The following is a 288,358-nucleotide window of genomic DNA, read 5'->3' as shown; positions in this document are numbered from 1 at the left end:
TTAATAAACCCAAAAACCATTTTAAATGAGATATCAAAAAAGATTGAATAAGAACATCATGAAAACAAGACAAAATATACTCATGAAGCTCCCATTGCAAGTAGCTCTTCCTTGTCCTCCTTGCCTCCACGAACTTTGCTAGATCCAAAGTTTGACTAATGGAGAGTTGGAGAGAGATGGAGTGAATGTGAATTGCTCTCCTTGTGCTCAACAAGGTAAGTGGATTGATATTTGGATTGGATTTGAATGATGGATAGAAGGATTTGGATTAGAAGAGGATGAGAGGAGAAATAGGCCGCATGACAATGCATGAGAAGTGGATGATTTGTGAGGATAATATGCTCCAATTTATAGATTGGAGGAGGCCAATGGAGGGCCAAGATTGATTTGATTATGAAGGGTTAAGATTGATTTTAGATAGAAGGCATGGATCAAGGGTGCCTTGGGAAAATAAACAAGAATATAGAATTCCTTGGGAAAAGGGGGGAGAAATTTCAATTTCAAATATGAGGAATTAAAAATTCCAAAATAAGGATGCATTGAGGAATTCAAAGAAATTTGAATTTCTTTGAGAGACTCAATGTTGATGTGACATGAGTGGGAATTAAAAAATTGAGAGATAATGATAAGCATGATTATGAGAGATTCTAGAAGGATTAATTAGGCTAATGGGATTAGGAAAAGTGATTTGTAGGAATCACATGACTAGGTTAATTAATTAAAATTAATTAATTGAGTGGGTTTAGAGGAAATAATTATTGGAGGGGACTTTAGAGGAATAGGGGAATAATTAAGTTATTTGATAAATTAATTATTGGACAATAGTGACAGGATTAATTAAATTAGATTTAATTGATTCTGAGAGGAATAAGGATAACACAATTAAAGTCAATTAATTATGTTGATAGGATTAAATTAATTAAATATTAATTTTAGGTGTCTACAGAGATTTAGCCTGGAGAGATGGATAGTTGAAGATGAAGAAGTTGGAAAGGAGGTTGAGAGATAGGACACTTGTCATCCCTAGAGGGACGAGTGGCAAAGAATCTCCAGCAAATGCCAACAAGAAGGCAAGTGGCATAGAGATGAAGGATATGTGGCAAAGATGTCATGTGTCCTCAAGAGAGGATAACCAAACCATATGAGGTTAGGCTAAGGAAGTTGGAGGGAATAGGGTTATTTAAACCCAAGGTTAGATTGGATGGGTTAGGTGGTTAAGGATTAGGAACCGTGTGACCATTTGAATTTAAAAATTCAAATTAATAGAAAGGGATAATTAAATAAAACAAATTAGTTAAATTTGTTTATTTAATTAGGATTATGGAAGAAATGAATTAAAGTGGGAAGAATTAAGGAAATGAACTATATAAAGTAATAAATTTTTCTATTTATTTATAAGTAGAGGAATAAAGACTTATTAATTAAATAACTTGTATTTAATTAATTATCTCCAGGCCAAATTTTTAGTGTATACATTTTGCCCCTCTTTGAAACAATGTGTTAGCGACACGTTGGTTCAAAGAAAAATTCACTTCATCCCCCAGACGCTCCGAATACTGATAAAAATGTTGATTTTTGCCCCAGACTTTGATTGTTGCTTGAGAACATTGACTATTGAGTGATAATGTGTGCATGCCCCCTCAGGAGATGAATCGAAGAATTTTTCAATTTTTTAGAATTTTTTTTATGATTTTTTAAGATTTTTTTTTCAAAATTTTGGAAATTTTTAGGATTTTTTGATTGATTCATTTCCCGATAGATGGAATAATTTTTGTTGCTAATTAAATTGATTTAACAAGCGGAAAAATGCACCTCACTTAATTACACTCCTTTTACCCCTTAAAAAGGTAAAAAAAGTGAAAAAGATTGGTCATTTGAATTTTTTTTGCACATTGTGATTGAAGAGGAGAGCTTGGGGCAAAATGTTGATCCCATACCACAATCACCATTTTGAGCAAGTTCAACATTTCTAGTGACCTCCAGTGTATGGAGCTCTAGTACATACTTCAAAAAGCCTCCCGTTGTGAAAATTTTAAAAAACTTGCACATTTTTTTGTGATTTTTAGTGTGGTTTTCATGTTTTAGTGCTTAGGGTAAATTTATTATCGCATAGGAGAAATGTTTTAGCACTTATAGATTAGCGCATATGGCAATTTTTTCATGCATAGGGTAGATGTTTTTTAGTGTGTTGCCTGTATTAGTGCATAGGATGCATTTTTCAGCACATAAAAGAGATATTCTAGCGCATAGAGAGATTTAACTCGTAGAGTGTTTTCTTTAGCACATAAATGTAATCTTCTAGAGTATGCCCCTATTTTAGTGTGTTGATCCAAATGTTTAGCGCATCCATTGTGTAGTTTAGTGCATTGAGGTTTTTAGCGCCTAGGTGTCATATTTTAGTGCTTTGATGGTACAATTTAGCGTATGCATACCAGAGGGGTTAAACTTGATTTCATTACCTCTTTTTTTTTTATGAGAAGTTTTTATTATTGTGATGTTAATGCTAGATAGGATAGATGGTTATTGGCCTCATGATGAATGAGGGTCAATGATAGGCACTCAACGAGATTTATTGAAATCTTAGATGAGCCGATTAGATTAATAGATAGATTGATTAATCGAATGCTGATGCAATGATGTGATATGATTATAGGAGTTAGGCATACTGCAATCTTGGGAGTGATACCTGAAGACATGGAGGCTAATACCCCATCTAATGCAGGTGGATCACGATATCATTTCTAGATATGGATTGTCTTCATTGCTCGAGATGCGCCAGTATAGGATTAGCAAGGGTTTATTGACCGCATTGGCTGAGAGGTGGCATAGTGGTTTATGTACGATGTGACTGAGCAAGGCAATACTGATGCTCTCAGGAGGATATTTGATGATGATGAGATTTGCGGCTATGATATCCCATGGTAGAAAATGCTAGACTTGTATGATCCATTACCTTATGTACTAGTAAGAATTGTTGGAGGATTTTTCTATCCTAACCATAAGTGGAAGGGAATTTCTATTGGCTGGGGTCGAGTGCTTGAGAGAATGGTTACACAAGGTACACAATATTCATGGGGTTCCTATATGCTTGCACATCTGTATCATGATCTTCATCAAGTTGTATACCTTGGATTGACTATCTTATCAACAGGAGTGACATTGCTATAGATTTGGTCATGGGAGAATCTAGTTGTCACTTGACCATTGGCAAACAAGGATCAACCACCCAGGAAACCCTATGTCTATGGGTATACGGGTGTTGTTGTCTAGTGAAAGCTAGGAAAACTAGAGCATTGGAGATGAGTTTTGGACGACTTAGACTCAGTGATCTGCAAACCATACTTGGACTATGAGTCATAGCTAGAGGATGCACTGGAGATGCCATATGTGTTCACCTCATGATATCTGATTGAATTGACCCCCTTTGGCATTAAGTGATTCATTCACACTTGGGTTTTTAGACAGTTTGACCGAATACAGGGGATACCACATGGGGTTGCATTATATGCATGCAAATGACAAGATGTTGGAGATTGGGGTCCTACTAATTCATATGAGATAACTTGCATGGATTACTTTTCACTTGGGGCACATGACTAGGATTATCTACTAAGAACGATAGATTGGGGCATGACTCTAGATTATTCTTTGTACTTTATAGCACATCCCTTTCTGAGGTTATCATGTCTAGAGGAACTAGTGCCTGCATTTAATGATGATGAGAATAGGCCACCACAGAGGTTACTCAAATAGAGGAGGGGTGGAGATGGAGGTAGAGAGGGAAGAGGAGATGGTGGTGATGGCGGAGATGGAGGTAATGGTGGAGGTGGAGGTGGTGATGTGGGAGCTAGTAGCTCTAATCAATGGAGAGAGTAGAGAGAGCCACCTAGCGACTAGGAGACTCGTGTGGTGAGGAGGAGATCTGGGAGACTTCCTCCATAGGACACAAGTATTGGAGGAGTTGCTAGGAAGAATACAAGGACCACAGGTGTGGGTAGTTAGGCCCCAACTCAGCAGCAGGTACAGATCAGGGTGTTTTGTCACCAACAGTAGGGACATATAGTTGCTTTATGGTCCATGGTACTGATGAATAATGATGAACAGTAAATACCCAACAGGTACTGAGAGGGGGGGGTGAATCAGTACAGACAAAAATTGCTCCGACAACTTAAACTGCAAAGATTGCACTAACTAGCAAACTGCATCACCAACTTAAACCAAGACAATACTAATAAAACACAGTAAGATTGTACAAGACATAAACTAGTAACACTTAGAACTTCTCAAAACTGAATACCTCATCTCAACTTCACCCATATGCTTAAGCAAGTAATGCATCGAAAATACAATGACCATTAGATCAGCATGCATTACCACTTAACAGAAAACACTAAATCATCACACATAACACACTGATTTTTTAGGTGGAAACCCAACTGGGAAAAACCACGGTGGGAATGAATACCCACAAGTTATTCTTGAATTCTTCTAAAGTCCGCTATGTTAGGAGCCTAGTCCGGTTAAAGACTTTACAACAGGTTCTACTAGGAACCGATCCTGCTAGGGATCACCCGGTTAAGGGATGGCTAAATATTCGGTTAGAGGTTAAAACCCTGTTAAAGGTTACCTTGCAAGAGGATTTGAAGAACTCAATGATTTTGAGTCACCCTGTTAAATGATTTACAAAAAGCCTGTTAAAGCTACCCGATAAAGGGATTTTCCAACTACTGAAATGGTTAGAAGTCAACAGGTAATACACCGATCTAATAACAACACTCAATGCTAAGGCAGATCCACTTCAGTTCCTTTACATCTGCAATCACACTCTATAGATCTCTACTTACTTCTCTGGTCTGGCGAGAATCACCTCACATACATTCATTTGCCAACAACTTCAAATGAAAATCATCATCGACCTTATAGACAACAATTAGGTTGGTCGACAAAACCTAAAACCCTAAGCATCTAGGTTAACAATATAGTCATTCCAATCCTGACCATTTAATCACATTACATAGGGTAAAACAATCTTGAACAAATCTCAAGACGTTCTACATCGTCCGTTCTTCACCGCTTCTGGAAGCTGATAACCCATCACACGCTCTCCACATTTACTAAGATTTTGTGCATTCCTAAGGTAGATAGAATTAATCTTCTCATGCAAGATCCTCAATGAAATCCTTTATGTACACAAGGCTGACATGGAAATGCGATCTAATCTTCATTTCAATGCTAACTCATCACAGGATGTCGTCGATCGAATCGCACGGACTTGGAATGCATCAGTCGGAAACCCTGAAGCTAAGACTACCAACCCGTAGTCATATCAAGTGAAACCCCGATACAAGATTTGCATATACCAGTTCAATTGCCAGTTTACTTACTTCAACATACCGGTTCACACTTCATCATACCGGTTCACACTTCATCATACCGGTTCACACTTCATCATACCAATTCACTTGCCTATTTACTTACTTCAACATATTCACATCAATGACAACATACATTATCATCATGTCATCAAACTCTACACATATGCCAACGGGTACAGGGTTTATAGAGACAACTGGCGTAGGTACAATGTCAGTTTAAATGGTCACAAGGACAAATTGCCTCATTAACAACAAAGAGAGATGTAGAAATCAAGAGATATGAGTGGGTAGAGGCCTAAGTTGAGAGATTGTAGAGAGTGGTTGAGGGGACTAGTATAGGTGAGACCATCAAGGCAATCCAACACTCAGCTTGGAAGACAAGGTATTACAAACAATTATACTATACTAGCATTCCTGCAGACTAGCAAACCCCAAGCTATGCATAGGCTTCTACCAAGTTAGGATAGATTCGATCATAGACTAAGAGTAGGGGTGTCACTAGGCCACTTTGTAGGGATCCAGATACTGGGCCATCTGGTGGAGTAGTAGGAGATTCAGCAAGGCCCATAACATCAAGGGGGGAGTGCAGTTTATATCCTTGTCTCACATTTGTTACACATTTTATATCATTCTTGATGTATACATATTTCTATTTGGATATTATATGATTCCTGCCATTTTTTTCTGTATCTCTTATACTGATGTGAAATCAGTGTACACTTGACATTGATTATCTTTTATTATTTGGGATGAAATGGAGACTTGATGAGATGCCTACATGTTTTGTGATGTGATAGATGCATTTACTTTAGATGCTTTATCTGATTTATGTGATGGGTGTATGGATTTTATTTACATGATATGTTTGATCTATATGATGGATGTCTTTATTCTTTGATGCTTGTATGATCCTACAATGTTATGTTTATGACTCGTTGATTCTAGTATGCAATGCTATTTACAATTCTTTAAGAAATGTTTACTTAGTTATGAGAGGTATGATGATCTATGATATGACTGATGCAATTGTTTAGGTTATGATAGAATGTGCAATGATGATAATCTACTATGTGATTCATTTTATGTTATTATGATACACTGGATAATATGAGATGTTTGATGCTTGATGCATGTATGATATTTCTTATATACAATAAAAATTATTATGAAACGAGTGAAATGTGATGTGAATAAAGGAAATATGCAATGGTATTATGATGCAATGCTAAATGTAATGTAATATTTTATACTCTATGATGATAAATGGAATGACACATGGATTAACTAAATGAATGAAATTATGTATAATTATTGTAGTCACACAAATCTGTCCATTTTAATTAAATGAATATTTCGTATTTATTTGATTAAAAATCCACTAGCCATCAATTAATTAAATTAATATTTAATTAATTCATCCCTAAACATTCTTCTATTAATTAAATAAATTATTCAATTTATTTTAATTAATTCATTAAATCAAATTCCCATCAATTAAATAAATAAAATCTATTTATTTAATTAAATCCCCCTATTCCTCTTTTAAATAAATTAAATAAAACATTTATTTAAATCATTATCTCCACCCCACTTGCATTTTCCTACAAATGCAACTTGCACACATTTATTGAAATAAATGAATTTTTATTTCAATAAAATCCTATTTTCCCTCACCCACCAAATCCACTTGCAAAATCTAATCCCCTTCTAGATTCTTCTAACCCCTTCCTAATTAGCCTAATCCATCCCCTAATTATTGTCACATTCCTAAGCAAAATGGAGTCACTTCTCAAATGGCCCAAAGTCTTGGATAACCATTGAAGGTTTTCAACCTTCAACCACCAAAAACCCCAAAGTCTTTGAAAACCATTAAAGGCTTCCAACTTTCAACCACTTAATCCCCAAAGTCTCCAATAACCATTAATGGTTAATTCAACTCTCCCACATGGTTAAAACATTTGTTTTGACTCAACCTCTACCCAACCCAAGGGTCTCATCAGGTCATTAATGCTTTGACCATGATTATCTCTTAATCATTTGCACAAAGGTTTATCCTTGGATTAACTCCTAATCCAGTGGGTAATCCTAATTTAGGCTTGACACTTAGCCTTTAGATAACCATGAAGTCTTCTCAGGCATTCAATGCCTCCAACCCCTTTCTTTCAACCCAATCCTGTGTTGACACTTGTCATTATTTTATTGGTGCCAATTGTGCACATGGATCCCCAACTTTCAAGCTTGACCCTTGATTAAACCTTTCAATCCTGGCCATCCATTGCTCCATTTTCCCTATAAATAGAGCCCATTCCTTCATAAACCAGATCCTGAAAACTTGTAAGCATTTAGACTATAGCTATTTTAGAGAGCATTTAGCATAGCATAACTAAATCTTTTCTTTTGGTTAAAATACATCATTTTAGCATAAAAATTAGCTTTTCATTTCATATGTGGAGCTATACTACAATCTCAATCCTCCATAAGCATCCATAGTGCAAAAAGCTGCTGAGAGCTACACTATTTTGGAACTTGGAGAGGAGAGGAACAAGGGAGAAGAAGCTAAGGCCATGCTAAGAGGCAGTTGGAGATGTCTCATGATCATTTATTCTATTTATTAGATATATTTAGCATGTCTCTTTTAGTGTCTCCTTTGGAATGCCTTCATTGTGTTTGGTTTTTGATTAACTAACTCTAACATCTTGTGTGTTTTATGTTGTTTGATCTTAGACTAACATTGTGCCATTTAGGAGGGCATCATTTGGTGAACCCGACGTGAATCGAACACGCAACCTTCTGATTGATTTTTTTGAAATTAACATTTTTCTTGTTGAAATTGCCACACAGGTCGCGCTTCGGCGCTATTGAACGCGTTTTAGCGCTATTGAAAAATTTCTTTTAGCGCTATTGACCCTAAAGTAGCGCTATTGAAAATGTTTCAGCGCTATTAACAACATTCCAGCGCTATTGTCACCGTTTCAGCGCTTTTGACTCCATTCTAGCGCTTTTGTATTCTCGGGATTTTCTTTTATTTAAGCGCTACTGTGTAAATTAGCGCTTCTGCTCACGCAGACTAGCGCTTTCGTATTAATTAGCGCTTCTGTAAAAAACACAGAATAGCGCTATTGCAACAGAGTGTCGACCAAAGGGACTTGTAACCGAAAAAAATCAAAAATTAGGCTTGTGGAAGCCCCCCTTTGAGCATCGATTTTATTAACTTGTTTCTTTTCTTTGTGCAGGTTAAAACAACACAACAAAAATCACAAAAAAAATTTCATTTAGTGCTTAAAAAGAACTTAAAAACACAAAAAAAAAAAAAATAGTTTCATTGTTTTCTAGTTAGGGATACATTTTGTTTTGGTGCTTAAAATCAACCAAACAAACTTTATTTCTTGCATCAATTGGGACTTAAAAATCACAATCCACACTTCAAATTTTTTTGGTGCAGTAAAAAGAACAATCCACTTGTCTTTATTTTGGCAAAAACAAATTTTCCTTCATGCAATCGTGTTTTTCATTAAGTTGACCAGGACTTTCAACTTCTAGATTACAAAACATATTGCTTTGAAGTTAAAAAGAACACCATGGCTGTTGGAGCAACATCTCCAAATAGTTAGATCACATTTGCAAATGCTGGATTAAAAGGAACAAGTGTTTTACGTGTTTGGCACGCTTGTGCACAAAAAGTCAGTCGAGTGGTCCTACTTCTAACACACACTATCCTCTCCCTTGGCTCTCGTGGTCCTAGGTGCAAGAGAAAAGTGTTAGTAACGCTCAAAATTTTATCTTTTTAAGAGAGGCCTGCCAAGGGATCGATACTCTTGGGAACGACCTCGAGCGGTAAATCCTTCGAGCCGCTATAGAAATCAGGTGAGAGCGAAAGCTGTAGCCTTGGGTATAGCTGTTCCTACAGTGTAACTGGCCGAAAGGACAAATGGGCCCCACCACCAGTTACAAGGCTCTTAAGTGAGTCACTGCAGAATGAACTTATGTCCAAAGCCATCGAACATGACTAAACACCTTTAAGTAGTAGCCCACCTGTTCTATTGATTGAGGATATTTGAGGTATAATTTAGTGCAAGAGCATAGATGGTTTTGCTCCCAAGATACTCACCATACATATTTCCTTGAGTAGAAACATAGCTTTTTGAAAGGTCACTTGTGGCTTGATAAAAGTGGTGACTCCCCCATCATAGGGATCATCTATTTGTTATGCTCGTGCAAGACTTAGTATATCACATCCTTACCTGCCACGGCGGGATTCATAAGGTATGTAGTACCAAAGTCGAAGAAATATCAAGATGTGGGCTAAATTTATCACAACTGGCCATTTGACCATAGGGATAAAGAGTGTTTGAAGTGTGTTCATTTTACAGACCTAGAGCAAATTGAGCCGACTTCAGGCTTTGGAAATACATCTTAAAATAAATCTAAAGGAAGGGTCAAAAACAAGTCCAAGGATTGGGTTGATCTAGACCCATACTCATTTGTGCCTTTTGAGGCAACATTCTTGTGTTTGTGTGCTTGCTTTGTTTTCTTGTCAAAGAAAAATCAGAAAATCAATCCCAAAAACAAAGTATTCATCCAACATCTGTCAACACAACCAAAAACATCAAAAACAAGGTACAAACAAACAAAGAATCAAAAATTTATGACCATTCTTCACATCTTGCGAAAGAAGAAGTGTCATCAGAATATCACCTTGAAAAGGAGACCACTAAGCTCAAAGGCTTTGATCAAAAGGAGGAAATTCTTCTATATCAATCGACAAATCTTTGTCTCCCATAGAGTCTTTCTACATCGCATGCGTCTCTATCTTCAAGGTAAAACAAACGAGTTTGATTCAGAATCATTGAACCGCAGAGCTTTTATGCAATATAGAGCTCTAAGTTATCACAAAAATCAAGGAGGAAAGATTAACCCCAAATTCTTCCCAAACATTTGTATCACCTACAACACAGCTCGAGAAGTGCCACCAACACCCGAAAGGGAAGAGATAGAGTTTGTCCCATTTGTGACACAAATTTTTTATTGAAGTTGAAAACAAAACATCCATCATCTTACTCATACATTATCATTCCATCATCAATTCATCCCAAAACTCTCAAAACATTCAGAGGTTCTTGTCCCAAATTCTCTTTTTAGATATTGCTTGAAATCAAACACATCACATCACTTTTAGATTGTTTCTACATCTAGGATAAGCTCATCCTAAGAGACACATCTACGCAGGTTAAAACTAGTTCATGAGTGAATCCTCTCATTACTAGGTAGTCAAAATCTGTAACACATCTCAGATTTCTCTACACCTTATCACATCAAAACTTATCAAAACAAGCAAGCAATTCAAAGAAGGAATTTTGGTTACATCTATCTTAAAGTGCTAGAGACCTACATACCACCAATCCACTAAAAACATCCATCCTTCATCACCACTCATCATCATCTTCAATCAACTTCAAAAACAAACTTGCAAACAAAATGGCTCAAACCCGATCACGATCAAGGCAGCGAGAAATAGAAATTGAGGAAGAAGAGGACAACCTCAATGAATTTCAAGAAGCACTGGGAGGAAATGTGAATGACGAAAACCCAAGTACTCCCACTCCTTCAACAATCGAAAGGGTTCAGCATAACCCTCATTTTAACAGATTATTTGATGAAATATTAAGGAGCAATGCGGATGCTCACTTTTTAAGACTCGCTCAAGAAGGAGCCAAACTCCCCTCAGACTTTGATCTTGCCCAATTAAGACAAGCATCAGAAAGACAAAGTCGCCATGAGGAGGAAAGGCGTAGAGACCACATCAGATATAACATCCCTCGAGGTAACCCACCACCTCCTCCTCCTAACGAAATAGAGATGTTGCGGCAACAAGTTGAGAATCTCGCCCAGCAACTTCATAGTGGTGTTAAAACCAATCAATTCTCACTTAACGACATCTGTCCCTATCCGTTTGACAGGAATCTTTATATGCCACCCTTTCCACGCGGGTTCGAAACACCAAAATTCGAAAAATATAGAGGAAAGGGAGATCCCCGCGATCATGTCCGAGAATTTCATTCCGCTTGTCTCGAAGTTGCATATGAAGACACATACTTAATGCACCTTTTTCCCCAAAGCTTGGGAGGAACAACCACATCATGGTTTTCCCGACTACCAGGTGGCATAAGAACATTTGAGGAACTCATCCAGAAGTTCCTATCTCATTACTCTTATAATATTGAACGTGACATCACCATGGCTGATCTATGCAACACCAAACAAAAACCAGGTGAATTATTCTCAGTATTCCTGCAACGATGGCGCCAAATGTCTAGCAGACGTTCTCTTCAGTTACCTGAACGAGAGCTAGTGGAAATTTTCATTTCCAACTTAAACGAAGAAATGGAATTTCACCTGGATGTCAAAGACACAGATTCTTTTAACGATATGATCACCAAGGGTATAAAATGTGAGCGGGCACTCATCAAAAAAGGACTCATCAAAATCTTTAATGAACCCAAAGATGGTCCTCGCCCGCGCTTCAATAGCGATAAACCGAACTTCTGGAACAAGAATAAGAATATCGTCAATGATGGGGTTGTGGATGCTCGGACTGTCCAAAATGCACAACCTGTGGTTCGGTTTGCAGGACAAAATCCTCCACCTCAAAATAACACAAATGTTCTTCCTAATCAAGGTCGCATCACATCTCATGATGAACCAAGACCTCGTCCACAAAAACAAAAACGCACATACACTCCCTTAGGGGAACCCATTGAAACGGTGATGCGACAACTCATTTCTCAGAATTTGATCACTCTACCTAAGTTATCAAATTATGAGCCTCAGGTCAAACCTGCATGGTGGAGAGATACTGAACACTGTGAGTTCCATCAAGGAAGAGGACACAAGACAAGTAATTGTCACCGATTGAAAGATCTCATTCAAGATCTTATTGATCGAGGAGAAATTGAGATTGAAGGACATGATCCAAAAACAACCAATAATGATCATCAGATGTTCAAAAATCCACTTCCATCGCAAGATCAAAGGGGTCCTTCCACGTCCAGACGAGGTCCTGATACCACTGATTATACGCAAGCTGCGTATAATTACACTGTCAATCACCTGTATGATGCTAGTGAACAAATTGCAACTATTACCTTCAAAAATCCCACCTCAAATTGCAATGTTGTTACACGTCGTGGCAAGGTCACCATCAAGGCAGCTCCACAAGGCACCACCTCCATCCCAAAGCAGTACAATCTTGTGGAACAATTAGACAAAACACCTGCGCTTATATCCATTTTGGAGCTATTGCGTCTGTCACCCTCTCATAAAACAATCTTGGATCAAGCACTCCAAGAGGCGTCAGTCCCTGCAAACTTAAACACGGACCAATTTCAAGCCATGGTTGGAAGTCTAAAGTCATCACCCTGTCTCACTTTTTCTGAAAGTGACAACTCTTCCTTCCAACAACCTCATAACGCTTCGCTACACATTGAAGGCTTTGTCAACCAACACAGGATCAAGCGAGTCTTGATTGATAATGGAGCAGGCCTAAACATTTGCACACTACAGTTGGTCACAGCATTGGGATATGCAGTAGAATCAGTGGATCCTCGCAAGAAGATCACCATCAAAGCCTATGATGATGCAGAGCGTTCATCCAAAGGAGCTGTGGTACTACCAATCCGGGTTGGCCCTGTGGTAAAACACATCATTTGTCAGGTTCTGGACCTTCCTCTGCCATATAATCTATTATTAGGGAGACCTTGGATACATGCCATGCAAGCCGTTCCATCTACCTACCATCAATGTATCAAGTTCCCACATAACGGTGTAGAGATCACAATCCTGGGTGATGCAAATCCCTTTGCATTTTGCCATAATATCAGCCATCAACCAGAAATTACTGTTCCTAATAATAGGGAAGCCATTTCCTCCACATCATATGTAAATCCCGCCTCTCTTGCCAGTTCAAACACTCCTATACCCAAGCAAGAAAAGCTTAAGATGAAAGTCGCAGAGGAAGGTCCTGGAGAATACAACTTGAGTCAGCTCTTTTGTGTGGGACAAATGCCCACTTCTCCAAGAACACATGGTAAACCACAACAGTTGCTCCAGCAACCACTAATCACGCCTGCATGTGCCTTAACGCCTTTCATCCTTGGAAAGAGTCAAGAGGAAGAAACACAAGATGAGGACCTAGCGGACTGGATCTATAAAGACCCCGTTACCACTGATAAACCGCGAGTTACGCTTCCTACAGAACAGTATGGCAAAGGCCTCCTCATTATGCAAAGAATGGGGTATGATGGTCAAAGTGCTTTGGGATCCTGCAAACAAGGACGACAAGAACCGTTGTTGCCAGAATTCAAGCCCAAAGGTAATACAGGCCTTGGCTTTGAAAAAGAGATCCTTCCTAAACTCAGATTCAAAGGAAAACCCAGCAAACCATTTTGCCCACCTACTACAAAGAGGATACCTTTCATAATCAAAGCACCATCAAGCACTATCCCCACTGCCCCCTCAAGGCTCACAACTCCACCATCACCAATGTCACTCATCCCACCAAACGGACCAGTAATCCCGTCAATAACACCCATAGCAGCAACAACTGTATCAGAACCCGCAGCAGCATTTATGGCGCCAGTAGTTCTAGCAGAAGCCACTGTGTCACCATTACCAATACTTCCAGTAACAAATCCTTTAAACCCCATCACGGTTCCTACAGCATCGATCACCACAAAAGTACATAAACCAATCACGCCTGCAGTATTTAACTCCAAAGACATCCCAGTATGGTATAGCAATCGGATGTTGGAAAGTGATTCAGAGACCGACTCACATGAGTGGGAATTCGATTCAGTGCAACTTAACACTTCAGATGAGGAAGACACATCACCACCTCCGCCACGCAAAGACATTCCTGTTTACGGAGAAGCACAGATAAAGACCACTTGGGTACCTGAGCTGGAAACATCTTCCATAGACCCTACGTCTCATCCTACGCCTGATTCTGACAGGGAGAGTACCATCAACGACCTTCACCACACTGTCTTAACCCTCACTGATACATCTCCCGCACTTAACCTAATCGATGACGTAATGCCCATTGTCCACCCTGAACTCATCGAATGGAACCAACCAAATCCCCCATGTCTTGACCTCTTCCAAAACGATGAGGCTATCATTGACTTTTTGGAATTAAGGGATAATCTACCAAGCGGGGATCACAAAGCTGGATTCGCCATTCAACTTAATAGCACAGCATACTTCGGAGCGGATGCCAAACCCTTCAGCTGCAAAAATATAACATTAAAACATGGATCTTCCAGTGAAAACCACACTGTGGCACTGTTTGATCCAACAAAAGTAAAAAGAAAGAGCGTATCCAACGGTGAAAACCTCTCTGAGGCGCCTGAGGATGAAGGGTTTGACATTCTCCCTGCTAGTACACAACAGGAACGATCGACGATTCTCATCGAGGAAACCAAAGAATACAATGTGGGGACTCCTGAAAACCCTCATATCATACATCTAGCATCTCTTCTCACTACAGAGGAACAGCCTCAATTCATAGAATTCTTCCAACAGCGTCAGATCAACTTTGCATGGTCATATGCAGACATGCCTGGGCTTGATCCTGATTTAGTCATGCATCATCTCACAGTAGCAAAAGGAGCCAAACCTGTCAAGCAGAAGCTTCGTAAGATGCATCCTCAGATTGCCGTGCTAGTCAAAACAGAACTCAAGAAACTCCTGGATGTTGGTTTCATTAGACCAATTGATTATGCAGAATGGATCTCCAACATTGTACCAGTTGGCAAACCAAAAGGGGGCATCCGCATTTGTACAGACTTTAGAGATCTGAATAAGGCATGTCCTAAGGATGACTTCCCTCTACCAAATATCGACATCATAGTAGATTTGACAGCAGGACATGCCATGCTTTCACTCATGGATGGCTTTTCGGGATACAATCAAATAAAGATCGCACCAGAGGACCAACATAAGACAGCCTTCACATGTCCATGGGGCACATACTGCTGGAATGTAATGCCTTTTGGTCTAAAGAATGCAGGAGCGACCTATCAAAGAGCAATGACCACCATCTTCCATGACATGATGCATACTATAATGGAAGATTATGTGGATGATTTACTAGCAAAATCACTTACTAGAGAAGGACATCTTCACATCTTAGATAAAATCTTTGATAGACTGGAACAATACCATGTTCGACTCAACCCAAAGAAATGTGTCTTCGGAGTGACCTCCGGGAAGCTTCTAGGATACATTGTCTCAAGCAAAGGCATTGAGGTCGATCCAGCAAAGGTTAAAGCAATAATGGACATGCCACCTCCAAAGAATATCAGTCAGCTAAGAATACTACAAGGACGGCTTCAATCTATCCGCAGATTCATTGCACAATTGGCTGATAAGTGTCACCCATTCACACACCTTCTACACAAGAACATCCGCTTTCAATGGGATGACAGATGCCAGCAAGCATTTCAGGCACTTAAAGACTATCTCATGAATCCACCATTGTTGATGCCACCAGATCCAAGTAGACCATTATTGCTCTATATCTCAGCAACAAGTACAGCATTGGGTGTACTACTAGCACAACATAATGCAGAAGGTAAAGAGTGTGCTGTATACTACATCTCTCGCACACTGGTTGGCTATGAACTCAATTACACACCTATTGAGCGAGCTTGCCTAGCAGTAATCTTGGCAGCCACCAAACTGCGGCACTATCTATTAACACACAAGGTACAACTCATTGCAAAGATTGATCCACTCAAGTACTTACTCAGCAAAGCAGCATTGACAGGTCGCTTAGCCAAATGGGTAATGATTCTAAGTGAATTTGACATCGAGTATGTGGACCGTAAAGCTATCAAAGGGCAGGTCATTGCAGATCAGTTGGCCGATGCGCCTCTCATAGGTGATCATCCTCTCATTTCCAATTTTCCAGATGAAGAGATATTCATGATTACAGAAGCACAGTCATGGAAACTATATTTTGATGGTTCATACACTAAGCATGGCTCGGGGGCAGGCATTCTGTTTATCACACCTCAAGGTGATAGCATCCCGAAGTCTTACAGGCTCACATTTCCATGCACAAACAACATAGCAGAATATGAGGCTTTGATCACAGGACTCAGGCTAGCCATACAATGGAAATTACAAGAACTGCAAGTATATGGCGACTCGCAACTGGTTATTCGACAAGCAACAGATGAATATCAGACCAAAGATGATAAACTCATGCCATACAAACAAATGGTGGACAGTCTAAAGACATCATTCACTACTATTACTTTTGAGCAGATACCAAGAGATCAGAATCGAGCTGCTGACGCTATGGCTACTATCGCATCTCTCTTAGATCTTCCACAGAATTCAACACGCTACGAGTTCTTGGTAGAACAGCTTTGGATCCCCGCTTATGATATCCCTGAATCTGAAATGATATGTCGCCTTGTTGGTTCTGAATCCCCATGGTATGGTGAGTTCTACACCTATCTTCGCGATCATACCCTTCCTCCCAACCAATCAAATAATCAACGTAAAACCTTCATTCGCCAAACTGCTCGATATACCATTATTGCTGAAACCCTATACCGACGTAGTCTTGATGGTACTCTCCTTCGATGTCTGGAACAAGATGAGATAACAAAAGCTTTGGAAGAGGTACATGAAGGAATTTGCGGGACTCACTCAAGTGGTCCATCACTAGCCAAGAAGATCATGCGAGCTGGATACTATTGGCCATCTATGGAAAAGGATTCCTACTACTTTGTTAGGAAGTGCAAGAAATGTCAAGTTCATGGCGACCTGATACATGCACCAGCACAGGAACTACAACCAATCACAACACCATGGCCTTTTTGTCAATGGGGCCTTGACCTTGTGGGTAAAATCCATCCATCTTCATCCAATGGCCATAAATTCATTATTACCGCCACCGAATATTTCACCAAGTGGATCGAAGCTGTTCCACTTACCCAAGTCACCGGCAAGCAGATCGCCTCATTCATCCTCAATTACATCATCTGCCGGTATGGTGTACCCATGTCTATTGTCACAGATAACGGTCTCCCTTTCAAAAATCAGGATGTCCGTGAACTTTGTGAGAAATTTCATATCCAACACCGCTTTTCCACTCCCTATTACCCACAAGGCAATGGTCAGGCCGAAGCATCCAATAAAAACATATTGAGAATCCTAAAGAAGACAGTCAATGATGCCGGTCGTGATTGGCATGTTCAATTGAATCCAGCATTATGGGCATATCGAACTAGCATTCGAACCCCTACAGGTGCAACTCCTTATTCATTGGTCTATGGTGCAGAAGCTATCTTGCCTATTGAGGTCGAGATACCATCCTTACGAGTTTCCTTGCATAATCTCATCGATGATGAAGCATACAGAGTCTCACGCCTTCGGGACTTAGAGTTACTTGATGAGAAAAGACAAGCTGCATACAATCACCTAAAAGCCTATCAGCAGCGCATGAGTAGAAGTTACAATCACCGAGTTAGATCTCGTACATTTGAGGTAGGTGATCTTGTTCTTCGAGAAAATCCTCGCAACCAACCAAATAGAGAACATCAAGGTAAGTTTGAATCAAACTGGCTGGGCCCATATGTTGTCACTGCTGTGTTCGGGTCCGGGGCATATCAGTTGGCTACACCAGAAGGAGAACCGCTCGCAGATCCAATCAACAGCATGCACCTCAAAAGGTTTTATACCTAAGGTGTACAAGGCATCAGGCTCCCCTACATATCAGAAAATACAAAAACATTCAATAAAAGTAAAGAAAAATCACACATCCAAACGGTGAACAACCACTCCGGTGGCACCTTGGGTAAGTGCGATGGTGAAAACCTGGCAAACAGGCGCCACTCGTAAAGGCAATAGCTCCATTATCATTCAAAGCTTGTTGCGATCACATTCATGCACATATACATCCATCCATCCAAAGCCATGGCTTGTTATTGATCTGCAATTAAGAAAGTACTCCATGCATCTAGCATCCCACCTTTTCATATTCAGGTCTAAAACCTGGGGGCAATACCCTTATCCTAAGTGATGGAAGTGGATTCTACATTGTCTTATATATCATTACGCTCTTAATTCAAGCAATCATCAAGAAAATACCAAAAAACATTCAGAAAATGTCCTGAAGAAAATACAAAAACATTCAAAAATGTCTCAACACAAAATCTAAAAACATTCAAAAATGTCTCACAAAATACAAAAACATTCAAAAATGACTCACAAAATCCAAAAACATCGAAAAACCCATCAAAAATCACACAAAAACATGACAACACCTTGTACATATTCATCCAATCAGATGCAAAACAAACATTGACAAACTACTCACACAAATGACCATTTACCAATCACACCAAACCAATCGACATCAACAATCCAAACCTGTCTTTAACCAAGGATGCATCCTTCCTTACCAAAACAAAGACAAGATGACATTTTCTTTGACAAGAAAATTATGTTAGGCTATCAAATACTTGGTTGATTTGTGAGTACAATCGTTTGTTTATCTGTATCGGAATCTTTTAGCATTGTTTTGTATCGTTTGCGCATTATTTCCGATGAAGTTCTGGGGCATGTACTAATGGTGTCTACGTGGGAAGTTCACTAAGCTACTTGATCTTATGCCAAATGCAGTCATAGATCACTACGGCTTGCTGACTACAGCGTATACCTCGACCATATGAACATGAACCATTACCAAGGATCCTTATTCTTTATTCTTTATGTAAATATGCTGTTTGGTTGCAGGTACAATGCTCATCCTTTGGTTCCTCTTCCTCCAAATTGGATAAAGGTTTTATTTTTTAGTACGGTATGAGCTTGTCTCAGGATCTGATCAGTCTAAGATCAAGGAGGACGATCCAAGTCATGCACGAAAGGAGATACTCCTTGTCTGTTCCGCAAGCAATACTCAGGTCAACTTGATCCATTATATCAAGTTGCTTGTATTAACTTGCTATATCAAATCCATGTAAGGAATACTCAGGTCATCTTGAATCATTATGTCAAGATGCTTGTATTCTCTTCCAACATTTTAAAGCTCAATGATGAAAATAGAGCACTATGGATCATCATTCCATCTCATCTGTATATACTGCATTTCGTTGCATTCCACCCATCCATACACTCATAATAGCTGCATATCATGCATACATAGTCATAATAATGCATACTCTATTTTCCTCTTCTTCCATAGGAATGAGTCATAGGTTTTCCCTTTCTTCTATCTAACATTGAACCCCCCCCTCACCCTCCCCATCTCGATAATCAGCATCATATACCCTACATCGTTTCTCAATCAACCCAATCAAGCCACGTTCATCACCATCCATCTCTAAATAGGAGGGATTGTGTTTCCCATCCTCATTCATCCACACAATCAAGCAAGTTACTTTGTCTACACAGATACATTGACTCACACACACCTAGACTATCAACAGATACTCTGATCAAGTATCTTCGGGTCTCAACAGGTAATCGATCATGGTAATCCTAGACTACATCAGGCATTTATCATAATGACCTAGTCTCAACGGGGCCATGATTCCCCACAACCATCCATCACACGCACACACTATCAATTAATCAACCAATCAAACACAATCCATCGGACAATTACATCAATTGTCTACGTCTCAACGAGTATTTTGTTTCATATACCTAGACTTCATCGGGCAATTGCATCAATTGTCTAAGTCACATCAGGTCACTTTGATTCACTTACTCAGACTTTATCATGTCCAAGCAAACAACTGACATCAACTGTCATGCTTTGACTTGACCGGGGCAATTAAACCGATTGCACCAGATTGTCCAACCAATTTTGATCAATTGTATAGCATCAATCAAAACCCCACACTACATCTGCTATGTATCTCTTGCATGACCTCAGGGTACTCGCTGGCTTGTTGTTTCTTCATATTCACTCCATTTTCTCTTATTCTTTCATCATTAGTTCTAACTTCTTCTCTTCTACTACCCTACCAATTTTCATTCTTTTTCGAGAGATCGGCCGATTTTTCGAAATTTTTCGGCCCATCTCTCGAGGGGGCATACCACCCATTAAATTTACATTTTATGGGGCATTTCTTCACACCAGTTTTTCTTTCTTTGAAACAATGCGATAAACTGCACCGTCTCAAAGAGGGGCAAATGTAGTCACACAAATCTGTCCATTTTAATTAAATGAATATTTCGTATTTATTTGATTAAAAATCCACTAGCCATCAATTAATTAAATTAATATTTAATTAATTCATCCCTAAACATTCTTCTATTAATTAAATAAATTATTCAATTTATTTTAATTCATTCATTAAATCAAATTCCCATCAATTAAATAAATAAAATCTATTTATTTAATTAAATCCCCCTATTCCTCTTTTAAATAAATTAAATAAAACATTTATTTAAATCATTATCTCCACCCCACTTGCATTTTCCTACAAATGCAACTTGCACACATTTATTGAAATAAATGAATTTTTATTTCAATAAAATCCTATTTTCCCTCACCCACCAAATCCACTTGCAAAATCTAATCCCCTTCTAGATTCTTCTAACCCCTTCCTAATTAGCCTAATCCATCCCCTAATTATTGTCACATTCCTAAGCAAAATGGAGTCACTTCTCAAATGGCCCAAAGTCTTGGATAACCATTGAAGGTTTTCAACCTTCAACCACCAAAAACCCCAAAGTCTTTGAAAACCATTAAAGGCTTCCAACTTTCAACCACTTAATCCCCAAAGTCTCCAATAACCATTAATGGTTAATTCAACTCTCCCACATGGTTAAAACATTTGTTTTGACTCAACCTCTACCCAACCCAAGGGTCTCATCAGGTCATTAATGCTTTGACCATGATTATCTCTTAATCATTTGCACAAAGGTTTATCCTTGGATTAACTCCTAATCCAGTGGGTAATCCTAATTTAGGCTTGACACTTAGCCTTTAGATAACCATGAAGTCTTCTCAGGCATTCAATGCCTCCAACCCCTTTCTTTCAACCCAATCCTGTGTTGACACTTGTCATTATTTTATTGGTGCCAATTGTGCACATGGATCCCCAACTTTCAAGCTTGACCCTTGATTAAACCTTTCAATCCTGGCCATCCATTGCTCCATTTTCCCTATAAATAGAGCCCATTCCTTCATAAACCAGATCCTGAAAACTTGTAAGCATTTAGACTATAGCTATTTTAGAGAGCATTTAGCATAGCATAACTAAATCTTTTCTTTTGGTTAAAATACATCATTTTAGCATAAAAATTAGCTTTTCATTTCATATGTGGAGCTATACTACAATCTCAATCCTCCATAAGCATCCATAGTGCAAAAAGCTGCTGAGAGCTACACTATTTTGGAACTTGGAGAGGAGAGGAACAAGGGAGAAGAAGCTAAGGCCATGCTAAGAGGCAGTTGGAGATGTCTCATGATCATTTATTCTATTTATTAGATATATTTAGCATGTCTCTTTTAGTGTCTCCTTTGGAATGCCTTCATTGTGTTTGGTTTTTGATTAACTAACTCTAACATCTTGTGTGTTTTATGTTGTTTGATCTTAGACTAACATTGTGCCATTTAGGAGGGCATCAATTATGAAATGATGTATTGACCTAATGAATTAAAATTAAACTATATGCAATGAATGTAATTATATACAAATTGGTTAATGTAATGCAAAATTTTTAATGCAACTATATGTACAAGGAGTCTAATGAAATGTTGAATGGAAATGACGATACCTATCCTGAATAACTACGATGATGAAATGAACACTAAAGCTAATGCAATGAGATGAACTAAAATTCAACACCGATGAATTGCTTATTTTTATTAATGTCCAATGTACTCAATCCTTTAATAAGAGAGATAACACCATGTTTTTAAAACCTCAAGCCTTTGAAAAGTGATGCATGAGATGCCTATGCAAGATGCAATATGAATGCAATATACTCTACATATGCAAGTGCTAATTACTACAATATTGTTATCGTATTGGTCATTTGATCATACTTTTTATCATCACTGCACCTTTAAATGGTTGTAAGCTAGCACAAACATCAATGGTATAATTGATCCATGATGACCTGAGTATTGCTTACATGTATTTTGATATCGCAAGTTAACACAAGCATCGAAGTATGATAGAACTAAGATGAGTTGAGTATTGCTTGCATGCAATAGACAAGTTAATCATTTTCCTATGCAAATATAAAATATCCTCGATGATGCTTTGTTGATCACGTCTTGTGACATATTTGCATAGTACTACTAATTAACTTACAGACAATAGGGAAAGAAAAGATCATGCTCCTTCCTTGCTCCTCTAGTTCAGGACATCCTTGAGTTACTCAGGAGGCATGATTTCAAAAATCAAGATACAACAATTGAACATTCATTCTAAAGTGCTTAAAATGATGATTCAGAATATATCATCCATTTATGTTTGTCTGTTTAATGTTGAGTTTGATTTTGATTTGTTAAGTTGTTCTTGATGTTCAACATTGAATTTAGTGATCTTTGTTTTTACGAGTGTTGTTTCACTATTGTTTTCGTCTGTTGTGTTTAAGCTCAATGTGGATTTCCCTAGCTGGGTTCAGGATTTTGCCCCAAGTCCATAAACAAACCTTTATTATGGATATATATGATGATCCAAACCATGGAAAGAAACTACATACGATGCCTGATTATGTATAAGAGGCTTTATTATGGATATGTACAATAGTGACAAGTGGATGCAGAAGAATGCATGAACTAATAGATCGAAGACCTAGCCGATAGATAGCGCATGTTTCTAGGTTTTCACCATCTGTTTTTTATTGCACTTTTTCTCATATTTGATTTTTTTTTGTATTTTTTATTTTTCTGATTTTTATGTATTTTTTATTTTTTATTTTTTATTTTTTTTATTTATTTTTTTCAAGTATAATTTTTTTTGAGATGTAAGCTATTGATGGGCTCCTCGCGCAAATCTCCTTCTGGTGTTGATAATCGATAAGCACTAGACCCATATGCAACCATAATGACAAAAGGACCCAACCAATTTGGATCAAACTTCCCTTTCTTTTCACGATCTTGTTGGTTACATGGATTATCTTTCAATACCAGATCCCCAACTTGAAACACCCTATGTCTGACCTTGTGATTGTAACTCCTTGACATCCTCTATCGATACGATCTCAAGTGATCAAAAGCATTTTGGCAACGTTCTTGCAACAATTCCAACACCTGTAACCTAGATACTAGATGTTCTTCATCTGAAATGAGACCCTTGAGTGATACTCGCAAGGAAGGTATCTCCACCTCGATAGGCAATATTGCTTCAGACCTGTAATCAAGGGAATACAGTGTGGCTATTGTGGGTATGTGGATACTAGTATGATAGGCCCACAAAGCAGGATTCAACTGAATATGCCAATCACTACTAGCTTCATTGATTGTCTTTTTTAGGATTTTCAAGATGGTCTTGTTGGATGCTTCAGCCTAACCATTTCCTTGAGGATAATATGGTGTGGAGAATCTGTGCTAGATTTGAAAACTTTCAAAAAGTTCTTGTACATTTTGATTCTTGAATGGTCGTCAATTATCAGTAATGATGGAAGTAGGAATGTCATAGTGAAAAATGATATAATTCAAGATAAAAGAAGCATTTTTTTTTTCCTATTACATTCATGAGAGGCACCGCCTCAATCCACTTTGTGAAATATTTTGTGGCTAAGAGGATGAACTTATATTTGTTGGAATAAGGAGGATGAATTTTCCCACGAGGTCGAAACCCCACTGAGAAAAAGGACATGAATTAGTGAGAAGGTGCAACTCCTGAGTTGGTGCATGTATGAGATTGCTATGAACTTGGCATTGTTTGCATTTCTTAGCATACTGAAAGGAGTCTTTTTCCATAGTAGGCCAATAATAGCCCAATCATATGAGTTTCTTGGAAAGAGTACGACCACTTGAATGAGTACCGGGCAAATATCATCATAGACTTCTTTCAAGGCCTTCTCATATTCTTCACGTTTGAGGCACTTGAGGAGAGTACCATCTAGACCTCATTGATAAAGTGTGTCAACGATGATGGTGTAACAAGTGGATTGTTGAATGAATTTTCACTTTTGATTTCTTGGTAGGTCAAGAGGAAGGGTATCATCTTTCAAGAAAGTGTAAATTTGAACATAGCAAGAGGAATCAGGTCCTACTAGATGGCAAATGATTTGGATATCAGGACAATCATAGGCTGGATAAAATAGTTCTTCCACCAATAATTCATAACGATCTTGATTTTTCTGTGTATGTAGGAGAGAAGAAATTGTAGCCATGGCATTAGCCACTTTGTTGTCAGTCCTTAGGATTTGTGCAAAAGTGATTTCAACAAAATACTTTTTGAAGTCATCGACCATTCCTTTGTAAGGCATTAGTCTATCATCTTTTGTCTGATAATCATCATTGACTTGATTGATTACTAGATGAGAATCTCCATAAATATATAGCTCTTTGATGTTTCATTCTATGGCCATTTTGATTCTTGTGATTAATGCCTCATATTCTGCCATATTATTTGTGCAAGGAAAGCTCAATCTGTATGACTTTGGGATGATATAACCTTGAGGTGTTATAAATAGTATGTTGAATCCTGATCCATGTTGTGTATAAGAGCCATCAAAATATAATTTCTAGGTTTTCTTGGTGACTATAAGGACATTTGCATCTGGAAATTCAATTTTCACAGGGTCATCATCATGAAAAGGTGCTTCTGCTAGCTGATCTGCAATCACTTGACCTTTGATAGCTTTCCTATCAACATACTCGATATCAAACTCGCTCAAGATCATGACCCATTTTACTAATCTACCTGTTAATGTTGCTTTGTTGAGAAGGTACTTCAATGGGTCTATTTTGGCTATCATCTTGACTGAGTGTGTTAGTGTATATCATTGCAGTTTTTGAGATACAAAAACTATAGCTAAACATGTTTTTTCAATAGAATTGTAGTTGAGCTCATATCTGACTAAGGTTCTACAGATATAATATATAGCTTTCTCGTTTCCTTCATCATCATGTTGCGCTAGGAGAGCTCCCAATGATACCTCTATAGCTGAAATGTAGAGCAAAAATGGCTTGCCTTCGATTAGTGACATCGACACATGTGGATTCATCAAATATTCTTTTATTTTGTCAAAGGTTTCTTTGCACTTGTCATCCCATTTGAATAAAACATTCTTGTGTAGCAAGTGGGTGGAAGGATGACATTTATTTGCTAATTGAGCAATGAATCTTTTAATGGACTATAGCCTTCCCTATAGAGAGCGTAGTTGACTGATGTTCTTAGGAGATTTCATTTACATGATTTATTTTACCTTATCTGGATCCGCCTCTATGTCTCAAGCTGAAACAATATACCCCAGAAGTTTGCCAAATGTGACTCCAAAAGCATATTTCTTTGGATTGAGACGTAACATATTTTTATAGCCTTTGAAAGATCTTATCTCTAAGATCTCCACATGTTCTTCTCTAGTGTAAGATTTTTTTAATAGGTCATCTACATAATATTCCATGTATGTATGCATCGTGTCATGGAAAATGGTCATCATTGCTCTTTGATATGTAGCACCTGCATTCTTCAGTCCGAACGACATGATGTTCCAACAAAAAGTACCCCAAGGACATGTGAAAGTTGTCTTCTCCTGATCTTCAGGTGCTATTTTGATTTGATTATACCCTGAAAAACCATCCATCAGAGAAAACATGGTGTGTCCAGCTATTAAATCCATAATGATGTCTATGTTTGGCAAAGGAAAGTCATCCTTTGGACATGCTTTGTTAAGGTCTGAAATCTATACAAACCTTGATGTTCTTGTCTGGCTTGGAAATAGGTACAATGTTCAACACCCATTCTGGATAGGTAATTGGTCTTATGAACCCCACATCTAATAATTTCTTCAATTCTACTTTTATGAGGAGAGCTATGTGAGGATACATTTTTCTTAGTTTTTGTTTAACTGGTTTAGCTTCTGGAAAGACATTTAAGTGACACATTATTAGATCAAGATCCAACCTTGGCATGTCTGCATATGACCAAGTGAAGTTTATTTCATTTTTCTTGAAGAATTCAATGTAATTTTGCTTCTCTTGTTTTGATAGTGATGCTCCTAGATGTATAATCTTTGGATTGTCTAATGTGCTAATGTTGACTACTTATGTTGGTTTGATCAATATTGAGGACCTCTCCTGATAATACTTGGGAAGAGTGTCAAATATCCCATCTTCTGGCACCTCAAGGAGGTTTCACCATCAGATACATCCTTTCTTTTTACTTTTCCTTGATCTAATGTTGCCATTAAATGGTTTTCAACATTATATCTAATATCGATATTTGTGTATCGATGAAAGTTTTAGAAGCTCTAATATTGATATTTGTGCGAGTGTCTTTTACAATTAATCCACTATGTTATACTATTTGGAAGTGGATGGTGCATTATTTGTTGGACCCAACAAAGTCACCTTGGCCTTACTTCTTGTGATTGCATTTGTCGATTTAGGTTGTTATTTTTCTTTAACCACAATAACATTGACCACATTGTCATAAGTGTGAGCATAAGCATGAGCATAATTGACTTTTTCCTTTCCTTTCCTATCTCTTGACGTTGATGCTTCACCCTTCTCTTAATTTGGGAGTGGGATTTTGAATGCAGTGTGTGACTCATTTGTTTTATGCCCATCCACCGTTATTACCTCATTATCTATCAATACTTGAATGACATGTTTCAATCTTTGACAATCATCCATTTAATGTCCTTTACTTCGATGATAATTGTATGATTGGTATTCCACCATGCTGGTTTAACTTTAGGCTCAAAATCTCTTTCTTTTGGTAATGTGATTAGTTTATTCACAAGAAGTGTTTTCAAGGCCGATTCAAGTGGTTCACCAATGGGTGTGAATTTTTCTGCAAAAATTAGGAGAAGACGGTTTAGGTTTTTTGTTATCTTGATTAGCCACTGGTGTATAACTTGATAGATTAAAGATGGGTTGCTTCGGTTTTAAGTTGTTGGCACTAGGGCATCCTAATACAGAAGGTGTTGATCTGATCTGCTATGAACATTCACTCTCCAAGAATGAGTTCGCTATATCAAATAATTTTCTGATTGATGATAATAGGAATGAATATTGCACTTCATACATATACAGGGGAGACACCTCTTCACAAGAGGTTGGCTCTTCAAATCAAATTACATTTTACAAGTATTGCCAGAAATGTATAGGGTTGGCCTGATAAGATAACAATTACAATTTACAAAATCAAGTTAACATATTGGTGAATATAAAAGATCATAACTTGGACCTATAATTGTTTAAGGATGATTAGGCCAATTAGACAATTATGTAAGCTATGTCGGCCCATAAAAGGATCTGACCATAGCTACAACATCAATAGAAATGGTATCATGTTTAAATTTTTGTCAAATGGATATGGACTGATATCTTCCATTGAGTATTTCTTGGTGGTTCCCCTTTCCATATCTTGTATTTGTTGTTGGAACACGTGTATTTGTTGTGTAAGAGTCAAGAGGGGATTATCTACATTATTCGTTGTTTCTAGTTTTTTTGTTTCTATCATCGTGAGTTTGAGTGTTATTGATTTGGTTTGTGTTGTTTTGTTCTTCACATATTGTTTCAATTTGTCTTAATAGTGTCACATCAAAGTCAGGAGGCAATTTCACACCCATATTTGCCAACATCAGAAAATATTTCTTTATCAGACTCTAACATCTTTTCCATTAATTTCCCAAATATGGGATCTTGTTGCACTTCCTGGATTGTTTCTTCTGATATTTCTTCATCATCATCATCTTGATTGTGTTATCTAAAAGGAATTTCCTCTTCCATTGTAGTTTTTTGTTTTTGTTTTTGTTGTCTAAGTCTCTTCTTCTAATATCTGGTCCAAATCAAGATACAAGTGATTATGATTTTTAAGCTTTTGATTGGTTTTTGGAGTGCAAGTTTTGATGTGATTTAACCAATTCGAATATGAAAGGCCCTATTAATAAAACTAAGTTGATTTGATTTAAAATCCTTTGTTTCATGATAAAGGATGATAGATACCGATGAAGAAACTATGCTTAAAAATCAGAGATCAAAGATGTTCAACTATGCAATTTAAGATATTTGATCATAAGCTTTGTTTAAAAAGGATTCACTTGTAAGACTTGTTTTTCCCAGTTTGAATTGATCTGAGCATGATGAAACTAAAAGGAACTCTAAAAATGGTATCTAAATCTATGTTTTACTTTCTGTGAAAATGTCAAATTTTGCTCTCTGTCCAGGGTTTGCGGAAATGACCACGCACTAAAATAGAGTACGGATGTGCTACATTGTCCAATCTATGTGTTGGTATGTACTATCTTTGTGCTATGATATCCTATCAATGCACCAGTTTGTCTTATCAATGCGCTAATCTGGGGTATGTATGCGCTAATCTGTGACTTTGATACACTAATGTGTGTTATCAATGCATTGTTTTGTGACTATTATGCGCTAATTAGTGACTCTAATGCGGTAATGTTTTTTATTAATGTGTTGTTCTATGATAGTGATGCGCTAAACTTCTTTATGGTGTTCAGTGTAAAATATTTTGACAACTTGATGTTTATTTTAGATTAAATTTTGTGTCTCAATGGATGATTTTCTGATTAATAGTTTAAAAACATAGAAGCCATTATTCAAGCAGTTATTTTGTCTTAGAGTCTAAACACCATGTGTATGTTTGAGGCTCAAAGAAAGCCCAAATTTTCATGGGTATAACACATTGAAGACAATTCAAGTAGTTCTAGCCTGATGGATGCAATGTGATAACTCCGACTATAGCTTCGAATCTCCATGACGCAAGTGTAAGCACCCTAATCTAAGGGGATACCCACTTTTGTCATTGTCGAGAGGTGGCAGATAAGGGCCTCAAGGAATGGAAGGATAACTTGATCACCCTCTCCTTGAAAGACTACAAGTAATCTATACAAAGCCAAGGATTTTTACCTCTCCTCCAAGGAGCCAAATGGTGAGCGTCTTGGGGGGAAAACCTGCTATCCCCTTGCACTGAAATTATCGCACGAAGGCTTAAAAGATGGCTTCTAATTTAACGGTTTCTAGTAATGGAATCTATTCAGAGCGTTAGGATATAAAATCCCTTAGGAGGTCTCCCAACCTTAAGAACCAAGGTTTGATATACCCGAAGGTACGAAGAACTATTCTTGAGCACTTCCATTGACCTCAATTTTCATCAAAATCACTTTTATTTTAGAGTGGGTTGGATGAACTTGGCTTTAGCCATTCCCACTTAGGTCGTTCCCCTCTCACCCGACCTTATTGGCTACTCAGGTGGGCATGCCTTCTAATGATAATGCACTACTTGAAATGAAAAATTTGATGAGTCCGGTTTTTTAATCACCCAATGAAGGGGAGAGCATACTCACCTATTATCTCAAACACATAAGACATGGTGTTAATTGACTGCCTCATTAAAGATAGATTCCAAATTTCATGAATCAAAATAACTCCAACCCCTGCAGACACTGTTAGTAGTTTTTTATTTTGGTCTTTGATATCGTATTAACGTACCTGCAAAACAGAAAAATGCCAATTAGTCTCGAAAATCAAAAATTTGGAACAAGAAATGAATGCGCTAAAATAGAGCATCTATGTGCTATTTTGTTCATCCTATGTGCTAATTAAAGAAACCAATGCCCTAAAAGAAGCTCTTAATATGCTATTATGTTGCCTATATGCAAAAAAAATAGAAAAAGAAGAAAATAGAGTTGAATCCTATAAATGCATTGAAACGTGATAGGAATGCACTAAAATGGAGGTTCTATGTGTTGATCTTTAAGCTCAATGCACTAGAATTTATCACCAATGCGCTAAATTGATTTCTGAGATAACCTGTCAAGAAAAGCTTGAAAGAAAAATATTAAAAATGGGGCATGACCCCATGGTGGGCACCAGAAAAAAGTGTGCAAAACATGTGGGTCAATCAATAAAAAACACACATCAATGAGACATTATATCAAGGAGATCAATTAACAAACAAATGAAAGCAATACTCTTGAATGATGTCCCATTGTCCTCTATCTTCAAGGACCTAGTAGATCTATTGATGTGGCTCTTAGCAGCATATATCTCAAGGTGACAACCTGAAGAATGAGTAGCTATTTGATCTAGATGTAATGCATGACTACAATGCCTTGATTAAATGAACAAAGATGTTGCAATTATGCTATATGAAATTTGCTATTATGTTGATATGCTAAATGAGAATATTGAATTGCACAATTAAAGATCACTAATGTAGGATTTAAAACTTAGCTAAGGGGGGGGGGGAATGAATGAAAATTGAGACTATTTCTAGATTTTCCAAGGAAAAAGGTTAGGTGACAGGATTCAATGATGGAGATTTATCTTGGAGAGATGGACGGTTGAATATGAAGAAGTTGGAAAGGAGGTTGAGAGATAGGACACTTGTCATCTCTAGAGGGACAAGTGGCAAAGAATCGGCAACAAATGCCAACAAGAAGGAAAGTGGCATAGAGATGAAGGACATGATGCCATGTGTCCTCAAGAGAGGATAACCAACCCATGGGAGGTTAGGATAAGGAATTTGGAGGGGATAGGGTTAGTTAAACCCAAGGTTAGATTGGATAGGTTATGCTAGAAAGGGGTTAGGTTAGGTGGTTAAGGATTAGGAACCATGTGAACATTTGAATTAAAAATTTAAATTTAATAAAAATGGATAATTAAATAAAACAAATTATTCAAATTTGTTTATTTAATTAGGAAAATGGAAGAAATGAATTCAAGTGGGAAGAATTAAGGAAACCAACTATATAAATATTTTTTTCAATTTATTTATAAGTAGAAGAATAAAGACTTAATTAAATAACTTGTATTTAATTAATTCTCTCCAGACCAATATTTTAGTATATACACATAAAATTGAGGATTACAAGAAATATAATCTCAAATATTTATCTTAAATAACAAATTTAAGATAACACGTCTTGATATCTCTCCACATCTCTCAACATGCAATACAAGTACTAGACCACTAGAATTCTAAGTATACATCAAATCCATCTTAATTGCATGCATCTCATCAATCATATGATAAGATTGATTATCAAAACCATATGATAAAAATCCATTCACTAATAATGCATCCCAATAAGTTAATAGATAGCTTGTAATGATGATATCATAATCATGAAAAACTCTTTACTCAATTAAATTGTCATAATAGAGGGAGAAATTTGAAAGTTCAATATTTCTTCACACCTAAATAACTAAAATCACATACTAAACTAATATATCTTAAAACATAAAATATGGCTCACAATATGCGAAAAAAGGCAGCCAAGTGCTCGAGGGTCTTTCCTGCGTTTCAGCAGCATGACCATGCTACAGGAGGAATAAGCCTTACTACAAATCGATTTGCAGTCCTGGGTCGTCATCCTCCCTTAGCCTCCAAGGCTTCCTTTCCAAAGCAATTTAATGGATTCTTTTCTGCAAAAAACTCCCATGGGAGGGAAAGACGACCTCAGGACTTATTTACTAATTTCATATTGAAAGGGCAAATTGCTAACGATTGGTAGGAGGTTAGAGGCAAGAGATCCTGAAGGGCTTTAAATGTGCAACCCAAGGTCGAGCAAGTTGGCAGAACAATAAATAATATCAAACAAAACCTTGGGACCCGGATATGGATTGCTCCAATTACCTCCAAAACCCCTGGCTTTGCCTTAGGAGCCAATCTAATCCCTCTGGGTATGAGGAGAAACCCTGGGAGGGCTTCTTACCTCCTATCTCTGAGGGCCCATCCAAGGATGAATTCAAAATTAGGGTTTTCCCTATCCCCTGCATAGCTCACAAATCTACGCCCTACCATCCTTGAGTTGATCATCTCATGGGTAAGGCAAATCGTGAACTCTTGGGGAAACAAATGGATCTTGAGGCTAGATATATCTTCAACCATCAAGCGAAACAACATAATAAGGAATCTGGACCTAAAGAACGCACTTGGCAGAATATCTCTTAGAGTCAAAGGTTGATAAGTTGTGATAACCCTAATTTGGAGGTTAGAGAAGAAATATTTGCCAAGAGATTAAGGATTCATTGCAGGAAATTGGGTGTTTTTGCCAAGTGGTGTGGGAACGGGCAACCTACTCAGAAAATCGCTAGTTGGTGGGAGAAAGAGTACGGTGGGAGAAAGAGTACATGGGCCAAGTAAGTATTATCTCTCTCAACAATAATTTTATGTTCATTGAATACAAACAAGAAGCATTAAAACATAAATTATTATTTGGGAATCCTGTGTTTTATAAAGGCTTTGATTTCATTTTCATTGATTAGCATCCAAATTTTAATCCCAACTCTTATTAAATTAACAAGATGTCAAAATGGATTAACTTTAGAAATCTCCCTATTGAACTTATGCACTCTCAGGTCCTTTTTAAACTTGGATACAAATTAGGAGGTTTTGTAGGTTTGGAAGAGACTTGGTCTTGCTCTGTTGATCTGAAAATGTTAGTAGACTTGGATATCAATTTAACTAAACTTAGTAACATAGACTTCATTACAGCTAATGTAAAATACTCCATCAAACCTGAATTTTATATAGGACCAGTATAAGATAACATTGCCTTCAGGCTCTGGAACCCCCCTATTAAAAAGAGCCCCCCACAAGCTCCTGCCATTAGGAGTAAAGATATTGATATATGCTTCAATAGAGACAGGGGCGGCTTCATTGTTAGTTTTGCTCATTATGGGCTAGTAGACGGTAACAAACAATCAAATCCTTCTACTCAGATTGAAGAAGGGGAGATTGTAGAGAATAATATGGATGGTAACCCTTATGAGATGGTGACCCCTGTGGCTGGCAACAAGACAGAGGAGAATGTGGTGGGTGCATCTACTAGAGTAATTATGAACTCCCCTTGTGTTTCTTAGGATAATGTTGCTCCTGACAACCTTGTCAATGTTAGGAATCCCACAGATACTAAGAGGGGGGGGTGAATCAGTATCCAACTGGTAATTAGAATTTCTCAACTTAAAACATGCAAAACATATTATAACAGTGTACCGGTATGCAATAAATAATGCAATAAACAGAATTAAAAGCATCCACATGAAAAGCACACCATGACACAAGGATTTAACAAGGAAACCCAGTGTGGGAAAAACCTCGGTGGGATTTGTGACCCACAATATTCACTTACTGGCCAATAAGAGAATATTACTTACAAAAGGGGGCCTGCACATGCAGGAAGGCCAATTGCCTAGAGCTCACTGCTCAATGGGAAGTCTCACTGACTTACAATGTGGATTATACAAATCCAATATCTTGTACTGCTTTACAATAGCATCTATAATGCCTGATCCAGTACTGGTTTCTGCTATGTTCTTTACATAAAACCTTTAACCTATGTTTCACATAATAGGTCTGCCTAATCTCTTATTTTTCTTCGCTTCCTTTTTTTTACCAAATGTCTACAATGATCTCTCTTATATATAAGAGTCATTTTACAACTTGCCACGTCGGCTTACAAACTTTTACAATAATAAACAAAATATAATATAACAAAAATCCTGTCGGCCTCTGTGCCTGTGCCGGTATGCTTCCTTTCTCTGTGCCGGTGCCGGTGGTCTGAGTGCCAGTGTAGAGTGTGATCTGTTGATGCCGGTGAACTATCTTGTCGGTGTAATGCCTTGTCGGTGCCATAGGATTGTAAGGTTGCCATCAATGACAAAACCTTCAATCACATACAATGTCTCATTGGAGTGTGCATATGCCAACAATCTCCCCCTTTGGCATTGATGGAAACACTCATGAGAATTTTCAAAAGTGTATCCAAAAATGTGAAGTCAAAAAATGTTATCAAAAATGTGTGCTCCCCCTGAGCATATGATTCCTGTGATATTGAATTTTCTCATACCACTACTCCCCCTTTGGCATCAATGATAAAGGTTGTCAAGATGTCAGTAGAGTTTGTAGTTTCAACCTTGTAACTGGGTAGTTACAATTTGAAATAGATCCGCCAAAATCAAGTTTATACTCTCCATAAACTTTTTACTATCTCTTATTGCTATCTCTGTTCTTTTAACTATACCGGTGAGGTGCTGCATATGCTCTGTCGGTGTTTTCTATCCCTATATTAGTGCCTCAGATATTTCCTTCTGCAATGATGCTAGATAGTCCAATCTTGGACTTAGTTTTAATCTCAAATGCTTTGCCTTATTCACTATTCTCTACTTTTCTCTTTCTAATTTAAGTAACTCTTCCTCAAAATTTGTTATCCTTTGCTCAAAAACTGATAATGTATCAGGTGAGTTAACAAAATTATCTGCAAGTTTATTGATTTCATCCTGTACCTTGCTTATCTTTTTATCTATGTCTACTGTCAAAAAGTTTGTTTTGTAGGTGTCTTTGTACAGAGTTTTGTATTCCTTTAATAAGTTACACAGTTCTAGTAGAAGTGTGTCAAATTCCCTAGTACACTTCTTTATCTGATCTTCAAAGAATTTTTGCTTTTCAATTTCTACCTTGTCCTTCAATGTCTCTTCCTTTATTTTCTCAATGTTATAAGTGATGTATTTACACAAAGTATCAAGTTGTCCTAAAGAATCTTTATTGTCAATATTACAATTAGGAGTAATTACCTTCAAAATTGGGATTGTGTCATCTATGGCTTTATAAGCCTGTAAACTACAATCTGTTATCCTTTTGATTGAATCCAAAAGTACTTCAATTACATTTGTTGATTTGTGGCCTCCTAAGGAGGAACCAACATTCTGAATTCTGTCGGTGGAGGAAGTAACCAAGCTTGTTGTGACCTCTGATAGGTCTGTTTGTGTTTGCATTTCTTTAAGCAATGGTTTATGTACTTCTCTAGTTGTCGATTGCATTGTTTCCTCATGAACTTGTTCCTGTTGCTATTGCTCTTCTTGTTGCTCTATTTGTTGCACTATCTTAGTCTGAGTTTCTGCCTGTTGCTCTTTGTCATCTGTCGGTTTCTCTTGTGTGTTATCAATTTGCTCAGCTACCGGTGGGTCACTAGCCATTTCAGTCTTACCAGTTGTATCTTTATCTACCACAATGTTGATCTTTTGTTTATCAACATCTACTGTGTATAAGACTTCAGGATTAGGATTGACATCCTCTACATCCATACTTTCAACTGCCGGTTGATCTTCTGTAGTTGTTGTTACCGGTGATGTAAAAGGAGGTGGGGGTAAGTTGTCTTTTACTTTGATACTCGGAGGTCCACCAACCTTTCTTTTTCCTTTGTCTCTTTCTTTCTGATACACCTTTATTGGTTTGGGGTTCCTGTATTCTTCCTGTTTTTCTTTTTCAACTAGGAATATATCCCATCCATTTTCTGTTTCTTCAGTCACCTCATTGACTCTTCCAACCATTAGTGCAATGTGTCGGTGCGCAGTAGAGAATACTGACCGGTTGGCTTCAGCAATTAAATCATCAATTTCTTTAGGTGAGTTCACTGGGTACACAACAAGTAGCTTTTCTATTTTGATTTTCTTGTCAAGTTCTATTACTGCTTGTCTCCTTGCTTCCAGTATTTTGAATAGTTCATCTGGTACTTCATCTACAACTTCCATCAAAAATTTCATATACACGTCCATATGCAATATAACATTGTTTTCTACTTGTTCTTTTTCATCTGCAGTTAGAGTATCATACAATTTCTCTATATTCTTCAGTTTCCCTTCCTCTGTAATTTCATTCAATAGTATGTCAAGAGGAGCCAAGTTTTGTTTTGTTCTCTTCTTCTTCTTGGGTGTTAGTTTCTTCTTTGGTGTAGTATTTTTAACTGGAGATCTCACTGCTTGTTGTTTCTGTCTTGTCCTACTAGGTAAGGGTGTGGTTGCCGGTGAGGGGTCTCTTTTCCTTACAATTATTTTGAAAGTTGCAGGCATGTCACTCTCCGAAGAAGTGCCTACCGGTGATAGATGAGTCTCAGGCTGTAGAGTTCCTAGCTCATCCTCAGTGATACTGGTTTTCTTTAACACATCTTCTTTAATAGCCTTTGCCTGTCTAGAGCCTTTTCTCACAACTGCCTCAACCTTTTTCACTCTTTTTTTAGATTGTATTTGTTTTTCTATGGTCTCAGCACTACCAAATACTTCTTCCTTTGGTTCGTTTGGTGCTTCCAGAAGTGCTTTAGCATAAGTCTCAATTATATGATCATTTGTCTCATAGCCCATCTCTATTACCCAGATTGTTCTTGGGATGACTGCTTCCATCCAGATCTCATCCTTTTTTATTACAAAACATATTGCATCCTTGTACTTGTCAACAATCTTTTGTGATAATCTGATTCTCTTCTTCATTTTGGCCTTAAGTGCTTGAAAGTAATCATGGATATTATTTTCCTTATCTTCTCCCATATTGTTGAATAGTTTTGTTAGTTATTTACCTACCGATATATCAAATCCAAGTGCTTTATAGCCTATACTGAGAACCTGTTTGGTTATATGTAGCATCAAACATACTAGAAGATTTCAAACCTAAAAGTTCCTTTCTTATCCTTCTTAATCTTGCCTAGGTTGTCAATTAACTCATCCTTCAACCACTCACATATATCAATCTTTACATTATCTGTGATCATGTCATAAGCACTCTTAATGCATAAACTTGAAACTGAATTGAGTCTGTTTGGATGAGTAGCTTTATACCCTAAAATCATGTTGATAAACCTTACATTGGTGTCGGTTACATCATTGACTCTTAAGGACCTTTTATCAGATGTAGCACCAGTTAGCTTAGTAACTAGGTCATTGGAGACCTTCTTAGTTTTGTCTGGCCTTTTACCAGTGGACGGTAACCCTATGATAGCTTTCATAGCTTCCTTGGTGATTTTCTGAATTGCATCTAACTAGAAAAATTCACCATGTACCCTGCTTAAGACTATCCTAATCACATCCTTGGGAAATTCAGGAATGTAAAGGATTTCAATAAATCCTAGGGTTTCAAAGATTTTATGTTCTGGTTTCACATTTCCAGAAATATCACATATGACAGATTTATACATAGTTTTGATCTCTTCATCTCTCAATTCCTCTATGTTGTAGTGAATGTAAATTTTGGGGTCTTCAACATAAACAACTCCTTTTGGTATTTGAGAGAAAGCACCTACATTGTCATCTTTCTTTGCTACCTCGGGAACTAGTTGAAATACGGGCCTAGGGTGTTTTATAACCTCAACTATAGTAGGGTTTGCTATATATTCAAGTGCAGAGGTGGATGCCATGATGATAAATACCTTTTTCTATCCTGGATGGATTGATTGCTTGAAGTGCTTCGCCTCTTTGCTTGAAATTCCTTAGCTCTGCAAATTTCATGCTCTACGAATGTTTGAAATCACGGTGAAATGAAATGGAGCCAAAACCACAAATTTATAGTGTGTATTTGCCATCTACCACATTTAATGCATGTCGGTTAAGTATTCAATTAACATTGTCTGCCAGTAATGAAGTAATTTCCAACTTCTCATCTCTAACCGAGGGAATAATAGCACATGTGTCATTAGATTGCCAAACCCTCAAGGAAACTTTCTTCAATTTGATGAAGAACTTCCTGCCGGTGAAGCACTACTTTGTCCTACCAGTGAAGCATCACTCTGTCCTGCCGGTGAAGCATTGATTGGTTCTACCGGAAAATCGCTGTCGAACCCTAGTTGGTCTCCCCTCTTCTAACTCCGAGGAGAGAGAAGGGAGGTTCGCTAGGATTCGATGGGTTTTCACTTAGGGGGAAGACTTTACATTCAAAAGAGGGGTTGAAACTCATAAGATCCAATCCCACACAAGGTAAGATTGGATGCTAGATGAATTTCAAGGGTTTGGAAAGCAAAGCTACCCTCTTTTGTAAAGAATGTTGATTAAGGAAATTAAGCTAAGGATGCATAGAAAGTCATAAAGATTCTCTTATAAACTGAGTTTAGGTTATAGGATGAAGCTGCGGACCTGGAATTAGCAGTAAAATGTCGATACGGCGCTGTCCTGCAAATTTGAGAAAAAGTTGTCGGGACGATGGCGCCCGGCGCCACAGTCCTCTGAAAAATCCGCGAAACGAAGGGGGATCGGTTCGTCTCTGCACAAGGATTCCAGATCTTCAATCTCAGTCGCGTACCTGCAACCTACACACAGAAAAGCGAAGACGATGGGGGGTTAGGGATTAGGGGTTTGCCTTTAGGTCAAACCCCGGTTTTGGAATTAACCAAGAAATGAGCAAGAGCTGTAAATGTAAATGACTGTAATGTAAAACAAGTACTAATACCTTGTTCTAAGGATGTTGGTATCCTTATGTGTGAAGGTTTAGATGTTGTATGTTATAGTATGTAGCATGTAATAAGTGATCTCCTCTTCAATGGTTGAATCCTTGACTTGAATGCAACACTTAGCCTTGAATGGAGACTTGAAATGATCAATTGCTTGAATGCTTGAATGCTTGAGTATAGTTTCCACGCCTTTTCCATCATATCGAATGAGAGAGGAAAATGTAGTTTATATACTTGTCATTTAGGGCTGATAGACTGATTTTCCCGACCTTAGGCCGACCAGGGAATTATATTTCCAAATTGCAATCAAAAAGACCCGATATCACTTAGGAAACCGGGCCCAAAATAGGACCCAGGGACCAGGGCGCTGGGCGCCATGGTCCTGGAGGACCAGGGCGCTAGGCGCCTTGGTCCTGAGGGACCAGGGCGCTGGGCGCCCTGGTCCTGAGAGTGGGACAGCGGGGTGCAAAGGAGGTTCAGGCCAGGGTGCATGAAAAATGCAGTTTTCAGTGTTGTGAGCAAGTTTTGGGGTCTCCATTCAGGTTGCGTGTTGCGTCGCCATCGTGAAGACCGAAATGCAGTCGAAATTGCAAGTGTCGCAATTTTAGGACGCTACATTTAGCCCCCACTTTAGCGGGAGTATGTATGCTCATACTTCCGGTAAAGTACAAGGAAACAACATTGAAAGACTTTCACCACGTCAAGGAGGCAAGACACACCAAGCCCCCAGTGGACTAAGGATCTTACGACTTCGATTGACAAAGTAAAAGGGAAGATCACGAGGGAGAACCATGACTGTCAGTAGTAAGGTTCCCTCACTATGAGTCATGCAAAAGAAATACCAAAAATTTTCAAGACAAAGCTAAGTTCGCCAAGAAATTTTCAAGTATCGTGAAGGGATAGACAGGGTGTATGCCCCCCTACGTTAAAGTGATCGCACACGCCTCAACGGGGGTGATTGTTTTAACGTAGTGATACACATAGAAAATGAGAAAGGAAAGGAGCACGTTATCGCAAAGATTTAGCCCCCAAGTATGAGATAAACCTAAGGATAATGAACACAAACACAAAGCACGAGGTGACTTTGCTTTCCTCGGGGTCAGTATGCTGTATGATAAGTCATGTATATATCATATGTATGTATGCATAATTGTTCTTCATTCCCCAATCAAGGAAGGTCACCTAGAAGAAGGGAACACATGTGTCTTTTGAGTCAACATGAGAGAGACCAAAGAGATCTCAATGCTTTGCATCGTCCTCAAGTAGACAACACTAAGGACAACAAATAGAAGAATGAGAATAACATATAGAAGAAGTAACAAAAGAGAGGGGGAGAGAATCTGCCATGCTAATGTAACTAGTCTAGCACGTCATCTACCCCCCGATCTTGCTGATCAATGTTTCGGGAAGGCAGGGAACACGCTAGAGGAGGAACATCCAACATCACAGATATAGCTATCACAAGATCCAAACAAGGGCTATGTTCATGTTCCGAGCCACATTGTTCTTGTCTAGGAGCTAGGATAAGTGCTTTAGAAAATTCATTAGATAAATGGTTATCAACATCAACAAGTTCATATTCACTATCAGAAGCAAGAGGAGTAACATTTTCATCATGAATAACATTTTCATCTATATCATCATCAAGATTTATAAAAATAGGATCTTTAACTCGCACAGGATCAAGACCATCATGCATCTTATGTTTAGGAGATTTAGGCTCAATATCCAGCTGAGGAGAAAATGGAATAATGCTTGTTGAAGGTGTTTTTGGAGATTGTAAAGTTTGAGCTCTAAGGCGACGCTTTCGCCGGCGTTCACGTGCAGAACGATTTCGTCTAGTCTTAGTAGGAAGTGGAGAAGATTGAGGAGGAGGAATGTTCTCATCCTTAGCACTTGGGTGTTTAGGTTGTGGTCTCTTCGGTTGAATAATAGGAGAAGAAGAAGGTCTCTTCTCTCTATAAAAGGCAGGAGGAGGAACTGCTCCATATAAAGGAGGAATTTTTGGTTTAGGGAGAAGACCAAGTCCATCATGACGAGGAGGTATAGATCTACTCTTAAAAGATTTATTAGGCATAGACATAGTTACATCCATGGGGACAGGTTGGGCATCTTCTTGGGGAAAGACATTAGTTTTGTCTTTCAAAGGAAGAATTTCCTTCTCAAGAATGATAGGAATGTCAAGTTTAGGTGTTCTAGGTTCACTTAAAGATAGGATCATATCTGTTTTCCACTTTTGATAAGATTTGAAAAGATGGTCACTTCGCGGGGGAAGAGATTGGAATTGTTTAGGCCAAAAGTAATCAATAGGAACACTAGAGGTTCTTTCAGCTGGTTTAAAGAGACTATGATTGACAGTAACAACTTCACCATTATGGGGAAATTTCAAACACTTATGAATAGGAGAAGCAATAGCTTTCATGGAAGATAGCCAAGGATAGCCAAGCTTCACACGAAATTGTTCGGAAGAAGGAATAATAGCAAAGTTCACATCAAGGGATTTATTATGGACCTCAATAGGCAATGTAATAGAACCAATTGCAGGAGAAGAAAATGCATCAAATAGTTTCACAATCACATCTGTTTTGTCATATATCACTTGATTCAATTGCAAAGTAAAAAGAAATTCTTCAGTAATAACATTAACCATGCACGAAGGATCAATAAGCACTCCACGGCAAGGTATATTCTTAACTTTTGCAACTATGTATAAAGGACCATCAGGTGCTCTAATGGTTTCACTAGAATTAAATGTGATGGAAGGTTCTTTAGGGATTTCTTGCTGCTCTACAAAGTTAATCACATTCGGAGTCATAGACACAAGACCATCAGATGAAAGAGAGGAATCATTAGCCTCAATTGCATTAGAGGTATGAGAAGGCAATGGATCAGTAAAAATCTGAAGATTTTGGTTAGGAGGAGCTACAGATGTGTTGCCTTTATCATTCACTCCAGAAATAGAGATAGTATTATTATCAATCAAATCTTGAATTTTACCCTTTAAAGAAAAACATTTTTCAGTATCATGACCAGGCTGACGATGAAAATGACAAAAAGCTTTGTGATCAAAATAAGGGGAAGTAATTTTTGCAGGATCAATTTGTCTTATAGGAGGAAGAGTAAGCACATTTTGTCCCAATAACTTATTCATAATATCATGCAATGATTCATTCAAAGGAGTATACTTTCTTTCTTTCCTGAAAAATTTAGAAATAGGAGGCACACCTGATGCTGCATTCACATTGTTGTTGATGATGTTTTCATTGAATTTGATGGAATCTCTGTTCGGTTTAAACTTCCCAAATGGTTGTTGACTGCTATCACCCTTATCACTCGGAGCCATAGGATGTGATTGTTCCATTTGACTCACAGTCAATTGATAATTGTGAAGAGTGGCACACAACTGTTGGAAAGAAGTAAACTCAGAAAACAGAAGTTTGTCTCGAATATCTTTTTGCAAATTAGAAATAAAGATTCTTTGAATATCATTATCAGGCACTGGAAAAGAAATTTGAGCATACAAATGCTTATATCTACCAATGAAATCAGTCACTTTTTCTTTAACACCTTGTTTACAATGCATTAAATCAATCAAAGTAACTTTAGGACTTATATTGTTTTGAAATTGTTGAATGAAAGCATTTACAAGTTGTTCGAAAGAAGTAATAGAATAAGAAGGCAACGAGCAATACCATTGTAGGGCTTTGTCTCTTAATGTTCTAGTGAATAGTTTCGCAAGCAACCTTGGGTCGTAAGCAAAATCAGTACAAATTGTTTGAAAAGTCTTAACATGTGTTAGAGGATCTCCTTTACCATTATAAAGCTCCAGATGCAGGATTTCAACATGTTTAGGAGGGATAGCTCGAACAATGTCAAGAGAAAGTGGGCTCGCAACATCAAATGTGGGCACACTAAACTTAGATTGATTCATAGAGGCAATTTGTTGCTGTAAAGAAGAGACAGTTTGTGCAAGATTGTTAATGGTCGCTTCAGTCGAAGAATTCATATTAGGTGTGTTAGATTGAGATGGAGGTGTTATGTTATTGAAAGAAGGTAGAGAATAAGGTGGTGGGACCCTATGATAGTCAACCATAGGGGATGATTGGATAGGAGGAACACTACAAGGAGGAATGGAATGGTTAAATGAATTGCCCCCTTGCGTCATGTTCATTTGTGAAGATGTAATAGGAACACTCATTGAAGGAATGTACGAAGAAGTTGGATTGAATGAAGGAAGAGGATTAACTGAAGAAGGAGGATTTCCCCCATGACTGGTAATCACAGGAGGAATGTCTTGTATAGAAGTAGCCATGATGTTTGATGTAAAGGTAGGTATACTAGCAATAGGAGTGGTCAAAGGAATAGAATGATTAACTTGTGTAGGAGGTTGTGTATAACCTAAGGATTCAGCACAACTCTTCATAGGCATCACATTCGAATCCACAATGTGTGCAATACCACGCAAAACATCAATTCCATTCTTATCACTTTGAAGCATGCGTTTTAGACCCTCAATTAAAGGAAGAGCTTGACTATCGGGATACTCATGAGACATCCACTGGTGAAAATCGTCAAATTGGTTATCCAATTTGGAAAGTTGTTCAACAGAAACTTCATGGAGAGCTTCTTCATCATTCGGAGGATTAGAGGAATTACCCATGTCCTCGTTAAAAAGGCTACTCAAATTAGGTTCCATCTCCTCGGTAGTTAAACCTTGGAAAGACTTAATTCTACGGCTTCGTCTAACGGGAATAGTGTAAGTAGGACTTGTTGTTGTAAAACTCATGCACTAGAGAGAGAGAAAAGATTTTGAATTTAGAGGTAGCAATTTTCAGTAAAAACAGCCAATCTTCCAGATTTAAGCTGTTAAATGCAATCACAACAGTCTCCCGAAATTTTGGAAAAAATGTTCGGGACCGTGGCGCTCGGAGTGCAACACGGTCCTTGCAACTTTTTTCGAAATTTGCAGGGATGAAAGGTATGATGATTTTAGAGCTAATCTGAAAAAATTGAGGGATTTTACGATTTGTAGATAGGCCAAATTAAAGTTGCAATCTCAAAATTGAACCCTATCAAGATTGTCGAAAAATGCAAAATTTGAATTTTGACAAAGAGAGGGAAACTGAAATTTTGAATTTTATGATTTTAGAGGGAATGTCAAAAGCAGTGCAAGTTTTGAATTTTAAAAATTGACTCAATTTCACACAAAATTCAATGTTGAAAGCGGAAATCAAAGTTGTTGTAATTAAGCACTTAATTTCAAAAGTCACAAATTGCAAGAATTTGAATAAAGCACTGAAATTTCGAATGAATGCAAACACACTTTTTTAGATTTAGGACAGTAAGAACACAATTTTGACACAAAATTTCAATTTCAATGATTTTTGAATGATTAGAAGCCTTAAACCAAGCAATCACAAGACCAACTTTGACTGTAATTTTGAAAGTGTTATAATTGACAAAATCAGCCAAAATTCTGGATTTTAGCAGGAAAATACAACAAGATCTCGCTCCCGAAATTTTGGAAAAAATGTCGGGGACGATGGCGCTCGGAGTGCAACACGGTCCTCGCAACTTTTTTCCAAATTTTCAGGGATGAAAGATATTGTGATTTTATTGCAGAATCCAAAGTTACAGCTGATTTGGAGATGTTTTGATCGGTCAAATTGTCGGACAAAGGTTGAATTAAGAGGGTTTCAAAAATTAGGGTTTTGACATTTAACCACTTAATTTTCAAAATTAAAGTACAGATATGAATTGACAATTTATAATAGAAAAGCAGATCTGAAGCAAGCATTAATAATTAAACATTTCACAAGCTTAATTTTCAAAAAGAAATTTTAGGGTTTTTATGCAATCACCTCTAAAATTTTGCAAAAGATCAAACATGGAAATGTAATCAAGGAATCAATTTTCAGATCTAAGCATGAAAGATCAGAAAGGATGTTCACGTCGGGTTCACCAAAATGTAAAGCGAAAAATCGCTGTCGAACCCTAGTTGGTCTCCCCTCTTCTAACTCCGAGGAGAGAGAAGGGAGGTTCGCTAGGATTCGATGGGTTTTCACTTAGGGGGAAGACTTTACATTCAAAAGAGGGGTTGAAACTCATAAGATCCAATCCCACACAAGGTAAGATTGGATGCTAGATGAATTTCAAGGGTTTGGAAAGCAAAGCTACCCTCTTTTGTAAAGAATGTTGATTAAGGAAATTAAGCTAAGGATGCATAGAAAGTCATAAAGATTCGCTTATAAACTGAGTTTAGGTTATAGGATGAAGCTGCGGACCTGGAATTAGCAGTAAAATGTTGATACGGCGCTGTCCTGCAAATTTGAGAAAAAGTTGTCGGGACGATGGCGCCCGGCGCCACGGTCCTCCGAAAAATCTGCGAAACGACGGGGGATCGGTTCGTCTCTGCACAAGGATTCCAGATCTTCAATCTCAGCTGCGTACCTGCAACCTACACACAGAAAAGCGAAGACGATGGGGGGTTAGGGATTAGGGGTTTGCCTTTAGGTCAAACCCCAGTTTTGGAATTAACCAAGAAATGAGCAAGAGCTGTAAATGTAAATGACTGTAATGTAAAACAAGTACTAATACCTTGTTCTAAGGATGTTGGTATCCTTATGTGCGAAGGTTTAGATGTTGTATGTTGTAGTATGTAGCATGTAATAAGTGATCTCCTCTTCAATGGTTGAATCCTTGACTTGAATGCAACACTTAGCCTTGAATGGAGACTTGAAATGATCAATTGCTTGAATGCTTGAATGCTTGAGTATAGTTTCCACGCCTTTTCCATCATATCGAATGAGAGAGGAAAATGTAGTTTATATACTTGTCATTTAGGGCTGATAGACTGATTTTCCCGACCTTAGGCCGACCAGGGAAGTATATTTCCAAATTGCAATCAAAAAGACCCGATATCACTTAGGAAACCGGGCCCAAAATAGGACCCAGGGACCAGGGCGCTGGGCGCCATGGTCCTGGAGGACCAGGGCGTTGGGCGCCTTGGTCCTGAGGGACCAGGGCGCTGGGCGCTCTGGTCCCACCTCCGGGACAGCGGGGTGCAAAGGAGGTTCAGGCCAGGGTGCATGAAAAATGCAGTTTTCAGTGTTGTGAGCAAGTTTTGGGGTCTCCATTCAGGTTGCGTGTTGCGTCGCCATCGTGAAGACCGAAATGCAGTCGAAATTGCAAGTGTCACAATTTTAGGACGCTACACTTCCACAAACATAACATCTCACATTCATTCTGCAATTTTTCAGAGTTATGACCAACTTTGTTGCATTTTGAACATTGACCGATGGGTGTGTTGATATTCTGATAATTTCTAGATCTACATTCATTTGCTCTATGACCATACTTATTATAGTTAAAGCATTTTCCATTGAATTTATAAGCATTAGGTTGCCTTACCGGTTTTCTGTGATCCTGTGTGTTTGCAGTACCGGAGCTTTCACCAACTTCAAAGCCAATTCCAGAAGTGTCACCTTTAGGTTTTTGATTCTTCAGCAAGTTACCAAGTTCCTCTAAGCTTTTCTTGATTTTTTCTTTATGTTGATTTGCAGTTTCTAGTTCTCTTTCTAAGACTTCTTTCTATCTCATCAATTCATTAGAGTCATTCTGAGTGTGCATCAGATCTGTCTTCAATAAGTCATTTTCATAGTTAAGTCTTGTGTTCTCATTTGTTGCATCGCTTAGTCTTCTGGTCAATTCTTCTTCATTCTTCTTCCTATCTTCAATCTCTTTACAAAATCTCATAGTCATATCCTACATCTCATTCTTTGTTGTTATGTTCTCCAGTTTCAGCTTGCTTATCATATCATTAAGTGATTCCTTTTCATCATTCTAATTTTGCATCTTTTCACAAAGTTCTCTTCTCTTATTTCTTGCAATAGTAAGATTCTCTTGAAGTGCTTGTATGATATCCTGAGCTGCTTTTAGATCATCTTCTAGTTTGATATTTTTCAATTTTTCTGTATCATAGTCTAAGAGAGCTACTTCAAGTTGCTTCATCAGATTTTCCATCTTTACCGGTGTCAAGATCTTCCTCAAGTTGTTAGGCTTCTGAAAATAGAGGACCAGGCTCTGATACCAATTGTTAGGAATCCCATAGATACTGAGAGGGGGGGTGAATCAGTATCTAACCGGTAATTAGAATTTCTCAACTTAAAACATGCAGAACATATTATAACAGTGTACCGATATGCAAGAAATAATGCAATAAATGGAATTAAAAGCATCCACATGAAAAGCACACTACGACACAAGGATTTAACGAGGAAACCCGGTGTGGGAAAAACATCGGTGGGATTTGTGACCCACAATATTCACTTACTGGCCAATAAGAGAATATTACATACAAAAGGGGGCCTGCACATGCAGGAAGGCCAATTGCCTAGAGCTCATTGCTCAATGGGAAGTCTCACTGACTTACAATGTGGATTATACAAATCCAATATCTTGTACTGCTTTACAATAGCATCTATAATGCCTGATCCAGTACCGGTTTCTGCTATGTTCTTTACATAAAACCTTTAACCTATATTTCGCATAATAGGTCTACCTAATCTCTTATTTTTCTTCACTTCCTTTTTTTTACCAAATGTCTACAATGATCTCTCTTATATATAAGAGTCATTTTACAACTTGCCAAGTCGGCCTACAAATTTTTACAATAATAAACAAAATATAATATAACAAAAATCTTGTCAGCCTCTGTGCCGGTATGCTTCCTTTGTCTGTGCCGGTGCCGGTGGTCTGAGTGCCGGTGTAGAGTGTGATCTGTTGATGCCGGTGAACTATCTTGTCGATGTAATGCCTTGTCAGTGTAATGCCTTGTCGGTGCCATAGGATTGTAAGGTTGCCATCAATGACAAAACCTTCAATCACATACAATGTCTCATTGGAGTGTGCATATGCCAATAGTCAAAACCAATCCCCTAAGATGACTCCCCCCTTGAACACCCCGGAAGAAAGGTCATGAAGCCCTTCTTAGGGTTCTGATCCGAACCACAATGTACTTGAGCCTATTCAAACAATGTTAGGAAATGATAAGACTCAAAGAGTGGGTGGGATCGATGAAGATAATTTGCATGATCCTGCTGATGGGATTGTGAGCAAAAGGGAGGATGAGGCAATTTTTGAAGAAATAACTCCAAGTCCTCTTCCCTTAAAAATATTAGAGGAAGTCAAGCCAGACATTGTAGAATTGGCTATAGGACATTTGGTAGAGGATTGCCCTAGGTCACCAGATGACAAAATTAAGGTGCCTTCACCTGAAAAGGTCAAGGCATGTGAGAATGAGACTGAGGAATCAATCACCCAAGTTTTCAATGAGGTCATTAGCAATCTCATGGATAGGTTTGTAGAGGAAATTGTTGGTGAAGATAAGTTAGCCTTGCAGAAATAAGTTCTAATTGCAAAAAAATTGGATTTAGGGAATGAGGATGAGGATTTGATGGAGGATGTCGAGTTGATGGAAGAATTGAGCAACAAATATAATGAGGATAGGAAGGATTCTCTTGGAATTTCTCAAAATGAACTTGGAAAGGAGACCCCAAATTGTGCTAAGTAGAGCAAAATAAGAGGTAGTAAATCTTTGTCTGAACTTAGAAATTTGGATGGATCTATTGAAGGCCAAGTCAAATTGACTTATATGTTTCATGCAGGGAAGGGGAAGTACCTTCCCAAGGAGCCATGAGACTCCTCTCATGGAATGTTAGCAACGTATCATAAAATGTTGCATTTTAACATCTAACTCTGAAATAATAATGATTCAGGAAACCAAACTAAATGTAGAAGAAGCAGAGATTTTTAGGAAAAAAATTAGGTATTAGAGAAATGTATAGTTACCCAGCTAATGGGGCCTTTGGTGGTAGAGCAATAATTTGGGATCCAACATTGGCAGCCTTTGAAATAGATAGAAGTCAGGCAAACTGGATGAGCGGATGGGTAAAGGGCATTAAAAATAATCTGCGTTTCCTTCTAATAAATGTTTACGGGCCAATACAAAATAGGGACAATAGAAGGATTTGGAATGAGATAGAATTATACCTGAAGGCAATCCCTAATCAAATTTGCATCATAGGAGGTGACTTTATTGCCATTCTGGATCATAATAATAAAAGAGGAGGGAGGAGAATAATCTCACAATCTGAAAGGGACTTTTGTGACTGGGTCCACAAGACCAACGTCATGGAGATCAAAACAGTCGAGGATACTTACACATGGAATAATATGAGGAGGGGTTTCAGCCACATTGCTGAAAAACTAGATAGGTTTTTCCTTAGAGGTAGTTTGATTGACTTCCATAACTCATTATCTACAGATATCCTTCCTATTTTAGGGTTGGATCATTACCCAATTCAGCTATCTATTAGTGAAGAAGTCAAACCCAAGAGATGTCCTTTTAAGTTCGAACAAATGTGGTTAAAAGATGATAAGGTATTGGGGCTGATTGAGAAATGGTGGAAAGGAACAAGATTCTTGGGATCCAAGCTATATAGAGTTCTCTATAAATTTAAAAGGGCAAAGAACAATCTTCTTAGGTGGAATAAAACTCATTTTGGCAACATTTTTGAGGCAAAAGTTAATCTAGAAGAAGAAATGAGTAAGATTAACAATATGGTAATTGAAAAGGGAATGGATGAGGCTCTTTACCTAAAAGAAAAGTAGTTATTAGCGGATTATGAGGATATTTTAGCTAAGGAATAAGTGTTCTGGTGCCAAAAATCTAGAGAAATGAGGTTGAGTGACGACGACAAGAATTCAAAATTCTTCCACAATAGTACTAGACAAAGGAGATTAGTAAATAGAATTACCAAAAATAGAACTAGTGAGGGTTCGATTACTAAGGATCATTACCAAATTTCATCTGAGGCAACGAAGTATTATGAGGGAATCTTTAACAATTGGGCAGGATCTGACTTGGGCTCCAGGGATGAAATCCTTGCAAACATCCCTAAAATCATCACATAAGAGCAAAATAAGTGTCTGGGAGCTAGATTGTCAAAAGCAGAGGTGGAAACTGCATTAATGCAGATGAATCCAGACAAGGTGCCAGGGCCTGATGGGTTCCCAACAAATTTCTTCCAGAAGTGTTGGCATTTTATTGGGGATGAAGTTACAGAGGCATTGGAAGGGGTAAGAAACTCATGCAACATGCTTAAAGAAATCAACAACACATTCATCACCCTTATACACAAGAAAGATAAAGTGGATAATTTTAGTGACTTTAGGCCAATAGCACTTTGTAATACTATTTACAAACTATTCACCAAAACTATTGCAAACAGATTGCAAAAACTGCTCCCCTTCTTAATTAGTGAAAATCAAATAGGTTTTGTCCCAGGTAGGTCTATATATGATGGGGTCGTCATTGCCCAAGAAGTTATTCATTCTATCCAGAATAATAGCGAACCTAGCATGCTCATCAAGTTAGACATTAAAAAGGCTTATGATAAGGTGGAGTGGCACTTACTGTGTAAATTCTTGGAAGCCTTTGGCTTTGCTAAACCTTGGATCAACCTTATCTATGTATGCATCTCTTCCCCTAGAATTTTTGTCCTTGTAAATGGAACCCTAGAAGGTTTTTTTAGTATATCCAGAGGGTTGAGGCAGGGGGACCCCATATCCCCCTTCTTTTTTATTATCATGGCAAAATATCTGGGTAGATCCATCACCAAGGCCAGGGAAAGGGGTACCCTTAGTGGTATTCAAATAACTAGTGGATTGGACCTTGTCACACATCATCAATTTGTAGATGATACTATGTTGTTTGGCCAAGGTAATAGGCATGAGGCGCGATCCTGTAAAGAGTTACTTAATTCCTATTCTGAAAGCCTCAAGATAGGAAATTAGTAAGGAGAAGTCAGAAATCTTCTTCTTTAATACCAACAAAGATACAGAAAATGAAATATGTAATATTCTGAAATTCAAAGTGGGGGAGCTTCCATGCAAATACCTTAGATTACCCTTAGATAAAGACCTTAGATCTTCAAATCTCTAGGATCACATGGTGACCAAAATATAAAACAAAACAGAATCTCAGAAGGGTAAATGGCTCTGTTCTGCAAGAAGAGCAACCATGGTTAAATCAGTTCTTTTGGCTATGCCCATATACCAACTTTCATGCATTGATCTTTCGACTGCTTAAAAATAAGAGGTGAATAAATACCTCAGAAACTTCTTTTGGCAAGGAATGGGGGAAAAATAGAAGTTGGCTCTATTAGCTTGAGATAAAGTATGTAGGCCTAAGGTGGAGGGGGGGTCATTATTAAAAACATTAGGGAATAGAGAAAGGAATTAGGAGAAAAGTTAATCTGGAGGATGATGTTCAAATCCCCCTACCTTAAATGGTCCAAAATCCTCTACCATAAATATTTAAATTGCAATAACTCTATCAATATTTTTAGGACTATCAATCCTCCTAAAGGATCGAGAATTTGGAACTTCATGTTAGATTGTATAAATATTATTACAAAGAAGCTATCATGGAATCTTGGGGGAGGAGGGGGGGGGGGTTGATCAGGCCCTGTTTTGGTCAGATTCTTGGGGAGGTTATCCTGCGATTCACAAGGTTTGCAACCTTAGAAACGCTAAGACCCTCTTGGAAGAAAGGCAGGGAAACTATGTTTATAACTGCATTTAAGTTGAGAGGGACGACTATGTTAAAGGGTGGAAGTGGAATTCCTTTGACAACTTCAATATCCCTATCAGAGAAAGGAAGGAGTTGATCAGAATCCTAAGATCTAGAAATATTACTTTTCAGCTCGGACAAGATAGGTTGGTTTGGGATGGCTCAAAAACAGGTACCTATAGCTCTAAGGAAGGTTATAATCTCCTGATGGGAAAACATATAATACCAAGAAGCTATATCCCATTGAGATTGTGTTGGGATAAGAACTGCTTACCCAAGGTCAGGTTGTTTTCATGGTTGGCACTGCAGATCGGGATCCTCACTGCTGGTGGATTTAGAAAAATGGGGTATGTTGGTCCAAGTAGGTGTCCTCTTTCTGAAAAGGATGAAGAGAGTGTGGATCATATACTATTATCTTGTAATTACTCTCATCAGTGATGGAATTGGCTTCATAGTAAACTTGGGTGGATCTCAGCAATTCCAAGTTCTATTATGGGCATGTTCCAAGCATGGCCTATTAGCAACATGAATTGCTTGTATGGAGGTCTTTGGATTGTTGCTCAATCCATTGTCATATGGGAATAATGGAAAGAAAGAAAAAGATGAATCTTTAAAGAGAAAAGGCTGGGCTGGTAACAACTTACCAATAAGATGGAAGTTGCCATTATTGAGATTATAAATAATAGAATCATGAAGAGCCAGGGTGGGGAAGCAATCATGACCTTCTGGGATGAGAAGATGAGAGGTCAGTGGATTCGGCTAAAGATTCCTCCTTTTATTGGACCAGGGACCAAGGAGGGTAAGCGCAAATGGGAATAGTGTGTGTGGCAGCCACCTGAGAGGGGGTGGTTTAAGCTCAACTTTGACGGGGCCTCCAGAGGCAACCCTGGTTAGGCAGGTATTGGTTGTTGTCTCCATAACTCCGAAGGGATGGAGGTGGCAAAACCAATAGGTATAGAAACTAACAACAGGTTAGAACTCATGGGTCTTTTGGAAGGACTAGTAATGTGCATAGAGAAAGGGGTGGTAAAATTGGCTATTAAAGGGGATTCGACCATAGTGATTAATGCTCTAAGGAAATTTTTATGCCTAACTAGAGGTTGGATGTGATTCTCAGAAGGGCTTTGAGATTAGGTCAGTCCTTTAAGAAGATTACATTCAATCACATCTTTAGAGAGGGCAATTATAGAGTTGATGAATTAGCAAATATGGGAGCGGATGGAATATCTATAGGTTAAAGAGAGGCTCTTGTGGAATGCTGCCTCACAGGAATGTTGTATGGTCACCTAGGGTTGGCAAACCTCTAGGAATACAGTTATCCAATCCAAATCCTCAATTTTAGGAAATATATGGATCTCATGGTACATTCACATATTGGTTCTATGTATATAGATATTCAATATGGAATATAGTTTGTAACTTTGCATCTAAGCTAATTAGACTGATACGGATCTGCCCTGCAAATTTGGAGAAAAGTTGTCGGGACTATGGTAGGAATGTACATGGTCCTCCACAAAATCCGCAAAATGAAAAGGGTTCTTTCGTCTCTACAAATGAAACCCAAACCTGTAATTACAATTGCACACCTCCAACCTACACATAGAAAAGAGAGGAAAATGGGTTGTGGATTGGGGTTTTCCTCAGTCAAACCCCGGTTGAGGAATCAACCTTGAAACACAGTAATTACAAATGCTTGAATGTAAACAATGGAAATGTATACCTTGTAGATCTGAAATTTGTTGATGATGATTGCTTTGCTTCTTGAATGTAATCACAAGTGTTGCATGTAATGACATGTAACATGACGAAACCCTAACACACACATACTTGCAAATAAATGTTGAAATATTTCTCAAATGGATGAATGAATAAGACTTGAATGATTGAATGTTTGATGATGTATATCTTCGCCTATGCTTGCATATCATCCCTTTGATTGAATTTTGCCTCCCATTCCTCCTTATGGAAATGAGAAAACCAACTCCCTTTAATACATGCCTCTTGAAGATTAATTCATCTCATAAAAGGCTGACATCGGGGAGATTTAGGATCCTGAAGTGCAAATAGGGCCGAGGGGACCTATCTTGGGGCCACCCTAAGAGGGTGGGATAGGGGCGTCATGCCCATGTCCAAGAGGGATAGGGGCACCACGCCCCTGTCCTGTCCTATCTTGGGGTCTTGATAGGGTCCTGAGGCTATCTCAGGGCTCAAACATGAAGTGGGAAAGGGGTGAAAATACAAAAATAGGTCTTGGTTGGGGAAGAAGATGTCATCACCGAGGTGGACCTAAAATGTTGTTAAAATTGCAGGAGGCACAATTTTATGACACTACATTTAGCCCCCACCTTAACGGGAGTATGACTTACGCCGCCACTACTACCGATAAAGTAGAAGAAAACAGAGATGAAGATGAGAGATGCAGAGCAAGATCACAAGGAGTATAAGATGTCACTAATATCGAGGAACCAAGCCCCCAATCTTAGGATCTTAACTCACTCAAACATATGCAAGAGCACACAAAAAACAAAAAGGAACAAAACGCACAAAACAAAAACAATGCGCAAAAGACACAAACATACACAACACACAAGATGACAAACCAACTAGTCGAAGAGACCTCAATACTCAGATATCTCAACAACTAATTAGGACACAAAGACCAATGCCATCACATAAACACAAGCGATCACATAAAAGAGCAAAGCTAACATCATCCATGAACCACCAATAGAAAAATTATGGGTTCATGAGAGGAAGAAGAGAGAGGACATTAATACACACTTTGGTGATCCATGAGAAGAAAGGCGAACAAGAGAGAAACCATGGACATCTCGCCCCTAAAACTAGGTGATCCATGGAGAGAAGGACATGAAAATCTAGCCCCCATAGCCTGTCTGAGTGATCCATGTAAGGGAGGAGAGTGGGAACATCGTAAGTTCCACCCAACCTCAAGCGCGTTTGTGTGCAAGTGAGATTTGAAGTGCCTCATAGGAGTCTATTCATGAGTACACTACAACCTGTATAAAATGTATAGTACATGTGTCAAGAAAGGTGTGATATCTCACTCTAAGAGTTTGTGCTCTGGTTCCAAGAATAATCACCCTGCAAAAAGTGGTGTCATCTCGCTCTAAGAGTCTGTGCTCCGGTTTTGACAATGACCCACTGTACAAGAGAAAAGTGATGACATCTTGCTCTAAGAGGCTTCCCTCTGGTTCCAAGAATGTCGCACTATACAATGCATCAAAGAAGTATAGTACAAAGGAGTAGTGTGGGTGCCCCCCCTTAAGATGTCAACATGGAGTAATGTTGATATCTTAAGGAAATAAGAATAAGGATACCTACCTTCATCATAAAGAAGATATATATTATGCAACAATGTCATAAATCTAAGCAAGAGAGGAAATACTCTTCAAGCAAGGATAAGATAGTTGAAAAGAGATATCTTGTTGTAAGTGTAAAGGTGATCCTTGGAGGAGAAGAGATCTTTTTTCAAAAGACATCTACCCCCAAGAGGAGTTTTCTTAGACAAATATAACACCTTCTAGAATGAAGTGCAAAAGAGAACAAGAATGCAATCCTTCCTCCTATTGCTAGGTGAAAGGGATTCTTGATGAAGGATGACTCACATTTATCCCCAAGAGGGATGGGTGAATTTATCATAGATGTACATTACCAAGTGGAAAAGAGGTTGTAATCAAGGACTTACACCTCTTGTATAAGAGAGAATCCTTGAACAAACAACCAACAATTTTGCACAAGGAATGACATCAAGTAATAAAGCTCACACCATCCACACAATAGGGAAAAGTGGATCCTTAGAGAAAGAGAGAGGGAGAGAGATCATTTCCCCCCAAGTTTAGGACAATGAGAAGAATTACACAACTTCTAGAGAGATATTACTCATAAAAGATGTATTGTTTCAAGCAAGGAATACATCCTAACCAAGGAACAGACATGCGCTCGCATGAAGGATAACTCCATTCAAGAAAGGACATCAAGTTATGAATAACACAATAGAAGAGGTAATTTTAAAAGAGAGAGAGAGAGAGAAGAAGAAGAAGAAGGTTCACAAAAGTCCTCTAAGAAGATATTGTTAATAATAGACGTATCATTTTAAGCAAGGAGAAGATCCCACTCATGGAACAGACATGCGCTTGCATGAAGGAATAGTCCTTGCCAGAAAGGACATCAAGTTATGAATAACATAATATAAGAGGTAATTTTAAAAGAGAGAGAAAGAAGAAGAATAAGGTTCACAAAAGTTCTCTAAATAGAGATTATTCATAATAGACGCACCATTTCAAGCAAGGAGAAGATCCCACTCACGGAACAAACATGCGCTCTCATGAAGGAATACTCCATGCCAGAAAGGACATCAAGTTTATGAATAATGTACCCCATGAAGAAAATAGTGAAATCTTAGAAAGAGGAAAAAGAATATTCTTTCCCCCCAAGCATAGTGGCAAAAATAAATAGACTATTATGTTTTTCACTAAGTATGATTGCACCTAAAATTGTACCACCACGAATGACAAGGAGCCCCCAATAGGTAGGCTAACAATGTCACATAGTGAGGAGCAACATAATAGGAGCTTGAATGTTATTTTAAATGATCATGATGAATAGGCCATTCATTATCAGATGTTATTTGTAACATGCCCGAATTAATGTAATGTTGAATTTGTGTTTTCAAAGCTTGACACTCATTAGTAGAATGGCCATGGGTTTGATGATATTTACAAAAAGAAGAAGTTTGAGAATGTTGTTTATATTTTGTTCTTCATATAGGACAAATAGGAGATATTAATTTGGAATTTAGAACATTGGTCAACACATGTTCTTATTATAATTAAAAATTATAATGAGAAGGTGTGGATTTACAAGACAATGGATAAGAAGATGTGGACCAAGGAAAGTGTAATTTCTCATGACTTTGTCACTCACATTCAAGCATTTGGCCATTGCCTCCATGTGTATGTTCAAAATAGGGTTAACTTTTAGGAGGAATTGGATTGAAGTTTAAAGAGGCACAATCAATTTCAAGATTTGTGCTAGGAGAAAAATTTGGAATATGAAATTCAAGCATCTTAGACTTTCTAGAAAAGGTAGGAGTGAAATCTAAGGACCCCCAATCATCCTCTAAGAGTTCTTCTTTAGGAACTTCTTTGGTAGGAGATGGGGTATTTGAGTGAATTGAAGAGAGGATTGTAGGAACTCAGAAAGCATATGATGCTTCACTTATGTTCTCATCAACTACCTCATTAGTATATATGTAAGGCACAACATGATATTCAAAAAGCATTTTTGGTTTCGTAGGAACATGAATGGAATTGCTTTGATTTTGGTTAGGCTCTTGATTTTTGGGAGAGAGAGAATTATGATGAGAAATAATATCATCCTCTTGTTCTAAGGTATCTTTATGTTCAAGCAACTCATTGGAAAAAGGACTATCATATGTAATTAATGCTTCATATTTAGAGGGAAGATCGTGCAAAGAAGGTATGGTATCACTAGGATAAGTAACCGTAATATCATCCTCTTGCACCAAATAATCCTTATGAGGGAGATACTTTTTAGGAGAAGAAGGAACACAATTCTCCAAAGATTCATCTTTAGGAGGTAGATCTTTGAAAGAAGTGTCCATATTCCCTTTTTGCACCAATGTGCCCTCATTAATGAGATCAATTTTGGGAGAAGGTAAATCATAGCTATGAATGAAAGGGAAAACTAAATTATCATCATATGCATGAAAGGGAACATCATGAACATATTTAATGTAATTCAAAATTGAATTAGAAAAACAAGATAAGAACTCCATATTTATTGATGATCAAACAATAAAATCATATGTCATTTAACCATAATAATGTTCACCCCATACATGCATAGAAAATTTAAGCAAAAAAACATAGGCAATTCCATCTCCTAAAATGTTGAGAAAAAAGTCGTAGACCATGGCGAAAGTGCACACGGTCCAACCAACTTTTTTTCAAAATTTTTAGGGATGATAGGTATTATGATATTATTGCAGAATCCAAAAAAACAACTGATTTGGAGATGTCTAGATCGATCAAATTTGCAGTCAAAGGTAAAAAATATAAAGATCTTAAAAATTAGGGTTTTATGATTTAACCACTGAATTTTTAGAATAAAGAGACAGATTTGAAGTACAATTTTGAAATAGAAATTAGATCTGAAACAAGTAATTAAAATATTGCACTTCACAAACTTAATTTCCTCAAAATGAAAAATTAGGGTTTTTATGCAATTAACCTCTAAAATTTGCAAATAGATCAAACTTGAAAATGAAAATTTGAAATTCAAATTGCAATTGATTAGATCTAAGAATGAGAAATCAGAATTAATGTGTAAGACGTCGGGTTCACCAAAATATAAAGTGGAAAATTGAATCCTAGTGACTCCCCACCTAGGAGAGAGAAAGGAAGCCACTAGGATGATTTCCACTTGGAGATACTTTACATTCAAAAGAGGGGCTTGAATCCACTAGATCCAAATCTGAGGGAAACAAGGATGTGAATTCCAAGTGGATTGCAAGGGTTGAAGTGTGATTTACCCTCTTTTGTAAATGAGAAAGTTGACTTGTTGACTATGCAGAAAAGAGAGAGGAAATGAGTGAAATGAGGAGCTACTAATTCGAGATCATGTTGTAACTTTGGATCTAAGCTAATTAGACTGATACGGATCTACCCTGCAAATTTAGAGAAAAATCGTCGGGACCGTGGCGGGAATGTACATGGTCCTCCATAAAATCCGCAAAACGAAAAGGGTTCTTTTGTCTCTACAAATGAAGCCCAAACCTGCAATTACAACTATGCACCTGCAACCTACACACAAAAAAGAGAGGAAAAAGGGTTGTGGATAGGGGTTTGTCTCAATCAAACCCCAATTGAGGAATCAACCTTGAAAGAAAATAATTGCAAATGCTTGAATGTAAACAATAGAAATGTATACATTATAGATCTGGAATTTGTCGATGATGATTGCTTTGCTTCTTGAATGTAATCACAAGTGTTGCATGGAATGACATGTAACATGATGAAACCCTAACACACACACATACTTGCAAATGAATGTTGAAATATTGCTCCAATGGATGAATGAAGAAGACTTTAATGCTTGATGATGTATATCTTCGCCTATGATTGCTTATCATCCCTTCGCTTGAATTTCGCCTCCCATTGCTCCTTATGAAAATGAGAAAACCAACTCCTTTTATACATGCCTCTTGAAGATTAATTCATCTCATAAAAGGTCGACATCGGGGAGATTTAGGATCCCGAAGTGCAGATAGGGCCCGAGGGACCTATCTTGGGGCCACCCTAAGAGGGTGGGACATGGGCGCCATGCCCCTGTCCTGCCCTATCTTGGGGCCTAGACAGGGTCCTGAGGCTATCTTAGGGCTCAAACATGAAGGGGGCAAGGGGTGAAAATGCAGAAATAGGTCTTGGTTGGGGAAGAGGATGTCATCGCCGAGGTGAGGACCTAAAAAGTGGTTAAAATGGCAAGAGGCACAATTTTATGACACTGCAATAGATATATATAGATATATGTATATGTATATGTATATGTATATGTATATGTATATGTATATGTATGTGTGTGTGTGTGTGTGTGTGTGTGTGTGTGTGTGTGTGTGTGTGTGTGTGTGTGTGTGTGTGTGTGTGTGTGTGTGTGTGTGTGTGTGAGTGTGTGTGTGAGTGTGTGTGTGTATGTATGTATATAAATATTTGTATATACATATATAAATGTATATGTATATCTATACACACACACACACACACACACACACACACACACATATATATATAATGTGGTAAAATGTGTGAATGAGAGATCAAGAGGAAAACTAGCCTTTCCCTCCGAGGAGAGATGAGAGTTTCACTACGAATTTCCCTTCAAACACTTTTCACCCAATTACATTGGAAGAGGAGAGGAGAATTCACTAGATTCAACCTTCAAAGAAGAAGATAGAATTTTCAGTGAAATGGGAATGATAAGCTAATCCCCTCTTCCTATTTGAAATGGAAAGGAATTGATTGAATTATGTAGTGCAAAAGTGACAAAGAACTGATTATAAATTAAGATCGGAATATGGGATGAAGTTGTGTACCTAGATTTGGTAGTAATATGTCGAGACAAAGTCACCCTGCAAATTTGAGGAAAATTTGCTCAGATCATGGCGGGAATATACACGGTCCTCTGAAAAATCCATGGAATGAAAATTGTTTTTCCGCCTCTGCAAATGGAGCTTGAATCTGAAAGTATAGTTACACACCTACAATCTACACACAGAAAAGAGAGGAAAATGGGTTGGGATTGGGGGTTTGCCTTTAGGTCAACCCCCAGTTTTGGAATTAACTAAGTAATGAAAGAAAGTACTTGCAACTAGATGTAAATGAAAGACTGAATTATAAATCACCTCAAGGGAGGTTGTGATAGCAATGTTGATAAAAATCCTTGTGTGGAATTGAATGTTGGAATCATTCTCCTCTTCAATGGTTGAATCCTTGACTTGAATGCAACACCTAGCCTTAAAGGGAGACTTGAGAATGCTCAATGCTGGAAAAGAATGCCTGAATGCTTGAATGCTCTTGAATGCTTGATCTCATGTAAACTTCCCCACTCATCCAACTTATGAAAATGAGAGGAAAAATACAACTTAAATACATGTAAATTAGGGTTAATGAAACTGATTTTTGTCATAGGCCGACATCGGGGAAGTTTCCTGCTCACTGCACAACCTACAATGCATGCTCTAGGATAGGTCCTACCCCAAAATAGGGCAGGGATAGGGTTGCCACGCTCTTGTCTTAAGAGGACAAGGGTGCCACGCCCCTGTCCTACCCCTTTCTCTAGGGCAAAATGCAAACAGGGTGGTGCAGATGTCAAGGGAGAAGCAGATTCCAAGGGTTGAGTAGTCTCCAGTCTCTGATTAGGCTAGAGCATTTGATCTTGCATGCATGAGGACCCTAATGCAATCAAAAATTTCTAGGGTTGTAATTTAATGACACTACATTTAGCCCCCACTTTAGTGGGAGTATGAGCGTACACCAATACTACCGGTAAAGTACAAGGAAATAAGATTGAAAGACTTTTACCACGTCAAGGAGGCAAGATGCGCCAAGCCCCCAGTGGACTTAGGATCTTACGAATTTGATTGACAAAGTAAAAGGGAAGATCGAGAAGGAAAGAACCATGACTGCAAGTAGCAAAGTTCCCCTCACTATGAGTCATGAAAGCAAGGATACTAAAGATTACAAAGCAAAACAAAGTTCACTATGTAATTCTAAGTATCAAGAAGGAAAATATGAGCGAAGTGTATGCCCCCACGTTAAAGCGATCATGCGCGCCGCATTGGGAGCGATTGCTTTAAGGTAGGATACATCCAAGAGAGAGAGAAGAGAGGAAGCATGTTATCGCAAGGATTTATCCCCCAATCGAGGAATAAACTCAAGGATAATGGACACAAAACACAAGGTACGAGGTAGTTTCGCTTTCCTCAAGGTCAATATGTTGTATGATAACTCATGTATATCATATATGTATATGTGTATATAATAATCGTCATTCCCCAAAGAAGGACACTACCTTGGAAGAAAGGGAAGAGAGGATGTCTTTTGAGTCAACATGAAAGAGACCAAGAAAAGATCTCAATGGTTTGCATCATCCCCAAGTAGACATTAAGGGGATAATAGAAGAATAGTGACACACATAAAAGAATGGTCACAAAAGAGCAAGAAAGGAGAGAGAGAGAAGATCTACAGTGCTAATATTGCTAATCTAGCATGATATCCGCCTCCCAATCTTGTTGATCACTATTTCAGGAGGGCAAGCAACACGCCAGAGGAGCGACGTCAAACATAGCATATGGATCTATCACAAGATCCAGACAAGGACTATGCTCATGTTGTAAGTCACTTTGTTCGATTCCAGGAGCTAGAATTAGGGTTTGTGAAAATTCAGTTGATAAATGTTTGTCCACATCAACATATTCATACTCACTATCAGAAGCATTAGAAGTTATATTGCCATTATGAATAACATGTTCACCCATTTCTTCATCAAAGTTTAGAGAAAGAGGAGCAAGAATACAAATAGGAGTAAAACCATCACATGTTTTGTGCAACTTATAATTTGGAGATGTAGGTTGAACATCTCACTTGGGAGAAAAGGGAATCATGCTAACTGTCAGAGTTTGACGAGATTGAGTATTTTGAGGGACAACTAAACACAGTGTCTTCGTCGGCGTTCTCTCGCACAATGATTTCATCGAGTCTTAGTGGAAGGTTAAGAAGGAGGAGGAACATTTGAAAAAGTAGGAATGTTTCTCTCTTTGATAGTTGAAGGTTTAGGTTGAGGTCTTTTTGGTTGAACAAGAGGAGAAGCATACCTTTTCTCTTGATAAGAGGAAGGAGGTGGAACCACACCACAAAAAGGAGGAATATTAGGTGTAGGAAGGAGACCGGGTCCATCATGAGGTGGAGGTATAGGTTTAACCTTAGGAGGAATATTGTTGTTCTCCTTAAGAGAAGGTATAGTCACATCCATAGGAATAGGTTGACAATCTTCCTTAGGAGGGAGATTAGTTCTATCCATGAGGGCAAGAACCTCATCTTGAAGAATAATAGGAATGTAAATTGTTGGAGATCTAGGTTGACTTAAGGATAAGATCATATCGTTCTTCCATTTTTTATAAGATTGAAAAAGATCATCACTCCTTGATGGAAGGGATTGAAATTGTTTAGGCCAAAAAAAATCAATAGGAACACTAGGGCTTCTTTTGGATGGACGAAATAAGCTACATGGTTCACGGTTATGATTTATCCATTGTGAGGAAATTTCAGACACTTGTGGATTGGAGAAGCAATATCCTTCATGGAAGATAGCCAAGGATAGGCCAACTTCACACTAAATTGCTCAAAAGATGGTATGATAACAAAGCCAACATCCATGGATTTAGTATGAACTTCAATAGGAAGGGTGATGGAACCAATGGTAGGACAAGAGAAGCCATCAAATGAATTCACAACCACATTAGAAACATCATATATTGGTTTATGCAATCGTAAAGTGAAAAGATACTCTTCATTTATGATATTAACCATGCAAGAGGGATCAATCAGGGCACCACGACAAGGGATATCCTTAACCTTTGCAAATATGTATAAAGGGCCATCGGGTGCTCTAATGGTCTCACTAGGGTCAAATGTAATACAAGGATACTTAGGCATATCTTGTGCTTCTACCATATTAACCAAGTTTGGAGTCATAGAGGTGAATTCTTCATAAGAGAAAGAATTAGGCACAATCTCAATAACGTTAGAGGTATGAGAAGGCAAGGGATCAGTGAAAATCTTAATATTTTGATTAGGAGGAGCTATTGATTTATTCCCTTTATCATTCACACATGACACGTATATAGTATTATTATCAATCAAGTCTTGAATCTTATTCTTCAATGCGAAACATTTCTCAGTATCATGACCAGGCTGACGATGAAATTGACAAAATGAAGTATTATCAAAATAAGGGGATGCAAGTTTAGAAGGATCAACTGGTTTTATAGGAGGAAGTTTGATAACATTTATGTGCAACAACTGAGACATAATACTATGTAAAGATTCATTCAAAGAAGTAAACTGTCTTTCTCTTTGGAAAAAAATAGAAATAGAAGGCACACCTGTTGTACCATTCACATTGTGGTTGTTGATTGTATAATTAAACTTGATGAAGCTTTTTGTTGGATTGAACTTTGCAAATGGTTGTTGAACACTCTCCCCCTTATCACTCAGAGCCATAGGAGTGGATTGCTCCATTTGACTCACATCCAGTTGATAATTGTAGAGTGTTGCGCACAACTGCGGAAAGGAAGTAAACTCAGACACAATAAGTTTTTCCTTGATATCTTTTTGTAAATTAGAAATGAAAATGCTTTGAATATCATTATCAGGTACATAAAAAGAAATTTGAGAACACAAATTCTTATATCTACCAATGAAACCAGACACTTTTTCTTTAACACCTTGTTTACAATGCATTAGATCAGTCACAGTGATTTTAGGACCAATATTGTTTTGAAATTGTTGGATGAAAGCATTTTCCAGTTGTTGAAAGGAGGTGATAGAATAAGAAGGAAAAGAGAAATACCATTATAATGCCTTATCTCTTAGTGTTATGGTAAATCATTTTACAAGAAATCTTTGATCATAAGCAAAATCAGTACACGAGGTTTGAATTGTTTTGACATACGTAAGAGGATCACCTTTTCCATTATAGAGTTCTAATTAAGGGATCTCAACATGTTTAGGTGGCACAACTTTAACAATATCAAGAGAAAGTGGGCTTGCAAAATCAAAGGTGGGCACACTAAACCTGGATTGACTCATAGAAGCAATTTGTTGTTGTAAGGAAGACATAGTTTGAGCAAGATTGTTAATTGTCATTTCAGTAGAAGAATTAATGTTAGACATAGTTGATTGAAAAGGTGGTGTGATATTATGATAAGTAGGCATAGGTGATGATTGGGTAGGAAATGGGACACTTAAAGGAGGAACAAAGTTGTTGAAGGAATTGCCCCCTTGTGCCACATTGATTGGTTGAAGAATAATAGGAATACTTATGCAAGACATAGGTAAAGATGGAGGATAAAATGAAGAAGAGGGATTGCCCCTATGACCAATGTTTGTAGGAATGACACTTTGAGTTGAAGCAACCATGATATTGGAGGTAAAAGTAGGAATACTAGTCATAAGAGTAGTCAAAGGAATTGAAGGATTGGCTTGTGTTGAAGGTTGTGAATAACCTAGGGTTTCGACACAACTCTTGATAGGCATGAAATTATAATCAACAATATGTGCAATGCCACACAATATATCAATTCCATTCTTATCACTTTGAATCATGCACTTAAGGCCTTCAATTAATGGAAGAGCTTCACTATTAGGGTATTCTTGGGACATCCATTGTTGAAAGTTATCAAATTGATTATCCAATGTGGAAAGTTGATCTATAGAAACCCTAGTTAAAGCTTCTTCTTCATCATGACAATCATCAATGGGGTGAATAGGGACATGATTAGGATGGGAAGAATTAGCATGATCCTCATTAAAGAAGTCACCCAAATTAGGTTCCATCTCCTCGGTAATTAAACCTTGGGAAGCCTTAATTCTAATGCTTCGTCTAACGAGATAGGATAGGTAGGACTAAGAGTGGTAAAACTCATGCACTAGAGGGAATATTTGAATTTTGAATTTTGGAACAAAGCTTACAAAATTGATTAATGCAAAATTTAAGAAAATAATGATTACACAATTTGAACTCTGTTGGGAGAAAAGGATGACACAATTTCCAAAAATGAAAGGACATTGGAATTTTAAAATTAGGGCCAAGGGAACACCACTTAATTTTTAAATCAGGGCAGACTATAATTAACCTCTTAATTTAAAAAAAAAAATTGAAATTTGAAATGTTGAATTTTGGAGGTATTTCTGATTCTAGAGGGATCAAAAAGTGACAAAATCAACAAAATCTTCTAGATTTAGGCTATTAAATATAGTCATAACAATCTCTCGAAATTTTGAGAAAAAAGCCAAGGACCGTGGCGAGAACGCACATGGTCCGACCAACTTTTTTCAAAATTTTCAGGGATGAATATTACGATGATTTCAAAGCTAACCCCCAAAAATTGATGAATTTTACAACCTCTAGATGGGCAAAATGAAGGTGCAAATGTAAAAAAAGGACCCTATTAGGGTTTTGAAGAAAAAGAGGAATTGAATTGCAAATTTGAAAAAGGTCAAACCGAATGGATAAAGACACCTTGGAAAATGTTTAGAAATCTGAATATAAATGAAATTGATTTGAAATTTGCACAAAATCTAATTGAATTTGAAAATTAGGGTTTTATGAACTAACCACTTAATTTTGAAATTTGAATTTTGGGAAAAAGGAGGGAAATTGAAAATTTGAATTGTAGGAATGAAAACAAGTCTGAGAACAATCAAAAATCTGAAAATTAAATGGAAATCCAATTTTTGCCAAGTTCAAGATGATTTTTGAAAATTAGGGTCTTAACAAGTAACCTCTTAATTTTGTAAATTTGATTTGCAAATTGAACAAGACAATGAAGAAATTGAATTCGATAAACAAGACAATTTTCAGATCTAATGTAACCACAAGCAATTTTTACAAATCACAAGTTCAATTTTAATTTTAAAAACTAGGGTTTTTAATGATTTAACCACTAAGTTTGTAGAAAATTTAAACTTGCAAATGAAAAATATGTAATTTTGTTCAAAGGAAAGCATGCAAGACATCGGTTTCACTAAAATGTAATGTGGTGAAATGTGTGAATGAGAGATCAAGAGGAAAACTACCCTTTCCCTCCGAGGAGAGATGAGAGTTTCACTACGGGTTTCCCTTCAAACACTTTTTACCTAATTGCATTGGAAGAGGAGAGGAGAATTCACTAGATTCAACCTTCAAAGAAGAAGATAAAATTCTAAGTGAAATGAGAATGATAAGCTAATCCCCTCTTCCTATTTGAAATGGAAAGGAATTGATTGAATAGTGTAGTGCAAAAGTGACAAAGAATTGATTATAACTTAAGATCGAAATATGGGATGAAGTTGTGCACCTGGATCTGGTAGTAATATGTCGAGACGAAGTCGCCCTGTGAATTTGAGGAAAAGTTGCCCGGACCATGGCGGGAATGTACACAGTCCTCCGAAAAATTTGCGAAACGAAAAGGGTTTTTCTGCCTCTGCAAATGGAGCCCAAATCCGAAACTACAGTTGCACACCTGCAACCTACACACAGAAAAGAGAAGAAAATGGGTTGGGATTGGGGGTTTGCCTTTAGGTCAACCCCCAGTTTTGGAATGAACCAAGTAATGAAAGAAAGTACTTGCAAGTAGATGTAAATGAAAGACTGAATTGTAAATCACCTTAAGGGAGGTTGTGATAGCAATGTTGATAGAAATGCTTGTGTGGAATTGAATGTTGGAATCAATCTCCTCTTCAATGGTTGAATCCTTGACTTGAATGCAACACCTAGCCTTGAAGGGAGACTTGAGAATGCTTGAATACTTGAATGCTTGAATGATCTTGAATGCTTGATCTCATGTAAACTTCCCCACTCATCCAACTTATGCAAATGAGAGGACAAATGCAACTTAAATACATGTCAATTAAGGTTAATGAAATTGATTTTTGTCACAAGCCAACATCGGGGAAGTTTCTCTCTCACTGCACAACCTACAATGCATGTTGTAGGAAAGGTTTTGCCCCAAAATAGGGTAGGGATAGGGGTGCCCCTGTCCTACCCCTTTCTCCAGGGAAGAGTGCAGTCAGGGTGGTGCGGAGGCCATGAAAGAAGCAGATTCTGAGGGTTGAGCAGTCTCCAATCTCTGATCAGGCTAGAGGATTCAATCTCGCATGCGTGAGGACCCTAATGAAGTTGAAAATTTCTAGGGTCACAATTTTATGACACTACAATATATACATACACACACAAATATATATATATATATACATACATATATATATATATGTATATATGTATATATACATATATGTATATATATGTATATATATTAATATAATGTATGTATATATATATATATATATATATATACTTAGATTTATTCAATTTATTATAGATATATCTATTTATATATATATATATATTTTGACATTACTCAGATTATGTTTTATTCGTTCTATTTCCGAACTTCATCTTACCTTGGTTAGGAAGGCAACTAACGAAGGCCATCACTGACTTTTAGGGACATGCATTTACTGTCTTTCTTCATCTGGGCATTAATTCCTTTGGAGAGATTTTATTGCCACTCATTTGATATGTCTAATCATTAATTATTAAGGGCCACTTTATGAAAGATCAGGGATAATAGGACAATCTCCGATAGTGGCCTAGGGGCAGATTTTCATCTCCATATGTGTGTCGTCTGGGTTTTATAATTTACATGTCCTTCAGGCATAATATATGACATCACTGGATTATATTAGATATGTGCCAAATTTTAGCTTTTCGAATGCTTGGGTGTTTAATGCACTCTATTTTATGACGCCAAATCATTATGAGTATGACAACCTTTCTCATGAGCAATTCTATAAGTGACTTGTGCGGCGTCCTCCTCATTCAGTTTTTGTTATTATTGCAGCTATTTCCAGATTAAGCAGGAGCTTGACTTCAAATGGATACTCCAATAAAATTGTCTTGCAGCAAGAGGTAGATGGCAATTTCGAATGTGATCACTCAAGACTGCCTGGTAGGGATTGTCAAATTCCCTCATGATTTGGTAATTGGTGCCTTTTTAAAAATGTTTGGGGATGAATACATCCTAAATGAGGACAAAACTAGGGCTAACTCTGATATTGCATCTATGTTTTTAGCATTAGCTATGTACTGTGAGAAAGATAGGGAGGTGGTTAAAGGTATTTGCAATAGCCTTTTCAAAGACTTTATTCTGGGTAATCTAGATAGAGTTCTGATTAATATATATGAAGACCTCACTATCCCCAAACCTAGACATTATGACACGTTAGTTTGGCGAGGTAATCCGGTTCCAAAATATCCTATCCTAGATATTGAGGATTGCGACAGGTTTGAAAGGAGGATGGTTGAAATCACTTGGAATTTGAATTTCTTGCTATAGTTGTTTTACATCAAGAGACCAAATTACTGCCAATGCTTTGCTCAATACCTCACAGAGGAAGGGATTTCTTGGTATGATGAAGTCCTGAACATACCCAATGCTTCCTTTCTAAATGACGATGAGGACACTGCGGTGGTTGCTGAAAAGAATAGGAGTCCTTCCAAGCGTGAGAGTGGGGGTGGCCATAAAAGAAGGGCAACAATTAACAGATCTGAGATGAAAAGTGATGGCCCTATGGGCTTAGACTATAAGGTTAAAAGTAATATGTATATGTGGGAAAAGCAGGTCGATAGAACTCAATATGTGAAAAACGGAGCTCTATGGAGCCTTGCTCACACACACACAGGACTTCTTGGTGCAAGATATGGAGTAATGAAGTATCACTCAGCTTCCCAAGGTTGGTCCCATGGTTCTCTATCTTACACGGTCCCTCAAACCAATGTTTTTTCTCTCAGATCACTGAGCAAAATGGTTTAGGGATGGCAAATGCAAGAACGAGGGATGCTTTTTGTTGATTTAATATGAGATGCATCCTAAGCTATGCATGATTCTAGAAATGCAATAAACTAGCTATAAGATGACAAGATTAGTATAAATACTATCCTAACATAATATATTAGTCTATGATTGAGCTAATGATAATAGAAAGTATTCTAAACATGCATATTTAGACTAATTCCTAGTTAAAAGAGAGGCTAAATGATGAGCATAAATGATATATGAAAGCTTGAATGTATTTGAGCATAAGTGTGATACTACAAACTTGGATTGATCTCTCAAAATGGAGGAATGAGAGCTCTATTTATAGCAAAAAAAGGGCAATGGATGATCAGGATTAAAAGAGTTGATCAAGGGTTGAGTTTGAAAGTTGGGGATCCATGTTTGCAATTTGCACCAATGAAATGGTGACAAATGTCAACATAGGGTTGGGTTGAGAGAAGGGGTTGGAGGCATTAAATGCCTGAGAAGACCTTATGGTTATCTAGAGGGTAAGGGTCAAGCCTAAGTTAAGATTACCCATTGGATTAAGAGTTAATCCAAGGATAAACCCTTGTGCAAATGATTAAGAGATAATCATGGTCAAAGCATTAAAGGCTTGATGAGACCCTTGGGTTGGATGAAGGTTAAGTTAGGCAAAAAGTCTCTAACCATGTAAGAGGGTTGAATTAACCATTAATGGTTTGGGAGACTTTGGGGATATTAAGTGGTTGAAGACTTGAAGCCTTTAATGGTTATCAAAGACTTTAAGGTTTTGAGAAGTGACTTCCCTTTGCGTAGGGATGTGACAAAGTTTAGAAGATGGGTTAGGCTAGTTAGAAGCGATTAGAAGAGTCTAGAAGGGATTAGAAATAGGTTTTAGAATGCAAGTGGGAGATGTAGGAAAATGCAAGTGGATGGAGGGATAATAGAGTTTAATTGAAATAAAGTTAATTTAATTCAATTTGGTTGCAATTTGGGGAAATTAAATAAATTAGATTTATTCAATTTAGGATAACTATTTAATTAAATTTGAATTTAATTAAAAGTGGATAGGGGGGGTTTAATTGAATAAAATGATTTATTCATTAAATGGTAAAAAGAAGTCTAGTGAATTTAATTTAAATAAATTGAGTAATTTATTTAATTTAATAGAGGAATGCGGGTAATTTAATCAAATTGGATTTAATTAAATAGAGAAATGAACATAAAATATTCATTTAGGAATATGGTCATTTTTATATGTCTACAATATGTTGTTTTAATCCTTGTAGAGAGAGGTTTTTGGCTTTTAGATTCACTTAGAACTTAGTATCTACTCTGAAGTGGTTTCATACTTATCGCTACTATAATTTTAGTAATCTGGACTTATATCTGACAGGACTTGGTTATATGGTTTTGTTGGTATTTATGATTACTCCTATGGTGGTGAACTCCTTTAATATATGGACTGTTTTATGATAATTTAATGGGGAAATATCTAGTAGCTTATGGGGTTTTGCTTTTGGTTCCTCTCGATTGTATTTTCTGGTTTTGTCTTGTCTTTTCTTGTCTTGCGTACTAGTTTGAGGGGTTAGTGATCATTCCTTCCTATTATATATATATATATATATATATATATATATATATATATATATATATATATATATATATATATATATATATATATAGGTGTGCTTTAATATATATAGAGGGTATTCTCCCCTTTGGATTGATATGAAAACAATATGCAACATATGTTGATTTTTATGCAATGGTAAAGCATGATCAGTTTGGTAGATTCCCTTTAGGCCATTGAGATGGAGATGGCCCTTTTTAGATACTTCTATTAAAATCCTATGTGTTTATGAAGCGATGTTAATAATGATGGTGACTTCATGCGCCTTATGGTTCTTTCGTCATTATGTATTAGTAAAGGTGGCTTCCTTCTCAAGTTATTTTTTTGTCTCTCTGGCATGTTAGATCTGTTTGCATGCAATTTTACTTGATCTTAGAATGTTATAGTTTATCTTTGACAAGTTCTCATTTTACTAAATGAGGCTTTATATTTTCATGATGGTGAAAATCCATTTTGGAGGATTGAAATTTCAGCTGAAGTAAGGTCAACAAAGAACATAGATACGATGTACAATGATATCTATCTAGCCTAATCCCTTTTGTTGAGTGCGGTTTCTGCATTACAGGTTCCTACAACGCTACATAGGATAGGATTGTTCTGGGCTGGTGGTTAGGGCACCTCTCAACGTTGTTATTATTTTGAATTTTATATGATGATAATTTATATGTTTACTGAAGATGATTTGCATAATTCTAGTAAATGTCTAACAATTGGTCTAGTGGTTTGGAAAACATGTTGTTTCTTGGCTTGATTTGCAGGGGATCTCTGCGGTCACTAACTAATGAACCTTGATATGAGGATTTGAGAGTTTAGTCTCCACAGGACGGATAAAGAAAAAATAGGACAGTACCTTAGGGATAATTGGACAAGAGCTTTGCTTCTTGTTGCTTCACGAGCTTATGGATGAAAGTTCCTTGTTCATAGATATATGAATTGTAATTAACCAACCAAATTGTGCTTGGTTGAGGACTATATACTCCTCGAAATTGTAACTAATACGACTGATTATTCTTTAAGAGGCAAGACCAAAGGTTTTCTCCACCCAGCTTTTTCCTACCGGTGCCCCTAGTGAGCTGGGTTGTACTAGGTTTTAAAAATTAATAAAATTATGGCTTCGACCTTTTACCGATAAAAAGAAAAGAAAAATCTTAAAACATAAATAAAGTGATTCAAACCTAAAAAATTAATAAAATATGTACTTTTATCTCTAAATATATAAAATAAGGTTCATGGTGTAGACTAGATGGTTAAGTCATTGGAAGATAGAGATAGTGGTTGTAGATTCAAATCTCCCACTTCAACCATTAAATAAGTAAAAATTAAATATGTAAAGGTAGCTCATGTGGATTAAGATTATAGGGATTGAGTAATTAGGACATTACAAATAGGGTCATATCAGTGTTGATTCCTCAATATCACATCTCAAATTTTTGAATATAAAAAATAAAAGTAAATTAAAGTTGAGGATTACATTAAGATACTATTTTAACAAAAACTAAGTAATAAAACATAGATACTCAACTAATGAATATTATTTAGGGAAAAATTATTGCAGAGTTATGTCAAGAGGCATAACTTTACCAATAGACCAAAAGTCCATTGACATATATCAATTTTTAAAATAATAATAAAAATAAAATATCAATTTTCTAAAGTAATAATAAATAAATAACTTAAAATGAGATGAAGTAGTTCTCAAATAAATTAATAAAAAATTCCATCTTGTAAATATATCTAATTGAAGATTACATAAATATACTCTCAAATATTTATCCTAAATATCAAATTATGAATGAATGAATGTTTTTAAATATCAAATTTAGGATAACATATCAATATCTCTCGAGATCGTGTATATGTATATATAAATAAATAATATTATGAACCCATTCAACTTTACCAACATACCAAAAGCCTATTGACATATATCAATTTTTAAAATAATAATAAAAATAAAATATCCATTTTAAAAGTAATAATAAATAAATAACTTAAAATATCAATTTTTTAAAGTAATAATAAATAAATAACTTAAAATGAGATGAAGTAGTTCTCAAATAAATTAATAAATAATTTCATCTTGTAAATGTATCTAATTGAAGATTAGGTAAATATACTCTCAAATATTTATCTTAAATACCAAAATTATGAATGAATGTATGTTTTTAAATATCAAATTTAAGATAACATATCAATGTCTCTCCAGATCGTGGTATATATAAATAAATAAATAAATAATATTATGAACCCAAGGAAGGCAGCTTGGAGGTACGTACTCATTTCGCGATATAAATTGAGATCCCATAAATAAAACACCATCCATGGATTCCTTTATGACGATAGGATAGACAAATTCAAAATTATTTCGAAATCTACCAGGAAGTATGGTCAAACTGGTGAAAATGGCAACCAATCTTAAAAGTCCAATCGAAGGTTCGGCCATTTGTCATAAGCCGGACTGGATCCCATCCATTAAAGACACATTTCCTTGAATCTTCCGATCACAAATTCATCAATACGGCCACTCTATATCTCTGTAGATTTGTGTTCTCAAAGACCAAGCTCCTAAATTTTGTGGGTCGTTGTTCAATGCGAATTTGAAGCCACTCGCTCAAATTTTGTATAATCAACTGCAATTGTTGAGATGGGCTAGTGCCGTGGCCTTTTATTGGGTATCTACTTTAACCTCAATTTCAATTGAAATGGAGGTGTACCGCAAGAGTAATATGGGAATGGCCGGCTGGCCGGCACATGTGTAACTGTTATAGTTTTTTGGTTTTTATTTTTTCTCATTTACCCCGATTCGAAACCGCTATCTGCTGGCAGATAAACCCAATTTTACCACAGGACCTCTGGTTCTCTGCTTTTTATGAAACATGGGGAATTGCTGCACATCTAGTGGTGACAAGAACAGTAAGAAGAACAGGAAGAAGAAGAAGAATATCAAGCCTGCGATTGCAGGCCGCCATGGCAACAATAATAAGCCAATTTCTGTGTTAAAAGGGTGCTCGCAGCAGAGCATTGAGGAGAGATATGAATTGGGCAAATTGCTTGGTCAAGGGGAATTTGGAATCACCTACTTTTGTACAGATAAAGAGACTAAGGAATTATTGGCCTGTAAATCCATCTCCAAAAGCAAGTTGAAGAGTACGGTCGATATTGAAGATGTACGAAGAGAAGTGGCGATCATGAAGCATTTGCCCAAGCATTCCAACATTGTTTGTTTAAAGACAGCTTGTGAAGATGAGAAGGATGTTCATTTGGTCATGGAGCTCTGTGAGGGTGGGGAGCTCTTTGACCGGATTGTTGCTAGAGGTCATTATACCGAGCGTGATGCTGCTTTACTAACACGAACAATTGTCGAAGTTGTGCAGGTAAATTCGCTTCACCTTGCTGAAAAGACTAGGCCAATCAATTTTCTAAGGGGCGTTTATTGAATTATGGTAAATTTTAAATGTTCTTCGATGCTTGTATGGTGGCTCATATGTGCTTGCATTTGTTTTAATTTGTTTTCAATTTTTTTTTTAAATTGGAAACTTGCTTGTATATTCGTTTATTTGATAGAAACACAAGATTAACCCAAAGTGTTACATAAACGGTTTGAAATCAGAACAATCTATTCCACTCAGAAAGATGAGGGGAATTTTGTGGGGATGTACACCCTTTGCTTTTCAGAGGGCGGTGATCTTAGTTTCGATTTTGCTGGCCTTTACATCTTGTAACAGAACACTTTTTCAGAGATAGTGGTTTTATTTGTTATTACTATAATAGTTTGGTTTTTGACTGCAGCTCTGCCACCAACATGGTGTGATCCACAGGGACCTTAAACCAGAGAATTTCCTGTTTGCAAACGAAAAAGAGAATTCACCACTGAAGGCTATTGATTTTGGATTGTCTGTTTTTTTCAAGCCTGGTAATTTAGTGCCCTAGATCCTTGGATACACAACTTTTGTTCATGCAACAATGTTTATAGGGGCTACCATAGGAGTGCCGCATCCTTTCAAGTTTGCAGAGATCACTTTATAACATTTAATGGGTACTCTCTGTCATAGAAGAATGTAATGAAGTTCCAGTCTTTTCACAAGCCTCCAAATATAGTTTACACAGTGGAAGATTTCTTGCATTGCTAAGGAATTTTAATTTTCAATTCACCGTTGCTCGATAATTTGCATAAGCTAGTATGGTGTTTTGCTTTTTCTTTATTGCAGGAGATAGATTTTCTGAGCTAGTTGGTAGTCCATACTACATGGCTCCAGAGGTGCTAAAGCGCAATTATGGTCCCGAAGTAGATGTGTGGAGTGCTGGTGTCATCTTGTACATTTTGTTGTGTGGAGTGCCACCATTTTATGATGGTATGTGTTTCTGGAAAGGATTGGAAACAGCTTGTGTCATGAATCTTATTGGGAAATAATAATGTTCCTTTCCTCTGCATTTTTTTTAAAAGGCATTTTGATTATCAAATTGAATCCTTAACTTGATTGATCTGTCTTAGCATGTGGCCTAGTCCATCCTTTGTTCATTTTTGTCTTCTAAACTCTCAAGTAGTGTGAATTTGAATTTGAAATTTCTTATTTTCTTATTTGCAGAAACAGAGACAGGCGTTGCTCATGCCATCATTCGTGGTGATCCAGACTTTAAAAGAGATCCATGGCCACAAATTTCTGAAAATGCAAAGAATTTGGTACGGCAGATGCTAGAGCCTGATCCCAACTCTCGCTTAACAGCTCAGCAAGTGCTTGGTATGCTTGAAATCTTTGACAAAATTAGCTAGGTCATTGTTCAATTTTTTAGCATATGAATAAATTAGTTTCCGAGGCCTTAAGATCTATGCATTTTCAAAGTTTTTGTTCAAATGGCTCAGCAAGTTCTTGTTTTATTATTTTAGTTTACAAGTTTTATTGTTTTGTAAGAGTTTATGAGCTATGTAGCTAAAAAACAAGTTAGAGTGCGACTCTATGTAAGCATTTAGACAAAACTGTACCATATGTATAACAAGGCATAATAACTATTGTTGGTTCAGCTCAATAAGGATGTTGAATTGGGCTTGAAATGGGTGCATAGCAAGAAAGTGGTACCACTTGTTTGTATCTAAGCTACTTAGTTTTTCTCCAAGTTTTTGGGACGGTGGGCTTTGTTTCTGAGATGTATTTTCTCAAGGTTTTAAGGATGGCAGCGGTTGACTATCTAGTTAATATTTAAATTTTAAAATATAAATAGATTATAAAAACCTAAACAAACTAAAAGATGCTGAAATTTTAATTAGTAAATACTAAATAGGTTTATGTCAAGTTTTTGGGATGGGGGATGTGGTTTCAGAGAGATTTTTTTTCCAGGTTTTAGGTATAGCAGGGGATGCCTATTTAAATAATAATTAAACTTAATATCTAATGTTTTAAATATTACAAAAAATTAAAACAAACTAAAAGAAGCTGAAATTTTAGAAAGTAAATTGAATATGCTGAATTTGCAAAGATTTGAAGTAAATCAGGCCTTGTGCTGCACAAGCTCTATTTTTGCACGGAGATAGGAATTCCAATTTGTGTAGGGACCCAACTAGAAGAGATCAGAAACGCCAATTCTCAAGATAAATCCAAAGTCAGCATCTGCTGGCATTCTTGAAATTGAAATATCCCTAAATAGGAATAAAAGCAAAATGCCAAATACTTTCCACAAGTGACACAAAAGGATGTATTCAACTCGGAACGTGTGTTAATAGATTCATTTCTGCTATTAAATTTGCTTCAGATTTAACATATATGTTTTTCAGAACTTGTAAATAAAATTGCAACAGGACAGAGAATCAATGAATAAATAACAGCTATTCAACTCTCAGACCTTTTATTGCAATCTCAGACTGTATTACACTTAGAGCAGCATTACATATTGCACAGCCTCTTTCCCAGGTGGAAGAGCACTTAACGTACAACACACTCCTGTTGATGGGTAATCTCTCTCATCTGTCTGGCTTGTAAGATTCAGGATATACACATTTGCTTCAGTGTTAGAGGCGCTTCAGCAAATCATGTCAATATAAGACTCCCACTGCTTATGAAGATGGATTGCACTTGGTCTGTAGAATCAATTCTCGAACCTCTGCAATGAACAAATGCCCTCACTTCATTTTGTCGAATTCCCAGATCTTTACATCCTTTCGCCTCAGACCAATTCGAGGTAATCTAGAGATTTCGATTTCTCTTGCTGTGTTGAGATTGACCAATGGAAATCTTCCACGGCACCAAATATTGAATATAAACCTTCAAAAGCTTATGAGAGTGAAGCAGCTATGGCTTATCATTGCATATAAACTGTAACCCCCCGCCAAGGAACCCCAAAGGACTCACAACTAACAAACTAAAATAACATAGCAATAATTTTTTTTTACATATGGTACATTATATCTTTAACACATCATGATAAACCTCATACATATGACCATTACAATGCACAAGCGGAAGGCAAACATACATTTAAAACTATGTCCTCTATGGGTTCCCTAATGTCGCTACTATGCAACACTACTAAACAAGATTTAAGATACATAAATCATTTAATGAAATAACTATAACATTACATAACATAAGAAAATTTACATTCACAACTAAGTTCATTTTAAGCACCAAACCAAATGTCTCTATGATAACCTTTCAACATGAAATAAGACATACATTTAAAACTATGTCCTCTATGGGTTCCCTAATGTCGCTACTATGCAACACTACTAAACAAGATTTAAGATACATAAATCATTTAATGAAATAACTATAACATTACATAACATAAGAACATTTACATTCACAACTAAGTTCATTTTAAGCACCAAACCAAATGTTTCTATGATAACCTTTCAACATTCACATATGAGTATTCGGTACCAACACCGATCTACCTAAACACTATTCTATCATTACAATGAATATTAATTACATCATTCTATTTTGGCTTGATTTGGTGATTGAATTACTTGGATTTGATTGGAGTTTCTGTTGGTATTTGCTGCAATTTTTGGTGGACATTTGAGAGATCTTTGGCTGCAATTGTGTTGGAGACTTTGAGGGCTTTTGGTTGCAACTTTTGGAGAAATTTTGAGGTTTCTTTTGCTGCAATTTTGGTGGAGACTTTGAGGGCTTTTGGGCTGCAACCTTTTGTTGGAAATTTTGGAGGAGGGTTTTGGTGTGAAAATTAGGTGAAACTCTTGCAATTTTGGGTGGGATTTTTGTGGAAATTTTAGTTGGTGATTGCTTGGATTCGATTGAAGCTTGGATTGTGAGAGGGATTTGCTGGAAATTAATTGAATTTGCTGCTGTTAGGAGAGGGTTTTGGCTGGAAAGTTTTGGTGTGCAAGCTTCCCCATTTCCTTTGTTTTTCGAATTTCGAGGTAGGGTTCTCCTTCCCTCTTGTACTTTCTTTGAATTTCTTGCTTTGAAATGGCAATGTGGTGTGTTTATGATCATTTGTATCAATCTGAAAATTGCTTTCATTTTTGGTTTGAAATTGATAGTTTTTGTTTTGAAAAGCACTCGCTTTCATTGTGCAAATTGGGGGCTGTTTGAGGGTTCGCTGTCTTGTTTTTTGTGTATGGTTGTTGGGGCTGGTTTGGTCGAGTTTCTGGAAGGGTTGATTTTCTGTTCATATGCCCTTTCATAGGCTTTGTTGAGGAAGAACTTAGTTGATTCTGTATTTGGGAGTGGTTTCGTGGCTGAATTTTTAATGTGAATGCCTAGAGAGGTCTATGTGTTTCAATTTTGGATTATGGATTCATGACTGTTCTATATGAGATATCTATGTCCTAGATGCTTTATGATTCTTTGAATTGAACTCTAGGGTATGGGTATCTAGATGCAATTAGGGAGGGTGGCTCTCAATGGGGGTTGGGGCACTAAAGTGGCTGCCAGAATAACTCATTGGAGAGTTTCTTAATTAAGTGATAACCTAATTAATGAACTGGGGTAAAACACATTAATAAGATAAGATGGTGCCTCGCCCATGGCCTTGAGTGCTTGTGCAGACTAAGGATGGGAGTGGGAAGGCGTGGCTGTCCGAGGGGCATTGATTTGGCATAATCAAACCTCCTTGTCTTCATGAAAGGACTGTTTGGTTCCACATGAGTTGTCAAATGGGGGTCGGGGCCTAGAGAGGCTACCAGGATAACTCATGTTGAGGCTATGCGATGAGATTCTTTTCTTCTTGTACTCTAGTATCCTATCTTGTTTGGTTGTGAGTAGAAGCCTCTAGTGGATCCTGGTCATGTTTCATATTTATCCTTGTTTGGGCTTTATACTTGTGTTTGCCTTGTGTTCTCATGGATGTTTGGTGTTGTGGGTGAGAGTAGGCCTTGTTTTCCTTTTTTGTTGGCTTGTGTGTTTGGGGTCTTGTGTCTATCTCCTGAGCACGGTGGGGTGGACCTGAGGGTTCCACATGGTTGGCGGTTGTTGCCAACTTCCATTGGGGATCGATGGATTGTTTGTGTGTGTTAGGAAAGATCTCCCTCTTTATTCTAGTTTCTTTTCATTCTAGTTGCAAGTTATCCAGTTTTTGTGTTCAGTATTAATGCTATGTATCATTGAGAAGCATTGTAATTGTATTGTTATTGATTCTTGAACACTCCATAAGGAGGTTGATGTAATTTAGAATGATGTAATTAATATTCATTGTAATGATAGAATAGTGTTTAGGTAGATCGGTGTTGGTACCGACTACTCATATGTGATTGTATGTCCTATCTTACTTCATGTTGAAAGGTTATCATAGAAACATTTGGTTTGGTGCTTAAAATGAACTTAGTTGTGGATGTAGATGTTCTTATGTTATGTAATGTTATAGTTATTTCATTAAATGATTTATGTATCTTAGATCTTGTTTAGTAGCGTTGCATGGTAGTGATGTTAGGGAACCCATAGAGGACATAGTTTTAAATGTATGTCTATCTTCTGCTTCTGCATTGTAATGGTCATATGTACGATGTGTTAAAGATATAATGTACCATGTGTAAAAAAAAATTATTGCTATGTTATTTTAGTTTGTTAGTTGTTAGTCCTTTGGGGTTCCTTAGCGAGGCATTACATAAATGTCCAACCTACTTCATTTGCGAACTTCCCTTTGCCTAATTTTGGAGAGAGTGGACCACTTAAACTTATTTCACCACACTTCTTATATTCGCTAATCTTTTGATATAACTCCAACCCAAACAATTAAAACCCACCAATTATAAAGTCATCACTTTCTTTGTAAAACGATAGATAATATGGATAGTCTAATGCCTAGCGGGACCATGGTTGGAGACGAGCGGCAAGGGGAGCGGCGAGCGGGAAATTCAAATTTCAAATCTAGGAATGGCGGATTTCTTGGGGATGGCAGTCTTTCTGCGGGTGGAACTGGTAATCAGGCTGGTTTCCAGGCCTCTCAGGGTACTGAAGGGGACAAGGCGACAGTCAAATCAGTGGAAGACAGATTCCAAAAACGGGGACCCACATGATAGAGGTATGGAAAAAAGATGGTCTTCGCTTTTTGGAGTGAGGCCGCTGGTGAAATCTGGGCTTTCGGAAGTTAAAAATATTTCTGATCCCGCGACACGGGTTGTTGCTATCTGTGTTTCGTATAAGCTGGTTGATCTCACTGTGTTTGGATTAGCTATGACTTTAGTTGGAAGGTTCGCTGGTTTTAGACCTAACATTGATGTTGTTAGGAATTTTATAAGGAGGAAATGGGTTCTCAAAGGTTAAGTGGATGTGGCGGCTTTGCCTAGTGGTTTTTTCTCCTTTGCTTTTAATACTGAAGAAGATATGAATAAAGCTCTATGTGAAGGGCCATGGATGTTCGGCAAGTCAACCTTGGCTTTACAGAAATGGGCTCCTAACCTTTCTCTTGACGGGTCCTTTTTTGTGTCGGCGCCTGTTTGGACGTGTCTCCTTGGCCTTCCGCTGGATTTCTGGAATGAGGAAGTCTTTAAAGGGATAGCGGGTTCATTTGGAGAACTTCTCTCGATCGACCCGATGACTGTAGCTAAATCAAGGTTGGTTTTTGCTCGTATCTATGTTAATGTTAATCAAATGAGGATTATATCTAAATTGGGGAAATGGACCCAAGTGATTGAATATGAATCTCTCCCGTTTGCTTGTTTTCATTGTAAAAAGTCGGGTCATTGGGCGAAATCTTGCCCGCTCAAGAAGAGTAAGAGTGGTAAGAGTGATAGTAGTTCGAATCAGAAATGGCAAACGAAAGGGAAGAGGGAAGACCCAATTGCAGAGTGTGTTCCTGATAATGAAGTGATTGAGTTGGAAAATGAGGAAAAGAAGGATATGAATAGTAATAATGAAAAATCTGTTTGTGCCTGTTCTAACAATCAAATAGAGAGCAACAAGGAGGAAGAGCAAAGGATAGATGTAAATGCTGAAAAATTTGAATCAAAGGACCAGAAGGGAGGGCCTATTATCCAGGAAAAAGTTGATGAGAGTTCCAATGATGATGCTTCTGCCTCATCTAATACTAAAGAAAATGGGGGAGACTTTAATGAAGCGCAGGACTATAACATTTCGGATTTTGAGCCTTTTCTGTTATTAACAATGGAAGTCCTAAGCCGATCCAATGCAAAACTCCACCTAATAGTTTGGAAACAATGGCTCTTGAGGGAAATCTTAGGATTCTCAGTACTAAAGAAGGCAAATCAAATAATGGAGGACCCAATGGAGGTATTTCAACTAGAAGCAGGAATAAGAAAGTGGCAGATGTAGGAAGTCACAGCAAAAAGCAGGGGAGCCCTTCTCTAAAAAATCAAAGGGAACGGGAAAGTTGGAAGAACCGTGCTGATGGAACACAGAGCTCCATCGAGTTAGCCTTATCCCTGGTTAAAGTTTGAAGATAATTTCATGGAATATAAGAGGGCTGAATGCCCCCCATAAGTAGGATGTGTTATGTAATATTATAAGAGATCATAAACCGGATGTTGTCCTTGTTCAGGAAACTAAGATGTGTAAGGATAAAGTGGAAAGGATTAGAATATTCAAAAATAATGGAGTTATTGGAACCAGTTCGGAGGGTGCCTCTGGAGGAACAACGATTTTTTGGAACCAAAATACTATTATAGGGAAGGAAATCATTTCTGAAGTTAATAAGACCTCAGTTCTGCTTGAGCATATTAAGGATAACTTTGTCTGGGTTATCACTAATGTCTATGTGCCTAACTCTAAAGTTGGGAGATATAAATATTGGAGGAGCCTTGCTGAAGACAGGCTAAATTTTGCTGATAAAAGCTGGATAATAATGGGAGATTTCAATACACCTCTTAAAGAGGATGAAAAGATGGGAGGCCTCCCTTTGCAGTTGGAGGGAAGACACGATCTTATGGATTTTATTAACGATCAAGCTCTTATGGATGTGGAACTCCAAGGGATTAATTATACTTGGACCAATCGCATAACTGGATCTGATCTTATTCAAGTAAGGTTGGATAGATCCCTAATTTCTCCTGAGTGGCTTTCTAAGTATAGTTGCTCTTTGGCGTCAATTATTAAGATTGGATCTGATCATTACCCTATTTCTTTTACTGCTAATTCTTTTTCTGCTAAGAGAAATTTCCCTTTTAGATTTGAAAAAGCGTGGTTTTCCCACCCGTCTTTGGAAGTCTGTGTTGCTGATTGGTGGAATTCTGAGGTTGAGGGAACGATTTTATTCAGAATAGCCAAAAAGCTTAACATTATAAAGGCCAAAATCAAAATATGGAACAAAGAGATATTTGGTGATATCTTTAAAAGCAAAGCCCAAATTAAGACTGAAATTAAGGAAGTCCAAGATAAAATCCAAGAGGAAGGGCTTTCAGAGGATTTGAGATCTGCTGAAAATGGGTTGCTATCTAAATACCACACAATTATTTCTAATGAAGAGACTTTTTGGAGACAAAGATCAAGAGCCTTGTATCTGAAGGAAGGTGATAAAAACACCCGGTTTTTCCACTTGATAGCTCTAAAGCATAGGGCGGTTAACAGGATTTCTAGGTTATCTTGCAATAGGGGGATTTTATTGGATGAAAATGATATAAGAAAGGAAGCTTTGGATTTTTTCAGCAATCTTTTGGGAGGGGTGGATGATCTGGATGTCAGAAATCAAGACCTTCTTGTGCAGGCTATCCCTCCCATTTTAAATGAGGATGACAACAAATATCTCTCTTGGATCCCTTCTAATCAAGAAATCAAAAAGGCGGTGTTTTCTTTTCAGGGAGATAAGTCTCCTGGTCCGGATGGATTTCCAATGTTCTTCTTCCAAATCTTCTGGCATATTGTGGAGATTGATATTTGTAATGGAGTTAAAGAATTCTTTGGTTCAAGGAGGCTTTTAAAATAATTGAATGCGACCTTCATCATTCTTATTCCAAAGGTTTTTGGAGCTGACTCTCTTAATAAGTTCAGACCTATTAGTCTTTGTAATTCTGTTTACAAGATTATGTCTAAGGTTCTTACCTCTAGAATGCTGGATACTCTTCCCAGGATTATTTCAGCTTAGCAGAATGGTTTTGTCCTTGGTAGACAGATTCCGGACTCTATTATTTCAGTTCATGAAAACATTCACTCTTTAACTGTTGCAAAAAATCAGGGTTTTTTTCTTAAGTTGGATATGTCTAAAGCCTATGATAGAGTGAATTGGCAATTCCTTTTTAGAATTATGAAAGCTTTTGGGTTTTGGAAAAAAGTGATTCAGCTCTGCTCCCAGTTGACTGAAACTTCCTCCTCTGCAGTTATTGTTAATGGATCCCCTTCCAGTTTCTTCAAAAGTTCTAGAGGTTTAAGACAGGGGATCCCATCTCCCCTATCTTGTTTACTATTTTAGCTGAAAGTTTGGGCAGATATATTATAAAAAATGTGGAAGATGGAAAACTCAAAGGCCTAAAACCTTCATCTTCCAACATAACTTGTACTCATGAACAGTTTGTTGATGATTCGATTACTATGGGGGAAGCTACTATTAGGGAAGCAAGAAATATGAAGAATGTTATGGACACACATGAAATTGCTTCCGGCCAAAAAATTAATTGGGATAAAAGTTCTTTGTTCTTCGTCAATACCCCTGTTGAAAGACAAATGAGGATTGAAAGAATCCTTGGATGTAAAATTTCTGAGTTTCCTTCAACTTATTTGGGGCTCCCACTTTGTATAAAGCCTTCAGAGAATTTCTGGATGAAACTGGTTGATAGATTCAATTCTAAATTGGCTGGTTGGAAAGGAGCTATCCTTAGTCAAGCGGGCAAGGTAATGCTGCTTAAAGCTACTCTTCAAAATTTGCCTATTTATGCCCTTAGTTTGTTTAAAATCCCTAGAAAGTTTGCGGAGGCTATTGAGAGAATTCAAAAAAAGTTCCTTTGGTTGGGAGTGGAAGACAAAAATAGAATACCCCTTATTGCTTGGAACAAAATTTATACTCCTAAGGCTTTTGGGGGGTTGGGTTTAAGGAATATAATTTCTATGAATAATGCCTTGTTAGCTAAACAAATCTGGAGAATGAAAGGGGAGGAAAGAGAATGGAATTTAATCTGGAAAAAGAAATACCTTTATATGCAACCATCTGAGGAAGAATTTCTGGATAACTCTTTTTCTGTTGAAGGCTCTGCAATTTGGAATGCAGTTCAAACGGCTAAAAGTTGGGTTGCTGCTGGAAGAATGTGGAAATTGGGGAATGGTAGAATTATTAGATTTTGGGAAGACAGATGGCTCTTGGATAAACCTTTGGAGGATATTCCTATCCTTAAGGAATGGAAAGATTGGTTCAAAAATAGGTATGGTGGCTTTGTTAGAGACTATTGGAGAAACGGGAAGTGGATTGAGTTCAGCCAGCAATGTCAGGGATTAAAGTTTCTTGAGATTCTGCTTTCTTCTAAAATTTTTAGGGACAATAAGGATGATAGTTTGATTTGGAGGAAGACTTCGGATGGGAATTACTCTATGTCTTCGGCGGTAGCTATCCACAACAAAGTTCTGGAAGAGATTCCTTTGTGGGCTAAAGTGTGGATAAAGAAGTTGATACCCAAAGTTAATATCTTCTTCTGGATTTTTATCCAAAACAAGGTGCTGACTCTTGATAACCTCCAAACGCGTGGATTTGTTTTTCCTAACAGGTGTTCTCTTTGTTGCAGGGAAGAGGAGTCTGCTTGTCACATCCTCTACCAGTGCACTTTCAGTCAGGAAATCTGGAATATTATTTTTAGTAGGTGGAAGCTGAGCTGGGTTTTCCCGAACTCTCTGGGGGAGTTCTGGCAACAATGGTACTGTCCTAATTCCAACCCTAAGAATGTTGAGCTGTGGAAACTTACTCTCCTTAATGTTATATGGAATATTTGGAAGGAGTGTAACAATAGGATTTTTAGGGATAAAAGTGCTAACCTTGAAGTAGTGGTGGATAAAATCTATAGAAGGATATTTGAATGTTTAAATGGAATTGATCATGGTTTAGCTGCTAAAGAGGATTTTATTGACAAATGGAACCTCTCTAATATCAAATCTAGTAAGGATAAGGGCATGGATGGTCTTGTGTGGTGCTTTCCGTCTTAGGGATGGATTAAGGCCAACTTTGATGGGGCGTTTAAGGGGAACCCGGGTAAAGCTGGTTATGGGGGCATTGTAAGGAATTTTGCTGGAAGTTGCCTTGTGGCAGTTGCTGGCCCTCTGGGTAATCAAACTAGTCATTATGCTGAAGCCTTTGCAACTTTGAATACTTTGATTATTGCAAAAAATCTAAATCATGATAATTTATGGCTAGAGGGAGACTCTCTAAACATTATTAAGTGCCTGAAGGGAGAAACTGAGCCATCGTGGTCTATAGAAAATATAATTTTTAAAGCTAGAGAAATTATAGCTAGCTTTAAATTTATTATAATTGAACATGCCTTTAGAGAAAAAAATTGGGTAGCGGATGGTTTGGCAAACCTAGGCGTAAATTCTGAAGCTCAAAGTATTTGGTATGGGGAAGGTAATATTAATTTTAATATTAAAGATCTTTTAAGAAAGGACAGATTCATGGGGAAGGATGGATCGCACAATCAATTATGAAAGTTTTAATGAGTAATCTTCACATTTATAGAAAGGTAATGATGACCTGGCAGAATGGCAGAATCCTAATCAAAGCTATTAATCTTTCGCACACTTTGTGGGTTAACATTTTCAAAATTTCGAGAGTCAATTGGAAGGAAGCTCCGAAATTGCAAAAGAATAGACTTGGTATTACGAACTTGAAAATGGGGGGGATCTAAGGAGAGAGGAACTAGACAACATTTCCAGATGGAAGGAAATGCCAGAGGTATGGACTAAGCTGGAAAAAGGGTTCATGACGAATTTCATGGAGAAGCTGGTCGATTATGATAAAGGAAGAGTTAACCTAGTAGTCACCAAAGTCACTGAAAACTGGATTAACGGTTCATTCAAAATTCATGGTGTGAGGTTTAAGCTGGATGCGGACCTCATAGCGACGGTAACAGGTATGCCCCACTCAGGTCTTAATTTCTTTAGAGACTTGAAAGTTTCTAATAATGCGGTTAAGCTTTTTTTGTGCAAAGAGAAGGAGAGGGCAAAAATTGGTAAAGCTACGAGGGGGTATCATGATGCTTCCAACATTAAGAAAATTTGGGGCTGTGTTGAATGCTATTATGGAATACATTACTGTGGAGGGTCGTTTTACTAGCGTCCACACATACCATTTTGTGCTGTTCAATCATTTCAGGCATGAGAAGAGGATTTCCTTGCCCTACTACCTCTTCAGGTCTCTGTCGAGGTCTCTTAATAAACATAGCAAGAACCCTACGACTCCGGTGCTTCATTGTGGCCTCATTTTGCTCATTTATGAGCATTGCAAAATCCTTGCTATTCAGGAAAATAAGAGATTGTCTCGTCTCCGGGGAAAGGTAAGAGAAAGATGGAGGAAGGCGGGCCTAGCAAGGAAGAGTCGACTCAGAGCAAAAAGAGCAAAAATGCTACTGGGTTGAAAATTCAAGAGGACAAGGATATTCAAAGGGAGACGGAGAATGACTCAGAGGATATCGGAAAAGATGGTAGTGAGATGGAAACTGATGAGACTGGTGGAGAGGAAAGCTGGAAAGAGGAGGAGGTGGGGGAAGAGGAAGGAGGAGCTGAGGATGTTTCCGCTCAAGATAGCCCTACCCACAGTGTTAGTTTAGGTACTGTCAATAGCTAGCCAATTGAGGAGCAGGATAATAAGATTAATGAGGAAAAAGAAATGGATATGGAGCAGGAGAAGAATATGGATATGGAGCAGGAGAAGAATAAGGAATTTGAGCAGGAGATGGACAAGGAGAATCCGACGAGCAAGGATAAGGAGTATGCTGGAGAAGGGTTAATTTTGGATAATCTCAAAAACCTATTTGAGGCTAGAATGGGTTTTGATAGGTGGGCTTATGAAGGAATAAAGAATTTGGAAAAAAATGGGAAGCAGTGGGAAGAGAAAAGAAAGAAAGATGATAGGGACCAGAAGCAGTGGAAGAAGGATATGGAGGAAAAAACTAAGAAGATGAAAGCTCAGATTGATAATCTGGAGGAAGGAAAAACTGCTATGAAAAATCTTTTGGTAATGATTCCGGATATCCTTACAGCTGTTACTAAAAATTTAGAGGAAATCTCTGAGGTCCTTGAGGGCTCCAGCACTCCCAAACTCATTGTGGACCTTGATATTGATGAAGATGCCATTGAGACAGGGACTGTGGAAAGTGCTCCTAGTGGCGTGACAAAGAGAACAAGGGCGAGCATGAAGAAAGCTGCTGTGGTCTCTTCTAAGGAAATCCCTAAACTTAGGGATAATATTAAAGAATTGCATGGGATTAGCGGAAATCTGGCTAATGCCCTGAAAAACATTAAGTAGTTTGTTTTTTGTCTTTTGTCTGTCTTGGTTGGACGTTGCTGGTTTTGTGGGATTTTTTGCTGGATTTTGCTCGTATCTATGCTGGTTTTTTAGCTGGTTGTTCCTTCTTGTTTCTTAATGCTCTAATTTCTTAAGGATCTTTTGTAAAGGGTTTTGGGGTCCCTTCAAAACCTGCTTTTACTGTAATAAAAAACGACAGATAATAAATCTCCAATTGAGCTCACACCAAAAATATGATAAAATATACTTTAATTTCTCAAATAGGTATTGTTGACGTGTTTTTTATGACAACGCCTAACATAGAATAAAGTTGCCCAACGGTCACTTTACTCTCTCTCGATCAAAGTACGATTGTGTGCTAAGATTGCAGTAAGTTTAGACAATCGACTCCAAGGTTCCTATATGCAACGAACGTGACCCAGTAGGCTTGATGTGATATGCCGGTAATCCAAGGGGACTTATGCACACATGAAGAAGATTAAACAATTCATAGCTTTCAAGGAATTTGATAACGAATGATTTGTCAATGACAAGATCTTTTTTAGGATTTTTTGGATTTAAGTATGCTGAAAGTAAAAGGCAAGGGTTTAGAAAAGCTATACTAAAACTAAGAACAAAGAGCAATGATTGCTTGGATGAAATCAACGACACTTTGCTTTGCCGCTAGGAGACAACTACACAAAGGTAGTGCAATCTTCAAAGGTTGTGCAAAATATTTTCAAAACACCAATGAACATCATCAATGAACAATGTCCACCCGATGATCGAAGTTAAGTTTCCACGTGAAAAGGCTCAGACTAACCTTACAAAGTTAATAACAATTAGCTACTAACAAAAGGTATGAGCAAGGATTTCACCGCAAACAATCTCATCAATCCTATTCATCTAAGTATTGAAAGCAAATCTACTCTAATGTGAGGAAAGCAAGACCTTGCAAGTTGCAAAACAGAACAAGTATACACCATCAAATTGAACAATGTATTAAGTTTATTGCTTTAACAACTTATTGCAACAATCTCAAAAGCAATCTCTCCTCCCTTACAAATGAGGGGGGTCACCCCTTTATATAGGCTTCAAGCCTTGAGGACATGCAAACCCTAATCAGGGTTTTCCCCTAACAAGATTCCCCACACATGATACAACAAGGTGAGAATCAACAATAAATGCCCATTATGTCCACATACAATTAATTCCAACCAATTACAATTGGTATCCAAAATACATTAAATGTACCATTTTCTACTAAATTCGCCCAACATGCATTGAATATTCTTCCATGCAAAAATCGTCCCATTATGTCATAAATGCACCATCATCTCCACATGCGATGGCTGCATGCAAAAAGAATCAGCCATAATGCCTTGAATGTGACGGCTACATGCAAAAAGATGCTCCACTACCTCAACATGCATTGACTCGACCGCCACTTGGTAAGATATTCCAGCAATAAATATGCCACTATGTCATTCAGTCAAAAGATCCTCGTCCAAAAATGGACGACCATCATCTCGCTCATTAATGGCATAAACGATGAATTTGGCGACGACAACCTCCAATTTCCTACGGAGACACTTGGTGCACTCTCTATCCTGAACTCCATCAAGGCAATTTCTTCTTCACTCTTCAAGAAAAAACTCTCCCATTCTGCTACCATTTTCTGTATCCTCTGCATGGTGTTGAAAAATAAGGAAACATTTTCCAAGTGTGCCTTGGAAAATGATCCCACAAATAAAAAATCATGCAACTAGGCCCTTAGGAAATTTACTGTCACTCCACCTTCATTCAGCTTTCTTGTGAGTAATGTCTCAACCGCGTTGAGCATTTCTTCGTGTACCCTTTTGATTGAGTCTTTCAAAGACAAAGACTCCATGTTGAATCTTTTAAAGGCTTCCCCTTCTAGTGCAGACAACTCAAAACCATCGCGGGAAGTCATAAATCTTGTTCTCTTGGATCACCTTCCCATCTATCAGTGTTTGCTTAGGAACTTTCATCAATGCCCTGAGTGGCGGAATAGTTAGGTCCTGATAAATGTGTACATCTTCCCACAAACTATCCGCAACTTCCAGTCAGTTCAAGAGGGCAATAAGTCTAGAATGAAGGCTAGCTAGGTATTCAATGAATTTTCCTGCTGTAGTGAAAACATTCTCCACCCATTCCTTAGAATATTGAGCAATTTTTCTAATCTTTTTTAGCGGCATCAACAGAATCTTTAGGAAGAGAGGAAGGAGGAACAAAGGACGGATCTTCCTCCTTGAGCGGATGTTTGAAACTCCTAATATATTTGCATAAGGCTCCGTTTTCACTTTTCAGCCTTCTACACTTTTCCTTCATCTTTTGCATCTTTTTCTTCATAGCCAAGGAAGATCCTTCGAATTCTTCCACCACCTGTGTCGTGGAAGTACGTCCCAAATCAACTTCTTTGATTACATAATCATTTGGCGTGATCTCATTTCTATCCTTGTCCACTACAGGCTCAGCTAACTGTAAAGTCCTAGATTTAGACTCATCCCTTGTGATTTTGGAAAACTTTCGGGCGACCTTTTTTTCCGCTTGATTATCTATTCTTCTCAGAAGTTCTTCCAGCTCCTGTGTTGGATCTACTTCCTTTTTTGGTTCTCTTCACAATCTATCTCTCAGCCAATCTGGAACAGTGTCGATTTTTCGTAAATTTCCATATGTATCTGCTCCTGTGAAGCTTCGTCCATTTCTCCAAGGATTGTTTCTATGAAACTATCCTGGCGTGGTCTTTTACCTTTTCAAATTCCAGTTGCACTAAGTCTGGATCTTCTTTCACTTGATCAGGCACTTGAATTATTTCACCAATCCTGATCATGTCAAGGGGTAGTTTGGAAAACATCTTCTTCCTGACCTCAAGATCATCCTTGGCACTAGTCCAAAAATCTTCTAGGTGAAACTTGTGCACGAACTTCACTCCAGCTACCTTCTGGATTTTATTATATGGATCAAAGTAAGATCTGGATGTGTAGAATGCTAAATGGTAAAGTTCTAATTCCTCTAATGCCCTTCTAGCTGCTGCCAGGTTCGGGCACAATTCCACATAGTCACCAAGGACAATAGGGAATTCTATGGACAACTTCCTCTTCTTCTTTTGCATTTGGTCATATGTGTTGAATTTTAGACTTTCAGATTTAACCTATACTCATAAAACTGAAGTTAATTACTAAATCAATATATTTGTTGTTTAGTTTAATTACTTTCAGACTTAGACATAAACATAAATTGAACAAAATGAACACAACACACAAATACCCTGGGAAAACCTCCTAGGAGGAAAAACCCTGCCAACAGATCTTCAATCTGACTATGAATTATATCCAATTGTAATAGTACATTACTTAGCTGGTAGCTTTGATGTGGCACACCAATTTGTCTAAGCCTTTCACACAACAATACACCTCTTGAATCTGTTTTTCATATAATAGCAAGATGACCTTCAGATGAGCAGATCTGGAAATTGTCTTTGGCTTCACATATGTCTTGCAATTCACATCTTCTATTGAAGTTCACCCTTGTATTAACAATCGCCTTAATGCACACTTCCTTCACTTCGCGTTTAGAATTCTTTCTTTTTGATTTTCGCACTTGCAGAATGATTATCACATGTGATGTTATGGTTTTAATGAGGTCAAGTAGTTGTTTATTTATATGAGGCAAGAGGACCTATTTGAGGTCGGCTTGGTGCTGATCCCTTTTATTTGTTTTATTACTTTATAGGGTCGGCCCTATTAGAGGGAACGCGTTTCCCTTTTGAGTGGCGTTTCTCTTTTAGTTATAGGGTTGGCCCTATTAGAGGGAACACGTTTCCCTTTAGTGTGGCGTGTGAGAAGGGAGAGAAGGGCCCAGCCCTTGGCGGATTCCAATGTTGCCTTAAGGCAATTGGAATCCGCATTCTACCTAGTTACAATCAACAATATGTTGTCAATTGTCTGATGAGCTCCAACAACACCAGTTTATTTGACGGATATCTTGGTAACTTATGTGGCTGGTAGGAGAATCCTTGTGTCCGGATGTAAGTGAATTTCGGAAACTGAATGAACAAGGCTCCAAACTTTCTTACCAGCGCCCTGGCTTCTGGTGATACTCTCATATGAAGTTCATTCTGCATCAACCTGGTTAAGTACATAGTAGAAGTGTCATTCACCAATTTGAATGAATTAGTGTTGTATAGGTGCAGTTGGGGATAGCATTCATGGACCTTCAACTGTGCTGGTCCACATCCCATGGGCCCATTTCTTGGCAAGCCATCAAAGCCACCCATCCTTGCGAGTGCATAAATCACATACGAGCTCATGTAGAAGGATTGGGTCTTCATTTCCTTAAGATTTTTCAACTGTTCATGCACATAATGGCTAATCAATCTAGCCCAATCCACTATCCCATTGGCATTCATGACTTCACCAATGAAGAACATCCATGTCTCAAAATTGATGGCATGCAGACACCCCATAATCCTGCTCAACATCATCAATAAGTCCACATACTCTTGCTTGAATTCAAAAATAGTGAGTTGTTTGGGCATCTTGGAAGATTGTTCCAGTTCATGTGGAGTTGTAGTTAATCTTGGCGAAGAAGAGCTTGGTTTATTTGGAATTTGTCCATTAGAGCACTATCTATTGATATCATTGCCCTTAGGAGTAGATCTAGATCCTTCTAACCCTTTCCCCTTTAATTTCAGTTCATTCTAGTTCAGTTTGTTCGAAGCAGAAGCATCATAGAATTGCTATATCCAATGATGAAGTTCCAGCCACAACAAAGAAGTGAAAGAATGATCAAAGGTAAGTCCCCTTGGATTACCAGCATTTCACATCAAGCCAACTGAGTCACGTCCACTGCATAATCAGAACCTTGGAGTCAATTGTTTGAACTTATCGCAATCTTAGCATACAATTAAACTTTGATCAAGAGAGAGTAAAGTGACTGTTGGAAAACTTTATTGTGTGTTGCGCGAGGTCACAAAACGCACGTCAACAGGTACCAATTACCACAGAATTGCAAATGGCTTTATTCCAAAAACATTCAACAAATTTGTCTCCAAAGGAGACTTCACAAATTTGCCTAATAGTGCCTGCTACTTTGCAAATACTCCATGGGAAGGGATGGGTTTTCGTCCACACCTTTTACTCCAAGGGTTTTCGTCCTCAGAAGTTAATAAATTATCATATCATATCCAAAGCATGCCTTACTTCATTCATCCTCCTTATAAAGAACTCCAAGAAGCATCTAGAACATTAGGCCAACTTGGCCGACTTATATAATAATAATATTTTAGAGCTTTTTTTTTTTTTGGACTTAATCGGCACTTTTTAAGGTGCTGAACACTATTGCTGTTCAAATTTGCGAGCACACTAGCCCAATGAAAGTACCAAGCCTGTGAGCATAGCTGGCCAAAGGGGATTTGAACCTTGGTGGTGGTTTCACCAAGCAAGTGTTTTTAACCGCTGTATTACATGGGTCACCCCATTTTGGAGAACTTTATTTAATAAAGTGACATTTAATAATATTTTATTATTTTTATTATTATTTAATTAAATTAATTAATATTAAGTCACCATTTAAATATATCTTTTATTTACCCCTGCAAAGTATCAGATATTGTATAGAAGGACTCATAGTGCCCTCCATTTAGCTTTTTTACATATTTTTAAGAATCTTTTTTATTGCTGTCATAAAGCAGGCTGTCAGAGACATCCTGACTTCTCTGGAATGGTCAAGTGACTCCCAAAAGGGGCACCCCTTGGTTGTTTCCGTTTTGAGGGATGTCATTGGGAACTCTCCTTCCAAATTAAGGAGATTACCTTTATTATTTAAAGATTTAGGAGTGGAGATGGGATGTTTCGTTCCCATTCCTAAGCTCCCAAAATGTCCCTGTTTCTAGGATGGCTTGAAAACCTTGATAATTAACAAGATGTAATGAGCACAAATAATTTGCATTGAGGAAGCTCTTCTTTTGTAAGCCAAGTTTTCAATACACTTGTTTCTTTCCATTCCTTCTACAACATTTAGAATTATTTTAGGTGTTGTCATACTTATAAAGTTATCGGATTTGTTGGGTTTTGTTATGGTTGGTCATAGATGTTGATGGTGTTTTTACGCACTATGCAACACAAAATAAAATACTAAGTATTCTATCCTCTCTTGAACAAAGACTCCCCAAATGCTAAGCTACATGATCAAATGGGACGACTTCAAAGTTCCATATGTGAGGTCTTGATATGATATTGCTGGAATCACAAGGTGGACTTACGTTGAATGCTTGAATATCGCTAGGACGTGGGAATTTCACTGGATTTGAAAAAAAAAGAAAAAAGGATAAGGGTTTAGGAAGGCTACTCTAATCCTAGGAATGTAAGAGCAAGGGACAATCTTTGATGAAATTTAACTAATTTTTGCTTTGACATGCAACGAACATCTCCACAAGGCTAGTGCGATCTTCTAGGGATAGCTTTATGATTTTCAAATCACCACTACAAGCATAGATACCCTCAAGGTGAAGCATATCAATGAAGAAGTAGCAATTGAAGTTAAGCTTGGCTAAGATGGATCCAGTTGACTACGCAAGACATTTTACCATCGACAAAGTGTTAGTAGTATGGATGTACGAACTTCACCATTGATCATACACAAAGTAGAGACCATGCAAATTGTCGAATCAACATATGAATTTTACCATATTTTCAATGAAGTTTACATGCTTCTTACAACAATGTCTTGGCAACAACCTTTGCCTTCTCTTCCTACTCTACTCTAACTACTTGCTATCTATTCTTGAACTACTATCTATTAACCTTTACAAATGAAGAAGCGGAGCCTTAAATAGTGCTCTCATTACAATCAAGTGGCTCAGATTGATTTACAATCAATGGCCAAGAGCGAAAGATAGAAACCCTAATTAGGGTTTGTTACACCCAATGCAAAACATTTAATGCTTGACCAATGATAAAATTACATTAAGGGATGTGATATCCTTTGTCAAGGAAAGTCCGCCAAGGCTAAGCTGCTGATATCCTTAGTCAATTATTCAAGGAAGGACATATGTCTCGCTTAATGTAATTTTATCATTGGTCAAGCATTAAATGCTTTGCAATGGGTGTAACAAACCCTAATTAGGCTTTCTATCTTTTGATCTTGGCCATTGATTGTGAATCAATCTAAGCCACTCAATTGTAATGAGAGCACTATCTAAGGCTCCACTTCTTCATTTGTAAAGGTTAATAGACAGTAGTTCAAGAATAGATAGCAAGCAGTTAGAGTAGAGTAGGAAGAGAAGGCAAAGATTCTTGCCAAGACATTGTTGTAAGAAGCATGCAAATTTCATTGAAGATATGGTGAAATTCATATGTTGATTCGACAATTTGCATGGTCTCTACTTCTCATTTAATTTTCATGTTGTTTAGATGAATGGAAGAAATTGGTGCATGATCAATGGTGAAATTCATACATCCATACTACTAACACTTTGCCTATGGTAAAATCTCTTGCGTAGTCAATTGGATCCATCTTAGCCAAGCTTAATTTCAATTGCTACTTCATTGATATGCTTCACCTTGAGGGTATCTATGCTTGTAGTGGTGATTTGAAAATCATAAAGCTATCCCTAGAAGATTGCACTAGCCTTGTGGAGATGTTCGTTGCATGTCAAAGCAAAGCTTAGTTGAATTTCATCAAAGATTGTCCAATGCTCTTACATTCCTAGGATTAGAGTGGCCTTCCTAAATCCTTTTTTCTTTTCCTTTTTTTCAAATCAAGTGAAATTCCCACATCCCAGTGATATTCAAGCAGTAAACATAAGTCCACCTTGTGATTCCAGCAATATCACATCAAACAACTGAGTCTATCCAAGAGCACGTCAAGATCTTACATCTGGAACCTTGGATTTGTCCCATTCGATCACGCAACTTAGCATTTGGGAAGTCTTTGTTCAAGAGAGGAAAGAATACTTAGTATTTTATTCCGTGTTGCATAGTGCGTAAAAACACCATCAACAATAGATAATTGTTTTATACTTCATTGCTCTTTTTCCTCGCAACAACTTATGTCTAATTTATCTCTTGTCAAATTATAAGTAAATTAAATATTTCTGCCAAGTCTTTTCTTGAGTTTTGCCAATTAGAAAGTTAATCTTTGGTCTTTGCCTTCTTGAGTGAAAGCCATGTGGTTTGAATCGCCTGAACAACTAAAAATAAACGATGGTTTGAATTTTTTTTGATACATAAGAGATGGTTTATATTGATAAAAAAGTATGTACACCAATGCATGCCCTTGCCACAAGGGGTGTTACATAAAGAACACAAATATGGACTGTCAACCTATCCCACAAAACATACTAAAAAACAGCAATGTTAGATTGTTGTGTTCTCACAAAGCCCCCTCTCTGATACATTTCCATTTTGAGCACAATTTCCCCCTTTTGTGGCTGATTTGAGCAACATTTGGTGTTTGCCAAAAGAGGATTCCTTCCTCTTAACTTTTGTCCAATCTGTCTCTAATGGAGGACAAACCAATGTATTTGGATCAACTTTTGCTAAGAAATTCTTACCCTCCCTCCCACAAAAAAAGCCCTTGTCCCAAAATGTTTCCCCTAGGGCAAAGACCAACAACCCTTTGCAGGCCCGGAGATGGAATGAACTTGAAAATGAAGAGGCCTTGCCCCGCATAGGACTTTTTTTAAGTAGTGAAGATGCTACACCCACAAAAAATTGAGTAGCCACTGTGACTATGTTCACTTTGTCCCCAAGCTGCTCTATTTCATGTGCAGGTGTAGCAGCTTGAGGAGAATTTGGAGCCACTAGAGTCGGGGAAGAGGTAATTGTGGGCGATGTGTACTGACCCCCCATCAGCTCATTAACCTCCTGTAGGAGGGACGCCCTTGCTGCTTCGGGAGATTCAAGTTCTTTCCCCTTAACCTTTGATGGAGCTTCAATCGAATGATGATGAGGAAGAGCATTTGACCACCAAGATTGGTGCTTAGTTTTCTTTAAATTTTTTTTGGAGCAATTGTTGGCCATGCGTCCAGTTTTGAAGCATTTTATACAATGGAAGGGCAAGCCTTTGTAATCTATAGGTTGGGTCCAACTACGATCAACAATCTTGAATGCAATGTCCGTAGGGATATCCCTTGTGATATCCGTGTCCACAAGGATGCAAACAAAAGTTGTATGTGTGAAGCTGGGAGTGTTTGTATCACCCGCTAGAAAGTCTCCCAAAGAGTCACCAATTGCTTCAAAGCAATACTCAAACTAGAACTGTAATGAGAGATTTGGAAGACTGACCCATACACGTTTCATTGAAAAAGATTCAGTGGTAGGGTTAAAATCTAGATACTGGGGTTTGAAAAGGAGTAGATTTTGCCCCCATCAACATTTTGCATGGAGAATGTCATCCCTGTCCTGTTTACAATAAAAAACCACAATGAAAAACCCTTGTGCACAAGGATAAATTTCTACATTACCTTTGAGTATAGGCTGCCATGCAAATGTGATCTAGTTGTGCATTTTTGATAATTTTGGTTAAAGTCGATTAAATTGGCCTATCAACCCTTTGGAAATGTAATGCTCCTCTCCTTCAAAGACTTCTTTCTTAAGCCCCTGAAAAAACTAAAACAGGTAAGGAGCCCTTTTGATGAGGGTTTTGGGGCAAATTTTGAAGTTCTCCATCTCCTCAGTGACCACTCCACTCTTTTTTGGCCGAGCATCCCAGGCCAAGGGACTGCTCCCATTCTCTTGCACCTTACCAGCAATAGGGTTCCTCAACAACATTGTCCTTGAAGGAAGAACCCTACACTGCCTTAACTGCCACCACTCCATTTGAGTCAGCCTCCGTGCCAATGGAGAGATTGGAGCCCCCAAAATAGACTGCTATGTCCCTAGAGTGAATGGAGGAGAGTGGAGGAGCTCGAAGCCTTTGATTTGGATTAGGGCACAATGAACCCTGCTCTAGCGACCCATAACCCAATCTCCCATTGTGAGTAGAAATCACCACACCTAGGATGGAGCAAGGAGATGTACTAGATTTGTTTGCACGATGAGAAACCATGCTTGCGTTAGAAGAAATCATAGCAAATGAAAGGTCAAGGGCAGTGTACGAAGCTACGAGAATAGGCACCATTTTTTTAGCTCAATATTTTTAGTTTGACATATGATGGTTTGAACTAGTGTTACAAGATTCGTTGAGTCTAGTCGAGTCTAGAGGTGAGGCACCTCTACAGAGTCTTTGGGACTCAAGACTTGGACTCGCCGAGTTTGACCGAGGTTGGCAAACTCACTGAGTCTCGAGCCTAGGACTTTGTCGCTCAGCCAAGAAAAAAAGTGACAAAAAAACAAAAAGGTCGTAATTAGAAGTAAAGGTTTATATTTGTTGTTTCTACCTCCATAAATCATTCATATTGTTTTCAAGCACAAGAAGAGAAAAACAAGCCTTTGAGCAAAAATAGTATGCCATTCAAGAGAAAACCAACAGGTTGATTGATCCAGCCATGTAGTGCTTCAGGATGTGAGCACAATTGTAGTATGTTTGAGCACATACACTCCAATATTCGCAATAGGTTAGTGCAAAGGTTGAATGATCTTGCGTATGTTCATTACAACCTTCGCCTCCATTATAAATAGATCTTGGGCATTGACACGTTTCCTGTCACTTTAGAGGAGGTTGATCCATGGTTAGAGTGTATCAGTGAGATTGATGATTCTGTCTTCAACGATGATGAATTAGCATGGGTTAATCAGGTGGATTGAGAGGCAAAGGCAATAGCAAGGGCAAAGTAGGTTAGAGAACAAGGAGATCCATTGGAGGAGTATGATGATGTGGATGTGCTTGAGCCTAAGCCTGAGCCTAAGCTTGAGCCTGAGACATAGGTAGATATCATGGCTGCAACATCATCCAAGACGTATCTTAGGCACACGCGTAGGAGGGCCGGGGTGCCGAGTGATATAGGCTCCTCTGAGCAATAGACTTCTAGCTTTTATTTTGATATTTGATTGGAACTTTTGATGCCATGGATTTCATATTCCATGACTTTTGTAGACATTTGACACTATTTATATATCTAATGTGTTATTTCCTTAAGCTAAAGTTTGTGTTTTGTTGGTAAACAGATTTGTCACTGTGAATTATCCTTCAAACTTGACCCTGTTTGTTCGAAAAGCAGTGACAACTGTCCCAACAGTTGGACAGATTGTGGTGAAACCACAATCTTCCTCTGCGTTTGAGAGGGGCAGGTCCCTCGTATGATGGAGATTTTTAGGATTTTTGTGTACTTTTAACCTGAAAGTACATAAAGGAGAAAACACAAAACTAAAGAAAGGTAAAGAATAGAAACTTCAAGAATAGACATACGAATACCAATTGAGATTTCACAATAGATAACGATTACAAAGGGGGATTTAAGCACAATATAAGTTCTGACTTGCAATGATGATGAAGAAGGGCTACAAATCTCAACACATCCAAACCAGGGTACCAAAGCTTGATAATGTTTCATTACATCAATTGCATAAATCATAAGCATTCCAATAGATGATAAATGATTTGCACATGGACAAAAGATACCACTAATTTGACACACGGAAAATCAGCAATAATAACTCAAGAAGAACATATAGAACATATGAGTTAAATGCATCCTTTATTATCTTCATGAAATTATACAATCTCAAGAACCCTTTTACACAAAGTGCAAAACCAAAACTCATCAAACTTGTTCTAAAAATTTCTCCATAGTCTCTCCCTTTTGAAAAAGTCCCCCCCCATTTACAATGCAAAAAGCCTTGTATTTATAGGCTTGAGAGAATAACTACTTCCATAACCACCTAGCCTAACTACCTAGGATAACCAACTTAGGTTCCTAATTAGAATAACTACCAAAGACAACCATTTGCATAACTACCTTAGGTAGAAGCTTAGGATAACTACCTAAGATATTACCTCTTGTAACTACCTTTGAGAAGCAAGTTAGGATTTACCTAACTTTTACGATCATTAGATCCAAATTTTAACTTCAGTTACATCAAGTGACATAAGTCACTTTCACAAAATGAGAACTTGAAACATGCGACTTTGGAGGAGATGAGATTTTTCATCTTGTCGAGGTAGTTTGCAATCTTTGCCTACTTCATCTCCAATACCTTTTGAAAACGTTTGTGACACTGAACAATGTTTGTCTTTGTTTTCTTAATCTGCACTTGTAACTATAACATCACCTTGACCATTGACATAGGGTGATCATTCACTGATAACATTCCTTCAAACACACACACAATTAACTTCCATTTTCTCATTGAAATATTCTCATTTATGATAAAAATTGACATCTGTGTCCCACATCAATGTGATCACTGATTTTTAAATGAAACATAATAAAACCAATTTCTTTGAGGACTGCTACAATTTGATGTTCTAGCACTGATATCACAATTTTCATTCCAAGACCATACACTGAGCTTTGATGAATGACATAACCTATTGTAAAGTTCCCATTCTGTTCAACCAAGAAGGATGTGTTGATTGAAAATTTTGTACACTTGGGTAAATATACAAAATTGTGGTTTCAACCACAGTGTGTGAGTAAAACTCTCCTAATTAAGGAAAGGCTCCCCCTATCTAACTACAACTTTAAAAATAAAATAGGATGGGACAACAATCTTTCTTCTTATTTCAAGAAAGACAATATCCTTTTCTCTTCACAGAAAAATGATAGCGATTTGATATAAAACAACAGTAACAACTTTCGAAATGAAATGAGAGAAAGGAAATGAAGTTTCCTGAAAGCTCAAAGACTTCCGTCACTTCCTTCGGGACGGGACAACAATATCAAGCTCAAAGACTTGATTATGTGAGGTCCTATCTACTATTTTCTATACTAATTCTATCAAGAACAAATTATAACAGCTCAAAGACTAGGATATCTTATTCTTTTCTACTTAAAACAATGGGAAGTAGTATAAGCTCAAAGACTCCCAACTATTTCTCATAAAATCTACTTCTAAATTCTGTTACGAACAAGTGTAAGAACAAAGTCTTACAACTTTTTCCCAATAGAACTTCTACTTTAATTAAATTAATCAATACTTGTAGCTCAAAGACTGCAAATCAGATTCAATTAAGTTCTTAAAGAAACACTTGCAAGAAAGGAAATATGGGACATAAACTCAAGAATGTAGCACAAAGACTCAAAGCTTGAGCAATTTTCTTCTATTCCTTTCAATTCTTCAATTTACACAAAGCTTAAAGACTTCTTTGCCGCAAATTTGGCAGAGTTTTTGCTTGCTTTCAACAAGATAAATATTACAATAGACCCCTCAAGTATTTATAGAAGAGGAGCCTTGAGAAAAAGGTGGGAGGATCCTAACTAACTTGAGAGATTCTCTCAACCACCAAGACTTATTCAATAACTAACTAAGACTTATTCCAACTACAGTCCTAACTGAACTCAAACTGTAGTTGCCTTACATGTAATTACAAAAGTGCAAGTAATGACTTATCTTGCAATTTACAAAAAGGCTTTTACATGTAACTTGTCAAAAAAAAAACTACAACTAAAAGATTACGAATTTGGAAAAATACAACTAAGTGTTGAAAAACACTTAAGCTGCAATATGTGAAGACATGAATCCTTCGAACTTTTGGATGTTCATGGGTGTTCTTGGCCACGATCATGGTTTTCACGACAACATCGCTGCAACGAAGGATTGTGGCATTATTTTTCTCAAAGGAAGACTGAATTTCCCTCAAGTAACCTTGATAAGTCACTAAGGCTTGAATGGATGGTGCTGAAAATGGTTCACTTTCCACTCTTGACGGATCTTCAACTGTAGATCAGAAATAACCTTTTCTTCTATCAACAATTCTCCATCACGACCCATGATGGTGCATGAAGCTTTTTGACAATGAGAGACCATATCCTGAAAAACTTCCATTCGCAACCTCATAGGATCATCAATGTCTTCAATAAGTGACTTAAGAACAAGGGCTTTGTTCTCCAAGAGTTCCTGACATTCCAAGTATACAACTCTTGAAGGAATTACTTGACGTTCTAGAAGAATGCTTAACTTTTGCTGAGGAATTTTAAGCCGAATAGTCAAGCTGTCTTCTACCTTTTCCAAGTTCCGTTTGAAAGTATCAGAAGCTTGGTTCAATTGTTCTTCAATGGTTTTCAACTTGGCCATTATTTGGAAAACCTCCTTCAAGACTTGTGCAGATAGATTATGAAGCTGATCAACCCAAGATTCCAGTGCTTGTACCTTTTGAGCAGCTCTCTCAACTCCCTGGATTGATTCTCGTGCTTCAGAAGAACTAGTAGGATTACTCACTTCACCAGTCGGTTTTGTGATTTTACGAACAGCTGCAACAAGTTGCCGGTTGTCCTCTTCTAGCTTATCTTTCTTAGCTAGAAGTTCATCATATCGCTGCACTAGTGAGGCTGAAAAATACTGGGCATCATGTTTAACCACTTCATGCGTTTGCTTGCCCAATTCTACCCTTGTGACTTTGTAATCACTAGCTGACATCTCTTCAAGTGGCTTATTTGCTAGAGGCTCAACAATTTCAACCACTTTCATCTTGTTGCTATCAACAGTTACTCTTGAGATAGTCTTGGCCTTTTTAGCAACCTTGGGTCTAGACTGTTTAAGTTGCTGATAATTAAAGGCATCAGGTGAGATTTCTTGCTTCTTCCTCTTTGGAGTAAAAGAACTAAGCCATGGAGGTAAAGCCATCGACTCTTTTTCAGTAGCAGCTGCGAGCAAAGGGGAAGCAGTTTCTGTTTGAACAATTGTGGTCATCTTGGGAGGAGTATCTATTTGGATAGTGACCATGGTTTGCTCAGTAACCAATGGGCATGAAGATTGCCTCATAAATTCTTCAAAACTAGAAGTGGAGGTATCAATCTCTGACAGCTGGATACATGCAGGAGTATCTTCAGGAACTTCTAGTTCTAGCACACTCTCTTGTTGATGATTAGGAGGCGGCTCGTATGCTGAAATAGGAACGACATTCTGAGGAGACTCTTCCACCATTATGTCAGGAGGAGAAAGGGGCATCTCAATGGAAACTGAGGAAGGGATCTCATGAGGTGACTCCGAAGGTGGAGACTTAGGAGCATCATCAAATTGCTGCCCTTCTTCTGGATTATCAAGATTGATTACCTGAACATGAAACTGTGACTTTTCCTTTCCATGAACTGTTGCCTCCTCAGGGGGAAGCACTACTGCCCAACTAACTCGTAATTTGATCTTGGTCCCAGAAGATGACGCACCTTCCTTGTTGTCAACCTGTTGTGACCATTTCACACATCGCCCCATCGCAAATGGGGACCCCCTCTTTTCGCTTTTGTTTTGCCTGTTCTTCTCTCTGCTTTTAGGGTTTTGAATGAGTGAGTTGTCTGTCTGGGCTAAGGCTAAACCTTAGGGGTTTCTTTTAGATATTTTTCAAGCTGAGTCCAGTCAAATTTTGAAAGTTATTAAGCGTCCTCCCGAGAATTGAGATTGAGTCGATAAGGTGAGTCTGTCAGGAAGTCAGATATGTCCCAGGTTAGGTCTACATTCGGGAATTTTTTAGGGAAACTTCAAATTTTGTCTAAGTATTAGCATTTTGAAGATGAAATTGTATATTCTTGCTTAGGTAAATTTTGATCAGATTTCGGAGGCAAGATGATGCCTGAAACACAAAAAACTGAAGGACCATGCCACTTTTTCAAGATAACTGATTCCTGGCCTTGAAGATGACCTAACTCTGCCTTGTGAAGTGATTGGAGACCTAAATTTTGAATATTTTAGCCAGAAAGGACAAAAGTGCTCCTGTCCCTCTCCAAGGGACCAGAGCACAAATGTTATTTTATGCATATTTGTCACTGACTTTTCTATTTTGTTTTGTGCAGGGTCTTCCGGAATGATAATTGGACATGACTTGATACTTTTGAAGATTTTGAAGGCACAAAATTGGTGAATTTTGAAGGTAGAGGGAAAAAATGCTCCCGTCCCTCACTGAAGAACCATGCCACTTTTTTCAAATTTGCACTATCTTTGCAAGGTTAAGGTGATTTTATGATTTGAAGAGGTTAAGGGAAGCATGTTTTGTCCATTGAATATAATTTAAGCAGTCTACAAAGGAGTAAATCAATCCAAATGCCAAAAAGTGCTCTCGTCCCTCACTGAAGGACCGTGCCACTTTTTCAAGTTTCTCCTATTTGTTTGATATTTTATGGCAAAACTTGACTTGGATGGGAAGGACGAAGGATGTTTTATGCTTTGGACGCAATTGAGAGATTTAAAGAACAAAAGGGTACGCCAAGATGGCAAAAGTGCTCCCGTCCCTCACTGAAGGACCGTCCCACTTTTTCAAAAGTGCGCCCGTCCCTCATTGAAGGACCATCCCACTTTTCTAAAAATACAAATTTCTTGCAAAGGCAAGGCAAGTTGCGTGATTGAAATGAATGAAAGAAGGCAAGATTCATCCATTGAAGATAATTTGGAAGACTAGCAAAGGACGAATTGGCTTAAAAATGAAAAAGTGCTCCCGTCCCTCACTGAAGGACCGTCCCACTTTTTCAAAAGTGCTCTTGTCCCTCACCAAGGGACCAGAGCACTTAACATGTTATCTAGCCTTTCTCACCAATTTTGGACGAATTGAGACCAAGGCGCAAGTTTAAAATAAAGGTTTAAAATGCCTTGAAGTTGAATTGAGATGCAAGAGTTGCAAATTTTGACGACAACTGGCAAAAGTGCTCCCGTCCCTCACTGAAGGACCGTGCCACTTTTTCCAAATATGACCATTTACCTTGCATTTTGAAATGATATTTTTATTACCAAGGCTCAAGATGGTGTGAAATGTGATATTCTACGCCTTGTGGGTAAATTGAAGATTAATATGATCAAGAATTCATACAATGGACTCAAAAGTGCTCCCGTCCCTCACTGAAGGACCGTCCCACTTTTTTATGAAAACAACAAATTCCCTCCAAGATTAGGCTAAGGCAAAGTTGTATGAGATGGGAAGGATTTTCTAAAACATGGTGAACAAAGGTTTGACTTTAAAAAATTGAGAATCCTAGCCTAAAAATAAAAAAGTGCTCCTGTCCCTCTCCAAGGGACCAGAGCGCTTAACATGTGCATTCATTATTTTTTGCCATATCCTAACGTTGACATCCTCCAAATCGCATGAAATGCCAAAATCATTAACTTCGAAATATTTAAAAAAGAATTAATTAAATTGGCATTTAATAAAGGCGCATGGCATTTAATAAATTAATTTTGAGCCTCAAAAAAATCGATTTTTTATTATTAAGGCATTTAAAATTAATTTTTGTGAAATTAAAATTAAAATTGAAAAAGGAGCGCTTGAGGTATTATTTTTATCCATTTTATTAGGTCGGCCTCTTGTTTTTGCAAATTTATTTATTTTTTGGCCCATTTTGCCAAGTCGGCCTATGGGGAGATGAAATGGTGAGCGCCCTATATAATGGGGGTATTTTGAGCAATTTTAATCATCATTCATTCATTATTTCAAGTGTGATTTGAGGAGCAAGGAAGGAGGTGCGAAATCTGGTTTAGTTGGAGCGAATTATCTTAAGTGTTGAAGACTAAAGGTGGTGGAATCGATGCTTGAGAAGATTAAAGGAGGCGCATTTTGCTAAAGGAAGGACTTCAATCTACATTTCGCCTAGCCAAAATTCACCTTATTTTTGCATCATTTTTTAGAATTAATTCTCAAGTGGAGGTATGGCGAGATCATCCTAGTCCCAATGTTGAAATTGTGAATTTTGAACTTCAAGTTTTTGAAAATTGCGTAGTTATTAGGAAATGATAACTCAAGATTTATCATGAAGTTTCCTAATTAAAATCTTAAATCTTCCTTTTGAATCCTAATTTCTACACTTCAAGATATATTATTAATTGTGAAATGTTGTGTAGGTATCAAGATGGCAACTCCCAAGCTCGAAAGATCTACAAGTCGGAAGACTCTCCTCAAGGAAAATCAAGCCAGATCAAGGACGGTCTCCTCCAAGAAGATCAAGCAAGGACAAGGGCGACCTCCTCCAGTCTAGCATCGACAAGGACGACCTTCTTCGATCCAGCATCGACAAGGATGGCTTTCTTCGGACTAACATCATCAAGGGCGACCTCTTCCAATCCAGCATTCCAAGACGAGGTACATCAACATCCTGCAAATCAGAGACAAAAGAAGTCAGAGCAAAGGGTTCGTTGAAGAAGCAGATAGTTCCAGATGAATTAATTAAAGCTAGCTTCTCAACAACATCAAGTTGAATATCTGCCAAGTTACAAGTGTCAGACAAGGTGGCATCCCAGTCATCACTTCTCCAGTCGGATTGATCCACCTCAGCATGTCCAGATTCAATGTACCTAACTCATGGAAGGTGGCACAAACTTCGATGTACCTACCCCAGCTATCCATTGGTCGATTTTTCCAGAGAGGACATGTGTCCAAGCAATACAATTATTTCATTGGTCAAGCATTAAATGTTATGTAATGGTTGTAACAAACCCTAATTAGGGTTTTCATTGTAAAATCTTGGCCATTGATTTCGAATTGATCTAAGCCATCGAATTGTATTGAGGGCACTATATAAGCCCCAACTTTTCATTTGTAAAGGATATATAGAAATTAGGCAGTAAGCAGTTAGAAGATAGATAGAAAGTTGTTAGAAGGTGATTAGCTAGTTGATAGAATAGCAATTAGAGTAGAGTAGAGAGAGAAGGCAAAGATTGTTGCCAAGATGTTGTTGTAAAAAGACTTGTAACTTCATTGAAGAAATGGTGAAATTTATGGGTCGATTCGACAATTTGCATGGTCTCTATACTTCTCATATTTGATTTCGTGTTATTAGATGAATGGAAGAAATGTGCTTGATTGATGGTGGAATTCGTATATCCATACTACTAGTAGTTTGTTGATTGCAGACTTGCCTTGTGTAGTCAACTGGAATCATTTAGCCTAAGCTTAACTTCAATTGTCGCTTCTTCATTGATATGCATCAACCTGATGGTGTCTATGCCTGCAGTGATGATTTGAACATCATAAAGCTTTCCTTCGAAGATTGCACTAACCTTGTGGAGATGGTCCTGTGATGTCAAAACAAGACTTAGTTAGAATTTCATCAAAGATCATTCATTGCTCTTACATTCTTAGTGTTAGGATTAGATCCTTTCCTCGCCCTCATCTTTTTTCCTTTTTTCAAGTCAAAGCTAGTAAGAGCCTGTGTTCCAGCAATATTCAAAGCAGATCAAACGTTCAATCATCAAATGTAAGTCCCCTTGTGATTCCAGCAAATCACATCATACCACAGAGAGCTTATCCACACGTAGAGACCCTACATACATGAACCTTGGAGTCATCCTGATTGATCCTTTTTCGCGATATCTTCAGCAATCAGAGGCTTTATTCAAGAGAGGATAAGGTACCCTTGGGTATTTTATTCTGTGTTTGATTGTGTACAAAATACACGTCAACACAACCTGAATCTCAGATTTACGTCCAAGAGGCCCCGTAGAATCATCTTCTTTTCCAACCTTGATTTTGATGAGTCTAACACCATTTCCTTTGAGCCAAGTATTGGTGTTAGCTAAGATAGGCTGAAATCTTTCAAGAATGGACGTGCATTCTTTATGTGACCATTGGATTAAAGGAAGTGGAGCTTCCTCAACCCTTCGTGAAATATATTCAGGATCAAGCACATGCCCATCATCAATCATCCCTTGTGGAATATCCACCAAGTTCAAATCAACAACTTGCTCAACAGTAAGCTTGCAGTAATCCATCTTCACAATTTCCACTTCTGTTCGAAGATCTACCCAGATATCCTCAATACGATGCACGTGCACGAAGGACTTTTTGATCTTTTCCTTCATACCCCGGTAATCAAAATCAGCTCTGGACTTAAACCTTTTGAGCTTAATTTCCTGCATCTCAGTCTCCATAGCCTTGGCTTTGACAGATGTGACAAGAGAATACCGGCCAATTTTCAATGGGTTTGTTGTAGAAATCCCCATTCCGACCTTATGTCTGACAGACTGATGGGTGTGCACAGCCATGATCTGTCTTCCCAACTCCATAAGTATGATCTTATCAGTCGGGTATCTAGGGAGCATGTATGGCTGCCCACTATAGCATCTGACTCTCATATAGGTAAAGGTTGGGAATTGAAGAAACAAGCACCCATACTCATTCACTCTTTCCCATGCCTCATCGGACACCCTTCTGTTCTTTAGAGTTCTGTCAAACTGGCACATGAAGTAACCGAAGAATGCATCTTGAACTTTTCTGAAATGCAATTTGCTGGGTCTCAAAGGCAGCTGATCATAGTATTCCCATACCGGTATAAGTGAGCAGTCACCCTTGGTAGAAAGACCAGGGAAATGTCTGAGTGACGCTGCCAAATATACTAAATATGCATTCATATAGAAAGTCATGGTGGAAGGGACTGCTGCAAGTTGCTCGCACAAGGTATCACTGATGACTTCTCCCCATGATATATGATGGGACTGTCTTATGAACATGACGAACTAGTACATCCAGGGCTCAAAAACATTAGAATGTTCAAGACCCATCATCCTGTTGAGGAGAGTTATGGTCTCCAATCTCCCATTTGAAGTCACAATGGTACAACTTAGCCCACCTTGAGAAGGCGGCTTGTGGATCATGAATCCACCTATTTATATGACGTTTGCAGTCTTTTTCCCTTTTTACATAGTACTCAACTGCACTATCTTTGGAGATTTCCATATAAACAAGTGCCGGTGGTATTCTGAAGACTTTCTCAATTGTGTCTACGTCAAGGCGGATTATTGCTTCACCATCATCATTTTTAATGGTTCTTGTCTCCTTGTCAAAGTGATGGGTGCAAGCGAGAACAAATTCAGGTTCTAGGGTGAAAGATCCCTAAATGGATTCTTTGCTGCCCTGGATAAATTTTAATTAATAAACTATCTTTCAGAGCCTTTTGGTGTTCTTAGAGACTAGACAGAAGATGCAGAAAGTGTTGTTTATTTTTTGGTGATGGGGATTGCAACCATTAACCAATAATAACATAGAATTCAACTCAAAATAAGATATCAGCTTCTGATTTTATTTATGACAGCAGATTACATTCAACTAGGAGTGAAGATACATCCACCAAAACAATTAGAAACATACCACGGATCCAGCACTGGGGTTTGTTGCTGATTTGCTATCCAGAAATGGATACAGGCATGAGTTGAAGGTACAAGGGCAGTCTAGATGTACCAATACACTTATACTACCTCCAAATGAATTACCAATAACAAATTGGGCCAAAAACCCAATTACCAGCTGCAAATCCAAATTCTGCCAGGCAAAATTATACAATTTTAGCCTTAAATCCTCATTGTTTTGCTCACCCTGATCTCAATTCAAGCCTGATGACTGTGATTTCTTCTACACAGTCCTTGCTGATCCTAACAATGAAGTTAAGAACAAGAAATGGAGTTAAAACCCTCCATTTTATTTATTATCACTCCACAACCATCTGTAATGGTACGGCCCCCTTGGGAAACAGTACAGTTGCGAAAAGAAATAAGTAATGCACTGAAATTGAATGTATTCTTGCTCAGATCTGATGTGATGACCTTGCTGCTAATGGTTACTGAGTTTGCTTGTTGAAATGACCCTCAATATGCCTGAAACAAGATTTTGATGTGTTCCACGTGCCTCCTGTAGAAGGGATTCCGTCCTCCTGAAGACCAAATCTGAGGTTTCCGTCTCAAACTTGCTTGCTGTTGTAAATTGCAGACCTGCAACTTCCAAGTTCTTCACAAAATAATATATCATGAATCAAGAATACATCTAAGGCTGAATACATGCATTCCTTACATTTCACGTGGGATGTACTTGCTGCAAATGGTGGCCCTAAGGCTGCAAGGATCACGCCCAAGCTGAAGAATCAATCTGCCATGCTGAAACCCTTACTCTGCAGCTTGAATCCACAATGAAGAATGGCGTACTCAATCTCTGTCAACTATGCACTCTGCCCGAAGAATCCAATGCCAATAACTGCTGAGGGCTACGTCCCAGCCAGTCCAGATCTTGGGGTTTGCGTCCCAAATGAAGAATCACTCACTCAGAGCAAATTCACAAAATAAGTTTGATTGTGTAAAAAGATAATGAACAATTAGGTCTTCATCTCCTTATATCTCCTTTCCTTTCCAAGCCAAACCCTAAAAGGGAGTAAAGTTGGCGCATTATGAAAAGAGTGTTATTTTCTAATTATGGCGTCAACTATAGGAAAATAACACTAAATTGCAAATAAATAGCGTCAAGCATCCAAAAAGACTCCGGAAGGTGAGAATCATGTAGCAAAGTTCAAGACCTTTCCAACGAGCTATAACACATAGGCATATCAACCCAGATGAAGCCAGAAACCCCTTATTACTCCGAAATGACTAAATACATAGCCTTATTTTAATTTATTTAATTGCTAACTTAGGAAATATTTAAATATATTAAAATATCTCCAGATATCCAATAGCAGCCCAAAATAACCAAACAATCATGAATATAACTTTGTCACCTATCTGTGACTGATGTCGGAAAAGCTGAGCTAACTGGCAGTCCCATCCCTAAAATCTAGGGATGCTCCTAGAAACTAGGAAACACACCCAATCTTCTTGAAACTGAAACCATAGTATGGTCCTGTGGAACCTCAAATATGGAAACTGCCACAACCTCCTAAAAGGTAGGGAATCTCCCTAAAAAGTAGGAACCTCTCTTCAAACACCTGTAATGCTCAAAAGGATCCCGCTCTGCTCCTGGGTCCCCCCGGTGGTCATTCAGTCAACTGTCAGTCAACTGCTAGTTCTCCCTAAAAAATAGGAGACCTCGTCCGAAGGTCTGAAATGGCTCACAGAGCACCTGCAAAGCTCCATGACCCTCATAATGAGTCCCCTAACCATGTTGTTGACCTATGGGAACTTGAATGGTAGGTCAACCCCTCCTCATCTCATGTCACCTAGAAAAGGGGCATTACATAGGGCAGCCACTGGAAAAGAAGATGCGTGATGGATATGGCTGTCCAACAGCCACTGCATATTGCTATCCTGCGGATCCTCTACCCTCTTGACAAATTCTGATATGTCCACATGCCCTATCTCTGTAGCTTTTATGTGATCCAAAGGAGAAGAGACTTGAGAAGGTGAAACCTCATTTTGGTACTTATCATATTTATACTTCATCTTCTTTGGAATTGGAGATGATGACAAATCTGACATTGAAGGACAACCTGGTATACTGCGATGAAGATTTAAAAGTGTTAAAGCAACATCATAATCAGCTGCAATTAACATTTTTCCTTCTTCAAATGGGAAGAACTCCAACCCTTGCACTTCACGATTTTGTGAGAGAAAGAGGGGAAATAAATGGGAAATGCTAGGAATCTTGACTTTGACCAATTTCGGATTTTGGGGAAAATTTTACAAGTATACAAGTTTGGGAAGAATGCACATGCAATCGGATTTTTAAAACCCGAATGCAAGTATACTTGTAAAATAGAAAATGGAGAAATGAGTGAAAAATGAGAATTAGACTTGCGGGAAATGACATGAATGGAAAGTACGGATATAGGCGATATGGATGGATAAAAATGGAAAGATTTTGGGAATGACATTTTCATGAAAAATGGGAAGAAATTTGAACGTGCAATCCGGTTCAAAAAACCCGATTTTGGAAGGATAAGTATTTTTCATCTTTGCAACTTGGAATTTCAACAAAAGAGGGTTAAATTTTTTTTTAACCATAAGGGAAGAACAATGATCTTCATCCAACTTGTAATTGGGATTTAAAATCCTGAATACAAGTAAAGAGGGAAAATGGGGAAGAACAATGCAATTCAAAAATTGCTTTACAAAGGGGAAAATCTCTCTCACAAAACCGATTTTTGGGGCAAAATAAATATATACACAAATTTACAAGTAGAAAGGAAAATAATAAAACAAGAAAATGAAACAAGAAAAGAAAAGAAATCCAAAAACCCTTGCCACGTTTTACCAAAACGCCTAAGGCAGAAAAACGTGGCACCAAATGCAAATTAAATGGCCCAAAGAAATGGTCAAATCTCCTTCCAACTTCAACGCCTAGGTATGAAAGGCAAAAACGCCTTAGGAGATTGCAACTTAATGGAGTTTAAATCCCCCAAAATGTGGATTCAAGGAACCATGTGGTAAACCGTTTTTGCAGAAAACAAGGTTAAATCATCACTAAAACAGCAGCAACGTGTTCTTCAACTCACATAAATCGCCTTGCAACAATATCACCTCCTTACTCCTTGAATTTCTCCCCAAAAAAAGGGGAAGAATTTGTGGAAAAATTGGCTTAGGAGAAGAAAATCTGGTTTTATTTCCCATATAACAAGTTTTAATTGTCACTTTTCCCTCAACAAGGCAAAATCGGGTTTTGGAAATGAAATTACAAGTTCAAAATTCTTTAATTTGCACTTTATGGAGAAAATCGGGTTTTAAATGTCACTTTATTTCATTTCTAGGCAAAATCGGGTTTTGGAGAGAGATGTGCAAGTTACAAATTACTTGTAAAGGGAAAATAAAATCCCTGCAACAAGTTTTAATAACTTGCACATATGTAATAGGGGTTTAAAATCCCTATTACAAGCAAAAGACATTAAAATAGGGGTTTTAGACAAGAATTACAAGTTAACTTGTAACTTATCCAAAAAATCCCTATTATAACTTAAAAAGCTAAAAAGCATCAAGGGGGAAATAAAAAGCAAGTTACAAGTTCTTTTTTTCAATAAAGTGCACTTGTAAGTAGCCAAAAATTTCCCTACAAAGACCAAAACAAAGGAAATCATTAAAACTTGCAATCCAAGGAAAATTTCCCATCCGCAGTCAGGGAGAAAAAACCCGAAATTGAAGGAAAGACATAGCAAACGAATCCAGAATGCGACGAAATTCAAATCGTGGTTCAAGGATGGACTAAGGATTAAGCCAGTCCAAGGATTAGGCGAAATTTTGCCATGGGAAGCGTGCCATAGAGTAAATTTTTCATTTTTTGACAAAAATTTCATGTAATGGTCCTTCATTTTTGAAAAAAAAAATGAGGACAATAGGATGCTTGAGCAAAGTTTGTAGAATTTGACTTTACTCTTGTTAATTGCATTTGCTCGAAAGTTTGTGAAGTCTTCTTTAACACACCATTTTGTGCACAACCTACAACCATTCTATTCCCTTCCTTGAGGTGACGTCTCTACATTTTTTTAAAAAATTGTCCATGTGCCATAGAAATGTGAGCAGAGAAAAAGCTTGAGGAGTCAGCTTTCATTCCTACCAATCACATTTTCTTGAAAATTATAAAGCCTCTTCATTAAACCCATTCTGCATAAACAGGGAGAACATTGGCACGGGTTTCTTGAAACTTTCTAAAGCCTTTTGTACAAATCATTGATGCAGATACCCTACACTATTTGCTTGTCATTAGACCATATTTCTTTGAGTTATATTACCTAACTTGCAGGCAAGGAAGATGACAACATGGTTGCAAAATACGGCTTTACACCTGCTAATTGCATTTGCTTCGAAGTTTCTATAGCGTCTTCAACAAATCCATTTTGCGCACAGTCTGCAATCATTGCATTGTCATGAGATGATCTTGCTTTTTAGCATTCTGTCACAAAGTTTCCACATTGGTGTAGGTTGGTGTGATGTCGATAAGAGCCGTGTAGATGAACTTTTGAAACTGTTCAAGAATTAGTTATAATAACTAACACTTATGAAGAAGCATTGATGTTAATGCCTTCGAGAACCTTCTCGGTCATTTGAAAAAAAGCCCCACAACTTACCGATAAGAACCATTATTAGGCTTCAAATACTTTCGGTAACTTGGCCAAAACCTACAACTTCCTGATGAAGAAGAACAGGCTAAGTTTTGGACTGACTTCGATTTTGAATTGATTTTTAACTTATCAGCAATATGTGAAAGTGCCGCAACTTGCCAATGCCAAACACATTACTTATCTCTCTATCGGTCTCTATAATGGTTTTTTAACCAATCTAAAGGTGTGGATAACCGTTTCACTGAACAGGTGGCTTTTATTTTTCATGGCTTGTGTAAACTGACTTACCAACCATACTAACCGCCAATAAACTTAAGCTTTTACTTGATCGGCCTTTCAATAAGCCTATATAAATTAGCGAAATGGCTAACTCTCTTTGTATTTTCTTCTTGGCATTTTGGAATATTTCAGCATATTGGACTTCTTTAATGGTTGCGCGAAGTGGCCGATCAATACACTTCCTTAAATCATTTTGAATAACTTCCTAACTACCTACCAAATCAGCAGCCTTACCTTCACATATGGCCTGAAAGCATCAATAAAATACGTCCACACAACCATGGTAGGTTTAACATGCATCATAATAATAAGATTTAAAGTGTCTTCAAGATGGCCACCAAGAACATGAAGGTCGACCAAGAAGTATGCACGACACTCATCTACTTGCTTCTGCACAATTTCATTTGATTGAAAGTTTTGTCAAAGCGTTCATGTGCCTTTTGGATGGTCACCACATTCTTTTATGCATGTCGACTGGCACTAGTCGAGTTCCAAATTCTTCGAGGCATTCTTTAAAATAGTTTGTTGGCTTTGTGTTCGCTCCTTTGCCCATTGCATGCGGTGGGGTGACATCTCTTCGAAGAATTCCACCAAAAGATGTAGAAATCAACTATACCCTTGCTGATTGTGTTCGTTTAAAAGTTTATTTCTTTCAACAAACTAATTTTCTGGTTCTGTCAAGTTAGTTATGATAACTAACTTTTCCAATCCGCTTCTTGGAGAACTTTCCAAACAAGCCAAAAGCACCTTCACTTCCCTCTTTACATTTCATGAATCACTTGCTAGCCTCCTCATCGATGATTTGCACAAGTGCTGCAACTTGCCAATGAGTTGATGGGTAGTTATAATAAGTTGATCGGTCTCTTTGCCCGTTTTCACAATTTACCAAAATAACTGTTTGAAGTTGGTAGTCCACTTGCTATCGGTTTTAGATAAACTTAGCCAACTTCTCTAAATTGCTGATGAATAACAAATTGGCTATATCGGTTACTTTGGAAACTTACATAACTCACCCATAAATCTTTTAATGGTAACCTTGAAGACTAAGGTATTTATTTTCGTAACCATTCATGCCCATTCACCTCTAGGTTGAGTTAGTGTAAGAAGTTTCTAACTTGACCATTTTGGTTGGTTTGCATTCTTGTCGGTCTCTTTGTAAAGTGACCTAACTTACCAATAATGTGAGAAGATTGAAAATATCAACATCTTTCAAAACTTGGCCCACTTCATGCTGATATATAAATCTTGATAGCTGGGTCTTCCGTTCGATGATTGAACTTGTGAACTTATACAAATTCATCGATGAGTGACGATCATCAACTTTGACTCAATGAAATCTTTTTGAGTGAAACCATATGACAACCGATCTTGAATGTCCTTACGAAACACTGGCCAAGTGATAAATTTAATTCAAAAGTTCAAATTTTGACTAGTTTAGAAATAGGCTAACATGTTTATACTTATGTGATCAATGTATGTTTGTCTATGTGTTCAAATTAGCTTCTATTTCATGAGATTATTGTGTATTTAAGGGTGCATGAAACAAGTTTTAAATCCTTAAAAATCTTGGAATTTCTTGGGTTTTTCAATTTGCCAAGTTTTTGTCGAGTCTGGGTAGCGGGTTTGAGTTCAAAATCAGCTTTCTGAGTCCAAGACTTGTAACACTGGTTTGAACTTTGCACAATACAATGTTGTTTCTTTTTTTAATTTCTATTTAGGTAAATACTTGCTTTTGGGGCATCATTTGACTTATCTGCCATGATAGTGGGGTTTTCTTTTGTTGATTTTCGTGATCAGATTAACAATAATGAGCAGGAAATAATAATGCAGTCACAAGAATCAAAGCACACAAATAGAAAGGGCACACAACACAAGTTTACCCTGGGAAAACCTCCCTCTTGGAGGTGAAAAACCCAACAACAAGATCCAAGTTTATATTAGACAATATCAGCATACCACTTTGCTTACTGCACTTGAAGCAACATATAAATAAGAACAGCAGAATGAAGATTCCAAACTAGGGCACAAGGAATAGCTTGATAGACTTATCTGCACTATTGAGATTTGCTGTTTGCTGTCATGCAGATCATTCACAGAGCATAGGAGTGAATTTGCTGACTGTGGATATGATTCGCTGCCACTGAGACAATTCGCTGTTCCTAGGAATGAATCGCTGACACAAGGAGATAGTTCGCTGCTCTTTGAAGGCTGATTCACATAAGGCTAGCAATGAATAAAAAATGAATGTCTATTGTGTAGAATGAATCTTGTTTATATACAAGATTCATGTTCAAGTCTTCTAAGTCAGCCTTAACCAATTCTCTTTATTTTACATATTTTACTTTGCACTTTGGTGCCCAATTTGGGGCCTACATAACTTGCAATTTGTGCCACGTTACCTTTTGGACTCAGCCCTATTGCTTGTCCACACGTTACATTTGGGAATAGGACCTAGCTGAGTCTCCACGTTACATCAAGAAGAAGGGCCTAGTTGAGTCTCCACGTTACATCAAGAAGAAGGGCCCAGCCCTATAAGGATTCGAATCCTTATTTCTTTTCCTTACTAAGTTACAATAAACTAACATTTTTCAATTTGCTGAGTTTTTGTCGAGCCTGGGTAGCGGGTTTGAGTTCAAAATCAGCTTTCTGAGTCCAGGACTTGTAACACTGGTTTGAACTTTGCACAATACAATGTTGTTTCTTTTTTTAATTTCTATTTAGGTAAATACTTGCTTTTGGGGCATCATTTGACTTATCTGCCATGATAGTGGGGTTTTCTTTTGTGAAAAACGCATGGAACTTGCACGGTATAGTTTTGTTTCTTTTTTAATTTCTATTTAGGTAAATACCCTTGTTTTTGTAGCATCATTTGACTAATTTGCGATGATAGTGGGTTTTATTCTATGAAAATCACATGGAACTTGCATTTGACCTCATCTTTGGGGTATGCCATAACCAATGTGTTTGATGCCCTATTTTACCCAATTTAATACTTTATCATATCTCTTGTGCTTTAAACGTGGCATTCCACTTTGAAAAGCCCATTTTCTTTAGTACTTGAACTCATCCCATTCAAATATGGTGTGATGTGTACTTTGATGGTTAATAGACCCATGAAATTTCAGTGGCAGCAGAGTTCACCAGTTATTTTTCATAATTGTAGGGGTCCCTTTGTCAATGAAAGAAGCAAGGGCAAGGACATCATTACATAACGTTTTATCCCTAGCGTCTTGAATAGTTTGTGACTACATTGTTGGTGAAGAATGAGAACACACACATGTACATTTTTTTCAACTATACAGTCATCATGTGTACTTATTAATATACATTGAAGTGGAAGGCAAGTGATAATATTTATACCACAGACTAATGTTGTGATTATTGCTGCTATCTTAAGGAGAGTAACACTAGATTAAACTATGGGCTGTGTACAATGATCAGTTATACATTTTTACAACTATATAGACACATGTACATTTTTACAACTATACAGTCATCGTGTGTACTTATTAATATACATTGAAGTGGAAGGCAAGTGATAATATTTATACCACAGACTAATGTTGTGATTATTGTTGCTATCTTAAGGAGAGTAACACTAGATTAAACTATGGGCTGTGTACAATGATTAGGCAAGCTTTTGATTTTTAAAATTGACATGCAATGCATCCCTACAAAAAATGTGCAAGATGAGTTTCAAGGTAATGGTGCTTATATTATTAATGAACAAAGATCTTTTGGACTACAATTGTCCGACAATGCTTGACCCTGCACCACAACTCTTCCCCAAGGGATTCTTAGGCTTTCGACATAGAATAGATTGCCCTCACGCACAATGAATCCTTGAGCAGTTAGCTCTAAAGTTGGAATGAAATTCCCATGTTGGTACACCTCTTCGACTCACACCAATAATGTCTCTAAAATCACTTTGCTTGCTTTGCAACACACACACTTCTTGCCTAACCTCAAAGTGTGTGCATTGCCCTTTTGATGCCTTTGCTCCAAAAGGCATCCACCCTTGTTCACTGGCTCAGTGCGACTCCCTGTGACACACGCTTAGCTCAAAGATTTTGAATCAGCCTCAACTTGCGCCTTGGGTAAACCTTGTTGGCACATAGGCTTGAGCCGCTTGGCCTTAGCGTGGCTTAGACTAGGTGCACAACTCCAACGGTCAGGGATGAGGTATCCACATGCAGAGTGCGACTAGCCTTAACCTCACTTAGCTCACAATGAGTTTAATAGACCTGTGTGCTACTTGGATTGGCCAAGTGCCATAACGGATCAGAGCATCAAACATGCATCTTTGAACTTGGGCCATTGCACACCCAAAGTTCTTTAGATAAGTCACGGATTCGGAGCGAAGAACTCGCTCTAGCTTGTCAAACTCAACAGAATGTGACAACTTCATTCATCAATATAAAAAATGAGTTTCTCATCTTGTTTGATATGGGGTCAAAGTTCAGGTTATAGATGTTTGGAAAAATCAAAATGAACTGGCTTGAGTGACTAGAAACAATCCCTAGATTGACTAATTGGTTGGCTGAGAAATGAACTCGATCAGTTTTTTAATGGAGTAATAGGTAAGGTTTCCTTCATTTTTGACACCAAAAGGCTTTTTAGTTGCCTTGCATTAATTTTAGAATGATTCCTTTTGAAATAAATAAATATTGAGCGAGGTAAATAAGTGAATTTTCATATCATTCCTTTAAGGTTCTTCAAAAAGATAAAAGCAGTAGAGTAAAGGAAGAGATAAAGACATTAAGCCCTATGATGTTTGCATGAATTGAGAAGCAACATGCATACTATTTCTATCAAACATGAATGTTGTTGGTGCGTTGGTTAAGCTTCAAGACATGATTATCCATTCATATGGTTCCTCTTTAGTTTTGAATGCTATTTTCCAAATGTCTTCACGATGACTTGGTACTTGGCGATATCTTGACTTGATGTCAATCTTAGTGAAGTATTGCATATTGTGGAGTTGACTACATGCCTGAAAGTACATTGGCATCTTACTTAAATATCCCTGCTTTGTCTAGCCAACCCAAAGAATATGGCTTGGGGCGTCCTTTAATGGAAAGACCTAGTTTCACTTTTGGATTTCATTGTTGATGATACAGAGTTGTTTTTTGATCCAACACTTTGTGTGGAAGGGATGCTTGCATTCCTCTAAAGTGTCAATGGACATGGTGCTAGCACTAAGACTATTGCCTTCCTATCAATTCCCTCAATTTGCATGGGATCTAATGTGGCTTGTGTAATGAAAAATTATTGTGCACAACATTCAACATCACTATGAGAGATAGTGAGATATTAGTGGCACCACTTTTCAACTTTTTGCTACTTCTTGCCCTTGTCTTGCTTTGGTGTGGACAATGTTAATGCTTTAGCATTTGGCATAGAGGACTTGGAGTTTTGTGGTTGCTTTTGTGTAGGGGAATTTCACTTTTGCATAGAGGGCTTGGAAGCAGATTCACGTGTGGAATTGGTCTTGCATATGGAAAGCTTCTACTTGAGTTTGGCCTTGACTTCAATCTTGGATGCATTGCAAAATACTTGACCCAATGTGTTTGAAGTCAAGAACTCCATTTTGGCACAAATATAAGGTGAGACCTTTCTAATCTGTTTGAGCACTTCATGTTGATTTGGGGTGTTTTATGTAGGTATGTAGAGTAGTAATGAAACTTCTTGGTGTATTCTTCAACTAAATGCTTTGTATGTTATAGCGATTGTTGGAATGCCATGAACTCATCCTCATAGTGTCTAAGGGGTAGTATTCTTTTTGCAAAGCTGTGTAAAATTAATTCTAGGTCCAAATTGGATTGAGATCCCTTTCACATTGCTTGTTGAGTGTTTGCCTCTAGTGGGACACTTAAATGGACATCTTCAATGCCCCAAAGAAAATTTCCATTGTGTTGTTGACATTTTTGATAGAGAAGTATGTCTTGAGTTGTCAAGTTTAGTTATTCAGTGCTGCAACATCAATTTTAACATTAGGATATCTAGATTGGTTTGTATTGTGAAATGGCTTCAATGCTGCTTACGAACATGTAGTTTGGTAGTATGTTGTGGCATTGATCTATGGTGAAACATGGCTTCATAGGAGTGCTTGGAGAGCTCTTGGTGTTGTGTCTCGAGAGTGTTATTGATCATTTTCTGAACATTTGGAGACATCTTAGCTGTGTACTTTTGACCATGAGCCATATTACTCTTTCTACGCCATTTATTCAAATACGTAAGATGAACTTGGTTGGAAACCTTCCTTCTACTATTGTGTACATATTTGAATAAGCATGTGCCAAAATATTGCTCTAATACCAATGATCTAGATCCCAAGTGGTCTAGGGGACAATTCTACCTTAGTGAAAGGTAAGATTATAGAATATGCAAGGGAAGTCCAAAGAAAGTTAACCAATACTTGTTCTATTGCATAGAAAAATTTTAGCAATAATGTGCGACTTCTAATCAATGTAGAAATTAATAGGTTACAATGAACGCTATAGATAGCAACATTGAGAATGAAAACTCTGATGATCAAGAAAGGGTGAATACATCAAAGTTGTTTGCCTGTACTATTCTTTGTTATTTGATGTCATCTAGTGTGAAGAATTGAATGCCTATATGTACAATATAGGTATGGGATGTTACAAAGCGGTTAAAGAACAATTTACATCCCATAATTAGTGCTGCTTGAGCCTCCAATTGTTGTTTGTTGAAATGCTAAAGGTTGACATTCCAATTCCTTAGTCTGTAGATGAAATGTTTCTTAGTTGCTAGATGTATCAGGTTGTTGATTGTGCATATGATTGCTAAGTGGTGCGTTAAGGATTGTAAGGGCATGTAGTGGAACACAATGCTGCAAGTGCTTGTGCAGTAGTACAAAGGCTTGCATTCTACTACAGAGTGATTGCTGCCTATGTAAAGTTCCCTAAGGCTTCCATAGTTGCAATCTAATCGATTGTTTAGTTCCATTCAACAATACTAGATGCTTCACAAAAAGATTGGGGATTTGCAATGGTGGCAATGTATGTGTGAGGATTATCTCGATGTCGTGACTGTATTCTCCGAGTGATAGATGGTTCCCCAACTAGTGAACTTGCAATTTGTAGAGTCTTGCAGACTTGAAGTGGAAGGGAAACATGAGAAGTAGGATGAGAGTTCTCTACCTCAAATATATAGGTTAGAGAAGGAGGAGAGTCCTATGTTTGGGACTTAGGAGTTAGTGGAGGAGTATTCCTTTGAAGCATTGATAACAATAAAGGAATCCAAAGTGAAGTAAGAAGTGATAGAGGTTAAGCTTAGAGAACTTTCATCAAACCTTACATCTCACAATTATCAACTTGCAAGTATTAGGATGACAGAAGCAATACCCTTTGACATCATTTAGATAGCAACAAAGGTGTAAGGCTTGCTCTGTGGTTCCAAAGTGTTGTGGGATATTAGCTCATGTGGGAGAACCAAAAAAATTGAAATTCTTACAATAGATTTCATACCGTGCTAGGCTTCTAAAGGAGTGACACCTTTCAAAGCCTTGTGGAGAAGACACTTTTGAATACAATTAGCACATTCTATGGCCTTGGGCAAGTACTATGGTGCTAGAATTTAAGAGTGGATCATTTAGTTGGTTGTTTCTTTCAAGGTTTGATTCTTCTACTTTGCAATCTCTTTTAGTGTGGATTGTATGTTGATTATCAATATTGATGCAATCAAGATCCAGGGGTCATATCAAACTACCCAATCTTGCGGCCTTTCTTGCACACATATCAAAGACAACATATGTATCACAGAAAAATCTGAAAACACAAATTAATTAAACCCTCATATATATTTACATTCATAAAATTCTTCAAGAATCAATTACATATTGATGCTCTGCAAAAAGGATTAGAAAATCTGTTTGATGGCAACACACACAAGAGCACAAGAAACAAATGTTAGTGATAGCAACAAAAGATTATCCTAAACAGGCATATCAAGAGAGATATTAAGCATGAAATAGAAAGCATATAAACATAGAATAAAATAGCTAATCAAGATGCTCATAGTTGCTCCTCCCTTGTTCCTCTCCTCTCCAAGTTCCACATGACTGTAGCTCTCAGCTTTTAGCACTAGCCATGGATGCCATATGGAGATCAAGATGGTTGAAAATGATAAATAAATGTTATGCAAGTGTAGATAGTGATGCTATGAAAAAGCTCTATGTTAATACCTGTATAACAACAATACTCTAAATGCTTTCTTCCTTTGCTTGAGGAGAAGGGTTCTATTTATAGAAGAAATAGGGAAATGAAGGGTTAAGATTGAGCAATCTTAACAAGGGTTAGGATTGAAAGATATTCAATCCATGTGAAACTTTCAACCCAATCCCATGTTGACAAGTGTCACCATGAGGAGGCTTGAGAGGAGAGATAAAGAGCATTAAATGCTTGAGGGGACATGATGGTTACCCTAGGGGGTTGGGTTAGGGTTAGGTTAATGGATATTCCTTTTATCCAAGGGATAAATGAATGTGGAAGGGTTAAATGGTTACCTTAGTCAAAGAAATAAATGCTTTGAAGAGACCCATGAGTCAAAAGGATGGTTAAGTTAGAGGAAAGTCTCTAACCAAAGGTAAAAGGTGAGTTAACCATAAATGGTTATGTAAGAGCCTTTAATGGTTTGGAAGACTTTGGAGGTTAACCATTTGAAGACTTAAAGCCTTAAATGCCTTTCAAAGACTTTGAGGGCTTTGAGAAGTGACTCCAAGTTGCTTAGGAATGTGACAATATTTAGGGGATGGATTAGGTTAATTAGGAAGGGTTTAGAAGAATCTAGAAGGGGGTTAGGATTGCAAGTGGGTTTTGTAGGAGAATGCAAGTGGGAGGAATTTTGGGATTTTCAATTGAAATAAAATCATTTATTTCAATTAAATGGTGTAATTTGTATTTGGATAGCTATTTAAATAAATATTTATTTATTTAAATGTGAATGTGAATTTTGGATTTTATTTAAATAAATCTTAATTTATTTATATGAGAAAAAGGAAGATAAAGCATTAAATGCTTGAAGACTTAAGGGAAACCTTTAAAGGCTTAAGAAGACTCTAGAAAGAAGCCATTAAGTTTGAAGACTTTAAGGGAAACCATTAAAGGTTTGAGAAGACTTTAAGGGAAGCCATTAAGTTTGAAGACTTTAAGGGAAACCATTAAAGGTTTCAAGTGGGTGAGGATAAATAGATTTTAAATATTTATTTAGTTGTGCAACTTGCATTTGTAGGAAAATGCAAGTGGGTGGAGGATAAAGGTGATTTAAATAAATGTTAATTTATTTAAATGTGAGAGATGGGATTTTGGGGGTTTTAAATAAATATTAATTTATTTAAATGTGAGAGTAGATTTAATTAAACAAATATGATTTATTTATTTAATTAATGGTCTGAATTTGGTTAAGTGAATTAAATCAAATAAATTGAATAATTTATTTAATTAATAGGAGAAGAGGGTTAAGATGAATTAATTAAATATTAATTTAATTAATTATTGATTGATGGTTAAATAATCAAATAAATACTAAATTTTCATTTAATGAAGTGGACAGATTTATGTGACTACACATATATTCATGATTTAATAGAAAAACAAAATTTAGAAATTTCAAGGATTTCTAGGCACTTAATGCTTTCAAATCTTTGAACCCTCATGCCTTTGACCTTCTCGGTTTCACTCCTCTTTAAAAACCTGAATTTGTTCTTCATCTTACAGTTCTCATGGCTACCTTGAACACCTACAACACATCTGCAAATCTATTCTTCTCTTCTTCTATTCATCTCCTTTTGGCAAACTAATTTCCTACACTTTTCTCACGCAATCTTCTAGAGCAACCTGCAAATTCTCACTTCAACCTAGTTGCTATTGGTTGCTGCTTCTTAACACCATTCAAGGTTGTATTTTGTAGAGGATTTCAACCATGTGAGATTCAAAATATTGGCATCCAAATTTGTCTTTTCATTTCCATCAAATTGACATTTGAAATTCCCAAGTACCATTCCTTTTCCTTCCTTGACCCCAGTATCCCGGAATCCCGAAATTCCCAAGTTTCATGCCTTTTCCTTCCTTGACCCCAGAATTCCAGAATCTTGAAATTTCCAAGTTCCATGCCTTTTCCTTCCTTGACCCCAGAATCCGGAATCTCGAAATTCCCAAGTTCCTAAGCCTTTGCCTTCTTTGATCCTAGAATCCTGGAATCTCGAAATTCCCAAGTTCCATGCCTTTTCCTTCCTTGATCCCGGAATCCTGGAATCCCGAAATTCCCAAGTTCCATTCCTTTTCCTTTCTTAATTCTAGAATCCTAGAATCTCGAAATTCCCAAGTTCCATGCCTTTTCCTTCCTTGACCCTGGAATCTTGGAATCTCGAAACCCAAGTTTCCCAAGTCTTCCAAACCTCAGAATCCTAGGTTTCCGACTTGCAACACTTCTAGATGACGTGATCAACACTCAAGTTCGTAATGTTCCACCAACTCTTGCGACTTGTTCACTTTCATTCATAGAGCTATAGGGGCACATTTAATGTTTTTGCAAGGTTGCCATCAAATGGAGTTCAGGGCCATGCTTCTTTATGGTTACTTGACTGCCTTCATGTCAGGCCTGCATGCAATCTACCTTCTAGAAGTACTTTTCTTCTTGAGATTGCCTTGTTAGGGTATGTCCAGGTTACTTGCATGTATACCATGTTAGGTCTGTGCACTTCCTTGCCTTCCCCGACTGACATTCCTCTTCACACACAAGGGTCAAGGCTTCTCTTCCTTGACCATTGGTCTCTCTTCTGCGACTAGTTTGCTATATATAGACTGTTAAGCCTCATTGTAAAGGGTTCTCTCCTTGTTGGCTTGAGCTATTCTTTACTCTTTCACTTCTCTTGAAGAATTGTATATTTCTTACATTTCTGCAACTGTAAGTTTGGCCATTGGCCTTATAATGAATTGAAATCATCTTTCTTGCCTTACTTCAACTTATGCACGTTGTGTATGTGTTCTTACTTTCATTGTAAGTGTATGTTTGTGGCTTTCTCTCACATATATGCTATGTTAACCTATTTCTGGGTGTGACTTGTGGGAAACCTTCTCCCCTCTTGACATTCAACAAGTTCTAACCTCCATATATGCATTGAGATCATTCATGCAACTGAAGTTCGTGCATCTCCAGGGTATTTCAATTGATTCTTTGTGTGATTACTGGGTGGGGAGAGAAACATCTCTTATCTTAGTGCATCACCTCCTTTCATTTTAGCATTCATTTCTTCCCTTTTCCTCTACAAGCTGTTAGGGTAGGTTTAGAAGTAGCATTCGGAGTGTTGAGTTGTTTCAACACCTGCACTTGGATTGAGAAGGAAGCCAGCCTTTCATAGAGATTCAACCCCCTTGTGCAAGGTCCCACACCTTGGGGTTTGTTTCCATGTTTCACAAGGTTGCTGAGTTGATAGCTCAGCAAGGGTGCAAACTTTTGTGACAACAGGTACCATAAATTTTTTCTCTCTTCTCCTTTTCCAACATCTACCTAGAACTCTTCTTGTCTTCCTCTACAAAATCTGTTTACCAAACCCTCTTTCACATGTGGACTTTTGTCCACCATAGATTGATCTCGTCATCCAAATGTACTTTTCTTTCTTCTTCTTTAGTGGGATTTAACCCATAATAAACAATCCATCTCCAAATCTCATCTTCACCTAAACTCATATCTTCATAAATTTTATCAAAAAGGAATTATTTCCTCTTTTATACCTAAATACACCACTTCATCAATATCATAATGAAAATCATAAATATTAACACCTTTTCTTCATTCTTTTCTTCTTCTTCATTATCAACTATAAGAGTATCTTTATGTGAATAATCACACAAATAGGTCAAGCTCGTCAATATTATTCACCTCTTGTTCAAGCGAAGAATATTCATCAATTTTACAATCAAGTATAGGGTCTTCGTTAACCACTACTGCTTAAGGAACTTCTACAACAACATTCTATTCTTCTGCAATCTGTACTTCTTGATCTTTTGTCACTGTTTTATTTTCTATATTATTGTAACAGGCTGCCTGTTGTGACCATTTCACACATCGCCCCATTGCGAATGGGGACCCCCTCTTTTTGCTCGTTTTTCGCTCGCTTTTCGTTTCGCTTTTAGGATTTTGTTAGTCAGTCAGTTGTCTGGATTTAGGGTCAACCCTTAGGGTTTTAATTAACGTCTTTTTAAGCCAGAATCCAGTCAGTTTTGAGAGCTTTTGAGCTTCCTTTCGTTGAATGCAAATTTTGAATGCAATGATTTCGCCAGAATGGTCTATTTCAAATTGGAATTTTTTTTATGCAGAGCTTAAATTTGTCTAAGTGTTGAAGATGAAATGTGAATTGACCAATTTTGACCAAATTTTGAGTTTTTTTATTTTTGATCCCGGACATTGAAAATGATTTGTTTTCGCATTGTGAAGTGATAAAATGTATAAAATCATGTTATTTTGGCCTGTAGGAGCAAAATCGCTCCTGTCCCTCAGTGAAGGACAGGAGCTCGTTTTCAAATATCTTACTATTCCTGCAGGGTCAAGATGAATTTCGAGTTGGAATTGATGAAGAAAGGCGAGATCTTTCCATTGAATATAAATTGAAGATTTTCACGAACACGGAAATGCCTGTAGGAGCAAAATCGCTCCTGTCCCTCAGTGAAGGACCGGAGCTACAAATCGAATATTGCTTTGTCCTTGCAGGATTTTAATGACTTGACGATTTTAAGAGGTCCAAGGAGATATGTTTTATCAAATGAATATAACTTGAAGTGCCAACATAAAGGAGAATGACCCAGAATGCTAAAATCGCTCCTGTCCCTTAGGAAGGGACCAGGGCGAAATACATTGTAGCTCCCGTCCCTCTCCCAGGGACCAGAGCGATGTTCTTCATAAGGCGAGATTCAGGCGAAGATCAAGTCAAGTTTATGTTTGAAGGCAAGGACAGAGGTGAAATGAACTCATTGAAGATAAATTGAAGACCATGAAACATCAGCAAGGACCCTAAATGCTTAAGTTCACTCCTATCCCTCAGGAAGGGACCAGAGCGATTTTTGTTATAGATGATTTTCTTGCCAAGTTACAATCGATCTCAAGGCATGGATGAATAAAGGGGTACATTACGAATCCGTTGAATATAAGTTTTGAGGATGACGAAGTAAAATGAAGCCCACAAGAGCAGGATCGCTCCTGTTCCTCTCCAAGGGACCAGGGCGATACAATGAGTTTGTTGCCTTTTCTTCAAGTTCAAAACCGTTCCTCCAAATTCAAGACATTTCAAGATGAAGAACAAGGTGGCAAGAACGTCTTAAGGCATCTTCATCAAGCACGAAGTATCCAAAATTGCCAACGTTGAAGGAATTACACTAAGACCCCCAGTTCGCTCCTGTCCCTCAGGGAGGGACCAGAGCGATATTTTCATAAAGGCATGATCTTGAAAGTTTATCAAGCATCAAGCAATCAAGGAGGATCAAAGGACTTTATTTCACGCGTTGAAGACAATTGCAAGTTAAACAAGGCAAAGACGAGCTCAAAATGTTGAAGTTCGCTCCTGTCCCTTGGGAAGGGACCAGAGCGATATTGAATGTATTGGCTAATTCATGCAAAAATCACGTTAAGTCAAGACTTCACAAAGTTGTAAAAGGTTCAAGGCGTCTTTTGAAGGTGATATGCAAAAATGTTGAACGTTAAAATATTATCAAATGAGCTATAGAGCCTATATCGCTCCTGTCCTTTGGAAAAGGACCAAAGCGATTTTTTGCAAAAATATTCATGCTCCTTCAAAATCAAGGCAATGCAAGGGTTGGCGAAGTAAAAGACGACCTTTGGAAGACAATGAACGAAGAACGAAGATCAAATGTTTACAAATTTGAGCCAGGACATGGAGATCGCTCCTGTCCCTCTCCAAGGGACCAGGGCGATATTTGCCAAAACACATGATATCCTTTGAAGATCACGTTAAGATAAAGTCGCACATGGTTTTAAACATCATTTGGAAGGCGATGCAAAGGGAAATGGACGTTAAATATTACCAATTTGAGCTTAAAATGGAAAAAGACAAGGATCGCTCCTGTCCCTCTCCAAGGGACAAGGGCGATGATCCTTTAAACATCAAAATGTCTTGTGAAAAGCAAGTGGGACGAGCATGGAATGAACAAGCGATGTTATTATTTGCCTTATGATGAAAATTGGAGTTCGAAGATGCAAGATCAACGTGAAAACATGAAGATCGCTCCTGTCCCTCTCTAAGGGACCAGGGCGATAATGGTTATAAAGGCATTTGTTCACACAGGCAAGACAATCAAACTCGAAGGACCCGACAAAGTGGTTGATTTGAACGCGGAGATGAAGACTTTGGACGACAAAAACGCAAGAATCATGACCAAACTAGTGGATCGCTCCTGTCCCTCTCCAAGGGACCAGGGCGATGAGGTACGTATCTACCATTTTCAAAATTTTGGCGCTAAATAAACATCTTTGAATTCATTTTAAATGCTAAGGTTTGATAAATTCAAAAAACTCACTTAATTAGCATTTAAATATTGCGCTTAATATTTATTAATTATTTTGCCTTTAAAAAATCGAATTTATTAATTAAAAATAAAAGGCATTTAATAATTAATTAATTAATAAAAAATCGATTGGAGCGCTTGGTATTTTAAAGGTCGGCCTTGTTATTTTATTTAAAAATCGTTTAAAATTGCCTTATTTTTACCAAGTCGGCCTTGGGGGTGAATGGTGAGGTGAGCGCTATAAAGGGAGAGGTGAAATCTTCATTTTCACAATATTATTTATCATCTCACACATGCGATTGGAGGAAGAAAGTGCGAATTGTGTTTGGAGAAGTGCGAATTTCATTCCAAGATAGGTGGTGCGAACTATCATCCAAGGTGACGCTAACATCATCTAAAGGTGGTGCAAGACTTGGAGATTTATTTGTGCGAGACTTGGAGATTTATTTGTGCGAACTTGAAGATCCATTTGAACGAATTTTGAAGATCACGTCAAAGGCAGCTCAAAAGGTGGCGAATTGCTATTTTAGATCTTTTTGCCTAGGCGATTTTGTCCTTTTTGCATTCTAGAGTTAGCTCTCTATTGAGGTATGGCGATTTGGTTTTATTGTTTTATTTGTTGATCGTCATATTTTAAATTTTGAATTTTGAATTCCTAGCTCAATCGTTTTATTTTAGGAAATGATAACTCAAAGACTTATCATGAAGTTTCCTAAAATACTCTCTAATCTATGTTATTTATTGCAAAATTTAGCTTCTCATTATGAAATGTTGTGTAGGTATGGCAACCCCGAAGGCGGGAGCATCCACCAGCCGTTCCGCTCTCATGAAAGAAGATCAGAAGACCGAAGAAGTGGAGACCAAGATCGTGTCGAAGTGGAGCCACATTGGAGATACAAACTTGGGCAACTTCAGCACGAAGAAGTTTCGAGAGGTCCCTTACATTGGCAAGCCATCACCTGTCGCCCGGAGAATAATCGAGAGTGGTATCATTAAGGCGGCCGGCTTTCCTCCAGCTGTTCAGTGCCATGAGTTGATGATCGAATGTGCTCGTCACTATGATCCACAGTCTAGAACGATCGTGTCTAATGAGGGAAACACTTTGGCGTACCTTTCAGAGGAAGCTATAAGTGAAGCTTTCCATCTTCTAGAGCACAGGGACATGATATACAAGAGCATAGAAGGAGCCAGATCAATGTACGAAGATGATCCAGATGCTTGTCTAAGCATTATCAACAAGAACTGGCTACTCAAAAGCCGTCCCCGTCTGAGCAAGGTCCCGAACACACCGCACAGGATTGATTTCCAGGAGGAGTACAGAGATTTGATTACCATGCTCAACCGAGTTACAGGAGCCCCTCATGCCTTCTATTTTGAGAAGTGGATGTTTTACTTCATCCAGGTGATCGTTCAGGGAAAAGGTACGATACATTGGGCTAGGATGATTAGCCATTGTTTGGACGTACAGTTGAGGAGACTCAAGGCTACTAAGTCCTTCCACATGAGTTCATATGTCATTTATGCCTTGATTAGGGGTGTTGAATACGCAGGACTACCTCACAGAGGAGTGATTGGAAGAGGACCCAACGAGGTCAGAGCTTGTGATTCCTATGCCTACTTGCATCATCCGCCAGGGAGCAACTATAAGTTGGTTAATGATACTTTCACGATGAACATCACAAGGATGTTGCAAGGTGGAATTCACAACAGATTATCTCAGGATGCACAAGAATTCATAAAGAGGTACGGTGCTTGGTTCATTCAGTTTCCGAAGTTCACTTATATTAGAGTGCATGGATGTCCTTTACCACCATACATGTTGCCGAGATATCCGACAGACAGAATTGTGTTACTTGAAGTAACAAGACAGTTGGCAGCATATGTGAAGGCATTCAGACACAGACATCAGAATGGAGTTCCAGTACCTATCATTTTGGGTAACTCAGTTGAGATATGTCCTAATGCTTTAGCTATGGATGACGCAGAGAAGGAGTTAGCCTTGTATTCTTTTTCATCTTTTGCTTTGAGAGAAAGCTTTGATCCACATGGACATTTAGAGGAGACAGTCGGCAGGAAGTTTAGACATGAGTATCAGATTGAAGATTTTATGATGAATCTCTTAGATGATCTTGAAGTGAAACGAAAAATGCATTCTAGATTGCCTTTGGATTTCATCAGGAAATGCAGGATATACAGAGTGGCCGACCAAGCTCAAGACAGTGGCAGACATATCCAGTCTTCCTACGATCGAGAAAGCAAAACAATAAGGTTAGATTGGAATGAGCCCGAGGTCGTGGATTTAGATACTTTGATGGCACCAGTCTTGTCTTGTACTCGCAGATGGGTTGACATACAACATCAGAAGTTGAGAGAACAAGGCATAGCTATGACTTTCACTTTGGAAGAGAAACCAGCCGAAGGTGAAGCTAGTGTGAGTGAAGGCAATCCTAATCCTAGAAATTCAGGTGAAGGAAACCTTCGATGTGCCAGTGAGGGCAATCTCCATCCAAGAGGTTCGAAGAGGAAAGAGAGACCTGGAAAGAGAGAGTCCTCCAAGAAGAAACAAGAGGCTAACAGAGATCGATCATCCGGTACTTCTTCTAGACCCGAGAAGAGAACAATTCAAGTGGAAGAATCCATGGAGTCTATGGTACAGAATGACAGGCAGGAGGAAGGACGAGCACAGCATGGGTCACCAGATGGATCTCTCCAAGACTATGAGTTAGATGAAGACAAAGAAGACAATGAAATATCATCTCCTCCCAGACAAGAAGAAATAGTACATAAAGAGATTCAAGTTCAAGAAACAAGATCGATTATCCCAGATTGGTTGAAGGAAAGATTAACCAAGGTGATCGTAGTAGAGGACGAGGACAATGCAATTGATTTAGAGAGCCTTGTTGGACGTTCACACGAAGTAACAGAGAAGAGAAAGGCTACCAAGATGTCCAAGATGATTCGAGATGAGACTGGATCCAGAAAACTGCAGATAGCTACACCGGCAGCAGACAAATATGAAGGTGAGATCCTAGCAGAAGAATATGATATACAAACTTTTGAGTTAGGACCATCCACAGCAGAGCAGACTTTAGATGATGCTACCGATTCATTTGAAGCACTGAAAGACAAGCTTAGAGAAGAAATGGAGAAGAATAGAAAGCTTGAGAGAGAGGTCGGTGCATGGAGGACATATTTCAGTCACATCAATGAACCTTTGGGACGTCAGGATCCAGCTAGATCACCAGTGCAAGCACTGCCACTTCAATCAATCAATGACGCAGAAAGATTCAGGAACATGGTTCAACGTACAAGTAATTGGATGGATAGATCTCATACAGTGGCTATAGAGTTTGTAACAAGGATGATGAAGATTATTCATCAAGCTATCCAGGTTCTTGAGATGATCCACAATTTGATGATAACAGTAGCTGCATTCGCCCATACCAAGGATGTTATCATTCCTGTCTTGAAAGTTATTAGACACACATCAAGGAAGGTCTTAGCACAAGAGAAGATCTTGGAGGGAGAATCTCACAATTTGTTCCATTGGTCAACCTTACTCCATATGAAGAGTGTTTTCTTTGAAGACATCAGTACTAGATGTGGCCAAGTTGAGGAGGTGATCAATCCGATCCAGGACAGAGTATTTGAGGTACTTCGTACCATTCTTGGCAGAAGGATCGAGGTCGAGACAGATGTGGATATGCAGGAATTAGAGGATAGAATCAAGGTCATCTTTTGCAAGGACGCAAATGTTACAGATGAGCAATATGATCAGATGTTTGCCACCATGCTCTTGATTGAAAGAACAAAGGAACTTGAATCTACTTGGGACGCAGCTCTTCTAGATGCATTCGATCAGGTCATCCACTTGGAAGAGAGTATGAAGAATCTTCCCGAGATTCCAATTGCAGAAATCGAAGGAATCGTGACAAGATTCATTGCATATGCCAAAAAAGAACATTGGAAAGGGAATAAGATTCTAGATGAAAGGTTGTTATAGATGACATGGCATCTTATTTGTCATTGGTTTATGTCTCCTAGGTTTTTGTGCCAAATTTAATATTTGGCTATGTATTTAATATTGTTCAGTAAAAAGGAGGCCATTTGTAACAAACCCTAATTAGGGTTTAGGTGTCATGATCTTGACCGTTGATCTACTTTCGATCTGGACCTTTCATTGTAACTGGGGATGCTATTTATACCCCCATTTTTCATTTCATTTGGGAATAGTGTAATAGTCAATAGTTGATGTAATAGAGAAGAGAGATTAGAGTTAGAAGCAATTTTATTTTTGTAGCAAGATTGAGTTTGAAGAGAGAAATTCAAGCAATTGTTGTACATGATGATTTGGAAATCAATGAAATATTGAAGTTATGGTGTTTCGTTGCAAATTTCTTGAGTTATCTTCATGGTTGTTTGATTTACTTGAATCGTGCTCAATCAAAGTAGCTTGTTAATTTGAAAGATATTGTGTGAGACTTGACCTTTGGTAGGATTCGTAATCCAAACCACTAGCTTCTTGCTGATTGTAGGAACGCCTTGCGTGGTCGACTGGAGAATACCTTGAATCCCTTAATCTTCAATCATTATTGTACCTTGGATATGTACCTTCGTGGTAGTGTCCATGATCTTTGATGCGTTGAATATCATTTTATTACCTTAGAAGATCGCACTAATTTCAATTGAGTTGTTATCTTATGGCAAAATTGAAGTTGGTTGAATCTTGCCAAGTCTTGTCCATACTAAGTTATTCATAGGGTTAGACTAGATTAGACCTCTTTCAAACCCTACTCTTTTGTTATTTTTGAAAAGTTTCTTAGTTTAGCAAATCTTGAACTTTCGGAATACGTAAGGCCCCTTGGAGGAAACAGCAAATCACATCATACCGCTGGAAGCTTGTCCACACGTAGAGACCCTACTAAAAGAACCTTGGAGTCTACCTAACTGATCCTTTACGCGAATCTTCAGCAGTTAGAGACTATTTTCTCAAGAGAGGATAAGATGCCTATTGGTATTTTATTCTGTGTATGATGATGTATAAAATACATGTCAACACTGCCCTGTCTTAGTAAAGAATGACTGATTTTTTTTCTTTTTCCTGTGGGTGGCTGTGGTTTAGTTGAACCTGGTGCGTTTTTGGTGTAGGAAGGTTTCATGCATAGATAATGCCAATTTACGAGAGCAATATAATTTCATACATGAGCAAAATTATACTTTCATTTGCACCAACTAAATATTACAATGAATTAAAACACTGAGTTTCCTATGCAGATTCTGTCCTTTACACACAGTGTTTACAACTACAAGCAATGTAAATGCCACCAATTCCCAAACACAGCATACATTGACAACCTTTAGAATGAGTAAATATAAGAACCTGGCTTAGTGTTGTTATGGTAAGATACTTGTCTCCACGCCCCAAAGTCAGTCACATAAGTGTGGACTGCTGTACACTATATATTCTCCATGCTGCCAACTCACTTGAGCGCCTAGGATAGCTTCCCACAGTTCAAACTCCCAACAGCAATTAATATTTTGTTCCCAGCACACTGTGACTCAGTGAGAGAACAACCCACACCTCCTATAGCTCCGAAATCTTCTTTTGCAGGTGCAACAACATGGTCACTTCACTCCCAGCATGTATTTTAGCGCCCAGCTAAGGTTCGTGTTGATTGCCGAAACTCAACGTTCTGCTGAGAATCGACCCCCAAAAGAAGTTTACTTTGCACAATGTATATATATAAAGGCCAAGCTCAGTTTTTACCACCCAGAACACACTATTGCAATCACGCCAGGGTATTTCCTTGTGGTTTTCCAATCTATTTTAAGCGGCTGGGTCTCTGTTACTACAACAGCTATTAAATCTTCTATTCGTGCCTCTGATTAACAGTGCGAATGCAGATTGAAGATGTTCGTAGGTATCCTTCAAGACATACAATATGCTTTAATCTACAACGCTCATAGATAAATGACTTCCCAACACATTTCCTTCACCAATCCTTTAGCTGGAAACACAGTTCGAACTGCAAATGGACCACTTAAAAACAAGAATCAATCTTACCAAACAACTCTCACTGCGACCTTCCTGGTTCAATCTTCAACCTGAAAAATACTTCATTGTTATGCCATCCATCACTGTATTTTGCTTAAAGATTTTCCAAACCTGATCTCTCACAGGCAAGAGAAATGTCACCTCTGAGGGATTTCGTCCCCAAATGCCCAAGAAATTCCAGTTATGAGTCCAGAAAACCCCAATTTCCAAGAAAGCACAATTCCCAAGATGTCTCCTTCAGCATTAAATGCTCATATTTATTACTTCATTTTGGCATGCCAAAACAAGACTCCAAAATATCAATTCATAAAGAATTCACATACCTTCACTAAAGTACACTAATTGGTTTTCAATAAACTGCACATCTTTCCTACCCAACAATGACTTTGGAAGATATAATCTCAAAACCCCTTCTACCCATTTTCCATTGTGGTGGAAGTTATCACACCTTCTACCCAACTTTATCTTTGTTGGAGGACAACCCAAAAACATTACACAAAATAAATCTTTATAATCATAACTCATTAAACCTTAGCTCTCTGCAGTTAGAAGAAACCATTTTTTTTAAATCCTGGAAAAAGAATATTTTAGAGCTCTTCTCAAACACAACACATCTCAATTCTGAAACCCTTCTCCTCACACACATTCCAGCATCAAGACTTGCTTTGATACTAATTGATGCAGTTGAGACTGGGGTTCCTTGCCATGCAGCCGAATCATGCAACAAATAAAACTATCAATTGAAAATAATGTTCATGAAATAGAAACAAATTCAAATGCGTTTGTTATTGGCAGCAGCACAAACAGAAATGTTTTTGTTAAAAACTTGCAACCTTTTGCTCTTTGATACGATCTTCTCCTCAAAAATTTGACCCCAAACACAACACTTTTCCCACCTTTTATACTTCAATGTGAAGTAGTTCAACCTTTGGAAGAGGAACTTCAAATGTCACCAGAAAAGGTTCAATCAAAATCCACCATATGTCAACATGTAACTAGCTTTTCCAAGTGCCCGCATGTTTTTCTCTAATTTTTTTCCTATTGGGATTTCCCACCTCAATGGGAACTAGGAATTGAGCACTCAATTGGTGGTTCCCAACTCTTTGGGAAATCAATGTGTCCTCCTTTGTTGGAGGTTCCGATAGGAACAAGAACTATCTGAGGTTGGAACCTGAAAAACCTAAAAGCTTTGACTTTAAGTGTTGGAATACTTTGTCAGCCTCTTGAGAAGGAATTGGAATTGTTGGGGGTCTGATAGAAATAGAACTATTGGAGGTTCCCATAGTTCTCGAAACACCTAAAAGATTCGACTTGTTCTTGATATTGGCCAAACCTCTGATTTGTTCTAACTTAGCCAATTTTTCTCCAATTCTCACCAAATTTGAACTGTAGGTACCCATTAAACCCTTTAGCAAGAGGAAGTCTGTACTTGACCAAAATCAACCTGAAAATGTGTCTTGAAAAAAATCATCAAAAATCAACTTAGCACAACAAAACAAGGGAAAATTGAAAATGAAAACAGGAAATATGTTTAAGTGGTATAAGTTTTCTCGTGAACTCGGATGCTCTTGCATCAAATACCCTTGTTAGGCTCAAAGTAGAATCATATAATTTTCACCATCATCTATTTGAAAGATCTTGATGACTTTCCTAGATTGTTTCTTAGCAAGGGCCTTGAAGTCAAGAAAGTGATAAAACACTTCATTCATTCTTATATTGAAGAAAGTACACCTAAGTGAATTTGGAGAAATCATCAATGGATGTAAGTATATATTAGGCTTTGCTGAAAGACAAGGATGGGAAGGGCCTTGATAGATCACTATGATCCAATTCTCGAATGTAATGTCCCCTACCTAATTAACATAATTAATCTATTTCAATATACTAAAATTGATTGAGAGACTAATCATGAAGCCAGTCATTGATATTCTTCAATTTATTAGTTATTAACAAGTGCTTATTTATTTTCCTCATTAGATGATTAATTTCAATATTCATAGTTCTTAATATAGATATCAAACCCTGCTACTACTTCAGGTTTAAGGGAGAAGGGTCTATGTATGTTACCAAAGCGCTTAGAGACCAAATACAATAGATTCCTTCAAAGTTTACAGATTCAAGCCCTTACCTATCTTGGGTCTATACCCTCAAGGCTTATGGGTCGCTGATCCCCACCTTGTCTTGGGACTTAACCTATTGCTTGGATTTAGACTGCCCCTCTTTGGAACATCTCATCCCCATCTTCTTAAATACTGACAGTAATAACATGATTTAGACTATAAGTATACTGACTTCTCATGTATTATGAATATATATAAAATTAAGTATGACTGTCATACATATTGCAGTCTAAATTAATATTACTATTAAATTTTGCATAAGAACATTATCAGGCTTCATATATTAAGCATACATATTAAGCACTTCCCCATGCATACCACCAAGAACAAGGATGTTACTACCTGCAACTTAATAACAGTTCTGATCTCATTTGATCCATGGTGATGTCACTAGATACTTTTGATTCCTTCCCTTTATATCTCTCAATGTGAGGGAGAGGTCACACCTCCTCATCATGTATGTCCTTTGGCAAAAGACACACCCTTTCACCATTAGCACCCTTTGAAAGAGTACAAGTCTTCTTTCTTTCTGCCCTTTGAAAGGGACACAACCTTCCAAAATCAGATCTGCACTTCTCATTTTCCAAATTGTCCCCCTCTCAAATGATGTTCTCTTCTCCCTTTTATTTCTCATTGTTGAGGGAGTCACAACTGCTCCTTCCATATCTTTTGACCATTCATTAACTTAATTAAATTTAATTATATTCTTTTCTATTATAATTAATTTTTTTATTTTTATTCTTTTGTATTTTACTTTATTATTATTATTATTATTAAATTATATTTCAAAGTAGGGACATTACATCGAACTTGTGAAGCTTGTCCAGACTTTCTAGAATTTGTAAAGCTTGCCAAGACTTTCTTTCTTCAAGCTTTTCCTCATGGTACTTTTTCATGACATATCCTTGGCAAATCCAATTGGAAAAACACACTTTTGGAATCCCTACGTCTATAACTTGCTGACTCAAGTGTTGAAGATAATTACAATTCAGATGGAGAAACTGCTCATGCTAGAATTTACTCACATTATCAATATGAATAAGACATCCATTGGAAGGTGATTTTGGCACAAAGTGAGAAAAAAATACATTTTGTTGATGATCAAACTTTCTAATTGCAACTGAAGCTTTTTTCTTGTAGTTTTTGAATTACAACTTGGTTCAAAGTGAATTGAACCCTCTTGTTTGTACCCATGGGCATGATTAATAGACAAAAGGGAGATTTGTTGATAATGAGTGTACACAAAGAACATTATTGAATGTTCCATTACCCATATCAATAGATTGAGATTCTCAAATATTGACTAAAGAATTGTCACCCATGAGAATTTTTGGAATTAAGTATGACTCTAATGAGTTGAACAGGTCTTTGGAAGAGGTGATGTGATGTGAAACACCAAAGTCAAGTATTTGTGATTTAGAAGAGGAAGAGGCGTTCACTGCCTTACCTTATCCTTTTTAGATTTGGAAGAACTCTTAGAAACAAAATTGGGAAGGTCATTTTTGTTCTTCTTGATGATATCAATCAAGCAATCTATCTGTTTCTTCATACATTTAGATTCATCATACCCTCTTTCTTAGAATAAATACATTTGATCTTCCTTGTTTTCTATGATTTTGTTTTTGAAGTAGAGGCGGTTTGTGATTTTATCTTTGAAGCAAAGGACTGTGATTTTGCCTTTGAAGTAGAGGAAGGTTTTGCCTTTTATTTCTTAGCTAAAATACTTGAGACCTTTTGAAATTTTGTAGATTGGTTTGCACCAATGCATGAAATTTAGAAGACTTAGCTGTACCCATTTTAATTAACTTGTCCTATTCTTTAGCAAGTCTTTAACAAAACTCGTCAAAGGCATAGTAAATGCAATACCCAAAGCATCCTTAGTGCAATAGTAGGTGGAAACAAAGACATAATAATTAGGACTGGTTTTTTTTAAGTACATTGAGAGTTGATTGCGAGTCTTCTTCCTTGATCTTATGGTCCTTTAGTTGTAGCCATAGTGATTTTAGTTGTGAAATGAAGCCCTAAATGTGCCCAAAATTGTTTGAACTAAGACTAATAAGTCAATTTTTTAGTTGATGACTATGTATTTCATTTGTTTTGCCAATCAATTTTTTTAACTTGAACGATATCTCATTAGGTGTATTTAAGCTTTCAATGTAAAAGATAGGATCCAATAATACAACTAGACATAAGAACACATGTTTCATCACATTCATTAAACCATGTCATGTTCTTTGCTTCTTCATTAGTTTGCAAAGAACGTGACATAGTTTAATGAATGTGATGAAAAAAACTATTTAAATCTTGCTTCAATCTATGTGCACTATACAAACAAAGTTTGGGAAAAAATAGGGCTTATGGAAAATTCCTTGATTTGGATGACTTGATATACAATAGTTAGGTTTTTGGCTGCTTTGATTGCAATGAGCTCAGATTTTCTCTTGCATGCTTCTAGACAAAGTTACCTCAAATGATCATAAACAAGAAGCAACTTTCAAATCCTTCTTAGCTTGGCCTTTGAGTGTCTAATTTAGATAAAATGAAAGGCTAAACCAACTATCTCAAATGCTCTACACACAAGTGAGCTTAGATTTGCTCTAGGATTCACTTAGAAAAAAGGCTTGCAAAAATTCACTTACAAACACCCAAAAAAATATTCAAAATGGAAAAAAACTATCCAAACGCAAATTTTCTTTGTTTCCATAGAAGATTTTCTCATGGGAAACTCTACCTAGGAACAAATGCCTTAAAGCTATTTAATAATCTACTGGTTCAAGGTAAATAATATGATCAAAATGCAATGAACAAGAGCTAGCCATTCCATTCATTAAATGTGTAAACAATAAATGCAATGACATTTCATTTATAGAGAAGAGAAGGAGAAGAGCATGAAAAATCATTCTCCAAGATGTGCAACTTCAATAAATGAGGCTACACCACTGCCCAAAAAGGGATTGCAACTCTTAAGGAATTGTATGATACCTCTCACTCCAAAAAGGACAAGCATAACTAAATCTCTAAGCAAACAAATTACATAAGTAACCTTAACCTTTGGTATATTAAATGCATGCAAGCTATTATAATTTTAAGCATAGTTTGAAGACTTGAGATCGGCAGCCCAAAATTTGGACTTGGACTCTGGACTTGGCACAAATTTGACAAAAAACTCAATGCAAACTCGACAAAGAAAAACTCATAATTACACACAAAAAAAGAAATTAATGCATTTAGAGAATATAGAAGTCTAATTTGACCATTAATTTTTTCATAATTGAAACATTACATGTCATATGATCCTCAAATTCTTAAAATTTGAAATTTCATAGTTTCAAATCAAAACAATACACTGTAATAGAACAAAATTATAAATAATAAATATATAACAACATTATAGCTATTTACATATGATGATATGTCAAAATGAAAAAAACAACCATATACAATCTACATCTTTGTCTTCTCGTGTAACTTAATTTTTCAAGCCTTGAACTAGAAGGTAAGTTAATATCAAAATGATGAGAGATTGTTTCTTCAAAGGTGACTTCATTTTCCACCATTGCGTCCAATTTTGTTGCTTTTTTTGATGATTCGATCAACTTTGAATCCTCAAAAATTCTCTTCTCAAATCGTCTTCTTGTTATGTTGATGCTTCACTGGGTGAAATGGGCGAATAAGAAAAAAATGACAATAAAGGTTGATATGAGACACAACAACACATGCAATTACAACAAGAACAACCTCACCATTGCACAAGCAAGATGGCACCAGTGGAAGACTTAACTATCATGGGTCACATTCACTATGATAAACCTAGCAGAGAGGGGATGGAACTTAAATGATGATTAGGTACTAAATCATGGCTGCATTCTCTCGCAACACCACACATGGATAGGATGAGAGACTCATCAACCTCCATAGTACACAACAATAACCTTAGCTAACTTCTAACACAAGGGCGTACCTACACAAGAGGCTGCCTAACTCAAAAGTACAAATCCTCCACCCATTGGAATGATGACAGGTCATTTCTAGGCAACAACATGCTTCCCAAGGGAAGGGGATGCCCTAGACTTGATGTAAGACACTCGTTGATGAAACAAAAATATGGGAAGACTTTTGAGGTCAAGAGGGTCAACTTTTGTATATAAGGTGTCCTTGAGAAACAACTCAAAGACCCTTCGAATGATGAAAGATGTAAATGGATCAATTGAGGACTCTAGCGCCTAGATGTAAATATAGGAGATACGGATGTGGTTTTGGGCATTCAATGGTTACATTTGTTAGGTAGATTCTATCAGAATTTTCAAAAGATGGAACTATGTTTCCAACATAATGGCAAGGAAGTAATTCAACAAATTCTATCAAATGGATCTCCAAGGGTTGCATCATCCTAAAGGAAGGAGAAATAACAAACAAGATTACTAGAACAAGAAAATACCTTTTGATAACCACCCCTTGATCCTGTTGGTGTACGTTTTATCATCGACCAAACATTAGAATAAGATACCTAAAGATATTCTATCCTCTCCTGAAAAATCATTGCTGATTCCAAGATCTATATGTGCGAACAAGTGACTTTAGTGGGATAACTACTTGGGTAGTGTATGCTGAAAATCTCAAGGGGGACTTATGTTTACGAATGTCTTTCAAGCTTCTGGACTTAGATAGATTTATCAATTTCAGGCTCTCTCTTTTTTGGATTTTTCGGGATTTAGAATTTCAAAAAAAAGGAAAAGGGGATAGGGTAAAGAAAGCTGATCTAAACCTACGAATTCTGGAGACAATATTAACTAGGTGTTCTCGGGAAACCGCACTTTGCTTCGCCACACTAAGGACAACTACACAAAGCGGGTGCAATCTTCAATGGGTTGTGCTTATGATCGAAGTTTTGGCATACACAGGGGATAGGCTCAGACTAACTTTGCACAGTGAAATGGAAATCATCCATTCACCAAAAGTATGAGCAGAGATACACCGTTAATTAATACTTATCAAATCCTTTATTCAACTCTAACAACTTTGAAAGCAAATCTAAATTAACTTCTAATTAATGTGTTGAGGAAATTGAAACCATGCTAATCACTCAAATAACAAAGATTACAAAGCCTTAAGAGAAAGCGCACATGCAATGTATTATTTGAAAAAATGACCTTCACGCAACAATATATCAAAAACCTCACACTCTCCAAATGAGAGGAGGTAGCCTTATATAGTTTTCCAGAAAACAATGAACGACCGAGATCAAACAGTGATCATCGTCCCAGATTGAAAGTGACAACCCTAATTAGGGTTTCTCAAAACTCTATCAGTTAGAACAGACAAAAGAGTGACATGTGGCATAGATGCTATTATCACTGAGGTGAGTGTCCAGTTTCCCCTTTTGTAGATTCAATGTATCTGGACACAATGAGCCGAATCTCTTCCATAGTGACACTTGACAAGTTACTAATCTGGAAGTTGACGACGTCCACATCGTCAGTACACGTGGCGAGGATTCACTCCCATTAAAGTTTTCGTCAATGAAGAGAAAACTCGACTGAATTTTGGCTCTCAGGTTCTTTGTCTGCAGGTGTTTTTCTCGCATACCCTCCCTTCGCCAAATTTCTGATGCCACATGAAACACTTTACTTAAAATTTCTTTAACATTTTTCTCAAATTCAGAACACTTAGCCTCAGATTTCTTCAGGACCTCAATCCTGGTGACCAAGGCACAATACCAAGTGTTAAAATCATACTTATCCCCAGCTTGGATGACACCTGCATCTATCAAGTCTTGCTTTGATAGACCTCGGATAATCCTCAATTGTGGAAGTATTTTGTCTTGGATTTCCTCAATATCCTCCCAATTTGTAGCTAAGTCCTTAATTCTGCTGACCAATGATGAAGCCGACTCGTGTGTTGATACCAAATTTTCCACAAGTATGTTAGCATGTGCCCAAACATCTGAGGTCCATTCCTTATCTTGCCTGAATGTGCCCTTCATGTCCTCATAATCTTTCATTGACTCTTGTGGAAGAGGCTGCGGAGGGGTAATTGGTATATCATGATTAAGTCGCTTAGTTAGATGGAGAACATATTTTCTCCATTGCTGATTCTCTTCCTCAACCTTCCTTCTTTTTTCCTTTTCCATGGTTAGTCTTGCTTTGAGAGCGTTGCAAGAATCATTGAAATCTTGGATCTCTTGGGTTTGAGTAGGCTTACCCAAATCCATAGTGATGATTTTATAATCCTCAGGAGTGATGTTATCCTGAGTTTTGCCTTCTTTGGGTACAACCACCTGCACTGATCTGAATCCTCCGCTATCTCTTTGAATTAAAGAGAATCTCTTGGCTAGCTTGGGCTGTTTTACTTCGACCGGTTTACTCACCATAGCCAGGAATGCTGCTGTTTTCTCCTCTAAAAGAGCTTCCTTAAGAGCCTTAACCTTCATTCTTTCTCTCAGCCAATCTGGAATGGTTGATTGCTCCATAGTATCTTTATCAAATCCACCATCTATTTCTCCAGGGCCAGTAACTATACCATCAAGAAAAACCTCTGGAGGCTCAGATTCTTCAACCTCTGTAGCTCTAGTAAAAACTGGTTCCTTGGCTAGATTTTGTATAGCGCCTCTCTCATTATCTCTTCAACCGAAGGAGAAGGCACTCTTACTTCATTATCCTCCATAGCTGTGTCCACCTCCTGTTCTTCAATTGTATTCTGGTCAGGCACAACAGATGCGACACTCAAGGTCTAATGACCTTCATTTGATTCACGTCTTTCCCCAATAATTTTCTTTCCCTTGGCCTTTCCAGAATTTCCAGCAGGTTCTTTTCTCTTCCGAGATCCAACACTTTCTGGATTCCGAGCATTACCTAAAGAAATACCATGGTTGGAAGACATAGAGTCATCCATTCCCATCAAATCATAAGTCAAGGCAACACCTCTGGACTTTAGCTGCTTTGTCTTCTCAGATGTCCACCACTTAGAGTATTTGACCACTGTTTTCATAAGGTCTGCCAAATTTGATCTTTCTCCGTCTACCCAATCAATCAAGGCAAGTGGCTCATTTTTTATCTTCTCGAAACCTGGCTGTTCAAGTTCAGGATTGTCTTCTACTTGATTAGCGACCCTGAATACTTCCGTTGCTCTCGCCATGCTTAGGGGAATTCTCGACCAAAATCTTCTTCTGATTTCGAAACTATCGGCTGCATTAGCCCAATAATCCTCCAAATCAGTTATGTGTTCAAATACAATCCTTTCTACCTTTTTCATCTTACAAAATGGATCAAAGTTCCTTCTTGCCTTGTATTGGTAGAAGGGATACCATGCCAACTCTTTTTCAGTAGTGGCAACAACTTGCGATGATGGACATGTTTCCAATCCATTTCCAATAGTGAGAGAAGATGTTCCTGCCTTCTTCTGCTTCTCTCTTTGAACTGTCATGAAGCTCTCCAGTTGCCTCACAACTTCTAGCAGCACAACTCGGTTGGTGGGATAAATTGGGATCTTATAGGGAGATCCAGAAAATCCCTGAATTTTGAAATAGGTGAATTTTGGGTATTGGATATACCAATACCCGAATCTGCTTCTGAGGTCTTTTGACTCTTGAGAGAGTCTCTGATGTAATCCACCTTGTAGTGTTCACGTGATATGCATAAAAAATGTATCATTCACCTTCTTGAAATGTAATTTTTCTTCCATATGCAGTTGGGGGTAACAATCGTAAACAGGAAACTGATTCTCCTTGTTTCCCACCTCTCCTCTGCAGGTGAGGCCTCTATATCTATAAGTTCTAGCAAGGGAATAGAACAAATATGAACGCATGTAGAAGATTTTATCTCCCTCCAATTTTTTCAGCTGGCTGTCCAAGTTGTTGCTTATTATCTGAGCCCAATCAGTCATCTTGACTCCATTCATTATCTCATTTATGAAGTAATACATCCAAGGCTCAAATGGAGCACCTTGGGGATTACCCATTATTCGGTTCAAAAGGACAATCATGTCTCCAATATCTTCTTTAAAATATGCCCTCACCAAGTTCTTCTTTGATAGCTTAGAGGCACCCTTTCTTGGTTTGTCCAGCCATGAATGATTGATGGTGGCCTCGTACTCCTCCATGTGGTCTTGATACATTTGATTGGCCTCATCCTTGGTCACATATATAGCATTGTGATATTCTGGAATTCTAAAGGCTTCCCTTATGGCTACATCATTGATATTGGCCAACACTCTTCCCTCTGGTGCCATAACATCTCTATTGTCAGGGTTATAGTGCCTAGCACACTCAACTACCAACTCCGTGCACTGCATAGTAGGGAGAAAGCCGACAACATGCACGATTCCACTCATCATCTTACGTGCGGTCACAGTAGGCACAAGGTTGTCCAAGCCGAACATCCTTTTCTTGAATTCCCTCAGATTGATATGTCTGAGGTTGGTATCACGAACATTCTTCCATTTTGAGTTCATCCTTGATTCAAGAGGTGCGTCTTTGTCAACTTGGAATTTCATTTTGACCGTAAAGTCTCCGAAATTTGCAAACAAACAATTGAAACTTAAGTTAGAATCAGGATTTTGATTAAAATTTTTGGAGCTTTGGTGACTAAGTAACTTGTAGTTTTCACTTTATTCTCACACTTAGTCACAAATTTGGGTTTTCCACACTCAAATATTCTGAAAAATTTGTGGAAATCTCACACTTAGAAGATTTTGAATTCTGATTTCACCTCTAAAACCCAGATTTTGATTAGAAAACTTCACTCAAACTTGTTTCGAAAGATGGACGATGTTAGAATTTGCCAACAAAAATGAAATTTCACCTCCAACCAACTGAGAAGAATGTGAGAAACGGATAGAAAGAACTCAGAATCAGATTGAAAAACTCAGAAAACTAGATAAATTTGCTTTCTATCAATCTGATTCCTTCGAAATCTACGTGTGATTTGGAAATACGTGCCGACACTCGGAACTTTATCAGAATTATGCCCAACCTGCAAAAATGTCTTCAAACCTGCAAGATAACCTCTTCAACCTGCTCGTAATACTTAGGAGTTCGAATTCTTTTGTGTGTTGAAATGAAAATGAGAATGCTATTTGTATTTAGAGTTGGAATTTGTAATTAGAAACACGCGATTGCCTTCCAAAATCTGTTTCCATTCTTATTTCAGTCTTATTTGCTTTCGAAGAAAGTTTCTATTTTCATTTATAGTTGCATAGTCATCATCCTTGAGTTCGAATTCTTCCAAATGCAAGTTTCTATTTTGAATTCTAGTCTCAAAATCGACTCAATCTGCAAGATTCATCCCACAAGAAACTTTCTATTTTCAATTTTAAGTTCGAATTCTCCAAGATCTTTGTGACATCACTTAGAATATTCTATTTTTAAACTTGGTCAGCAATCTTTGACTTGTCTTGATCTCCATTATGAGCAAGGCGGACTTTGTTGAGTTTGTCTCGTCATTAATCACCTTGGGCGGACTTTGTAGCATTTAGGAATCTCTTTCTTCCTAAGGCGGATTTTACTTGATGTGTGCACCTCATATGTCTTCCACCTGTTGTGACCTTTTCACACATCGCCCCATTGCTAATGGGGACCCCCTCTTTTCCTGCTTTCTACGTTGTTAGGTTAGGGTTATGTCTTCTTAGTGGGCAATTTTGTGTTTCCCATGCCCGAGTCTCGGAGTTTTGATCATGCCTAGGGTTGTTTAGGGTTTTGAAGTTATAGGATCAAGCACGTAAAATTGAGATTATAATGATCCTAGTTTTGTCTAAGGGTTGACCTTTTGGAGAGTTAACGTGTTTTTAAATGTCCTCATCGGTGATTTTAAGTGCTAAGGTGTTTTCAAACCTTTTGGAGTTGTTTTCTCGCTCCTAGAAAGTTATTCAAGTTTATTTCACACTTTATCCTGATAGATTTCCTTGTGTTATGCTCCATTTTTGGGTGAATTTGCCTAAATCCAGTTGAGTTTTATCGAGTTTCAAAGTTTCTAAGTGATCCTGACTGGAAAAATCATCATTTTCCAGATGAAAATCCATATTCTAAGGGTTAAAAGGTTAAAATTCCACACTAGAGGTTCTTTTTCCCTCATATTCCTGACTACCCATGGTTTTCCCCTCTTAGAATCCAGACTGGACATGGATTTCCTTTGGAATCTAGGCTTGCTTCATTTTTCCACCATTGTGAATCCATACTAGGGTCGTTTTCCCCTTGGATGCATTAAATTTTGACTAAGTGTCAGGATTTACCCTGACTACCCATGTTTTTACACCAGGGAAGTATGGATGGAATTACGGATGACATTCCACACCTGGGTCGATTTTCCACTAGGTCTTTTGTGACGAGTTTTGAGGATTTTTGTGCAGACTCTCAGTCCAGACTAAAGGCAATTTTCCATTGAGAGCATTTTTTGATGATTTTGAGTCTGGATTTTCATCCAAACTGAGGTCGATTTTCCACCAAGGGGTAGTTTGAGCGAATGAAGTGATTTTTGAGTCCGGATTTTCATCCAGACTAAGGTCGATTTTCCCCTAGCACCATTTTGTGTGCATTTTGATGGATTTTGTTGAGAAATTTTGTACATACTAAGATTGATTTTCCCTTATGGGGAATAATTTGACGTTTTAAATGATTTTGATGGGATTTTTAAATCCCTACTTGGATCGATTTTCCCAAGTGGCTCAAATTTTGGTTTAAATTGCAATATTTTAATAAAGTGAGCCTTGTTTTAATTGTTTTTTTAATAAATCAACGATTATTTAATAAATTTAAAAAACAATTAAATGATTTGCAATAAGCATTTAATGTTTTAACCTTCTAGAAGCAAATCGGTTTCACCAAAGCAAGTATAAGAACAAGTGTTTAATCCCACATTGCTTGTGTGGTGAGATTTGATGATGAAAGTGAGTTCAAATAGAGAGAAGTCCAGCATTATTTTATTGCCAAGTTTGCCAGGTGTCTCCATGCAAGAGCGATTTTGTCTCTTATTGGCGATTTTTGATGAAGTGTTTTGGTGGAGTGGTTGAAGACTTCTATTTTATTCCTCCATTTTTCCAGCTTGGCAATTCACTCCATTGCTGCCATTGAAGTTCCTTGACTCCATTGTTTCAGATTTTTCAATTTTTGGGAGTTAGCGATTTTTCCTAGTTTGGCAACTTTGATGATTTTAGAGGACTCTTACCTCTAAGTTGGTGATTTTCCTTGGGGCTGCCATTTTTGGCTGCTGTTATCAGACTGATTTGTTGCCATTGATGACCCTTCATGCCACGATTTTTGGTCAAAGTTCGCCATTTTTGGAGAAATCCATGGTTTTGGTGAAGGGGCGATCTTTATGTTTGGAGTTTCTTCCTCCAACTTTGATGATTTTCCTTGATGCCGCCATCCTCACTTGCTGTTCTCAGACCATTGTTGGCAGATTGTATACAGATTGAAGACATTTTCTAGATTTGAAGGTGACGCCATAGTTGGAAAAATTCGATTTTTATTTGGCAAGTGTTTTGGGGGCATATTTTGATGAATTCCATGCATGCTTGATACTCCCATTGCTCCTTACTTGTTGTCATTCCTCAGATCTGAACTTTAACGCCATTATTGCAGCGAGAGTGACCTCCATTGTTGTCTGTCCATCTATTTTCAGACTTAAACTTTCATTGTGAGCCAACTCTAAACTTAACGATTTGCCTTTGGGAGAGTTTTCAAGTCATTTTTAGTCAATTACTTGACCATTTGAGGGCTGTTACAGGTCTGCAACTTCGCCATGGCTGCTTGTCCTCAAAAAATTTAACTCTTACCAGCCATACTATTTTTCCCGGATTTGATTTGCTAAGTTGTTTTCCATCAAATTTATGTATGGTTAGGTGATTGCAACTTGTTTTGAAAGGTTAATTTGTACAGTTGCAGGTTGTCTTCAGACTTTGTTGACCTCCATTGTTGACTTCGGAAGGTGTCCACAGACATAATTTTGTGTGAAAACACAATGTTTCACGCCTTTCCTTAGTCACTCTAGATCCGGTATACTCCTTTGCACTATAATTTGCACAAAATTTCTAAGTATAAGGAGGTGTTGATTTCATGAGGGTTTCATACCCTGATCTTGTCACATTTTGTATTTAAATTATTAAAATCTACCTAGAGTGTGGACTATTTTCCTGATTTACATACCCTAATTGATCTAAATCATTAAGAAGTCAGGAATTTTTATTAAGAATATTATATTTTTCCTAAGTTCTAACTTCAAGCTTTGTACAGGTGTGATGTCGAAGTTTGGATTTAAGGAAAGAAGAGAACAACAGAGAATTGTGGAGATTGGATTTTATCCAGAATCCAACATGTCATCCAGATGGAAGGAGATTACGGATACGAACATGCATTTCTTGAGCCTAAACCTGATGCGACAACGGATGTTCGGAATTGGAAATCAGATTCCTTCCCCAGCGTATGTAAACATTATGAAGAGTGGTATTTTTCAAGCCGCTGGATTCCTACAGTCCATATAGTGCAGTGAGATCATCCTGGAGTGTGCACGATGTTATGATCCTCGCTCGCGAATGATCAAGACTCCTAAGGGTGTTCTCATTGCCTACCTTGCTGAGGATGCAATTGCTGAAGTGTTTGAAATTCCACGTGGAGCAGATATGAAGAATGTAACTAAGGATGAATATGAAGATCGATACACGAAGAAGATGGATGCGTGTAAAAATGTAGTGAATAGTGGATGATTGAGCCTAGGCTTCATCATTCCAAGGCTCCAAAGAGACTCATGTGCACAAACTTCAAAGAGGAATATAGTGACTTAGTATTCCTGCTTAACAGAGTGATGGGGATGCCGCAAGGTGCAATATACAATGGATGGATGTTCTACTTCATCTAGGATTGTCTTAGAGGGACGTTGATAAATTGGTTTAGAATCATAAGTGACAATCTGGACTTTCAGCTGAGAAATGTAGAGCGGTCCAAGTCATTCGCCATGACTTCCTACTTGGTATACTTTCTTGCACGGTTTGTTACATACAAAGGATTGATATGCAAAGGTGAAGTCAGGAATGGGCAAGGATAATTCAGGAGATATGAGTGCTATCCCCAGCTGAAAATGTATAGAATTGAAGATTATAAGAGAGTGAATGATGTGTTCATAGTGTACATCACGCGGATGATGCAAGGCGGAATCTACAAGAAGTTGTCCAAGGAGGCAACAGAGCTAATATAGAAATATGGATCGTGGTATATACAGTTTCCCACTTTCACGTACCTTAGGATTCATGGGTTTCAATCTGAACCCTACAGGCTTCCTAGGTATCCTTATGACATAATGATCTTGTTGGAAGTGGTGAGACAACTTCTAGAGTTTGATTCCATTCAGAAAGAGAAGCATAGGACATGCATGGCATTCCCTATTTCAGTTGGGAAGACGTTGGAGGTTTGCCAGTCTGCCTTAGCCGCCAAGACTGCGAGTGAGGAGCTTGCATTCTATCGATTTGCAACATACAAGAAAAGAGAAGATTTGATCCAGATAAGAAAGTTGGAAGGATCAGAGGAGAGAAGTTCATCCACAAGACAGACATAGAAGATTATTGGGCCAACCTAATGGACGAGCAGGCAGTGAAGAGACGAATGTGATCCAGAATGTCAGTGGATTTCATGAGGAAGTGTTGACTTTTCCTCATTCCTGATCAGGTGTTAGATGACAAGGATCATACGCATCCACAATATGAAAATGAAATGAAGAAGGCGATCTTATTGCCTAATTGGTCAGAATTAGAAGAGATAGATTTAAAGATATTGATGAGAGAGGTCTTGAGTTTCTCCCGTACATGGGTGGATATTCAGATGAATAAGTTAGTTGCAATGGGCATTTCCTTCACTTATGAAAAGATTGAAGCCGAAAGAATCTATTTCCGAAGATGATCAGAGGACTATCAGTGATGTCAGGATTCATGCAGATGAAGAGAGTCAAGCTCCCAAGAGAAGGAAAAACACGCCAAGAGGAGTCAAGGTCGGAGGGAAGAAGATTGAGGAGGTCAAGAAGAAGAAACAAATGACTATCATTCCTTCACCCCCTCTCAGTGTCTCATCAATTAAGGAAGTTGAAATAACTAAACATAATAAGGAGACCCAACAATGTTCCAACATAGTGATACTACCAGAGAATATCCATGATTTACATGCCACAATGACATCTGCTCCACCAAATGAGAATGATGATCAGTTGGGATCCCCTACTGTCCTTTGGAGGTAAGTTTGGGAAATGAGATGTATGATTTGACCAAGAGTAATCCTGATGATGATGATGATGCTATCTCGGCATTGAGAGGGCTCCATCGAGATATGTGTCTCGATGATGGTATGGAGATGGCCGCTATTCTTGATTGGCTGATGAAAAGTATGGAAAAGAGTAAGAAGATGATAGAAGTATAACCTATTGATAACATTGATGACTACCTAGCTAGGAGCAATAAGGGGAAAGAACCCAAGAGAGCTGATATTTTGTCGCACATAGCTAGAGATGAGACATGAATGCAAATTGCGAAGGTGGCTGTTCCTATTGGAGGTGTGATGGCGGACATTGCTACTCGTATGGATTTCCAGATTACTTCAGTTGCCCTCGGCCGTACTACAAGAGAGCAAGAGTTTCAGGAGTTTGGTGACAACCTTAGGGCGATCAACACAAGGTTGGATAGAGAAATTGAAGAGAAGGAGAAGAGAATATCAGACTTAGAGAGTATATTGCGGGGATAAGGTGTGAGAATCCCATCCTTATTTCCCCTATTGCGGTTAATCATGGACTACATTCACACTATGAGGTAGCGAGAAATGGATTGAGAGTGCAAGAAAACAAACAAATGATTTCCTTACTCAGTTTGTCTAGGCATATGATAGGACAACAGGGCTCATGTTTAGAATCCAGTATTTGGAGGGAGTTTGGGAAGAATTCCGGCCTATTCAAGAGAAGACTATTCCACACCTTAGAGCTTTGAAGAAGATTCCCAAGTCCACATTGATCAGCGAGAGCATTGTGCACAGTGGAGACAGGTACGATTTCCATGGCTGGTATTGTTCATTGGCCATGAAGAAATCAACTTATGAGAATGCCCAACTAAGTTGTACATAGATGGAAGGATTGATTCAGGACATTCAGATGAAGATCCTTGCTTCAATTGAGGAACTATTGGGTGTTGATGTTAGTGATGCTAGTGGTTTACACTTAGCTGAATTAAGAGACAAGATGAAGCTTATGTATTTTTGTCAGTTGGACTCTTTGAAGAAGAGTTAGATGGATGATTTGGTCTCTTTGTTGATTCATGTTCATAGTTCGCAGAAGCTCATGCCAGATTGGGAGCACACTTTGGAAGCTTGCTCAGATTCATTGGACGTGATTGATTTACAGCAAGATACCTTACCTAGCATTTCCATGGTGGAGTTAGATTCTGTATTGGCTAGATTCCTGGAGCATGCTAGGAGAGAGAGAGATGCAGGGAGGAATCTTCTAGAAGATTCCCTATTTGATGACTAGGTATCTTTCTATTGGACCATATGTTGGTGGCACCATTTTTTATGTAAACCCTAATTAGGGCAATTCTAGGGTTTTGTTGGCATGATCTTGGCCCTTGATTTAGTTTTAATCTCGACCATCCATTTTGTAAGAGACTCTATATATACCTCATTGTCTCTCATTTGTAAGAGAGTTTTGGTAGAATTGTTGGTATGTGCGGCAAGTATTTGAATCTAAATCATTGTTCAATTGTTGGTGATTTTGCTCTTCAAATGTTGTCTTTTCATTCATGGTTCTCAATTCCTCCAAGTTAGATTAGAATTTATTTTCATGTTTATTAGATTGAGTGAAAGATTTGTTGAATATATTTGTGTGGAATCCTTAATCCATACCACTAGCCTCTTGCCGTTGGTAAGCGCGCCTTGTGTGGTCGATTGAAAATTTGAGTAAGCTTAACTTCAACTATTATGCGTCCCTTCACAAGCATCAACTTGGATGGTGTCAACGTTTGATGGTAATAGTCTGAAAATCTTTGAGTACACCTTAGACGATTGCACTAAGCTTGTGTCAATACCTATTTGTGAGACCTGGCCTAGTTTGATTCCACTAAATTTGTTCATCATTTCCTACATTCCTAGGCCTAGAATAGATTTCCTGAACCCTATTCCTTTTGCCCATTTTTTAGTAAGAATTAAGTCCAGAACTACATTGCTAAATCCTTAGTTGTCAGCACACCTATTCCACATATTTAATGATCATTGAGTTACCCACTCCTCAAGACTTGACATGTAGAAACCTTGGAAGCATTTTAGCTGATCTTACCCTTAGCATCTGAGGTGATTTGGTTCAAGAGAGGGTAAATTACCTTGGTATTTTATTCTGAAATGTTATGTGCATAAAACACACATCAACACCACCTAGGGCGGACTTTGCTCATTTTATGCATAATAGGGAGGAGTTTATCATCTTCAAAATCTTTCTATCTAAGGCGGACTTTGTTGATGCATGATCTTAGGAGGGCGGACTTTTTGCCTTATGCACTTGGCCTTCAAACCTTCCTCAAGGCGAACTTTGTTAGCCTTATGCACCATTTGCTTACGTCTTATCTCACCTTAGGGCGGACTTGGGAGGGGTCGATTACATCTATACCTCACCTTGGGCGGACTTTGTGAAACTTGGAAAACCTTAACCTTTCATTGCAAGGCGGACTTTGTTGATGCATGATCTTAGGAGGGCGGACTTTACTTCCTCCAAACACTTAGAAACTTCCTTCAACTCTGTCAAGGTGGACTTTTTCATACTTAGGCACCCTTTCTCATCACCTTGGGCGGACTTTCTTGCCTCCTTGGACCTCCTTCATGGGCAGAGTTGCTTGGGCGGACTTTGAGAAGGTTTTGGAAACCTTGGAGGGCGGACTTTTCATGTTCACACACCACTTTGCTTGGGCAGACTTTTTGGAGCTTGAAGTACCATTGCACTTGCACCTTGGGCGGACTTTGGAGTTCATAACATCTATACCTCACCTTGGATGGACTTTGTGAGTCTCCCTCTTGAATATGGCGGACTTTAAGAATCTCCTTCTCATCATGGGCAGACTTTTGGAGGAACATGATACTTATACTTCACCTTGCAAATTGGGTGGACTTTTTGAAACATGCTCCAATGCAATCAAGAGTAGGGTGGACTTTAAGAAGGTCATGCCCATGCTTCCCTTCCATGAGGGCGGACTTTTTGAGTTCCTGACATAACATTCACCACCAAACATGATTAGCCAGACTTAGAGAAATATTCAAAATTTAATAACTTATTCAATTTTAGCCAGATTAGCATGATATTTTAAATCCATACTCAGGTAACCCATCCGAAGCATCATGACCCCTAAAATTTAGGAACTTAGCTTTTTGGGTCAAAACTTGAAAGTTTTCGATCGCGATCGATGCAGGTCAGTGGTGCTGGTGCAAACCCTAGGTCCCCACTTTGAAAAAGCAAAAAGCAGACATCCCTAAAAAATAGGGAAAACTTTCTAAAAATAGCCATCTCGGGGATCGAGCTAAAAATGCCAAAAACGAAACTTCCTAAAAAATAGGAAAAAACAAAAAAACAAACTTTCCAAAAATAGAAAGTTGTCTGAATTCTCTCAAATCAATTGTGTTCTTCATCCTTCAGCATTTCTGGGCACTTTGATGACGTCTAGACTCTGTTATCACTTGGTTTGCAAAAACTGACTTTCAATCCTTAAGACTCAAACCGTTCAAAACTTGAGAGAACTGAGCAAAACTGAAGCGGAAGGCCACGGGACACTAACAAAAACCCTAGAAAGTAGGAAAGGAGAGGGTTCCCATTCTCAATGGGGTGATGTGTGAATAAGGTCACAACAGATCCTAAATTAACCAATGAAAGGAAAGACGAATTTTGAAGGTGGACTAAATGAATATAAAACTCTTCAGAAGAAAAGCATCACATTTAAGGTCATAGATGTTTGTCATGCTTCTAATCCTCATATTTATATACAAAAAAGCTCATCACTTTCCTTGAATTGAAGAGATATCCATTACATTATGCAAACATAGGGCCAACCAATCAATTTCTTGCAATTACAAGATGACTTTGTTCCTTCTCTCAGTGAATGAGAAAACTTGTCTTGAAATTGCCAACCTTGCAAATTTCTGATTCTCGGTTATGTTGTGGGATTACTCACTTTTGAATTAGAGGTAAAAATATATCCCAGTTCAAATTTGCAACTTGTGATAATATTAGAGTAGCAAAGTGGAAGTTGAATTGTGAAATAGATTTTAATAAAAATTTTCCCAACAAAGGTAGAAGTTTCAAAGACCAAGCCATTTCCTATTGAGAGTCATATTGAACACTCTCTCCATCATCATCCCAATACAAAATCGCCGACGACAAGCAATCTTGGGAAGGGCGGACTGTAATGGCTCACCAAATACCAGTTTAGATCGCAACATTTATAAAGGTAGATTGCAGACAATTATAAATAATTAACTTAGGCGATAAAATTTAAGGAATGATAGGGCAAACTTAGAGAAAAAAGACCAGCAATTGAATAAAGAGGCCAACTAAAATTAAAAAGAATTAAAGTGCCAATCAAAGGGGGCCGACTGCGATTAATTAGTGGTGGCTATGATTAAATAAACTAGTATGTAAAGTAAACAAAAGGCATCACTCCATTATGGAGGGTGACTCCTTGAAAAGAGATAGCAAGGAAGAGGTGCGACCCCTCCCGTGAATAGATATAATATAGAAATCGATTTTTGTTGGAGAGATCATCATCTAGAAGGGATTCAAAACAAAAATTCAGATCATAACAACTCAGAAGATAAATTCAGAACAGCAGGACAAATCAATTAACAATCAATCAAGCATCAGTCTATAACTCAATTCATCAATTCAAGGCAGAATTCCAGAAATACACTCAGCAGTAGTTATAATTTCAGATAATTATTCCTAATAAAGTCAGTGTTCCACAGGGATGTGTCCCCCCCAAATAAACTTGCGTCCCCTGTAGGGGGACATTTCCGAGACATGGGGACTTGGGGGAAATGTCCACCCACAGCACCACCACTTCTGCCACCTCTACCACCTCTTTTGGGGACGCCGATGAGTCGCTTGCTATATGGAACATGCCATTACATATTGATTGCAACCTTTAACTTCATGAAAATTAGTTGGCCTTTCATGGGGCACTCACAGAGATATTATATTGCAGATGTTTCCTTGAATATTTCAATTCACCTCTATTTCTATATCAGCACCACTCCCTCCTACCACCGCTTCACTGTCATCCCCTTACCATCCCCAAATTTAGGCCCTTGTTTCCCCGGTCCCCGAAATCCATCCCCGTGCCCCTCTCGTCCTCTCATCAGGAAACTCTTAGAATAAAATTCAAATATTATTCAAGGGATTAATTGTTAATCCATCAAGAAATATTATTTAACAATAGTCCGACAAATATACCAAGTCATCAATTTTGAAAATTCTAGTTATTACTTGTGGATCGGATTGGGTCCATGCCCACATAGTGGGCTAAGGTTTGCAAGGATAGTGTCTTTTCCTACCCTTTGCCAAGCTAGGGTCGAGGTCCTTGGTATTGTCATCGGGCAGGGTGAGCTAGGGTTTGGAAGGGCGAGGTCTTTTCCTACCTTTGACAAACTAGGGATGGGGTCCATGGTTTTGTCACTGTTGAGTTAGGGATGGGGTCTTTTAGCTCAGTAGTGCAACGCTAAGTCACAAGGTTCGAATTCGAATTCGAATTCGATAGCCATGAAATTCGGATGAAATTCGACAAGGGAAAAATTCAAAAAAAAATTCAGATAAAATTTGCCTTCTATAATTTTGTTTATTTTTAAATATATGTATACTTCTAATAAATTATCAGAATAGCGACCCTTGTTAGAGAAAATCCGAGGGTGACACAGTAGTTGCAGACACCCATGACCCAATAGATACAAAGCATATACAAAGAATACCCACGACCAGCTGAGTTGTGTTTAGAGGCGGATAGCAGTGCTTTATAGAGGAAATTCGATTAAATTTGATTTTTTTTATAGAAGTTTGAAATTCGATTAAATTCGAACCTCATCCATGAAAATCGCCGTATCCTGTGACTTAGGTGCAACGTATTTATGGGGAATTCACGATTTGATCAACTTGGGTATTGTGTTATGATTTACTAACTTGAATATATTTATATAGATTGCAATCCATGTTAAAACTATTATTATATCTTGAGTGAATTCTATTATTTCAAAGAATATCCCAAAAGGGGACATTACACCTAGTAACAAATGGGTGGTCTTGGGTTTTGAGTTTTAGCTAGTCCATGAAAAAGGTTCAACATGATATCAAAACCAGACCAAAGGCTAGGAGCCCCAAGCACCTGCAATGTCGCTTAAGGGGCGGGTCTTGGAGAATGAGCCACACCTAGATTGTAGATGGGCTGGTCACAATTGGGCTATTAGCTTAGTGGCAGAGCACCCTAGCAGCAAATGGGTTGTCCCAAGTTTGAGTCCTAGCTAGTCCATGAAAAAGGTTCAACACAACTTATGATTGCAATCTTGAATGCCATTTACATATGAAGTCTAATAGGGAGATTTTACCCTGATTTATGTAGAAGGGGAATTCCCTTTTTTGTGATAGTTGCATCTTGCTTAGTGATATTTTAAAAAAAATTAGAAGCTACACTGCTCACTGCAATATTATATTTATTTTTTCATTTTCTTTGTATTTAAATTTCTTTCAAAGTTATTATTTTAAACATTTATGATGTCCTATATATGATGTAGTTTGAGTTCCATTTCTTATGGTCTTTTGGGAATATTAGTATTTATTCTACATATGCATTTTTTCCTTTTCAAGGCTTGGGATTTGAATTCTTCTGTCCTTAGCAATATGAAACAGTGTTTCCTGTTCCATGCCTTTGTTTCCTTGTGCACTTCCTCGTTTCTTTTGTTGGATGTTGTTTTACTGTCACGGGTCTCAGATTGGCATAAAAACTAATTAAGTATATTTAATATCTTCAGTCAGATAGGATTTAATGAAAAATCTGGTGGGTTGGACTTCTTGTCAAAGATAGATGAAAGCTCTTGATCAAGTGTAGAGTATCAGCCAACTCAAAACCAAAATTTACAAGAGAGAAGCTCGGCAAAGCTGATTCTAAATTTTTAGAAAATGGAATGTTCATCGATTCTCCTCTATTATAAAATACAGTGCAGGGTTGCATGCACTTTTTTCATAGAATTATAAGAAAACCTAGACTATGTTTCAAATTCACATTTATTTTCCTATAATAAATGGTTCATTGTTCCTGTTTTTCAGTGTAAATACTGTAATTTCTGCTACCAGTCATAGAAAATATTGCATAACTATCATTGATTTTTACCCTAAATTGTTCTTGATGATTTAAAGCAGAGTTCTATCTGATAATAAGCTGAATCATATGTTTGTATAATGTCTTTTGTAGCCAGACCACAGATCTAATTTGTATATATGTCAATATTCTGTTTTATACAATTCCCCAATTTAGCACTGAATTAAGTGCCTTACGATTTGCAATCTTGGCTAGCCAATTGTGTTTAAACGTGAATATTACCTTATTTGCTTTTATGGTATGTTGCACAGACCATCCTTGGTTACAGAATGCCAAAAAGGCTCCAAATATTCCCCTTGGTGATGTAGTGAAGACAAGGCTTACACAATTTTCTATGATGAACAAGTTCAAAAAGAGAGCTTTAAGGGTTAGTTCAAAAGCTTGACTACAGTGTCATGATGTTATTATTTATCCATAAAATGTTTGAACAATAACTATGTTGCATCAGTATTTTCTGGGTACACAACTCTGTTAAATCTGAATTTGTCAATAGGTCATGGCTGAACACTTATCCGTTGAAGAAGCGAAGAGCATTAAAGATATGTTTCAGACAATGGACACTGATAACAGTGGCACACTATCATATGAGAAGATGAAGGAAGGCCTCCATAATCTTGGTTATCAGATGGCTGACTCAGAAGTGCAAATATTAATTGATGCTGTAAGTATTCCATTGACATGTCTTGTCCAACCCATTAATCTTCTTTGGTCTGTAAGAATAAGATTCACTGTATATTATGTGACCTCATTTGATAATGCATCTTTTGCACGTGTACCTTTCTTTCATTTTTCAAAAAGAAAGAATGTTAATTCAATGCCGATGCATTTTTTCACAAGTACACTTAATTACAAAATATAGGTATTTACTATTTAGTATTTACAAAAGTATAGAACTTCTGTTGATAGAAATAAATTGAAGACCTAGAGGAATTTTTTTTCTTGTGAAGGAGAGCATTAGTCTGATTCATCTTACTCATTTATCTATGGCTTAGAACATGGAATGAGAAATTTCTGGTGATTGTACAAAATATTAGCGAGCTATTCTTGTACCTGCTATTCTTGTACCTGCTATATTGTGTGGATTATAAACACTGAAGTATACATGCGTATCATTTATTAATCAATATAAATAGCAGAAACATGATAGCAGAAGTTATACATACTCAGACTTGATATGTGGTAGAAGCAATTATACATATTCAGCTGGGCATGTGATGGTTGCAAGAAGCATGATTTGGTGGCTGGGCTATCTCTTCTGTCATTGGCGAATTGGATGTGTTCATTCCGCATTCAGTATTTTTGCCAAGATGTTGTCAATAGAGAAATATTTCTACAATATCAAAGCTCCCAATTTGAAAGACTTCCCCAAAATTTTAAAACATTTAAAGTGAAATATTTTTATTTGGTGATATTCACCTAAATCTAGGAGGAATAATGAGGAGTTGTAGTTGTATATGCTTTAATAATATAAAATAAAAAATGTAATATATATTGTGATATTATTTATAAAGATAAATATCCTTCAACTATGCTATGTTTGTGCACCAATAACATAGTTCAAATTGAGGGAGCTAGAGCAGGAGATAGGGTTTAGGGATTCTGTCGAGCTCGAGCTAGGGTCTTGTGGTTCTGCTGTCATCTCTGTTTTGCTGTTCTCTGTCAGATTTTGTGCTGCTGATTCCTGTCTGCTTTAGAAATGGGAAAGATAGGTGGGGGGGCCCAACGGCCTCCCCCACCTCCTACAAATGATTTGAAAATGCTGCATCTTGATAAGGAAAGATCAGTGGGCTCTCCTTGTAATGTCCCCACTTTGAAATATGATTTAATAATAAATGTAGCAATCACTATTAATTAATTAATATTTAGTTATTATTAATTAATTAATATTTAATGAATATTTGTTTGATAATATTATTAATTAATTAATATTTATTAAATGTAGTATCCCTTGCTTATGTATGGAAGAATTGATGATTTTGATTCAAGGAATATTGTCCAACAAGTTACATACAATCTACAACTAAGCACTTTACTGATTTGCAAAGTATATAGGAAACATATATCAATTTAACTACCAAGGGAACAACTCAATTTTTCATCAATTCTAGAATTGACATTATGTCAAATAGATGTCATACATGCTTCAGAAATATGGGAGTTTGAAGTATACAACTGTTGCAATTAATTTCTGATCACTATTTCAGACTTTTCTAATGATAGACAATGACATTCATTGATACATGAACAAAGATGTAAGTTTGCAACTGATCTCTAAATCGAACCCTGACAAGATAGTATTCCAATTAAGCACACCTGAATTGGCTGAGTACCAATTCCGAAGAGCAACCCTTCAGAGGATCTTTCACCCCCTCAGTTATGCAATCACTTGGGAGGTATCGTTCCCAATGATTCAGCTGAATACTTGTAGACCTTCAAGCTCCACAAATGCTCAAGTAGATGCACTAGAGAAAAAATAAACTTGGATGCCAAATGAGAGACCCATGGGGTCTATTTATACACATAATAGAATCTTCTAGAAGCCTCTTAGTCTTTCTAGAAGTATCCATAACTTTCTAGAAGTATCCATAATAGAATCTTCTAGAAGCCTCTTAGTCTTTCTAGAAGTATCCATGACTTTCTAGAAGTATCCATAATAGAATCTTCTAGAAGCCTCATTGCACTTTTTAGATAAAAAGTTACTTCATAAAATAAAAAGTGCACCTCAATTTAAAAATATAACATCTTGGCCCCAAATAATAAAATATAATGTCTCCAAGAGCATAATGAGCCATCCATTCACCAAATAAACGCCAAAATGACTCTCTCACCACAACCATCTGCCTACGAGAGTCTGGAATAGGCAAATCCACGTAAAGTGTCATGTCATACTAAAGAGGGGACATGACAGTCCGCCCCTCCTGAAATTGCTTGGCCTCAAGCAATCTCAATGCAGGATGCTGCAGAATGGCTTCACCCTCCCAAGTAGCATCCTCAACAGGTAGATCCTTCCACTTAATCAGGTACTCTCTGATCACTCGCCTGCGAAGCTTCTTCTCTCTGCTATCCAAGATGGATTCTAGAACCAAGATCAACTTCCCCTCATCATCCAAGGGAGGTAATATTGCAGAAGGCACCACACTCTGACCCAACGCCTTCTTGAGGCGTGACACATGGAATACATTATGCACTCTGCTATTTGCGGGAAGCTCCAACTAATAAGCCACCTCACCAACCTTCCTGATAATCCTAAATGGTCCATAGTAACGTGGCTTGAGTTTCTCTGCACCACTCTTCTTGAGAGTGGACTGCCTGTATGGCTGCAACATGAGGTAAACCATATCATTCACCTCAAAACTGCGCTCAGTCCTCTTCTGGTCTGCATATTGTTTCTGCTGGTTCTGAGCTCTAGCAATATTGTCTCTGAGAGTCGCAACTATGTCCTTACTCTCCTGTAGTAACTCACCTGCACTAGGTACTCGACTGTCACCCAACACTAAATCCAAAAAACTGGGTGCCTCATAACCGTAAAGTGCCCTGAAGGGTGTCATTTGTATGGTCATGTGGTATGTAGTGTTGTAGCAATACTCACAGAGATATATCAATCTGATCCAAGCTCGCTGCTGAGCTGCCACATAATTCCTCAAATACCCTTCCACCCATTTGTTCACAATCTCCGTTTGACCATCGGTCTGTGGGTGATAACTGGTGCTAGGTGTAAGCTCAGTGCCACACAACCGGAATACCTCCCGCCAGAAGTGACTCATGAAGCGGCTGTCCCTGTCACTCACAATGTTCTGAGGCAAACCGTGTAATCTGAAAACCTCCCTGAAGAAGACCTCTGCCACCTGGGCTGCTGAGTACGTAGTAGTGATAGGGAAGAAGTGAGCATATTTTGTCAGCCTATCCACCACCACATAGATACAATCACGCCCCTGGACCTTGGACAAGCCCGTGATAAAATCCATGGAGATGCACTCCCACTTCCTGTCAGGAATAGGAAGTGGCTGTAGGAGCCCTGCTGGATAAGTGTGCTCTTGTTTGTTTTGCTGGCAAACAAGACACTCACGCACATACTGCAAAACATTAGCCTTAAGCCCCTTCCAAGTGAACCGCTCCCGAACTAACCTGTAAGTCTTGAAATACCCGGGATGGCCTGCTGTAGGTGAATCATGGAGTGCTCTCAAAATCAACCGCTTCACTTTCGATTCTGGGACTAAGTAAATTCTGTTCTTGTAAATGATCAAATCATCTACAAGAGTGTACCTGGTGTCAATCGCTGTCCCCTCCACTATATCAGAGGCCCATGTGTCTTTGGCATATTCTGCTACAATCAAGTGTCGCCAATCCTCTGATATCTGAATCATAGAAGTGAGGTGTGGCCTACGTGATAAAGCATCTGCAACAACATTCTGTGTCCCCTTAACATATGTGATATCAAAATCATAGGCCTGTAACTTACTCACCCACTTCTGCTGACGATCATTCAGGTCCCGCTGTCCCAAAAAGTGCCTCAAACTGTTATGATCAGTTTTAATACAAAATTTGCTGCCCACAAGATACTGTCTGAATTTGGCCAAGGCATGCATGATTGCCAACATCTCCTTATCATAAATGCTAAATGATCGCTCAGGCCCCCTAAGTTTCCTGCTCTCATAAGCAATAGGGTGCTTGTCCTGCATGAGTACAGCACCAACTCCCTCTCCCGATGCATCACATTGAAGCTCAAATGGCTTCGTAAAATCAGGCAGTGCTAGAACTGGGCATGTAGTCATTATCTCCTTGAATCTCAAGAAACAATCCTGTGCCTCCGGAGTCCACACAAATGCCCCTTTCTTCAACAAAGCCGTCATGGGTGCTGCGTGCCGTGAGTAGCCATTGACGAATCTGCGATAAAAACCACATAGACCAAGGAACCCCCTCAACTGTGTAAGGTTCTCTGGTGGAGGCCAATCAACAATAGCGCGGATCTTTTCAGGATCCATCCGCACTCCATCCGCACTAATGATGTGTCCTAAGTATAGAAGCTCAGTCATGCCTAAATCGCACTTGGACTCCTTAGCATACAAGGACTCCTTCTGCAATATGCTCAATACTATCTCCAGATGCTCAAGATGTTCCTGCCATGATCTGCTGTATACCAAAATGTCATCAAAGAACACCAGTACAAATTTCCTTAGTTGATGGTGAAAAACCTTGTTCATCGTGGACTGGAAAGTGGTAGGTGCATTAGTCAAACCAAAAGGCATTACTACAAACTCAAAATGCCCACAGTGACATCTGAAAGCAGTTTTCTCAATGTCCTGCTCTCTCACTCTGATCTGATGATATCCTGATCTCAAATCAATCTTTGAGAAATAACAAGCCCCATGCAATTCATCTATCAACTCATCAATGCGTGGGATAGGATATTTGTTCTTAATGGTTCTCTTGTTTAACACCCTGTAATCAATACACATCCGAAGAGTACCATCCTTCTTTTTAACCAAAACAACAGAAGATGCAAAAGGTGACTTACTGGGTCGGATGTGTCCCATTGCTAGCAACTCCTTGATGGTCCTCTCGATCTCATCCTTGAGTCGCTTTGGGTGCCGGTATGGTGTGATCATGACAGGCTTAGTGCCTTCCTCCAGCTCGATAATGTGCTCAATGCCTCTGTCTGGTGGCCTGCCTGGTGGAATCTCGCTGAATACCTTCTCATACTTGATTCTCAATTTCTGAATATTCGGATGATATTCAGTCTTATGTTGCCCCTCCTGGGGAGGCATCAAGGTGCATATTGCCGCCCACTCTATATCATCATGCCTGGCTAATCTCTCCATCCGCCTAAATGAGATAGTCCTGATATCACCATTACGGATAGCCTTCAGCACGTGAGTCCTGCCATCCACCTCGAATCGTATCTCCATATCCTTCAGTCTCAGGGTAACCTCCTCCAAAGAATGTAGCCACTGCATCCCAAGTACTATGTCCATGTCACCCATGTTGACCTCATGGTAATCCGCCTTGAACTCATAGTTGTTCAGGCGTAGGGGTAGATCACACACCATCCTGTCACATCGAAGTGTATATCCATCAGCCACCTTAACTCTCAATCCCTCAAACTCCTCAGTGATGAGTCCACGTCTCTCCACAAAGTGTGCATCAATAAAATTATGCGTGGCACCTGTATCTAATAGTGTAATAACCTTCTGTCCAGCCAAGACACCTCTAAGTCTGAAAGATCCCTCTCTCTGAATACTAGATAGACGTGCCTCTGGTTCCTCCTTCTGTTCAGCATTATCTACCTCCTGTTCCTGCTCTGCATCATCAGGATCATGGTATTCTGAGCTATCTGAGTCTGAGCCCTCGTAATAAGCCCACATCACCCTGTTGGCCTTTCCCTTAGGCCTCATAGGACAGTCATGTCCAAACTCATAGGGACCCTTGCAAAAGAAGCATAACTTCTTCTTACGCAAGTCATTAAGTGTCTCCCTATCCAGAGGTGCAGCTGACTTGCCCTTTGTGTCATCAACCTTTTCCTTACCTTTGTTGAATCCCCCTCTATTATCTCTGAATGATGAAGAGCCCTTCGAACCAAACCTATTTGCTGGCGCTGCAAGTTCCATGCTACGAGCTTTCTTCATGGCTTCCTGTAATGTGAGAGGATCAAAGGCCTTAACCCACCCCTTGAGTGGTTCAGTCAACCCTTCTGTAAATAAAATGACTAGCCTCCGCTCTGAAATATCAGGTACCATTACTGCAAGCTTTTGGAAGTCATTAATAAACTGCTCTAAACCTCCTGTCTGTCTGAGCTGCGCTAATTCCCGGAAATATACCTCAGGATCCTTCTTATCAAACCTTTCTATCAGCTTATCCACGAACTCCTGGTAAGTGGTTACCTGATTGTGCTGCAACGTGATCATGCCGTGCATCCACCAATCATGAGCTGCCCCGTCCAGGTGTAAAGTGGCATACTTGAGTGCTTCGAATTCTGTCATAGTCTTCAAAGATAAAAAGGTATCCACTTTATGAATCCATGCCCGAGCAATCATTTTCCCACTTCCATCAAATGTGGGTAATGTCAACTTGTTAGTGACCTGTTGCGATTCACTCTGTTTTTCCACTTGTTTCTGTCTGTTAGCCCTATAATTCAGATACCTGTCAAAAGTCCACCCATTCTGTACATATCCTGGTAAATCTTCCCACTCTTGCCTTGCCAGTCTGAGCTCATCTCTAATATCTCTTTCCAAATCATTAGGTGTGGGTGGTGGTGTTTCCGGACGGAATGTAGGACGTGTGGGTCTATTTGCTGTGGTAGACCGTGTTCCCTGTTCGTGTTGTGATCCTGCTATGCTCCTGTCATCACGGTCATCATTATGGTCATTTCTCCTATTCCCCCTAACCAAATGGCGCATCAAAGCTTCAATGTTCTGTAGGGTTCTATCCTGGGTTGTGGCCATTTGTTCCAAACGTTGCATAATCTCATCATCCCTCCTGTTTCTAGGTGGGCTTTGTGATTGCCTATCACCCATGTCCTTACCTGGTGTAAATAGAGCCCTGCTACCTCTGTTGTAAACTTGATTGTACGGTGACCGCATAAACCCTATCAGGTTGGCAGGAAACCGCTCTGATACCACTGTAGTATCCCTTGCTTATGTATGGAAGAATTGATGATTTTGATTCAAGGAATATTGTCCAACAAGTTACATACAATCTACAACTAAGCACTTTACTGATTTGCAAAGTATATAGGAAACATATATCAATTTAACTACCAAGGGAACAACTCAATTTTTCATCAATTCTAGAATTGACATTATGTCAAATAGACGTCATACATGCTTCAGAAATATGGGAGTTTGAAGTATACAACTGTTGCAATTAATTTCTGATCACTATTTCAGACTTTCTAATGATAGACAATGACATTCATTGATACATGAACAAAGATGTAAGTTTGCAACTGATCTCTAAATCGAACCCTGACAAGATAGTATTCCAATTAAGCACACCTGAATTGGCTGAGTACCAATTCCAAAGAGCAACCCTTCAGAGGATCTTTCACCCCCTCAGTTATGCAATCACTTGGGAGGTATCGTTCCCAATGATTCAGCTGAATACTTGTAGACCTTCAAGCTCCACAAATGCTCAAGTAGATGCATTAGAGAAAAAATAAACTTGGATGCCAAATGAGAGACCCATGGGGTCTATTTATACACATAATAGAATCTTCTAGAAGCCTCTTAGTCTTTCTAGAAGTATCCATAACTTTCTAGAAGTATCCATAATAGAATCTTCTTGAAGCCTCTTAGTCTTTCTAGAAGTATCCATGACTTTCTAGAAGTATCCATAATAGAATCTTCTAGAAGCCTCATTGCACTTTTTAGATAAAAAGTTACTTCATAAAATAAAAAGTGCACCTCAATTTAAAAATATAACATCTTGGCCCCAAATAATAAAATATAATGTCTCCAAGAGCATAATGAGCCATCCATTCACCAAATAAACGCCAAAATGACTCTCTCACCACAACCATCTGCCTACGAGAGTCTGGAATAGGCAAATCCACGTAAAGTGTCATGTCATACTAAAGAGGGGAAATGACATTAAATGATGATATTCATGAAATGTTTTGGATGAAATAAATTAATAAACCCTAATCTCCAAAGGGGTCCCACGTTATCCTAAGGCAGCAACTCCTTGCAAAAGTCAGCCCCCTTTGAATAGTGGCGACTCTTCCTTGAGTCATCACCCTCCCTTGCTCATATAAAGGATCGAGAAAGAGGATAGGAAAGGGAGGAGGGAAGTTAGGGGAAAAGAAAGCATAGGAGGAAATAAGAAAGAAATTGGGAGAATAATATCTCACACAACAGAAGTAACTCAGATCACCACAGCAATTTTAAGTTGCCTCTGAGCTATAAGAAAGACTCCAGGTATGATCTGATACACTACTAATGTTCTGTAACAAACAATACCACTCAGAAAGGATTAGAATAAATTTAATCTTGTTCACAACAACCAATGGGTTCAGTATTGTTACCATTCACTCGCCAACTACGATCTCTGTTCTATTGTTAGTCTGAATTTGGTTCACTTGTTATTTATGATGATACTAAATGACAGGATCACTGCTCTATTCTGAAAGTACTAGACAGTATGAATCACATTCATTTGTTATTTATGTTAACACTAATTAATCTGATCACTGTTCTATTCTGATAGCACTAACATTCAATGCTATTTATGATAACAGTAAATGATAAGATCATTGTTCTCTGGTCATTCTGAGAACACTAAAGGGAATCAATCAGATCAGATCAGAACTCTTATTAAGTTACAGGCAGTAACGTCTTGGTTCTTGGTGGTATGCATGGGTATGTGCTGAATATGTATGCTTAATATATGGAACCTGATAATGTTCTTATGCATAATTTAATAGTAATATTAATATAGACTGCAATATGCATGACAGTGTAATAATGCCTTTCTATCACTAACTGTTCATATGATGATTAAGTAAATTATATGATGGAGTCTGTAATACCTTTCAATCTCACCATCCAATTATGGAGTGAGAATACAAGGAAGCAAGAGCACTAGGCTCCAGCAGGCATGCCAACCCCGAGTGTGGGCCAAGAGGCCAAGTTGATGAGGTCCTTGGTGCTCTTGGGCTTGTTGGAGAGGGATAGACTTGAGGCGCTTTGTGTGATTCTCCTTGAGCTCCATAATGGGAATAGGTGTAGGGAGAGAAAGGGTTGTCGAATCCTTCATATAAACTGGGGTTGGAAGGGACAGCAACTTGGGCCGCCAAGTCTAGCAAGGAGGCTAGAAGCAACCATTCCTTGGACTTGGTAGATAACATACCCAAGCAACCCTTTCATGTCTTGGTGTATAGGTAATGGGCTTGGAGGGGACAACAACATGGGCCACCAAGTCTAGCAAGGAGGTTAGAAGCAACCATTCCTTGGACTTGGTTGCTAACGGACCCAAGCAACCCTTTCATGTTTCGTATACCCACTCTTTCTGTTGTTACCTTAGAATAGATTATGACTGATTAAGAATCGATATGCTTGTAGGTGTTTGCCTTTCCCTGTGGTGCAGGTTAGTTATCTTTATAAGTCTCCACTCCTCTAATACAAGGTAAGCCTCAAGCCCTATTTCTGATTTATAAATTTATGAATTCTTGATTGCAGTAGGATATTAGATTCAAGGATAATTACATTGAGTGTGATAGATATCTGTTTCAGATATACTGTTAGCAAGTTAAGAATGGAAATCGTCTCCTAATCAAGCAAATCAATTTAAGTCATACGTGTATTGAAATTAGGTAATTGTTGTTAAAAAGGTCTATATCTAGTAGGGGACATTACACTGCTAAATCTCCGCCCTACAAAAACATGGAAGAAACTCCTAGTTCTATCTTTCAAGATCAAATGGAAGAAGAAACTAAGTCTAGAGGCGAGCTAGACAATTCTTGTGATTAGAAGGAAAATGGTATTGTTTCAGAGAGTGATGGTAATAAGGAAATTGAAAGTGAGATCAACAATGTTTGTTCTCCCCTTAGAGATAATGATCAAAAGAACCGACATACTAATTGTCAGAAAGATGAATTTAAGATTGAGAAATATCCTTCAAAATAGGAGAGTGGACTCAAGGATCTAAAAGAGAATTTGGCTTTTCTTGGTTTTGCCTCTACCCCACCACAATACAAATCTAAGCGGGTGTCGTTGAGGAAGACCTTGAGAAGGAATGGACTCAAGTGAGTGAGAAACAAAAAACAAAAATAAGGCTGATATTGGAGATCAAAGTAAGCTTGGTCGTCCTTCTCACAGAGAAACTAGGACTAGAGATTCAGCAAAAGAAGTTGCTAATGGGAGGCAAAAAACTTTGGATGGCCTCTCAAAATTCAGGTTATCGATCAGTACTAAGGTTAGTGCTGATGTTTGTCTATGATTATGAATATTTTGTCATGGAACATTCGAGGGTTAAGTGGGCACTCTAAACAACATTTCTGAAGCGTACTTGATGGAACAAAAAAATGATACTTTGCTTCTCCAGGAGACTAAGATGACTAAAGACAATTTTGCTAAAATAATTAATAAGATATATCCTATCTATGTTCTTTGCAAGTGATTCTGAAGGAGCTCCAGGTAGCCTTGCTACTCTCTGGAATCTTGCCAGATTCTTGAGTACAAAAGGAGATTGGTCCAAGAACAGCCTGGTTGTTAAGATGAGAGATAAGATGACTGATCTGGAATGGAATCTATTGAATATTTATGCCCCTAAGTCAAAGACTTCTAGAGCTATCTTATGGGACTCTCTTCTAAATAATCGTGATGAGCATTGGCTACTGGGAGGTGACTTTAATTTTCCGTTGTTTCCTTCAAAAAAGAAAGGTGGTCAGGAGGATTTCTTTGATAGTATGGGAGATCTAGCTGATTTATTATCAGTTGCTGGTCTGGTTGATATTGATCTTCAAGGAACCTCTTTCACTTGGTCTAACAGATGACAAGGAAATTATCTTCTTCAAGTTAAGTTAGATAGGGTTCTTGTCTCCAATAATTGGAACATTTTAGCCTTGCTCTCTCTATTGGCTCTTCCTAGGATGGGTTCAGATCATAATGCTATCCTTCTCAATTAGGATGATTATACCAATAAAGGCCCCTTTCCTTTTAGATACGAAATTATGTGGACTTACCATCTTGAGTTTTAGAGACCTAGTTGAGAAATTGTGGAACCTCCCTACTTTTGGTAGTCCTATGTTTCGATTTGCTCAAAAGTTGAAAAGAATAAAGGAAAATGTGAAAGGTGGAATAAATTTTCTTTTGGGAATTTCTTCCAAAGAAAGAAGTTTTTTGCTAATAAATTAAAATAACTTCAATCTAAAATGGAACTTGGGAATAATGATCTAAACCTAAGTAATGAGGAAAAGGAAGCTAGAGCTAAATGGTGGAAATTGTCAAAGTAAGAGGAGGTGTTTTTGGAAACAAAAACCAAGGGTTCAATGGTTAATAGAGGGAAATACAAATACTAAGTTTTTCACTAGTCAACCATGAAGCATAGATGTAGGAATAGAATCAGAAATCTCCAAAAAGAGGATGGTTATATTGTTTTTCAGGAAAGCGAGATTGTTGTGGTTGTTGTTTCTTTCTTTGCTCATTTACATAATACTATTGTGCATCCTGTTGTGGCATTTTCACACATCGCCCCATTGCAAATGGGGACCCCTTACTTTTTAGGTCCTCTTGGTCATTTGGTTTGGTTCTTTGGGTCTTTTCGCAACAGTCCTTTTGATATCAGTTTGCAAGTGTTTTGGGGTGAATTTGATCAAGTCTGCAAGTCATTTGAGTAAATTTGGCTAAGTTTGGAACCTGTTTTGCATATTTTAGGGTTTTGTTCTTCAGACTTAGATTTGAGGTCTTTTCCTTAGGGTTTTGGAAAAACTGAACATTGCATTGGAATCAAGATTCTTCGAGGAAGCTACTAGTGAAATTTGAGCGAATTCTGAGAAACTTTCTTTTTTTAGAAAAATCATATTTTTTAGGGAATTTCACTGCCTCCCGGATTGTCTTTATTTTGCCAAAAATCAAAGTTACTATTTTTAGTAAGTGTCATCTCATCTTGATTTGCCCTAATTTTGACATTTTGAAGTACTTACTATTTGTAGTAAGTCTATTTTTGGTAGGTCTATCACAGGCAGAGGGTCCTGACACTGAAGACTGAACATTCTTGAAAGTCCATGGCTAAATCCGGAAAGTTGAAAAAGAAGACAGTTGATCAAAATAACTGTCTGGATTCATTCCAGAAGTGGAAAAGCTCGAAAAATCTTCTAAGGTAGAGAAAATCACTTCAATCCCAAATTGGCATCCAAATCTGGAAAGTGAGTGAAAATTGATTAAGTCATGGGAGAAATTTCCTAAGGTAATAAAATCTTAACCATGGTAGAGAATACATCCCAAAAGAGCATGGGCACCAAAGAGAGGTCATGGAGGAATTTTCCTCCATGACAAAATTTCCTTCACCATGTGTTTTCAGCACCCAAGTATAGGAAGAGAGCACCAAATAGGGGGTGTGGAGGAATTTTCTCCACACCCGAATTCCTATAGAGCATGCAATCAACACCCATGTCTGGGCAGGGGGCACTAAACCAAGTTAAGGAAGGAATTTTCCTTCCAAGGAAAAATTCCTCCATGTGGTCATTTCAATGTCCCAAGTCAAGGGTCAAAGTGCTAGCAAGGGGTCAGGAAGAAATTTTTTTGATGCATCAAACATTCCTGCTCAACATGGAATCCATGCCTAGGCAAAAGAAGGGAGCACTAAACCCAAGGCATCAGGGAAAAGTCAACAAAAGTCAAAGGTCCTCCACAAGCAAGGTTTGATGCCCAAGTGTGTATATGAACACTAAAACAAGGTCTTGGAGGAATTTTCCTCCAAGACAATTTTTCCTCCATGTGGTCAAAATGACGCCCATGTCAATGTGCATGGTGCCAAAGTTGGGTAAGGAACGATTTTTCCTTCCAGAACAAAATTCCTCCCAAAGGTCAAAGTGACGCCCAAGGTGGAGTAGGAGCGTTGGAAATGGGTAGTGGAGGATTCTTCCTCCAAGTCAAAATTCCTCCACGTGATGAAATTGGTGTTGGAAGAGGGGCATGGAAATCCCTGTCAAGGAAGAAAATCAAAATTCCTCTCTCAGGCATGGAAATTTGCCAAAGGATGAAGAAATTTCGAGACGAGAGAAAAAAAATTGATCAAGGAAGAGAATTTTCCATCTCCTGAATTCCGGAGCTCAAAATGGAAAAAAGTCCTAAACAATAGGAAAGGTGATGAATTAATCAAAAAAATTCTTCCCAAGGAGAAAATTACACCCAAGATAAAGAAATTCTTGGAAAGTGAAAATTTACTAAGTGTTGGAAATTCCTTCCTTCAGGATAGAATTCCAAGAAAGTGAAAACTTGACTAAGTGTTGGAAATTCCTTCCTTCAGGATAGAATTCCAGGAAAGTGAAAAATTGACTAAGTGTTGGAATTTCCTTCCTTCAGGATATAATTCTTGGAAAATGTGAAATTTGGCTAAGGATTGAAGAAATTCCTTCAAGGAAGAAATGTGCACGAGGTGAAGAATTTCAAGGCACAAGGAAAATTGGCTAAGAAGATTTTCTCTCTCTAGAGCTCAGAACAAGACAAAATTCCTTAAGCATGGAAACTGGTCAGTGGTTAGGAAAATCTTCGTTCAGGGCAAAATTCTCTCTTCAAGAATTTCCTCCCTCCAAGAATTCCAGATGTGTAGGATTCTTGTAGGAGCGGATAAATTTGTTAAAATTCTTCCAAAATGTCTTTTGTGGGCCCGGAATGGAAAGATTCTTGTAAAGGATGAGTTGGCGACATGCAAAGAGAATATTCTGTATTAATGAAGCACAACCCGAAAAATTATAGAAGTTCCTATGACGGCGGGGTCCACTTGCATGTTGAGAATCTATTGAATGCATGGTGGCATGATACTGCTAGCGAGCGTTTGACCAAGTGGCGACCAAGTCAATGCATGGCGAGGTGGTGGAGCATCTTTTGCATGTAACTGTCGTATTTAGGAGATGATGGAGCATTTATTACATATTGGGCAAATTTGAAAGAAGTGGTGCATGTAATGCACAATGGATGCCATTTTTGGTAGGAATGCAATTAATTGTAAGTAGGCATGATGGGCATTTAATGTTGATTCCCACCTTGTTGCATCATGTGTGTGAAATCTTTTGGGTCAAACCCTAATTAGGGTTTGCATGTAATCAAGGCTGGAGGCCTATATAAGGGGACGGGGAGATTTGTATGAAATTGTTGTGATAAGTTATGAGATAATAACAGTGATGCATTGTTCTCTGATGGTGTTCACTTAAGTTATTTTTCAAAACTTGCATGGTTTCACCTTCCTGACTTAGAGTAGAAGTAGAGTGGTTCTTTGATTTCAATGGAGAATGTAATGGTGTTTGATGACTTTCCATGGTTCATACTTTTTGCATCTTGTTGATTATAAGTTGCAATGTAAAATTTGCCCGAGACACTAAATTTGTGCTAAGTTCGATTGTGGATAGTTGTTTGGATTGCGCCGTTTTGGGTATTCAAATGCACTTTCTTGATGTGAAAATCCTTAAACATCCTTGGAAGATTGCACCAGTTCTTGTGGAGTTGTAGTTAATCTTGGCGAAGTAGAACTTGGTTTATTTGGATTTCGTTCCTAGAGCATTATCTATTGGTATCATTGCCCTTAGGAGTAGATTTAGATCCTTCTAACCCTTTCCCCTTTAATTTCAATTCATGGAATTGCTATATCCGATGATGAAGTTTCAGCCACAACAAAGAAGTGAAAGAATGATCAAACGTAAGTCCCCTTGGATTACTAGCATTTCACATCAAGCCAACTGAGTCATGTCCATTGCAAAATCAGAACCTTGGAGTCAATTGTTTGAACTTATCGCAATCTTAGCATACAATTGAACTTTGATCAAGAGAGGTTAAGGTGACCATTGGGAAACTTTATTCTGTGTTGCATGTGGTCACAAAACGCATGTCAACAGATCCTTAGTCTGACTTTGATGACCTTCTTGAAGTGATCCCAAAGGTTATCAATGATGCTGATCTTACAAGTTAGTCAAACTTGTTTCTATTCAATAAGTTAAAGAGGCTGTGTTCTCCTTTGGGAGTTTCAAAGCTCCTGGCCTAAATGGGTTTCCTTTGGCCTTCTTTCAGGAGTTCTAGAATGTGTTGGCTTTTGATCTTTTTAATGCTGTCAGAGACTTCTTCAAATCAGATAAATTGCTAAAGCAAGTGAAATCCACTTTCATTGTTTTAATTCCAAAATCTGATAATGCTGCTTCTATGAAAGACTATAGGCCTATAAGCTTATGTAATACCTTATATAAGATCATTTTTAAGATACTGGTAAATAGGCTTAAATTTGTGCTTGATAAAATGATTTCTTAGAACAAAAAAGGTTTGTGAAAGGAAGAAGTATTGATTCAAAGGAAGATTCTTGAAAATGCTGATAGAATGCTTCTCTACTCCCTCTTGTTCAGTGTTGGTAAACGAATCCCCTTATGGCTATTTCTCCTATTGTAGGGGTCTAAGACAAGGCGACCCTCTTTTCCCTTACTTGCTTATTATTATTGCTAAAGTCCTAGGAAGGAATATTTAGAAATATCTTGATCTCAATCTGCTAAAAGGGGTTAACGTTGCGTCCTTCTTGCAACCATCATCTCACCAGCAACTTGTGGATGATACTATTATTTTTAGTGAAGCTTCTATCCTTGAAGTAAAACGTTGGAAGGAGATTCTAAACAATTATGCGGCAGCTTCAGGGTAGCATATCAATTACAATAAAAGCAAAATATACTTCTTCAATGTGGATCAGCTAACTAAATCAAGGATTGTTAATCTTCTAATTTGTCATGAAGCTGATCTCCTTGCCATCTATTTGGGGATACCTCTTGTTGCTAAAAAGCCAAGTAATAATTACTAGAATCATATTATTGAGAGAATTCAGAAAAAAGCTTGCTGGCTGGAAAGGTAAGCTCCTTAGTTAGGCGGGAAAATTGCAACTTCTAAAAACTTCTTTGCAAAACATTCCGGTTTACTACTCATCTCTTATTAAGATTCTGGATTTTCTTGTTGATAAAATTGAACAAATCCAAAGGAAATTTCTTTGGATTGGTTTGGAGGAGGAATCAAGAATTGCTCTTGTGAGTTGGGATAAGGTGTGTAAATCAAAGAAAAATGGAGGGCTTGAGATAAAGAAGATAAATTTTTTCAATAAATCCCTCTTGGCCAAAATTGGATGGTGAATTGTGGAAGGCACTAAGGATTGGGTTAATATCATTAAAGCTAAGTATCGTAGTGTTGGTGTTTGTTTTATCATCTACCAAACATTAGAATAGGATACCCGAAGGTATTCTATCCTCTCCTGAAAAATCACTACTGATTCCAAGGTCTATATGTGCGAACAAGTGACTTTAGTGAAATAGCTTCTTGGGTAGTGTATGCTGAAAATCTCAAGGGGGACTTACGTTTAACAACTGTCTTGAATTGTTGGACTTAGATGGATTTAGCATTTTTAGGCTCCTTTTTTTTTGGGATTTTTTGGGGTTTAGACTTTCAAAAGGAAAGGAAAAAGGGATAGGGTTCAGGAAAGCTAATCTAATCCTACGAACTCCGGAGATGGTATCAACTGGGTGCTCTCGGGAAACCAAACCTTGCTTCGCCACACTAGGGACAACTACACAAAGCCGGTGCAATCTTCGATGGATTGTCCTTATGATTAAGATGTTGGGATGCACAGAGGATGGGCTCAGACTAACTTTGCATGGTAAAATGGAAATCATCCATTTACCAAAAGTATGAGTGGAGATACACCATCGATTGACACTTATCAAATCCTTCATTCAAATTAACAACAATGAAAGAAAATCTATATTAATTTTAACTAAGTGTTGAGGAAATTGAAACCATGCAAATCATTCAAACAATAGGGATTACAAAGAAAGCGCACATGCAATATATTATCTGGAAATGACCTTACGCAACAATACATCAAAAACCTCACCCTCTCCAAATGAGAGGAGGTAGCCTTATATAGTTTTCAAAAATAAATAAACGGCCGAGATCGAACAGTGATCAAGGGCCAAGATTGAAAGATATAAACCCTAATTAGGGTTTCCCAAAACACTATCAACTTGAATGAATAAGAAGGTGGCATGTGGCACAACTGCTAATCTCACTGAGGTGAGCATCCACTTTCCCCTTTCGCAGATTCGATGTACTTGGACACAAAAAGCTTGACCTCCTCCATGGTGACACTTGGCAAACTGCCAATCTGGAAGTCGATGATGTCCACATCATCGGTACATGTGGCGAGGATGCCTTCCCACTCAACTGCCTGGGCAAGAAAGTTTTCATCGATGAAGAGAAAGTTTGCAATCTTTGAAAGATCACCCTTGTCAATCATCCCTGAATCCTTGAAGAAACTTGACTGAATCCTGGCTCTCAGGTTCTCTGCCTGCAAGTGCTTCTCCCTTATACTCTCTTTCTTCCAAATCTCGGATGCTACACGAAATACTTTGCTCAAAATCTCCTTGACACTCTCCTCTATCTCAAAGCACTTGGTCTCGGATTTCTTCAAAACTTCAATCCGGGTAAAACCAAGGTGTAATACCATGTGTTGAAGTCGTACTTATCTCCAACCTGTATGATACCTGCATCCACTAGGCTTCTTCTCGACAAGCCTCAGATAGCCTTCAGATGAGGAAGTATTTCGTCTTGAATTTCCTCCACGTCCTCCCAATTGGTAGCTAAGTCCTGGATACGGCTGACAAGTGAAGAGGCCGACTCATGTGCTGACACTAAATTCTCTACTAGTATATCTGCACGTGCTGAGGTATCTGAAATCCACTCCTTGGCCTGTGTGAATGTACCCTTCATATCCTCATAATCCTTCATCGATTCCTGCTGAAGAGGTTGTGGAGGGGTAATCGGGATCTCATGGTTAAGTGGCCTAGTGAGATGGAGAACATAGTTTCTCCATTGCTGGTTTTCTTCTTCAACCTTCTTTCTTTTCTCTTTCTCCTGAGCTAAACTTGCCTTCAGAGAGTTACAAGAGTCATCGAAATACTGGACCTCTTGGTCTTGGGTGGGCTTACCCAGCTCTATGGTGGTGATCTTGTAATCATCTGCGGCGACGTTGTCCCTAGTTTTTCCTTCTTTAGGCACCGCTATCTGGATTGTCTTGTATCCTGCACTGTCTCTCTGGATTAAAGAAAACTTTCTGGTGGGCTTAGGCGGTTTAGCTACAGCTGGCTCATTTACCTTCTCGAGGAATGCTGTTGTAATTTCTTCAGAACAGGCCTCCTTGGGAATCTTGGCCTTTATTCTTTCCCTTAGCCAATCCGGGATAGTTGATTGCTCCATGGTGTTCTGGTCAAATCCATCATCTGTCCCTCCCAGGTTTGTAGGTATGCCATCCAAGAAGATTGTAGGCGCTTCTGTTTGCTCTCTGTCGGGACTTTGGACAACTTCCTTCATTACTTCCTCAATCGAAGGAGAAGGCACTCTCACTTCATCGTTAATCATGCACATATTCATCTCCTCATCCCCAACCGCATTCTGATCAGGTATGATAGAAGCGGCACTTAGGATGGACTGGCCTTCACTGGACTCCCTTCTTTCCCCTACAATCTTCTTTCTTGTGACTTTTACGGAGCTCCCAACTAACTCCTTCCTCTTCCGAGACCCAACACTTTCTGGATTCTGGGCATTACCTGCGGAAGTACAAGGATTGGAGGGCAAAGAATCATCCACTCCCATCAATTCGTAAGTCAAGGTTACACCTTTTGACTTTAATTGTTTTGTCCTTTTAGATGTCCACCACCTGGAATACTCAACCACTGTCCTCATGAGGTCTGCTAAATCTGATTTCTCTCCCTCTGTCCAATCTATTAAAACTAGTGGTTCATTTTTCATCTTTCCAAAACCTGGCTGTTGAAGCTCTGGGCTGTCCTCTACTTGATCGGCAACTCTGAATACCTCTGTTTCCCTCACCATGTTCAAAGAAATTCTTGACCAGAATCTCTTCTTGATCTCGAAGCTATCGGCTGTGTTAGCCCAATAATCTTCTAGATCGGCCCTGTGTTCATACGTTATCCCTTCGACCTTTATCTTGTGGAATGGATCAAAATTCCTTCTTGCCTTGTACTGATAAAAGGGATACCAGGCTAGCTCCTTCTCAGCTATCGCAACAGCTTGTGCCAATGGACATGTTTCCAGCCCATTACCAATTGTAAGAGAGGAAGTCCTCGCCTTCTTCTGTTTTTCCCTCTGAATTACCATATACTCTTCCAATTGCCTTACAACCTCGAGTAACACAACTCGGTTGGTAGGGTAAGCTGGAAGCTTGTAGGGAGGCCCTGAGAATCCTTGAATTCTAAGGTAAGTGAACTTTGGATATTGGATATACCGATACCCGAATCGACTGATGAATTCCATAGACTCCTGAGAGAGCCTCTGTTGCAGTCCACCTTGCAATGTTCGAGTGATGTGCATGAGGAAGGTATCATTCACTCTTTTAAAATGGAACTTTTCTTCCATGTGGAGTTGGGGATAGCAATCATACACTGGAAAGTGGTTCTCCTTGTTCCCTACTTCTCCTCTGCAAGTGAGACCTTTGTATCTGTAGGTCCTGGCCAAGGAATAAAACAGGTAAGAACTCATGAAGAAAGTCCTATTCACCTCTAGGTTCCTCAGCTGGCTGTCTAGGTTGTCGCTAATCATCCTGGCCTAGTCTATCATTTTTACTCCAATACATCCGAGGTTCAAATGGGGCACCTTGAGGATTTCCCAGAGTGATGTGCATGAGGAAGGTATCATTCACTCTTTTAAAATGGAACTTTTCTTCCATGTGGAGCTGGGGATAGCAATCATACACTGGAAACTGGTTCTCCATGTTCCCTACTTCTCCTCTGCAAGTGAGACCTCTGTATCTGTAGGTCCTGGCCAAGGAATAAAACAGGTAAGAACTCATGAAGAAAGTCCTATTCACCTCTAGGTTCCTCAACTGGCTGTCTAGGTTGTCGCTAATCATCCTGGCCTAGTATATCATTTTTACTCCAATACATCCAGGGTTCAAATGGGGCACCTTGAGGATTTCCCATTATTCTGTTGAGTAGAACGATCATGTCCCCGATGTCCTCCTTAAAGTATGCTCTCACTAGACTCTTCCTCTGAAGTTTGGAGGCGCCCTTCCTTGGCCTGTCCAGCTAGGAATGGTTGACTATGGCATCATGTTCCTCCAAGTGGTCCTGATACAGACTGTCAGCTTCGTCCTTTGTTACATACACCGTGTTGTGATACTCTAGGATCCTGAAGGCCTCTCTGATGGCCTCATCACTGATGTTCGCCAACACTCTTCCATCAGGTGCAACAATGTCCTTACTAGTGGGGTTGTAATGTTTAGCACATTCAACCACTAATTCACATGGTGGGGAGAAAACCAGCAGCGTGCACGATCCCGCTCTTCATCATCTTTCGTGCGATTGTGGTAGGCACAAGGTTGTCCAGACCAAACATTCGCTTCTTAAATTCCCTCAGATTGATGTGTCCGAGGTTGGTGTCGCTAACATTTGTCCATTTTGAAGTCATCCTTGACTCCGAAGGAGCATCTTTATCCACTTGAAATTTCATATTGCCTAGGATCTGCAAGCAAACAATGAAAATTCAAGTTAGGAATTAATTTGAAGAAAATGACGGGCCTGCAAAATGGCGCTGTGTAGGAAAATTTCACTTTATTCTCATACTTAGCCATAAAAACTGAAATTTCATCTTAAAACCCTTCAATCTCCAAGGATGGTTGTGATCGTAAATCAACACGAAGTGTTATAATTCCTAAAATTTCTTATACTTGGCCAAAAAAAATGATTTTCTTCCCCTAGAAATTCGAATAAATTCACTAAAATCATTTCTCAAATTCTAAAAAATACTCAGAAAATACATTAATCTGCATCATGAATTCAGTTTCACCTTCGAATGGATAGAAGTAAGGCTGGAATTTTCTCAAGAACACTCAGAAAATCCATAAAAGATTCGATAATTCTCCCTTATACTTGCTGGCTTCACTCACAAATCTGTGAATCCTTCGTCACGAAATTTGTCCAACCTCCTGCAATATCGAAACTTTCTCGAGATGAAATCCAAACTGAAAGTATTTTACTACGCTCTCCTTAATAACTTCGAACTTCTTGGTGTAGAAATGAAGTTACAATGAAGTATTTGTAAATAAAGTTGAATCTTCAATTAGAAACACTTAAAATCTTCCAACTCGTGTTTCCAAATCCAGCTCGCATTTTGGGAAAGTATTGTCATGTCCTCTAGTTCGAAAATCTTTCAATAATGCAAGTTTCTATTTTGTTTTAGTTGGTTAACTCGAACTAGGTTTGTAAAAAGAATGTCTTCAAAAGATTCTAATTTAGAACTTAGTTCGAAATCTTTAGTAATCCTCAATATTCCCTTTAAAAAAAACTTTCCATTTTGGTTTTAAGTTCGAAATCCTTATCAATCTTCCAATATTCTCCTTTTGAAAACTTTCCATTTTGGTTTCTAGTTCGAAATCCTTATCAATCTTCCAATATTCTCCTTTTGAAAACTTTCTATTTTGGATTTAAGTTCGAAATCTTGAAGGATTTTCATGACATCACTTGCATTTTCGTTGATTTTGTTTGACTTTCATGTTTAGGTGGACTTTTGAAGACTCACCTTCATATTCATCAAACTTGGGCGGACTTTCCTTACCTCTCCAAGGCATGGCGGACTTTGAGAAGGCCTTCACATGGCCTAGAGCGGAGTTTTGAAGATCTTCTTTGATGCTCTCCCTTTGCATGGCAGAGTTTTAAGACATCTTTTACAACCTTTGAAGGCCTAGGACGGAGTTCTATCTTCCTCAGCATGGCAGACTTTTGCTGGTCTTCAACCAACATGGCGGACTTCTAGAAGCTCTCTATCATCTCCTTGGATAGGGTGGACTTTGGTGTTACCTCCACCAAGGCGGAGTTTGAACTACTTTCTCCTAGAGCAGACTTCTATGGAATCTCCTCATGGCGGACTTTGGAGGGTCTCACGGATAGGGCAGAGTTTAGGCAAGACTCCCATATCTTCTTGTCTCACTCCACAAGTCATAGGGCAGAGTTTAGAGGTGGCACCAAGGAGGGCAGAGTTTTGAGCTCCCTCTTCTTAGTCTTCTTAACCTATGGCGGACTCTTGGTCAACCTCTTTATGGCGGACTTCTAAGACACCTCTTCAACATTTGAATGCCTAGGGCGGAGTTTTAGAGGGTCTCCAACATGGGCAGACTTTTGACAAAGCGTGACCACCACTTGACATGCTTGGGCGGAGTTTTGATGGCCCTCCCACATGGCATGGCGGAGTTTGGAAGGCTCTCTTGATGACTCTCTATCATAGGGCGGAGTTTAGAGGTGGCACCAAGGAGAGCGGAGTTTGAAGGCTTCTCCTCATGGGCTCCCCAACTTAGATTCTACATGGCGGACTTTAGGCTCATTCACCTCTAACATGGCGGAGTTTATTGATATGCCCCCAATGCATAGGGCGGACTTCTAGAGTGTTGGCCATCAACTTGCTAGGATAGGGCGGAGTTTTAAGACAAGGCTTCCACATGGCAGACTTTTGCTGAGGCTTCCACATGACGGACTTTGTTGAGGCTTCCACACCTGTCATGACACTCAACCTTATCCATTAGCGATACTTAGACAAAACTTTTGGAAAATTTCAAAATTTCACATTTTAACCAAAATTAACCAGATTAACTTGAAATTTGAAATCTATATTTTGGCAAACCATTTGAAGCGATACAACTCCTAAAATGCAGGGAACTAGCTTTTTAGGTCAAAACTTGGAAATTTTGGGTCCCGGTCGAAGCTGGTCAGTGGTGCTAGTGCCAACCCTAGATTCCCATCCCGAAAAAGCAAAAAGCAGGTATCCCTAAAAAATAGGGAAAACTTTCTAAAAATAGCCACACTGGGGATTGGGCTGAAAATGCCAAAAACAAAACTTCCTAAAAAATAGGAAAAAGCAAAAAAGCAAACTTTGTCCGAATTCACCCAAACCAATTGCGATCTTCGTCCTTCGGCCTTTCTAAGCACTTTGGTAGTGTTTGTACTTTGGAATCACATGATTTGCAAAAACTAACTTTCAATCGTGAGGACCTGAACTGCTGAAAACTGGGCAAGGCTTGGTAAAAATGAAGCGGAAGGCCATAGGACACTAACAAAACCCTAGAAAGTAAGAAAAGAGAGGGTCCCCATTTGCAATGGGGTGATGTGTGAAAAAGGTCACAACACGTAGAATGGACACTTGAGTCAGTTTCTGTGGGATACCTATCTCCCTTATGGTTTAGTTGTTTAGAATAATCTACTTAAAATCAAACATATAATTAGACAAGGAGGAAGGAAGCTAACGGGGAACGACAAAAATACCTTATTCTAGGAGGACGTTTGGAAAAAGGAAGTGGCACTCTCCTCATTCCAAAATTTAAACCTTTTAAAATGATTTTTGATTAACATAAATGGTAATTTTTTTCATGACTATGTCACCTGGGAAGGTGAGAATCCTACTTGGAAAGATTTCAAAATGTAGCTTATGGGATCTAGATGTCTAAGAGGAGGCAGGCAACATAGATGGGAATATGATTTGAATGCTCTTCACAAGCAACTTGGAGACTTGTTGTGACCTTTTCACACATCGCCCCATTGCTAACGGGGACCCCCTTTTTGCCGACTTTCTGCGTTGTTAGGTTAGGGTTTTGGTTGCTTAGTGGGCAATTTTGCATTTCCCGTGCCCGAGTCTCGGAGTTTTGATCATGCCTAGTGCCGTCTAGGGTTTTTGAAGTTATAGGATCTAGTTGCAAACATTGATATTTTAATGATCCTAAGTTTTGTCCAAGTGTTTGACCATTTGAGCATTAACGTGTTTTTAAACACGCGCATCAGTGATTTTAAAGTGCCAAGGTATTCACAGACCTTTTGGAGTTGTTTTCTTGCTTCTAAGGTATTATTTAAGTTGGTTTTGCACTTTATTCCAATATTTTCCTAGCGTTTTGCTCATATTTTTGGAAAATTTGCCTAAGTCCAATTTAAATTTGAAGTTTATAAGTGATTTTGAGTGGTTAAAATGATAAAATCCTAAGGGAAATTCATATTCCAAGGGTTAAAGGGTCAAATTCCATTCTAGAGGTGCTTTTCCCCTCACTTTCTAGACTACCCAACCCATTCCCCCACTCAAAATCCACACTACACATGGGTTTCCCTTGAAATCCATACTAGTTGCTATTTTCCCCCACTGTTTATCCATATCCAATTCGATTTTCCCCTAGAAGTGCTAAAATTTGGCTAAGTGTCAGGATTTATCCAGACTGCCATCGATTTTCCACCAGGAGTGCAGACTGAAGTGTAGACAACATTAAGGATAATTCCATGCCTGGGTCGATTTTCCACCAGGATTTTTGTGACAACTAAGTGCGGATTTTTGTCCGGATTTTCATCCAAGCAGAGGTTGATTTTCCCTTGAGAGCATTTTGTAAGGATTTTCGTCTGGATTTTCATCCGGATTTTCATCTAGACAGATATCGATTTTCCACTGGGAATATCTTGAAGAGTTTTGAGTCCGGATTTTCATCTAGACTGAGGTCGAAATTCCACCAGGGAGTATTTTTCCAAGTTAAGTGAGTTTGGAGTGTGGATTTTTCAATCTAAACTGCCATCGATTTTCCCCTGGGGAGTTTTGTGTGCATTTTTGATGAATTAATGCATGGATTTTTATCCAAGCAAGGGTCGATTTTCCCTTATGGGGCAAATTTTGACATTTTAATGATTTTTGAAGGGATTTTTCAATCCCAACCCAAGTCGATTTTCCCCTGGAGGCTTAATTTTTTTTTTTTTTGATCGGTAAGAGGCCGAGGCCAAGAATTTTATTAATTATTTTGAACCTGGAGGCTTAATTTTGACCTAAATTGCAATATTTTAATAAATAAGCCTCATTTAATTGCTTTTAAATAATGATTAATGATTATTTAACATTTTAAAAGCAAAGATTTAATAACTTGCAATAATCATTTAATATTTTAAACTTCTAGAAGCAAGCTAGGTTTTCACCAAGCAAGTATATATACAAGTGTTTTATCCCAAATTGCTTGTGTGGTGAAAGTAAGAGGTAAAAACAAGTATAAGAGAGGAGCCTTAGCATTATTATATTATTAAATTTGCCAGGTGTCTCCATGAAAGCGATTTTTTTCCAAGTTGGGTGAATTTTAGCAAGTGATTGAAGTGAAGTGTTGGGTTGAGGATTCTTTCCTCCTCTATTTTTTCCAGCTTGCTGATCTATTCCCCTTTGCTGCCATTAAAGACCAGTTCCAGAATTTCGATTTTTTTTGTTTGGTGATTTTTCCAAATTTGACATTTTTTGGTGAAAGTTGGCGATTTTATGTTTGGAGACTTGGGCGATATTTTCCTCCATTATTTGCTTGCTGTCCAGACCTCCATTGTTGCAGATCAAGGTTGCCATTAACAACATTTTTCAGAATTTTAGTATGGCGTCATAGTTGGGAAAATTTCGATTTTGCTTGGAGAGGTGTTTTTTGCCACATTTTGGTGGATTTTTATTCATGCTTGGTGGCTGCCATCATCTTCAGCCTACTGATTCGCTTCAGATCTGAGGTTTGCTTCAGATTTGACCTCCATTAATGGCTGCCATTAATTTTCAGACTTAAGTTTTTATTGCCCAGCCAATTCCAACTTAGACGATTTGCATTTGGAGGTATTTTGTGGAGATTTCTATGCATTTTTCAGAACCATCTTATCGTTGTTGTAGGTCTGAAAACTCCATTGATAGGCGGTTGTCTTCAGAAATTTTCATTTCCAGCCACTTTGGCGATTTTGCTTGGAGCTGATTCTTTAGCCATTTTTCATCATTTTCAAGGATTTTTAACCACTTTGCAAGGTGCTGGTAAGTCTGAAGTATTCAATTTTTCAGACTTGTCCTCAGAAATTAAATTTTTACCAGCCACACTTACATTCCTGAATATGATTGTTTTCGTCATTAAAACTGATTTTTATTGAGTTTATGCACATTTTTGAAGATTGCAACATGTTTTAAAAGTTTGATTTTCAGGTTGTCTTCAGAACTGTTGACCTCCATTGTTGACTGCGGAAGGTGTCTTCAGACATTCATTGTGTGAAAACACAACCTTTCACACCTTTCCTTAGTCATCATTAGTCCAGTATACTCCTTTGCATTTTAACTTGCATATTTTCTAATCATAAGGAGGTATTCATGAATTTTATGGAAGGCTTCCATGCCTTAGTGTTGTCACACTTTGAACTTAATTGCTAAAATTTACCAAGTGTATGGATTGTTTTCCTAACTCCATGCTCTAAATTAGCTAAATATTTAGAAAGTCAGGAATTTTATTAAAAGAACATTATTTATTTTCCTAAGTCTAACTTCGAGCTTCGTACAAGTGCGATGTCAAAGTCTGGATATAAGGAAAGGAAAGAACTATTGAAGATGCTGGAGACTGGATTCTATCCAGAACTTAAGATTTCATCCAGATGGAAGGAGATCACTAATATGAACATGCATTTCCTAGACTTCGACCAAATGCAGTGTCGGATGTTCGGAGTCGGAGATCAAGTTCCTTCTCCAGCCTATGTGAATATTATGAAGAGTGGCATTTTCCATGCCGTTGGATTTCCACAGTCCATATAGTGCAATGAGCTTATCCTGGAGTGTGCACGATGTTACGATCTGCTCACAAGAATGATCAAGACTCCTAAGAGCGTTGTCATCGCCTACCTTGCTGAGGATGCTATTGCAGAGGTGTTCGGAATTCCATGCGGAACAGACATGAAGAATGTGACCAAGGAGGATTATGCAGAAAGATACATGAAGAAGATGGGTGTATGAAAGAATTTGATTAACAAAGAGTGGATGATTGAGCCTAGGTCTCATCATTCCAAGGCTCCCAAGACACTCATGTGCATAGATTTCAAGGCGGAATATAGTGATTTGATATTCCTACTCAACAGAGTGATGGGGATGCCGCAGGGAGCAATATTTGATGGATGGATGTTCTACTTCATGCAAGATTGTCTTAGAGGATCACTAGTAAATCGGTCCAAGATTTTAAGTGACAACCTGGATTTTCTGTTGAGGAATGTAGAGCAGTCCAAGTCATTCGCCATGACTTCCTACTTGGTGTACCTGCTTGCACGGTTTGTTTCATACAGAGGATTAATATGCAAAGGTGAAATTGGGAATGGGCAAGGACAATTTCGGATTCATGAATGCTACCCCTAGCTGAGCATGTATAGAATTGAAGACTATAAGAGAGTGAATGATGCATTCACTATGTACATCACGCAGATGCTGCAAGGCGGAATCCACAGAAGATTGTCCAAGGAGGCAACAGAGTTAATAGAAAAATATGGATCGTGGTATTGTTGACGTGTCTGAAATCGCATTGCTCCAAACTCCATAAGGCCAACGCAGAATAGAATGTACTCGCTGAGTATCCTATCCTCTCTTGAGATAAGGAAATCCCTAATGCTGTTTCTCATGTTTGATCAAAAGGGACAACCTCAACGTTTCGTTTGTCAGGTCTTGACTGCGGGATTACTCAGTGGTATGATGTGTTTTTGCTGGAAACACAAGGGGACTTATGATAAAATAGGCAATTTGCTGGATGAGTTCCCTAGAACTTTAATAGTCTTGCTTATCAAATGGTTTAAGCTGGGTTGATACTGTTTTCAGCAGGACTGTCGATTCTCTTGGTAAAAAAAAGAAAAAAGAGGGATAGGGAGAGAGAAAGGTACAAAAAACATAAATTATTTAACTAAGATAGCAGATTCAGTAAACAGACAGACACCTCCAAATAACTAGATTAAGCATTACCAGCCATTTAAGCACAATACTTGCATCAATCTAGTGCGATCTTCAAGGGAAAACTGAGTTTTCATGCTATTAAATACAACATCAGAACTTTAACATTCATTCAGTGAGCATTCAATAACCGAACTAAGCATATGAAGGGTTCAGATTAACCATGCAGAAAGAAAGACAATCAGCCATTCCCTAATGGTATGAACAGCGAGGATTCTATCAGATGTTTACTTAGAAAATGCTATATAAAGGAAGGAAACATAACTGAAAATTCTAAATTAATGAAGAAGGAGACCATGCACTCACAAGGAAACTTGAAACAGTCTTAACTTTGCATTAAATCTTGTAAATTTCACCAGAGCTTCAGCAGCAATCCATGAACTTCTTACAAAATGAGGGAAAACCAATCCCTTAAATAGGCTTAAAAAATGGATGAATGGCCAAGATCTAATCTAAACAAAAGGCCCAGATTCATCCTTACAAAAGAGTACCCATACCCATAAATGGAGGGTAAATATCAGCAACTACCCCAAAGGGAGCAATAACTACCCAAAAGATAATTAAAACTTATCCAAAATAATCCAAAGTGCACACACATAAAGTTTTACATTTAGTTGACTTGGAAGTCAAATATGACCCTTTGGCCAAAAAGTGCACTTTTCAAAATCAAAAGGAAAAAAAGCACTTTAGGAGAGCACTTTTTTCTTTTCAGCTTCACATCCCTTTTCCAGGAATTCATCCTCGCCATGCAAATATTCTTGCCAAAGGTCTCGACCTTTTGTACGTTCCTCACGAACATATTCCTGGAACCTGAGGCACAATTGGAATAGCAAACTGAATGGAGGCATAGGAGGATGGCGAATTTTATGCTGCATGCCTTCAAGGTATTGGTCTACGTGGTTCAAACCATCTTTCCAGCTGTAACGATTATGCTCGAAGCACAACATGTCTCAATGGAATTGACCAGCAAAACTTAGGTCCCTAGCGGAATAGGTGATCCTATCCGTCCCTAGTCTTTCCTCCCAGTCCGGCTGTATCACTTCATCGGACAGGTCATTTTGCCATCCCGAGACCATTGATCGAAGGATCGTCTTGTCGAGTTCTTGCATGGTTTTCAGAATTGTCTCGCATGCATCGTGTTCTTTATTAATGATTTCTCTTGTGTCATTCTTCATGGTGATAGTCCAGTACCATTCTTTGAAAATGCCGATATCATGGGGGTGCAGGATGTCGGAGAGTGTGGGGATTTGTGCCTGGGTCCAAAAGAGAGCTCTTACGAGGGGAAGAGTGGTGGCAGCCACTTCATGCATTCTGAGGGATTCCCTCTTTACCTCCAATAGTCTGACCAGGGTGGTATCTCGATGGTGGGCCATTTCTTTTACTTCTTCGAGGATTTGTTCTCCCCTCCCTTTGATGCCTTGTATCCATTCTCTGACGGCCCTTGCAATATCCTGTACTCCTTCAAACTCCGTTGTAGTTCTTTGTGCCAATGCCGTCGGGGGAATGTGGGATTCGGAAGCATTGTGTAATGGCCTCAGGAGTTGATCAATGTACCCCTCGGCCTGCTCAGCACGAGCTTGATACATGTTCTTTTCAGCCGTTATCTCTTCAAGTTGCCTGAGTATGTTCTGTACTGAATCCCTGAATTCCTCCTTTTCTTGTTCCTTAGTGGCTCGTCCGATGGGGACAGTCATGATGCTATAATCAGCCAGTGTAATCTGATCTGCTGGCTTGTCTATAGGCGGGGTGGCGATGTGAAGAGTACAGTTCCTTTGCTCATCTTTGGTTATTCTGGAATATGCCTTGGGCTTTTTCTTCCCCTTGGCTTTAGCTTGATCTATACGTGAGAAGATGTCCTCCAAATCGATGGGTGGCTTTGTGGCGGCCTTGCGTTGGGCTCGGGTAATTAACCATTCTTGAGGTATAGTCTGGGTTGATGCTATGGTTAAGTTTGCACTCTGTTCTTTGACGTTTTCAGCCATCTCATCACAAATTTGCAGTTGTTCTGCTATAGGAGTAGAGGAGGTGCCAAGTTCTTTGCTTGCAGCCGAGTTTTCCCCCACTTCACTAAACAGTTGCTCGGTGCCTTCGTGTGACGGTTGCTCTTTAGTCTTTTCAGGCCCGCGGGTATTATCTGTCTTTTGCTCTCCTTCAACAGTGGAGTCATCCTTGGTAGTGTTATGGAGCAGCAATTCATGGCGGCTCCGTTGGGTGGGTTCATGTACTTCGATCCCCTGATTGGATGGAGCCTCTCCTTCCTTAATTTGGTTATTTGGTTCAGCTGATTCAATTACTCTTAGCTCGGCGTCCAGCATGTCGGGTGCGAGAGGATCATCAGCTCCAAATGCATCGATGTCACTCTGGGAAGGCGGAGCAGGTATATAATCCAATTCTACTACATCGTCGGACGAACTGGGGTCCTTTGACGATGAAGTGACCTCTGGTCTCCTAATGGGAATCTTTTCCCTTCTTGTTCTCTTGGATGTCCGAGTTCCTCTACTGGCCTTAGCCTTCTTCCTTTTCTCAGGCTTTTCAATCTCTTCCTTAGGTGCACTGGAAGTTCCCTCATCTCCGGAGGACTGAGAATCAAGGTTACCCATTAAGTGGTAAGTGAACTGGACTCCTTCATGAATTAGTCGCTCAATCTGCTGATGCAACCATTGGTCAGTATATCTTCCTGGGGCTGCCATGACTACCTCAAAATCAGTGATCGGGTCCTGCGACCAATCAACGCCTGGCAAAAGATGCCTTACTGCCTCAAATTCCCAGACTTGTAGGGAATTTCCTGAATCTGCGAGTTGATCTGGGACCTGGCGATATTCATAGAGTCGCATTTGCTGCACACTCAGCCTTGAATATTCACGCCTTCGGACCTCATAGTCATCAGAGCATTTTTTCCAATAATCTTCAATTGATTCTTTTGCTCTGTACCGCCTGCCATAGGCTCTCTTCGCCAGATTGTCGTGATCGAAGCATTTCCTTGGAAAATGCTCTTGTAGGCCATAGGAGGCCAACTCTACAAAGGATTCCTCTGCTTGGGATGGGGTCTTTAGATGGACATCCTGGTTGCCTATAAACATGGGGAATGCGAATCTAGCCTGCTTGCTGTGTCTGAGTAAGCTATTGGTCGGACGTGACTGCCTTGCGACCTCCATGAGAACTATCTTGTCGGTTGGGTATTGTGGAAGCCGGAGAGGGGCACCATCGAAGTCAGCGATTCGGATGTAGGAGAACCTTGGGAACTGGATGAACCAGGCTCCGTATCTCTGTACTAGAATATTAGCTTGCTTTGAGAGCCTTATGTGTAATCCTCCCTGCATAAGCCTAACCAAGCGCATTGTGAAGGCGTCATTGACACGCTCATACTGGCCAACTGCATAGGCCGAGCTGTTCTTTTTCCTCTGAGCTATATCCTGATAGTGTAGTTGTGGGTTACAATCGTATACTTTTACTTGATCAGGTCCATTCCCGATTTGACCTTTCATTATCAAACTTGGCAGCGGCTGGTTCCTGGCGAACATGTAGACTAAATAGGATGTCATAGTGAAGTACTTCTTTGCCTCAAGTTCAATCAGCTGGGTGTGGATATTGTCGCTTATGATTTGGGCCCAGTCAAACTTGGATTTCCCAGTGAAGACCTGTTCTATGAAGTAAAACATCCATTCTTCAAAGTAGTTGGATTTGGGGAGTCCCATAACCCTGTTGAGCAATGTGACCATGTCCCCATGCTCATTGTGAAAGTCACTTCTTGGGGTCTTTTTCCCAATTCTGACACTTGGAGGTCTTCTCTCCCTGTACCACTCTTCATAGATCAGTGTTCTGCATGTGGCAGGATTCATATCATACACCCCCTGCGCTTCATCTATAGTCGTGGCTGTGGGATTGTTTGGGAAGGGAATATCAAATGTGTCGCCAATGGCCTCAGGAGTGAAGTTAGCGAGGACCATGTCCTCAAGGAGTACCAATCTGAAACCTGGTTGGTAATGCCGGGCAGCCTCCACTACTAACTCATAGTTTTGCATTCCTGGGGGAAATCCTGCTGCTTGGGCGATGCCACTTGCCATCATCTGCCTAGGCCTGCCATAGGCATTAGGGGAGAAGACTCGGCTTCTGAAATCTTGGATATCGATATGGCCTAGGTCAGTATCACCGACATTGTCCCAGACACTCTGAACTTTTGACTCCCTCAGTCCCCCTCTTTGATACTGATACTTCATCCTTTCGACTCGGCGAGGGATATTTGATTTGGATGCTCGTGATGTCTCGGCTGTAGCAGACGTCTTTGATGATTCTACCGCTGATTTAGGCATTTATCCTGCACAGCCAGATGCGGATTACGAGGCGATAAAAAGGAAGTAAAGCAGGTTAGATAAAGGATATGTCAGCATTCAAGGATCAATTCAATGAAAACCCGAATTGAAAGAACAACATGATTTCGTTGGCTAAAAGCTTGATTGATTTAAACATGAATATTTATGAAGCTTTTCAATTGCAGATTTACACTTGGGCATTAATTTCAAAATGGATAAAGCTTGAGAAATTTTCCTAAGTTTAAAAAAAAATGCATTTTCTAGCTGATTCTTAGGAGTAAATTCTGATTTCAATCGTTTTGCATGACGCCTTACAAACGTAAAAAGATGCGATTTTGAAGACTTAAGCATTTTAATCAATTTTCTGCACACACATCTATCCAATTTGCAAATATTTCAGAGGATCGAGAGAGGTAAAGCACACTTACCCGGTGAAAATGAATGGCGAGAAATCGCACGATTTGCAAATTTGAATGGGAGAGTTCTTGGGGGTTCTGACTTCTACGTTTTCTTATATGGCGTTGAATCTGGGCGTTTTTTGAGCTCTTTCTTTAAACTTCCAACTTCTATGTGATTACTATGGTGTTGAGAATGGTGTTTATGGCGTTTCACTTCATAAGGTTCATAAACTTCGTGATTTTACCTTACGTGATCTTCAGCAAATAGAGAGGGTTTTTCAAACTTAGAAGATTTTCCTGCAACTAACCCCTAAATCGCGATTTTCGGTGCCTTATGTGTTTTTTTTTTTTTTGAACCTTTAAAAATCATGCCTTCTTTTGAATCTGATTTTTTGGGTTATTGTGGGCTTTGCTAGCCTTTGCATTTTCGCACTTGTACTTCAAATTGCGAACTTCAGTGGTTTGGAGGCCTTCGCGAATCTACTTTCAAACCTCTAACTTTCATCGCTCGTCTTCCCAAATCGCGATTTTCGGCCATTTGAGGGTTCTTTCAAACTTTACTTTTCGCACTCTTTCCTCCAACTAGCGAATTTCGGGGATGTGGAGGTTTTTGAAACTTCGGAATTTTAGGATCCGTCGTAAGTTTTTGCCCTTTTCACACTTTACCCTTCAGCTGCAAACTTCGGCGAATGGGAGGAGTTTTACAAGCTTTCTAACTTTAACGCATTTTCACCTTAAAACGCGATTTTCGGGCGATTTTCGGGGTTTTGACCCATTTTGAAAACTTCAGCACTTTTGAGGTGTTTGCAAATTTCAGCAATTTGGCTTATTTCACCAACTTCGGACTTTTCGCACCTTTTGTCAATTTCGGACCTTTTTGGTCATTTGCAAACTTTCAAACTTGACTTTCTAATATTTTGGCCTAAAGGTCCAAATTTCGGCCCTTTTGGCTATTTTGCAAACTTTCATAATTTCTGACATTTCGGCCTAAAGGTCCGAATTTCGGCCCTTTTGGCCATTTTGCAAACTTTCTTCCTTTTTGACATTTCGGCCTAAAGGTCCGAATTTCGGCACTTGGGCGTGTTTAAGGCTTTCGCCCCTCCGTTACCTTCCGGATGGCGAAAATCGACATTCATACAAATCGTGCAAACTTCTAAAAACATCATGTAATCTCTCCCATTATTCTTATGCGAAAATTGGCGTCTTTGGGTCCTCATGCGACCTTCAAATGCGCTATCCTTTTACTTGGTGGACTTCGCTAGTTTCTATCATCATGCGCCTATTCAAGGCAATTTTACAAGCTTGAACAATCTCTTGGAATTCGTGCCCGAGGGCTCAACTAACCATACGGATTCATAAGCTCCTCCGCTCAACATCATCATCTCACGGACTAATCGCAGGCTTGCTTGAAAGGACGCGAGACACTCTGCTCGGAACTCAACAGGGCGAAGACGGAAAGGCCCAAAAAAGGAAGGGGGACCTTGTCGGTGACAGAGTGCGTGTGCAACGCACAACAGGTATATACAGTTTCCCACTTTCACATACCTTAGGATTCATGGGTTTCAATCTGAACCCTACAAACTTCTTAGGTATCCGACCGACAAAATGATATTGTTGGAAGTAGTGAGACAACTTCTAGAGTTCGATGTTATCTAGAGAGAGAAGCACAGGACAGGCATGACATTCCCTATTTCAATTGGGAAGACGTCAGAGGTTTGCCAATCCGCCATAGCTGCCAGCACTGCAAGTGAGGAGCTTGCATTCTATCGATTTGCTATATATAAGAAGAGAAAGATTTGATCTAGACAAGAAGGTCGGAAGGATCAGGGGAGAGAAGTTCACTCACAAGATTGACATAGAAGATTATTGGGCTAACCTGATGGACGAGCAAGCAGTGACTAGAAGAATGTGGTCCAGAATGTCAGTGGATTTCATGAGGAAGTGTGGACTTTTCCTCATCCTTGATCAGGTATTAGATGATAGAGATCATACACACCCACAGTATGAGAGTGAAATGAAGAAGGCAATCCTATTGCCTAATTGGTCAGAGTCAGAGGAGATTGACCTGAATATATTGATGAGAGAGGTCTTGAATTTCTCCCGCATATGGGTAGATATACAGATGAATAAGTTAGTTGACATGGGTGTTCCCTTCACTTATGAAAGGATGAAGCCAGAAGAGTCTACTTCCGAGGATGATCAAAGGATTGTCAGTGATGTCAGGATTCATGCAGACGAAGAGAGTCAAGCTCCCAAGAGAAGGAAGAACATGTCTGGAGAAGTCAAGGCCAGAGGGAAGAAGATTGAGGAGGTGAAGAAGAAACAAAAAACTATCATTCCTCCACTTATCATTCCTTCACCCCCTCCCAGTGTCTCATCAATCCATACCATACCTTATTGAATTTATTTGTGTGGAATCCTTAATCCATACCGCTAGCCTCATGCCGCTGGTAAGTGCGCCTTGTGTGGTCAACTGGAATTTGAGTAAGCATAACTTCAACTATTACTCGTCTTTTGACAAGCATCAACTTGGATGGTGTCAACGTTTGATGGTGATAGCCTGAAAATCTTTAAGTATACCTTAGAGGATTGCACTAAGCTTGTGTCAATACTTGATTGTGAGACCTTGCCTGGTTTGATTCCACTAAATCCATTCATCATTTTCTACATTTCTAGTCTTAGAATAGACTTCCTGAACCCTATTCCTTTTGTCCTTTTTTTAGTAAGAAGTAAATCCAGAGCCATATCGATAAATCTTAAGTTGTCAGCACACCTATTCCGCATCATTCATGATAATCCAAACATTTGCGTAAGTCCCCAAGTGAACACAGCAATTCACATCAACCATCGAGTTACCCACTCGTGAAGAACTGACATGTAGAAACCTTGGAATCATTTTAGTTGATCTCATTCTTAGCATCTGAGGTGATTTTGTTCAAGAGAGGGTAAATTACCTTGGTATTTTATTCTAAAATGTTTTGTGCATAAAAAACACATCAACAAGACTATTGTTTTCTTAATAAAGACAAGGAAGATGAATGGATTTGGAAGTTTCTCCCATCTGGAAAATTCTCTGTCAAATCAGCTTACTCTTCTTTTGACTGTGAGCTTTAGGGTTCCTTTGTTTGGGATCAGGTTTGGATCCCTAAACTCATTCCTAAAATCAGTTGCTTTTGGTGGATCGGGGCTCATAACAACATTTTTACCATTGACAATATTAATAAAAGATGGTTTTTATTTGTTAATCGATGTATTTTTTGTTATGCTGATTTTGAAAGCATAGAGTATTTACTGCTGCATTGCTCCTATGCTTGGGAAGTGTCGTCTGCTGTGTTGTCTTCCCTTGCTATGTGTTGGATCTTTCCTAATAGCTTGATAAAGTTCATGGAAATGTGGGGATACGACCCTTTTTCTCATCCTATAATTAATGATCTTTGGAGACAAATTCCCCCATTTTTCTCTTGGGGGTTGTGGAAGGAAAGAAACATTCAAACAACCGCATCTTCAAAGATCAATCTAGAAATGCTAAGGAACTCTTCCTATCAATCAAACAACAAATCCAAGAAAATGTAAATGTTGCTTCCAATGGGTACTCTAAAAGGATGCCTAGCTATAAAGATCTTAGGATCAAACAACAATGGGGTATTATTCATGACCTGTCAAAAATCAATTGGTCAAACATCCTAAAAAGAAAGTTGAGCATATGGCTTCCCCTTGAAGATGGTTGGGTCAAATGTAATTTTGATGGTTACTCTAAGGGGAATCCTAGTGTCTCGAGAGCGAGTGGAGTTATAAGGGACAATAAAAGGGAGATTACTTGAAAGTTATGGTCGTAACTTGGCGTAGGTTCAAACCAGAGTTCCCAAACTCGCCGCGAGTCAGGCGAGTTCGCCGAGTTGGCGAGTCGAGCCAAGCTCGGCGAGTTTTGCTGACTCGGGACTCGGACTCGGCGAGTTTTGACCATAACTCGCCTGACTCGCGAGTCAGGCGAGTTATGGTCAAAACTCGCCGAGTCCAAGCTCCAAGACTCGGCCACGACAGGTCAATGTTTTGACTTGTTTGACAAGTTTTTCTCTCCGTCAGGATTCATATATGGAATATAACATTTAAGTATAAGTGACATTTCCTTATGTCTTTTCTCTTTCTTATACTTTAAGTTATATTCCATATATATTGTCAGGATGTTTGAGAGTGGTTTCGGACCTCCATGAGTTATAATGCAAAATCTAGTTTTTGGAGGATCCTTCAAATTTCCAGACTTAGTCAAATTTCAAGCCATTTCAGGATCAGGATGACATTCCAGACTTTTAAGGCGAGTTCACTCTGACCTTGATGTAAGGGACGAGACCTAGGAGGACACTATGCATTACACCAAGGTTTGATTTAGCAACATGAAGCGTGACCAGATAGTACACAAAAACCCTAGGAATGATCTAAATAACCCCTAATCACTCAACTAACCTAACCTCCTTCAGTCCACCTTGAGGAGATCCACTTGAATTGATGACCTTTGAGAAACTCAATCCCTTCAATGCAAAGGCTAAGACACTAAAACGACCAACAACAAAACTAAAAGAGCTAACCCTAGAAAGCAAAAAGTGGGGGTCTTCATTTGCAATGGGGCGATGTGTGAGTACCTAACAACAGGGATGTTTCTTAAAATTTTGAAAAAAGAGGGTGAGTTGGGGACATTTCCTACCTATCCCCACATCCCAAAAAATCCCGCCATGGGGCACAAGGTTATTTTTGGCAAGGGACATGTCTCTGAAGAGCATAATTTCAAACCCTTATGGCCTCACAATTCCCCCTTCCATCCAACATATATATAGCCTAAAAACTAAGAGGTCCAAGAAAGACCAAGGTCAACTATAGTCCCAAGGTAAAATCTAAGTTCAACAAGCACGCTATTTAATGCTACCATACACAAGCACTCCTTACAGTTTCCAAGTGAAGATGTTCATGATGTCTCATGTTGGTGCTCCCAAAATTTCAATTTGGCCAAAGAAAATACTAAACAAAAGCCCCAAACAAGTAGATACTCTACCAACATGCCTTTCATGGCATAACAAGCTAGCACACATTATAATTGGGCTTTATTCAATAATGGGTGCATGAAACAAGTTTAAAATTGTTAAAAATCTCTTAATTTCAAGGGTTTTTTAATTTTGCCGAGTCATTGCCGAGTCATTGCCGAGCCGTTGCCGAGTCACGAGTCGAGTCGGCCTTGCCGAGTCCGAGCCGAGTCCGAGTCTGGGAACTTTGGTTCAAACAATAGAGCTGAAGCGGTTGCTGCTTGGTGGGGATTAAAGAGATTAAAATCTTTGAATATGTAGAAGATTATCCTGGCAGGTGACTCAAAATTTATTATTTCAATTTTAAAAGGCAAAGTTAAATCCTCATGTGAAATAAAAAGAATGATTGAACTTTGAAGAATGTAAGATTTTATTAAGGAGCTTCCTTCAATCCAAAGTCTTACATGTTTTCAAAGAATGTAATAGCGGGCAAATGAGATGTCTAATTGGGCTTTAAACAATAATGAATGGACCTACTTCAATTTTTCTCAATGTCCTAAAGATTTGAAGGAGATTCTTGCCAACGAAGATTGCAAGATTGCAATATAATTGATGTCATCCTATTAATCTCATGAAGTGGATCAAGAAATACGATTATTACTTTTTTAACTTCATGAGATTAATGTATCTCATGGAGTGTCATATCGACACGAATGATATTAAGAATCATTGGACTGTTAAATATCCTTTTATTTTCGGGATTGGAAACTTATTTTTTAATTCCGTCAAAAGGTGGTGTAATATGGATTTAAATTGGAAAGGCCAAAATTGTAAAGTTGTGCAGTTCATCAAATGGGAAGCATGTGTGAGCTGGCTGCTAAGTACCATATTGATCATTCCTCGAAATGTGAATGGTAAAAGGCAAAGTTGCTTTCATATTTTGACTACCTTCATTTATGGTTGCCTAATTTTTCACATAAAAGCTCTGCAATAGGTCTGTTTAGGTTAGAGTTGAGGGTATCGACATGGGCGAAGCTATGAAGAGGTCGAAACCCAGTGGCCCCACGGCTCTGCAACAAAATTAAGATTTGTGGAACCTTTTCAAGGAGGTGGGCTTGGTTCCCTTTTTCGAGGCTATGCAAGGTTATAGCTGCAATCTCTCATCCAAATTCTGCAACTCTTGGTCAAATGGTGAATTTTCTATAGGCAGTATCAATTTCAAAGTGACCCCTTAATTATTGAAACGACTGGCCTCAAGCTTGAAGGGTTACATGTGGGGAAGAAAAGTTCTGGAGATTACAAAACCTTTATGAACAAATTCTTTGAAGAAGGGGAATATCCAAAGAGATTGGAAAATGGCTATGACAAGTCAAATCTGAAAGATCCCTAATGGATCTTTTAAGCTGACAGGCTGTAATTTTTAATTATTTGTTTTAAAATAAATTCTTCCTGTTTATTAAATGATCTTTCAGAGAGAGACAGAAGTTGCAGAAAGGTTGTGTCTTTTGTTTTTGTTTGTATTTTTCCAGATATAGGTAAACAATGAATAACAACAGCAGCAAATATGAAATAGGCTAGAAAATAATGTGCAATAATATAATATTCAGCCAATCCAGAATAGCTACAAATCGTACCAGGCAAAATACATAAATGATATGCCAACAAAGTCTCTACCAACCAAAATAATGTTGCCGGCTGCAAGAAAGACCATCCACGCACAATGAAAAGAGATGGCTGATGAATACCAATCAGCAACCCACGTGCCAGCTGGAAGGAGGCCGTATGGCTGCTGCAGTCACATCCAGGCAGCCAAGGAACTCCCATGTGTCAAGCAATATACCCAACGTCCAAAGCCAAAGCTCTTCCAATGCTGAACTTGCACTCCAATCAAAGTCTGAAACCAAATGAAGCTGCTGAAACCTTCTATTGGGGTTTGCGTCCCAATATCCAAGCCCTGGGGTTTGCGTCCCAGTTCTCCAGAAATCGCTCCTCAGAGCAAATTCACAAATGCCTAGTTTGAAGATGTAAAAAGATAATAAAATAATGAGCCAACATCTCCTTTTATCTCCCTCTCAAAGCTACTCGAACCCTAAAGGGAGAATATGCTTTTACCTTTATTAAATAATGGCATATTCTTAATTAAAAAGGCCTTTATGTATAGGAAAAACACCCCTTTCGTCAAATAACAAAACTCAAGGTGCCAGAAGGTCTCCGGATGATGAAAATAAGTTATAATAATTCAAGACCTTTCCAACGAGCTATAACACATATGCCTGCCTGACCAAAAGAAGCCAAAATCCCCTTATTACTCCAATTAACTATATAAATAGCTTTATTTAATTAATAAGACGCTAACTTAGGAAGTATTAAAAATATATCCCAAATAGCCGTATAATGCTCATCTGACTCCACAAGTCTGAAACGGAGCTTGCCACCTGTCTGTGACTGTTGTCGGAAATCATGGATCCTTGAGCAATCTTGTCCCTAAAATCTAGGGATGCTCCTAGAAGCTAGGAAACATACCCAAATCTCCTGAAACTGAACCCAAGGAATAGTCTCATGGTAACTTAACCCTGGGTACTGTCAAATCCTCCTAAATAGTAGGAATAGCCTCCACAAAAGAAGGAAATGCCTCCTAAAATTAAGGAACTGCTCCAAACTGGTCCACTACTGCCAGAATACCAAATCCCAAACACTGAATATCCTCACTGAGTCTCTATCCACCACTGTCAGCCTACAAGACTCCAAAATAAGCTGACTCACATGTCTCTGCTAGACAGAGCTAAAGAGGGGACATGACAAAATCTTCCTCCTCACTATGCTGGTTAGTTTTCATGTAATGCATTATTTTAGCCTTGAGGGAAGGTATACCACGGTTCATGGGTATCACTTCTCCATTCTGAACCACATTAGGCATAAGGAGTTCATCAATATTCCTTTCTTCCTATTTGCCTATGCTGGGAAGAAAAGTTCTAGAGATTACAAAACCTTTATGAACAAATTCTTTGAAGAAGGGGAATATTCAAAGAGATTGAAAAATGGCTATGACAAGTCAAGTCTTCCTCCTCACTATGCTGGTTAGTTTTCATGTAATGCGTTATTTTACCCTTGAGGGAAGGTATACCATGGTTCATGGGTATCACTTCTCCATTCTGAACCACATTAGGCATAAGGAGTTCATCAATATTCCTTTCTTCCTATTCGCCTCGCTATGTCATAACATTAAAAATGGGGCGTCATCTCACCTTCATCAAGGTCTTATGTATGCCCTGTATAAGCATGAGCTTGCTAAGGGTCCGCATGGTAGCTACTTGTTGTCTATTAACCCTAGTAAGCCTTGATATATATATATATATATATATATATATATATATATGTATATATATATATACGTATATATATACATATACATATATATACATATATATATATATGTGTGTGTGTGTGTGTATATATAGCTTGAGAGTACTCCCCATGCCCTGGAAAAACCCTTTGCTTCTAGGAAGAAAAAAGGTAAGCTTGGCAAAACCCCTCCACTCAATGAGGATGCTGAACTGCTCAAACTCACTCCGGAGAAGCATAAATTTTTTGCTACAAAAATAGGGTAAGGCTAGGAAGTTGAATCTTAAATCCTCTAAACCCAAAAGCCATGTTATTGATGTAGATGAATAGGAGCAAGAAATCTGTGAGGAAGAGTATAGCTTGCAGGGATACGCTAAGAAAGACACCAGTCCGGGTGAAAGGCAGTCGGCTAGACTCTAGAAAAAAGTTAAAGAAAAGGAGCAAGTTAAGCCTGAAAAGAATGTTGATCCCCTGACTGAGGAGGGATGCTTTCTGGAGGAAGAGGAGAATTCTGAAGACTCAGATTATGATGGCATTAGTGAGCACGAAGCTAAGTCTGAGGATGAGGGAGGAGAAAATGTTATTGTTGAAACTTGAAACTGATGTAGATGAGGAAGCGCAGCCTAAGCAAGATATTGGTGTTTTTGAAGGGAAAGTGGAAGACACTGTGAAAGAGGAAATGCAGGTGATTGTTGGCGAAGGAAAGAGGAATGGGGACTTGCTTAGTAACCTCAAAGTGCAGGTGTTTGACATGTAGGTACGGCTTAAGGATGTGGAGGCTAGTGCTGAGGACCTCATAATGTCAAAAATTCAATTGGAAAAAGCTATAAATTCCCTTACCGTAATTACTGATGGCATCATGAGGAAGTTTGTCATGGGTATGGTCTTGGGTCAATCTAAATTAAAGAAGAAACTGAAGAATGCTGGGATCCAAAAGGAGATGAAGGAAGACAACCATACTTCAACTGCAGAAAATTGGAAGAACAATCGAAAAAATCTAGCAAAAGCTTGGCAGATCATGTCCAATCCCAAAGATAAGGCTTAATGATGCTGATTCTCTTCAAAGCTAAATGGAGGCCTAGTTTAGCTGTTTATAGTTAGATAGACTTATTAAGACTTATGATTTTAGTTTCAAGACTTACTAGCCTAAGTGCCAATTTTGGCTATGATAAGATGGATCTCTGGTATTATGTTCTATCTAATTTTAGCTGTTTCGTTAGTACTGTTAATGTTTTTGGTTGATTAAAGGGGGGCTTTGTTTGTTTGGCTAGTTTAAGCTGCCTTTCTATTTCTAGGCTTAGTTGTTTTTGTTTTGGGTTATGCTGAACTGTTTTGAAGCTTCAAACTGAAGCGAAAAAGCTAAATACGCTTAAAAAGATAAAAGCTAAAAACGAAAAAGCTAAATGCGCTTAAAAAGATTAAAGCTAAAAACGAAAAAGCTAACTACGCCTTCTAATAAAAGCATCAGTATTTACACTAAGGCAACAACTAAGATGACCATTATAGAATAATTATAATACTATTTTAGTACCCTACCTAATGGTCATCGTACTCAATACCCTTAATCAAAAACTATGCTATGGTTGTATCATTTATTTATTATTTTGTATTGGAAATAGTACAAAGTGATCTACAATTTTTTTCCTTGCGGTTGCTTCACGAGGTTTAAGTACATATACATATAATCAGAGGCTTCTATATCGTTCGTTGAGGAATGTAAATTTGTATAAGCACGATTGCAAGACTATATTTCTATTCTTAGGGAAAGCAATTAAGAGATGTTAAACAAAATAAATTATTTGGCTGGTTAATTTTGGTTGTAGATGTAGAATCTTGAGCACAATATGCATCCCACTAATTGCTGTATAACAAACATTTGCTGTTGTATGTCACATGGATGCATCTTTAATGATGGAGGCTTGTGTACTCCATAAAGGTGGCACAATTTCAAATGTTGATGGGAGTATATATGATTTGTTTCAAATGGTGATGAGGGTACAATTTGAGGCTTGTGTGTATCTTCATGTTGGAAGAATAGTTGGCAAACATTTCTCAATCTATACGAAAGATTGACCCATTAGAAAAGATTGTGGAGGCACTCATGGAAAAGCTAGGAGTGACCATGGAGGGTCCTAGAGGAGATGACAAGCTAAGAAAAGAGCATCCCAAGGTCCATGATAAGAAGCATCCTGATATCATCCTAACAACTCCAACTCCACATCCTTTCAATGTGGAAGCTGAGTTTAAGATTCTGCCATTATGAAGGGGGAGTAGATTTTGAGAAAATTGGCCATTGGTTGGGTCATCTTGGGATATATCTAGTTCACTCAATATTAGTGAAGAACAAAATTTCTTTTGCAAGTTATGATGGGCAAGTCATGCACACACTTGGTTTAAAATGTATATTCATTTTTTGGCTACAAGGAAATATCACGTAGTTGTAAAGGAGAAGATTTATTGTGAAACAATTTACCCTATATGTTATGAAGAGGAAAGGTCAATTAATGGGCAATATTTCAGGTAAAGTGTGATGGAATGTAAGAGTGTTTCCATCAAAAAACCTGTCCAAATGAGGAAAGATGTTCACAATCATCTCTTGATGAATTATATAGGAGGATTTTGTAGCCCTTGGGAGGTACATAATTTTGGTCAAGCTCAAGGCTATAGATGATGCATGCTTCCAAGCCTATTATCTTGAGATGGACAAAACAAAGTTACATTACTGTCTTCAAAGGCTTAAAAACAGCAAGGTTGACCCAAGCGAAAAGGATCAAGAAAAATGAAGAGGTAAGCATAATGCTACTTAGATGTTGTGGGGATTTTGATGCTGAAAGCATTACAAATGAGACTTAATGAAACCATACAAAAAATAGGAACAAGAAGAATAAGAAAAAAGTTGTGTTCTTTTGAAGGAAAAGAGGTAGGATGGAGCCTTGGTGTGGAGGAAAGGATTGCATGTACTTCCATTTGTAGAGAGATATTCTTGAGTAGCAATGAGGCTCATGATAAAGGTGAGCTTATCAAATTCTTCCATATTAGGATTCAAATTGAGAAGACAAAGGTTAATGTTCTTCCATGTTATTTGGTTTGGGTGAAGCAAGTTATAGAAATAGAAATCTTCAATCAATACAAATTTAAGTTTGCGATGTATCAGCATTTCTTTGATTAGTTTATTGTAAATGTTGTTCCTCTTGATACATGTGGTGTAGTCTTTGGTAAAACATGTGTGTATGTTTTTGATGCTATATTCATAAGAGCCAACAAGTATTGTTTGGTTGAAGAAGGGAAAAACAACATCATCAATGCATATTAATATTAGAAAAAAATATCCTTGATTAATGCTAGTCAAATAAAAAGCTTGGTCTTTGGTAGTGGGAAGTTTGCTTTGCTTCTTTTGAGAGACAAGGAAAATAATGAGATATTTGACTGAAAAGGTTCCCCTAGCATGTTTACAAAAAAATAAAATGCAAGAGATGATTTTCAAGAGCCCAAGGATTTTCTGCTTAGGAGTGTGATGGTACACGGAATGCGGTTATTGCTAGATTATCCTTTCCTTAATATTGGATTCTATTGAAATCATTAATGGAAGCAAATGACATAACAAAACTATTGCAATTTTTGTCAAATTAAGGCATAATCTGTCCAAGAACTTCTCCATGTGGTTTCCTATTGGTGTAGCTAAGGGAGATGGTTCATTGAGAATGTGTATTGATTATAATCTTTGAATAATAAAACCATCAAGAACAAGTACTCTTCCATGGATTGATGATTTGTTAGAAATTTTTTATAATGAAATAAACTGCACAAGAGAAGAATACAATAGCTAATATTTGGAAATATTATAACAATTACTTGCAAATGCTCTATATAATTATAAGTCTCTTCGAGGGGGCAACCCCAAAAGTGTTCAACAAGAACAAAATTTTCAATATAAACTATGTTGATCCTACTACCTATATAAACTTGTAGAAACAATTGTATAACTTAATTAAAGGTTATGGCAGCCATAATTCAGCTACACATCCCCATGCACGCTATAGGTTAAAGGCATAGCTTGCTCCTCCCCCTAAAACCAAAGTTGCCCATAGTGATGATGATCCAATGACGCTTTTGTAGGAATTCTTCATCCTCCCATTTCACATCTTCAAGGGCCAGATTATTCGACTTGATCAAATGCTCTATTATTGTCTTCAGCCACAACCCCTTAGTGAATATTTGAAGAATTCCCTCACGTTCCTAAATAGTTCTTCTCTCCATATCAGGTTGTAGTATCTTTGTTTTGTTTAAACTTTTTGCCCAATTACCTTCAAGAAGAAACATGGAAGATAGATGTATTTTTGTTGAGTTAGGTAACTCCGATTTGTATGCTACATTATCAATATTCTACAAAAATTGAATAGGGCCTTAATACTTGGGTGTAGATTTTTATCTTTCTTCTGTTGTTTCACTTTCAATGATTACTACTTATACAAATACAATTGCACAAAGACCCAATCTCCATTTATTTTACTATTTTGTTGATCAACTTGCTGATTCATTTTGTTATGTGTCGTTGCCAATTTTCCCCTAAGACTAGAGAGTACCTCTTGTTGGTGTTGAATGTGTTCTTCAATTGCTCCAACCTTTGGGTGTACCCTCAAAGAATAGGTGATGGATGGAGGATGGTACTCATGTAGTGCAAAAATGGAGGCATTTTGGATGAAGTGTGGAAAGAAGTGTTATACCACTATTTTGCCAGTGGTAGCCATTACAACCATCTCTCTTGTTTAGTTGAAGCCTGCAAGCTCTTTTTGATCTCCCTAGTTTTTCCATCTAATGGGAATGATATAATGAGCTATGCATGAGATGAGTGCCCAAACATTAGAATAAATCAATTCAAAAATTACTTGTAAATATAAGATCATGACCCACTTGCTATAATTTTTGGTGTCTTATGTAGCTTGTGAATGGTATCCGTAAAAGTTGCCACTACAATACTTTCCACAAATGGGTGTGATGTAGCACAAAAATGTGCAAATTTGGTGAGTCTATCTGCACCATGATGGCATTTTTTTCTTTAGACTTGGGCAAAATTAGTGATGAGAATGATGGATACCTCCTCCCACCATTGGCCTAGAATGGATGAATGTTGTACAAGACTGGAAGGCTTAATTGCTCCCCCTTTATTTTATTGTCATATCATGCATTCTGCCACAAATTTTTGGACATCCCTTGTAAGCCCTTCCCAAAAGAAATCTTGCTTGACTTTATGACAAGTCTTCAAGAAGCTTGAATTCCCACCTATTGACCTAGTGGAAAAATGTGGAGCTTTGTTAGAACCTTAATTAAGCTCAAGGGTATTACATAGGAACAACCTATCCTTATATCATAGAGATTCTTCTTTCCATGCAGATTTGTCTAACAATTTGAATCTTGTTGGAGTTTTTGAATGAAACTTTGTGTATCCATGTCCCTCTCCCATTCTACTTATGCCTCATCCACCCAATCTACCCGTAATATGGAAATGATGCAGAATAGTGACTTTGTGGGTTCTTCCCAACTGGTTAAAGCATCGGCCACAACATTTTCCTTTCCTTTCTTGTATATGTTCTCAAAGTCATATTCCATTAATAACAGATGGGCTCTCCAAACCTCAGTAGGTACATGGTAGTGCAGGTTTCAAATCATTTGGCAGGCTATTATTGAACTGAAACTTGCTCAATTTGCTTGGATTCTTTTCCAAGGTCTTTCTATTAGTTCTAGATTGCTTCATTTGTGAGTTTCTAATCCCTACTTCCCATTCTATGAGCATTATGAAACCTTCAAGCATCTCTTCTAGTTTTGTTTGAGAGCTCAAGCAGCTTGTCATCCAATTCATGATTTTTTCAAACCTTTTAGGTCTAAACCTTTTTTCCAGCAAATGATTCATATTGTAGATTGGCCCAAAATCCCTACAAAATCCACACAAATATGATACGCTTATAGAGTGGAGATCTTATTTAGCATTTGGAAAGTTAAGAATTCTGCACTTTTTTGGGGATGTACTATTAACAAAAAGTTCTCTTTATATTCTAAATTAATGACATGTTTTGATGCACATAAAAGTGCAAGCTAATAAATTTCCACTTGAAGTGATCTACCTATAGGGTCTTCTTGATCACTGGGGCAAAGCTCCTTGTATGGTTGCTACAGTGCTACTGACTTTCCCTTCTAATAAGGATTCATTCACTCAAGGGTGTTGATGTGACCCATGGGCATGATGTTTCCCATGCTTCCTTGCTCAAAGATCATGGTTAAGTGCTCATGGATTGTCTCAATCCTCTTGCCAATGTTCAACCTCTCCTTCACACCACTCTAGAGGAGTTCTTGGTTGGCCTAATAGTGACAAATTTCTTTAGCTCACTTTGGCTATCTCTATTACCAAGGCTGCTAGTCCAGCCCTTGATGAAGTGCAGGCTAATGAGGATAATCTTGATGAGTAGGATAGTTAAGATGTGTCGAAACTAGACAAGCATGACCCACCTCCTGTTGTTAGTGCTCTAGCTTTAGCTACTTAGTAGCTTTGTTGTTTCTCTTTAATGTGATGTATAAGACTCTGCCTTGCTTAATCTTTGGGTTGTGGCTGTCTCCACCCACCATTTTTTGTGTTATAGTTTATTTTTAAAAACTTCTATAGTTAATATGGCCTATCAAGGTTCCAAAAAGGAGAACTTCAAACAAGATGTTTGATAAGATTGATTTATGGAAATAACTAGAAATCCAAATTGAAAATTGTCTACGCCATTCTAGAGAGCATGAAATTATGTTCCCATTTCAAAAAAAGATTGCTCGAATAAATGCCTCCACTTCAGCAAGCTAGAAGCCTTCGAAGTTTCCCTTCTAGAACAAAAAACGCATTGGAGAGGGGTTTGTCCACTTGATGACAATCAGGTGGCCCTTCCAACAAAGGTGGCAATTGAGCGAAGATGGGGAGTGGAGATTTATTTATTTTAGAAAACTTTAAAACATATTATTTTTTAATTAAAAAAACTTAATTTTGTTTTCATTAAAGGGCTTGGGCCCCAAGGCTTCCACTACCCATATGGGTGGGTGAGGCCCAAGCCCTTGTCGTGCCCTTTAAAAGGAGGTAGGGGCATGGGTTTGTTCCTCCATGTACCCCTCACATGGTAGGGTATGACAGGTACCCCCCCCCCCCCCCCCCCCCATAGAAACCTTTCTTTTTTAATTTTTGGAGAAAAAAAGCATTGGGTTGTGCTTTACAAGTGCCCATTTTCTTTTTCGTCCCAATTTTGTTTTTTAAACAAAATTTTTCTATACAAAGTTGATGGAGAGCCTATACCAACATGCAAACAAAGAGGGCTTGGATGTAGTAAATGTAGGATAATTGTACAAGAGTATGGACATATGGATCTGTACAAACAATACAAAATTTTGTATGACCTCCAATGGAGAATCCCAAAAAACCTTTGCACCGCATTGTCTCCAAACTCTATTACGTTTATTATTGATCCATATGTTTTGGGGCCTTAGGAACACAATGGTGAGATTGGTTTTACTCCAAGACACGCTATAAGAAAGTAGCCTCCTAAAACCCCTAAAAAAGAGAACAAAGAAGTGAGCTTAATTGTAGTGTGAATAGGACCTAGTCAAACTAGATAGATAAAACACTTTTTCACACTAACGAAAATGAGTTGACCAAACAAAAGGAAAAACTAGGAGTCCTTTGTAGTTCATGTTATCACATTTTACCTCTAGCAACTATCAAATTCACGTTTTTGTTGAAGTTGGTCCATGTGCTATTGAAATTCTCTTAGTTGTTGACAAAGATAATAATTGTTGTAGAATTTATTTGTTTTTAAAGTCACACAAGTAGCTACTGATGAAGTAAATCGAGCATATGCTTATGAAGTCACACATAGAGATTGATATTGACAAAGTGCATGATAGGTTGATGAATTGATTTACCTTGTTGCAGAAGTGAACTCATATTGTTGTAGAAGATGCAATTGTGTTTTCCTTTTGTTACCAAAGCTAGCTGGAATGTTATATCACCTCTAAACTCCTATAAACATGCCCAAAATCTGCACTCAAAGCCAAAATTCTCTTTAACCTCCTTTATTTTGTTTATGATGATACAAGATTGCTTGTGGATCTAGATGCTCTTGCATTAGATATGTTAGGTAAGAAACTTCGTGAACATGGTGTTCACAACATAGAGTGGAGTGGTAGACCCACCCTTCTCTAAAGTGTGCACAATCTGTAACATGCTCTATTACTATAGGAAGTGCATCAAAAGACGCATTTCACCTCTTCCAACATTTATTTGGGACAAATCATATCCTTTGCCGAATTTGGTCATCAACTTCCAACTCTCTTGTGGACCTTTGTCTACCATAACCCAACCTCCTCCAAACACTTCTTTTTCTCCCACTTGGTGGTTTTCACACACTACTAATTGTCTTATGTTTCTTCTCCTTTCCTCTTCTCTTGTGAGATTTGAACCACCACTATCCACCCCTTGAAAAGCATTTTATCCATTCTCTCAATGCTTCCCTTGTACACAAACCAACACAACCAGCATTAAGGAAATAAAAATATCCATAAGTGCTCTCTCATCTTCTCCATCTGCTAACTTCTCATCCTCCTTTTCTTGAGCACCCTACATCCACCAACATCATCATGTCCTCCAAAGGACATTCTATTGCTGCACTTTCTCCACTAAATTGTCTCTCCTTATCCATCATTAGTGTCTCTTCTTCCATAGTTTACACACATTGTCACATCTCACGTTAATTTGACAAACCTGTAAATGTTATTGCAATTTCCAATTTAATGAACAAGTTATATGCAAGATGGTGTATTTCAGATTTAGGTATTATGACTATGACAATAATATTGTTGTCTTTCTTTTGCTGCAGGTATGGAGGATGAACATGTATCGATTTCAATGTCATCCCCTTTCTTTTGAATGATGCATATATAGTAAGGTAGTCACAATCAAGTGGCACCTTGATCGGACATGTCTTTTAGACATGTCCGACCAAGATGTCACTTGGTCGTGACTCTTCCATATGGCAACCAATCCATTCGGTGTCTACGATAAGTAATCTGTGCCATTGTAAACACACCCGATAATGAATCGGTATCAAAGCAAACAAGCCCGATAACTAATTCGGGTCAATTCTAATATAAACCGATTATATATCAATAATGTTTTGGACATGTATTAATTGCAATTCGATAGTGAAGAGGTTCGATATATAAATCATTCATATGAAATATATATCTGCATTACCGTCTTTCTTTATTTGATATAAACAGATAGGTATATGGTTTTATCTGATCGATGCTACTTGAATCAACACTCCCTCTTAGCTAGGGAAGATAAAGTTACGATATCTATCATCTCATTTCTTATGATGGTCAGGATTCCTTATGAGGTTTCATAATCTTACTCTACATAGGATTATACCATTCAATTATGAAGTATCACCTAAACATGTGATACAAGGGGTTAGTCAATTTGTAATGACATGATATCACCTAAGCACGTGATATTAGTATTGCCTACACACGCAATACTAAGGATAATCATATGAAAATAATTAAATTTTCAACATATCCAAGTTGTGATAAGTGCACTAGCATTCTATTTCAAATGTAATATCACAACACAATCATGGCACATCCATGACATACCAGAGATCCTATCACGATAACTGGTTTGAACATCATAAGATCGTCACCTTATGATGCTCCCATACAAGTGTACAATATTTGAGAAGTCGTCACTTCTTGAATATGAACACAGGGGGTTACACCCATAGAAGTCCTAACACGACAAAGAAGTTTACACATTAAACATCTTATTGATATGCAAGTATAGGTTACAAAACAGATTACCTCTCTATCATACCCAAACCTTTTCTGAAGTGATCAACCTTCACTCTGGAAAGGGGTTTGGTCAGAATATCTGCAGTCTGGTCTCCTGTATTCACATACTCCAATTGGATCACATTTTTGTCTACCATATCTCGCACGTAATGGTATGGAATCTCAATATGCTTGGATCTATCATGGAACACTGGATTCACTGAAAGTTTTATGCAGCTTTGATTGTCGCAATGGATAATAGTAGGCTTCATAGGATCACCAAACAATCCCACAAGTAATTTTCTAAGCCACACTGCTTCTCGAGCAGCCATGGAGGCTGCAATGTATTCAGCCTCGGTGGAACTTTGCGCGACAGAAGACTGCTTTTTGCTGATCCAGGATATCATGGCTGATCCCAAACTGAAGCAGCACCTAGAGGTGCTTTTCTTGTCAGTCACACTTCCAGCCCAATCTGAATCTGTGAGTCCATGTAGATTAAGATCAACTTTCTCATACTTGAGACCAAGATTCAAGGTGCCTTGTAAATATCTCATAATGTGTTTTATTGCAACCAGGTGTATCTCCTTTGGCTCACACATAAATTGACTCAAAGCATTCATTGCATAGCGGATATCTGGTCTTGTATTTACCAGGTACATAAGAGACCCAATCATTTGCCTGTATAGAGTGGGGTCAGTAGAAGGTGATTCTGTTGCTGCTTCTTTAAGTTTATGAATATTGGTTTCCATTGGAGTGGTCATGGGTCTGCAGTTTAGCATTCCAAATCTCTTCAGGATGTCCAAGGTATACTTGCCTTGGTTTAGAATAATGTTATCAGAATTCTGCCATACTTCCAACCCTAGGAAATAATGAAGGATTCCCAAATCCTTCATATCAAATTCTTTGGATAGATCTTTCTTGCATTGATCTATAAGGTGATCTTCTCCTGTGATTAATAAGTCATCAACATATAAAATCAATATTAGCATATCACCTTTGTTCTATTTGTAGTAGAGATTAGGATCTGCATCATTTTTAGAGAAACTTAGTTTTGATAGATATGTGTCAATTCTTTCATACTAGGCCCTGGGAGCCTGTTTAAGCCCATATAGAGCTTTCTTGAGTCTACACACATGAGACTTTGCATGATGAATCTCAAACCCTTCAGGTTGCTCTAGGTATACTTCTTCAAAGATCTCTCCATTAAGAAAAGCTGTCTTTACATCCATTTGGTGTACCTTCCATCCCTTTGCTGCTGCAATGGCTAGCACAGTCCTTACTGAGGTATATCGGGCTACGGGAACAAATGTCTCTTCATAGTCTATTCCTTCCTTTTGAGAGAACCCTCTGGCTACAAATCTTGCCTTATGTTTTTCAATACTGCCATCTGCTGCATGTTTGATCTTAAAAAGCCATTTAGAAGAAACAACAAATTTCTTAGTTGGCCTAGGAACAATCTCCCATACATCATTTTTCATTATGGATTGATACTCTTCAGATATAGCATCCTTCCATACTTGATGTTTAAGGGCATCAGTTACATTGTCAGGGTCATTTTTAGATAGATCATTCATAAGAGCAACATAGCTAGTAAATTTATTAGGCTTTTTGCTTTCTCTGAAGGTTCCTAAAGGAGCAGCAAACCTCTGAGCTTCTTCTACTGTTTTGGTGGCCCATAGTGGTCTTTTCTTGAGATTTCTAAGTGAGTGTTTATTTTCATTTTCAGATTCATCTAGATTCTCCTCTGAAACTCAGGAGCAGGATCTTCATCTAAGTTAGAAATAGGGACATAGATTTCAGGTTCTATGGAGCTCTGAGCTCTTTTGAAGGCTAAGTCTTCCTCAAAGATTACATCCCTACTTAGTTCAATATTTCTTTGACAGGTACATAGATTCTATAGGCTTTGGAGGTTTCACTATATCCTACAAGCATTCCTCTTTTTCCAGAAGGGTCTAGTTTTAGTCTTTTTTCTTTAGGTACATGGATATAGACAGGACACCCAAATATCCTAAGGTGGCTGATATTTGGCTTAATTTTAGTGAATACTTCCTTAGGAGTTTTATCTTCAAGATGGGAGTGTGGGCATCTATTCTGTATATATACAGCGGTGCTGGATGCTTCTGCCCAGAGATTTGTGTTAAGGTTTTGATCTAGAATCATGGCCTTGGCAGCTTCGACTATAGTCCTATTTTTTCTTTCAACTACCTCATTTTGTTGGGGGTTATAAGGTATAGTAAGCTCCCTCTTAATCCCATTATCTCTACAAAATTCTCTAAACGAATCTGATGTGTATTCTCCCCCATTGTCAGTTCTTAGGGTTTTAACTTTGTTTCCAGAGTAGTTTTCAGTTAGTGATTTAAATTCTTTAAACCTAGAGAGGAGCTCTTCTGATTCTTTACATTTCAGAAAGTAGATCCAAGTCTTCCTAGAGTAGTCATCAACAAATATTACATAATACAATAATCCCCCTAGAGAGGCTATTTCAGAAAGTAGATCCAAGTCTTACTAACTCTAGAACTTTACTAGTTTTCCTAGTACTATTTTGGAATGTACCCTTGGTATTTTTACCTAGGGCACATCCTTTGCATGCCCCTGAATGATCTTATTTTAACTTAGGTAGACCTGTGACAAGGTTTTCCATTGAAGATAAAGCCCTAAAATTCAGATGGCCTAATCTTCTATGCCAAACTTCATTTGCATTAGTGGCTTCATGGATTAGGGCTAGGTTGGGTTCTGTGCACAACTCATACAAATAGCCCTGTCTCTGTCCAATGGTCTTTGCCTTCTTAATGGAAGAGTTCTTTGGCCAAGCCAATACTCTGTTGTCCATGAATGTCACTCTGTATCCGTTATCTTCCAGTGCCGATATAGAGACTAGATTCCTTTTGATGCCGGGGACATACAATACTCCTTTGAGTCGTAAGGATATGCCTATCTTCAATTTGATGGTGCAGGTTCCCATTCCTGTGACTGGATGTGTGGAGTCATCTTCGATGGTTACTTCCTCATTACTCTCCTCTTTCATGGAGTCAAGTACTTCTCTAAACCCTGTGATGTGCTTGGATGAACCACTGTCAATCACCCATGAGTTGATCTTGTTAGAAGCTTGGCTTGTGAGTGCTGAGTAAAATACATACTTTCCAGAGTCATCTTCCCCTTTAGTCTTTCCTGCTTTGGCAAATGTAGCATGTTGCTTGGTTCTTTCCGGGCACTTTGCAACATAGTGTCCAAACTGATCACATCTGTAACATTGGATGTGAGAAAAGTCCTTCTTTGAAGTGTTCTTGCCTTGACGACCTTTTCTCTTCCTAAACTGCCTTTTCTTGTTTTGCTTGGTGGAGTTAGTGTTTAGGACTGTTGACGTGTATTTTGTACACAATCATACACAGAATAAAATACCCAAGGGTACCTTATCCTCTCTTGAATAAAGCCTCTGATTGTTGAAGATGTCGCAAAAAGGATCAATCAGGGTGACTCCAATGTTCTTTTATGTAGGGTCTCTACGTGTGGATAAGCACCAGTGGTCGTTGTGAATGCTGTTTCATCAAGGGGCCTTACGTTCTCCAAGCTGCAGGAACAAGTTTTCCTAAAACTAACAATTTCTTCAAAAAGATCAAAAGGTAGAGTTTGCAAGGGATAAATTCTAATCTAATCCTATGAATGACCCAATGTAGGCTAGACTTGGCAAGATTCTACCAATTTCAATATTGCCATGAAGTAACAACCCAACTGAAATTGATGCGATCTTCTAAGGTAGCAAATGATTTTTCAATTCATCAAGGATCATGGACACTACCACAAAGGCACATATCCAAAGCTCAATGACTATTGAAGGTTTAAGTAATTCAAGTCTCCAGTTGACCACACAAGGCGTTCCCACAATCAGTAAGAAGCTAGTGGTTTGGAACGTGAATCTCACCAAAATCAAGCCCAACACTTAGTCCTTCAAACTTAAATACTACTTCGATTGAGAATGATTCAAGAAAACGAACAACCATGAAGATGGCCACAAGAATTGCAATAAAACACCATAACTTCAATATTTTATTGATCTCAAAGCCAAAATAGACAACAATTGTTTGAAATCCTTTCTTCAAACTCAATCTTGCTACAAAATAACTTTCTTCTCTCCAAAACTCTAATCTTCTAACTATTTCTTATTGCTCCCTAATCTCTAATTTCTAAATATTACAAAATGAAAATGAGTGAGGGTATATATAGCATCCTCAATTACAATGAACGGCCCAGATCAAAAGAAGATCAATGGCTGAGATTCTGACACCTAAACCCTAATTAGGGTTTTATTACAAAAGTTCCCTTTTTATTGCACAACATTAAATGCATAGCCAAATATTTAATTTGGCACAAAAATCTAGGAAACATAGACCAATGACAATTAAGGTGCCATGTCATCTATAACAACCTCTCTTCTAGAACTTTATTCCCTTTCCAATGCTCCTTTTTAGCATATGCAATGAATCTAGACACGATTCCCTCGATCTCAGCAATAGGAATCTCAGGAAGATTCCTCATTCGTTCCTCCAAGTGAATAATCTGATCAAAGGCCTTGAGAAGAGCTGCATCCCATTCAGGTTCGAGTTCCTTAATTTTCTCAATTAGGAGCATAGTAGCAAACATTTGATCTCTTTGCTCATCTGTAATCACATTCTCATCCTTGCAAAAGATGACTTTGACCCTTTCTTCTAATTCTTGAAGATCCACATCTGTCTCAACTTCGATCCTTCTGCCGAGAATAGTACATAAAACCCCAAACATCTTGTCCTGGATTGGATGGATGACCTCCTCTACTTGATTGCATTTGGCGCTGGTGTCCTCGAAGAGAACTTCCTTCATTTGGAGTAAAGTAGACCACTGGAGTAAATTATGAGCTCCTCCATCCATTATCTTTTCTTGTGCTAAGATCTTTCTTGGTGTTTGCCTGATTACTTGAAGGACAGGAATGATAACATCTTTAGTATGAGCAAAGGCGGCTACTGTTATCATTAGGTTGTGGATGATCTCAAGGACCTGGATAGCCTGATGAATGGTCTGCATCATTCTTGTTGCAAACTCAACAGCAACTGTATGGGATTTGTCAATCCAAGAGCTCATAAGCTGGACCAAGCTCTTAACTTTCTCTGCTTCACCAACTGATTCAAGGGGAAGTGCTTGCACAGGAGATACTGCTGGATCCTGACGTCCCAAAGGCTGACTGAGGTGGCTAAAGTAGCCTCTCCAAGCACTGACCTCTCTCTCAAGTTTTCTACTCTTTTCCATCTCTTCCTTAAGTTTATCTTTAAGTGCCTCAAATGAATCAGTTGCCTCATCCAATGCCTGCTCGGTGGTGAGTGGACCAAGCTCAACGGTTTCTACATCATATTCTTCTGCAAGGATCTCACCTTCATATTTGTCCACTGCCGGTGTAGCTATCTACAACTTCCTGGACCCTGTCTCATCTCTGATCATCTTGGACATTTTGGTGGCCTTCTTCTTTTCTGTTACTCTCTGAGAATCTCCAACAAGGCTATCTAAATCAATCACATTATCTTCGTCGTCTTCGATCACAATCACCCTTGTTAGTCTCTCCTTCAACCAATCTGGAATGGCGGACCTTGTCTCTCTAACTTGTATTTCTTTAGGTAGTGACTCTTCTTTCCGGAGAGGAGACGTCGCTTCATCATCATCCATGTCTTCATGTAGCTCATTGACCTGGGGAGATTGACTTGATGATCGTTGAGATGCCTGTCCTTCTTCAGGTTTATCATTCTGAACCATTGACTCCATAGATTCCTCAACTTCAAGTGTCCTCTTCTCCTGTCGAGAAGATGTGCCGGATGAGCGATCTCGATTGGCCTCTTGCTTCTTCTTGGAAGATTCTCTTTTCTCAGGTCTTTCCTTCCTCTTCGCACCTCTATGATGGGGATTGCCCTCACTTACGCTTCTGGGGTGAGGATTGCCTTCGCTTGTGCTTCTAGGATGAGGATGGCCCTCACTTACGCTTGCTCCTTCTGCCGACCTTTCCTCCAAAGTAAAAGTCATTGATATGTTTTGCTCTCTCAACTTTTGATGTTGCACATCAACCCATCTGCGAGTACAGGACAAAACTGGAGCCATCAAAGTCTTCAAGTCCACAACCTCAGGTTCATTCCAATCTATCTTTACTGCCTTGTCCTCTCTATCATAAGAGGATTGGAGGTGCCTGCCACTGTCCTGAGTTTGATCGGCCACTCTGTAAACTTTGCATTTCCTGATGAAATCCAAAGGCAATCTGGAATGCATCTTTCTTTTTACTTCTAAATCATCTGAGAGATTCATCCAAAAGTCTTCTACCTGACATTCATGCTTGTATTTTCTACCAACTGTCTCTTCTATATGGCCATAAGGATCAAAATTCTCCCTTAATGAAAAGAATGAAAATGAATACAAGGCCAACTCCCTTTCTGCATCATCTAAAGCTGGAACATTAGGACATACCTCAACTGAATTTCCTAGTATGATAGGTACAGGAATCCCATTTCCATGTCTATGTCTGAATGCCTTCGCATAAGCTGCCAGTTGCCTAGTTACCTCAAGTAGTACTATTCTGTCTGTCGGATATCTTGGCAACATGTATGGAGGTGAAGGACATCCATGAACTCTGATATATGTAAACTTCTGGAATTGGATAAACCAAGCACCATACCTCTTTACAAGTTCTTGTGCCTCCTGAGATAGCTGATTATGAATCCCGCCTTGCAGTGTCCTGGTGATGTTCATTGTGAAGGTATCATTGACTAACTTGTAATTACTCCCAGGTGGATGATGCAAATGAACATAAGATTCACAAACTCTGACTTCTCCAGGTCCTCTTCCAATCGATCCTCTATGAGGTAGTCCTGCATATTCAAAACTCCTGATCAAGGCATATATGATGTACGAGCTCATGTGGAAGGATTTAGTAGCCTTCAGTCTTCTCAACTGTACATCCAAGCAATGGCTAATGATTCTAGCCCAATGAATTGTTCCTTTCCCTTGAACTATCACTTGGATGAAGAAGAACATCCACTTCTCAAAATAGAAGGCTTGAGGAGCCCCTGTAACCCGATTGAGTAAGGTTATCAAATCTCTGTACTCCTGGAAGTCGATCCTATGTGGTGTGTTGGGAATTTTGCTCAGGCGAGGACGACTTTTGAGTAGCCAATTCTTGTTGATGATGCTCAAGCAAGTGTCTGGATCATCTTCGTACATGGATCTGGCTCCTTCCAAGCTTTTGTAAATCATGTCCTTATGTTCTGGTAGATGAAGAGCTTCACTGATAGCCTCATCTGAAAGATAAGCCAAAGTGTTTCCTTCCTTGGACACGATCGATCTTGACTGTGGGTTATAATGGCGGGCACACTCGATCATCAGCTCATGGCACTGGACTACTGGAGGGAAGCCGACCGCCTTGATAATGCCACTCTCAATTATTCTCCTTGCGACAGGTGATGGCTTCCCAATGTAAGGGACCTCTCGAAACTTCTTCACACTGAAGTTTCCCAAGTTGGTATCTCCAATGTTGCTCCACTTTGACACGATCTTGGTCTCCAATTCATCGTTCTTTTGATCTTCTTTCATAAGGGCTGGACGACTGGTGGATGCTCCTGCCTTTGGGGTCGCCATCGTGATACCTACACAACATTTCATAATGAGCAATATACCTTGGAACGTAAAAAAAAAGATATAGATTAAGTTTAAGCTTTAAATTTAGGAAACTTCATGATAAATCTTTGAATTATCATTTCCTAAATATGACGATTATGCAATTGGAAGTTCAAAATTTCAAAATTTAAACAAGGCTAGGAAGATCTTGCCATACCCTTCTTTGAGAACTATCTCTAAAAAAGATGCAAAAATAAGGAATTTGCTATGCAAAATGTGGATCGAAGTCTTCAACGTGAGCTTCCTCTAGCAATTTCACCACCCTTAGCCTTCAACGCCTTGAGGAACAATCGCTCCTCCTCTAACCTCTAGCAAAGCTCGCACTTCTCCTTGGATTGAAAAATCGCACCTCTCCTTGGATCAAGATTCACACCTCTCCTTGGATGAGATTTTGCTCCTTCTCTGGCTTCTCCAAATCGCATTTGAACAAATGAATGAATGATGGATTAAAATCGCTCAACACCCCTCCACTATATAGGCGCTTACCTTGGCAATTTCCAATAGGCCGACTTGGTGGAAATGAAGCAAATAATAAACAAAATTAAATAGAAAGGAGGCCGACCTTTATAAAATATTTAAAATAAAACCCCAAGCGCACCCCTTTCATTTAATTTAATAATTAATTAATTAAATGCCTTTGCAATTAAATTTCGATTTTTTAAAAGGCTAAAACCAATTAATAAATGTTAGGCGCTCTCATTAAATGCCAATTTAATTTCAAAATATCTTGGAGTTTTAGCGAAACTGGCATTTAATGCAATTCAAAAAGTGTTAGCGCCTAGCATGGGAGATATTTGGGACATCAATAATATCGCTCTGGTCCCTTGGTGAGGAACAGGAGCGCCTCATGCCTCTTAGCCTTGTAATTCTTGTTTTTCACGTTCAACACTTCATCCTGGACGCCCAAAATGGTATTTTACTTGAATATTTCGAGTTTGATCCATTCAATCTTTGAAATGAATGCATTTTAAAGCATTTTCGCCCTGGTCCTTGAGTGAAGGACAGGAGCGCTATTTAGTTGATTGTGCAAATTCTTGATCTCATCGTCCTTGAATTACCTTTAAGGCATAACACATGCTTTCCCCATTTTATCTTAAGTCGTGAAAATGAGAAATGGTATTTTAATCGTTAGGCCATTGGGCATATTGAACATTTCGCTCTGGTCCCTTGGAGAGGGACAGGAGCGCCCCAGCCATTTTTTATCAACTTGATGGCCCTTGTCACTTCATTCTTCCGTGAAACCTTTTAAACATCACTTTGACCTTGCGTCTTGACTTGGATTCGTCTGAATTTGGAGAGGAAGGTTGGCTAGTGTGTTTTTCGCCCTGGTCCCTTAGTGAGGGACAGGAGCGATTTTGTCCTTTTGTCCTTGATCCTTGTCTTTTTAATTGCCAAGTCAATTTGCGAGGTAGGCAAGGATCATCCTTGTTTGTTCTATGCATGTTTAACTTGCCTTCCAAGACAAAATGAGCTCCTCCAAAGATTATCGCCTTGGTCCTCCAGTGAAGGACAGGAGCGAACTTTAGTCCATGGCGCAAATCCTCAATCATATTAATATCAAATTGTCTCTAAGGCGTAAAATGTCATTGATTACTCCATCTTGAATGCTTGAAACGAAAGCGGCATCTTAGAATTAGGCATTCTTGAATATTTCACTCTGGTCCCTTGATGAGGGACAGGAGCGCTTTGGCCATTTCCATCAAATTCTCGTGGTCTTTGCAACTTTGTTCCTTTTCGAAGCGTTCCTAATATCATCTCCATCATGCGCCTTGGCTTGGATCCGACCAAACTTGGAGAGGGAGTCTTGACAATCTATATTTCGCCCTGGTCCCTTGGAGAGGGACAGGAGCGATCTTGCATTTATAAGTTCACTCATTTTTTGCTAACTTTCAAAACTCCTTCAATGGATTCATTATGCCTTCCATCATTCATCTCCAACATGAAATTCGTTTTAACTTCACGGGAAATTTGCCTTATGAGGAAATCGCTCTGGTCCCTTGGAGAGGGACAGGAGCGCCTTGGCCATTATGGGCTCACTTTGCGTTTTGCAACCTTCAAAATTATCTTCAACGGAGTGACTATACCCTCTTTCCTTCATATCAATCTTGAAATTCGCTTTACTTTGGCCAAAAACATGTCTTGAGGAAAAATCGCTCTGGTCCCTAGGAGAGGGACAGGAGCTACCTTTGATATTCGCTTTGGTCCCTTGGTCAAGGACAGGAGCGCTTTAGTCAATTTGGGTTGATTTTCAACATCGTAGACGGCTCAAGTTATATTCCATGAACAAAGCATTCTTCTCCTGACCTTCTCAAGTCACGAAATCACTTAAATCTTGTGTGGACAATGTAAGTTTGGATTTCAAGCTCCGGTCCTTCAGTGAGGGACAGGAGCGGTCCTTGTCATTTTAGCATATTTCCTTGTTAGTTGGTCGCTCAAATTATATTCCATGGGCAAAACGTGCCCTCCTTGACCTCTTCCAATCAAAAAAAAAAAATGTCTTGGCTTTGCAAGGACGATGCAACTTTGAAAAACAAGCTCCGGTCCTTCAGTGAGGGACAGGAGCGATTTTGGTCCTTAGGGTCAAATCTTCACAATTTTCATCTCAATTCTCTTTTGCTGGGAAAGGTATCATCATTTTGCAAGCTATGACCAAGAGTCAAAATCCCAAAAATGTCCAAGGAGATGTGCTTGAGGAAAATCGCTCAGGTCCCTAGGTGAGGGACAGGAGCGAACTTGTCTTGAATCTTCAAAATTCATCGTTTTTGAGTCTTCGAAATCTTCAAAATCTTCAATACGTGTTCGATCATATCCCTTGGCGATCCTGCACAAAACAAATTAAGCAAGTCAATAACCAATTTGCACTAAAATATCACTTTCGCCCTGGTCCCTGGGAGAGGGATAGGGGCGTTTTCACCTCTATAGGCTAAAATATCCACATTTTTGGTCTTCAATCACTTGACAAGGCAAAATTAGGCCATTTCCAAGGCCAGGGGCAAGTTAGTAAACTTTCCAAAATTTGGTCAAAATTCACCTGGACAAAATTGCAAAATTTAATCATTGAAATGCTAACCCCTTTAAACCTAACTTGAATGTGCCCTCAAAATCATAACTGGACCCATCCTAAGACAAACTTGACTTCCTGGCAGGCTCATCTTATTTCATAATTGCAATCAATGCGAGGGTGCTTAATAATCTGTCAAAATTTGGACTGGACTTTGGCTTGAAAATATCAAAGGAAACCCTAAGGCTTAACCCTAATCCAGACGACTCACTCATTTAATTCAAAACCCTAAAGCAGAGAGAAGAACAGGCAAAACAAAAGCAAAAAAAGAGGGGGTCCCCATTTTAATGGGGCGATGTGTGAAATGGTCACAACAAGGACTTGTAGGTCTTCATCTATATTCTTATGTTTTATTCCTTTCTTATTCAGTCTAGATTCCTCTTGGAGACAGTCATCTCTTAGTCTTTCAAACTCAGGATATTTGTCCCTTGCACTGATGCCCTGGACAAATGTTTCCCATGTACTAGGTAACCCATCTAGAGCAATGAGTGTTAACTCTTTGCTCTGGATCTCATATCCTAGAGTAGCTAGTTCATCTCTTAGAGTTGAGATCCTCATGAAGTAGGCGTTTACTGTCTCTCCTTTGTTCATGGCTATATGATTGATTTCTCGCTTCAAGGCCAGAGTTCGACTTGCATTTGATATCTCAAATGTGTTCACAAGTGCTTTGAACATTTCAAAAGCTGTTTCATGTTTCTTTATAATGGGCATTATGTTATTTCTCACCCCATCAACAATAATCTTGATTGCTTTTTCATTTCCTTCTAACCATGATGTTTTGTCAGGTTCGGTCTCTGGTTCCGTAGATTCAGTCTTGATAAAAGTTTCGACTTTACTCTCCCTCAGAATCATCTTGATTCTAAACTTCCATGCGGAGAAATCATCACCCACACCAAGTCTATCTTCGAATCTCATAGCATTGGCCATTAGAGAAATAGAATGCTTGATATAAACTAGTTCTTAAATTTTCCACAAAATTGAATAGCCTCAGGTTCTATAACTTGGCTCTGATACCATGTAAATGTTATTGCAATTTCCAATTTAATGAACAAGTTATATGCAAGATGGTGTATTTCAGATTTAGGTATTATGACTATGACAATAATATTGTTGTCTTTCTTTTGCTGCAGGTATGTAGTCACAATCAAGTGGCACCTTGATCGGACATGTCTTTTAGACATGTCCGACCAAGATGTCACTTGGTCGTGACTCTTCCATATGGCAACCAATCCATTCGGTGTCTGCGATAACTAATCTGTGCCATTGTAAACACACCCGATAATGAATCGGTATCAAAGCAAACAAGCCCGATAACTAATTCGGGTCAATTCTAATATAACCCGATTATATATCAATAATGTTTTGGACATGTATTAATTGCAATTCGATAGTGAAGAGGTTCGATATATAAATCATTCATATGAAATATATATCTGCATTACCTTCTTTCTTTATATGATATAAACAGATAGGTATATGGTTTTATCTGATCGATGCTACTTGAATCAACAAAACCTCCCTCCAATAGTCTCCCTACTTTTCTCACCTCTTCTAGTATGAGACATCCTTCACCATCTTCTACTTCTTTGTCATATATGGGGTCCGCATTGATCACCATTTTAATTCCCAAACCTGCTTCATCCTCAAAGATACTTTTGTTGCAACACTTATTCTGGTTTAACAACTTGTACTACCATTTTTTCCATCTTCTCCTCTTCTCCTCTTATTGGTACCAATATTTTTGTCCTCAAGAGAATCCACCCTCACTCTCAATATTTCCAACATTTCATTAGTTCTCTCCATTTGATATCTTTCTCTCTACTCCATAAATGTGAATTTAACTAGCCTAATAAGATCACTCTCCTTTTTAAAAAAAACATCTTTTCACACCAAACATAACAAGAAGAATTTCTTTGATACCACCTGGTATATTCTAGGCAAAGGGGTCCGATGAAAGACTACTCTACCTAGCATTCACTCACATTAGAAAAAATCATGCACCAATGTGATGTCCCGTTTTCAATTTGGCTTATGGAAATAGGGACAATTAGCATATAAGAATCAATTGCAAGAGACTTCTTTCCTCAAAGTCTCAACTAACACTCAGAATGATGATCTAGGATACCACTTATAAATGTTATGTTATGCAATTGATAGAATATATATAACAATATCACTGCTATCTCTAATTTGACAATTGGATATATGCAAGGTGATTGGGTCTATATATTAATAATGATAAGATTACTTGGTAATATTAATAATCTTCAAATAATATTATATGGATTGGATGGTAGTTTACTGCTGTCTCTAATATAACTTTCAGGGATTATGCAAATGTGATATCCAATCTGCAGAAATGAAGAGAGAATGCTGCTCTGTCTGGTGTATTCCTGTGTAATGTATGCTTCAAATCTTCTTTTGATGATTATAGCAATAATGCTATGAAGCTGTGTCTGATTAGGTAATGAAACTATGCTGATAATGTTCCTCAATCACTAACAGTGATGAGGTATGATTGCTGTTTCAGATTGTTATTTTAAAACTCGTGCAATACTTGGTGCTATTTCTGATATAAGCTTTGATATATGCAACCTTAATGCCAAGCGCAAAGTGCTCGATTGAGCAGATCCAAATAGGATACAAGTAATAAACAAAAACAATATTTAATGATTTCTGAAGTGAGATTGAGTGCCTCCTTATATCTTTCAAATGGATGATAAGTTATGTCCAAAAGGCATGTCTCATGCCTATTCATAATTGTCTTCCTTCCTTTATACTAATTGCACCATTTCATGACAAATGGTGATTGCTGACTTAATATATATCAATCGCTGCACATACATTGATTGCTGCCTTTGGAAATGCTAATCACACCTCTTTGAAAAGGGGCTACTATTGTTGCAAAAGGCATCGTATCCTCTAAGCAATCAATTATCGTTAATGAGTGTCTCTTTAGTTATAGTTTGGTCAAACCACCAATATTTCATTGTCTTAGTTCAAAATCAAATCGTTTGCATAATATAATCGTTGTCTGACATTTAGTCTTTATTATCGTGCCTCTTCATAACAGGTAACGATTAGATGATAGTTAGCATTGGTTGGAATGATCACTGCCACCTTAATCATTGATAACTAATTATCTTCTTCTTAAGTCGATATTGCTTAACAATGCCAATCGCTGTTTGCTAAGATGTATGATTGATTGTGAATGATGCTGATATCATCAATGATGACTAATCCTTTGATTAGTTAACTCTTCCTTATTCAAGTTGCTACCTTCTCCCTTAATCAATGCTTGACAAGATTACTTTCTTCCCTAAATTGATTATTGATCTTTGTATATCATATAAAGATAACAGTTACTCCTGTTAATAAGTTAATAAGTTTAAATCTTTAAACTTGTTAATAAGTTTAAATCTTTAAACTTGTTAATAAGTTTAAATCTTATTTAATCATCTATCTTTTCAGGCCGAAAATGGGGACATTACAACCAACTAGAAGCCTCAACAAATGTCATTTTTATTAATTCAAATATAATCTTCTTTTATAGGCTACAATAGGCTGATAAGAAACCGATCACTAACCACATGCAATCTCACATGCCCTACCAACTATGGCTTACAACATGCTGACATGAACTTACCAACTCACAATTTAACAATAAAGCACAAGGCTTGTTTTTACTGTTTACCTCTCAATTTATCTCTATTTGTTTTTCCCTTTCAATCGCAAGGAACTTCTACAACTATCCTCTAGCCACCTTGACCAACTTCTATTCTCTTCTCTGTAGATGATTCACAAGTTGGTCAACCCTTGTACATCATCAATTTGCCAAAAATATAGGAATGCAATAGGAATCAATTAAAGGGTAGGGATAGTTTGCCTTCCAAATGCCAAGTAACTGTCATTGAACCAAGAAAGGATAATTGTTGCCAACAATTTTTTGTATAGCCTATGCAACAAAAATGAAGTTTAAGTAAATAGGAAAATGACCAACCAATGTAATTATCATGGCCCAGATAAGTTGTTTGTCAACAAGAATCTACGCCTTGACAAAGTTAGAAAAATTCTTGATGCTCTTCACATTCCAGCAAAGGAGTCCACCCAAATGAAGAATTATAGTAGTGTAAGAAGAAAGAAGGAACCACAAAAAAAATGATAATAACTAAGCCCAACATTGTCGAGATATGGAAACATGCATAATCCAAATGAAAGATAATTGCCCACCAAGGAAAGACCACCAAGAAAAGAAATGTCATGGCCCAACAAGGAAACATTTGCTAGTTGTCACTGCTAAATTTGCAAAGTATACATGTTGTCAATGTGTTTCTGCATGCCTATAGCCTATGTCACAACATTCGGCGAATTTCAACCATGAAATTCAAATTTAGCCGAATTTCAAATATTTTTAAAAAATTCGTTAAAGTTTGTCATTTATTTGTACGGAAAATCTGACAGACTGTTTTTTAGGGTTTTGGAATGGATTTTAAGGTTTCAGACCATTTAATTTTAATAAAAATTTGTTCTCCTGCCCCTTAAATGCACAAATCAGTTGAAGTTGGAAGTCTAAGGCAACATTGAGTGCTGCTTCTGCCATCTGCTGCCCCTTAAACACACAAATCAGACTGGCGGAATCAGCACCATTCCTTGTTACTGCCTCAATGTCCGTGAGAAGCTAACTTTTCCAGGAGAGGCGACTGCAACTTTTTCTTCTCTGCCGCTGCCGCGTTTTCATTTTTCTCTGGCTGGACTCCCCACCGTGTGTTTATTTAGCTATTTTTAGGTTTAATTTTTTCAAGAATTCGATATAGTTTATGATCTATATTTATTAATATATTTTTTGAAAGTTTATAAACTATAAAATCAAATAATATAATTTTAGAAATTTTAAAATGTTATAGTTATTTAGGTATGCATTAATATTGTTATCTTGAAAAATTGTTATATTAAATACAATTAATTATATTTATTTAATTAAATTCTATAAACATGTATATTAAATAATATAACTATAAAAGTGTTATAGGATGCATTTTTAATATTTAATAGTAGATTTAAAATTACGATTTTGAAATTACAATTTTTATTTTATTTCAAATCTATTTAGCAATAATATTAAACTGTTTTGATAATTTATAGGATATATTACTTATAATAAAAAATAAATAAAATTATATAAGGCGAATTTAATCTCAATTTTTTTTTCGAAATTTTATTGGAAGCTCAACTTCATCCGAATTTAATGTTTGCCGAATTCGAACATTATGACTTAGCCTATAGCTACTTTCCAAAGAATGTAAATGATCAGAACTAATAGGCAAGAATCTTCAAATGAGTTGCCTAAACAAAAGACAAAGCTAGTCCTTTGTTGTGCATGTCATCACATTTGACCTATGTTCCATGGTGTTTAAGGGACAAGGTCGACAAGGGATGCAGTTTGGGGATGGCAATCAAAGGGCCATTTTTTGGGGACGATAGGGGATGCATTTTGTGAATGGCAATCGGAGGGCCATTCTTTGGGGGTAGCAAGTAACATCCCGTGCCATCTTGCCATACCTGAAATGCCATTGAGGACAGGGATGAAGGTTTGAAGGCAAAAGATGTGTCACCATGGAACATAGCATTTTACCGCTATCAATTGTCAAATTCTCCTTGCTGCGTAAGTTGTTCCATATGTTGCTGAAGTTGCCCCAATTGTTTATGAAAATAATAATTGCAGTAGAAATCTTTTGCTACTGAAGTTACTGTTATCACAAAAGCTTGCACCCTTGCTGAGCTATCAACTCAGCAACCTTGTGAAACATGGAAACAACCCCGAAGTGTGGGACCTTGCGCAAGGGGTTGAATCTCCGGAGAAGGCCGACTTCCTTCTCAATCCAAGTGCAGGTGTTGAACCAACTCAACACTCCAAATCTTACTTCTAAACCTATCCTAACAGCTTGCAGAGGAAAAGGGAAGAGAGAAATGTTTAAAATGAAAGGAGGTGATGCACCAAGATAAGAGATGTTTCTCTCCCCACCCGAAATGGCACAAAGAATCAACTGAAATACCCAAGAGATGCACAAACTTCAGTTGCATGAATGACCTTAACGCACGTATGGAGGTTAGGACTTGCTGAATGTCAAGAGGGGAGAAGGTTTCCCACAAGTCACACCCAGAAACAGGTTAACACAACATATATGTGAAAGAAAGCCACAAACATACACTTACAATGAAGGTAAGAACACATACACAACATACATAAGTTGAAGCAAGGCAAGAATGATGATTTCAATTCATTATAAGGCCAATGGCCAAACTTACAGTTGCAGAAATGCAAGATAAATACAGGTCTTTAAGAGAAGTGAAAGAGCATAGAATAGCTCAAGCCAGCAGGGAGAGAATCCTTTACAATGAGGCGTAACAACCTTATATAGAAAACTGGTCGCAAGAGTTGTTGGAGCATTAAAAGCTTTAAGTGTTGATCATGCCATTTGGAAGTGTTGCAAGCCGAAAGGAAGACAAAAGACTTCGGAAACACGGGTTCCTGAAGTTGGGAAGACTTAGGCTTGGGATTTTGGAACTTCAGCATTCCGGAGTTCCGGGGATTGAGGACTTAGGAACTTTGGAACCTCGAGGTTCCGGAGTTCCGGGGAAGAGAAAAAGAGGCTAAGGAAGGAACTTTGGAAACCTCAGGGTTCCAAAGTTCCGGGGAAGAGAAGAAGAGGCTAAGGAAGGAACTTCAGAATCTCGGGGTTCCGGAGTTCCGGGAAAGAGAAGGAGAGGCTAAGGAAGGAACTTTGGAACCTCGGGGTTCCAGAGTTCCAGGGAAGAGAAGAAGAGGCTAAGGAAGGAACTTTGGAATCTCAGGGTTCCAAAGTTCCAGGGAAAAAAAGGAGAGGCTAAGGAAGGAACTTCAGAACCTTGGGGTTCTGGAGTTTCAGGGAAGAGGAGAGGCTAAGGAAGGAACTTCGGAACCTCGGGGTTCCGGTGTTCCAGCAAGACAACACTTCACACCTCATAATTCCATTGCTTTCTCCTTGATACAACTGGGGCAGCGCTGGTCCATGGAACATATCTCTGATCGGTTCTCACTGATGGACCAAGGGTGTCATAAAATGACAACATTTTTTGGCGACCTCTGTGAGATGCTTGCCTACTAAGCATGAAGTCCAGAAGCCTTGAGCATCCATTGGGCACTGAGTCATTGAAATGACCAAAACATGTGTGCACCATCACTTAGAGGGAAACTGGAAACTAGAGCGCATACCCTCTTAAGGAGAATGCGGCAGGTGCACAAGCACTTATGAAAGCAAAACAACTTCTAATCTACTATTTACATTGCTTTATATGAAAAGGAAATTAAACAAAGCCATTGACTAGCTTATCAAAATAGCTCCCTTTCCTAACCAGCTTTTGGTGCTCTTCATGTTTGTGGACAACCAGCCAGGAAAAGAAAAATGATAGGCACCCGACAAGCTGTTGGAATGCCTCCCAAAGCTTGAGAACAATGAAGTTCACCCATGTTTGAATGTTGTCCTCCTCAGGTGGATGGGTGAAAAGAACTCTCTCCTTGATGCTCAACTTCATGCTTAGAGGTAAGCATGACATGGGACGACCTATAGAGCTCAATCCATGCCAGATGCCTGATTGGACACCCTCTTGAAAATTCTAAGTTCAAGCAAAAAACATTGAACTCGCTATCTTGCTCAACTGCCTTGATATCTTGTTGGCTGGCAGGGGTTGGCATTGATGACTCATCTAATGAAGTGTGAATCTCTTGCTGTTGTTGCTCATGGCACTCCTCCAGTTGAGGAGACGATGATTGGATGTGGATGGATGAGCAAAAAACTTCCAACTCATCCCAGAATTGATCTTCATCAATCTCCTCCATGCTTCACTCCGTGCTAGGAAACGCCCCCACATCACAACAATCCTGATGATTATTGGGAGAAGTATGAAGCTCCTCCCTTTGAAACGTAGGTTCTATTCTAATGTTATGCATAGGTTGAAAGACACCCCTATGCATGTCAACCGTTTCATCCTCGAGAAAAAAAATTGTGCCCATGCTTTGCCACTTCCAGCTTAGTCTCATGCTCATGTTGCAACCCCCCATCATCCTTGACTTCCATCTGCTGATGATTCGAGACCTCATCAATCGTGGGCATGTCCTCTTCCTCATTCTTAAAGAAGAAAGGAAGCTCATCAAATAAGAGGAATGAATCCTCTTCCTTGTTGTCTTTGTTTGCTTGGATAGAGGTTCCCTGAGAGTGATTTTCTTCAATCACCTCATGCAACAAGCCTAACAATGCACCCTCATGAGGGCTTGAGAGCTCACAAATGGCATGCTGCAACTCCCCCTTCCCCTGCTCACTGGCACAATCAACTCTCCATATGACAGGTCTTCCCTTGAAGAGCAAAATAGTATCAGGACAAGAGGGCTGAGTGGGTGAAATTTTTTGCAATGGAAGCTGAGGCATTTGAATTTCTTGTATATGGAAAGACCCCTGAGGTGGGCACCGCTGTGAGATAGTGGATTGGGAGCCTCTAAATTTTGGGATGTTGAATCTTGGAGGTTCAATCGAAGGCTTAGAGGGTGCTCCCTGTCTGAAACTTGGAATTTCAAACATGGGCACCTTAGGGGCAGACCTTTCTTCCTGCATGAGTTGCCTCTCTCGAGCTGCTAATTGTCTAATTTGTTCCTCATGGACAACAACCTGCTCTACGAGGAACTGCTCATGTCGTTGTTTCTGTGCCTCTTCATGTTGTCGCTGGAGTTGGGCTTGATGAGCAAGTTGAGCCTATCGTAGGTAGCTCTCTTGCTCGTGGTCGATGGCCTTGAGTTGCTCCTGGAAGCTTTGCATCATACTTTTGATGCTCAGGTCTTCTAAACTTTTCACATTTTGATGTTGGCTGGGAGGATGTGGATGTTGAATGGGAGCAAAAGAGGCATCTTGGGGTTGTTGATAAACATATGATGGATGCCAAGAAGGTTGAGCAGGGGTGGGTGGGTGGCAAGCACTAGGAAAGTACCCACCTGCTACTGAAGTGGAGCTGCTTGGGTCAAAACTAGGAGCAGTCCTAGTTTGATGTTGTTGGCAAGGAGGCGGATAATAAATTGCATATTCATGAAATGGAAGGGGAAAAGGGCGTTGCTCATAATATCCTTCCATGACAGTAGCATAGAGAAGGCCAAAGCCTATTTAAAAGATGTTGCAAATAAGAGTTAACAAGTCTGTGCTAACTAGAGAGCTGGGCACATACCAACAGGGTCACCAAATTGATTGAACCACAGAGTCTCCAGGTGCTTGAAACGTGCCTCTTGAAGGCTAAGTATACTGAAGAACGCACCAATCTTCAGCTTGACAAAGAACTTGTCCCACTGGGCGTGCCAAAAACTGTTATCACAAAAGCTTGCACCCTTGCTGAGCTATCAACTCAGCAACCTTGTGAAACATGGAAACAACCCCGAAGTGTGGGACCTTGCGCAAGGGGGATGAATCTCCGGAGAAGGCCGACTTCCTTCTCAATCCAAGTGCAGGTGTTGAACCAACTCAACACTCCAAATCGTACTTCTAAACCTATCCAAAATTGCAGAGGAAAAGGGAAGAGAGAAATTATTAAATTGAAAGGAGGTGATGCACCAAGATAAGAGATGTTTCTCTTCCCACCCCAAATGGCGCAAAGAATCAACTGAAATACCCAGGAGATGCACAAACTTCAGTTGCATGAATGACCTTAATGCACGTATGGAGGTTAGGACTTGCTGAATGTCAAGGGGGGAGAAGGTTTCACACAAGTCACACCCAGAAACAGGTTAACACAACATATATGTGAAAGAAAGCCACAAACATACACTTGCAATGAAGGTAAGAACACATACACAACATACATAAGTTGAAGTAAGGCAAGAATGATGATTTCAATTCATTATAAGGCCAATGGCCAAACTTATAGTTGCAGAAATGCAAGATAAATATAGGTCTTTAAGAGAAGTGAAAGAGCATAGAATAGCTCAAGCCAGCAGGGAGAGAATCCTTTACAATGAGGCATAACAGCTTTATATAGAAAACTAGTCGCAAGAGTTGTTGGAGCATTAAAAGTTTTGAGTATTGATCACGCCATCTGGAAGTGTTGCAAGCCGGAAGGAAGACGAAAGACTTCGGAAACATGGGTTCCTGAAGTTGGGAAGACTTCGGCTTGGGATTTCGGAACTTCGGGATTCCGGAGTTCTGGGGATTGAGGACTTAGGAACTTCAAAACCTCGAGGTTCCGGAGTTCTGGGGAAGAGAAAAAGAGGCTAAGGATGGAACTTCGGAAACCTTGGGGTTTCGGAGTTCCGAGGAAGAGAAGAAGAGGCTAAGGAAGGAACTTCGGAACCTCGGGGTTCCAAAGTTCCGAGGAAGAGAAGAAGAGGCTAAGAAAGGAACTTCGGAACCTCGGGGTTCCGGAGTTTCGAGGAAGAGAAGAAGAGGCTAAGGAAGGAACTTCGGAACCTCGGGGTTCCGGAGTTCCGGCAAGACAACACTTCACACCTCATAATTTCATTGCTTTCTCCTTGATCCAACTGGGGCAGCGTTGGTCCATGGAACATATCTCTGATCGGTTCTCATTGATGGACCAAGGGTGTCATAAAACGACAACAGTTAACAGAGTGACTTTAGTAGATGTTGACCGAGTCACATACACAAACTAATGTTGACATAGTGAGTTACCTTGTTGCAAAAGTGAACTCATTTTTCTTTTGTTACTGAAGTCAGCTGGAATGTTATTTCACCTCCAAACTCCTTTGAGAATGCCCAAAACTTGGACAAGGCTCTTCAACCTGCTTTATTCTATTTTAGTGATGCAAGATTGCTCATGGACTCAAATACTCTTGCATTGGATATCTATAGTCAACAATAGTCATCAATTATAATCCTTCACTGATAAACATTCTCATTTACATTACCACGTTGTATGCTTATCATTTTTCCTTCATGACTTAGTCAATTCGTTTCAATAAGCAATCTTAAGGTGTTTAGTTTATGTTTAAAGCGAGGGATATACTTTCAACTTAAAACCATAAGACCCCCATAGTATTTCAAGACTTAAACAAGGTTAGACCCTAATCGACCTTCAAATACAAGGTACACATCACACCAATATAGCCATGCACATGACTTGACAAATTCACCCATAGTAACCATGTATAATCAGGCAAGGTAATAAAGCAAGCATTCAAACCACATAAATGCAAGATGCAACACAATGCCATGGTTTGTGCTACTCTCTTCGTTAACACTGCCCAAACATCAAAACTGCTCTCACATAATACCTTTCTCAATATTATCTGCCAGTGCTCCCACACATGCAAAGGTAAATGTAGTTGGTAATTATCATTTGAAACCGTATCAAAACAATATATAAAAACAATTACGGTAGCAATGAGTAAATAATTATATATCCAAACATAAATGATTCAATATAGTATAAATGAAATCAAATAAATGTTGTCATTTAATGAAAATTCAAATTAGCAATAATAATGTTTTTAAATTTTTATAAATGCTTACAATTCATCAAAGTGCAATTATTGGGGTTATGACAGTATGAAATTGAATGCAGAGGGAATTATATGTTGATATGAATTTACATTTGGACTTTAAACCATTCTAGTCTCAGCAACGCTTGTTTCACTTCCTCTGTATTTGTGTGTTCCTTAATAAACCTTATCAGATTCTCTTCATTCATTTTGTGCCAACATTATTAAGACTGCTAATCATGTTTATTATTAGGAGAAGATAACTTGGTAGATGCAGTTTGATTCGCTGAGAATAAGCAGGTAATGATTTGATCTTGGGGGCATAGTGCAGAAAGTTTATTGTCTTATTAGAAATCAAAATGGAATTTGTCATTCTCTTTCACCACTAGCTGCAATTTTCAGTCATTTGATGAAAAAATATGAAGGAATTTTCTTTCTTCAATTTATATGTTAGAAGAGTAGGATATTTTTTCAGTTCTTTGTTCTTATAATTTATCTGCTAAATCTTACCAATTTATGACAATTTTGGCCCTTTTAATGGAGGAAATAAGTCTTTTGTAACCAATTAATGCATTCAGTATGTCTGTTGTATAGTAGTCAGCCTGCCTGAAAGTTATTGCAATATATTCTTTATCAACAGCATTAAAACCAGTAATTTAATTGTTTAACATTTATTGAATAAAATTTTAAACATTGTGTTTATTGGCTAGTTCATTAAAATCTCAAATTGGTTGTGGATCAATTTCTGCAATAACCCATTTCACAAAATAATGGCAATACTTGATTTATTTTATCATAGATTTATTTTGCACCTGTTGAGTTAATTGCTGGTTCTGCTAATTTTATATATGCAAAATCTGTCAGAGGAACTGACATAGTGAATGTCATTCTTGCAGGCAGATGCTGATGGCAATGGCACCCTAGATTATGGAGAATTTGTTGCTGCTTCAATTCATTTTCAGGGAATGGAAAATGATGATTACTTGCGTAAAGCATTTCAATACTTTGACAGTAATGGCAGTGGATACATTGAAATTGAGGAGTTTAAAGAAGCCTTAGCTAATGACTATGGTTCAAATAACGCAGATGTAGTCAATGACATTTTTCACGAAGTGGATGTAGATAAGGTAAAACCTGTTAAGTTTACCTTTGATGGGATTTGCAGGAGTTTGGGAGACTTATCTTTGGCCAAATGGATGTTATGAGATATGAATGCATGTGAAACTCAATTATTTTTATAATAGAATTCTTTTGCACATATGCAGGATGGGCGCATTAGTTATGAGGAGTTTGCATTGATGATGAAAACTGGCACAGACTGGAGGAAAGCATCTAGGCAGTATTCACGAGGGAGGTTTAACAATCTTAGCCTAAAATTGATGAAGGATGGTTCATTGTTGCATAAATAAAAAAATGAAAAGAGATAATTGTCTCTGGGGAATCTATTTTATCAATGTTAATTGTTCAGGAATCCAAGGGAAAATCTTATGAAGGCTATAAAAAATTATCATCATTTTGTCACAATTCTCTCATCTTCAAGATGGTGGTATCTCTGTTTCATAGCTTGTAGAATAAAGCTGGGTTGATGTAATGTTATAATGAGTTATTCTTCATTTCTCCAATGCAACCAGGTTTGAGTAAGAATGCTTTGAACTTTTGATTATGGATATTCATGCCTTGAACTGTTAATGGTAAGCTTCCTGTTTAATGTCAATGTTTTTCATAGTCAGCAATACTACTGAAAGGAGTAGTTTAAATGCATTGAAACAAGAGTTTCCTTTGTCTGTGTTTGGTAACCTAGACCATTTTAGCGTAGGGATCAGACAACTTGTTTGAGTGGGCCATTTGTTTTACCGTGGAAATTTATGGCTGGACATTGTTTTGATACTTGTGTTTTTGTGGCAGATTTATTTGAATAAGGGAAGAATTGTCTGTGAATTTTAGTTTGAAATGTCAGGAGTAATAGTGTTTTACTCCTTTGACATTGTAGATATAAATGGAAAGGAGTTGATAATTTAAAAGGTACCCCATGGTAAGGGTTTGACACATGGTAATGTCTTTCTCATGGTCAACATATATTTGCGTTCAGGATATCCATTTTCATATTATTAAGGTGATGGCCACCAAGTTGTCATGCCTGGCAATAGTTGTTTATTTGAGTGGGCTAGTACAAGGGGTGTGGCGTATGGTACAGAGTGAAGAATATTAAGGACACTGATTAAGATGTAGTAGAGGTTTCTGACTAGGAAGAATACCATATCTGTTTATTTTTATGATGTGGTTCTTTAATATACCCTTCAATTTAAATTAGGAAATTACTGGAAAGAATTATATTTTCGAGGCCCTTAGATACATATCCATATATTAAATTTTGTTTAATAATTGGATTGGATAAAGATTTAGCATATAAAAGTATTCTCTCCTTGAATATGAATTAGGCACAAATGATCATTTGTTATGTAATTTAGTTTTTGTGGCTTTTTGTCACTTTTTAATTGGTTTATTTCTGTAATGTTGGTTTTGCAGATAAATTAAAATAAAATTATAATGGATGAAAGTAGGTGTTCTGATTGCAGCTAGAGTCAACTGCCATATTCAATCATTAACCAGCCACTCTTAGACACGTAGGAGATTACCAATTTCCTCCAAAACCTTTAGAAATCTGATTGGCAGTAACAAAAAATTGCCCCTTGGATACCAATATGATCAGGAGCAAGTCTTCAAAAACACAAATGCTTGAGATTCCATTTTTCTTTGCCGACTGCAAGCCTTCAAGTAGAGCAAATAATTGTAATATTTTTTCCAAACATATACTCAAGTCCTTCAAAAAGTTACATTTCCATCTTTTAATAGGGTCAAATTCCAGTCTAAAAAATAGCTATTTAGAACTTGTGCACAGAAGTAAATGTTGATTCTGTTGAAAATGAAATTTTGATAGAATTTAAATTGGGTAATTGCCTTAATTGTGTAACTTTTTAATTTCTTTAACTCTGAACCACAAGATGTATATGCAACTGTATCCATTAAAGCATAGTTGAACTACTCGCGACTCGGCTCGACTCGCCAAGCCCCTGGGAAAAAAACTCGGCGAAAACTCGGGAAAAACTCGGAAAAACTCGGCGAAAAACTCGACAACTTAAAAACACACTTAAACTTAGTAAAAAACGCATTTTTTTTGCAATTTTTAATGAGAAGATGCATCCAATGAGTCAATAAATGATAACACAAAAGAAACAAGCTGATTCTAGATATATTTAAATGCAAAGTGTCTACAAAATCGCATCCTCATGAGGAATGCTGATGGCTGGAAGCCTGAAGCAAAATAGTAAATTACTAAATAGTTTTTGTAAAACCAAAAGTAAATACATCATCACAAATTACAATTACAACTTCCTCTTCCCAGCTCTGGCAAAAACATGGGGAGAGGTAGAACTAGAGGGTCTAGACTGTCTAGTCGTATAAGTCTGCTGTGGGACTAGGCGTGACTGTGCCTCCTCGCTCGGTATGGTTGATTGAGACATCCTCCATCCTGGATGAAGCTATGTCTCCACCTGTCTCTGGCACTGGCAATGAATCCTCATCTTCATCCTCATCCTCATCCTCCTCAATGTCATCCAGCCTGAAACCAAATCCACCCCCCTCCTCCATAGCCTGCCTCTCCAAATCAGTGATGTCAGTGTCGGAAAACAATGGAGGCTGCTCCTGTGATGTCCAATCACTGTAAGGATCTATATCATCCAAGTCAATTGGACCACCTTCTAGTTCCTCTACCTTCTTTACGCGCAATCGAAGATTATATTGCATGTAGACAAGGTCATTGAGCCGTTTCTGCGCTAACTTGCTCCTCTTCTTCGTGTGGATTGCTTCAAACAAGCTCCAATTGCGCTCACAATTGGATGAACTGCAAGGCTGACATAAGACTCTGAGGGCAAATTTTTTGAGATGTGGGGTGTTTCCACCCCAATTTTGCCACCAAGCATCTGCAAAATAAATAAAATGGAAAAGTTAGAAAGCAAAGAGAAAAGAGAAAACATAATTTATCAATCATTTTAGTCTTTAGATCCCAAAATCCAAATGGCAAATGTTATACCTGGAGTTTGAGTGGTTCTTCCTCTCCTAGCTAGCTCTGAAGAGAATAGCTTACCCCTTCCTCCCTCATAATTTTGGAGCTCACTCACAATGAGGTCTCTCTCCTCAACATCAGGTACCATCCTCTCAATGCATGTACTGATGCCCTCTATGACTTCTCCATTCGAATCTGAGTAAGAACCCCCGAACCTAAAACGAGGGTTGAGGAAGTACCCTGCTGCATGAATGGGTTGGTGGAGCTGATTGTTCCACCTCCTATCAACAATTTCCCAAATGGGATCAAATTTGAGCCTATCCCCCTTGTAGTAATTTTTGATAGACTCTTTGGCCCTATCCATGGCCTCATAAAGATATCCCATTGGGGTTTTATCCCCATCCACCAAGCAAAGAACTCGAACCAAGGGCTCTGACACCTACAATTGAAAAATACAAATTACAAAAAGATCAAAATTTAAATAATGAAGTTACAAATTAGTAATGAGAGACTTGAATCAAGAATAACTAAAATTTAAAAATTAAAGTTTTGAAGTAACAACCTTCACAATCTCTGCAGCCCTTTGTGCAAATTGGTTGTCGAAGACTATGCATGCGACAACCTCTCCTTCAGGCTTCTTTGAATAAGGTGAGTTAAGTCATTCTCCACTCACAAACATTTGTTTCAAAGAAGTCAATGCAGCAAGAATGCTTTGCAACGTCAAGAAAATCGTTGCAAACCTTGTGACACCAGCTCTCACCAAATCTTTCCCTTGCATGTGTTGTCTCATCAAATTTAGGACCCAAGGGTGATTGTAGATATATTTGGTGATCCTCCTTGCATCTTCCACAACTGGAGTCACCCACTCAAGTTTTCCTATGTCCTCCAAAAGAAGGTCAAGGACATGTGCTGCACAAGGTGTCCAAAAAAGAGTGGGGTGCTTCTCTTGGAGGATTCTTCCTGCAAAAGAAGAATTTATTTTTAAGAAATATGCAACCAAGTAAAACAAAGCCCACAACAAATGAGAATATTGCTAATGCCTAAAGGTGATAATTCAAAAGGATTCTACCTGCTGACACATATGTTGCTGCATTATCTGTGATGATTTGCACCACATTCTCTACCCCCACCTCCATGATGACACGCTCCAACATTCCAGCCAATGTTTCTGCATTTTTCACCTTGTTGGAGGCATCGACAGATTTCAAGAACACTACATTGTCCTTGCAAGCGACCAAAAAATTGATGATGGTGCGGTTCTTGCCATCTGTCCACCCATCAGAAAGAATGGTGCAGCCATAATTTGCCCAATCAATTTTTTGATCCTCCATCACTTCTCTTGCCCTAGCAACTGCATTTGTGAGCAACCTGTAAGTGCAAAGTGAAATTAGGTATTAGTACACAATTTTGATTTAATAAACAAGAAATCTAAAAAATAATTAAAAATGAAATCAAGTGGACTATGTAGTAATTTACTAACCTCCCACTCAAATCCCTGCGAGAAGGGGCCTTGTACCCCTTTCCTGAAACTGTCATAGCAGTCACCAAATTCAACCAATAAGCATTCTCCGCCACATTGAATGCAATGTTGTTGAAGTACCAAAAATCAGCAACTGCAATGTCAGTTTTCTCATGTACCTCCTTATTCCATCCACTAGCCTCTAATGATGGTTGTCCTCCAGGTGTGTTTCTGGGCACAAAATAATCACCTATCGAACCTGATCGTTGTGATGGAAGTGGAACAGGGCCCCAGCCAGGTACTCTACTAGAGGAAGCAGAAGCAATGGGCGAGCTGATGGTCGGTTTGCGGATACGTGGGCCACGTCGAGAGCCCACTATGCCCTCAAGTGCTTCTTCTTCCTCTTCAAGGTCAATAGAAACACCTTGAGATTCAGCTATGGCTGATCTCATGGCTAGTTTTGCCCTCTCCCTTTGCAGTTTCTTCTCTTCCCCAGCTGCAAGTAGGGCATTCATTTGTCTTTTTATTTCTTCATTGGTCCCAGGGCATGCTCTAGCATCATGCCTATCTATTCCTGCAAGGTGGTATTTGAGGCGGTTGATGCCTCCATGAAGTATTCTCTCACACTTTATGCATATAATTGACCCAGGATCAGGTCCCTCATAGGCATACCTCCATGCCCCATCTCTAGCACCTCTAGGACGGGTGCCTATAAATCCAGATGGGCATGGATCTAGTGGCCATTGCTCCCTTGCCATGATTAATGCTTACTTAACCTACACATACAAAAGTGCAAAAAAAAAATAACATTTTAGTTAAACAATTTAGCACTAAGCAAACTATCTACATTAGTTTAAATAAATTTAGACATCATTCAAAGTTTTTGTAGGGTTTGAATTTTTTTTTGAAAACTAGATTCTTCAAAAAAATTGTGAAAATTCAACAAGAATTGTGTTAAATCTTGTGTAAATAACTTAGAAATGATTTAGACTACCTAGGAATCATTTGTAATCAATCTAAATGCAACAAAAAATAAACAAATTGTTTTAAAAAAGCATAGAAAAAAAAATTAAAAAACTTACTTGGAATCTGATTTTCCCTTCAAATCCCCTTCAAATCCACTTGGAATCACTCAATAACCACCCCAAATCACCTTCCAAGCCTTCCAAATGAGTTTCCCCCTTCTCAGCCCAAAACATAATTGGAAAACAAAAAACAAATGAATTTTTAAGCCGTTTTCGGCTGTATTGGAAACACAGGCGAGTTTTTTTCAAAAACTCGCCGAGTTTTTTTCAAAAAACTCGTCAAAAACTCGCCGAGTTTTTGGCGAGTAGAAGTCATTACTACTCGCCAAGCCCAAAAACTCGCCGAGTTTTTGTCACTCGCCGAGTTTTCGGCGAGTATGTCATCTATGCATTAAAGTATGCCCAATCTTCTTTTATTCAACAATTTGTTTACTACTTGTGATACATTTCTGGTAGGTTCCAATATAGTCATATTGCCACACAGGATTTTTTTATCTGTCGATTGCCCTTTTGCCACAGAAGAATGTTGTTGCCTTGGATTTTTTTTATCTGTCAATTGCCTTTTTGTTGTTGCATGTATTAAAACTGTTTCTCTGGTTGCATTTATTGTTGCTTTGTTTTCAATGTCATTGGAGAAATTAGGGATTAGGGATTGCCTTGACTAATTGCTTGAAAATTGACTATACAACCAGCCTTGATTCAATGTCGGCTGAAAATTTCAGCTCAAATTCCATTGGAGTAGGAGTACTTCGCTGTGAGCCAAACAAAAGTCCATGACAATGTTTTGGCATACTTTGCTGAGGTAAGAATGTATTTTTAGTCGAATAAGATTCTACACCCAATAATTTAAGAGGCTCAGACCTCTGATGTCAAATGCAAAGAATGGATTAAAATTGACATTTTTCATTGTATTGGCTTTGCAATTAGAGTCGTTAAGATCACCTAAATGTGATTTTAGATTTTAGAATAAGACTATCATTACCCAAGCTTTTAATGGAGGTTTAAATCAAGATCTGTATTGCACTGACCAGACTATTGCCACCTTCCCTATACTTAATTTAACCTGTAAACAGCTTTCATCAATTTGCATACTAGTTGGAACTCAAGGTCTTAGGGTCTGTGCTATGATTTCTTCTATATTATGTTAAGAAAATTTCTCCTTATGTCTGTCGTTCTTGCACTTTAAGGGTCTTGCCAAAGCCACAGCTATTTTGTTGGTGACTAGATTTTGTAGTAAGGATAAAAGTTTGCAAATCCGTTTACTTGGTTTTTGTATTTGTCTAGGGAGCCATCTTCCTTGCCCTTGACATACAGCTATTCACAACCAATGGGCAACATTCTTGGTGCTAACTTTGCCGGATCACGTATCCCATTTTTCATGAGGAGATTATTCTTTGGTTTCTTTTTGGCTTTATCATTGTAACTTTCCCTTAGACTTCTTAGAAGAAAATTCAAATGAAAAATCAATTTACTAGTCTACTAATTGGACTTGTTTCACGTGGTTCCAGTACCTATAGAATCATTTTTGTCTTTCTTCCTCTTTTATTGACTTGTAACTTCACTTATGGTTTCATTAGCATGTGTTCCAATGCCAATAGGCAAGGCCATTACAAATCATCTCCTAATATTTATCCTCATTTCATTCATAATCTATACATGTTGGCTGAAGAAAAAAAATCTGCATTACTAATACTAACATACTAGACAAATTCTAATATTAAATTGACACCAAATGTAGGGAAGCATAGACATTTACATACATCATTGATATACCTTGGGGAAATTCTTGAAAAAAACCCTAGCTTTCAAAGCATGAAACCAATGTGTTTCTAACAACAAAACAATCACGATACAATACTAGGCTTAGCCTAAACATGAAGATAAACACTTGTCCATATAGGAAACCATGCTTGATGTGAACTTTTGTAGCAATGAGCAATTGTTATTGCTATCATTATGAGATCAATTCAAGAACAATTGAGATTTAAATATACCAATCCATGTTCCTCAAGAAGTCCTCAACAAACAACCCACATCAAGTTGCAAGCTCTATTCACAATGAACAAGTACAAGATGATAAATTGATGAATCACTCCATCCTAAACCTCCTATTTATAAGCAAGAGAACAATGATCAAATGAAACTCACTAAAGTCTTCCTAGCCACCTTTGCCACCATTATTTAATGTACCGAGGAAAAATAATTAATGCTCAAGCATCTCCATAGTGGCCCCTTTGCTCCCTCAAATCAAGTTGGTGTAACATGTGCTCTAAGATTTGCATGCTTTTACAATATTGAATGCATTTTACATTTATCAAAAAACATTAAATGCAATCCTCCAATGATCATATGTTCACTAGACCATGGTTGTGCCAGTGTGCCACTCACTTGTAATGTGAAATAGAACCCACTCAAGGAAAATATTGTGCAATTATGAAATACAAAATATTTTAATATGCAAGGTGTGCAACATTTTCCCAATGTTTTCTCACTTGTATACATTGCCCGAGGGGCAAAACTTGTAAAGGGCCAACCAAAGGCAAACATTTTGTGAAGGAAAAAAATCCATATGCGTCTTTTATCATCCATGTTTTTGTATACTCACAGGTTTCACCAAAGCAACTTCAAAATATGTAACCATATGTCCATGTGCTCTTACCACACGACAATCTAGGCTCCTTGCTACACTTGCAATGCATTGGAATCACACTCAATTTTGCTTCTAACTCAATATTTGAATATGCTCCTTGAAGCCAAATCTCCTCCTAATAGGCTTCAGTTGTTATAGAATATGTCGCTAAAGTGTAGTTGAAAGAGGAAGCATGACTTATCCATCACTCATCTAACCAACTACACCACAAAATAGGGTAACCATACATCCTTAGGTAAAAAAATCTACCATCCACATTATCTACAAATAGAAGTATATCCATTATCCTACTCAAGGTTCATCCTCCAAGGTAGCAAATCAAGCACCTAAATGTGATGAATATATCTAAAGACCATCTACACCACATTCCTATACATTTTATCCTACTGTGGAGGGGGAAAAGCGAGACCGGGTGACTAGGACCTAATCCCACTTTTGCCAACACATTGGGAATACGAAAGAGCCTATGGAGATAGCTCACTTTGGCTACTTCTTGTGAGAAAGAGAGAGCCAAGGATTATCTCTTAGGGTTTCTATTCCTCTTGTTGTATATGAAGAGAATATGTGAAAAAAAAGGTGTGATTGATCAACTAGACTAGGAGAGGAACAATGAAGCATATATGAACTGAAATTGTAGAAACTTGTAGAACTGAAACTAAGATACTAAAAGCAGAGAGGGGGGAGGAATTTGAATGTGTACCTAGTGTTGAAAAATGAGCCAAACTGACCTAGACAGGGGTGCCACACCTTGGTCTTGTTTTGTCTGACAGAAAGCTGCAACTGAAGGCCTACAAATCTAATGTTCTGAGCTTCCACCCTGTTGAAAATCACCTGAAAGTGGGGGGACTAGGGCACCATGCCCCCGTCCCTGATGATTTTGGGATAAATCTGAGGCTTTGGAATTGTCCTTGGCCTTTCAGTGGTCTTGAGAGACTTCCAGGTACTTGTACCTGCACTTGCAACTGAAAATAGGGTTTTGGATGGCTATATGGGGTTTTGCCTTAGTTAAACCCCTATTTTGGTGATTTCCACCTCAACAAATAGCTGATTTGTATAGTAAAATAGTGTGTGCAGGAATCTTTTGTGTGTGCAAGACCCTAACATGATGAATGCAAACAATCTAGAGTAACCCTATGCTTTAAAGAGCAAACCCTTAATGCTTGTAATTGACAAAGTAAATGCTCTAAATCAATGATACTAAATGATCTAAAGCATAAATGTAAATCTGCAAATTGATGTAATGAAGCTCATACAAAGACATGAAAACAATATGAAATCATACCCAACCCCAAGGGAGGGATACAAGCCAATCGTCAGTCAGTGATCTCCTATTATTCTTCAATGTCTTCAAGGCTCCTAATTGATGATGAATACTTGATGAATACATGATTTATGCTTGATAGATGTTGTTGAAGACTCCACATAAGCTTCTCTTTCACTACATAGAAGGCTCCTTACGATCGCTAGAAGGCTTTGCCAAAAACTCTTCCTTCGATTAGATTTTAGATTCCTTCAAATGAAGAAAGAAAGCTCTTATGTATGAAACCCTAGATCTTAATTTCGTCTTTAGGCCGACCTAGGATTTGACTTTCCTGCCAATTTCTTGGGGTTAAGCATTATAATATCATAGAATTATGCTCCCAAAATTTTGGGAAAAATGTCGGGGGGCGTGTTGCACTTGCACATGGTCTGACCAACTTTTCACCAAATTTCAGGGCCGCTAGATATGATGATATTAGTGAATCTCAAAGTTATAACTGATTTTGAGATGTTTTGACATGCGAAATCTGGCCTTAAATGTCAAAATAAGACATAATTAGGGTTTATGATTTAATGATTTATTGAAGGAATAAAATAAAAAGGGGCACACTGAGGGTAAAGGGCCCAATTTTATGATGTGGGGAGTGATGAAATATGACCTTAGATTTAATTAAATTAATTAGTTAAATGCTTAAAAGGAAATTACAATGCAAGATACAAACACACTAAGGTGAGTGCTAAACCAAGCATGGAATTGTACCACCCTAGCAAGGGTGTACAATTTACGACGTTACATTTAGCCCCAACTTTAGCAGTTATATGACATTAAGTGCATATGCAAGCTAAAGTAAACATTCATGAAAAAGGATATATCCACAAGTTGTCAGACGAAGCCCCTGACGGTATCTGCAGTGCACAGTTAGGAACCACACCCTACAGAATCACATGTTAGATAAAAACACAAAATCACCTAAATGCTTCCTAAGGAAGGCGATGAAAATTCGAGGGTAGCTATATGCCCCCCCTGTTTCGGCTTGCTAATTTAGTGAGTTGAAACAGGGTATCATGTTTACCACATCAAATTGTGAAAGAAGATTGATGACAAATGCTCACAAGAAGATTTGATACAAGATCAAAAAACTAATGGAGAATCATTTGGTAAAAAATAGGACTAAACCTCAATTCCAACACAACAAAGAGAGTGAGGGTTTGAGAGCTCTCTAACACAAGATGAAAGGTTTAAATGGAAACAAATGATAAATGACAAATGATATGCAAGAGATATAATCCAACAAAGAATACCACTTCATAAAGAAAATTGGAAAAGAATGGAGGATTGAAATGACATCAAAGAGAGATTATTTATAGCAACACTCTTCTAAAAGAAGACAAGAAATCCCTATCAGGGACATGTGCATTCACAAATTAGAAGGGTTTATTATAAAAGATACTACTCAATGAAGAAAAGAAATTGGTGAGTGATCAAAGACTTCCAACACCAAGGAGGAGGTCCCAATTAAGGATATGTACTTAAGATCCCCATTAAGGATGCTTGTTCCAATATGAGAGAAGGAATTCAAATATGAATACACCTCTGCAATCAATAAGAAATCATTATAGAAGACACTACTTTACAAAGGGGAAATTTTAATCTTAAGAAGGAGAGATGTTTGAAATCACTCTTGCCCCCCATATATAGGGAGAAGAGATGATATAGAAATAGGTATTTATGTTGCTTCCAAAAGTATGATTGCACGTGAAATTGTACCATCATGAATGACAATGAGCCCCTAGTAAGTGAGCTACCAATGTCACATAATGATGAGCAACATAATAGCCATTAATGTTATTTAAAGACATGATAGATTGAATGAGGTATTTGAATATGACATGTTAAATCCTCTACTATAAGTGAGATTAAAAACATGTCTAAGATGATGAATGTTAAAAAGTCTTTAGAAAGGGAGAAGTTTATAGGAGAAGAATAGGCCACTAAGTCATACTTTTATTGTACACAAGAAATCTTAGGAGAGGGATAAGTGTAATTCATTAGAGCCTTATTCCTAGAAGAATAAATCTCTTGAGGAGATTAATAAAGAGATTTGTTCATCACCGAGATTTCCTTATGAGGGGGATGAGTGTTGAAAGAAGTAGAAGATGATTTAATTGAGGTGGGGTCATCATCACTACTAAATATAGTATTCACATTGAGAGATGGTCTTTTAGATGCTTTGGTGGGCTTAGAGGGATTATATCCAAGTCCAAATGAAGTGTCATGTGTGTTATGTTCTAAAGGAACTTTGATTCCTTGTTCATTTGAGCCACAACCATTTCCATTATAGCCACTCCGAGCTTAAATGTGAAAACCAGGACCATAAAGGGATGCCAAATTAGAAAGAGATGGTTGCACCTCATAGGTCTCAATGCTATATGAATTAGAGGAAGGATTTGAAGAATTATTTGAATTAGAAGAAACCACAAAGTTGTTACTTAGTTGTTTAGACAAAGTGGGTTGCTCTTTAGGTTCCTCCTTAGATTTCTCCTTCTCAATCTTAGATTCTTTCCAAGATACTCTATGCTCTCCTATAAAAGTAGGGTTAAAGTCTAGAGATCCCCAATCATCATCTGAGAGAACTCCTTCAAGAGAAAAGATATCTTTGGGAGGAGATTCTGATTGAGTAGAAGAATCAGGAGTACTAGAAGGAACCATATCATTAAAGGAAATAGATGTATTTGGAGAAGTAGGAGGATTGGGAGAAGAATGGGAAGTAGTTGAACAAGAAGATCCATCTTTTAATGGAGCTTGAAGATTGGTATCAGCTAACAAGGTGTATGTCTTATTGTCATCAATGAACTTGACTTGCCTATGCAAAGTTGAGGGGACAACTTGCATGCTATGAATTCATGGTCTCCCTAATAGAAGGTTATATGTCAAATTACTAGTCATGACATGAATAGGTGTAGATAAAGTAACATGACCTACCTTAATAGGCAAGGTTATGATACCTAAAGATTGTCTAGCAACATTATCAAAGCCTCGAATAGAAATAGAAGCAGGTTCGATGAGAGAACGATCCACATTAATCTTATCCAATAAGTCCACACTGCAAACATTAAGGTCAAATCCATTGTCCACAAGGGTTCTTCTTATAGCATTATTGTTGATAATAACCACAATCATAAGAGGATCATATTGATGTTGGATCTCATGAGAAGGTAACTCATCTTGTGTGAATACAATTTGAGCTTTGGGTTTGCTTGTAGGATCAATCAAAGAAGCCATGTTATTAGGTGTCACTGCAAGTGGGACATCTAATTTTTTCAAAGCATCTTGTAACATCCCATGATAAACAGGTGAAGTATGAACTAGATCCCAAATAGAAATCTTGGCAGGAGTAGCTTTAAGTTGTTCAATCAGATCATACTCCTTACTAAGAGTTTGTGATATGCGAGGTGCTTGTGGGAGAGTAGGTTGAGAGGGAGGAAGTGAAGTTGGGGTAACTGGAAGAGGATTAGGTTGCCTATTGTTTCTTGTGTTGTAGGTATGAGCAACCACATGAGAACTCTCTTTAGTGATTTTCTTAGCATACTCATAAGGGCTCTTAGTAGGATAACCTCCTTGCACAGTAATAATAGGTTTCTTAGGAGTGCAAAAAGAATCATTAGCATAACCACCTCAAACCACTAAGATAGGCTTACGTTGAGAACTTTGAGAAGGACAGGCACCTTGAACTGTGAAGAGAGGTTTACTAGGTGTTTCATTCACATGTATCAAATTGATTGAAGATGGTTTAGGAATATCAAAGGTGCCCTTGTGAATTTTAGAAGAAGAATGGACAAGATTGTTGGAAGAATTGTTGATAGTCTCGTCCTGCACTAAAATGTTATCATGGATAAGATCAATTAGGAAAGGATATACCTGTGGAATAGACTCTAGGAGAGGGATCAACATTACTCTCTAAAGTTTCACCTTTGAGAGGGAGACCTTTGAAAGAGATGTTAACAATCTCTTCTTGAACTAATGTATCCTTATGAGTAGAACCTAGTTGGGGAGAAGGAGATGCCTTACCTTTAGAGGGAGAATGATTGAGAATCATGAGAGGTGAGATGCTAGCAAGAGGGTTACTCTCATAGGGTAGAGAATAATCCACACCTTCTTCTAATGGTTCATCCCAAATAGTGAGGTCATTGAATAAAGTATTAGAAATATCTTGCACAAAGATGTCCTTATTGTTATTGCTAATTTTGGGAGAAGGGATAACATTGTTAATTAATTCTTCCCCCTTAGGAGGGAGAGCATCACTACATGTGTTTAAACCATCCTCTCACCTCAAAATGTCTTCAATAGGATCTTTAGGGGAGAGAGTATTAAGAAAATTGATTATGATTTCATCTTCTTTTTCGAAGGCATCTTTATGGGTAAGACAAGCCTCAGGGCAAGGAGAAGCATTTCTCATTAATGCATAATCTCTAGTGGGAATTTTGTTGGAGTCAAAAGAGGAAACACCATCACTAGGAAAAGTAGGGACAATACCATCTTCTTGCACAAAATGATCCTCATGAGGGGAGTATTCTTTAGGAGGGAGATGAACATCTTTCTCCAAAGATTCATTCTTAGGAAGGAGATCTTTGAAAGAAGTGCTCATAACCTCTTGTTGCACTAACATGCCCCCATTGGTAAGACCAAATTTAGGAGAAGACCGTCAATACCTTTTCACTTAGAGAGGAATCATGTAAAGAAGGTAAAGTAACACTAAGAAAAGTGTTTATGATATCATCCTCTTCCTCTAAGATAGCTAGATGGGAAGGGCACATTTTAGGAGAATTGTCAAGATCGCTCTTCAAATCTTCATCCTTAGAGCATGGGAGAGTTTTGAATAGGTTGGTAACAACTCTTTTGGGCACTAAAATGTTTTCATAGATAGGAGGAGGTTCTTTAAGAGATGGAAAAATTGAAGCAAGGGAAGCTAACCCATTGTCACATTTATGAAATGAATGCATCATGACAAGAATTTTCTTCTTTCAAATGATAACATATGCAAAATAGAAGGAAATGTTTAATTTTAACCAATGCAAGCACTCTAAATGATGATTTAGAAAATGAAATTTATGAGTGAAATGTGTTCCTAAATCAGATCTGAAATTAATGATCCAAATTAAGCTATCCACAAGTTCAATTTTGAAAAATTAGGGTTTTAGCAAAAATGAACATCTAAATTTTTAAAATTTGCAAGAAATTGAAACTTATAAATGTAATTTTGAATTTGAAATAGCAAAAAAACTCACATTTGAGAACATAAATCAGAATTAAAGAAGATTGGATTCACGTCGAGTTCACCAAAATGTGAGGGGAAAAAGCGAGAGAGCCTAAGGAGATAGCTCACTTTGGCTACTTCTTCTGAGAAAGAGAGAGCCAAGGATTATCTCTTAGGGTTTCTATTCCTCTTGTTGTATATGAAGAGAAGATGTGAAAAATAGGGTGTGATTGATCAACTAGACTAGGAGAGGAACAATGAAGCATATATGAACTGAAATTGCAGAAACTTGCAGGACTGAAACTGAAATACTGAAACAAGAGAAGGGGGAGGAATTTGAATGTGTACCTGGTGTTGAAAAATGAGCCAAATTGTCCTAGACAGGGGTGCCACACCCTAGTCCTGTTTTGTTTGACAAAAAAATTGCAACTGAAGGCTTGCAAATCTGATGTTCTGAGCTTCCAACCTGCTGAAAATCACCTGAAAGTGGGGGGACCAGGGCACCACACCCCTGTCCCTGATGATTTTGGGATAAAATGAGGCTTTGGAACAGTCCTTGTGCCTTTCAGTGGTCTTGAGTGACTTCCGAGTACCTGTACCTGCACCTGCAACTGAAAATAGGGTTTTGGGTGGCTATATGGGTTTTGCCTTAGTTAAACCCCTTTTTTGGTGATTTCCACCTCAACAAATAGCCGATTTGTATAGTAAAATAGTGTGTGTAGGAATCATGTGTGTGTGCAAGACCCTAAAATGATGAATGCAAACAATCTAGAGTAAACCTATGTTTTAAAGAGTAAACCCTAAATGCTTGTAATTGACAAAGTAAATACTCTGAACCAATGATGCTAAATGATCTAAAGCATAAATGTAAATATGCAAATTGATGTAATGAAGCTCATACAAAGACATGAAAACAACATGAAATCATACCCAACCCCAAGGGAGGGATACAAGCCAATCGTCAATCGATGATCTCCTATTATTCTTCAATGTCTTCAAGGCTCCTACTTGATGATGAATACTTGATGAATACTTGATGAATGTTTGATAGATGTTGTTGAAGACTCCACATAAGCTTCTCTTTCACTACATAGAAGGCTCCTTGTGATCGCTAGAAGGCTTTGCCAAAAACTCTTCCTTCGATTAGATCTTAGATTCCTTCAAATGAAGAAATAGAGCTCTTATGTATGAAACCCTAGATCTTAATTTCGTCTTTAGGTCGACTTAAGATTTGACTTTCTCGCCAATTTATTGGGGTTAAGCATTATAATATCATAGAATTATGCTCCCAAAATTTCGAGAAAAATGTCGGGGACCGTGTTGCACTTGCACACGGTCCGACTAACTTTTCACAAAATTTTCAAGGCCGTTAGATATGATGATATTAGAGTGAATCCCAAAGTTACAACTGATTTCGAGATGTTTTGACATATGAAATCAGGCCTTAAAGGTCGAAATAAGACATAATTAAGGTTTATGATTTAATGATTTATTGGAGGAATAAAATAAAAAGGGGCACATTTAGGGTAAATGGCCCAATTTTATGATGTGGGGAGTGATGAAATATGACTTTAGATTTAATTTAATTAATTAATTAAATGCTTAAAGGGAAATACAATGCAAGATGCAAATGCACTAAGACGGATGCTAAACCAAGTGTGGAATTGTACAACCCTAGCAAGGGTGTACAATTTACTACGTTACACCTACATGGATACATATATCTTCTTAGGACTCTCAATTCTTAGATAATGTTTGGTCTATTGCAAACAATAACAAACCACCTACTATACTCATATAAAGGATGTGGCTCGTATCCTATATCTCACCTGATGTAAAATAACACCATAGACTATGTCTTTCCAACACCAACTAAGCATTCTAGCCATGTATCATAGATTCTCAAACCAAATCTTCATCTACAAAATCTCTTTCAACATCTAATTGTTCAACCCCAAGTTCAAACACAACAACAAATCTAAAAAATTAAAAGATGCAATCTTTTTAACTTGAAAGATCATACCAACATCCATTCCCGTAATCAAGGAACCAACTCATAGCCACTAACCATGCTCTAGACTCCTCAAACTCATCCTCATAATTGAGTCCACAACTCAAGATCTAAAGTAGACAAAGCAAAAACAATATGCATCTAAAAACTAGGTATTTTTCTATAAGTTGTAATCTCCACTAAGTGGATCTCTTTAAGGGTGGGGTATGAGATTGTTCCTCTTCCCATGATGCTATGAGTTCCTTTGAATTTTTGTTTGGACAATTTCCTCATCAGGTCCATGTTGAACTCATATTGAGCCCCAAGTGTAAACTCCTTGGTCTTCCTATTGAAATATTGGCGAGACTCATCCCATTCCAACATTTGGTCACTATTAAGTAAGAGATCTCTATCCTCGCCTCAATTTGCCTAACAAAACTGAGTACATTGTCAATCATCTCATGTGAGAAATTTGCAATTGCAACCCCCCAATATCTAGGAGTGTGTCTCTCCAAGGCAGTGATAATTGTATCAAACACTTGTAGACTATCTTTAAATCACAGTCAATGCTCCCACTACATAATTATTGCATACTTCATGAGCTCCCTATGCCTCCATGATTATTGTTTTCATAGTAAAATATCTTTTATCTTCAATTGATAGATTTTCTCAAAAGCAACTATTTCATGCTAAAAAAACTCCAATTGGTAAACTAGAGTCCCCAATGACATGCTAATACTTGTCGTCGACACTAGAAAAAAGCATAGACAAATTCGCATAATAAATGGATACCAAATGTTTACAAAAATATTCTACATAAACCCATAGTGGTATCAATAATCAATAAATTCCAACAACATTGCAAAATAAACACACAAACAGAATGAAATATATAATCACACAAACATTAGAGACACCAATACAGCTTGGAAAACTCTTTCAGGCAGAAGTTAACCTACCAAGTGTCAAAACCAATGCATTTTCGACAAAATAGTCACAATAATATTGGGCTCCAAGTCTTAACTAAGAGATCAACACTCAAAATGGAGAAAACAGTCCAAGATGCAGCTTTCTTTTGCAATAGTGAGAATTTTTTTGTTGCTATTCCATGAGACCAATCGAAGAACAAATGAGAGTCAAAAACACCCTAATTTACTCCTTTGGATCTCTTTAAGTAACCCAATTGAAGCACCACTTACAATGAGCAAGTACAAGATAATCAAATAAATGATTCCATCTCAAGCATCTTATTTATAGACGAAAGAGCAACAAGCAAGATAAACTAATTGAAAGCTTCCCAGCCACCTTTGCCACTGTTATTCAGTGTCCCACGAAAAAAATTCAATGCACTTAATACACAAAAATATCAATGCTTAAACATCTCCATATAGTGGCCCCTTTTATCCCTCAAACCAAACTGGCTTCCAACATGTCCCAAACACTGAATATGTTTACAGTATGAACATCTTTTACATTTAAAGAGAAACATTAAATGCATTCCTCTAATGAACCCGCTGACCATGTGCTCGCCAAGCCATGGCTACCAACATTAAATACATTCACAATGTCAAATTCAACTTCACCCAAGAAGTAAAACACTTAATGAAAAAAGTCCATAATTTTTTAATGGTGATCCCCCATCTCCTTGAAGCCCTACCGCCTGTTTTGACATCTTTCCGGTGCATGCTTTAGTGATGGCGCTGACCTAGGCATCGCTCCTCTTTTAGAGCTTCTATGTCATCCACAGTTCCTCTCTTTCGGTTGCTCAAAATGGAGGTTTTGTCTGACGACAGTGATGTTGTGTCTAGTAATGTGCTTGGTTCCCTGCACACTGATGCTCCTAGTTGCTGCATTTTGGTAATTTGGTGGACGAATGCATCTGAAGATCACTCGCCTATTTTCACATGCCTATTCAGGTTTGTAACTCTCTACTTGTTGGTTCCTCTTTGGATGGTAAGTATTCTCAAAATGTTGATTCCCATGTGATTGGTGCAAGTAAGCCTTGTTCATATTGTTCTATTGGTTTCTATTACTGAGTCCCGACCACTACCTACTTTGGTTATTCCATCTATTGTGCCATCGACTTCAAATCTTCTTTAGCCTATTCATGAAGTGGCCATTCAACACTTTTGACTACTTCGCCCCATCATTCCTTTACTTCTATTGGACACATAGATGCGCCTTTGTAGAGGAATCCACCCACTTCTAATTCTGAGGATTCTAAAAAAAATATTTTTTAGATTGTTGTTCCTAATCTCATGCTAAAGTGAAGGGTGTGAGATTGAATAGGGTTGGTTTGACATTATCTAGTTGTTGTGCTTGACAACTTGGTTGCAATTGTGTCTCATTATAATTTTGGTTTGATGGCTTGTTTTGTTTCTCCCATACCTCATGGTGCTTGTTCTATTTACTTTTTGGTTGCTTCATTGTATAAGAGTTTGGGCCCTTTCAAAACTCGTCTTTATCAATATTAAAAACTTCATCTAAGAAGTTATTGTCCAATTATAAAATATAAATAGTGTAACATGCAAGGTATACATCTCCTTCCGAATAGATTTAATTTTAAGTACTAGATGTTATAATTGTCAATGCATGATAGCTTTGGTAAGATAAATGATTGAATGAGAGATAAATGAAGTCTCTCATTCAATCATTTATCCTATCGATAAACTATTAGGAAAACTTCAAGCTATTGTTCTTTCATTTGATGATCTTTCTTCACTTGTATATGTCCAATCTACTTAGTTCGATCAATGCTCAAACTATCGATAATCATATCATAGCATAGTATATCGATTAATATCGGTTTGCATTATAATTGTGATCACCGATCATTATCGGGCTAACCTTATATCCCAATTTATATCGGTTGATTTATCAACAGTAAACAAAATGATAATTATCGGGATTAACCGATTGTTATCGGGTGGCAAAGCATACACCGCTTGGTATCTAACTATTAGTTAAGCGATCACCAAGTCACGTAGACACCGATTGGCATCAAATAATAAGTTACGTAGACCCCGATTAGTATCGGGTTGTTGATTAAAGTAAACACCGATTGGTAATTATAATTCAAAGGGTGCGATCAAGTAATGTCTTGATCGGTCATGTCTATGAGACATGACCGGTCAAGGCATTGCTTGATCCTCCCCTCTTGCATATATATATCAATCGATATTTGTGAGAAGGACATCGAAATCCATAAATGCTCCTCTCACCTGCCATACAAAAGAAGATAATCATATTTATCATATAAATAGATAATACATAGATCAAGAAAATATAAAATAGAATACATCTTGCATATTGAATTATAAATTGAACATCATTTACATGGTATCAGAGCTATAGTTAAATCGAACCTGAGGCTATTCAATTTTGTGGAAAATTTAAAACAAGCATATATTCAACATCACAATTCTTCTAATGGCTAGCGCTATCGGATTTGAAGATAGACTCAGAGGAGGTGATGACTTCTCAGCATGGAAGTTCAGAATTCAAATGATTCTAAAAGAAAATAAAATCAAATCATTTGTAAAAACTGAAACTGTAGAACCCGAGACTGAACCTGACAAAACAAATTGAAGAGAGGAAAATGAAAAGGCCATCAAAATCTTAGTTGATGGGGTGAGAAATAATATCATGCCCATCATAAGGAAACATGCAACGGCCTACAACATGTTCAAAGCACTTGAAGATGCATTTGAGATATCCAATGCTAGTAGAACCTTGGCTTTATAGAGAGAAATAAATCATATAGCTATGATCAAAGGGGAGTCAGTCAATGCCTACTTCATGCAGATATCAGCCCTAAGGGATGAACTAGCAACCCTTGGATATGAGATCCAAAGCAAAGAATTAACACTCATTGCTCTAGATGGGTTGCCTAGTATATGGGAAACATTCGTCCAAGGCATCAGTGCAAGGGATGAATTTCCTAAGTTTGATAGGCTAAAGGCAGATTGTCTCCAAGAAGAATCAAGGTTAAATAAGAAAGGGATCAAACAAAAGAATATAGATGAAGATCTTCAAGTCCTAAATACAAACTCCAACATGAAAAGAAAGCAGAAACAATTTAGGAAGAGGAAAGGTCGTCATGGCAAGAACACCTTCAAGAAGGATCTTTCACAGATTCAATGTTACAGATGTGACAAATTCGGGCATTATGTTGCCAAATGTCCAGAAAGAGCCAAACAACAAGCCACATTTGCCAAAGCAGGAAAATCTAAAAGGGAAGATGACTCTGAGAAGTATGTACTCTACTCAGCATTTACAAACCAAGCATCAAATAAGGTTAACTCTTGGGTGATTGATAGTGGCTCATCCAGACACATTACAGGGTTTAGAGAAGTGCTAGACTCCATGATAGAGGAGAATGATGAGAAAGTGACTATCGAAGATGATTCCACACATTCAGTCAGAGGAGTTGGAACCTGCACATCAAACTAAAGTCAGGCGTATCATTACAACTTAAAGGAGTACTATATGTCCTAGGCATCAAGAGAAACCTAGTCCCCATATAAACACTAGAGGATAATGGGTACAAAGTGACCTTCATGGACAACAAGATGTTGGCTTGGTCAAAGAATTCATCTATCAAGAAAGCTAAAACCATTGGTCAAAGACAAGGCTACTTGTATGAGCTGTGCACAGAGCTCAACCTAGCCCTAATCCATGAAACTACAGATGCTAATGAAGTTTGGCATAGAAGACTAGGTCACCTGAATTTTTAGAGCTTTATCATCAATGGGAAACCTTGTCACAGACCTGCCTAAGTTAAAGCAATATCATTCAGGGGCATGCAAGGGATGTGCACTAGGTAAAAATGCTAAGGTGTTTTTCAAAATACTACTAGGAAAACAAGTGAAGTTCTAGAGTTAGTTCATTCTAATATATCTGGACCTATGTATGTACCTTCTTTAGGGGGATGTTTGTATTATGTAATATTTGTTGACGACTACTCTAGGAAAACTCGGATCTACTTTCTGAAATGTAAAGAATCAGAAGAGATCCTTCATAGGTTTAAGGAATTTAAATCACTAATAGAAAACTACTCAGGAAATAAAATCAAAACCTTAAGAACTAACAATGGGGGGGAATACACCTCAGATTTGTTTAAAAACTCTTGTAAAAATGTTGGGATTAAGAGGGAGCTTACTATAACCCTCAACAAAATGGGGTAGCTGAGAGGAAAAATAGAACAATTGTAGAAGCTGCCAAAGCCATGATTCTTGATCAGAATCTAAATACCAACCTTTTGGCAGAAGCAACAAGCATTGTTGTATATATACAAAATAGATGTCCTCACTCCCATCTTGAAGCTAAAACTCCTGAGGAAGTCTTTACTAAAACAAAGCCAGATGTCAGCCACCTTAGAATATTTGGGTGTCCTATCTATATTCATGTACCTAAGGAGAAGAGATTAAAATTAGAGTCTTCTGGAAAAAGGGGAATACTTGTAGGATATAGTGAAACCTCCAAGGCCTACAGAATCTATATACCTGGTTAGAGGAATATTGAATTGAGTAGGGATGAAATCTTTGAAGAAGACAGCCTTCAAAAGAGCTCAAAGCTCAATAGAACCTGAAGTCTATATCCCCACCCCTAGAATAGAGGAAGACTCTGCTCCTGAGCTTCAGAGGGAGAGTCTTGAGGAAAATGTAGGTGAAACTCAAAACCCACCTAGAGAGAACCTCAAGAAAAGGCCACTATGGGCCACCAAAACTGTAGAAGAAACTCAGATGTATGCTGCTCCTTCGGGAACCTTCAGAAGAAGTATACCTAGAGAAACCTGAAGGGTTTGAGATTCATGATACATAGTCTCATGTGTGTAGACTCTAGAAAGCTCTCTATGGGCTTAAACAGGCTCCCAGGGCCTGATATGACAGAATTGATACTTATCTCTCAAATCTAGGCTTCTCCACGAGTGATGCAGATCCTAACCTCTACTATAAGGAAAACAAAGGTGATATGATAATATTGATATTATATGTTGATGATTTGTTTATCACAGGAAAAGATCACCTCATAGTTCAGTGTAAGAAAGACCTTGCTAAAGAATTTGATATGAAGGAATTGGGACTCCTTCATTACTTCCTAGGTTTGGAAGTATGGCAGAACTCTGATGGCATCATACTAAACCAGGATAAATATACCTTGGATATTTTGAAGAGATTCAGAATGCTAAATTGTAGGCCCATGACCTCTCCTATGGAAATCAATTTACATAAACTTAAAGAAGCAGCAGTAGAGTCACAACCCACTGACCCTACTCAATACAGACAAATGATTGGATCCCTGATGTACCTAGTAAATACAAGGCCAGATATCTGTTATGCAATTAATTCTCTAAGTCAGTTTATGTGTGAACCTAAGGAGATACACCTGGTTGTAGTAAAACACATCATGAGATACCTACAAAGTACCCTAAACCTTGGTCTCAAAAATGAGAAAGTTGATATAGACCTACATGGATTTACAAATTCAGATTGGGCTGGAAGTGTGACTAACAAAAAAAGCACTTCAGGGTGTTGCTTTACTCTAGGTTCAGCTATGATATCTTGGATCAGCAGGAAGCAGTCTTCTATAGCTCAAAGCTCCACCGAGGCAGAATATGCTGGCATTATGTGAATCGGCATGAAGACATAATGACATTGTATGTTGTCATTGATGTCAATATGTGATATGTGAGAAGAGGGAACTGGCATATGTATGAACTGGTTTATATGCCAAAGTGAAGCAATATATTTGTTCAAGGTGAACCAGCATGTCAAGGTGAACCGGCATGTAGTTATGGGAACCGACACATGGAAGCATTGTATGACTACCTGTTGGTAGGTAGCTTCCACTTCAGGATTTCCGGTTGGAATAACTCAAGCCTGTGTGACTCAATCGGTGCTCTCTGTGTGATGAGTCAGTAGTATAATGGAGAACAGATCATGTTTCCACGTAAGTCCTGTGCGCGTGAAGGATCTTGCATGAAGAAGACTATTCCTATCTACCTTGGGAATGAGTTAAGTCTGTCAAATGGTGATAACGCGTGATGGGTTATCAGCCGCCATGAAATCGGTGGATAATGGACGATGGATAATGTCTTGAGATTGATTCAAGATTGTTGCATTTAATGCAGTATGATTCCACGGTCAGGATCGAACCGCTTGAATTGCTTAACCTAACAGGTTTAGGGTTTAGGGTTTTTGCTACCGACCTGTATGTTTCCTATAAGGTCGATGTTGTGTTTCTTTCTAAGGTTGTTGGCAAAAGTTGTGTGTGTGTATCCTAAGGAAGTGATACGTGATTCTTGCCAGACCAAAGGAGAGAAGAGATATCTGCAAAGTGAATGTGCAGAAGGTAAAGAGGAGCCTAAATGGATTTGCATTAGCATTGAGTGTTGTTAACAGATCATTGTAATTCCTGTTGATCTCTAACCACTTCAACAGTTGTAAAATCCCCTAACAGGGTAGCCTTAACTGGCTTGTTGCAAAATCCCCTAACAGGGTGGTCTTAACAGGCTTGGTTCAAATCCCTTAACCGGGTAACTCGAGGCTAACTCGAGGCTAATGAGTTCTGAGAAGCTATAGAGATTAGGATATCCTTTCATCTATTGAGTTCCTGAAATCCTCTAACAAGGTGACCCTACCGAGTTTAACCCTTAACCAGGTGATCCCTAATAGGATCAATTCCTAGCAGAACCTATTGTAATGTCTTTACCCGGACAAGGCTCCTAACAGAGCGGACTTCTAAAGAGTTCAAAAAGCAGCTTGTGGGTATTCATACCCACCGTGGTTTTTCCCAGTTGGGTTTCCACGTGAAAAATATGTGTGTCATGTGAAATGATTTTGTCTTGTGATGCTTTGTTTTACCTGTTAAGCATATGAAGGTTCTATGTTTTATGCCTGTCTATAAAACATACTGAACTCATTGTTGTGAAGATCTGATGATTAAGTTTACCTGTTTATGCATGAGAATATAATGATACTGTAGTATTGAGCTAAGTGGGAAGCTTATTGAGTGACCGGTTCATGATTGATTGTGCTGTACTGGATGTTACCGGTTGCACTCTGTTTTACCAGTATCCCTGTTTGTCAGTCATTTGGAGTATTTGCTGTCAAACTGGTTTTGGACTATATTTGTGTTTGTACTGATTCACCCCCCCCCTCTCAGTACCAGTTTGGTACTAGTGGTTCATCATTGAGTTATCAGAATACATTGCAGCTTCTATGGCTGCCTGAGAGGCAGTATGGCTTAGGAAGTTGCTTGTGGGGTTTGTTTGGAGAACCTATGAAACCCACTGTTATACATTGTGACAATCAAAGCTGCATAAAACTTCCAGTAAATCCAGTGTTCCATGATAGATCCAAGTATATTGAGATTTCATACCACTATGTGCGAGATACGGTAGACAAGAATGTGATCAAATTAGAATATGTTTGTACAATAGATCAAACTGTAGATATTCTGACCAAACCTCTTTCCAGAGTGAAGGTTGATCACTTCAGAAAAGGTTTAGGTATGATAGAAAGGTAATTTGCTTTGTAATATGTATTTGCATATCAATAAGATGTTTAATGTGTAAACTTCTTTCTCATGATAGGACATTTTGGATTTTATCCCCTGGGTTCATATCTAAGAGGTGACGATCTCTCAAGATAATGAACACCTGTATGTAGACATTATAAGGTGATGATCTTATGATGTCCAAACTAGTTACAATGTTGGATCTCTAGTGTGTCATGGATGTGCCATGATTGTGTTGTGGTAAAACATTTGTATAAGATGTTAGTGCACATACCACAACTTGGATAAGATGAGAATTTAATCTTTTCTCATATGATTATCCTTAAGTATTGTGTGTTTAGGCAATACTGATATCACATGCTTAGGTGATATCCTGTCATCACAAGATTGACATGATGGGCATTTGTATCACGTGTTTAGGTGATACTTCATATCATGCGATTAGGTGATATGATTTTCTAGAAAGTCAGATTGTGTAAAGAATATTGACCATCATTTGAATTGTGATGCTTGATATATTGTTTTCATTTATCTTACCTAGCTAAGAGGGAGTGTTAATGCATGATAGCTTCGGTAAGATAAATGATTGAATGAGAGATAAATGAAGTCTCTCATTCAATCATTTATCCTATTGATAAACTATTAGGAAAACTTCAAGCTATTGTTCTTTCATTTGATGATCTTTCTTCACTTGTATATGTCCAATCTACTTAGTTCAATCAATGCTCAAACTATTGATAATCATATCATAGCATAGTATACCGATTAATATCGGTTTGCATTATAACTGTGATCACCGATCATTATCGGGCTAACCATGTATCCCGATTTATATCGATTGGTTTATCAACAGTAACAAAATGATGATTATTGGGATTAACCGATTGTTATCGGGTGGCAAAGCATACACCACTTGGTATCTAACTATTAGTTAAGCGATCACCAAGTCACGTAGACACCGATTGGCATCGGTTAACATGTCACGTAGACACCGATTGGCATCAGATAATAAGTTACGTAGACCCCGATTAGTATCGGGTTGTTATTAAAGTAAACACTAATCGGTAATTATAATTCAAAGGGTGCGATCAAGTAATGTCTTGATCGGTCATGTCTATGAGACATGACCGATCAAGGCATTTCTTGATCCTCCCCTCTTGCATATATATATCAATCGATATTTGTGAGAAAGACATCGAAATCCATAAATGCTCCTCTCACCTGCCATACAAAAGAAGATAATCAGATTTATCATATAAATAGATAATACATAGATCAAGAAAATATAAAATAGAATACATCTTGCATATTGAATTGTAAATTGAACATCATTTACAATAATAATTGGAATTTGAAAGAAATAAGCTATATGTTGCCAATGAAAAAGTTTCATACGACTTGTCTATTCTTGTTGGATATCAAAAGCTATGCTATCAAACCATGAACTTGAAGGTGCTTGTCATGTTCATCCTCTTGGAGTGAAATAACTTAAACAACTTTTGAAGAGCACCTATTTAACACATGATTAATTATATGTACAACCTGTGTTCCTTATTTTTTAGGAAGGGCAACATCAACCTTTCCATTTTAAAGACTCTTTGATTCCTTTGATAATCACATTTTATTGATGAGTATAGAATTGTAGTATGATGTCTAAATCATCTCTTGCAAATTCTTTGGATCTATAGTCCCATCTATTTTTTTTGAGAACCTTCATTCTCTTTTTGGATAAATTCTATATTTATTAATAAAACTTTGAAGAAAATGAAAGTTTAACTGTTTTTAGAAAAATACATATGAAAAATCATTCATAAAGACAAGAAAATGCATAGCATTGATCAAATGAGGACGTTTATTATATAAAAAATCCACATGGAACAATTTTAGTGCCCTTTATGTATTTCTTATCTCAAATGTACCCTTTTGTTCTCTATTTATAGTTTACCAAAAAAACTTATCTTGAGTGTGTGGAAAACCATGAATTTTCCTCTATGTGAAAAAAATATAGAAAATTTAGATGGGTGTATGGCCATGAGGGTTTTTTTAGTGTATACAATTATTATTAATATTAAGGTTCTATAAAACAATCCTATAAAAATGATTTTGAATAACTATCACTAGTATTTTTATGTAGTACTTTCAAGAGAATTTTGTATTCCTTTTCATTAACTTCAAGAGTACAGATTAGCAACTCACTCATTTTATCTACATGCTACATGAATCACCATCTTCCCTGAAAAATAAATGTACTAAAAATATAGCAACTAGAACCTTTCAAGTTTGTGAGGATGAACACATCAAATGGGATTAGTCACTCGACTTCAATTCTTAAAAAGAATCTCTCTCTCTCTCTCTCTCTCTCTCTCTCTCTCTCTCTCTCTCTCTCTCTCTCTCTCTCTCTCACACACACACACACACACACACACACAGATATATATATATATGTGTGTGTGTGTGTGTGCATATATAATCTTGGTGAATTTTTTTATTTTTATTTTTAAATATTAATTTATATTGGTGAATATTTCTTTTAAGAAATAATAATTTTAATGGCAATGTTTTTACATCACGAGAAATTGGTACAAAATCTTGGCAAATTTAGGCAAATGCTTCCTTTAAAAAAGATAATTTCTTATGGAGAATTAGGGATTTGAGGGGTGGCAACGATCAACTAGTTTAAGGAGTAGTACTTCTTATGGGGTCAAGAGGGTAGTTATTCTCCATGGGGATAATGGGTAATCCCCTTTATGGAGGTTGAGGGAGCAAAGCCTCTTGAATTCCTCTCAAATGCAATACTTAACTTCATCTTGACTAGGAAATCTATTTGGGTCTAGTAGCAACAATCATGGCTCATTTCTCTCCATGATTTTCTCTAAAGAAAGTGACTTGGTCTTCAAGCTTGAAAATCTCTTCAAAAATGCTTAAAGGACTTCTACTTTCTTGAACTTGACTAAGTATTTTGCCTTGGATTCCTTGGCAAGTTTCTTGCATAAGAATAATGATGCTTTTGACTAGTTAGATAATTGCAAAGATGATAAGATCTTGTTTATTACTAAAATTTGACTAAGTCAGAGAAATTATAGGATCTTGAAAACCTACAATGAAATCTACGTTAGAACTCTTAGATACTTGAAATCATTCTCAAACATTTTGAAACTATATACATGAAATATAAGTTAAAGTATAAGGAATAAAATGTCCATATGTAAATCCCACCTATACTTAAATGTTTATTTCATGTATATAACCCTAACCTAACCTACAATTATGTTTTAATAACAGTGAGTTATTTTAGATTTGTACTATAACTTAAAAAAATTAAATGAATTAGATCTAATATTCTATCAAAATTATAAAAAAATGCTCTAGCAATTCAACCATGACAATTTTTTAAAATGTGGTGATTCTAGTCACCTTAAAGCTTTTACAATTCACCAAATTTTGATTCTATGATTTCAACTATTTGCCACTAAAAAAATCCATGTTCATTACTAGATCTTTTAAGTGGGCTAGGGGTCATCTTGAGAAATAAATTGATGATGACTTATTGGGGCTCCATGTGGCTTATCTTCCTTATGTTGAGGTTATCTCCAATAAGAAAAAGTGTATGAAATCAACATGTATACTTCATAGTAAGTGAGTTTGATCAACTCTCAAAGGATTGAAGGAAACCTACTTAGAATTGAGAAATATATAGGATAGATTATCCTTGTAGGATTCTATACACTGGCTAAATTTCTCACTCAATTAGTATAGGATTTATACAATATCATGTATATATAAACATGAATATGTTAGTTGTTGAACACACCTTAAGACTGAGAGGAGGGGGGGTGAATTAATCCAAACCTTTAAAACATTATACTTAAATCTCCAAAACAAGTTGTCAACTTATCTTTAACTTTATCAGTATCAATGAAACATAGAACATAGAAACACAATGCACAAGAGCACTATACATGGAAAACCCAAATGATGAAAAACCATGGTGTGAGTCAACTCACAATAAATGAAGTGATTACAAATCTATTTTAGGCTCACTGCCACCCAAAAGAATCGGAGGCTGAGATGCACTATCCCAAGGAAAGATGCACAAGGACTTGTAGGTTGAAGCTCATTGCTCCAAGGAAAGACACAAAGGACTTGTAGGTTGAAGCTCATTTCTCCAAGGCAAGATACATGAACATCTGAATATCTGAATTAGAAAACCAATGTCTTTCTCCAACTATAAAGTTGTCCTTGAACATTTGTTACAAGCAAAAAACTCCAACAACAATCACCACCACTTTTACTATCTTCGCATCACTGTAGCTCTACAAATGATATGATCATGAAAGAACTGACACTTCACTTAATCACATAACTCCTAGCCATAGACCCACACCATTTCACATATTCGATCTTCTATATATACTATCTTCTTCATGGCAAACATCAATTCGGTTGGCTGGAATAGGGGACAAGCATAGGTCCTATCAAGTCAGCCACCAAACACAATTGTGATGACTCCGGTCCAACTCAAGAGATAGAGAGGAACTAAAACATCATATTATACATCTCTAAGAAACTCCAAACAATATACACATTGGATCACACCATCCAAGGTTGGGAACATAGTAACGTGTAGATAAACAATGTCACATATAATCAATCGGCCCAAAAACATGTCATCCAAATGAATTAACTCAATGTGGATCCCCACACACCAAAGGTATGACCTAAATACAACTAAACACACTCTCCAAAGTTGACACATATGATTAAGATCATAACACAAGTAAAAAAGAAAACCTTTGTCAGCCAAACTACAATAGTTACCTAAAATGTCAACATTAGACACAATGCATCACTAAAATGATCATCCAACACCATATAGAGCACATAGGGAAATTTGTAGAACATCCAACAACATTCTCAAAAACTTATTTCTCACTATCACATCTATATATGTTGGCACAATACAAATAGATACAAAATACTTCATTGTTAGACTTCCAAGAAACATAGTCCTGAATAAAACATCAATAACCTTCATGCAGAACACTTCAACACTTGAAATTGGAACCAAAACAATCTACACACATTAGAAGTATGTCCTCTGATTGTGAAAATTGAACATCAATCTATAGAAATGTGTAGCATTTTTCAAACTAGTCAAACCCAATTTTGACAAATAGCTAGACTGTCAACAAACATTCATCACTAATCAATTCAGTTGCAACACCAGGAACTTGAAAAGATAAGATTGCAATGTCGATAGAGCATAAACATTATGTCCAAATCTACAAGACCAAATTCTCAACTGTGAAGGAATGCAGAGCGTTCTCCCAGCGAGACATTAAATACTCTTGTTAGGATTTAGGTTCCATCAACCTTGTAAATCCATTAATTTATTATTTTCCTAATATTTTTTATAATTTACTCATAAGAGGTTAATCTGTTTAACTAACGGTGGTGAAAGAGACCATTCAAAGACAAAGTTACTTTTACCATTTGTCCTCAAGGAAGAGGACAAAATAACTAAGTGACCCCTTTTGTGAGCTTCTATTTTGAGGAGGTTGGACATTTGTCAAGGGTTGTGAGAGCATCTATGATAGTTATGACAATCAGTTTTGATTCTATGACAATATTTATGACAAAATCCTTACACAAGTGCCCATGCATGACAGATGCCTTATGATAGTTGCAACAACATCTATAAGAGGCTATTTTGGGTGTTTTTAACTCATTTCAAGGAGATACATGTGATCTTTTCTAGGTGGTTTTGTATCTTGTTGTTTGGTGATACCATGGTGGTATTCATCCTCACAAATATCTATAAATTGGGTTCTTAAGCTAGAGTTATTCATTCAATCTTGTTCAGCTTCCAAGATAATGAAGTGCTGCTAGATTTTATAGAGGTCTACAAGAGAAGTGTATTGCTGTTTTAATCTTCATTTGATTAGTAATATACTTGCCTCTCTTTACATGGTAGGGTTTTTTCCCAAAAGGGGTTCTCCATATAAATATGGCGTTTCATGTGTAATGGTTTTCTTATTCTTGTTTTGATTCTACAATCACTTTGATAAGAGTTAATCTTTGTTTCAAATTTGCAATAATATTAATTTAAAGTTCATAATGCAATCGCTCTTCACCTTGTTTTACAACATTTGGTATTAGAGCAAATGATTATGTTGAGGAAGGGAGACCTTTCTCTAGTGTTGAAGGTTTTTTATTGTAGTGGGACCTTTTTGCTTTGTAGGTTTTTTGTAAATTTGAGAAAGGTATACTGTGGCTTCCATCTCTCATCAAGATATTGAGAAGTTCAATGGTACTAGTTACAAGATGTGGAATCTGAAAGTTGAGGATCTCCTAGAAGAGAGAGATCAATGGTTGCCATCTTTAGAAGAAAAGAAACCAGAGGATTCTTCCTCGAGAGATGATGAGTGGAAAAAGTTAGACAAGAAGGCATGAGGAACCATTCAGTTGTGTCTTTCTGACTCTGTCCTTCTAAATGTCTCTATAGAAGACACTGCATACAATCTATGGAGGAAAATAGGTGATATCTATCAAACTAAGAGTTTGTCTAACAAGATTTATCTGAAAAGATATTTGTATTCTTTGAAAATGAGGGATGGTGATTCTATTGCCGAACATTTTAATTCTTTTAATTTTATTTTAAGTTAGCTTGCATTAATAGATGTTAGTATTGAAGATGAAGATAAATTTATTCTTCTACTTTTCTCTTTGCTCGATTCTTAGGAAAATCTAATTACCCATAAGTAGTGGTGGTGCAAAACCTAAGATGGACATTGTGATTCCCATACTTCTTTCTAAAGAGATGAGGAGAAAGACCATGAATGTTGGTTCCTAAGATGCCTTGCATGTTCGAGGAAGGTGTAAGAAAAAAGGGTTTAAAGGGGATAAAAATAAGGATAAATCAAAAGGACATTCTAAGACCTTTAGAAAGAGCGGAGTGAGGTGTTGAAACTGTGGTAAAAGAGATCGCGTGATAGAGTGTAGAAACAAGAAAAAGAGTTCTGAAGATTCCACAAACAAGTCCTCAAATGATGGTGATTTTGATGCTTTATTTATTTTGGCTAACTCTATTAGAAATGATTCTTAAATTGTTGATTCAGGTTCTTCCTACGATATGAGTCCTCACAAGGAGTGGTTTTCTAAGTATAAAGGATATGATGGAGGATAATTTTTTCTTGCTGACAACACCTCAGTGAACATTGTTAACAAAAGAAAGGTAAAGTCGTGTTTCAATGGTGGGAGGATTTTTTACATTGATAATGTTTTACATATTCTAGATCTTGCAAGAAGTTTACTTTCTGTTTCCAAGTTAAATGAATGTGACATTTGATGAGTCTAGTTGTAGATTGGTAAGGGGAAGTTTGGTAGTGGCTAAAGGATCTCAGATAGAGATTTTGTTTAGGCTACATGCTTCTACTTTTTGTAATTTAGCTTGTATAACTAGGATTGAAAATGCATGTATGTTGTGGCACCATAGATTGGGTCACATTGGTGAAAAAGGTCTTAAGACCATTTGTTGGGTGAAAATTTTGTAAACTGATGAAGGTTCACAAAATGTGTGTTTTACGACAGCACACAGAACGCTATCTCTCAGAAGGCAAGATATAATTCCTCCTAATTATAAGGGAAGGCTCCCCCTTTCCACTGCAACTATTTTCTATTTTTCTTACCTGCTAACTTTACACTAATCTAGGGGACAATAACAACTTGGTTCTCTTCTTTCAAAACCATTTATATCCAATTCTCTTTTAAGAATAGACTTTCCCTAAAATAAATTTCAAAAATCAAGCAATAATATTATACTTAACTAACTTGGAAAGTAAAGTGTTCGTGAAAGGACAAAGTCAATCATTACTTCCCTTTTTGGAAAATGACCTAGGGATAGGAATTTGCACACTTAAAAACTCAAAGATTCTTTTTACGTACTAAGATTCCTATCAACTACTGTGACGTAAATATATTGTCAGCTCAAAGACTCACAATTATATTAAAATATATTCTACTCTAGCCAGATAGTTCGTATAGCACAAAGACTCTACTTTCTATCCTTCAAATATAACTTTTGGAGATGACTTGTATAAGCTCAAAGACTTAAAGCAATTCCTTCTCAACTAATTCCCAATTTTTGAATTTCCAAAGTAACTCAAAGATTACTTGTAAAGACTCGAAAGTTATTCAATATTTAACACCAATAACTATATCCAACTTTAATCATTGAAGAACATATGATACGAATGACATAAGAACATTCATACCACATAAAATATTTAACTCAAAACAAATTTTGAATTCCAAGCTCTTCTCTTTCTTGATTAAATTGAAAATTTACAAAATGAACACCAAGTCTCAATTTGCTCTTCACTTTGGCAGAGTTTTGTTGCATAAACAAAGATTGAAAAAAGATCCTTATTACAAAGATAACCCTTATATATATAGGAGAGGGGTGTAGCATGAAAATAGGAAATTATAATAAATTCTATGACTAAGTCAAAAGAAGAGTTTGATTTGACTTAGGACTTGTGCACTCAACAGGTGCACATGCGCAGTTACAAAATGACACCTGAGGTGTCGATAGACATAATAAAATGCCACTTGATAAACACATAAATGACTAAGTTTCATTCCCTTGAGATGAATCTCGCTTCTGGAACTCCTCGATCTTTTGCAAAGCATTCTTCATTTGAATTCTATCAGGTCCCAAGATGTTTTTGGTGATGACTTTGATCCTTGTGATATAATCTTCTAACTCAGTACAACATTTCTTATGTTTCTTTATAAGTGAATCAACAAAATACATAATTAATTGAAGATCAAGTAATTTGTTAATGGAGGACAAAGACAAGTCTTCCCTATCAACCTTAGTAATCAAGAGTAAGCAAAACTCTTTAACGATTTCATCTTCATTGAGCGCCTTTTCATTTTCATCAAGGAAAACACATGGGATTTCAGAGATTCTAGAAATAATCTCTATTTTCTTATCAACACATTCTTTTTGCGCCTTCCTCATATCCTTAACTAGGCGCTCAAGAATATTCATCTGGTGCTTCAAATATTCTCATTGCTTGATGTACATGCGTCGTGAAGGAATGGCACCATTTTGGATGAGGTCGTCAAGATCATAATCTTCAAGCTTCAACCAGGCTTCAAAATCCTTTTTCTGTGTTTCAAATTCCTAGGAGAAAATTCCTATGGTATTATCCACCTCTATCCTTACAGCATCAAGGTTATTGACAATGGTGCAAGTTGAACTCAGGAGCTGTGTACCTTGGCTTAGCATTTGATCCATCCATTATTCTATGGCTCTACTCCTTGATGTGGCCTACTCAACTCTCTAAACAACTTGGTCATCCAAAGAAGTTGCTATTGGTTCAACAACTTCTGAAGACTTGGTCACTTTGATAAGAATTGGGTTGAGTTGCTCAATTCATGCCTTAAGCTGATCTTTCTTGACCTTATCCTCATCATACCTAGAAACTAAAGCCTCTAAGGCAGACTGAGTGTCCTGTACAACAAAATAATGAGTTTTCTTACCTAAATCAATCCTTTGTATGGTATAATATGAGTCCCGAACCTATCCAATGATAGCACCTTGAGGAGGAGTAGAAATCTCAGCATATTTATTCATATTCTTATCAATTTTTACCCTCAATAAAATTTTGGATTTATTGAACGTCTTGGGTTTCACAGGAACAAGCTGACTGAAATCGAAGTCTTCAGGGGAAAAGACTTGTTTCTTTCTTTTAGGCGCATTCGACATCAACCAAGGAGGTAAAGTTGTATCATCATCCTCACCTGCTACCATCTCCTAAGAGGGATATATAGAATCCTGAATGGTGGTGGTTACTATAGGAGAGGTCATGGTAATGACATGGGGAGGATTCTCAAGGGATGATTCATTGGATCTAGGGACTCCTTCATTCATGAATTTATCAAAATCATCCATCATGGTTGCGGATGCTTCAGACAATGAGGGAAAATGAGAAAATACATTCTCAATATTGTCATGTGGCATGTCGAAAGCGAACTCACTAGCACTAGTGGAAGATACATGAAAATAACACTTGAAGGGGAAATACATGTGACTTGATGAGCTCAAATAATGGCTCAATTTTGTCTATGTTTTCTATACTTTTACTAGGTTTTGACAAGGTTCTAGATACTGTTTAAGTCCTAAAACTCTATTAAAACAATGATCTTGTTAGTTTTCATGAACTTGGCAAAATGGCATGAACTTACCCTTATATATATTCTTTTTGGTTAAAATTGTGATTAATGATGAAGTGGCCATGCTATGTGATTTATCTATATTAATATTGCATGTAGTTAGATAAAAAAATTTTTGACATGGAATAGATATACCTTTGTTTTGTACACCCTAATGTAATGATGTAGGAGTTAATGAAGAATGGGAAAAGGTCAAAGATGCAGAATGTGGGAGTTCATGGTAGTTAGCTGGTTGAAGACAAAGTCTCTGCAAGATGAGTATTGAAGGAGTCAACAATCGGTTATCTACAACTCAGAGAATGTAATTATAAAACTTCAATATTCATGTTTGTTAGAGAAAAAATCTAGGAGGGATAGTTATGCTAGATTTCCTCTGTAGTTGAAACAACTTGACTGTTTCCTATTCAGAGTGTAACTCCTTGTCCTCTTTCTTATGTTGTAATAAATGGCATCCTCCTAATGTTCTGGGAGTGGACCTCCCATTTTTTATTATAAATAAGTTTAGATATCCCTTCTCAGGGATGGTGAACATCAGTTATTGTGATTTTTCAGTCTTTTATTGCAGAACAATTTTTTAGCAAATACTATGATGTAACAAGTGTTTTCAGATTAATATGACAATATTCCAGTTTGTATTACTTAGTTGATTTTTGTGAAGACTTTCTAAGGGGATCCACTTAGTAGGAATTAAACCCTTTGTATTTAGTAGTGATTTTCCTTCAGTATTTAGTTTGTTGTCCTGATGGTTGATTGTTCCTGCAGCCACTAGAAATCATTATGTGACTGTTCCTGTAACCAAGGCAGACATAGTAGTTTTCCGCCTACTTGCTATGGACCAAGTTCCTATTTTTCTGAATTCAAGGTAGTTTCTATTCAAGCATTTTAGTTATTTACTTTGGGAAACATTTTCTTCTTAGTAGAATGACTACAATGAGGAATTTAGTGCATATACCTTGTCGACCCATTTCTGGTATATGCCTCGGGTTGACAGAGAAATGAGAATTGATAATGATCATATGACTACTTAGTATGGATGTCCAATCCCTAATTCATGGCCTCAGATTCTTGTTATTAGAACCATTAACAGAGACAAACATGACCATTGGAGGCTCGAGCTCAAAAGTAGAAACAAGAACTTGTAGCATAGATGAAGGAGAAGATAACTAAATTAAGGATTCATTTGCTCGTGATATTTATTCTTCATCAAATTCAATTTAATCTTGATCACCCCCTTGATCAGAAATTAAGTCTTCATTAGGATGTTCATGTTAAGGAATTTAGATCAGAGATAGAGAATACAATAGTCTGGTAATATGTAGTGAGGATAGACTTTAATAAGATCACTGCAATGAGTATGTTTTACCTCCGATGTGTATATATATATAACTCTAACTATTAATCTTCTATGATAATATCGACAACTTGTTGGTTCGTGAAACTACCACAATTATTTTTTTTGGTTCACATCAAGTGTCGAGGCCTATAAATAAAAGGATGAAGATTCATGTCCACATAGGGGCGTGACTTCTACGTCGCTTATGCCATGTAGATTCATGACCCTACGGGGACATGACCCCTTGTTCAATGTCGTTATATATATTACTTGCTTCAATCTGAATGAAGCTATATCCTTAACACTCCCTCTTAGAAAAAGAGGATTGAATTTCATAATTAAGTTTTAAGGAACAACATTCTAGATATACACATTCATTTGACATGATCATTCACTAAGCCATGTAGAGTCATGACCCTACGGGGACATGACCCCTCGTTCAATGTCGTTATATATATTATTGGCTTCAATCTGAATGAAGCTATATCCTTAACACTCCCTCTTAGAAAAAGAGGATTGAATTTCATAATTAAGTTTTAAGGAACAACATTCTAGATATACACATTCATTTGACATGATCATTCACTTAGTAACACTTACTAGTGAAATACTTCATATCTCAGAGAGATATGGATTATCTAATATCCAACACTATGGGACAACAACTACTTGAAGTCTTATCAGATTACAACCTTGATTCTAGTGACAATTGTAACATTGTCATTATCACAGGTGAAATAATTTTAGTATCATGATATCCGACACATTCCGGGACAGAAAATTAATGTAGTCAATCATGATATGATTGTTATCATAATTTCCGACATATTTCGGAACAATCATTTAATGATAACAATTCAATAACTCAGCATAGAAAATTTAGTATCAAGATTTCCAACATATTTCAGGACAACAACTTAATATAGTCAATCTTGATAATAAATCAGGCTATTGTGAAAGTCGTCACCTTACAATAGTGATCTTACACTTACATCACATGAAAGATCATCACCTTCCATGACATAACACATACATGCAATATTGCATTCAATATACTCATGAATGTATCAATTACATGTGATTAAGATTAATATCAAAACCATTATAATTTAGTCATACCAAGTTTACCTCTAAAGTACTCCACTTTCAACTTTGCAAGAGGTTTGGTAAATATGTCGGCACTTGGCTCTTCAGTGCTGATGTAGGTCAATTTGATGACATCTTTATCTACCATATCTCTTATGTAACGGTATGGGATTTCTATATGCTTGGATCGATTATGAAAAACTGGATTTACAAAAAGTTTGATGCAGCTTTGATTGTCACAGTGAATCACAGTGGGGTTTAAGGGCTTCCCAAATAGTCCAACTAGCAATTTCCTTAACCATACTACCTCACGTGCTCCCATGGAGGTAACCATATATTCGGCTTCAATGAAACTTTGAGCAATTGCTGACTGATTTCTGCTAAACCAGGATACCAAGACTAAAGCAACACCCTATTGTACTTTTACAATCAATGAAACTTTCTGCCCCATCGGAATCAAAATACCCTTGGAGTTGTATATCAACATTTTTATACTTCAGGCCAAGTCCAATAGTGCCATGCAAGTATCTCAGAATATACTTAGTAGCCATTAGGTGAATCTTCTTAGGTTCACATATGAAATGACTTAACACATTGGTAGCATAACAAATATCAGGGCGAGTGTTTACCAGGTACATAAGAGATCCAATAATTTGTCTATACTATGTAGGATTTGTAGGTTCTGAATCTACTGCTTCACTTTTAAGCTTATGAAGATTTGTTTCCATTGGAATGGATAGAGGCTTACAATCTATCATACCAAATTTGGTCAAGATATCAATGGTGTATTTTCCTTGATTTAGGAAAATATAATTCTCTTTTTGCCATACTTCTAGGCCCAGAAAATAGTGCAGTAGACCTAGATCCTTCATATCGAATTCAACCACAAGATCTTGTTTGCATTTTGCAATGAGGTGATCTTCTCCTGTTATCAACAAGTCATCAACATAGAGAACAAGTATTAACATGTCACCATTCGATATTTTGAAGTATATGTTAGAGTCTGTTTCATTTTTGGAATATCCTACTTTGGAGAGATAACTATCTATCCTTTTGTACCATGCCCTGGGAGCTTGCTTAAGGTTGTAGAGAGCTTTTTTTAGTCTACACACATTAAGATTTCTATCATGTGTAGCAAAGCCTTCAGGTTGTTCTATATATACTTCTTCCTCAATAACACCATTCAAAAATGCGGTCTTCATGTCCATTTGGTGTATCTTCCACCCTTTGGAAGCTGCAATGGCAATGATGGTTCTTACAGAAGTATATCGGGCAACTGGAGCAAATGTCTCTTCGTAATCAATTCCAGCCTTTTGAGAGAACCCCCTGGCAAAGAATCTGGCTTTGTGTTTTTCAATACTACCATCTAGTGCATATTTGATTTTGAATAACCACTTTGATGAGACAACTAATTTGTCTTTTGGTCTAGGTACAATGTCCCAGACATCATTTTTTAGGATAGATTGGTATTCCTCAATCATTGCATCTTTGCCAGCTTGACATGTTAAAGCCTCTTCAACATTTGATGGTTCAGATTTTCTAAGTTAGGTCATGAGGGAAACATAGCATGATTGAATTCTTGTTTTCTTATTCTCTTTGAAGATTTCATCGAGTTGCACATTATTTTCTTCAATCATCTTTCTTGCCCATAGTGGTCTTTTCTTGTTGTTAGGATTTTCAGCATTCTCGAAATTAGGTGATTGAAGTTCATGATTTTCTATGCTATTCTCCCTCTGATTTTCAATTGTAGGATTTTCATTTGATTCTGCTGTTAGATCATCTTCTACACTTAGAGATAGTTTATAAGCAACATCTTCTTCAAATTTGACATCTCTACTGATTTCAATGGATCTTCATCCTGGAATATAGACTCTATATCCTTTAGTGGTTTCACAGTAGCCAACAAATATGCCTTTCTTCCCAGAGGGTTCTAGTTTGGTTCTCTTTTCTTTAGGAACGTGAATATACACGTGGCAACCAAAGATTCTTAGATGGCTTAAATCTGGTTTATTTCCTGTAAAGGCTTCTTCAGGTGTTATATTCTCTAGGATTGAATGAGGGCATTTGTTTTGAATGTACACAACTGTATTTGAGGCTTCAACCCAAAATGAGATATATAGATTTTGATCATGCATCATGGCTTTAGCAGCTTTGATGATGGTTCTATTTTTTCTTTTTGCAACTCCATTTTGTTGAGGATTATAAGGTACAATACACTCCCTCTTAATCCCAACAGAAATGCAGAATTCTTTAAAATTTTCAGAGATATATTCACCACCATTATCTGATCTTAGAGTCTTTATTTTCTTCCCAGTTTAATTTTCCACTAGGGCCTTAAATTCTTTAAATTTCAATAACACTTCATTTGATTCTTTGAGTTTTATGAAATAGATCCAAGTTTTCCTAGAGTAATCATCAACAAATATCACGTAATACAAGAATCCCCCTAGTTATGATAATAACATTGGACCACACAAATCAGTGTGGACAAGTTCTAGTACAACTTTTGATTTGTGTTCACTTGATGGAAAGGACCCTCCCTTTTTAGTTCTTCCCTAGAGCACATCCTTTACAAGTTCCAACATGATCAGATTTTAGATTGGGTAATCTTGTGGTAATTTTTCCTATAGAAGGTAGGGCACTAAATCGAAGATTCCTAATCTTCTATGCCAAATTTCATTAGAGTTTGATACTTCATGATTTAGTGCTTGTTTTTTAGTATTACATAATTTGTATAAACTACCATCTCTATATCCTATAGGAATAGCATTCTTCATGTTAGAGTTTTCAGGCCAGAGTACAACTTTATCTTCATGGAAGGTGACGCGATATCCTTGATCTGCTAGTCTTGAAATAGAGACCAAATTCCTTTTGATACCTGGTATAAAGAGAACATCTTTCAATTGTAATGTAACTCTTGTTCTTAATTGAATTGAGTAGGTCCTAATTCCTTTCACTAGATAGGTAGAATTGTCTCCTATTGTAACTTCTTCAGTTGAGTGGCCTTCAAAGGTTTCGAATTGATCTCTAAAACTGGTTATGTGTCGAGATGCTCCACTGTCGATTATCCACATATGTTTGTTTGAGTTTAGTTTGCTTGATAAGGCTAAGAAAAATAGAGGATTCTCTACTTCCTTAACTTCAACTATGGTTGCTTGAGCTTTCTTTCTTTTTGGGCAGAACCTGTGAGTGTGTCCAAATTTATCACACTTGTAGCATTGAATCTTGGAGAAGTCTTTGCTTTTGTGATTATTTCCTCTCTTCCATTTGAACTTCCTTTTCTTCCCTTTGTTGCTCGTGTTAGCATGTAGTGCTTGAATTTCTCCCCCTTTGTTTGGACCCAATCCTCTTGTGATTAGTCGAGATTCTTCTTGAGTACAATCATTCTTGAGTTGATCAAATTTTGGTAGTGTCAGACAAGCACTAATGCCTTGAATAAAGGATTCCCAACTGGATGGTAATCCCTTAAGTGCTATTAGAGATAGCTCCATATCATCTATATTATTCCCAATAGTTGACAATTGGTCTTTTAATTCTAAAATCCTCATGAAATAGGATGTGATTATTTCTCCTTTGTTCATGTAGATATGCATTAATTGTTGTTTTAAAGTGAGCAATCTGCTTGCATTATTTATTTCATATGAGTTTTGAATGGTCTTGAACATATCATAAGTTGTAGTTAGTTTTGAGATGGTTGGGAGAATGTGATCTTTAACAACATCAATTATGATTTTCTTAGCTTTGTTGTTGTGTCTTTTCCAAGTTGTTTTCTCTGGCTCATCTTTGGGCATCTTAGTATCTTTTTCTATCTATGCATCTAGTTTGTGTTCTTGAAGAATTGTTGTTATTCGAATTCTCCATGAGACGAAGTTGGATGCGCCTTCGAGTCTATCCTCCACTCTAACACTATTCACCATGACTGATTTTCCTTTGATTCGGAGTGCAAGTCTGAATTTTTTTTAGAAAATAGGTGTCACTATTTTATTATTTCTCTACCAACATGGCTCTGATACCATGTTAAGGAATTTAGATCAGAGATAGAGAATACAATAGTCTGGTAATATGTAGTGAGGATAGACTTTAATAAGATCATTGCAATGAGTATGTTTTACCTTCGATATGTGTGTGTGTGTGTGTGTGTGTGTGTGTGTGTGTGTGTGTGTGTGTGTGTGTAACTCTAACTATTAATCTTCTATGATAATATCGATAGCTTGCTGGTTCGTGAAACTGCCACAGTTATTGGTTTCAGTTCACAGCAAGTGTCGGTGCCTATAAATAAAAGGATGAAGAGTCATGTCCACGTAGGGGCATGACTTCTACATGGTTTATGCCACGTAGAGTCATGACCCTACAGGGACATGACCCTTCATTCAATGTCATTATATATATATTACTTGCTTCAATCTGAATGAAGCTATATCCTTAACAGTTCACCCTCCTCTTATTTATTTGGCACTTCTAACTCTAATATCTCCTAAACATTAGAACTTGAGGGTTCTCCTTGAGCTTTCCCTTTCTTAGACCCAACTGTAAATTTCAACTTAGAAGCCTTTGCTAGAGTGGCAATGTCCTACTTGTTCTTAGTTCTAATCTTCGATCTTCTTCCCATTGGGCCAACAGTGTCATCATCAAAACCAAAAGAGAAAGGTTTCATGGTAACACCATGCAAAGATAACCAAATATTAGTATTCATAAGAATACTTTGAAATCGTTCCCTGATAGAGGTACATTCCTTTTGTGACCATTGAATGAGAGGCAAAGGATTAGAAAAAACTTTATTCTTCTCATACATAGGATTCAAGATATTGTCATCTTCCTCCTAATCATTAGGAACATTGACAAGGCAAAAAAAATTAATATGTTCAACGGTTAGCCGACAATAGTCAAGTTTCCTTACATCATGCTCAGACCTACAATCAGACCAAACATCTTCAATTCGATGCACATGTACATATGCCTTCTTAATCTTATTTCTCATTCCTCTGTAATAGAAGTCCTTCCTAGTTTTGAAGAACCTCATGGTAACCCTTCTCATTTCCTCCTCCATTGCTCTGGCTTTGAAGATGGAAGTAATGGAGTATCTACCAATGGAAAGAGAAAATTTCAAACCCGTTTTATGAGAACCTGATTGGGTCTCATGTACAACATTCATTTGATGAGCTAGTTCCATAAATACAATATTATCAGAAGGATACCTAGGGATCATGAAAGGCTCACCAGTGAAACAACCAACCCTGAGATATGTGAAAGTTGAAAATTGGAGGAACATGCATCAATATTGGTTAACCACTTCCGAAGCATGATTAGATACCCCTTTATTGTATAAATTCTTGTTCAACATAACCATATAATAACCAAAGAATGCATCATTTACTCTTCATAACTGACAATGACTATTCTAAAGAACCAACTAGGAATAATATTTGTGTACCTCAATTTGTCTCCTATCACTAGTTGTAGACGATCTAGGAAAATGTCTCATTGAAGCTGCAACGTACACCAAGTATAAAGTCATCTATAACTTGAGTGTGGTAGGTACCTTGGCGAGTTGTTCACAGATGGCATCACTGACCTGTTTTCCCCAAAATAACTTCTCTTTGTTTTGTCTGATCACATGAATGTATTGATACGTCCATTTATAGAAGGTATTAGAGGTAGGTAGACTTTTCACTCTGATAACTCAATGATGAGCGGATAGTACCAAACAGGTACTAAGAGGGGGGGGGTGAATTAGTACAGGCAAAAATACAATCCTAAACCGGTTTGTCAGCAGACACTGTGCTTCGACAGACAAATAGTAACACCGGTCTTAAACAGAGTACAACCGGCAAAACCTAGAATAACTGAGACAAGCATAAACTGGTTGACACTTTTCTTTTCATACATTCTAATACTTCATTTCCATTTCACCCTAGTGCATGAACCAGTAATCTATCATCAAAATATATATAAGCAGCTAGATCAACATGATTTACCTTCAGACACAAATCTCTCAAACCATCACAAGAATATCACCACACATAACACACAGATTTTTCACGTGGAAACCCAACTGGGAAAAACCATGGTGGGGATGAATACCCACAAGTTGTTTTGAACTCTTTAGAAGTCCGCTATGTTAGGAGCCTTCTCCGGTTAAAGACTGATACAATAGGTCCTGTTAGGAACCGATGTTGTTAGGGATCACCTGGTTAAGGGTGGCTAGAATACCCGGTTAAGGGTTAAACCTTGTTAAAGGTTACCTTGTTAGAGGATTTCAAGAACTCAATGGTTTTGAGTCACCCTGTTAAAGGATTTACAGCAAGCCGGTTAAAGCTACCTTGTTAAGGGATTTCCCAACTATTGAGGTGGTTAGAGATCAATAGGTATTACAATGATCCAATAATAGCACTCAATGCCAATGCAGATCTGCTTTAGCTCCTCTTCACCTTCTGCACTTACACTCTGCAGGTATCACTTCTCAAATATAGTCTGGCAAGAATCATGTATCTCTTCTCTTGGATACACACATACAACTTTTGCCAACCACCTCAGAAAGAAACACAACATCAACCTTATAGGAAACAAGAAGGTCAATAGCATAAACCCTAAACCCTAAACCTGTTAGGTTAAGAAATTCAAATGGTTCAATCCTGACCATTGAGCATATTGCATTAAATGCAACAATCTTGATCCAATCTCAAGACATTCTCCATCAATTGTTTTCCACCGATTTCATGGCGGCTGATAACCCATCACACGTTATCACCGTTTACAGGCTTTGTACATTCCCAAGGTAGATGGGAACAATCTCCTTCATGCAAGATCCTTCACATGCACAAGGCTAACGTGGCAACATGATCTGTTCTTCATTACAATGCTAACTCATCACACAAAGTCACCGGTTGAGCCACACAGGCTTGAAGCACTTCAACCAGAAACCCTGAAGTTGAGACTACCAACCGATAGTCATACAAAGTTTCCATGTGTCGGTTCCCATAGCCACATGCCGGTTCCCATAGCCACATGTCGGTTCACCTTAAACAAACACATCGCTTCACTTTGGCACAAATGTCAATTCACAATGTTATACCGGTTCTCTTCTCTTCAGCATATTGACATCAATGACAACATACAATGTCATTATGTCCTCATAGCGGTTCACATAATGCCAACAATCTCCCCCTTTAGCATTGATGGCAATATACAAAGATATCTCTCTGCTTCACATCTTCTCCCCCAATTTCTGCAGATATCTTCTCCGCTTCTCTTCTTCTCCCCCTTTGACAACAATGCCAAAGTGGAGGCACAAGCTTCCATGTTCCATTATGTTGCTACCCCTGAGGAGTAGCATCCTTCAACACATTAATCCAAAAAAAATTTGACTATGCAGTACCTGACTGATGTGGAGCATATACCTTTAGTTCACCTCCTGAAGGGGCAACACCCCTAATTCTCCTCTTAAGTACATAAATGTAGCCTTTGGGAGAGGCTTGGTGAATATGTCTGCTAACTGCTCCTTACTGGAGACATGTTCCAGTGCAATCTCTTTGTTCTAAACCTTTTCCCTCAAGAAATGATACTTGAGCTCAAAGTGCTTGGTTCTTGAATGTAAAACCAGATTCTTGGAGATGTTAATTGAACTAGTATTGTCACAAAATATACTTACCGGTTCAGATACAGGAACTTTGAAGCCATTTAATACATGCTTCATCCAAATTGTCTGAGTGCAGTTCATGAAAGCTGCAACATACTCTGCTTCCGCTGTAGACTGAGAGATACAACTCTTCTTCTTACTCATCCATGAGACCAGTCTACCACCGAGAAAGAATGCACCACTGGTTGTGCTCTTCCGGTCATCTATATTACCTGCCCAATTAGCATCTGTGAATACTTTCAAGTTGAAGTCCTTGCTATATGGATACCACAATCCATAATCAATAGTTCCCTTCAGATACCTAAGAATCTGCTTGATTGCAACCAAGTGGGATTCTCTTGGGCTTTTCTAGAACCTTGCAGTAATGCCAACTGCATGTGCAATATCTGGTCTACTATGCACTACATAATGCAACTTACCAATCATTGATCGGTATTCCTTCTCATCAACCAATGCTGAGTCATCCTCTTTGGATAATTTACAACCGGTCACCATCGGTGTACCAACCGGTTTGCTATCTTCCATGCCAAAGGTCTTCAACACCTCTTTGACATACTTGGACTGAGTGATAAAGATTCCATCTTTCATCTGCTAGATCTACAGTCCAATGAAGAACTTAATTTCCCCTATGAGTGACATCTCAAACTCTTTCTTCATCTCATCTACAAACTCATGACTCGTCTTGTCATCTCCACCAAAGATAATGTCACCAATAAATACCTCACAGATAAGGATCTGATCTCCTTCAGACTTCAAGTAGATATTACTATCTTCACTTGTTCTCTCAAATCCAATCTTCACAAGATGGGAGTGCAGGCATTCATACCATGCTCTAGGTGCCTGCTTTAGACCATATAAGGCTTTATGTAGCCTACACACCATGTCACTGTCTTCAGATAGGGAAAACCCATCTGGTTGCTCTATATACACCTCCTCTTCAAGTACACCATTTAGGAATGCAGATTTTACATCCATTTGATATACTTTGAATCCTTTAAAAGCTGCATATGCAAGAAGCATACGAACTCCTTCCAATCTGGCTACAGGAGAAAAGGTTTCTCCATAGTCTTCTCCTTCTTCTTGGGCATATCCTTTGCACACCAGTTTGGCTTTGTTTCTAATCACTGTGCCATCCTCATTCAACTTATTTCTGAAAACCCATTTGGTACCAATGACATTTTTATGCTCCAATATGGGTACCAAAGACCATGTACCATTTTTCTCTATCTGGTCAAGTTCCTCTTCCATTGCCTTGATCCAGTCTTCATTTTTATGTGCCTCTTTGAATGATTTAGGCTCAAATTCAGAGATCATACATGAGTTTTCTCTGACCTTTCTTCTTGTAAGGATTCCTGCATCCTTATCTCCTATGATCTGCTTAGGATCATGATTCAACTTGACATACTGAGGAATGGTCTTGATAGATTCCTCTTGCTTTTCTTCTTCATCCTCATCTCCATCAGTATCAACATCTACATCTACCGGTGTAGGAACACTGTTATGGGTACTCAGTTGACTGACAACCGATTCCCAGAAGGTTACAACCGGTTCATTTACCGCTTGCTCACTGTCGGTTTCCTCAGTTTTCTCAAAGGTTTCATCAACTCTTACATTGATGTTTTCCATAATTCTCTGAGTCCTATTATTGAAACACTTGAGAGTTTTTCTCCTGGTGGAATACCCTAGGAATATTCCCTCATCACATTTCGCATCAAATTTTCTCTGGTGTTCGCTCCTCTTGATGTAACATTTGCTACCAAACACTCTAAAGTAGCTAACCATAGGTGTCCTACCGGTCCAATACTCATAAGGAGTTTTATCCTTACCTTTCTTGATGAGTACCCGGTTCATTGTGTAGACTGTAGTGCTCACCTCTTCTCTCCAAAAGATGTGGGCTACCTTTCCTTGAATCAACATAGTTCTAGCTGCTTCAACCATAGTTTGGTTATTCCTCTCTGCTAGGCCATTCTGCTATGGAGTCCGGGGGGCAGACAGTTGTCTCTTGATGCCATGTTCTTCACAATACTTTTTGAATTCACCGGAAGTGAATTCCCCTCGATCAGTTCTCAGGCACTTGATTCTTTTACCGCTTTCCTTTTCCACTAATCCTCTGAAAGCTTTGAACTTTACAAAAGCTTCAGACTTATCTTTCAAGAATGTGACCCACATCATTCTTGAGAAGTCATCAGTGAGAATCATGAAGTACCTATCACCCTGCACACTCCTAGTTTTCATAGGACCATGCAAATCAGTATGCACAAGATCAAGAAAATTTTCAGCAGTGAAAGGTTTACCTTTAAAGGTTGAGGAAGACATTTTCCCCAATTGACACTCTCTGCACAAGGTATTGTCTGGTTTTCTTAGCACTGGCAACCCTCTAACTGCCTTTATCTTACTGGCCTTCACAATGTTATCAAAGTTTACATGGTAGAGTCTCCTATGCCATATCCAGCTATCATCAAATTTAGCCATAAGACATGTACTTACATTTGCATTCAGTTGAAATAGGTTACCTTTGGTCTGCATGCCAGTGGCCACCAATTCACCATTCTTTCCTTTGATTCTACATACTCCATTCTTGAATTCCAGAGTGAGACCACTATCATTCAGCTGGGCAACACTCAGAAGGTTGTGTCTGAGACCATCAACCCAATACACATTGTCAGCACTACTCCTTCCATTCAGAGAGATGGACCCTCTACCTTTGACCATACATGGTGCATCATTACCAAAGCGAACCACGCCACCATCATACTCTTCCAAGGATAGAAACATGCTCTGGTCACTAGTCATATGGTGAGAATAGCCACTATCAATAATCCACTCATTGGAATTATCAAACCAAGAGACAAGAGCCTTCTTGTCTGACACATCTTCTTTGACAGCAACAAACACAATATCTTCATTTTCTTCATCTTCTGATTCCTCATCTGTGACACCTTCATCAACTGCCACAAAACAGTTTCTTCGGTTTCCTCCTTTGAATTTCTTGAACCTTTCCAATTTGTCCTTGTTGTCGCCATTAGGACAGTTTACAGCAATATGTCCTATCCAGTTACAAGAAAAGGATTTCAAAGGGAGCTTACCTCTGTATTTTCCAGTTCCTTTAGGAAGTTTCCTGGCAAGAAGAGCTTCAAATGCCATTAGAATCTCCTCATCATCCATTTCTCTGCTTTGTCTTGGTTCACCAGTAGTGCTAGCTTCTTTTCCTTTTCTAGATGGTACAACAGAAGCTTTAAAAGCTAATTCAGTCTTTTGAACACTGTCATCAAAACTATTTAGCTCATAGGCTGTCAAATTTGCAATGATGGAGTCTAGGGATACCTTAGTCTTGTCTATTGATCTCAACTCATGAATAGCAGCAACCCTTATTGCATGGACCGATAATAAGGATCTCAGGACTTTGCTTACCACAATGGAATCTTCCATTTTACCACCTGCACTCTTGATATCTCCAACAATAGTTTTGATTCTTATTCCATACTGTTGAATGGTCTCACCTTCAACCATCTGCATGTCTTCAAACCTCCCTCTAAGGCTTTCTTCCTTAGCTTGTTTTACATGTTGATCACCACCATAGATATTTTCAAGAGTATCCCATACCTCTTTGGGATTTACCTTATCTTGGACATCAATAAACTCAATGTCAGATAAACTACTAATTAGGGCTTCCATGACTTGCCCATTCTCCTGCATCTCTCTCTTTTGGTCATCGATGAGAGTACTGGTAGGAGCAACATAGGCATTCTCAACATAACTCCAGTGTTGAGCACCCATGCTTCTGATGTATATCTTCATTCTGTCTTTCCATATACTGAAATTTTCTCTGTTGAACTTTGGACCTTCCCTCTTCATCATTAGACTAGGATCTTTACCTCAAGCGGTTAAGCTTATAACACAGAGGACCTGGAGGATGCTCTGATACCAATTGATAACTCAATGATGAGCAGATAGTAACAAACCAGTACTGAGAGGGGGGGGGGGTGAATCAGTATAGGCAAAAACACAATCCTAAACCGGTTTGTCAGCAGACATTGTGCTTCGACAGACAAATAGTAACATCGGTCTTAAATAGAGTACAACCGGCAAAACCCAGAATAACTGAGACAAGCATAAACCGGTTGACACTTATATTTTCATACGTTCTAATACTTCATTTCCATTTCACCCTAGTGCATGAACCGGTAATCTATCATCAAAATATATATAAGCAGCTAGATCAACATGATTTACCTTCAGACACAAATCTCTCAAACCATCACAAGAATATCACCACACATAACACACAGATTTTTCATGTGGAAACCCAACTGGGAAAAACCACGGTGGGGATGAATACCCACAAGCTGTTTTGAACTCTTTAGAAGTCTGCTCTGTTAGGAGCCTTGTCTGGTTAAAGACTGATACAGTAGGTCCTATTAGGAACCGATCCTATTAGGGATCACCCAGTTAAGGGTTAAACCCTGTTAAAGGTTACCTTGTTAGAGGATTTCAAGAACTCAATGGTTTTGAGTCACCCTGTTAAAGGATTTACAGCAAGCCAGTTAAAGCTACCATGTTAAGGGATTTCCCAACTGTTGAGGTGGTTAGAGATCAATAGGTATTACAATGATCTGGTAACAGCACTCAATGCCAATGCAGATCCGCTTTAGCTCCTCTTCACCTTCTGCACTTACACTCTGCAGGTATCACTTCTCTCCTCTAGTCTGGCAAGAATCATGTATCTCTTCTCTTGGATACACACATACAAATTTTGCCAACCACCTCAAAAAGAAACACAACATCGACCTTATAGGAAACAAATAGGTCGGTAGCATAAACCCTAAACCCTAAACCTATTAGGTTAAGAAATTCATACGGTTCAATCCTGACCATTGAGCATATTGCATTAAATGCAACAATCTTGATCCAATCTCAAGACATTCTCCATCGTTCGTTTTCCACTGATTTCATGGTGGCTGATAACCCATCACGCATTATCACCGTTTACAGGCTTCACACATTCCTGAGGTAGATGGGAACAATCTCCTTCATACAAGATCCTTCACGCGCACAAGTCTAACGTGGCAACACGATCTGTTCTTCGTTACAATGCTAACTCATCACACAAAGTCACCAGTTGAGCCACACAGGCTTGAAGCACTTCAACCAGAAACCCTGAAGTTGAGACTACCAACCGGTAGTCATACAAAGTTTCCATGTATCGGTTCCCATAACCACATGTTAGTTCACCTTAAACAAACACACCACTTCACTTTGGCACAAATGTCGGTTCATAGTGCTATACCAGTTCTCTTCTCTTCAACATATTGACATTAATGACAACATACAATGTCATTATGTCCTCATACCGGTTCACATAATGCCAACACACTCTACTCAAAAGATTTATCAAGTCATTAACTTCTTCAATGAAGTCACATTTGGGAAGAGTTTATGGCCATCTTGCAATGGTAAGTCTTGGGGTCTTCAACCAGTTATCATTTATATTCTTACTACATTTCTCAGAATTCTTATAAAAATAGGCTAAAGTAGATTGAATTGTAATGTCTGAATACCTCTCAATACTAGGACACTTGAAAACCAATTCAAATAATTCTTCATCTAGCCTGATCAATTTCTTTCCAACTTCATCCTTTACACTTGTATTGACGGGGTCAAAGTGATTTGCAACTATCACTACGAACTCAGGGTCTTGAGGTGACATTGGGAAATTGGCCACCAGATGAATTCCACTATTCATAACAACTTCCATGTCATGGTATGAGGGTGGTTTCTCAATCCTCTTAAGAAACTCAGCTAGGTCAACATGACCTATCTCTATATCTCTTATGTGATCAACGTTTAAACGGACTGAAGAAGGAAAAATTGGATGAGGGTCTTGCTTCTTGAATTTCATCCTTCTCTTGTTTGGAGAAAATTCTATCATTGATACAATAATAACATTGAGAGAAAAAGACATTCATCAGTATTATATTGATACATATCATTAATCATTTTGTTTGTATGACCTGAGCAAATTCTGAAAATAGTTCAATTTAGCCATTAGGGTTTCCAAAAACCTCTTTGAAATCATTGAGATCGATCGATCATAAAAAATTAACTTTTGTGTGTGATAAGTAAAATTTCAAGATTATAATCTAATAAATCTACTTATTAAAAAGTGTGGATGAAGGTGTAATTCTTTGAAAAATAAATATAGGTGTAATTCGGGTTAATAAACTCAAATTACACTTTAAAAAGTAAAATTACAAAATAGGTGTTAGCCCACCAAGCACCATGTTTGCGAATTTAAATAATGAAATATAGGTGAGGATCGGGTTTACAAACCTGTCAGACATCTAAATGACAAAGGAAGAACAAATGGTGGTTGGCGGGGTTACGAACCCACCAAACACCATTTTTGGTGTATTGTGGGTCTGTAAACCTGCCACCCACCAAGCTCAGCTCGCAAATAAAGAAAGGAATAAATGGTGGTGGTCGGGGTCGCAAATCCGCCACACATCACTATATGGTGTGGGGCGGGCTTATAACCCCGCCCAACACCGAGATGGTAGTTAAGCGAATAGTTTCTAAAATTGTTGGTGGTCGGGGTCGTCGACCCCCCACACACCACCATGTGGTGTGGGGCATCCCTACGACCCCACCCAACACCAGAATGGTATCACAAGTAAAAATAAATGGTGGTGGTGGTAATCGAAGTCTTCAACCTACCACACACCATTATGTGGTGTGTGACAGGTCGAGGACTTCACCCAACACCACAATTTGTAGAACAATAACATGCAAGGAAGCAAGTTTATGGTGCAGGGCGTAGGTCGCAGTGGTGTGTGGAAGGCCTATGGCCTCCGTCGTGCACCACTGCATGGACAACGATAGATAAAATGCTATAAATTCAAAAATAAAAGGGTTTTCAAAACCTTAAGAATCGGGAAAAACAACATACACGGATTTGATGTAAACTCGTCTCCTAACTTCGAACAAGATAAAATGAATGAAGATTGGAAGAAAAAGGGAGTTTTAAATAACTAAGTAAAAGACTCCTATTAGAATTACTAAAACAAGTAATTAAATAAATAAAGTGCAATAAATGAGTGCAAATCGGGTTTGTAAACCCAATTTACACCTGGATGGACAAAATATGAAAAAGAACTATAAATCGGGTTCGTAAACCTGATTTACACTAAAGGGACACACTTGGTGTAAATGAGAAAAATAGGGGAAAAGACATGCTAATGACAACAATAATGTCTCTAAAAGCAAGAAATTAGCATAAAAAACATGAATAGCGTAAAATTTGTGGGGTACACTTAGATTTTTTTTTAAATGAAAATCAAGGATAACACCATTCTAGATAAGAAACTAGCTGAGGGGATTTCTTATTATTCTATTAGTAAGAGTGATTTCTATAAGCATTGTATGGTTGGTAAACAAAATAGATCTTCATCTCCTCAAGGAGTTACTAAGGCTAAGAGACTTTTAGAGATTATTCATTTAGATACATGTGGTCCAGTGGATGTTGACTCTTTGAATAGATCTTGGTATTATTTTGCATTCATTAATGATTTCTCAATATGGAAAAGTAAAAAATATTGCATTTTGAAACTTAGCAAGAAGATGCACATGTGGAAGAATAGAAAGATGGACAAGAAGATGAAGAAGAATAAGAGAGTTCAAGTGAAAGGTCTGAAGATTTAGTTGTGACATAAGAAGTTGAAAATAATGAAGAAGAACTTGAGAAGAACATGTTACTCCACCTTTGAGAAGGTCCACAAGATAGGTGAATCTAGTTGACAAGTAAATCCCGCCATATTTTCATTGTAATTTTTCTTTATTAAGTACTCATGATGAACCTAGATCTTATAGAGTTAGCACTCTCTTTTGAGGAAAGTGAGCCTTGGGTGTAGGCCATGCAAGAGGAGATGACAATTTTGGATAGTTGTGACACTTGGGATCTTGTTAGTTTGCCCAAAGGAAGAAAGCCCATTGGATGTAAATGGGTATTTAAGAATAAATTTGGATCAAACAATAGGTTAGAGAGGTACAAGGCTAGACTAGTGGCCAAGGGCTACTCCCAGAGAGAGGGAGTTGATTTCGGTGAAATATTCTCTCCTATTGCTAAGCTAACTTCTTTTAGATTCATATTATCTATTTTTGTTGCTTGTGATTTTGAGATAGAGCAAATGGATGTTAAAACTACTTTCTTGTGTGGGGATATTGAAGATGAGATTCATATGTGACAACCAGAGGGTTTTGTTGAGAAAGGAAAAGAAAACTTGGTTTACCGGTTAAAACAGTCATCGTATGGTTTGAAACAATCACCTAGGATATGGTACCGAAAGTTTGATGCTTTTGCATTAAAGTTAGGTTATGCTAGAAGCAAAGAGGACCATTGTGTTTATATTAAGGTTATTACCAATGATCAGTTATTAACTATTGTCTTGTATGTTGATGACATGTTATTTTTTTATAACAAGAAGGTGATTATTAGAGAGCTCAAAACTCATATTTATGGCACATTTGATATGAAGGATTTGGGGGATGCTAGACATATTCTCGGGATTGAAATCAATAGGGATCATGTTCATAGAAAGATTTAATTAAGTCAAAGTATTTTGACACTATTTTGTAGATATTTAAAATTCAAGATTGTAATTCGACAATTATTCTATTTCAGGTTGGTACTAAGACGAGTTTAGACATGTGTCCTAATTTTGATGATCCTATTGAAGAGATGTCTAATATTCCTTATGCTAGTGTTGTTGGTAGTTTAATGTATGCAATGGTTTGTACTAGACTAGATATTGTAAGAGCATATTTAGCTATCAGTTGTTTTTTTACAACTAGTTATTCTTTTTTGCTTAAGTTCACTTAGGAGTGCTTATTTTAATTGTGCACCTAGTTTAGCTTTTATGAATCTAGTTTAGCTAGAGTTGAGCTTTATTTAGCTCCTCATGTTGTCATGTCCCCTCCTTGATCGTTATATATATCCTAATAAAATAGTTATTATTAATTAATATAATAACTACCAACAAATTATTTATTATTATTTTTTAAATTAATAATATTATGAACATAATTTACAATCTATAATATCCCTACACTAATATTTTTATAAACATCGTTATTATTTATTTTCCTTAACATATGCATTAATAATATAATAAATGGTAAATAAATTATTATAAATTATGAATGGATTACTAATGTTAATATACATAAAAACAATATTAAAATTAGTACCATTTAAATATATATATATATATATATATATAAAACATAATATTGTTATTTAAAATTATTTAACATAATAACATTTTTTAATTACCATTTAGTAACATTCATTTAACATAATATAATGCTAAATTACTATTAGCATTACAGAATGCAAAACCTGCGGTCAGGGTGAATGGAGGCATCCCTTGACCAAGAGGAGGCTCTCATCCGTAAGAGACACATCCCTCAACATGCCACAGGGGATATATTAGACAATAAAGTCCAAAATGGGAGGGGAAGATATAGTTATTGGAAAAAAAGAAAGGGAATCGCTGGACTGGTCACGTAGTGATAGGCTGAGTGACTTAATCGGTAAGTAGGGTTTTTACCCTCCTTTCAACTATTAACCATATTCAGCACTAGTGTATATATATATATATATATATATATATATATATATATATATATATATATATACATATACATATATGTATGTATATATGTATACACACACATAGATGTATATATTTATATATAGAAGTATATATGTGTGTGTGTGTGTGTGTGTACAAATACATATATGTATATGTATATGTACATACATATACATATACATATACATATATATGTGTATATATATACATATATGTATGTATATATGTATATATACATACATATACATATACATATGTATATGTATATGTATATGTATATATATATATATACATATACATATATATATACATATGTATATATATCTATATATATACATATACAAATACATATATGTATATGTATATGTACATACATATACATATACATATACATATATATGTGTATATATATACATATATGTATGTATATATGTATATATACATACATATACATATACATATGTATATGTATATGTATATATATATATATATATACATATACATATATATATACATATGTATATATATATCTATATATATACATATACATATACATATATAAGTATATATATCTATATATACACATATATATACATATATGTATATCTATATATATACATATTCATATACATACATATATATATGTATATATGTATGTATGTCTATGTATGTATATGTATATACATACATACATACATAGACATACATACATACATAAGTATATATAAACACAATAACATGGCTACAAATAATTAATTATAAGAATAAAAAATATCATAAGTATGAAATGTCAATCAATAAATTCTTGTAATAAGAACTCAGAAATAACCTAATCTTTAATTAGTTTCGTATTTCTCCACATCCCCAAGGGAGATGCGGGTTGTTAGGGAGAGGTTGAGTAATTCCATCTGATAGGATGCCCCAAGGGTGAACGACTCCTCCTAAAATCTGGGTTGCATGCCCCAAGGGTGAATGGATTAAGTTCAGTAATTTGGGATAATTTGAGAGTTGGTTTCAAGCACCCTAGACAGCCAAGCCCTCTTCTGAGAAAAGGGACAAAACAATTGGAAATTAGAGGATGATTTTTAAGAAGTTATATCACAAGGTGTTGTTAAGTATGCTTAATTAAGGTAGTAACATATATGTTGCTTTGATAATTGACAAAGTATAAGTAGGGGAAATTACATGTTGGTAGTTTAATGTATGCAATGGTTTGTACTAGACTAGATATTGTAAGAGCATATTTAGCAATTAGTTGTTTTTTTACAACTAGTTATGCTTTTTTGTTTAAGTTCACTTAGGAGTGCTTCTTTTAGTTGTGCACCTAGTTTATCTTTTATGAATCTAGTTTAGCTAGAGT

The 288,358-nt window shown here is 37.9% G+C and overlaps 1 protein-coding gene across 1 annotated transcript; it reads left to right on the top strand.

Moving 5' to 3' along the window:
• The first annotated feature begins 72,488 nt into the window (after positions 1-72,488).
• Positions 72,489-232,543, top strand: LOC131028175 (calcium-dependent protein kinase 13). The gene is made up of 8 exons (XM_057958413.2): positions 72,489-73,570; positions 73,986-74,109; positions 74,405-74,548; positions 74,783-74,935; positions 157,466-157,581; positions 157,708-157,875; positions 231,726-231,956; positions 232,095-232,543. Exons 1-8 carry the CDS (start codon positions 73,073-73,075, stop codon positions 232,236-232,238), a joined length of 1,578 nt encoding a protein of 525 aa, XP_057814396.1. The 5' UTR covers positions 72,489-73,072; the 3' UTR covers positions 232,239-232,543.
• The last annotated feature ends 55,815 nt before the right edge of the window (positions 232,544-288,358 follow it).

This window comes from Cryptomeria japonica, chromosome 5 (assembly GCF_030272615.1).
Source record: "Cryptomeria japonica chromosome 5, Sugi_1.0, whole genome shotgun sequence".
Taxonomy (NCBI): domain Eukaryota; kingdom Viridiplantae; phylum Streptophyta; class Pinopsida; order Cupressales; family Cupressaceae; genus Cryptomeria; species Cryptomeria japonica.
Note: the sequence above shows the minus strand (reverse complement) of the source record. Positions and strands in the feature narration are given on the sequence as shown.

What these genes read in the sequence shown, in the direction of transcription:
- LOC131028175 (XM_057958413.2), top strand. Translation starts at nt 73,073, where the DNA reads ATGGGGAATTGCTGCACATCTAGTGGTGACAAGAACAGTAAGAAGAAC. An exon ending in TCAAAAAGAGAGCTTTAAGG is followed by an intron (nt 157,582 to 157,707) that starts GTTAGTTCAAAA and finishes ATTTGTCAATAG; the next exon opens with GTCATGGCTGAACACTTATC. An exon ending in ACGAAGTGGATGTAGATAAG is followed by an intron (nt 231,957 to 232,094) that starts GTAAAACCTGTT and finishes GCACATATGCAG; the next exon opens with GATGGGCGCATTAGTTATGA.